This window comes from Epinephelus lanceolatus, chromosome 20 (genome assembly GCF_041903045.1).
Source record: "Epinephelus lanceolatus isolate andai-2023 chromosome 20, ASM4190304v1, whole genome shotgun sequence".
Taxonomy (NCBI): domain Eukaryota; kingdom Metazoa; phylum Chordata; class Actinopteri; order Perciformes; family Serranidae; genus Epinephelus; species Epinephelus lanceolatus.
Window position 1 is genome coordinate 13,599,981 of NC_135753.1, and position 243,793 is coordinate 13,843,773.

At 40.2% G+C, this 243,793-nt stretch overlaps 8 protein-coding genes across 11 annotated transcripts; 6 read left to right on the forward strand and 2 right to left on the reverse strand.

The window, feature by feature from the left end:
• Window positions 1-2,338: 2,338 nt before the first annotated feature.
• Window positions 2,339-12,990, forward strand: anxa13 (annexin A13). The gene is made up of 11 exons (XM_033639244.2): window positions 2,339-2,499; window positions 3,580-3,655; window positions 3,752-3,846; window positions 3,954-4,124; window positions 5,600-5,633; window positions 7,847-7,926; window positions 8,181-8,249; window positions 8,339-8,440; window positions 9,985-10,060; window positions 10,353-10,465; window positions 11,619-12,990. Exons 1-11 carry the CDS (start codon window positions 2,485-2,487, stop codon window positions 11,736-11,738), a joined length of 951 nt encoding a protein of 316 aa, XP_033495135.2. The 5' UTR covers window positions 2,339-2,484; the 3' UTR covers window positions 11,739-12,990.
• Window positions 12,991-17,807: 4,817 nt separating this feature from the next.
• On the forward strand, window positions 17,808-84,170 carry LOC117264644 (uncharacterized). Its single transcript, XM_033638774.2, has 5 exons — window positions 17,808-17,982; window positions 27,557-27,774; window positions 79,566-79,778; window positions 79,882-80,088; window positions 82,036-84,170. The coding sequence occupies exons 2-5, from the start codon at window positions 27,567-27,569 to the stop codon at window positions 82,413-82,415; spliced, it is 1,008 nt and encodes a 335-aa protein (XP_033494665.1). The 5' UTR covers window positions 17,808-17,982; window positions 27,557-27,566; the 3' UTR covers window positions 82,416-84,170.
• On the reverse strand, window positions 32,617-46,556 carry LOC117264647 (hydroxyacyl-coenzyme A dehydrogenase, mitochondrial-like). The gene is made up of 8 exons (XM_033638777.2): window positions 46,396-46,556; window positions 44,957-45,085; window positions 44,698-44,855; window positions 42,459-42,585; window positions 40,906-40,995; window positions 40,745-40,817; window positions 34,870-34,986; window positions 32,617-33,064 (listed from the first exon to the last, which is right to left on the reverse strand). The coding sequence occupies exons 1-8, from the start codon at window positions 46,510-46,512 to the stop codon at window positions 32,946-32,948; spliced, it is 930 nt and encodes a 309-aa protein (XP_033494668.2). The 5' UTR covers window positions 46,513-46,556; the 3' UTR covers window positions 32,617-32,945.
• LOC117264645 (E3 SUMO-protein ligase ZBED1-like) lies at window positions 50,611-52,315 on the forward strand. The gene is made up of 3 exons (XM_078163005.1): window positions 50,611-51,530; window positions 51,647-51,839; window positions 51,984-52,315. Exons 1-3 carry the CDS (start codon window positions 51,210-51,212, stop codon window positions 52,313-52,315), a joined length of 846 nt encoding a protein of 281 aa, XP_078019131.1. The 5' UTR covers window positions 50,611-51,209.
• LOC117264646 (hydroxyacyl-coenzyme A dehydrogenase, mitochondrial-like) lies at window positions 53,305-66,655 on the reverse strand. Its single transcript, XM_033638776.2, has 8 exons — window positions 66,412-66,655; window positions 63,318-63,446; window positions 63,035-63,192; window positions 62,476-62,602; window positions 58,365-58,454; window positions 58,204-58,276; window positions 54,657-54,773; window positions 53,305-54,098 (listed from the first exon to the last, which is right to left on the reverse strand). The coding sequence occupies exons 1-8, from the start codon at window positions 66,526-66,528 to the stop codon at window positions 53,980-53,982; spliced, it is 930 nt and encodes a 309-aa protein (XP_033494667.2). The 5' UTR covers window positions 66,529-66,655; the 3' UTR covers window positions 53,305-53,979.
• Window positions 84,171-114,842: 30,672 nt separating the features above from the next.
• On the forward strand, window positions 114,843-212,953 carry myo3a (myosin IIIA). 3 transcript variants are annotated; one of them, XM_078162702.1, is made up of 37 exons: window positions 114,843-114,949; window positions 117,046-117,229; window positions 121,416-121,550; window positions 133,270-133,374; window positions 133,542-133,641; window positions 144,552-144,628; window positions 149,097-149,242; window positions 154,890-154,955; window positions 155,086-155,241; window positions 155,658-155,699; window positions 157,906-158,002; window positions 159,320-159,436; window positions 159,889-159,993; window positions 166,862-166,945; window positions 167,482-167,684; window positions 170,238-170,336; window positions 170,455-170,569; window positions 172,967-173,093; window positions 173,509-173,719; window positions 176,751-176,898; window positions 179,197-179,350; window positions 179,887-179,975; window positions 180,086-180,215; window positions 183,832-183,914; window positions 184,160-184,201; window positions 187,844-187,924; window positions 188,184-188,389; window positions 188,479-188,590; window positions 190,902-191,064; window positions 191,159-191,245; window positions 191,631-191,754; window positions 191,832-193,215; window positions 195,572-195,716; window positions 200,782-200,873; window positions 204,249-204,289; window positions 209,821-210,066; window positions 212,298-212,953. In XM_078162702.1, coding segments are annotated over exons 1-37 (5,613 nt in total). In that variant the 5' UTR covers window positions 114,843-114,947; the 3' UTR covers window positions 212,413-212,953. The 3 variants fall into 3 exon arrangements, with proteins under 3 accessions (XP_078018828.1, XP_078018829.1, XP_078018830.1); XM_078162703.1 differs by having other exon boundaries at window positions 200,785-200,873; XM_078162704.1 differs by lacking the exon at window positions 155,658-155,699.
• LOC117264633 (tripartite motif-containing protein 16-like) lies at window positions 162,895-165,527 on the forward strand. Its single transcript, XM_033638750.2, has one exon. It carries the CDS (start codon window positions 162,928-162,930, stop codon window positions 164,599-164,601), a length of 1,674 nt encoding a protein of 557 aa, XP_033494641.1. The 5' UTR covers window positions 162,895-162,927; the 3' UTR covers window positions 164,602-165,527.
• Window positions 212,954-215,882: 2,929 nt separating the features above from the next.
• gad2 (glutamate decarboxylase 2) lies at window positions 215,883-243,552 on the forward strand. Of its 2 annotated transcripts, none has more exons than XM_033638823.2 (16): window positions 215,883-216,019; window positions 216,958-217,020; window positions 217,149-217,295; window positions 217,997-218,230; window positions 219,773-219,863; window positions 220,688-220,800; window positions 221,289-221,404; window positions 221,863-221,942; window positions 224,222-224,276; window positions 224,452-224,568; window positions 227,623-227,687; window positions 227,784-227,862; window positions 227,951-228,100; window positions 230,051-230,158; window positions 233,133-233,222; window positions 237,898-243,552. In XM_033638823.2, exons 1-16 carry the CDS (start codon window positions 216,013-216,015, stop codon window positions 238,069-238,071), a joined length of 1,689 nt encoding a protein of 562 aa, XP_033494714.2. In that variant the 5' UTR covers window positions 215,883-216,012; the 3' UTR covers window positions 238,072-243,552. The 2 variants fall into 2 exon arrangements, with proteins under 2 accessions (XP_033494714.2, XP_033494713.2); XM_033638822.2 differs by lacking the exon at window positions 215,883-216,019 and adding an exon at window positions 216,026-216,691.
• Window positions 243,553-243,793: the final 241 nt, after the last annotated feature.

Below are 243,793 nucleotides of genomic sequence, written 5' to 3' on the forward strand. Positions count from 1 at the left end.
GTGTCTCTGTCTCTCTCTCTCTCCCTCTTTCTGTCTCATTGTGTCATACATATTACTGTTAATTTATCATGTTGATCTGTTCTGTACGACATCTATTGCACGTCTGTCCGTCCTGGAAGAGGGATCCCTCCTCAGTTGCTCTTCCTGAGGTTTCTACCATTTTTTTCCCCTGTTAAAGGTTTTTTTGGGGGGGAGTTTTTCCTTATCCGCTGCGAGGGTCATAAGGACAGAGGGATGTCGTATGCTATAAAGCCCTGTGATTTGTGATATTGGGCTTTATAAATAAAATTGATTGATTGATTGATTTACACTGGTGGCGGAGTATGGAGCCTCTTTATATAGGCCTTTTTTCTGCCAAAAATGTCTTGGTTGGCCAGGAGGTACTTGGCTGAAAAAATTATTAAAAGGTTTTTAAAAAGCACTAAATATAAGTGTCTGACACTAGTAGACACCCTGAATACAATATATGAATCAACTTACAAATTGATTATTATATATTGAGCCACCAGGCAGGAAGTTAAATTATCTCCATCTTTACCAGCTGCAGCTGGTATCACATTAGTGATACTTGCACATTAATGCATCATTTATAATCTAGAGACATAATGGTATGAAATGGGCTATTTTGCATAATGCATACTTAAACTTTTGGTACTTTAAGTATATTTTGATGCTAATACTTTTGCATTTTTACTTAAATATGATTGTGAACGCAGGACTTCTACTTGTAACAGAGCGTTTTTACACTGTGGTATTGCCAGTGTTGGGGAAGATAGTTTGAAAGCATAGCTTTACAAATTACCAATTACTTCACACTGGAAGAAGTTTACCTACAGCAATGCTATCCTAGGGAGAACTCTAGTTTGGTTAACTACAGCTACTTAAATTATTAAATAAAAAAATAAGAGTGTACCATATCATCTTGGTCACGATAATACCGGTATGATTTTTAATATTATATGAAAAATTCATATCGTGGTACTCGCGATATTTAGTCCCACAGCAACAACAAACATGGCTGAAAGCAAAATTATTAGCGACTCCACAGTGGTTCAAAGAGACAAGCTGTTTTGATGGTGTTGAATAAACTGTGGTGTTGTTAGGCCTGCGTGTCCTGAATGTTTATGAACAGCCACAGACTTCTCAGACTCTTTTAGTGAGTTACCGTTCAGAGGGAACTCATTCAGCGGCTCCTCTGGCAGCAGCACAGCGTCTCTCCCTCTCCTCTCTCGCCGCGGGGCACAAGAGTCAGTGTCATTAAGTGATTTTGTCATAAATCTTTGACAATGTAAACCTAAGTGACACTTGTGGCTCAAAAAACAAAACAAAAAACAATATATGTGAATGTGCAGTATGGTAGCATCAGCCTGTCACAGGTTACAGCATGATGATTAGAGGAGAAACGGCAGAGCATAAAGGTCCAGGTGGAAAAAAAAACAACTCAATCATTTAGAATTTTGCTGAAAGAGAAAGAAATCATCTGTTGATTTATATATATAGACTCCAGGGTACATTTTTTTTGTATTTGAGAGCTATTGAAACGTGTAATTTGTGGTAGATTTTATTATGTGGAACTATTAATATTACGTACAGAATGTGAATCTCTGAGTAACTTGTTTACAAACTAAAGAAATTACAGTTATATACAGTAAATGACTTTTTACTGAATATTTAAAGGCAAATTGTTAACATGTAAAACTATAGCACTTATTTGTTTTTTTTACTAATTGGTCATATTGTCAAGAATATTGTTATCGTAAAAAAACATCCCTGAAATATTGTGATATTATTTCAGGGCCATATCGCCTACCCCTAGTTCAAACTACTTTGTAAAAAAAAAAAAATCAAATTAACAATGTGTAGTACATGTGATCTGAAATTATAACAAAATATAATTAAAAAAAAAAGCCACGTCAGCGAAAAAAGTTTATCGTAAAAGTGCTTGTTCACAGGTCATACATAATTTTTTATTTTTTATTTTTTAAAAAAGGGAAAATACAGTTAGTTAAGTTGCAGTCTTAGTAGGTTGAATTGTAGTAGGGAAGCAATGGTAAAATGAAAATAGAAAATAATTTATTTCCATTTATTGCCTTAAATTGTTTGTAGTTTAAGTAGTTAACCCCACAAAATGGCAAAAATAAATAAATAAAATAAAATAAAAATTAATTTAACTACTGGAGTCACTATGCAGTAATAATGTAGTTAAACTACCAGCATGACTACTGCTGCTTTAAATACTTGTTCCAGCACTGCCACAGACGTGTAGGCCTAGTTCTAAACAAGTGGACCATGTGATGGTACAGTCAGTGGTTGTGGATGTAAATGGTTAACCCGACGGTGCAGCGGGTTCGTGGTGACGTCACACGCTGGTTTCTGCTGCTTTGGGCCGCTGCCTGTATCTCAGGAGGAGGACAAGTGTCTTAAACTACTCTACGACTTCACTCCTAACAGATCACCCGCTACAGCTGGAAAAACATCCTGAAAATGGGCAACTGTCAAGTAGGTACCATGGTCTGAGAGTGTGTGTGTGTGCTACAGACGCGCTGGTTATAGAAAGAGAAAGTCTTATAACAGTCAGCAGTCTGGGCTTCTGCTCCAAGAGCGATATAGTTTCGGGTTGACGACTAGGATCGAGATTTTATTCCAGGATAAACGTTAGATTTTGGGATTAACATCCAATAAGATGTTATATTTGGTGCTGACGCTGCATCATGGATCCAACACTGCAGCGCCTCCATTCGCCGTCAATCTGCGCACATCATAAAAATCGCACTTAATCTTCTTATTCCACCTTAAATTGAGAGTAATGATATCATATTAATAATATTTGGTGTTTCTTTAAATGTTAACGTCGCGAATGACATCGTGTGACAGACAGTGGTGTCTGGGTTTACGCAGAGGAAAGGGCCACTCCCCTGCGGAATGCATCACAGCCCCGTTAGATGTGTGCGTGTGTAGATGAATGAGTGGGGCTCTGTGTGTAATGTGTTAGGTAAGAGTCCATGGGTGCAGAGATGGGGGAGGGTGCCCAGTAGTTTGTGTCAGATCTGTCTTTTTGGTGCATTTATGCTCATTTATTTTATTGTTTTAACTCACTGCAAATTCAGCCACACCAATGCACCGTGAAAAAAGCTTTTAATATCTAACAACGCCTTTATTTTAATGTTTAATTATAAAGTAGGTGCTAAAAACGTATTTCTAAGTGCTTTACAATACAAAAAGCATCTAATTTCATAGTCAAATAATTCAAGTTGGTTGTCCAGCAAAAAACAAAATGATTACACAACATTTTTTTTCTGTTATTCTGTGAAATTTACTGCAAAAAAACCCTTGTTGGCCTCTGGACCACACTTCAGTTACTGCCCGTCATTCAAGCAGCCCCCACTAAGTTTGTTTAAAGACTTCTGGCCCCAAATTCCTCAACCAAAGCATTGTGTCCTCCCCTCCCCCTCCCCCATCCGCCAGCTGCTCCTGCATCGCTGACTTACTTCCACAGCAATCAGTTTTGATATAATTAGGTTATTATAGGATGCTGTTTTTAGCCCTTTGTTTCATCTACATAATCTTTTATTCTCGCAGCCCACAATCGTGCACTATGAGGATTTTGATGTCATGGCTGACATCAAGGCCATCCGCAAAGCCTGCAAAGGGTTTGGTGAGTTAGAAACATACTGAATAAAATTCTGGTTACTTGCATATTACATAGTTTTATCGTTGTACTGCATCTGTTTTTGTTTTGTCTTCCCTACAGGAACTGATGAGCAGGCCATCATTGACATCCTGGCAAACCGCAGCTCAGATCAGCGACAGCAAATTAAACAGGCCTATTTTGACAAGTATGATGATGTGAGTGTCGTTCAGTAATACAACCATTCTAATTATTGCTCTAATTTGAAATATATTCTGCCCCATTCAATCGCCAATCCCTAATTAAATCTGTCTCCCTGTGGTAGGAGTTGGTGGATGTGTTGAAGAGCGAGCTGTCGGGGAACTTTGAGAACGCCATCCTCGCCATGCTGGACCTGCCCGTTATCTACGCTGTGAAGGAGCTGAGGAAAGCCATGAAGGGAGCAGGCACTGATGAAGATGTCCTAGTGGAGATTCTCTGCACCGCCACCAACGCTGTCAGTCACAAATTTAAAAGTATCAAATGAAATTAAAAGTGCAGTGTGTAGGATTTAGAGGGATATATTAGCAGAAATTGAGTAATATATAATAAGTATGTTGGAAATTTGAAAGCATTACCTATAGCACTTATTTCCAAAGTGGTCCTCGGTGGAATCAGCAAACAATACTTAAAAACAGACTCATAATTGCAAACAAACAAATGATATTCTAGACCTTGTCATCCGCTGCCGGATGACATGCAGCAAAGGGCCACAGCTGAACCTCAGTTGGGCCACTGTGGCAAGAACACAGTCTTAACATGTGGGGTACCTGCTTTACCGGGTGAGCTACTGGGTGCCGCTATTCAGCTTTTTACCGGTTTAAATCACCTGGTCCGTTTGTTTTTGAGAGGAAGAGACCTCTGCAGATAATCTGGCTCAGTAAAAAACCTTCTGAGCTTAAGTTGTCAGACAAAACAAGTGAGCACACAGCACGCATTAGCAAGCGCTGGGCTAGCAGCCTGTCTCGGACATGCCAGATGGCAATGGAGAAACACAGTTTTTTTAATGTTAAACTGTTTTATTCAGTGTTTTTATTGGTTTAAATCCCCGGATCTATTTGTTTTGGAGAGGAGGAGACTTCTGTGGATAATTCGGCTTATGATAAAAACCTCCGGAACTTCTGGATAAGAAAAAATGTGAGCACACATTAGCAGGTGGGCTAGAAGACCGTCTGCAATGTGCCAAACAGCATTGAAGAAACACTGATTTGTAATGTGAAACTGATTTATTCAGTGTTTTTACCAGTTTAAATCACATGGTCCATTTGTTGTTGAGAGGAGGAGAACTCTGTGGATAATTTGGCTCAGGGTAAAAACCCTCTTAATGTCTGGATCTTACATTATGAAAGGAAACAGGTGAGTGCACATTAGCAGGTGCTGGGCTAGCAGCCTGTCTTCGTCATGCCAAACTGCATAGAAGAAACACAGAGAAAGAGACCTTTGTGGATAATTCTGCTCTCAGTTAAAACCTTCTAAACTTCTGGCTCTTAAGTTATCAGAGAAAAAAGGTGAGCACAGAGGGGGCAGGTGGGGGGACAGCAGCCCATTTGAACCATGCCGAACAGTTTTTGAGAAGTACTGATTTGTAACATGAAACTGCTTTATTCAGTGTTTTTACTGGTTCAAATCACAGAGTTAATTTGTTTTGGAGAGGGAGAGACCTCTGCGGATAATTCAGCTGCCAGTAAAAACCCACTGAAGGAATTCTAACAGGGAGTTTGCACTTGGCATGGGAGAGAAGTTTCAGTTGGTTGCAATCTGCAATCCTCACCATTAACTGCCACAAAATCCTACTCACTGCTCCTTTAAGAGTGAACACATCAACAGTCTGTGTGCCATGTCAGATGCTTTTAACATTGGTTTTAAAAACAATTAAATTAGTTTAATGGGTTTTGATGTAGAATATTCTAACTTCTTATTCATGTCCCACAGGATATCGCCATGTTCAAGGAATGCTACTTTCAAGGTAAGCCTTTTGCAAACTTTATTATTCAACATCCACCCATTCATTTTGTTGTCATTAGGCCGTAGATAAATCATGCTGTGCAGATGTTAAACCTTTCACCCCGCTATGTTATGAATGTCACAATTTCCCTTCCTGGTATTTTGAACCCTGGAGGAAATGGCTGGGGGTGACTCATTTGGATGCGTAACATGCTGTACTATTCCTGTCCCTTTAGCCAGCTAATGTACAGTCACGCTGTGTTTAGTCAAGGCCCATCCTGCTGTAACTTCCTGTCCACTATGATACCAGTGCTGATAGCTGATTATATACCAACATCTTCTTTAACATTACTCCAGGGACATTTGCAGTGTGTGAAAGGAATGCTGTAATTCCTCCAAATGGATCCCAAATATAACAGTATCTCACTGTCACTCTAGATGCAAGATTTTGTTTAAGAAGTTAATAATTAATTGAGTGAATGAGTGACTGGGGCAGAGATACTGGAGGTGCCTGTGCGTGCAACATGCTGGTTAGCTTATCAGGTTGTTAGCTGGTTGTTTTCAGCTACTGTTGCATGCTGGTAGCTGTGCTGCCTGCTAGGGTGAGATAGCGTAGGAGGAATTTTGGTTAGCAAGCATGTTTCTTAGCTGATGTTATAGACACAAGTGCGTGCGTTGTTCACTCAGCTCAGACCCAACCCAAGTCTTTCACTTCTGCGAATCACGTTTTCTTGTCACTGTGCTAATGTATTTTACAGTACCTTTGGTTTTATTTAAAGGGACCACATATTTTTTTTATTTTTTATCACAATTAATTGAATTTGGTTGCAGAACATTCTCAGCTATCTAAAAGTATTAAATTGTGATGTCACTGTCTGAGAATCAAAATGTGAAAGATGCTTTCTAGACTCAAAATTCTCAGTGATACAGGCAGGAAGCCATCATCGAAAAGGCCAAGATAGCAACTGGTGGTTCCGTTAAAGGGGAAGTATGCCCATTTTTGAAATGTATACATGTTATTCATATGGCCTCTGACAGTCTAAAGATGTTAGTGAACATGAGCAACTCTCTTCCCAATCTAAAAACTAGCATGTTGAAACTCAAATTTGTGATGTCATCAAGTAAAAAGACTGAAGCTACACTAGGACAATAAATTAAGAAAGATGTTCTAGATCAGTGGTTCCCAACTGGTGGGTCGCAGCCCAAAAGTGGGTCATGGGTCTATTCTGAATGGACCACAAGTGACACTGTAATTTAAAGTACTGTGAATACTTGACGGAGAAAGCAAACTAGCTCGACAACATGGCCAAATGCTGACTATATTAAACTGTGTGGACCTTGAACTATAATGACTATGGAGAAATCTGGACCCCATAGCTAGACCAGTTTAGAACATCTAGATGACACTGAGAGCACTCAGGGGAAAGTTCTGAGCATATGGGTACATTTTCTGTTTCAGAACTGAGAGCACTACAGTAGACCAAATCACTGTAATGTCTGCTAACAACCATCACTTCCTGGTAGACATCTGGCAAATTATTTCAATGTAGAGATATGTGAAATCGCCAAATTTGTTTATTTCTGTCGTCATTTTCAGACGTAACTGTAATGCTTCAAGATATACAGTTGAACATGGTCGTCAAACCTAACTGACGTTTCTGCTGTGTTCATTTTGTGCACTGTGTTGCTTTGCTATAATCTTTGAATCTACCAGCAGAAGCTAAGCAATATACTGCTGTGGACGGTGGCCACATCAAGACATATTTTAGCCACCTAAAAATAATCTATAATTATAGTTAAATGTACATTATATTTGGAAATTTTTTACTGCTTTATCTTGCACTCTAACTGATGGAGACAGTGGTAGACCAGCAGCTCCTGTGTGCTACAAAGTAAAATTAGTGTTTTTGTCAATGGAGTCTGGTGGCCTTGAGATAAAGCCTTGAGTTTCCTGTCAAAAAGGGGGCCTTTTTTTGGTGGCTAGAAACTAATTAATTGAGGCAATGTTCGCCCAGCGCCATTTGATTTAATATAAGTTACGCAGGGATTTCCTCAGAAGATATCGTAATCAAACATTGTGATTGTGAAGACTGGTTAAGGGAATGGTGGTACACCAAAACTTGTGTCTGATGGTACAAGGCTATCAAGGGGCGGACTTCCCCTTTAAATATTGAGACGTAATATAAATAGTGTGACTTGTGGTTGTATTTGACCCTTTTTTTGTTTACATTTCAGTGCATGAGCGCGATCTTGAGGCAGATATTGAGGGAGACACAAGTGGGGACGTAAGAAACCTGCTCATGGCTCTATTGGAAGTAAGTGGCCCTGAGTTTCTACTCCATTCCTGTAACTGAATTCCTCCGTCTGCTGTGGGACTGAAATCGAGCTCGCTCTCCCTGTGCCCAATCATTCCCTACACACACGCACACACACACACACACACACACACACACACAGGCCACAATCCAGACACCCTCTCATTAGTAAAACGGAGGCCAGATACAGTTGCTTCAGTCAGACTTAAAGGCCTCACGACACAGCAAAAGTCACTTTGCTCTTCGTCCTGCAGGGCAACAGAGATGAGAGTTACGAGGTGGATGAGGCTCTAGCTGAAGAAGATGCTACCAGCCTGTTCGAGGTACACTTTCTGTAATGTTATATTCATAATAACTCCATTGCGGACTCATTAATCCTGAACAGTATTAATATTTTCTGTATCTGATACAGGCTGGCGAGGGTCGTTTTGGGACGGATGAGTCCACTTTCAGCTACATCCTGGCCTCCAGGAACTACCTGCAGCTACAGGCCACCTTCAAGATGTATGAGCAGGTAGGTTTTGGTGTCACACTGTCCATATAGCTGCAGTGATATTATGACCTGACATTTCATCTTCAGCTAGCATGTGAATTGATCAGGGCTGGTGTCTTACATTACCCTTGAGAACTGGTGTTGGTACTCATGTATGTGCAGACAGACTTGACTACGCTTCCTAGGGTTGCCAATTTCCGCCAATGAGATGGGAAAAAAAAGATCCTGTCGTCATTATAATGAGAAACTTTCTTGAAATAATGAGAATATTTCTCAAAATAATGACACGCTTATCCCAAAATAATGACTTATACCTCAAAATAACAAGAGGCTTTCCTCAGAATAATGAAATAGTATCCCAAAGTAATGAGTTAGTGCCTCAAAATAATGATAAACAACATGCAATACCGGAAGGCAACCTGCAATACCGACCCGCCCCAACACCCGCACATTTTACCAGTTAGTTCGCAACCTGACCCGACCTGAAACTGTGGAATCTATAATTACCATGCACTGTTCAAATAATCTAGTTAGGCAGCACAGTTAAAGTGATTATTTTGGGACATTTCATACATGCAAAACTAAGATATTATATTTTAACATTATATTTCAACATTAAATTATTATTATTTTCATTCTGTTTTATTTTCTTTTAGTATTTTGTGTTTTTTTATTTAATTTTATGTATCATTCAACAACTGTGATCTGACCTGCATGTTAGTTTTTTCACGCAAAAATAAACGACAAAATATTACCTGCAAATCATATTTTTTTTTTGCTATTTATGTTACAACCAAATCCATTTTTTTGCTCTCATGGGAAACAGATCAGATTCTTTCAGAGTAGTATGGACACAGAACTTGAATTCTGTTTCAATAAGATGGGCCACTTTCATATCCTGAAATCCTAAATGAATGTGATCCTAAATCTGAGTCATATTTGATCACTGGCCATGCAGCCGCTGTGAGAACGGTCATCAGGCGTTTGCTCCGGTTGGTGAGACATTACTACATTACTGCTACCTGGTTGGAAGTGGTCTGGCGCGCTTTTGGCAGACTCCACAGATGGTCCATCTCTGGCGCTGCTCAGAATGTTTAAACTGACTTAGGAAACACAAATCGGCAAGGCATGGTTTGGTCCTCAGATCTGAACTGGTGTCACCTGACAGCAATAAATAAATAAAAAAATAATGAGAAACATCCTGAAAATAATGACTATCTTTAGTTTCTCATTATTTTTAGGCGCTTACTCATAACTTTGAGATACTGAGTCATTATTTTCAGATAGCCTGAGATACAAGTCATTTTGGGATATGTAACTCTTTATTTTTGGGATAAGTAAGTCATTATTTTGGTCAAGTTTCTCATTATTTTGAGAAAGTTTACAGGATCTTTTTTTTTCATCACACAAGCAGAAATGGGCTTCCATACTTGGCCCTTTAAAATGTCCCGAACATTTACAATTGTAGGATTAGGAGGGCAGTGTCAACCAGGAAAATGAAACGTTACCACTTAAAGGTCATTGCCAGTACTTGACTGACTGAACGTGTTATTTTCTCTCCATAGCTCTCTGGAACTGAAATCCTGGATGCCATTGAGAATGAGACTTCTGGGACACTGAAGAAATGCTACAAAGCTCTTGGTTAGTATGAAATACAAAGAGCTGAATAATAAATACAGTATACTCAGTCTACGACTTCAAGTCAGGCCTGTAATCATTTACTTCCAAGAAAGATGACGCATAAAGAATAAGCCAGGTGATTACTAATATTTGGTTACATGAAAACCAGCACAGAATTGCATGGGTAGAATATAATAACTGTGTGTGTTTGTGTTTAGACAGAGCCACGGGATAAGCATAGTGTTGAATAAACAGACTGTATGGGGGTAAACAGCAGTACAATTTAATGAACGCTTTTCTTTCCTCCCCTCAGTGAGAGTTGCTAAGAACCCTCAGCTCTACTTTGCCAGACGTCTGCACGATGCGATGAAGGGAGCAGGCACTGACGAGGACACCCTCATTCGCATTATTGTGGTTCGCTCTGAGGTAATTGCACTAAAACATCAACAGGTGGAGCTAAATATTGAAAGTTGGTGGTGTTGTCTGTTGTTGTGGGATAAGTAAGGTAATGCTCAATAGCACTGAGGAAACCAAAATGCCTGTGTTTTCTGTGACAGATTTTAGTGTAAGATGCTGACCTCTCATTCTTATGAAGGCGCTATCTCAAGAATTCCTTGTGGGGATTTTTTTTTTCAAATTTGGCACAAACTTTCACTTGGACTCAACGATGAACTGATTTGATTTGGTAGTCAAAAGTCAAGGTCACTGTGACCTTGCATTCATCTCATTTTTGTTAATGTGTAATCTCAAGAACATTTTTAAGGAATTTCTTCAAATCAGATGTTTTGGTGGTTAAAGGTCGAGGTCACTTTGACCTTACGTTTGTCTTATTCTCATAAACGCAATATTTCAAAAAGGCCTTGAAAGAGTTTCCTCAGATGTGACACAAACGTCCACTTGGTCATAAGAATGAACTGATTAGCATTTGGTTGTCGAAGGTCAAACATCAAGGTCACTGTGACCCCACAAAACATGTTTTGGGCCAGAAATTAAGAATTCATACACTGATTATGAGAAAACTCCACACAAAATAATTAAGTGATGACATTTTATATCCAAAAGGTCAAAGGTCAGCTTCACTGTGAAATCAAAATATTCTGCACAAACACTTTTCTGGCCGTTACTGAATGTCCTATCTCAGGAACTGAAGGGGAGACATTTTGTCAGACACTGAATTGTTGACACTAATCTTGGATGTCCACCTTGAACTGTGCTGATTGTATTTTTGTTAACGTGTAGTCTCAAAAACTTTTTTAAGGAATTTCTTCAAATCTGATGATTTGGCGGTTAAAGGTCAATTTCACTTTGACCTTGCGTTCGTCTTATTCTCATGAACGCAATATCTCAAAAAGGCCCTAAAAAAAAGAGTTTCCTCAGATTTGGCACAAACGTCCACTTGGACATAAGAATGAACTGCTTAGCATTTGGTGGTCGAAGGTCAAACGTCAAGGTCACTGTGACCCCACAAAACACAAAAAATGTTTTAGGCCATACTGTAACTGCAACTTGAGTGGTTCGTGGAGGCATACAACCACAAAGCCATAATTCTATTTTTTTTTCTTTGTCCTGCTTTCAACAGTACGATTTGGAGACCATTAAAGACATGTACCTGGAGAAGTACGACGTTTCTCTGAAGGAAGCCCTGAAGGACGAGTGCAGTGGTGACTTCAAACGTCTCCTCCTGGCGATCTGCCACTGAAAGTCTGGGAGTTAGGCAGGGCGGACGTGGACGGCAGAGGCAGAGACAGCGGAGTATATTTATACTGAGGGCACTGCTGTTTTCTGTCTAACACACTAATACTACGCAGTCTCTCCATGTGACATTATGTAGGGAGCAGGAGGGTGGAAGTGATAGAATAATTAACTTGGCTTGACTTGTCCAAACTCTGTGAATTTAGGTGGCTCTCTTTTTAAACTTTTTCCACAGATGTTAATTATGAAATTGAACTGGAGTTACTCATTTGTGTCTGTCAATTACTGCCCATTTCGTAGTCAACTTTTAGCTCCAGTTCCGAATATCTTTACCAGCATTTACACAGTGATATGTTTTGTCTTCGTCACTGTAAACAAGCACCAAGATTTATACATTTCCAAGAGCTGACTGTAGTCACACTGATGCGATTACAGAGTGTGATTTGATCAGGTGGTGTGATGCTTGACAAGATAATCACATTGTAAACATAAGACATGTTTGTACACTGGCAAAAAAAGTCTTTCTGCTGCTGCATTTCCTGTAATGAAACACTAATGTTACAAAATCACCACCGTACAAGTATTACACTGTTATAGATCAAATAATTCTGTATTCATGTTTGATTTTTGTTCTATAGCTTTCACCCTCCATGCCTGTAAAGCTCAGTGACTGATCACTGCTGTTACTAATGCAATCACTCCATGTGGCTTGAAGTTTGTGCTAAGACTGAAGAAATGTGAACGTTTGTCATGAAGGAATATTAGCTGGGATTATGAAGGTTATGCAATGTTATGTGAATGGATTTTATGAATTTTATGAATATATATTTCATCAGTTGCCTATTGAAAGAAACTATTGATTTTCAGTATGTTTTTATCCTTTACTACAACTAGAAAAACTTGACAAATCCAAATACACCTCACCTTGTTATATATTTTTTGTATTTTGCAACTAACCCAGTAGAGTGTTTAATATATATCATTTAGTTTACTGTTTTAGGTAGGCCAGAGGGTATAAGAGAAGAAACCTTTAACATCTAGACAGTCTGGTGTCATTTGTGCGTCTCTATACGGCAGCTGAGATTTGATAAAAAGTACCACTATTGTAAAGATTTTGCAACAAGCTGAGTAGATACTCAAGTGAGATAGATACAGCATCAACCATGGCATCAGTTGGAGCTGTAGGACTAGTTTTTGTCTCTCTATAGCCAAAGAATTTTAGTGAATCTGTGCAAATAAAGTTCCCTGTAGTGTCAGCACATCTGGTGTTATTTATTTATTTCATTATTTTCAGTATACGTAGCTCTGGAATTGGCAAAAAGGGCATTTTAAAATAAGATTTTAAAAAAAATGGGGTTCAGTGTCTAGAAAGTTACATGAGAATTTTATTGTGAATCATAATATATTTAGATCAGCTGCCACAGAATTCTTTATGCATAATGATGCAGTTGTCATGGCAACCTCTCATGTCAATATGATTATCATGATAACCGTATCAAAAATTCAGTAGCTGTCCAATGTATGCTCCAAAAACAAACAGTGAAGACTGTAGAAGTGAATGATGTTTCTATCCCTCATATGAAGGGACACGCCCCCTCAAAGCCTGTCACCACTGCCTTGCTGCATTCATGTACTGTCGGAAAAATGCAAATTTCAATTGGTCAACCCAGTAAGAGTGGGAAAGAATAACGGTAAACCTGATATTTTAAAGCACACGGTGATAATTAGTTGGTTTGTGCTTCATTAAAAAAAAAATCCCCAAACCAAGCTTGAGTGATTTTTTTTTTCTTTTTATAAGGTATTGCATGGTGTCTCTTGTGTAGGGAACCAAAAGCACAACTGGGGAGCTGAGAAGTTACAGGTCTCTCAGATGATTTAACTGGTAATCTGTCTTGCCAATGTTTACATCATTCCATATATATATATATATATATATATATATGTGTGTGTGTGTGTGTGTGTGTATACATATATATATATATATATATATATATATATATATATATATATATATATATATATATATATGTATATATGTATGTATATTAATACATAATTATACTCTTTGTGCTGATGTGAAGATTATCTCGCTAAACAAAACGTGTAGGTATATCATAAAGGTTTGTTTGCCACGGGCTTACTTCCTGTAATAATCCAAAATCCAGTGGAAAAATCCCATAGGTTTTTTGATGAGGGAACCAGGGCGACACAGTGGCCTCGGAAAAACTCTTTTTACTTTTTCTGTATTTTGAGAGATCCACAGCTGCTAGAAGCCTAAAATGGCTAAAAAGGACTTTAAGTAGCACTAACTTGGAAAAAAAAATAAAAATAATAATAATTACATACAACTCACATACTTTAATTTCAATGGCGGGATAAATATATTTACTCAAGTACTGTATAGTTTTTAGATACTTGTACTTACTTTCCATTTTTTGCTACTTTATAGCCCACTTTATTTGGCAACATTACTTTGCAAATTTGACACCAAAATGTAAACCAATTTGAATTATTAATATTGTTATGCCTTATATTAAACTACCTGGCAGTAAGCCTATATAAACCACTAATAATTTATCATAGTTTATACTTTATTTATACTACTACATTTAATATTATTGTGAAATAAACAATTAACAATTAAACCAAGCGATTTGATTGGACAAGAGGCATTCACGAGTGCTGGTTTAAAAGAACTGGGAGTCTTAACTATGCATGTATCCCTCCGCTTTACAGCTGTTCTGAACCGTTAATTAAGTTAACGTTAATTGGCCCACATGAAGGGTCGTCAACAAAAAGCAACATGTTGCCACAAACACATCTGACTTAAATGATGACTGGTCATCAGAAGAGCATGAAGGGACGGACAGAAGCCTGGATACTTCACTGCAATCCTCCAGGTATGCTCATATGACGTCAGAAGATGTATCAGCATACTGTCTGTTAGCATACTGTGTATTATAGCAACACACTTTTACCCCCAAAGCGCCTATAAACAGACTCTTATTTCACTGGTCGTACAATAAATTTAAACATATAGATAAATATACGTGATACAAAGTAGTTGGCAGGCAGTAACATGCGGCCCTAGCATACACAAAGTAGCAAGCTAGTGTGCAGGAATGCTAAAGTGTTGCTTGGCAACATCCCAGTCCTGGTCCAGTTGGAGAACTATTTGTGCTGGCGGAGCCAAATTCATCATGAAATAAACAAACAAATCATTATCTGCTGTCCCTTTTCAATGTTGACTTATAGATTGTAGGACTGTTTAAAAACAATATCACACTCGAGGTCATGCTATTGTACTGACTGAATATCAGCATGAATGTCAGGCTGGGATTATCTTCGTCACCGAATAACAGCCGTGCTGATATTCAGTACAACAGCACTCCCTATCGTCTGATCTTGCCTATATTATATACATTAAACTCTATTGTGCCTAATATTATACACATTTTCCTAAAGTTAAGCCTTTAATTTCAATTTATTTATATTATTTAGAGCTTCTGGGCAAGGCATTGAGAGAGAACAATTACAATAGGGCCAACACAACTAAAATCAAAAGCAATAAAAGAAGAATAAATGGCTATAGCTATTCCAAGAAAAAAAAAAGCCTGAGGCATGTTTGAAAATGTTAGTATGTCCACTAATAGGCTAAATACACTACTGGCCCACAGTCTATGGTTTAAAGTATGTTTGGCTGCTTAGCATGAGTTTGTAATGACAGTACTTTTGTTAAAGGGCTGTGGTTCATTATTCTTTTAGCCTATGTTTCAGTGACATCTGTGTTTATTTAAAAAAAAAAAACATGGATGAATACAATGAATTTAAAACACAAGTAATAGGAACAAATGAAGCAAATTTCTTTAAAAAGTCCGAGTTGCTCTTAGCGCAACACTTTGTACTGTAAGTGCTTACAGTTTCTTTAATTATTTTTGGGGATACAGCACTGCGCCAGGTGTAAAAATGAGCCCCCTTTTAGAAATACTTATTTCAAAATAATATTACATACAAATCACTTCCTTTATTTTCAGTGATAGAATGTACATTTACTGTACATTTACTCAGGTACTGTTCTTAACTTCAATTTCAAGATACTTGTTCTTAAGTATTATTTGGCAATAGTACTTTGCAGATTCAGATTATTAATACAGAAATATAAATCAACTAATGAATTATGATATATTGTCATAGCTTATATTAAAGTACCCGGCAGTAATTCTATAAAGTAGTTAACTCCAATTCCACCTTTATCTGCTGCAACATTATGGATGCACACGTTAATGCATCAGTAATTATCATGCAGTACCATAATATATTCTAAAATTGGCCATTCTGCATAAGGACTTTAACTTTTGAAACTTGAAGTATATTTTGGTGCAAATATTTATGTACTTTTACTTAACCTGTTCAGGCATAGGCAGTGTGTTTTAGAGCATCACTTCATTGATTTGAATGGACCATTAATGAAAAATAAATCACCCTAATGTGTTATGCTGGGAAAAAAGTAGGGCTGTTGTCAACCAAAGAAAATCTTGGTCGACTAAAGTCGCACATAATCTTCAACTAATCGATCAGTCATGGGAAAAAAAATCTGCATATTAGTTTTACCTCCGCCAAAGAGATTGTGTTTTTGCCAGCGTTGGTCTGTTTGTCTGCAAAATAACTCAAAAAGTTATGAACGGATTTTGATGAAATTTTCAGGAAAGGTGGATAATGGGACAAGGAACAGAGTGCTTTTCTAGTTACTTCTGAGGTGATGTCTGTGTCACTCTGCAGTGACACCTCCAAAACACTAGTCGGCGGTGGAGGACTGTGTTAAGTGCTGTAAAGTTTAGTTCAAATCAAACTTTGTTTATATAGTTGATTCAAAACACATTAAATATGGCTTAATAGAGACAATTTCAAACACAAATACGCTAATTGACTTCACTATAAATCGCAGATCTGATAGACAAACACTTGTCTTTATCTGGACACATTTCCCCCACCAATACAACATGCTAACGTTATTAGCACAAGCCTATGGCATTTTACACTGTATAAATTAGCCCAGCGTCTAGCGATCTTTTCCTCTTCTCATGTAAAACCAGGGACAACAGCAACATTTAACAAAGGTAACGGTACATAATTTGGCTCCATTACAACTCACAACATTCACCAACAAAACAACCATCACACTAAACACGTTTCCAAGCAAATGCAACATGCTAACGTTATTAGCGCCAGCCTATGGCATTTTACATACTAGCCTAGCAAGGAGCGGAGATTTCTTCTGCTCATATGAAGCCAGGATAAATCCCTAAGTATAACTCCCTAAGGGATAAATCACTAACACGGCTTAAACTGCTATTTTAGTGGAGGTTTAACTGTCTTTACATTTTATTGTTTCTTATCTGTGAAATACAAGTAAACACGAGGTGTGTTTCCCCTGCGGGAAATGGTTTCAACTTACAGAAACTGATGGGAGGTCTGCGTCACGCAACGCTGGTGAGGGTGGGCGAGTTCAACTTTCTGTCATTAACAGGGGTGTTTTGAAAACACCCCCATTTTCACAGGTAATTTAGCCTCTCCCTCCCGCCGCAGGAAATAATGGATTAATTCTGGAAAGCTGTTGATGCAGCACTTTTTGCCTTATGAAAGTAACACAGCAATTGTTCGACCAATGAGAATACTCGACTAGTCGACCAGGAGACTACAGCCCTAGAAAAAAGGTCTGTTAAGACTATTTATTGTCATTATTACTATTAGATGGTCCACTGGTATAGACAGAAAATACATAATTAAGTATCCTAATCCAAAGCAATTTTTGCGAAGGATTTTTGAGTGTATTTAGAGCATAAATTTACTAATACAATATGTTTTTGTGTGTTTGGAACATAATTACATACTGAACGGGTTAAGCGAGATTTTAAATACAGGATTCATACTTGTAACATAATATTTAACATGTGGAGTTGCTCCTTATAGGTAAAAATCTTCTTCCACCAGTTTCATATAGACATAAAAAATACGACTTTCCGTCGAGTCCCTGAAGGCATCGTAATGTTTCAGAGGCGTCAGTGCACTGCTCTCTGGCGCCGCCCCTCACTCAGACATGCATGTTGTGCTCTAGTCGCGCATTTTTCACTCGTCTCTGTTTATATTTAGGAAAAACGGGGCATTTTTAAACGAGTTAAGAGGCAAGCTTTCAGCGACACAAACACAGGAACATCTCCCACACCGGCTCTATCCGCTGGGCTCTCTTGAAGGTACGTTGTTCTGTGTGTTTCATTGGCTTTGTTGCTCCTTTTCCCCCTTTTTGCTGGTAATTACAGTCATTAGCATCCATCTTGGTGGAAGCTAATTAAAACCACTGCAAGGAGAAATGGTTGTTCCTTTTGCCTACCAAACATTACACCTTTGTGTGTTTTATGAGGTTTATAACTTATGTCATGTCCAGTATGCTTTTTTAAAAACCTTTGCAATTAAAACACCTTTATATTCCCTTAATAAATCAGTAAGGATTCAGTTAATGGGCCTGCTGACTTCAACGTTGAATTATGGCACTTTATGAGTATTTTGACCCCATGTCCTATCACTGAAAAATGTAAAATCCCTTTATAGGCTGTGGTAGTTCACTTCCGTGAGAGTAATTCTCATGTTAACACATTGTGTCAGGTGTTCAGATTTATCACTGCAGCATGGTGTGTTTAGGTGCTGCAGCTTGCACTTGTTTAAGAATAGCGGAGTCCATCATTATCTCCATGGAGACGTGAAGTGAAACAGTGATGTTACTTCCTGCAACAAAAACAAGAAGATAAACTACTGTACTTTGATATTGCATCCAGGTATCATGCACCTGAATGCATCACCTCTCGCAGATATTCTGCAGCCAATATTAACCATATTTGGTAACAACAAATAATATGGCTACAAAAAAATGTAAATAATGAATAACATGATTTTTTTAATTAATCCATTATTCATTTTAATCCCCAGACAGTTAGCGCTTTTCATTTTGATGCTGCTCTTTGGTACAGGCAGCTGCATACCCAAAGGCAGCTGCCTGGAGGAGAAGAGGCTCCAAAACAGCACTCTCTTCTGCCGTCTGCACAGAAGGGGGGACTTTACAGCTACAATCTGACTATGTTTGATATCTATTGCCGGCAAAAAAAATTGTTAAACCTTCCTATTTGTTGTAAGTAGGGCTGTAACTGACAGAATTATGTCAGTCGAATCAGATTTGGTCGTTATACAAATATTCAATAATGTGTTTTTCTTTTTCTTTTCTTTTTGACCCAAGCTCAGCAGGACATTCAGTGCAACAGTAGCATTCATGTAATCTAGTAAACAAACTAATAGAGGAATCTGAAATGTGCAACATTGTTTGCCGACACCAGATATCAAACGAAAGCTGAAGACTATGTTACATTAAGTATCTGTAGGCTGTAAATTCACCAATGCCAAACAGATAAGAGAAGATATAATGTTATCTTTGAGCCTTATGGTGGAAACTTTCTCCTCCTCTGTATCGCTGCATCACATCCACGGCTGTCTGTAATGAAGAGGAGCATGACAGTCAAGAGCGCTCACTCCACAGCAAAATCTGGGGATCAAAACATCCCCAGAAGTACACTGCACAGCACACTGACTAGCAAAAAACCCCCAAAACCTCAGATCTCCGGCTTTCAAAGGGCAGCCCTTATTGTTAGCACCATTGGCTTGTTTACTATATTATTTGAGTTTCATTGTCACAATGAATGTCCCTGCTCCAAATCTAATCTGACATAATTCTGAGTCTGGTACAGCCCTAGTTTACAAGTAACAATCAGATGTAAAGGTCCAGTGTGTAAGATGAAAGGGGGATTTGGTGGCATCTGGTGGTGAGGCTTATAGATTGCAACCAGCTGAAACTTCTCCAGGTTAGAATTCCTTCAGTTTTCATTAGGGCTGTGCGATAAATCGATTTTATCAATTAATTCAAATTTGTAGTTTAGGTCGATTTGTTTGAATGAAAATCGAGTTTCTCTTTAAAGTCCACCACCGACACTCCCCGCTGGGCTCCTGTAGTTCAGAGTGGGCTCATCCCTCCCCCCCCATGCGCTTGATACACAAACATCATGGCAGCGAGCAGGGAAGAACTCGTTCCCAAGAAAGGGAACGAGTTCAGTTTTGTGGCGTCAGACACAGAACAAACAGTACCCCGCTGCAAAGTGTGTTTGAAGACTGTTGCTACCCAAGGTAGCAGTACTACCAATTTACTGCAGCACCTCAAACAGAGGCATGCTGCCGAGTGGGAGAGGTGTTGCTCCCTATGAAAATATCCCCATTCAAGTGCTTGAATTTGTTATTTACGCCTGAATGCAACACAGGCTTTGCTCCATAGACTATGTGTTCGGTGCCATGCTGCAGATTCGGGCCAGGCTCGGTTATAATTGTCTCACACTCGGGAGGGGCAATATAATGGTAGGGGAAACACTGCCATATGATGAGAAAGGGGCCCGGTGGAAAGCGATCACAGATGCACTCGCGATGTATCTTGCAATAGATATGGTGCCCATATTTACAGTGGAAAAGCCGGGGTTTATTCACATGCTGAAAGTTTTGGAGCCTAGGTACGTGCTACCAGGCCGCAAATATTTTCCTGAAAATTGATTTTAAGTAGAGGGAGAAAATCAATTTAAATCGTGAATCAGATTTGTTGTGAAAAATCTGAGATTTTTTTTTGTAGGCCATATCGCCCAGCCCTAGTTTTCATGGTTCAGGAGGTTTTTACCAGGAGCTGAATTATCAGCAGAGGTCTCTTCCTCTCCAGAGCAAACAGACAGTAAGCACTTAAAGCCACAGTGTGTAGGAATTTCTCCCATCTAATGTTGAAATCATATATTGTATTCAAACAGATGGCGCACTCTAGCGCCTCACTGTTTCAAACACGTTTTGCAACAACTGTAGCCGCTGTGTACCAAAAAGCTATGATAACACTGATGAAACCATGTCATCCAATACTACATGGAGTATTCATTCAGGCTCCTACACAGACACATGCGACGCGAGTTGACAAACCCCCTCCTCACCATGCTGGCTGTGTTTACAACGTAGGACTGTTGGGGCGGATGTAAATTGAAACAAACCAATCACGTCTTGTCCTTTGACAACTGACAAGTGGCTCAACCTCACACACCTCATCCCTCTCCTCGCATTACTGCGCCGCTAACAGCTGTTAGTGGCCAGCGGCACTACTGCCGCATAACAAAGTCCCACTCTTTGAGCATAATGCAGGATCATGTATTATGCAGCATCACGGGAGACGGAATCCTTGTCGCCAAGAAAGTGCAAAAGGGAATCAAAAAGGCAGCGTGACCGGCGAATTAAAAAAACAAGGGTCAGCATTGGGGTTGCCTTTCCCAGGTGGAGAGAGCTGCTGAAGGAGAAAGGTAATACAATCACAGGCCAGCACTAACAGCGGCTAACAGCGGCTAACAGCCAACAGCGGCGCTGGCCTGTGATTGCATTACCATTCTCCCTTAGCAGCTCTCTACCTGGGAAAGGCTACCCCGATGTGGGCCTTAGTTTTTTTAATTCGCCGGTCACGCTGCCTTTTCTACTCCCTTTTGCGCTTTCTTGGCGACAAGGATTCCGTCTCCCATGATACTGCATATGCATGATCCTGCATTATGTTCAAAGAGTGGGACTTTGTTTCAGATTTGCCAAGGTAGTAGCGAAGCGCCTCTTGCTCCTCTCCTTCGGCTCCTCAGTCACGCAGTGCTGGCCTGGCTCTCAAAGAAAACGCCGAAGGCGGTGCTGTATGTCCCTTGCTGGCGGGTGTATTCTCAAGATGGCGAAACATAATGGAACCCCACAGACGACTTACCCGCACAATGTACAAACAAATCCAAAATTCTTTTACGAGAATAAGTCAGATTATTGGTGGAGGTAATAGTACACCAGTGATGACATATTTATGAATGCAGACATCAATTTTTGCCAATAAACAACTGAAAATGTTACACAATGTCCCTTTAATAAAGCAGTTTCACTTTACAAATCAGTGTTGTTTTTTTATGTTGTTCGACCCATCACAGACTGGCTGCTGGCCCATATACATATATATATATATATATATATATAAAATATACATTACGATTAATAAAGACTGTTGGGCCATGAAGCAACATGTGTCTGTTTTACAAAGTGCTGTATATTTTATGTCTTTCTTAATATGTCACTGATTCTCATACCTTCCTACTATTACAGTTTTTTGTTTCAACGGAAAACCAACCAACCTTAACCCTAACTACTCAGTGTTAAGTAGGGCTGTAGTCAACCAAAGAAAATATTGGTCGACTCAAGTCACACATACTCTTCAACTAATCGATTAGTTGTGGGGAAAAAAAAAATCTGCACCTTAATTTTACTTCTGCGGTGGTGTGTCTGTGTCACTCTGCAGTTACACCTCCAAAACACTAGTTGACGGTGGAGGACTGTGCTGTAAAGTTTAGTTCAAATCAAGCTTTATTTATATAGTTGATTCAAAACACACATTAAATATGGCTTAATAGAGACGATTTCAAACGAAAAAAAGTACGCTAATTGACTTCACTATAAATCGCAGAACTGACAGACAAACACTTGTCTTTATCTGAACACATTTCCCCCACCAGTACAACATGCTAACGTTATTAGCACAAGTCTATGACATTTTACATTGTATAAATTAGCCTAGCGTCTAGCGATCTTTCCTCTTCTCATGTAAAACCAGGGACAACAGTAGGATTGGGTCGGTATGAGAAAAAAAACTGTCCGGTTTTTGTAAAAAAAAAAACGCATCAAGTTGGTAATACCGGATTTTCGCCACTTGGGGGCGCAATTGACTCATTTAAAATAAAAAACGACTTTAGGACAACAGAGTGACAGTAACAGGTTGTTTCTTTTATTCCTTACAAATAAATTTTGCAGCTTACTCAGTCAGTGCAAACAAGGGTTGCCTCCTTCGTCTGGCTCAAAACCAAAGTGTTGCCATAGTGGCGCATTCCTTGATTTCATAGAGACTAAATTGTCTGCCATTATCGACTCCCCGTCACTATTAAACAAACTCCAGGCTACAATAGAGGCGCATGCACACTCGCACCTCCTAGCTCAGTCCCTGCCCCACCCCCCTCTCTCTCCTGCTTGCTGTGCGCTTGGTGAAGAGGCAGACACTCACAGACTCGGGCTTACTATAAGCAGAGCGGACTACGTGTAAAAATGTCCGTGAAAAATCCCAGTGATGTGAAAAATACATGCCAAACAGTCTTTTGTGTGACACTGGTGCGCGCTCCGCGTACGATCTGCCCGAGTAAGCGGTCCAGTCGGTCTCAAAAAATAAAACCCGGTCCAAGACGGAGTACCGGACCGAATTGGTATTACAGAGAACCGACCCAACCCTAGACAACAGCAACATTTAACAAAGGTAACGGTACATGATTTGGCTCCATTACAACTCACAAGGTTCACCGACAAAACAAAACTTTATTAGTGCCAGCCTTTGGCATTTTATATTGTATACATTAGCCTAGCGATGAGCGGAGATTTCCTCTGCTCATATGAAGCCAGGATAAATCCCGAAGTATAAATCACATGCAAGACTTAAAATGCTATTTTAGTGGAGGCTTAACTGTCTTCACAATTTATTGTTTCTTATCTGTGAAATACAAATAAATACAAGCTTCGTTTCCACTGAGGGAAACGGTTTCAGCTTACAGAAACAGACAGGAGGTCTGCCTTACCGTGACGCCAAAGACGGTGGATAAACCTGTATCAGTGTCATGTGGGGTTCACGAACACCACGCCCTTTTAGGAGACTAACAGCAGGTCCTGAGTCCATTGACTTCAGTGGGAGAAATGAACGTGATTACAGATTATGGCGGATTCTTTCGCCTCATAGTCACGAAAGCAAATATTGGACCCATTTATCACAAGCCACATATCTTCAGAACATTCCGACACCAAAATGGCAAATTTCAGATGGACAAATCAGGAGAAAATTTACTTTGTTCAAGACCTGTCTCTGTCTCAACAACACACTCTTGCGAGATCTGGCAACAGATATGTCCTCTCTGGTGCTGAAATCAGTGCAGTTTTTAACTGTTTTTGGAGGAGAAAACGGATATTATCAGACTGATCCTACGATCTTGTACTGGGTTGAGCTAACTGGAGTAGTTTCATGTCGTATCCGACAACGGGAGGCTTTTAACAGATAACGTCCTGATGTTAGCTTTGCTGCTGCTGTTAGCTGTCCCTGTCAGCTGCAGCCACTGATGCTTTCTAGACATCATGATTTCCTAAAACTGAATAAATACCACACATAGCAACACAAAACTGCTTTGCTGGCTCAATCATGTTGTAACTAAGATATCAGCTGGAAATTTTTTTTTTTTTTTTCACGGGCCGTTTATTGAGTTACTGAGTTAATACAGACATCACTAACAGCTAATGGTTAGCCCAGCTAATCTACGATAACCAAATAAGGTTAGGGATACTCGTCTTTGATTGGCGGTTCTCCATCGTCTTTGATTGGGGTACAGGGGACAACGCCTACTTAGGAGACCGGAAATGTATACCATTTTATACAATGGGAGTATATTGTAGGTGGGCCATCTTGTAGTAATCCAGTATCTTTGGTGACGCTGAGCGTGGGCGAGTCCAACTTTCTGTCAACAAAGGGGGTGTTTTGAAAAAAAAACAAACATTTTCACAGGTAACTTAGCCTGTCCCCCTGCCGCAGGAAATAATGGATTAATCTTGGAAAGCTGTTGATGTAGCACTTTTCTCCTTATGAAAGTACCACAGCGATTATTTGACTAATGAGAATTTGGTCAGACGAGTGCATAGCGACCAAATAATCGACTAGTCGACCAGGAGATCACAGCCCTAGTGTGAAGTGTCAATCACAGAGTGCATGTCTCTACATGCTGTAACTCCTTGATACAGAAACAGCTGTTTGGTTTGTGTAAATTATACTGAGGATACCATCAGAGATATTTAGGTTTGTTGCCTATGTTTGGCATTCACCTTATTATATTTTAGCTTAAATGAGGCATGAGTCTACGACCAGTGACGGCTATTTAAGAGGTGAGCGTGCTGCCATTTGCCAGTTTTTTGAGGGGGGGGGCTTTTTCTAGAGAGGTTTGGCTCATTGAGACATCCTAGCCAAATAAATTTGAATTGACCTTGACTTAAATCACTGAAAAAAAAGATATCACGTAAGTCTGATTCGCGTGTAGGCTACAGTAGAGGACCATATTAATGTATAGGAAAATGGAAATTCTAAATCAAAAGGGGAAAACAACATTTCTGTAGATAAAATAAAATTTTGAAAGCTGTTTCTAAAATAATTAAAATGTAAGTGCAAAAATGTATGTGTGGTTCCCTGCTTATTCTTAATTAATGCTTAACTAATGCATGATTCATCATGTTCTGATGAATGTATTAATGGTTCATACATCATGAACTCATGAGGCTCAGTAATGATTAATTAATGACTCGGCTGCTATCGGTCGTGTGTCATTATTAAGTTATTCAGTACAAAGGTACTGGACTAGTAGACGGATTGTTTGTCAATCATTAATAAAAAAGTTCACCACATTAACTGAAGGCCCACAAACCTGATGATGTCATTGAGAGCTAACGCCAAACGCAGTTCATGAAGATTACAATATTCAACATTTTAATTTAATAACAGAAGAACATGACTGTGCTGGACATAATTTCTGTTACAGCGATAAAAAGATCTGTCATTGCATTGACTAGTGTAGTGATCTTGTATTCAGATTTGCATCAGTCAGTTGCTGTTAATCGTATGCGTTTCTCATAACTCATTGTCACATGCATAAATTCCTGCCTTTTGTTATGCAGAAATTCATATATGAATTAATGCAAATACGTAGCCTCCTTAAAACTTTAACTAGAGCTTTTGTTATCGAAAACGTTTACATTTTTGTGTTTAGTTTTGCAAATAAGTAGCACACTGTAAGTTCTGGTTGACTCCTGCAATTTTAACAAAATATATATTTTAATTGAATTCTCAGAAGATAAGAGATATCAGCTGACAGTTGTTTCACTGTGTTACTTGTTGTGCTACAGTATTTCAAAGATCTGAATACTTCCTCCATTACTACACCTCTTTTTCAGTATTTGTCACGCGCTCTGCTGCGATTATGTTATGCCTGGACCCATTGTTACGTATCTCATACTTTTGTCGTAGCATCTCGTAATTACATAATTAATATTTTATTAAAGATCTCCTCTCATAACTATAGGAATCAGATCTCATAAACGTGTAAACAAAAACATGTTGCCACTGGTCCAAGTTTACTCGCTGCCAGATGCTGACAGTAAACGGCGTTTGTCATTTGTCTGTCACTGCATTTATTTGTACAGTATTATTACACTAGGACTGTACCTGACTCAGAACTATGTCAGTCAAATCAGATTTGGCTGTTCAATATGAATATTCAATGATTCTGTTTTTTCCCCCCCACATTAAGTATTAAAGTTTGATTGGAGCTCAGCAGAACGTTCAGTGTGACTGCAGCATTCACGTAATAGCGTGAACAAGCTAACAGCGCTGACGATGGATCAGAAATGTGCGACAAGTATTTTTCTCTGACACTAGACATCAAACAAAAGCCAGAGACAGTGTCATATGAAGTATCTGTGAGCTGTTAGGTCTCTGACTGATGATTCAAGTCTCCGACTTTCAAGGAGCAGCCTAGGGCTGGGCGATATGGCCTACAAAAAAAAAAAAAATATGATTTTTCACAACAAATCCGATTTCACGATTTAAATCGATTTTCCCCCTCTACTTAAAATCAATTTTCAAGAAAATATTTGCGGCCTGGTAGCATGTACCTAGACTCCAAAACTTCCAGCATGTGAATAAACCCCAGCTTTTCCACCGTAAATATGGGCACCATATCTCTTGCAAGATACATCGCGAGTGCATCTGTGATCGCTTTCCACCGGGCCCCTTTCTCATCATATGGCAGTGTTTCCCCTACCATTATATTGCCCACACAGTCTATGGAGTGAAGCCTGTGTTGCGTTCAGGCGTTGTCACGTAAATATCAAATGATGTACAATATTTTCGTAGGAAGCAACACCTCTCCCACTCGGCAGCATGCCTTTGTTTGAGGTGCTGCAGTAAATTGGTAGTACTGCTACCTTGGGTAGCAACAGCCTTCAAACACACTTTGCAGCGGGGTACTGTTTGTTCTGTGTCTGACGCCACAAAACCGAACTCGTTCCCTTTCTTGGGAACGAGTTCTTCCCTGCTCGCTGCCATGATGTTTGTGTATCAAGCGCGTGGGGGGGGAGGGATGAGCCCACTCTGAACTACGGGAGCCCAGTGGGGAGGGTCGGTGGTGGACTTTAAAGAGAAACTCGATTTTCATTTAAACAAATCGACCTAAACTACAAATTCGAATTAATCGATAAAACCGATTTATCGCCCAGCCCTAGGGCAGCCCTATATTATACATATACTTCAAATAGTATAAACCTAATGTGTAGTTAAATAGCCACAAATTTGAAATAGTGTATAGCTTGTCATTACAATGATATAGTTCAGGTTTTAGTCTTGACTGAGCACATTTTTATAAACCCACACAATATTTGTCAAATACATAAAATACAGTAGATTGTAGGTTAGTTCAGTGAGACTACCCAGAATGTAATTTGAGCAAAAGGGGTGCAAAGTATAAGCTCTGAATTCTGACATTGCCTTTCTTTAGGATATTAAATTGTTAATGAATCAGTATCCATCTGTTACAAGACCCATATAACTCCCCTCTGCTACTCTCCCAGGTTTGAAGAGATGTCGTCCGTGTGGCAGCAGGAGCCGTCAGGTTATTCCCCCTGTGTAGAGATTGACTCCAGCTCTGTGAGGTGCAAAGACAGGCTCACCTCTCCGGTCTGGCTGAAGCAGGAACAAGACGACCTTCGGATCATCAAGTGGGAGAACTTTCAAACGGGCACTTCAGCTGATGCTGTTCAGGACAACACACCCAGCAGTGCCATGTCTGGTGAGAGCACTTTCATTCTCTGTGTGCTGCTTTTCTGCAGCAGGATGCCATTGTTGGATAGATCCTCTGTGCTGCCAGGGGGAAGATGTGTGTGGAGCATCCATGTTTTCATACACATGGATGTAAACTGTAAATGCAACTTGATTGGTTTGCAGAGGCATACAATCATAAAGCAGTAATTTTAGTTTAGTTATGCAAGTCAACATTATGAGCTTAAGCACTTTTACATTGCATGAATCAGCCTAGCAGCTCGCAGACTTTACCTCCCTAACCAATAACATGGGTTGTTTATACTTTTTTCTTACTCACTGTTGGTTAAAGCCACTGCATCTCCTGACAGAACAGCACAGTTGAATTTTAGCCTGTATGCACGTGTTTTTTTCAGCCTGATATTGTTTAAACAGAGCAGCTAATGTTGCCATAGCAAGAGCAAGTGGAGTGACATACCTGTCCAAGTTTGTCATGTTTCCTGATTATTTCAGTGGCATTGTTTGCATATGACATGCTTTGTCTGTTGACCTGCCTTTACCCTGAAATCCAAAGTATGTCCGCACTGCTGATTTATTCCCGTAAATATCGTAATTGTCTTTCTTTTGGCTGCTTGTAGTTATTTGCCTGGTGCCACTGCTTGACAGTGACACAGACAGATCATGGAAATTTCAAGATAAAGGGGTTGATATGGATAGATATCTTAATTGCATCAGCGATATTGGCTCACCGATGAATGAATCATCCAGACTGATGATCGTTAAACCCCCACCAGCTACCAAAACAAAGAACAGAGAAGCTCAGATTACAACACGCACAGAAGGAGCTTGACGTAATTTTCTGCTCAGTACACCATATCTCCACTGTATCTTTACATAGCAAATAGTGGTTGCTGATATATTGTGTATATTTGTTCTGAATGTCATGCATTGCACCTTCAAAATTGCAAGATAGGGTATTTGCAGTGGTGTAAAGCAGGGTATATGCAGGTATATGGGGTATACTCACCTCTTTTTCTGGCTGCTTCCTCCTCGGTAACCTACCCATCTACCTACTAGTGCACTCACCTTATCAGCTAACAACACACCACTGGGCATTTGGCCCTGGCAGACGTCTGCGCTTTTCAAGTGCCCTTCTAGTTGTATATTAATACCTACTTTAAAGCAACACAATGGAGTTTTTGAGCCCTCAAAATATATATCCAAGATCCTTGTGATGGTACATCAACTCACAATAGGTTGGATGACACCTCCGTCATTGCTTGAGAGCGTCTGTTTTACTTGCACTGGCACTATGCAGTTTCGGGGTTCGGGTAGGAACCCGGACACAAAAAAAGACTACAAAATTTGGCTGCTTTACGGCATACGTCATATCCCCCTCCTCTCTTTAGAGTAGCGTAGCCAAACCGAGGTGAACTAAGTTAGACGTGGTTGTCATAGCTGAAGCCACAAAGAAAAGGAAGAAGGTGAAGGTGTTGTCCGAGGAGACGAAGAAAAGAAAACGGGAGAGCGATAAAACGAGCTCGAGCAAGGATTAATATTGGCCCAGCTTTCACATGCTGGAGAGAGCTGTAAGAGGAGGAGGGATGCCTGACTGATGGTGACCTGGCACTGTTACTGCTGTCCCCCCTCTACTAAAGAGACTCACTGTCTGCAGGTCGGCTACCTCAGGTACATTTGAAGATAAAGTGTTAGACTACATACAGACAGCTTTCATTTTAGTTTGTCTTTAACAGTTTGCTGTTAGCACCGCAAGCGAGATGTGCTTGTGTCGACCACGATCGGAAATCATAATAGCGGTGAATGAGAGACTGTTGACAGAGCAGATTGAAATATGGCTTTCTACATGCTGATCACATGTATTGATAAAGTATTGGCTTAGCTGGCAGAGGTTTTATCGCACTTACTTACAGTAACAAGCGTAGTTGTCATCAATTAGAGAAATCTTGAAGTTATATTCCCTTCATCTGCACCGTGGCCTCTCTGCTGCACTCTGTTGAGTTTGTGTGTGGGTGTGGGTGTGCACGTGCGCTGTGAGGAGGAGGTCAGCCCTGACATGCAGAGGGCAACTCATTTCTGAGTTTCAAAAATGAATAAATAAATATAAATAAATAAAGCAGTTGGCCTAATAATGTATGTACAAAATGCTATAGAAACAGAGCGCAACGCGCCATAATCTGAAAGCCATGCCCCCAAAGGGGAAACAAGACCGGCTTTCCCCTTGCACTTTCCCCTCCGTTTCCACCCTGTTGAGTTTTCCCTAAGTCCAAATGCCGAAAAGTTGCTGTGTGGTGGGCTGCACGGCCAATAAAAACCCAGAACTGAGCTTTTATCAGCTGCCGAGCAGAAAAACAGAACCTTGTAGGAGACAAAAGTGGATACAGGCAATAAAACGTGAGGCTTCAACAGGGAAGAAATTGTGGGATCCTGACTCTCGGTATGCCTATGTGTGCAGCAAACACTTTGTCAGACCCTCCAAATGTATTTTTTTTTAGAGTAACAGTTAACTGTATTTATGTATGTTAAGCTAAAGCATTGACACATCTCCACATCATGTTTTTTCCAAAATGAGCAAGGTAAGGAGAAGGGACACTGAGGTAGACTGGCAATATTAAGCTTATCAATATACCGTTGCCTCTCTGGTAGGCATAGCGTGCTAAAATAATCCTATGCCATCTTATTATTAGCTAATTATTAGCTAGCTATAGCTAATAATTTTAGCTAGCTAGCTAGCAATTCAGTCGTGGAGACTTGAATGCATGGCTGCGCAGTGTTAATTTTGTAAACTAAAACTTAAACGAAAACTTTTTGTTGACGACCCTTTATTGCGTGACTAATTTGTGACGAGAACGTAAATTTAATAAGTACTGACAACAAAAACTAAAACGAAATCTCTGTTCATTATGAAGTGACGAGTAAAAACGTGACGAAAAAGCTGATGCTGGCCGGACAATCTGGATTACAACCATCCTCAATGCCTTGATTGTTTTCCTTTTTAACCAATTGATAATCTTAACTCAAATTCAAACTCTCAGTCTATCTTTCTGATTGGATGACCTCCCCCCGCCCTCCGCGCGGTGGCAGTGCACGTCCAGTTTTGCTACACAGAAGCCTTGGCTCCACAGCAGGAAGCCAGGAACAACAACACCTGTAAAACTCTGTAAAAATACACCAAAGCATACATTGTCGTTTCCAAATATTTATTTGAAAACGAAACCATTCATACGGTCAATAAAAAACATTTTGTTAATAATAAAAAACGAATGTAATCTCAACAGTGACTGCGCCGGCCGGTGGGACTGCGGCTGAACCGCACCCAATGTTCATTCATTCATTCAATCGCGTGTTCAGTGTGTGTGTGTGTGTGTGTGTGTGTGTGTGTGTGTTAGTGTGTTAGAGAGGAGTATCATATTATAGACCAAAAGTTAATGTAATTTATTATTGTAGAATGTATTTAGCAAATCACAACTTTCAACTGGAGACACGGCGCAGCATGCAAAAAAAAAAAAAAAAAAAAGGCATTATAAAAAGCCGACAAATAGTGTTAATTAATTGACATGAGACTTTGGAGAGGTTGTCAGTCCTATTCTATAGTCTGTAATATTTTTTTTATTTTATCACAACTTCTTGGAAATTACTCAAAAATGCATTTTTTGTGTGCTTCTGAGCACACGGACAGCATAAACAATGAAGTTACTATGACCGTTGCAGCCCTTGGAGGGGCTTGGAGTGTTAACAAACACTGAATTAAAATGGGCATATGATTAAATGTGTTGGCTAGGTTTTGATGCCCTTGTAAGAAAATACTAAATTAAAATGGGCATAACAGTTAAGCTGTTATGATCTTCTTTTGATGTCTTAAGAGGATTGGAGCTTTATTCTTGCAGGTTGTAAGTCATTTGTTGTGCAAATATACAGAAAATAAACAAGAACCTGTGAAGGACATGATTATGTATTGCACTTTTTCTAACAAGCCTTAGACATTCATTTTTATTATACAAGAGTAATATGGTACATTCTTAGTTTAAATGACTAAACACACAGTTAAAGGTATGCTTACAATGGAGTTTTTACTACCATGACAAACATCCTTTTGTAAAATCTATTACAGTATAACAAAACTGTCAAATTACGTCAAAAGACTAAAATGAGACTAAAACTAAAACTCATTTCCACTGACTAAATTTTAACTAAAACAAAACAAAACTAAAAGACTAAAATGTGACTTTAACTAAATCCAGTCTTTGGTGAGTGACTAACACTAAAATGAAATTAAAAATTCTTGTCAAAATTAAGACTGCGGCTGCGGAGGCAGAATGATAGCGAACGAGCGAAGAAGCAGAGGGGAAAGTGGGCCTCGTTTCCCCTTTGGGGGCATGGCTTTCAGATTATGACGCGTTGCGCTCTGTCTCTATAAGGCTACTTTATCTGTTCTGAAGACATGATGATCGTGCGTTACACGGCCAGCTTCAGGAAGTTCACTGGTATCGTTGGCTTGTCAACAAATGCACGTGCAGAAAGATTTTTGTGAGTTGTAACAGACAATACTGTTTTTTGTCTGTAGGGGGACCCCGTGAGGTAAAAAGCACAATCCTCCATTGTGTTGCTTTAAGACGTCACTTTGGATTGAGGTAATTTCTGATGGGTATTCTACAGTAACTTCAATAAAAGTTTTATCTTCCATCTCAAGTGATATTGTTGTTGGATTTCAAATATTAATTTGACTGGTGCTAGCAGATATAAGAAGCATTCATATTTCATGTTAAACATAAATATCACCCAGGTCCGTATGTGTATCTACACAGCAGTCAACACCTTTGACACTGACAACAAGAAGAGACACAAGAGACAAGTATTTAATGAAATCTGTCAGATTTAATGTCTTTACACACAAAAGAAGTAATTCAATGCACGTGTGTAAGATAATGTAATGACAGACAAAGGCCAGTCTTTATAAGATAAGATAAGCCTTCATGGATCCAAAGAGAAATTCAGGTGTTGCAGTACAAAAAAACAGAAATGAATTCAAATGAATAAAGAAGTAAAAACAAAAAACAAAATGATAATAAATCAAATAATATCAACTAGTATAGAAGTAGAAGTACAAGTTAAAGTGAGTTAGGAATTATAGAAGGCACAAGCACTGTTTCTTATCAGTGTTGGATGGCTTGTTTTCTGAGAACATTACTTGTACTTGTAGAATCCCTCTCCTGTCTTTCTGCCCAATTTGCCCTCTGCAACCGTCTTGTTGAGCAGTTCACATGGATTAAAGACTGAGAGGTCAGGATTCGCAGCATGAAGACCTAGATGTGCAATAACAAAAATGAATAGGGTTTTACATTTAATTTATAAGTTCATTTGAATTATCTTTGTTTCTCCTTCCTTGCAGCAGTCTCATGTTATCACACACTGAAAAATTAGTCATATCCTTTGGTGGAGGAAGTATTGAGATCCTTTACTTAAGTAAAAGTACACACTGTAAAAATACTCAATACTTGTAAAATACTTTTACAAGTAATGGTCCTGAGTTGAAATGTTACAACTGATTGATTTTATTTATTTTTTGTTTTTTGTAAATATGTCTGTCTAATATATGTCGTGTCTGCTGTGAAACTGAACTAGCTCACCACAATAGCACCTTAGCAGGAAGCATCCTGTCCACGAAGCAGACCCAACAGAAGCTGACAATGTTAGCTTCCCTCCGGGCTGCAAGTGTCTGAAACTCCCCGCATTTGCCAGTAAAAGTCCGCAGGATGCCGGCAAACCTTGGACCCTTGCCAGCAGATGAACGGGGGAGCTAACATCAGCACGGAGGGAAGCCAAACAACGTTCTTTTGCACAAACTGCCCACACTGCAGTGACACAAAGCTGTTGGAAATCGGAAATGTTTCCCTTTGAACAATGTTAATTAATTTGTTGACTGGTTGGACGGTTGGACTTTCACAAACTGACTACAGCATTTTATTTTCTGTGTTTCTTTTCTTGAGCAAAGCTGAGCAAACTTAGGGACATAACCATAGAAGATAAAATGCTGCGGTCAGTTGTGAAAGCCTGAGCTTCATTTATGTTATTATCATGATGGTCACACACACGCAAGGACATGCACCCACAGTACTCACCTTACAGCGATGCATAAAACACTCCAAAAGGCAAAATGTCAGGTGATATAAGTAGCAGTTGGAGCCTAATTATTGTTGCAATTAAACCAATAATGATGTAGATTTTTCTAAAAAGGAAACCAATTAGATGTTCATATAAAAGTCCTGTGTTATTTTCTCTTTTGTATATTTAGTATTGCTCTTTGATAAAGCAAGAGTATTTCTGATTATCTGATTACTGGTTGGTAACATCTGTTTTTATGTCTCCACACCAGTGACAGCTGTGGCTGTCACTGGTTTTTCAAAATTGGAAGAAATATCCACTTGGACTCAGTGATGAACTGATGGGATTTCGGTGGTCAAATGTCAAGGTCAACGTGACTGTGCATCTGTCTGTCATTCCTGGGAGCACAATATCTCAAGGGCTTATGACTATATAGCTTACTCCACAGCATATAACATAAATGGTTGATGATAAAGTGTGCCGCTGTTAGCTAGCTAGCAAGATCAGGTAACATATTTAACAGAATTAACTCAGTAAATAGACTGATTGCTTCTCTCCAAAAGCAAATACATATATATTTGAACAATGCTTTTGCGTTCACCACGGTAGTCAGCTAACTCAAAATATCAAGTATAAGTACAGAAGTATTCGATTTGAGACGCAGTGATTTGATAGTGCAGATTACAAAAAGGAGGTAGAGAGAGAGAATAGCGATAGTTGGCCTCTTTTTTCTCTGAAATCCAAAATATTTTCCACTCTGCTGATTTATTCCTGAGTAAATAATGTTATTCTCATCATCTTTCTCTTGGCTGCTTGTCATCATCTGCCTGGCCCTGTTTGACAGTGACACAGACTTTCAAAATAAAGCCATATCTTAAAGATGATGATATGGATTGATATCTTCACTTTGCATCGATGATATTGGATCGTTGATCATTGAATTGCTATATCGATACAGATAGATGGATTGTTACACCCCAAATATTTTCCACATAGCTTTACTTACCGTACATGATGGACTTTAAGGTGTCAGTTCCTACGTAATCCATGAGCTCAAAGGGTCCCATGGGATGACCAAAACCAAGTTTCATGACTGTATCAACGTCCTCTATGGATCCATGACCTGAGGGGGAAAACGGCAAAACAAAACAGTAACCATGCAAAGCTGCAGAAATCAACCCCAAACTACAAAATAGTATTGGTACTGAATTTGAGCCTTAGGGCCCTATTTAGATGGTCTAAAGCGGACGGCGGAGGGCGCATAATCCATGTCGCAAGTGTCATTGCTATTTAGATGCAGGCGCAGTTGTCATTTTCACGCCCGTCGTCTAACTAGCAAATTAACTTGCACTTCCAGTGACCAACAAAAACCTGGTCTAAAGTCAACGGCGCAGTATTTCACTGTTAAACAACTTAGTAATATGCGTCTCTAGGCGGGTGCACAACACGCGTGCACTCTGCTCAGACACACACGGAGCAACCACACATATGCAAAAGATAACAAATAAAAATATGATTACAATGTGAAAGGTTATTATTGTGCACATTAAAATATTTATCAGAAACACGTCTTAATGGTTAGTCATTAATCAGAATGATCTAATCGCAGTAATGATGATAATCATAATTTGTAATAATGACAAATGAAATGTGAAATTATCTGACCAATCATGGCAACACACATAGGTATTTAAACACACCTGTCAGGTTGAGGGTGTCTGTCAATACGGAAACTGACGTCGAGAGAGAGAGAGACTTAAGAAGGCCCAATTAACCCAAATATGCCAGCAGCGGCATGGGCGAGGAGAGATCAGCCAGGATATACTAACCAAAACCAGGAAATATGATCATATAACCCCTGCTTTAATCACTCTTCACTGGCTCCCGATCCAGTCCAGATCAGACTTCAAGCTGCTTTTACTCACCTACAAATGTCTACATGGCCTAGCACCCCCATACTTATCTGAACTAATCATTCCATTCGTTCCAACACCGTGCCCCACTTCTCTGGAACCGGCTCCCCCAATCAGTAAGGGATGCAGAATCCGTTGACATCTTTAAATCAAGACTAAAAACCTATTTATTTTCCCAAGCATATGGTACAACTTGATAGCACTTTTTTATTTATTTTAATTGTTTTTGTAAGTAATTGTGCTTATTTGTAAATTGTGTTTTTTATTTGTAATTTGTATTTTTCTAATGTATAATTGTCTATGTGAACTGTAGAGTGTTTCGAGACCATGATTATAGTGATTTTACACTTTAAATAAAGCTGAAATGAATTGAATTGAATTGAATTGAATTGAATCAGCTGGCAGAAGAGCTGCGTCATCTGTAGCCTGGTAAGCAAACTGATTTTTTTGATTGAAAACCAAAGCCCACATGTTGCATTTATTTTAACATGTTATACTGGGCTACATTGTATACTAGGCTACATTATATTATTATATTGTTATCTGAGTGTAAAGAGGACACACATGCAAATAAGAGGCAAAACACAGCTCTAGGAAACATGTGAAAACAATTAACAAACGTGAGTGGGGGAGAAAACGCTGAACAGGTCCTAGCTGCAGGATCAGCACCTTGGGGAGCTTGGCGGCAGTCCTGACAGCTGTGCTCTGTTATATGATGAAAACAGGTTTGAGTAATATTCCACAGATATAGAGTGTGCCAGTAAACCTGGAACTCCGTTAGCGCTTTTAGCACTTCCGGTTCTCTCGTCTAAAAGTCAATACGTTTTTTGAATGGGATTTTGGTAAAATGCCTCAAATAAGGTCTGTGGTTAACAAAAGCCTATGCGAGTTTCAGGTTTTGTTCTACGACATAAAACACGTCAGTAAATACCCTACTTGTGAATTTTGAAGCTTTTACGTGTCATAAAAAAGGCGGTTGCTAACAAGATGCTCAATACAACTACAAACCCTGTCAGGGACAGTTAACGTCATCACCCCCGAACAGGCGAGAGTGCTGGCAGTCCGCCATTACAGCTTCTTATTTAGCTTAAACAGTCCGATTTCCCCATTATACAATGTTTTTAAAATAAAGCGGCCGAAATCAGTTGAAAGCTTAGTGGCGGTGACGTCAAGAGTCATGCGACCGTGGAGTAGTCATGTAGTCCGTTAAAGCCTAACGTTAGCTTTTTATTTCTGGTGATCGCATTTAAGCTTCAAATGCGGTATGGAAGGTGTTCATATGTGAAGATTATCTCGCTGAACAAAACCTGTAAGTATCATAAACTGGTGTTAACCACAGAGCTTATTTTCTGACATAATCCAAAACGCAATGCAAAAATCACATCCACTTTCTCTTCCGGGAACCAGCGCGATGCTAAACTTCCGGGTTTTGACGTCAGCCCTAGCACACTCTATTTAGTAAGATCTTTCTTGTATTAGTGATCAGGTTTCCATACTTTAAGTAGTCTAATTAACGCCACGCTGATTTTACCTGTTATGCTATGACTGAACACAACCATTTTAAAGAAATGTTCAGTTTCTTTTCTTCAGACAAAAGAGTTAAGGAGATGTTTCTTTACCTGCTTGACAGTTTCGACTGAGCCTTCAGTCTTCCTCAGAAGCGTCATCCGATGTGCTGCTGACGCTTTTGAGGGAGACTGAAGGCTCAGTCGAAACTGTGTAAAACACTCACTCTTTCCAGTTGGTAGGTTCGCCATCTAACTAGCTCTCCGCCATGCACTCCAATCGCGGCTCTTTTAAAGGGAATGAGAGGTGACACTCTGATTGGCTTATTGAATGATACGCCCAAAACACACCCATGACTAATTCACAGAGTAGGTCCAACCCTTTTAGACTCTCCGCCATGGCGCGCAGTCTAAAAATGCGCTGTCTAACTAGCAAGTGACAGTGACACGCCCATGCGCTGCACACCTGGCACTTCATGTTTTAGACCATCTAAATAGGGCCCTTAAAGGGATCATGCACCCAAAAATGAAAATTCAGCCATTATCTACTCACCCATATGCCGATGGAGGCCCTGGTGAAGTTTTAGAGTGCTCACATCCCTTGCGGAGATTGGTGGGTGGAGCGGCTAGCACACCTAATGGCATACAGCGCCCCAGACTAGCGTCCAAGAACACAAAATTGAATCCACAAAATATCTTCATACTGCTCATCCGTAGTGATCCAAGTGTGCTGCAGCCCCGACATAAAAAGTTGTTTCGAAAAATGTCATATGAACTCTGTTTTTAGCCTCACTGTAGCCTGTAGCTCTGACTGCTTCTCTGTGCTCCGCGCTCACGTGTGCGCGCCTGCGTAAGACCAGCAAAAGCATGAGCTTTGCTCACCCGTGTTTACATCACGTGACACGTGCACTGCAGAGGGAGACAACGGTAACCAGTAGCTAAAAGATAATTTGCACTACGGTCTTTTAGCAAAGGACAGCCCAACATGTCTGAAGACTTTGAAATTGAGGAGGAACAGCATTTCTTTGTTGAGCCGTATTTGTTTGCGCCCGAGTATACGGACGCGGAACTCAGGCGGAAACCTGGTGGTGTAGTTGTTTCAAATGCAAAGCAATGCCAACGGATGAGGAAAGTCTTTGCTGCTCAGACTGGGAATTGCTGATGCCTGCACTTGAGAATCTGGACATCAATACTGACGAGACTGCTGCTCTTCAGAGACTGTGCATCACCGATCACCCTGAGCGCGCACACGTGAGCGCAGAGCACAGAGAAGCAGTCAGAGCTACAGGCTACAGTGAGGCTAAAAACAGAGTTCATATGACGTTTTTCCAAACAACTTTTTATGTCAGGGCTGCAGCACACTTGGATCACTACGGATCAACAGTATGGAGATACTTTGTGGATTCAATTTTGTGTTCTTGGACGTTAGTCTGGGGCGCCGTATGCCATTAGGTGTGCTGGCCGCTCCCCCTCCGATCTCTGCAAGGGATGTGAGGACTCTTAAACTTCACCAGGGCCTCCATCGGCATATGGGTGAGTAGATAATGGCTGAATTTTCATTTTTGGGTGCACGATCCCTTTAAGGGCCCTATTTAGATGGTCTAAAACACGAAGCGCCAGGTGTGCAGCGCATGGGCATGTCACTGTCACTTGCTAGTAAGACAGTGCATTCTTAGACTGCGCGCCATGGCGGAGAGTCTAAAAGGGTTGGACTTACTCTGTGAATTATTCTTATGAATTGTAGATTATGGAACCCCTTCTTACTTCCACATAATCACAATTAATAATACACGGCCAGGCAACTCCTTGTGTGACAATATATCAAGGTGCTTTCATGTCTATTGCGAATCTGGCGTAAGGCTTGAAACCATGCTGGCAGTTTTTTTTATTATATCAGCTCATTTTATGAGCCCTGCAGTTGGCGTGTGTTATGTGTGTGTGTGTGTGTGCGTGTGTGTGTTTTGCTGTGTGCCAGAGCAGATCATCAATATCAGTGCGCCGCTTGTATTTCTTCCTGGAAATGTCGCCACAGATGCCCAGTTCTTAGTACTGCAAATGCAAGGGCTTTCATCAGTGGGCCATAGGCTCAATCATTATGTGTTAGGGCCTACATCATTTGGGGATAAACGGCTACTTGACAGACATTTATTTAATTGAAAATGTTCAAGATTATTACTTTGAAGGTTGACCTAAAAATGAAATTTGAATGGGTACTTACCTTACATACTTACACTGGCAAGCTACTTTGAACAGGAAAAACGATAAATAAATGGGGCTTTAAGTGTTAATTCAGCCATCTGCTACCTGTGAATATTTTATATGGGTATTAAAAGTATGTTTTATTATTACTTGTATGTTAACTCTTGACTTGTTCATTAAAAGGCCCTAATCTCTGTTCTGCTATTTTATTTAGCTCAACTAGTCCTTCATACAAATGTGTTAAGACTAGGGATGGGAATCGAGAACCGGTTCCAACTGGTTCAATTCATCGACATCATTAGCCTTTATGCTTAACGATTCCCTTATTGATTCTTTTCATTACGCCAAATCTTTACGTCGATGACGCACGTCACGCTTGTCAGTCAGCAGTACGTTCAACAACAAAGAAGACGTAATGGTGGAGAGACAGAAGCGGTTGAAAGCTTGGCTTCACTTCACCAAAGAAGACTCATGACATTCACTCATCACAACAGCATGACGAGCAATTTATACAGCACTGTAATTACATGCAAGGGAGGAAACACCACCAATGCTACAGTGATTTGTTTTCCACTGCAGAGCTCTACTGTGTGAGCATTTTAACGTTACTTGCATTTGCAACTAAAAATAGTTTTGTGTGAGCAAAAGAAATCATTCAGCACACTGTGCGAGTACAAATTTCAACCAGCAGCAGAAATGAAAGGCATGATACTACTCAGAACCGTGATACTTTCACTGGTATCGTACCGTGGGTCCCAATTTTGGTACCGTGACAACAATAACAGATTCTGTAACTTTATTTGATGTAGATGAAAACAAATGTTGTACAAATATTCTTTCATTTGTTCCATTTTAGATGATAGCAGTGGACCAATTTCATATTTTGTGTACTTACTTACTTAGCACTTATCTCTTGTTTAGAATAGAAACTCAATAAAATTTATGTTGTTGACACCAAAAACCTGTAAGGTCTACTTTGTCTACACAGAAAATTCACCGGAGGAATCGATAAGGGAATCGATAAAGAATCGGATCGATAAGCAGAATCGATGATGGCATTGATATCAATAAAATCTTATCAATTCTCATCCCTAGTTACAACAAAGAAAAGAACGACTTTCAATTCCTCTCAAAATGACTGTTATTTTACAGTCTTGTGTTCCCACTTAAAATCCCACAGAAACATAGTTATACTTTTTCATGGTAAACAATTCCAATAAGCAAACCATGGCAATTTTATAATTGATATTGCTCATACACATACCTCTCTCAACCAGCCGCATGGACTCTAACCAGAGGGGAAGAATTAGGCGGTTTGCAATGAATCCAGGTTCATCCTGATGAAAGAGATGTTGGATGCTGCTGAGTGGGCTGTAATATTTTTGAGAAATAACAGCTGTAATGACATTATAAGGTAAATCCTACCTTGCAGGACACTGGTGTTTTCCCGAGAATTTTGCTGAAGTTTCGAATGGAATCTAAAGTCTCTTGGCTTGTTTCTGAGGTCGCGATGATCTGTGAAAGATTGATACTTAAGCAACTTTGATCCTACATGTTCCCAGGTGTTTCCTGATATGGTCATAATGTTTTAGTGTCAGATGTTCATATTAAATATGGCCAAAGTTTCAAATAATGTGGTAAACCTAGATGAAAAAAGTAATTCCTGTGAGCAAAAACCTCAGGCTTCAGACTGTTCTGAACACTCTGTTTCCAAGGGCTTTTTTTTTTTATTTTTATTTTTTTCATTCTTTTGAGACAAGTTGACGTCAGCTCCTGGCAGATGTCTTTATATGCTTGTTTGCAGTATGCACAATATTGCAAGTGTTCCAGGCTGTTCTCATGTGCTGTTTGTATGTATACCTGCGAAAAGTAATGCACCACAATTCGTATATTTCCCACATAATCATGAGTCAATAATTTGTGCACAACCCACGAAATCAGGAAGGCTGTAATCACATGATCAATACGATGACAAGACTAACACCTAGTTTCCACATGATTTTGTTTTCTGTATATATTTACGTATAGCACAGGGAGTACACTCCTAGTGTTCAATGCAAGAAAAAGCATCTTTGTAGGAATGGATGGAAATACCACCACAGAAATGGCAGGCAAGTTATTTTTGGGTGCTTTTTACAGACAACAGTAATTCACAATAATAATAACAATAATAGCAATAATTCATGGCAACAAACAAGTTAGGAGTCTGCCTGTCAGGTGTGTAGCCAGTTTTTGAAATATGTCGTCAAAAGACTGCATGCACTCTGTGTTACACAGCAACATGCTACTGAATTTTTCATCTAGAAATGATATATAAATAGAGCTGTGTTACATTTATCAACCTGTTAGCTTATTTGTTTTATGCTAGCTTCCTGTGGCACAGTGCTTACTCTCTCAGAAAAGGTGGTTGCTAACTTGGTGGCCAGATGAGACTACAGACCATCACCATGCTAAACACGGCTTTACAGCTGAGCTGTAGGGGCAACTTTGAAATCATGCAACCATGGTGTATTTTATTTATTGCCTAAAATTAGCCTTTTAGTAATGGCAATTGCATTTAGGCTTCAAAAATCACAAGAGTGTTGTTCATTTGTGAAAACTATCTTGCTAAACATGCTAATGTCTATTACCATGTTAACGGTATTTCCCATTATGTGTTAGCATCGAGCTAACGGAATAAGCGCTAGTTTTATATATAGTTTTGTAAAAGGACATCATCTTGGTCTTTGGGAAACACTGATCAACATTTCTCACCATTTTCAGTCATTATACAACCCAAACAACTAATCAGTTATTCTAGAAAATAATCAACATATTAATGGGCAAAGAAAAATGATTGATTGTTGCACCCCAATTACATGCTTCATTACCTCTTAGTATAAAACAATATTGTATTGTCTCTTTTATCTACACAAACAAATAAACAAAAGTAAAGACACTGTTTTTTTGTTTTGTTTTGTTTTTTTCTGGGGCCGTACCTCTACAAGCTTCATTGTAGTGACCGGATGGAAAAAGTGAAGGCCGGCGAATCTATCCAGCCTGCTGGTGGAGCTGGCAATGTCGGTAATGGGAATACCAGATGTGTTGCTGGCAAAGATAGTGTGTCTAAAATAGTACATAAAACATAGTATGGACAGCAGTTAATATCAAAGGCAGACATGACATTCAGAGCTTTCCATTTCATTGTCTTTAATGAAGACCACCAAATGTAATATACTGTATGTCGTCTTCCCTCCCAGACCTGGGGTCAGATGCATAAATGATGTGTAAGCACAACAACCATACGTTAACCTTTCCCACTTATAAACTGGTATTTATAAAGGAAGAATGTGTGGTGAGAATGTGTGCCCCTTATGCAATCTTCAGACCAGGCTACCACTGGGTTTTTGCTGTGGGTGATATGAAAGATTTTGAATTTAGGTAGAGAAATGGATAGCATCATTTTAAAGTCGTTTGCCAATTTCACTGATTGTGAATAAATGTGAATAATCATTGATCATCCTTCTGAAATTTAACAATAATGATGATTGAGTTTTTATTGTGATGATGGTGTGCACAAGTGTGATGAATTAGTGGTACTGACACTACAAATAGCTACAGCAGTGCGTAATGATGCTCTGGCACTACTAGAGAACCATGCAATGTGTCATAGTCGGGAAAATGGAACTTTTATTGTTATATTATTCACTGATAGTTCTAGGAGGAGGGACACAAGTGTTGCTATGCAAATGCATGTTTAATGTTGCATTCAGTTGACTCAGGCAGATGGTAGACAGAAGACAGAGAACATCCTCTGGATGGCACAGGAAAAACAGTCCAACAGAATGGTTGGACAGTAAAACGAAACATGCATGACGACATGTTGCAATGGTGACGTTGTATTATTCACAAAAAATAATTATTTAATTATATTGAGGGGAAAAAAAGAAGTGTTTTTTCATTTATATAATTAATCTAGTAATGTCCAGTAATTGTCCAGATTGCCCAGGTTTTCCCCTTGTGTGGGGGGGCTACGTTACATTCAGTGGTAAATTTTGTATTTTCTGCTTGCCTTACCCAATTTAACTGCCCTGCTCTCATCTATTAAAATGATACCCAGTTTGCTGTCTATAGTCTGCCTGATTCCATGTGAACACAGCATTTCTACATCCTTTTGTGTCAAACTGTGGGTGTGCAATAAGGCTTGTGCACGTGCGCCCAGTGCCACAATGATTGAGTTTTACAAAACAGAATCAGGCATACGCATGGCTTTATGAATCTAAGGAGAAGAGTGCGCATGCACATTTCTGCCTGTACACAGTTTTAGCCGTGAATCTACACTAGGGCTGTGCGATTGCCTCTAAATTTATATTGTGGATTGTCATTGCTCTAGATTGCCAATACACGATTAAATTGCCAAGGGGGGGTTACGTCCTTGGCACATGGGGGGGGTTACGGCCTTGGTCAGTAGGAACTTAAATGCAATAGGCTAAAAGATATAGGCTATAGCCTAGGCCTACCACCGCATTTTTATATTTTTTGTGTTATAATGACGTTATTTTAATATTTTGCATCACATGCAAAAGTGAGCGTCTCTAGCCGGAGACGTTTTGCTCCTCCTCACTTCAAGTTGCTGTCATTAACTTTTAACCTGCAAAGGCGGCAGTGCCGCAACATTGTAGGAATTTATGAAAGCCCTTGTGAACATTTCAGTAGTTACACATTAAAACAATATTTATTTGCAATTACTCTGTTGAACGACCCTGAAGCATGAGCAAACGGGCTGTCACTTGGGATCAAAGAGATGCGCCCTGTCACTGTCAGTGCAGGGCTGACAGGGCACCCTCCGCTGAGAAGAGAGAGAGGAGAGGAGAGGAGAGGAGATGGATTGTAGGTCTGTTTGTAAACAGGGCTTCTCTGACAGTCATGTATTTCCCCAAAAACATCTCTTAATGTTGTTGTTTTTCAAAATCGCCTTGATATCCAGCAAATTGCCTGGCAACCCTCCAATCGCCAATATACGATTTTATCGCTGATCGTCCCAGGCCTAATCTACACTGAATTGTATGCATCTGACCCAAGTGGGTCAGATGCATACAATACTGGTAACTGCAGTAGAAACATGCTTTCAATAACAACACACATACAGCACCATGAAACCCAGAACAAACATCAATCAGCCTCTAATCTAACACTTTTATAAATGTATTAATGACCCAGAAATGGGACAGTGCTTACGCTGGTGCCAGCTTGTCAAGCCAACCAAAGAGATCCTGTTTGATTTTTAGATTTTCCACAATGGCCTCCACCACAATATCCGTGTCCTGAACTACAGACTCAGCATCTGTTGATGTTGACACATTCTGCAGGACTTTCTGAATAAACTCCTCACCTGCCTGAAACAAAAAAAAATGTGTCAACATGTCCCATTAACAACTCACACTTCACTCTCTCATTGTTTTGCTTTGATTTTGTCTGGCTGTCTTCTGTGTCTCACCTCTGGCTGATCAGCAAACTTCTTCTTCACCACTCTTTTAAGGTTCCCTTCAATTCCTTTGATAGCCTTTTTGAGGATGTCGTCATTTATGTCCACCAGCGCCACTGAGTGGCCAGTTGATGCTGCAGCCTTTGAGAAATAAATTATTTCAAGACTAGTCCATACCCATTGGTAGCTTTGTCACCTTCTACCTATGCCAATCCTCAATGCCTGTGTGCAGTTTCACATAGATTGACCACGTCAGTGAGTAGAAAAATGTGGGACAGATAGAATGACTGACTGACAGTTTCCGTGATTATGTACAGCATACCATACCATGACTTAGTCATACCAGAAATTAGAAAAAAAACCCAAAACATTCGGCCACAGGGGGAGCCACAGCGATCAGTTGCATTTTAGCCATTTTAAGCATTTTTCCACCCAGTTGCCAATTGGAGTTAAATTTCTCCAGTCACCTTGAGGCGTCCTGTTCTACATATCTACCAAGTTTAGTAAAAATCGATATGGCGGTTAGGCCTAGATAAGAAATTAGCTCTGTAGCGCCCCCATTTTGTTTGATGGGGTCAGTAATGGAGGAGTCCCCTCAGATTATGTGTGGTCATATGCCTACAAAGTTGCGTGGTGATCGGTGAAACCCTTGAGATGTTATACACCTTTATGTGATGAGCCACGCCCTCCGCAATATTCGTTGCCTTATAGAAGCTCAGTTTTAGTAAGTTTTCCAACTTTTGCCAAGAGGTAACTTTAGATATTGGTCCCTAGATTATGTTCACCGAGTTTCATGCAGATTGGTCAAACTTCCTAGGAAGAGATCGATTTTAAGTGTTTTTCAAAAAATTCAAAATGGAAGAAAATCTATATAACCGGGAGTTATGGGTTCTTGGGGCAAATCTGTTTCTCATGAGGAGAGGCATCTCTGTGCAAAGTTTCATGTCTCTACGACATACAGGGCATGAGATATGCCCATTCAAAGTTTGCAATTTCTGGCTATAGCGCCCCCCTTTGGCCAATTGATGTAATATTGCTTCATCCGCATCCTCCCATGACCCTCTACCACTGTGCCAAATTTCACATGGTTTGATCAAGTCAGTGAGGAGAAAAATGTGGAACAGACACACCTACACACCCACAGAGTTTTCGTCATTATATAATAAGATAAATTGGAACGCAGCTGTCAGTGTCAGTGATGTTCAGGTGGGAGCAATGATAAATAGAGACCTAAACAACAAATGTAAGTGGAAACCAGAGCTGTGTCCCAAGTCCATACAATATATTGAGTCTGCAGACATGGATGTACTTTGTTCAAACTAGAAAAGTCACAAAATTAAAAAGTCAAAGAGCAGCTGCTTCACTAGCGACGAACTAAAGGACTAAATATAATGAAGCTATTTTCTAGCCAGCTACATGGATAAACAGACCAAAGGCAATTCATCTCTTACCTGTGCAATTCCTGCACCCATCTGCCCACTTCCGATGACTGTTACATGCTTAATAACAGCATTTCTGACAGCTGAAGAGGAAAAACCTCTGCAGATCTGGTGAATGGAGAAAGCCATGATGATCAGCCTGCTGCAGGACTTTAGGACTGAAACAGACCCAGGCAGACAGGCTTCATACTTATGCAAACTGTATGTTGACTTTGTAAAGTCAAATGTACACAAGGCGAGTGAAGTATGAGACAACAGGCCCCAGGGCACAGAAATGCAAAAGAGCCCACCACCTCTCCAACAGACACCACCAACACCATTTCCATTTTACTAACCTTTTTTTTTTTTTTTGAAAGATCCCGGACAAGCCCCCAAATATGTTGCGTCCCCACCTGAGGTAGAGAGTTTGTTTACAACAAAAATGTGCAAACAAGGACCACCAACGAAAAACGGCCCCAAAAGGGAACTGGATCGCCTATCAGGGAAACACACAAAAACAGAAAAGATTAACCACAGGCAGCTACAGTATCACAACACTATGCTAAAACTCTCAACTGTCAGCTGTATGCTGAAAGAAAGACAGGGAAAAACACAAAACACAGGGCGGGCCCAAAACACATAAAATCAAACATCTAGTTTGACTGTGTAAACAACATTTACACAACACTGCCATCTGCATATAAATAACACTTAACACTTCCCTTATCGATTCTTTGTGTGTGCGCGCATCGGGGCCGAACTCCGCTGTGCGCGATACAGGATTGGAGGATTGTAAGGCGCGACCATGTAGAGACAGAAATGACATGCCGTTTTGTAAAAAATATAAGTCATCATGTTATAAGGTAAAATGTTTCACCGTATAACATGATAAATAGTATATTGTTAAGTTATTATATGAAGCGTCCATCGCGCAAAATAATATTTAGTTTATGAAGAGATAAGACGGAGCCCTCTCCTCTTATATGCTTTACTCATGTAAAAAAACTTTACAAGTATGTGAATTGACCTGGTTATGAAGTGTCCGTAGTGCCAAATAATATAGTGGTAGTTTCTAAAGGGCTAAGACGAGAAAAAAAAGAATAAATAGTTGCATGTAGGGGAAACACTGAAAGAGATGGTGGTCTCGCTGAACAAATGCCTATTTTCAGCACATTTTATGCTGTTACATTCAAAGCAATATCAGCCTAATAATTTCAGAATGATTAATTCTCACCAGGTAGAGCTACTGAAGTCATCTGCTATCAACGATAGCACAATGCATTCAATGACAGATTCTGTAACGTTATTTGACGTAGATAAAAACAAATGCTCTACAAATATTCTTTCATTTGTTCCATTTTAGATGATAGCTGTGGACCAATTTCAGATTTGTTTACTTACACAAGCACTTATCTCTTGTTTAGAATATAAAATTTGTTTTGTTGACACCGAAAACCTGTAAGGACTACTTTTGTCACAGAAAATTCAGAGGAGGAATCGATAAGGGAATCGATAAAGAATCGGATCGATAATCAGAATCGATAATGGCATTGATATCAATAAAATCCTATCAATTCCCATCCCTAAACTAGACTGTCATCATCATCTTCAAGAATAAGAATATCCACTATGAAATAGAGGGATCTTTCAAAAGAAGGAAAAGGCAGCCAAACAAATAGCCAGTTAAAAGGAAGTTTATTTCCAACAAAAATGTGCAAACAAGGACCACCAACGAAAAACGGGTTCCAAAAGGGAACCAGATCGCCTATCAGGGAAACACACAAAAACAGAAAAGATTAACCACAGCCAGCAATTGTATCACAACACTATGCCAAAACTCTCAACTGTTACGCACGTCTTAATGACAACTCTGTCACAGCCTGTTGGCCCACTGGCAGCGGCACTATGCTGATGAGGAGTGATGGGGATCAGCTGTACACTGAAAGAAAGACAGGGAAAAACAGAAAACACAGCCCAAAACACACAGGCACGTAACACTGACCATTTAGAGTTTGTAAGTTAGGAATTCAAATAAACACAATAAGTTTGTGCTCTAGAGAAAGGATCAGCACTCAGTGAATAACCTCATAAGCCCTATAATAAGCTATTATGGCAAGGCGTAACTATACAGACCAGTGAGCAATGATAACTATCATGTCTTTGGGGTCATCAGGTGGGAACCTCCTTTCACCAGTGTTTCATCTAGTTGGTCCCACAACACCTCCAGGACGCTAGACAGTGATCTCTGGCATCCCAGAGACTCTCCCCTAATGCCGGGTCTCACTGCTCCCCGCACCAACCGAACAACCTCCTTTAACTTACCTATACTACCACAGAGGAGGTAGACCCAGGGAAGGAAGCCTTGTTAGGCTATAACATGTGTGATGATGTCTGGGAAAGAGTGTTGCCGTCTTTGCGGATTTCCTCCTCACTGCGGACTCCGAGTTGCATGGCTGTGATTCCCAGCTTGGTCACTTCCCTGACCTGCTCCTCCATGAGAGCAACTAGCGGAAAAACAACAATAGCCACTGGGTTTTCATTGAGTCCCATCTTTTTCCCGATCAACAGAGCCAGTTGGTAAATTAAACTTTCACCAAACCCCGTAGGAAGGACGGCAAACATGTCCTTTTTTTCAATAAAAGCTTTCAGTGCAGCCGTTTGTTCTGCTTTTATAGAAAATGTACATTCCAGTTCGTTCAACACATTTACCATCGCAGTTTCAAAATTATGTTGGTTGTTTACGAAATGCATTCACTCCACTCCTTGTCCCTCCTATTCTGATGACGTGCACGCCCCAAAGTAATAAACGGTTGTGATTAGCCCGGTAAGCTTTAACCGATGCCAGAATGTGCCTTTATGATTGCTTGGCCAGAGAACAGGCTACCTAAAGTCATTACACATGCACAGAAGCCATACAGGCGCACACAATGAAATACATTAATAATAATAAAGCACTTAACCAACATGTAGACCCACACACCCACTGAATAAATTGGATTTGTTTTTCACTCACCATTGATGTTATTTCTTTAATAGGAAAGTGTTGCTCCTTGCAGCCCTGTGCTTTAACCTTTAACGAGTTGCCATGCATTTCTTTTCTCCCAGAGGTGCTTTGGTCCCATGGTGTGATTGGCTAGTCAGTAAGGTGGGAAAAAGACGATCTGAGATGGCTTTCCATTGGCCTTAACTGTATGCTGGTGCATATAGCCTTGGCATTCTCCATGGGTGCTTGGGCGCCCATGCACCCATGGAATCGGCGCCTGTGCCTGGTATACAGTTAATACCGTGATACCGCCATGTGGCAATGCATCGAAATGCGGCACGTGACGATTTGGCATCGGTTAATTAACGTCGATGCTTTGCCGCAAGACCGGAACAAAAAACACGTAACCGGAACCTTAACGTGCGCGCTGCCCGGACTGTTAAGTGAGTGAGACCACTACAAACAGAGCACGTTAGCGTCTTTGCAAAATGGCAACAGCTTCAGCAGCCTCCAAAGAGCGGCCGATTCTCTCGCCACCGGGGTTGACTGCAACCGTGTGGCAGTACTTTGGATTTTATGAGAGAGAAAACAAGACGACTGACAAGACCTACGCGATTTGCAAGATTTGCAAAGCAAAAATAAAGTACCTCAGCAACACCACAAACATGAGGCAGCACCTTGTACGCTTTCATCCCGAAACGGAGAATGTTCCTCCGGTCGTGCCCACCACACAGAGGACCATCCTGGAGACTGTCTCCAAACTTCCCAAGAACTCGGAGAAGGCGAAGAGCATTACAGAAGCAATAGCTACTTTAATTGCGACGGATTTACGCCCGTATTCAGTAGTAAACAACAGGGGGTTTTGGTTAGTGGTGCGCACCATGGAGCCGCGCTACAAACTCCCTCACCGAAAACACTTCGCAGAGAAAGAAATCCCCCACCTCTACGACGAAACCAAAGCAAACGTCCTGGTGTCCATGAAGAAGGCGAGCAGGATAGCGCTTACATGCGATGCGTGGACCTCGGTTGCCACCAAATCCTTTGTTACTGTAACAGCGCATTTTGTGCTCGCGTCGGACAAGAACGGATGGAAGTTAGTGAGTCACGTTCTTCAAACCCGAGAGATGAGTGAGAGTCACACCGGGGCAAATGTTGCCGAGCTGCTGGAGAAAGCAGCGGCAGAATGGCAGATCTCAGATAAAGATTTGGTTTTGGTAATGGATAATGCCAGCAACATGGCTGTGGCTGCTCAGAAGGCGAACTTTGTGCACCTGAAATGCTATGATCACACTGCCAACTTGGCCTTACAGAAAGCTCTCAAGCTGCCAGCTGTGGCAAAGCTCCTGGCGAGGATCAGGCGGATCTCTATATTTTTTCACCGCAGTACCACCAGACTCCAACTCCTAGAGGAGAACCAAAAGCTGCTTGGTCTCAAACGGCACAAACTGAAGACGGACGTATGCACTAGATGGAATAGTGCATGCAAAATGACTGAACGTTTCCTCGAGCAACAGCCTGCAATTGCTGCCATCTTGCTCTCTCCTCAGGTGAGAAAAATGTCATTGCCAGCCACTCTAATCTATTTTGTTATACTGATCAAAATTATTGATATTGATAGCTAAATATAATTTTGGAACTATTTTTATTGCTCACTGCATTATAGATTTATAAAAAAAACAGTTAAGCTTTGGTAGAGTGAACTGTTGTGCACTGCATTCTGACATGTAATAGTAGCATAATAACTTGTATTTAATTATGAATAACACAGCCTGCTATCTGCACCCGCTTGCTCTCTCCTCAGTTGAGAAAGAAGGAAACTGACATCGCCACTCTCAATGAAACTGATGTCTCAAATGCTCAGGAAATGGTCTCCGCCCTAAAGCATATGAAAGACGCCACCACTCTGATGTCTCAGGAGAAAAACCCCATGGTTTGTTTGATCGCTCCTGTGCACACAAAGCTCCTCCAGAACACAGAGTCCAACACAGAAGATTCACCACTGGTCCGGGATATTAAAAAGGCCATCCATGATGACCTCAGCAGTAGATACACCAGTGAGGCGGAGAAAAGCCTTCTCTATACCGCTTCTGCCCTTGACCCCCGTTTCAAGGCCTTACCTTTCCTTTCTGAGGAGGAGAGAGAGCAGACATATGGCAAAGTGATTTCTGAGGCTGCATCACTAGAGGTAAATCTGTCATTTTATTTTATATAAAAAATGTGTATGGTAAAAAAAAAAAAAAAAAGTGGTTTCAAAGCAATTGGATTTGTGACTTTTGTGTGTTCTCATTATTTTACATGCAGCAAGAGGTGAGAGTGGAGGAAGAGACCCCAGAGGACAATGCCAGGACAGCAGCAGAGGTGACCAGTGACACTGAGGAGGACCAGGAGAAGGAGCTGCCGCCACCGCCACCAGCCAAAAGAAGCTGTACTCTGCATGAGAACCTGTTAGGACTGGCGTTCACAAATCAGGGTAGGAATCTTTACTTTTTAAAATGTGAAGTTCTACATCTAGCTGTTGGCTGAGGCTAATTTCTCTCACACTCTCATTCTCTCTCTTACTCACTCTCTCACACACCCTCTCACTCTCACATTCTCTCTCACACATGCTCACACCCACTCTCTCTCTTTCTCTCTTTAGCTCCGGAGCCCAAATCAGCATACGCCAGAGCCAAGGACGAGATGGCTAAGTACCGCCTTGCTTTAACACCTTCTCTACAAGAGGACCCTCTCCACTGGTGGAGTGTGCATCAGGTGCTGTACCCCATGATTGCTAATGTGGCCAAACGGTACCTGTGCATTCCAGGCAGCAGTGTATCTGCAGAGCGGGTATTCTCCACCGCAGGAGATACAGTAACAGCCCAGCGTAGCACACTCAAGTCGGAGCACATTGACCAGCTGGTATTCTTGAACAAGAATGTGTGTGTCCCAGATTCTGGCACTGACGATGAAGAGTCTGATGAAGATGAGTAGCACAATGTGGACATTTGCCTCTCTCACACAACAGGAGGATGTAGGGGGTCAAGAGGGAGGGGAGGGAATATGGGAGGACAGTTAACTTTAAGATGAGTGTGAGTGCCACTCTGCTCTACTGTGTTTGTGTTGTGTTTACCTCACTGTACTGAAGCTCCAGACTGAATAAGTTCAGTGGAATTATGCACTTTTGTTCAGAAGAATGCAATTTGTTACCTTGGAATATGGCAGCTTTTTTGTTAAATTATCCTATCTATATTCCAGACTGAATAAGTTGAATTATTTAATTTTGAGGAATGCACTTTTGTTCTGTATGGCAGCTTTTTTTGTAAAGTTATCCTATTCATATTCCAGACTGAATAACTTTCCATTTTCCATTAAATAAATTTGATGGAAGTACATATCTTGTTTACTTGAATTAATGACCTCATTAAATCCAGGGCTTGACTGTTTTCAGTGTTTTTCGCCAATAGAGGGGACTCTCATGCAAGTGGAGCTTTCCCTGGTCAAAGTTAAGTAGGTCAAAGTGCAAATGTTTACATAACAGTTATAAAATAAAATATTTTGTGTCTTTGAAAAATACAAGTCAAATGTTCAAAAAACCTTGTTATTTACTTATTGAGTGTAGTTTTAGAGGAACTGAGTTAATTGATAGGCTATTTATTTAAAAATGTAGCCACAGATGAAGACAAAATCAATCTTGTATGGAAGAAAGCATTAAAAAGTGCAATAATCGAAGAATCGTGGCACCAATAAGCAAATCGAATCCACAAGCGCCATAATCGAAGTGCCCATAATCGAAATCGAATCGAATCGTGAGGTACCCTTGTTGAACACCCCTAGTCCAGACTGATGGATTGTTAAACTCCTAAGGCTACTGTGCTCATTATGTCATAACTCCGCTATATCTTTACATAGCAAATAGTAGGCCTAGTTGCTGCTATATTCATGTTCTGAATGTTGTGTATTGTACTTTCAGCATGGTGAGAGGGTGCATTTGGCCTTGGAGGAGGTTTGCGCTTTCCGAGTACCCTTCTAGTTGTAAATTTAATACCTACTGAAAGACATCACTTTGGATTGAGGTCATTTCTGATAGATATTCTACAGTAACTCCAAAAAAAGTTTTATCTTCCATCTCAAGTGATATTGTTGTTAGATTTCAAATATTAATTTGACTGATGTTAGCAGATATAAGAAGCATTCACATTTCATGTTAAATATCACCAAGGTCCGTATGTGTGTCTACACAGCAGTCAACACCTTTCACACTGACAACAAGAAGAGACACCAGACACAAGTAATTCAGTCAGATTTAATCTATATTCTTCTATCACAAAAGAAGTCATTCAGTGGACATGCTTAAGATAAAGAAATGACAGATAAAAGCCAATCTTGATAAGACAAGATAAGCCTTATTTATCCCCAGAGGAAAAAATCAAATGTTGCAGCAGGACAAGACATTGAAATAATTTCAGATAAACAAAACAAGAATAAACAAAATAAGAGGTACAGCAAGTATACCAGTAAAGGTAAATAGAAAAAAAGAACTAGAGCCAACTAAAGCAATTAAAGACAAAGTTACAAGTTAAAGTTAGAAGTTAGGAATTATAGAAGGCACAAGCACTGTTTCTTATCAGTGCTGGATGGCTTGTTTTCTGAGTAAATTACTTGTACTTGTAGAATCCCTCTCCTGTCTTTCTGCCCAATTTGCCCTCTGCAACCATTTTGTTGAACAGTTCAGGTGGAGTAAAGAGTGGGTGGTCAGGAATCGCAACATGAAGACCTAGGTGGGCAATAACAAAAAGGAATAGGGTTTTTGATTTAATTTATAAGTTCATTTGAATTATCTTTGTTTCTCCTTCCTTGCAGCTGTTTCATATTATCACCCCCTTAAAAATTAAAGCCATATCCTTTGGTGGAGGAAGTATTGAGATCCTTTACTTAAGTAAAAGTACTAATATTCTGTTAAAAGTAAAAGCCCTGAAATGTTACTTAAGTAAAAGTATGCAAGTATGATCAGAGAAATAAACTTAAAGGGGAACTAATGTTTTTTCAACCTGGGCCCTATTTTACGATCTAGGGCTGCAGGGTATAAAATCATCCACACTGTCAGCTGTACAGAATGTACTGTAAGTATGGCTAATTTTCAACCAGCTCTGTGTTGTTGCAACATTAAACGAGCTAACATTAAATGAGCTGGGAGAGGAGGGGCCAACTTTGAATGTTGTGTTTCTAAATTGCAACAAATCCTACTTATTCTGCTTACTTGAGTAAATGCTCTTGTACTGTACTGAAGTTTCACCACTAGTTAGACCTATATTTTTAACATTATTTTACTCACTATCAATGATGGACTTCATAGTGTCTAGTCCGATATGATCCATGAGCTCAAAGGGTCCCATGGGATTCCCAAGACCAAGTTTAATGACGGTGTCGATGTCCTCTATGGATCCGTGACCTAATGGAGAAAAGAGCAAAACAAAACTGTAACCATGCAAAGCTGCAAAATCAACCAAAAACTACAACTACAGGGATAGTGAACTCAGGCACCGCCAATTTGAGCTAACGTTTGTGGAGTAAAACAGAGTAAAAGTGTAGTATATTTCTTTTGTCAACTGTTAAGCTTTACAAGGACTCACTGGTGACCACCTTGAGTCCACCAAAATGCCGCAAGTGGCCTCTTGCATGCTCCTGTGGTATATAAAACAAGTGCCCTTTACTGTGGCTCAGTGTGCAAGTAAATGTGTTTAAGTTTCCTCTAGGGTGCTTTTCCAGCGGACAATATGTAATGCAGTGTCCTACATCCTAGGGAACTTTCTATGTGCTGGTGGTGATCCACCGAATGCAGCTGATGCAGTTTTTTTGTTTTGGCAACTGCTCCTGAGACACTGCAAGACCTACTGATTTTCTGTATGCCCTACAAGCCAGGTTGAGTTACAAGGTAAATCTTGATTGTTTTTTCTTGTTAAGGTTGAACCTATCTCGACAATTTCTGTTTCGTTCTCTTTGGCAGCACCTGTGATAAGCAGTAATGACAGTGTATTTGTTGGCAGACTAATTCCAAGTTCATACTTCCCATGTTAACCAGTTGGGCTGATCGAACTGGACGCAGCGCAGCACTGAGTGATTCTTGCAAGAAAGCACACTCATAATCTATTATGAACGATATGAAGGATATATTAGATATGATATGAATGACCTGATTCTCATAAGGCTTGAAACAGGCCAGAAATTGTTTTTTATAGCACCCTGTCTTATTAGCCCTGCAGCTGGCGAAATGAAAGGTTGCCATAGCATAAACTGTGTGTGTGTTTGCGTGTCTGTGTGCATGTATTTCGGTATATGTGAGAGCAGATTATTATTGGCTGTGCACCAAATGTGAGAGTGCCACAGACACCTACTCAGTAATACAGTGGAAACCACTTACCAGTCCCTCCAGGATGTTGCAATGTTGCAATTGCGATGCAAATTCAGCCAATCCTCATTAATTCTGTGCAACCTTGCACTTTAATCCAATCACAGCAACTAAGGCTGTGCAATTAATCATCTGGTGATCGCGATTACGATTTTGAGGTCAAACGATTTCAAAATTAATGAAATCGAGGGTAAACGATTTTTGGTCACAGACACCTGGTGATGTTATTTTGTCTTCTACGGAAGACGCGCATGCGCAATACCGCCCTCTCCTCTCCTCTTTTCACTCTACGAGTCAGTGAAGTAGGTGAACTATGAATAATGCGTGGGGCAGGTGATCGCGGAAGATTTCAAAAACAGCGTGCAGAAAATATCAGAGGGAGAGCGAGAGAAGTTGGTCTGTGTGTGTGTGTGTGTGTGTGTGTGTAGGCACGTGTGTGTGTGTGTGTGTGTGTGTGTGTGTGTGTGTGTGTGAGCAGAGGAGAATTGTATGTAGAGACAGAAATGACATGCCGTTGTGTAAACAATATAAGTCATCCCATGCGCCGCATAATCATGATTTCAATTTTGACCAAAATAATCGTGATTATGATTTTTTCCATAATTGAACTGCATTGCAAATTTGATGATTTAAAATGCGTAAAATCTTATTTCATTTTAGAGCTGTGTTTAGTGTATGGATTTGCATAGCCTGTCTTTCTTTCTCTATTTATCATGAGACTACTGCAGCAGGACAAGAGCTCACACACACACACAGTGACAGGGCTAACTGTAAGCATCACATGAGAAGGAGAGGAGGAGTGTGCTTTACAGTGAATAAAGACGCGTGTGTCGGTGGGAATGTGAGGTGCTCCCGGTCCAGTTGTGGATAACTGCTGTAACATTTCACTGTGCAGAAGAGACTGCGGTGCAGTGCCGCTATCTTCAGAAAGAGCGAGCATGTGTCCGTCTTGCTGAGGTTGGGATGTGTAAACAGTCAAATCATTCCATGATCAGAAATCATGGATTACCAGAACCATCCGGAATCATGGACAATTAGCCACCTTATTCCTGAGGGCACTACTGTAGAAATGATTATGTGAGAAAGCGGAAGTAGCAGTAAGCTTGTTAGTCCCATAGACTGTGGTTTGTCCCAGTGGCTACTCTTGGTGGCTAACAGCCAACGCTGGTTCTTTTCAAAAGTAATTTGCCTTCATTTTAGCAAATACTGATTTTTTTTTTTTAACAAATATTTAACCTATGTTAACTTAGTTGTTGTTGACTTAGTTAATGTTACCTGTTGCACTGTCAGTGTCTGTAACGACTAACAACCAGTCTAAGCTAAATTTTTGTCTTCAGCAACTGTCTGTTGAACATGTAACCAGGACAAAAAGGGATTGTTCTTGTTGCCAAAGGTACCATTGATACGAGAAATAAAACCACAAGAGTTTCACAAGACAGCGAAAAAGTATTAAATCAGAATTTGCAGAAGAGAATGATCAGGCATCAGCTAATGATGTAAGAAGACACAAAAAAGGAGTAAATTACTGCACACAAGTTAAAGGAGCTGATGGGATCCATTTCACTAGAGTTGTACCAAGTATTACTTTCATGTGACAAATAAATGATGACGATTGAACCTAAAAAGGGAATTTGAATGGGTACTTACCTGTTCACCTGAAAAAAAGAAAACAGTTAACTCAAAAGGAAAAAGCTAAAATAACCAAGTCTAACCTGTTAAATTAAAAGCTGTTAACAAAGGAAAATGTAGACCGATTCTAATTTAAATAACCATATAACCTGAACTAGACTGACGGGATTTTTTAGTAAACATATAGAACCTTCTCCAACGGAGAAATGATAAACAAAGGGGGTATAAGTAAAACGTATTCACCTTCTACATGTGAATATTTTGTATGTGCACTTAAAGTGTGTATTTTATTATTAATTGTCAGTAAACTGTTGACTTGTTCGTGTAAAGGTTTTAGTTTCTGTTTCTCTCCTATTTTATTTAGCTCAACCACTGTCTTTGATACAGAGATAAAGAAACTGAAAAAAAGATTAAGCCTCTGTTAATTCCTCTCAAAATGACTGAGGTTATTTTGCGGTCTTGTTTTTTAACTTAAAATCCCTAAAAAAAAAATACACTTGGTGAAATAAGTACTCAACATTTTTTCATTAATCATATTTCCAGTGCAGCTATTCACAAGAAATTTACAGCAGACATTGATATTAACTATTATATTAAAACTACACATAAAGATGTGATAACATTTTAGTCCATAAAAAAGTAACGTGCAATAAAGTGACTGAAATGTATTTGATCCTTGATGGAAAAGCCTCAAACTTCTGTAGGTGTGGTATTTTTAAGGTCATATGCAGAGCTATTTCTCCTCCAAACATTGCCCCACTGTAGTTGTAGATATTTTATCATGGTTAATAATCTCAATACACAAACCGTGGCAATTTTACTATTGATATCACTGTATACATACCCCTCTCATGCAGCTTCATGGCATCCACTAGGTAGGGAGTATATAGGCGGTTTACAATGAATCCAGGTGTATCCTGATAAACGAGATGTTGGGTGCTGCTGAGTGGGCTGTAATATTTTTAAGAGACTATAGTTGTAATGGAATTATACAGCAAACCTTACCTTGCAGGACACTGGTATTTTTCCAAGACTTTTGCTGAAGTTTAGGAGGGAATCTAAAGTCTCTTGGCTTGTTTCTGAGGTTGCGATGACCTGTGAAAGATTGATACATAAGCAACTTTGATTCTCTGTGTTCTCAGGGGTTTCCTGATATGGTTTTGATTGCTTGATTTGATTTGAGGCTTTACTGTCTTCACAATTTATTGTTTCTTATCTGTGAAATACAAGTAAATACAAGCTTCATTTCCACTGAGGGAAATGGTGTCAGTATACAGAAACAGACAGGAGGTCTGCGTCACCACGACGCTCAGCGTTAGGATGGGCGAGTTCAACGTTGCGTAAACAAAGGGGGTGTTTTGAAAACACCCCCATTTTCACAGGTAACTTAGCCTGTCCCTCCCGCCGCAGGAAATAATGCATTAAACCTGGAAAGCTATTGATGTAGCACTTTTCTCCTTATGAAAGTAACATGAGATTATTCGACCAATGAGAATTTGGTCAGACGAGAGCATATAGACCAAATAATCAACCAGGAGACTACAGCCCTAATTTTTATCTGCTTCTGAAACATGCTGCAGTGCATCTGCTGAAATTGTCTAAAGGGGGGGCCGCCTGGCTGACATTTGCACTCTACTGAGTGCACTTTTCTAGTCTTGTTTTAACCTGAATTTAAAAGCCTAATCAAGCAAGAGTAAGTAAGCTTTAGCAAGTTGCCCTATAGAAGTCATATCTAGATCTGCAACGATCAGTCGATTAGTTGTCAACCACTGAGTTAATATCCTCCTAATTTGATATACAATTAATCTGTTTGAATACTTTTGTTATCAACTGCTTTAAGACATTTTAACAGTTTGTGGCTGAGGAGAGACAGAGGTGAAGTCAGATAAGGTAAGGGATGTGACGTTTCCAATTCACTCTCTAAGCGTTGCACCAATCAGAACAGACTGAGCAAGCTGACCAATAGGGATGTAACGATACCAGAAACTCACGATACAATATTATCACGATAAAGAGTCCACGGTACGATATACAGTACAGGCCAAAAGTTTGGACACACCTTCTCATTCAATGCATTTTCTTTATTTTCATGACTATTTACATTGTAGATTCTCACTGAAGGCATCAAAACTATGAATGAACACATGTGGAGTTATGTACTTAACAAAAAAAGGTGAAATAACTGAAAACATGTTTTATATTCTAGTTTCTTCAAAATAGCCACCCTTTGCTCTGATTACTGCTTTGCACACTCTTGGCATTCTCTCCATGAGCTTCAAGAGGTAGTCACCTGAAATGGTTTCCACTTCACAGGTGTGTCTTATCAGGGTTAATTAGTGGAATTTCTTGCTTTATCAATGGGGTTGGGACCATCAGTTGTGTTGTGCAGAAGTCAGGTTAATACACAGCCGACAGCCCTATTGGACAACTGTTAAAATTCATATTATGGCAAGAACCAATCAGCTAACTAAAGAAAAACCAGTGGCCATCATTACTTTAAGAAATGAAGGTCAGTCAGTCTGGAAAATTGCAAAAACTTTAAATGTGTCCCCAAGTGGAGTCGCAAAAACCATCAAAGGAAGGAAGAAAGTAAGACCAAGAGTCACCTCTGCTTCTGAGGATAAGTTCATCCGAGTCACCAGCCTCAGAAATCGCAAGTTAACAGCAGCTCAGATCAGAGACCAGATGAATGCCACACAGAGTTCTAGCAGCAGACCCATCTCTAGAACAACTGTTAAGAGGAGACTGCGCGAATCAGGCCTTCATGGTCAAATAGCTGCTAGGAAACCACTGCTAAGGAGAGGCAACAAGCACAAGAGATTTGTTTGGGCCAAGAAACACAAGGAATGGACATTAGACCAGTGGAAATCTGTGCTTTGGTCTGATGAGTCCAAATTTGAGATCTTTGGTTCCAACCGCCGTGTCTTTGTGAGACGCAGAAAAGGTGAACGGATGGATTCCACATGCCTGGTTCCCACTGTGAAGCATGGAGGAGGAGGTGTGATGGTGTGGGGGTGTTTTGCTGGTGACACTGTTGGGGATTTATTCAAAATTGAAGGCACACTGAACCAGCATGGCTACCACAGCATCCTGCAGCGACATGCCATCCCATCCGGTTTGCGTTTAGTTGGACGATCATTTATTTTTCAACAGGACAATGACCCCAAACACACCTCCAGGCTGTGTAAGGGCTATTTGACCAAGAAGGAGAGTGATGGAATGCTGCGGCAGATAACCTGGCCTCCACAGTCACCGGACCTGAACCCAATCGAGATGGTTTGGGGTGAGCTGGACCGCAGAGTGAAGGCAAAGGGGCCAACAAGTGCTAAACACCTCTGGGAACTCCTTCAAGACTGTTGGAAAACCATTTCAGGTGACTACCTCTTGAAGCTCATCGAGAGAATGCCAAGAGTGTGCAAAGCAGTAATCAGAGCAAAGGGTGGCTATTTTGAAGAAACTAGAATATAAAACATGTTTTCAGTTATTTCACCTTTTTTTGTTAAGTACATAACTCCACATGTGTTCATTCATAGTTTTGATGCCTTCAGTGAGAATCTACAATGTAAATAGTCATGAAAATAAAGAAAACGCATTGAATGAGAAGGTGTGTCCAAACTTTTGGCCTGTACTGTATATCACGATATTTATACAACGGGAAAATTTATTGTTAAAAATAGCTATTTTATTCAAAAATAGTGCATGTACACTATACAGCATGTTATTTTTAACTTGGAAGCGTATCATAAACAAATCAACATGCAGTTGAACATGTGCTTTCATTTCCCCCCTATTACTGCTAGGCAGGCAGACATTAAAGTACCATAACAAAGTCATGTCAATTAAAACTATAGTGACAGAATATGAAAATGGAAACATTCAGTATTTTTTAACCTACTCTGAACAAAAGTAGTGTAGTACTATTACTAGAAAGTCATCTGAATGACATCAAATTATGAGGATAGAGTAGTCTTACTATTCATCAAATATACAGAACTTAGAACAATCAGACCCTGCAACAACAACAAAATTAACAAATTAGAAATAATGTAAACTCAATAACACACAATCCCTCACTCAGAGCGACAGAGCGAGAGAGAGGTGGGTAGAGATGTGTGTAAAAGAAAACCAAAATAAATAAAGCCCAGCCATTTCCCTGGAAGTCATAGAAAAACTCAAAAACACACATTCACTCAGTTTGTTCACGCCAGGTTGACAATCTTGACATCAAGGAGACCCTAAGACTTTCTCAGAACAGGAGATGAGGAGAGGAAAGCTCTGATCCTGCGCTTTCATGTGATATGCGTGGCATTTTTGTGCGACCCTGCATTCGCGTGTAATCCATCCAAAAGTAATGTGTGTGCAAAGCTGTATGAAAGCTTTGTTATACATTATTTTAGTGTAACTTTATCATTTTTTTTCGCTGTGAAAACTTTGGACTACCGACAAGGTTGGTCTTGTCGAAAAGCCACGATTCCGCTGTTTCACGTGATACGTGTGGCTTGTCGCTATGACGAACAGTCGCAGAGAAATTACACAGAGAAAACAATCAATTTCGTTACTTTCAATTACTTTTATTCGCTGTTTCCTCCGGTCACGCAAAGGTCAGAGTCAGAGGCTGAGAGGCTGAGCTGCACGAGTCTGCTCTCACCTGCGCGCGCAGTTGCATGCAAAGGATTATGGGGAATGTAGTCGCACAGTCATACATACCGGCTCTGTAGGAGAACGCAGCTATACAACTACTGTGGCATTCCCACGACGGTATCGAGAATTTATTTTATTGTGACACCGCGAAATTCGATATATCATTACATGCCTACTGACCAATCAGAGCAGACTGGGCTGCTGGGGAGGCGGGACATAAGCTCAAACACAGCATTTCAGACAGGTGCTGCAGCAGTGAGCAGTACAAGACAAATAGTGTGTGTTTTGAACAGTAAAGCACATAAATCTATTCCACTAGACCCCAATATTACATATTTATATGAATATGACCCTGAAAAAAAGCATAATAGGTTCACTTTAACTGATGCGTCTTAAATAGAGATCATATTTCAACAGCATGTACTGCACGTGGAGCTGCGACTAACTGCTGGAGTGACTTCGATTCAGGACGTACCTCTACAAGCTTCATGATGGTGACCGGATTGAAAAAGTGAAGGCCACCAAATCTATCCAGCCTGCTGGTGGAGCTGGCAATGTCGGTAATGGGAATGGAGGATGTGTTGCTGGCAAAGATTGTGAGTCTAAAACAAGTGCAGAAAACAGTACATAAGACATCGTACAGATAGCAGTTAATAAAAAAAAGCAGACATGTGACATTCAGAACTTTCTATTTCATTGTCCTTTAAGAAGATCACCAAATGTAATATACTGTATGTCCTCTTCCCTCCCAGACCAGGGAGGGAGGAGGGAACATATTTATATCTATAAAGAATGCGCCTCATACAATCTTTAGACCTGGTGTACACTCAGTTTTTGCTGAGAGAGCTGTGGTCTTGGATTTGGAAATTAACATGAGTTTATTCTGTGTTTTTAAATACTGGTAACTGCAGTAGAAACATGCTTTCAATAACAACACACATACAGCACCATGAAACCCAGAACAAACAGCAATCAGCCTCTAATCTAACACCTTTATAAATGTATTAATGACCCAGAAATGGGACAGTGCTTACGCTGGTGCCAGCTTGTCAAGCCGACCAAAGAGATCCTGTTTGATTTTTAGATTTTCCACAATGGCCTCCACCACAATATCCGTGTCCTGAACTACAGACTCCGCATCTGTTGATGTTGACACATTCTGCAGGACTTTCTGAATAAACTCCTCACCTGCCTGAAACAAACACGAATGTGTCAACATGTCCCATTAACATGTCCCACATGTCCCCATTAATTAACTCACACTTCACTCTCTCATTGTTTTGCTTTGGTTTTGTCTGGCTGTCTTCTGTGTCTCACCTCTGGCTGATCAGCAAACTTCTTCTTCACCACTCTTTTAAGGTTCCCTTCAATTCCTTTGATAGCCTTTTTGAGGATGTCGTCATTTATGTCCACCAGCGCCACTGAGTGGCCAGTTGTTGCTGCAGTCTTTGAGAAAGAAATTAATTCAAGATAAATAGGAACGCAGCTGTCAGTGTCAGTGATGTTGAGGTGGGAGCAATGATAAATAGGGACCTAAACAACAAATGTAATGGAAACCAGAACTGTGTCCCAAGTCCATACAACATAATAAGTCTCTGCAGACTTGTGATGTAGTGGACGGTGGTACCCTACCCTACCCTACGGTACCCTACTCTTATCAATTGAAATTTTAAGAATGCATCCATGACAAAGGGTCCTGAAAATGTGACTTCAGAAAAACAGTGCACCTGGGGCTCAACTTGCCCTAGGTTAGGGGTAATTTGATCCGAGTCAGTGGATTGGTTGAGCCATCTGACTTTTTAAGCATGATATAAAAAAAAAAAATAATTTACCTCTTTTAAAAAAGTAATTTAAAAATATATTGTCCTGTTCCAAATACTCATATTTCTTCCCTTAGAGTTAACCTAAACAACATAAAACCAGCCAAAATGCACTTTTAATTTTTGCCCTGTGGTTAAACTGTTTAAAACTTTTCTGTTACACAGTGCAAATTAAGAGGACGGCCAATGAAGTTTCTAGGAGCAAAAAATAATCACTGTAACAGAATTGTTAATGAAAAAATGTTGCATCTAGTGACATATAATGGCAGAAAAAATTATGAGGAGAGATGGTGACTTGCCATAAAATTCTTGATAATTCATTCTGCTGTATTTAGCTACATGAGATAAGTTAGTGTTTGCAGACATACTTACTCCTATAAATTCCTAGACACCCTGCCTAATTAAACCTTACTTTTCCAGTTGTTGGGAAACAGGAATGTTGTTTCTTTAAATCTCTAATGCCATTGCATAGCATTTCTTGGGAGTAAGGCAAAGAAGAAAAGACAGCCTTTGAGATGTTGCCTGCAAGCTCCTTCTCTACACTAGGCCTACCTCCTCTGTGTAGATCATCTTCCACTGTTCCACTGTGCCTCACTGCTTTTACTGACTTTACCTCCTTAATGCACCTCTGCAAAGGTGATCTGTCAATACTTCTGCCACTGATATGATTTTCCACCCTTGGCATTAGGGCTGGGCGATATAGACAAAAATTCAAATCTCGTCCACAGAACGAAGCTGCACGCTTACATTTTCTGAATGAAATTAAACAGGCTGCAGTGAGAGTCTCTCTCCATTGGATATTTAAAAATAATGGGTTTGTGCATTTAGTCCTTCTCATGCAAGCTCGGGGGTTTAGTGTTGCTGTAGCCTGACGCTAAGCAATCTTTTTCTTTTCTCCGGGTGAGGATTAGAATATATGCAGTTCACATAACTCAGCCAAAATGAATATATACTGTATGTGTCTATCGCACATCGCACATGTTAAAGTATGTAATCTCGCAAAATCAAACTCATTAAGTTTCCTCCGAAATAAGGTAATGTTTAAACTAAGAGACCTGCCTTGCCTCAAACATATTTTTATACGTGTTAATAATAACCTTGATAATAATATCGAAAAGCCAACAAGATTGTTTTCAACCTTATCTTATAACCTTATATTATAAGCGAGTAGCCATAGCCCAAAGACTCAAGCCCATCAAAGATTCAGCGGATTCAGCGGCTGCCAACCACTTGTCAAAGTGTCCACAGAGCAGGGGCTCTTTGGCCAAAACAAGAGACTTTCCGCCGCCTAAAATCACCGACGTGTGAGGACCACCTAAAGGACACCGCCTTCAGGCTCCACTGCGCCTCACCGCTGTGTTCCAGTTTGTATCACCCTGCTGGAAGGCCGTGAAGTGAAGCCGGGAGTCGCCAGCAGCAGTTTCCTCAGAGAAACGTCAGCCCTAGCCAACTCTGCTCAAAGTAGGCCAAATCCCCATCACCTGATGCAGCCGCTGTGTTGTGATAAGAGTTGATGTCAAATAGGAGACTTAGTTATTTTGATCTTAATTTAGGTTTTGTTAGGTAATCTATAGTCACATACTCTCTCTCACTATCGCCAAACTACATAACTGACAAAAGTGTTACCTCTTGTCTTAATCCATTTATGCATACTGTTGATTTTGTGTTATTTCATATCATCCTCATTTACTATTCATTTACTCAGTTGTGAAAACATTTAGCCTAAATAAATCTTCATTTATCACCAAGTCATTGTCCATGGATATTTCTGTTGAGCAGGAACTAAGATCACTGTATAGAGAATTCATAACCCAGGTATTGAGATTGATTCATTATTGATAAGTGTACTGACAAATTAATAATTGGTTTCCAGAGTTATTAATTTGATTAGTCGCTTCCCTCCATAATTATCATTTGTTCCATCCTCCATTAAGCTGTTGAATAATGTTAAAAAGTAGTGCAATAGAGCAAACAGCAACGTGCATTAAACACACGGCACTTTAGCACTCAGCACTTTTTCTTGCACTTTAGACATCTCTGTATGTTTCTGTTGTGATTGTTAAATGTAGTCCATGTCTGTTTTATGTGATAGAACTGTCATTGTAATGATGTGTCCCTGTGATGATGTTTTTATCTTGTCCTGTGAAGCAATGAAATGTAGCACTGTGCCCAAGATGAATTTCCCTCAGGGGACAATAAAGTTTACCTTACCTTACCTGTGCAAATAATTTCTAAAGGTATTGCTCCTACACAAAAAACAGTTTTATGTATAAATATAATACTTTCACAATACTAATAATAATCTTGTGTGCGTCTCTCCATCACAGATAGAAAAGATTGGTGCTTACTGAATTTATGGTCACATTTAAACAAATGTGCACAGTCACCTAGAAACGGGGGGTGGGTCAACTTTCGCACTGTAGCTCATCTTACCCCACCTTCCCCCACCGTGTTCACACTGGAAAAGTCACAAATATAAAAGTCAAAGAGCAGCAGTTTCACTAGCCAGCAACTAAAGGACCAAGTATAATGAAGATGTGTGCTAGCTAGCTACATGGATAAACAGAGACCAAAGGCATTTTGCCTCTTACCTGTGCAATTCCTGCACCCAACTGCCCACTTCCAATGACTGTTACATGCTTAATAACGGCATTCCTGACAGCTGAAGAGGAAAAACCTCTGCAGATCTGGTGAATGAAGAAAGCCATGATGTGTCAGCGTGCTGCTAGACCTCAGGACAATAACAGGTTCCAGCACTCGGGCTTTGTCACATGAACTAAGTACATACTGTAAGATCACTTTAAAGGCAGAATGAATAGGCCCTTTAGGGCCGATGTCACAGTGACTTCATTTTAATAGCTGGAGGCAAAACACAGACTCCCAACCACAGGGCTGTAGGCTACAGAGGAGTCTTCAAATGTTGTCTTGTTGTGTTATTGGGTACCAGGGTAGGAGTCATGTCGTCGTCGTCGTCCTCCTCCTCCTCCTCCTCCTCCTCCGCTTATCCGGGTCCGGGTCGTGGGGGCAGCAGCCTCAGCAAAGAAGCCCAGACAGTCCTCTCCCCAGCCACTTCCGTCAGCTCTTCTGCGGGAACCCCGAGGCATTCCCAGGCCAGCCGGGTGATGTAGTCCCTCCAGCGTGTCCTGGGGCGGCCCCGAGATCTCCTCCCGGTTGGACACGCCCGAAACACCTCCCAGGGGAGGCGTCCGGAAGGCATCTTACCAGATGCCCGAACCACCTCAACTGGCTCCTCTCGATGTGGAGGAGCAGCGGCTCTACTCTGAGTCCCTCCCGGATGTCTGAGCTCCTCACCCTATCCCTAAGGCTGAGCCCAGCCACCCTGTGGAGGAAAACTCATTTCGGCCGCTTGTACTTGCGATCTCATTCTTTCGGTCACTACCCAGAGCTTGTGACCATAGGTGAGGGTTGGAACGTAGATCGACCGGTAAATCGAGAGCTTCGCTTTTTGGCTAAGCTCCCTCTTCACCACAATGGACCGGTTAAGCGCCTGCATCACTGCTGACGCCACCCCAATCCGCCTGTCAATCTCCCGCTCCATCCTACCCTCACTCGTTAACAAGATCCCGAGATACTTAAACTCCTCCACCTGAGGAAGGACCCCCCCCCGACCTGGAGTGGGCAATCCACCCTTTTCCGGCTGAGGACCATGGCCTCAGACTTGGAGGTGCTGATTCTCATCCCAGCCGCTTCACACTCGGCTGCGAACCGCAAGAGCTAGAGGTCACTGTTCGATGGAGCTAGGAGGACCACGTCATCCGCAAAAAGCAGGGACGAGATCCTCCCGTCACCGAACCTGACACCCTCCACCACTCGGCTGCACCTAGAAATTCTGTCCATAAAAGTTATGAACAGAACCGGTGACAAAGGGCAGCCCTGGCGGAGTCCAACCCTCACCGGGAACAGGTCCGACTTACTGCCGGCCACGCGAACCAGACTCGTGCTCCTTTGGTACAGGGACTGGATGGCCCTTAGCAAGGGGCCACCAACCCCATACTCCCAGAGCATCCCCCACAGGATGCCCCTGGGGACACGGTCGTAAGCCTTCTCCAAATCCACAAAACACATTTGGACTGGTTGGGCAAACTCCCATGCCCCCTCCAGCACCCTGGCGAAGGTAAAGAGCTGGTCCACGGTTCCGCGTCCGGGACGAAAACCACATTGCTCCTCCTCAATCTGAGGTTCAACTATCAACCGGACCCTCTTCTCCAGCACCCTGGAGTAGACCTTACCGGGTAGGTTGAGGAGTGTGATCCCCCTGTAAATAAATTTTGAAATTTATTATTTGAAAGGGACAGTGCAAGTTAATGAACAATACAATGACGTAAATATGCCAGATTGTAGCCATTGGCTAATTTCCATCTGTTGTCCCTAGCAGATGTTCCCTAGGTAAAACACAAATAAAAGCAGATAATCACATTCTTAAAACAAAACAACAATACATCCACTTGATACATCTAGTAAAGTGCCGACATGCCTCAAGTACAAACAATAACAAAGTGCAATCAGTCTTAATAAAGTGCATATGGCAGTACTAAGTGCAACGGTCTGGATAACAGTGCAGCAGTCAATAAGTAAACATGTTTCAGTATCAGTCAAATATACATTGAGTAATGTAATTCTAAATTACACCATTTTTATATGCATTGTACCTGTAATATTTACTTATATTGCACAATATTAGCCATAACTATGTAATATTTACATGTATTGCACAATATCATACCTACACTGCACAGTGTTGAGCACGTAATGCACACACACCCTAAAATACCTATTGCCTGTACACATCCTAGTGAGCTATAATAATACAAAAGCTATGGTGATAGTAATACAAGTTAGTAAGTTATATCTCCCCGATGATTGTTATATCTGATAAGAGCTATGTTACTAATAATTACGACTAGTGATATTAATTACTTTGCCCTAATTATTATGACTAATAGGCTATACTAATAATAATAGCTACTAATAATAATGACTACATCCCCCAACTTATTATTAAATCTAATTGGCTATGTTAATAATAATTTCAGCTAATAATTACTAATAGTGTGTACAGGTCTGGTTTGATAATAACCAGTTCTTTAGATGCTTTTTAAAGGAGCTATAAGTGGGGCACTCTCTGACTGTGAGTGGCAGGCTGTTCCATAACCTACCACCCATGACAGACAGAGCAGCCTGCCAAAAGTGGTCCGCCTATAAGGGACAGCACAGTCTCCTCTAACTACTGCTCTAGTGACCTTGGTTGAGGGTTGAGTGTTTGTACCTTTTATGAATTCTTTCAGCGGAGGGGGGGCCAGATCGTGTAGAGTTTTGTACATCAGACAGGCTCAGTTAGGGACTCTATATCGTCTGACTGAGAGTAGGAGGTCATATTCTAAATTAAGAATATGGGATGGATCAGTCACTATCCTCTGGGCTTGCCTAAAACAGTTTGCTCATAAATAGACTTATAAGGTCTGATAGTCCCTTTTTCCCATAACCTTCATGGCCGTGTGCACCAGGCGAGCAAGCTCACTTTTCAGTTTTACAGGCTGACATCCTGTATCGGACTAAGCTCTCTAGTACTGCCTGGCAAAATAAAAACATGATGCTTTTGTCCACACCATACACTCTAGGTCTGCGCAAAAAATACAATCTTTGCTGTAAACGAGATCACAGACCTTCAGCATGGACATTCCAACTAAAAGTGTCATCTAAGTGAACTCCGAGATACTTGTATGAGCTGACCTGCTCAACGGGGGAGTCATGTATGACAACAGGACTATAGTCCCCTACTGAACTCAGGTCTAAGACCATCTCTTTAGTTTTTTTAACATTCAAAATGAGATGGTGAGCATCACACCATTGCACAACGTTTTCTATTTCAGAAAAATAGGCTGAAGGGCTTGAGTCTTTGTGCAGTAGGCTGAGGATGGTGGCATCATCAGAAAATTTAAAAACAAGGTTCCCTGGGTGGCTGTACATTCATTTGTGTAAAGTGTAAAAATGACCAGGGAGCTAACACAACCCTGCGGGGCACCTGTGCTGATTGATTTGCATTCTGAGAGGGTGTTATTGACTCTTACCTGCTGACTTCGATCAGTTAAAAAGGAAAAATACCACTGCCTTATTTTTGAGATGAGCAGATGGGTTTGAAGTGTATTAAAAGCTGAGCTAAAATCAGTAAATAAAATCCGAGCGTGTGCTTTTGGGCATTCCAAGTGCTTGACAGTGAAGTGGGTGATGCTGTTGATGGCATCATCAGTACCTCTCCCTTGCCTATAAGCAAACTGGTATGGGTCAAGTGCCAAATTGACCTCTGCCTTAAGCACAGACAACATGTATTTCTCAAAACTTTTCAGAACAATTGAAGTCAGGGCCACAGGTCTAAAATCATTATCAGCTGGACACGGTTTCTTAGCTACAGGGACTATGGTGGATTTTTTCCAAAGGGCAGGAACAGTGTGTGAATCCACAGACCGCTGGAAGATAGGGCACCAAGCTGGAGTGAGCTCTTCTGCACATGCCTTTAAGAGCAGTGCAGAAATGCCATCAGGGCCAGTGGATTTTTTAGTGCACACATGTTTAAAGATGGACTGAATCTTGTGTGGGTCAATTACAATCCTACAAGTAGCATCAGTTAAAGTAGTTTCCATAACATTATTACATTCCTCAGAAAAGTCATGGTTTTAAAATATGAGAAAAAAGTCATTCAGTTCGTTTACTTTCCCCAGATCATCATCAGTACTGAGGCGCTTCTTAGTGGTATTCATATTTGTATTTGATGGGATGGAATCATACAAAAAGAAAGGAGCAAAGCTTAAGGAAGCATCCAAACCTCTCAATCCTGATGAATTTAATTCCTTACCAGAGGCTGCAAGGAAAAACACTGACTTGACCTTTACACAGGATAATGTAACCAAGTCAACAAGCATCTGAAACAGTAAACAAGTTGAAGGTTAAAGCCACAAAATCTCAAGCACCTGGAGCAACAGTTCAACACGTGGATTCTGGTCTGTTGATATCATCTTCTCACAATCAGGATAATAATTTCTACAGTTTGTTGAATAGACAAAATGAGAAAACGGCAATCAGCAACAGCAAAACTCTAATTCTCTGCCAACAAGAGAAATACCAGTGTTTGATGGAGATCCCCTGTCATATAGAGCATTCATCAGAGCATTTCAACATTGTGTAGGAGAAAAAACCCAACAATAAGGGTGATTGTCTGTACTTCCTCCAGCAGTATACAAAAGGGCAGCCACAAGATCTTGTACATAGCTGCCAACATATGGCTCCTGACAGATCATATGCAAGGGCGATGGAATTGTTGCATGAACATTTTGGGAATGAATTTAAGAGGACACATTTTTTGATGATAACTGTTCTTTATAGAGGCGTCTCAGTTTGGAATATGCTCCCTACTAGCATTAGACAGATTCATAATAGATATTCCTTCAGAGAGTCACTAAAACTACAACTGATGAATCACCTGTAAATTTTGTTATGGCAGTTCTGGAGCATTTTTGTGAATTTTATCTTATTTCATTTACTTGGTGCATTGAGTTTATGACAATTTTGTTTTTCTTACTCTGTTTTTGTCCTAATTTTGGGTTGATATTGAATTCTATTGTCTCATTGATTTTGTGTGATTTTAAATTGATGTACTTTTAATGTTGTTTTGTGAGTGGACCCCAGGAAGACTAGCGACCACTTTGTGGAAGCTAATGGGGAAATTAGACCACATAAAGAATGGTAAGCTAGAGCGTTCATGTTGACCACTTGTGTAACAGATTAGCACAGAGGCTCCACTTTCTTCGGAGGCTGCAATGCCGTATTAGCAAGCATTATAAGATATGGTATGGCAGTGGGATTCAGCTCCCTTACAGTCAAGGCTAGACTTCAAAAAATGGTGACAACTGCCATGAAGTTAATAGGGAAACATGACCAACTCCAATCTCTCCCGTCAGTTTATGAGGGCGCAGTAGTCAGACAAGCCAAAAAAAATCCTGAGTAATCCCTCACATGTTCTTTTTTACAATATGAACTGTTACCGTTGGGGAGGCACTACAGAGCCAGCAGATTAAGAGTAACCGTTTTAAACTGTCCTTTATCCCCACCTCCATCTCACTACTTAGTAAACAAATATATACTTCTGATGCCGATAGCACCTTCCACCCCTCCCCTCTCCCTACTAGGGTAGTGGAGAGGCCTACTGCTGTGGATCCACTACCCTAGGCCCTAACCCTACAGGTTTTTTATTGCACTTTTTATGATTACCTCCTGGGCTAGTGCAACCTTAAGGGGCTTTTATTCTTTTAGCCTTACCTGATATGTAAAGTTGTTATTTATTTCATCCAGTTGTCCTAATTGCACTATTATGTTATTCAAATCTGCACCTTGCATACTACATGGTTGTCTACTGTGTGTCTTGTTTGTATGTGATGGTTGTAACTGCTAGGCAGCTATGTTGCACTATGTGCCCCAAACAAATTTCCCGCTTGAGACAATGAAGTTTATCTCATCTTACCTTATCTTAAAACTGCTAGCCCAATTTCCATGACACTGGCTGAAAGGGTGTGGCACGGGCTAAGGAACAATCCTTTAAATTTTTGAGCAGATCAGAATCACGGGGTCAATACTATTTTTCACTCTAACATTGCAAGATAGGGCATTTGGCCTTGGCGTAGGCCCTTCTAGTTACAGACACTGTTACAACTTGCAAATGAAACAAATGAGACAGTGTTCCAGGTCATTGATAGATTGTCGTGTTAGCCTTATTATAGATAAGATAAAGATAAGGCCCCTGTAGTCTGGGGTTGAATGTAACCAAGTACATTCACTGAAATACTGTACTCTTTCGACATACTCATGCTTTACCTGAGTGCTTCCATGCTACCGTATGCTATATTGCTGCACGATTTGGTAAAAATGTGCGATTGCGATTATGGCGGACAATATCGCGATTTGCGATTGCGATTGCGATTACAATATAATTACAATAAAATGTAATAAATAAATGGTATCATGAATCTTTTTGCTTGATTCAGTGTTTCCCCTACATTATATTAGGGGGGCACTGACCTGACATAGTTATTGTTATGGACAGACAGTGTGTCAATGGCCATCAACAGACTGAGCACAGTCAAACACACTGCTCACACAACAGCGCAGCACGAACTGTACACACAGCGGAGCAAGCCTGTGTTGCGTTCAGGCGTTTTCACGTAAATGACAAATTCCAGCACGCCATAGCACAACACAGCAGCATGTCAAGTGGGCTGAAACCGAGCAAAATTGCTCAATTTTTCATTTGTTATGGAGTCCATGATTTCCTTGTGACACTTAGAAATGTTTGCTTAACTGTGCTTGGATGTTGTTTTATGAGGCTCTGGCGGCTTTCAGTTGTCTCATTGTCTTTAACGTTACACGGCTCGGCTTTCTCTCGCATGCACTCTTCCTACTTTTCCCTGTGCTGTGCTGTCTCAAGTGTTGATATAGATTGGTCGTGTTGCCGTGGGACGTGGCGACTTTAACTTTTTTTTTTTTTTTTGTTAGATATTTTTTGGGGCTTTTTAGCCTTTAATGGACAGGACAGACAAGCGTGAAAGGGGGAGAGAGAGAGGGAGTGACATGCAGCAAAGGGCCACAGGCTGGAGTCGAACCCCGGGCCGCTGCGGCAACAGCCTTGAACATGGGGCGCCTGCTCTACCACTAAGCCACTGGTGCCCCGCGACTTTAACTTTTAAACTTTTACACAGCACATCTTTCAGGTACGGCGACATTGGACAGAAAGACGTGCCAGTCTAGGTACATGATTCTTGGAGGGGTGAGGCACGTGCTATGTAAAAGTTTAAAAGTTAAAGTTGCCACGTCCCGTCTCAAGTATTGATATAGATTGGTCGTGTTGCCACGGGATGTGGCGACTTTAACTTTTACACTTAAACAGCACATCTTTCTGTTCAACGTCGCCGTACCTGAATCCAAAGTATCACCATGTAACAGATGTTTTTTCGCCACTAACTCAGCCTGTTCATGGTCGAGCTCATGCTCTTCTTCAGCGTCTGTGTTGGTCACTGCTGCACGTCGGCTGCACGCACCAGGATAGCTTGTGGGCGTGATGTCAACAAACTCCACACACTACAGGAGAGGCAGTCACGTTCACAGGCACACACGTTAACATTTATTTAGCCTACATTAAATCGCAAATCGCAGCCTTTTATGCGGTTATGTAATCGCACAGCCTGACATCGCGATTGCGATTAGAATAATCGTGCAGCACTAGTATGCTACTTTGTCCAATGCTCAGAAAATTAAGGGAACATTTAAATCACACATCAGAAGTTGAAAATCTTTACTGGTGTACATTGTATAATTTGTCAGGAACAAAGTGACGCAACAATGGTCAATGGAGAACTGTGCTCACAGCCCAGCACTGTGCAGCTTGATTGAACACCACAATTGGCAGGTCTGCCACTGGCGCCCCTTTCTCTTCACAGATGAGAGCAGGTTCACACTGAGCACATGTGACAGGAGTGAAAGAGTTTGGAGATGACATGGTGAACGTTATGCTGCCTGTACCATCATCCAGTGTGACCGGTTTGGTGGTGGGTCAGTGATGGTGTGGGGGGGCATATCCTTGGAGGGTCGCATAGACCTCCTTGTCATAGCCAACAGCACTCTGACTGCTGTTAGGTTACTGGGATTAAATCTTCAGAGTGATTGTCAGACCTTACACTGGTGCAGTGGGCCCTGGGTTCCTCCTGGTGTAGGACAATGCCCGGCTTCATGTGGCCAGAGTGTGTAGGCAACTCCTGGATGATGAAGGCATTGATGCCATCGACTGGCCCTCTCGTTCCCCTGACCTAAATCCAATTGAGCACCTATGGGACATTATGTATTGGTACATCCGCCGCCGCCAAGTACCGCCACAGACTGTCTGGGCACTCACTGATGCCCTGATCCAGATCTGGGATGAGATCCCCAGGACACCATCTGCTGACTCATTAGGAGCATGCCTAGACTTTGTCGAAAGTGCGTGCAGGCATGCGGGGGCCATACAGACTGAATAGTAGTAGTAGTAGTACTAGTAAATCCCCATAGACCCCCATGGTAAACCCACCGTTTACATTGTATTAAGGCCTAAAGTTACTCATAATTAAGGCTTGGCTGCTTTACGCAACAGACTGGCTGCTATTAGTGACCTCGGCTTCTCAGTCAGGTCCACCTCTTGCTCCTCCACAGCTCCAGCCTCTCACCCAAATATGGTCACTCCCGGCTCCAAAAACACCCAAGATGGCGAGGGCCAAAATGCCGAACTCGAGGCTTCAGAACAGGAGTCCATAAACCAATGCATGACGTGACATTCTGCAGAAATGAGTCCGGTTTTGGTAAGATGCCAGAAACAAGGTCTGTGATTTACACAATTTTAAGAGACTTTTATGTTTTGTTCTAAGGCATAAAATACATCAGTAAATACCCAACCCATGATTTTTGAAGCTTTTGCATATCTTATAAAAGGCGGTTGCTAACAAGTGGCTAAATTAGACCACAGATTGCCTTCACACTGAACATGACTTCACAGCCTTGTTTTGGAAGGGACCCTAAGTCATTCACCCGTGGTGGTGTTCATTTATAGTCTAATGTTAGCTTTTTACTTCTGGCAAAGGCATTCCAGCTTAAAAAATCATAAAAGTGGAGTTCATTTGTGAAGATTATCTTAAGGAACAAAATGTATGAATATCAAACTTTGGTTTGCCACAGAGCATATTTCCTGCAATAATCCAAAATCCAAATCCCACTGGCTTTTTGTTGAGGGGATCAAGCTGACTTAAATGAAGGATCTGAGTACTTCTTCCATCTCTGCCTGTAGTAGAGTATATTTAGTGTATACAGTCTTTAGTCTGTCTGAAAAGAGAGCCAGATAAGGTAAGATAAGGCCAAGATGAACTGTTCTAATTTGTGTGTTTGCTTTTGGGATTCAGTTGTCTAAGTAAAAGCTGAACATTTTTGTAAACAGAACCCTCAAAGGCCTGTAGCTCCAACCGCCACTCTCTTCTTATATACATACATATACATAGTAGTCAGTTGTAGGATAAAAAAGGACACGTCTGTGAAAATTATCTTTACTTTCATCCCACAGAACTGAAGCTTTCTCTTGTCCTAAGTCTTTGTCATGCACATACACTCTTATAACAACCCCTTTAAAAAAAACCCATTCATTAGGAATAATCTAACTGTGTAACTTAGTTTCATCTTCATCCCCACATGATGTTTGACACATCATTTGACTTCAGGAAGCATACATTATTCTACATACAAAGTTGTGTGCATGTGCCAAGGGTATTATTCTGAAACGATGGCTTATATATCATCAAAGGTTACTGTAAATGGAATTTGATTGGATCCAGTGGTCACATACATTTACATCTACATTTACTTTATACAGACACACACACACACATTATGCCACCGCACTTGCACTCACATGTCTGTTTGATCGTTTGTGTTGTTTTTAGCCTGAATCTGTTTTGTCTACATTTTGTTTACAATTGCACCTGTTGCATTACTTCATTACCTCTTAGTATTTAACAACATGTATGTTGTCAGCCCAGTCGCCAGAATAAAATGTTGCCATTGTACATTTCTGCAATCTACGAATATGTTATTTATATTTGCATTTATTTTAGCTACATGGACGCCACATGGGCGTTTCAGACAAGGTCTACTTAGCCTGTAGGCCTATTCTGTTAATTTCACAATCAACACAGCACAACACAGGTTATATAGGTGGTTGCAGTCACTTATCATTAACCCCATACTGACAGTGAATTGTGAGGATATACACTGAAAGAGGGCATTTTCATATGTCCTTGTGCCAAATAATATTAACAAGTCAAATTTTGACTACTGTCCTAGTCTTTTTTTCTTTTTTTGAGATTATTTTTCAGGCTTTTGCCTTTAATGTACAGGACAGAGTGAAACAGGGTGAGAGAGTAGGGGGTGACATGCAGCAAATGGTTGCAAGCCAGAGTTGAACTTGCTACCGCTGCGTTGCCTCTGTACATGGGGTGCCGGCACTATCCACTATGCTACCAATGCCCCAAGTCTTTCTTTGAGGTGCAGATGTGATTTTAGTGCATTTATTTGTTTTACACTTTGACGTCAGTGTAAATGCTTGTTTAATACTCTTTATTCACCTTTTTTATAACATTTAAACAGTCTTCAACTGTGCATCCTGCCGGTTCCCCACAATACATGTTACCAGGCAGAGTTCTTTGATTGACATAGTTGTGTAATATTGGATGAGACGTGGCATTTTTTAACAGGTATTACTGCCTATTCTGCAGGCCTATGCTACATATTACCACATGTTCTATCATGTTAAGGTAAATATGAAGTGATTTAAGGGACACAAACTAAGCTTAAACCAGGACAAAAGAGTCAAAGTTTCTTTTGGTCCAGTGCTAGGCTCAGGCCTAATTGTCTGTGAAATGATCTCGGAATCTTATTTTGACCAATTATGCTGTCTTTTTTTTTCTATCTCCTGTGCACCACACCAGAAATGTATTTCACTGAACTGTATTTCAGTTCAGAACTGAAGAAACCTCATTAAAGGAGAGGTAAAATGTCATCAAGAAACTCAAACAAGTCCAGTTGCCTACGATATTTCACTTAAAGGGATAGTGCACCCGAAAATGAAAATTCAGCCATTATCTACTCACCCATATGTCGATGGAGGCTCAGGTGAAGTTTTAGAGTCCTCACAACACTTGCGGAGATCCCAGGGGAGAGGGGGTAGCAACACAACTCCACCTAATGGAGGCTTACGGCGCCCCAGATTCAAATGTCCAAAAACACATAATTGAAACCACAGAATATCTCCATACTGCTCGTTTGTAGTGATCCAAGTGTCCTGAAGCCCTGACATAAAAAGTTGTTTGGAAAAAACGTCATTTGAACTTGTTTTTAGCCTCATTGTAGCCTGTAGCTCTGACTGCCTCTCTGTACACCATGTTCATGTGTGTGGGCTTGCGCGCAGGACCAGCGAAAGCATGTGAACACACATGAACACGGTGCCCATGTCTCATGGTCTGGCGCAAGCGCACACGTGAACCTGTGTACAATAAATATATGTGCCCCAAGAGTCATCCTTGTGTCTTGCCTCTTTCTAAACTTGAAAAATATCTGATTGACATCTAGTCAAGTTACCTTTATTAACATCACACCAAATCATTTCAGAAGTCTCAGGGTACTTTTCACACAGAGGCCTAGGCTGTATGTGCAGTTTTTATTTTCTCTGAATATACTGAGCAAATGTTGCTAATTAAACAAATTGCTTACTGCCTTGTCTTAGCAACCAAGTTGAATTGCAAGGCAAAGTAGTATTTGGGTGGAATAAGCCTTTAGAACTATGACAAAGTATTTGGGTGGAATAAACCTTTAAAACTATACAATAAAATAAATAAAAAGTCGTATTTTGATGGAATTAACTTTTAAAACTATAAAAATGAAATAGAAAGTCGTATTTGTATGTAACAAATCTATAAAACAATTAAAAAAATGAAATGGAAAGTCGTATTTGGATGGAATAACCCTTTAAAACTATCCATCCATCCATTTTCATAACCGCTTATCCTCTTGAGGGTCATGGGGGGTTTTGATGGAATAAACCTTAGAAACTATTAAAAGAACTGAATACAACAAACCCTCAAAACTGTAAAAACTTTGCACTTTTACAGCCATTCAATTTGGTGGGTTGCACTGTGGCAAAACACTGGGGTCCTAGAGCTGCAGTCCTGAAACTGTGGTCCTGAAAGTGCAGCCTCCTCTACTGCAGGAATGTAGTATTGGGCAAGACAGCTGCCAAGCTGCAGACCACTGTTCAAACCAACAAACAACAAAAATGGATGTGTTTTTGTGAGTCATTGGTGTTTTTCCAGCAACTTTTTCTGCCAAACGCGAGTGTACTGTATTGACCTGCCGGTGTGTTTCACCAGTATCTTGTAGGTTCCAAATGTGGGTGTTTTGTAGAGATCTGTAGCAACCCATTTGTGGTTTCCAGCACCTTTTAGGCTCCAAAAGTGGGTTTTTGTGGGAAACCATCAGTGTTGTACCAGTGGCTTTTGGGCTCCAAACGTGGGTGCTTTGTAATGACCCGTTGGCAGGAATTGTGGCATGAAAAGTAGGTGTTTTTTACCACGATATTGCTACTTTTCTTGCTGGGATTTTGCCCCCAAAACAAGGTATTTTAAGCCAAAATATAATCCTCCCCATACCATAACCAAGTGGTTTTGGCACCTAAACATAACCACACGTTAAACCTTATTGTTGTTTCAACATTATCTGCTAGATAATAATATGCAAATATAATGTATCTTCCGTTTGCTGAAACATGTAATGGCAACATTTTTTCTTGTAAATCGGGTTGGTATTGTCCCTGTTAATGACACAAATGAAAATAAATCGCTGAATCTGTCTAGCCTGCTGGGGGGAGGGGGGAAAAAAGGAATTTTGGGCGAATCCGATTCAAGCCTAAGAGAATTTTGAGAAATCACAGCCCATCCCCAACCCGGCAGATTGGTTCGGATCCAGGTGGATTCAGGTAGAGAATCAGAGCTCTAGCTTAAAGAAACAACCACACTACATCACAAGATAAGTTTTTTCTACAGTGTTGTGCCAAAGGAAATATCTGAAGAAGCTATTTTCACTCACTCCACATGGTTGTCTTTTCTTTGACCAGCTGGCTCACATGCTGAAAGCCTGCCCCCGCGGGTGCTGCTGACCATCACCAAGCTGCAGTGCATGCTGGAGAGCAAACAGGAGCGCATTGCTGCACTGGAGAGGCAGGTGGAGGACCTGATGCAAGACCGCAAGTTCCTGAGGAGCCAAATTGAAAACCTCACAAGCAGCCGCTCCATGCCAACTTTTGCATCACCCAGTCCACTTGCTGAAGGTCAGTATCTGAAGTGAAGCAGTGTTTGACTTGAAAATATTTACACTTATTGGATGCTCTTATTTACGTCATTTGGGCCATTTTTGCTGTTGTTCATGCATAGCTCCTAAACCCAGCAAAGTGCAGCACTCAGAAAACAAGTCTCGGAAGAGAGAGAGAGCTTCTTCGTGTTCCTCTGACAGCAGCGAGAGCGGCTCAGAACCGTCAGACTCATCTGAAGTTTCAGCGGCCTCGAGTGAACACAGAAGGAAGAAACACCATAAGGACAAGAAAAGATCAAAGAAAGGGAAGGACTACAGCAGGAAGAGAGGTAATACTCATGTTGTGTCATTGTAAAGGTACCTCGGTGTAGAGTAGCCTTTTATTGTGTCCAGCCCAAGGCACTGTAGTAATGATGCTGTTGAATCAGCATCTTGATTTGCCACTCCTGTCAGATGGATGGATTATCTTGGCAAAGAACTCACTAATGTTTGCCTTATATTAAACGACTTTTCAAGTGATTTCTGTGTCACAGACATATTTCCAATCAGAGTTTTACCTTAGTTGAGGTAACGATCTTGATTGTTTGGTGCCAGGTGGTAAAAAAAAGCTCAGTCTGAGCTGTCTTAAGGCCCTGACACACCAAGCCGATGGTCAGCCGTCGACCAAAGTCGGGCCGTTGGTGAGCGTCTGTCGGCCTAGTTTGTGTGGTGTGTCCTGCACCGTCAGCACTTTGGCGTCGGCGGTGGCGGCTTTTTGGCCATGTTGAATCGCCGGCAGAGCTTGTCGGTGAGAGAGATCACTCTGATTGGCTGTTCAGGTTTTATTTCCTCGGTCCTGTAGCGAGTGAATCTGCCTGTAGTGAAACCGTGGCTAACCGGTGCTTACTCCTCAGGCTCCACTTCATTCAGCTGCTCACAGACCCACTGCATCTTCCAACTTTAACCCGAATAACAAACAGGAGCTAGCTGGGAGTGGCTAGCGGAGCGTTAGCCGCAGCACGACTGGAGGGAAGCACAGCCAGTTAGCCTCCGCTAGCTTCCCAGCTATCCCCGGCTTTCCGTTAGAATCCAAACGGAGAGCCGGGGCTGGCTGGGAGCGGCTAGCGGAGCGTTAGCCGCAGCATGACCAGAGGGAAGCACAGCCAGTTAGCCTCCGCTAGTCTCTGAGCTAGCCCCGGCTCTCCGTTTGGATCCAAACGGAGAACCGGGGCTAGCTGGGATCGGCTAGCAGAGCGTTAGCCGCAGCATGACCGGAGGGAACCAACGAAGGCTGTCAGCAAGATCAGGCAACAAAATCCAAAATGTAAAGTTTTTATGCAGTTCATTTTTATAGATTACATTGATGCAGAATTAACAAGAACACTGTCGACATATGACACCTTTTACCTTGTTTCTAGAGTTCTGTGTTTTTGCAGACACGTAAGGAATTGTTTATAGCATATTTCTTAGGAGTTTGGCAAAATATTTTCCACCAGGAGCAGGATGGGAAATAGTCTCAGAAGGAATCTAGTTGTAGTCTTGTAGGTAGTTGTTGTCTAAAGGTGTAAGGGTGTCAGACTTTGTGTTTGCACAGAATTTCAGAGAAATGAGCCTTTTGTATGCATAGAAAAACTCTTAGATCTTCAGTGTATTTGTGTTGTATGTTTTGCTGTCAGTAACATCAACAGTATCCTCAAGGCAAAATTGTGAAAAAAAAACAAAGACCCTTCACACAATTTGTGTATCGTAGCAGCAGAGGGTTTGCATAATGTTGTGCTCAGAAGTTCAGCTGTCGTAACAACAAGAACAAGTACGAGAAAGTTGGTATATTGGGAATGCGCACTGACTATTTGTAAATGTAAACACAATAAACTCTTCCTAGATGATTCAAGTCAATTCCCTTTAATAATTCTAAATAACAATCCTACAGTTGTCAGGGCAAAAAATAGTTGTGGGATGTTAGATTAGGAAAACAAACCTCCCTCTTCAAATTTCTAATACATAAGTAAAAAGATTAATGGAGCTTAGTCAGTGAATTAGAGCATGTCTTTTAATTTATTTGTATGAAACTGAAATAGGCGTAATCTTGTGTAGGGAGCATAAGCTAGTTCACGTAGAATTATGAAGGAAGAAAAAGTAAAATTGCTAATAAGTAAGATGAAGTTAGACAGGAATGCATGAAAAACACTTTCTGAAAGTTGAAGTTTTTTTAAGTTTTTGTCAATTCACACATGTGACAACTTTGTCTGAATATTATTCATCACTTCTGTAATGACCTTTTCCATTCATTCCACCAGCCACCGGTGTCCAGTACGTTATCCATCGCTACAAACAAGTCCTGTCAGCCTTCATCAAGAAGAAGAGCATGAGTGAAGCGTTCCGCCATCTTGGAATCGACCGGAACACCATTGCCAACACGGCATCGATCGCTGAGCTCCACATGGCTGGCAAAGACATGGTCCCCCTGGTGGGCATGTTTCGCCAAGGAGAAGAGACTCTGGTCAGCTACGCGCACAGGTGCACCCTGGTCATCGACAGCGACGCCGACCTGTCCAGGAAAATAGACCAAATGAAAGCTAACGGCGAGCTTCTGCCCATCTCAGGGAAAAGGCCGAGGGTGTTGCATTCTCACCTGCAGCAGCTCGGGGGCACTGCAGAGAGCATTTTAATAGGTTGATGATTATTTCATTGCATGGAGGAGGAGGTGAAACATAATGCCTTCACAAAATTGTGTTTTTTCCCACCAATCTGAACTGCTGGATTTAAATGTTTTATGTAGCATTTTTGCATTTTCTTAAAAGCTGATTTATGTCTCAAGGGGAACAAAAATCCAATTATTTTCAGTACATGAACACATTAAGGATGTATATTTTGTACTTAACAGCCATGAAAACAATTTACAGCTGCTGTGACTAATGTTTTTTTTTTTTTAATTATTATTTAAGGGGAGACACGCCAGGTGAATAGGGTACATTTCTTTAATTGATATCACCATGTAACTTCCCCAGTTGATGACTTACGGTAAGACAGTTACTTAAGTTACGTTTTCTGAAACATTGGATAAAGCCAGGTTCAAAATCTTTGTTTCATTTTGTTGTCATATTTAAGTCAAAGGGAATTTTGCTTTTCTCTTTTTATCACATCAATCAGAAAATATAGTCAGCAGCCAGAAAAAAATAAATTTTTGCCATTCTTAGGAGTAAAATGTTCTACAAATCAAGCTATGAATGATATATAAACTATTTTATAGGAATAATCTAACTGTGTAACTTAGTTTCATCTTCATCCCCACATGTTTGACACATCACTTGACTTAAGGAAGCATACATTATTCTACATAAAAACTTGCGTGCATGTACCAAGGGTATTATTTTAAGCAATGGCTTATATATCATCAAAGGGTTTTGATTGGATCCACTAGTCACATACATGTACATCTACATTTACTTTATACAGACACACACAATATGTCACCACACTTGCACTCACATGTCTGTTTGATCTTTTGTGTTGTTTTTAGCCTGAATCTGTTTGTCCTTTTCTTTACATTTTCTTAACCTTAGTTTACCCAAGGAAGGGGCTGCATCTGGCCTGTAAATGAACTGCAGCAAGCGGACCTTCATACATTGCATCTGTTGCATTATGTCATTACTACTACTTCATTTCTGTTGTCAGCCCTGTTGCACCTCACAGCAAGAGGGTTCCTGGTTTGAACCCAGGGTGGGGGAGCCCTTCTGTGTGGAGTTTGCATGTTCTTGCCATGTCAGCGTGGGTTTTTCTATGTGTACTCCAGCTTCCTCCCACAGTCCAAACACATGCAGGTTAATTGGTGACTCTAAATTGCCCGTAGGTGTGAATGTGAGTGTGAATGGTTGTCTGTCTCTATGTGTCAGACCTGTGATAGTCTGCCAACCTGTCCAGGGTGTACCCTGCCTCTCGCCCAATGTCAGCTCCCCCCAGTCCAGTAATCTGAACTTAAATAAACACCTAAATTTGTATTTTGGACATTTCCTTTCCACTAGTCTAAAAAGAAGACATGTTAGGAAAGCAAAATAACCCAAAATAAAAAAATTAACCAGTGCATAAAAAAACCTGTTTTCACCTGGTGTGTCTTGTCTTAAGAGCAGAAGCGTGTGTAGTTTTAGAAACACCCACAAGATGGCAGTGCTCACATGTTAGATTATGTTTTCAAAATCACTTCTCTTGTCATTCTCTCCAAAATGGTGGCTAGTCAATTTCCATTTTCCAGCACCTGGTTTTTGTTGGAGGTGTAAGTTTCTGTTTATAGACTTTGTGAAAATATTTTATTTTGTCGACATTATCCTGTGATTCATATGCTGTAACTGAACTGAGCGATTTGAAAACTGCAAAGTGTGTTAATGTTTCTGAACTGCCAGCAAATGAAAATAAGAACAGTTTGTTCATACAGAGATTTCAGTGTTGCCTTTGTGTTTATCCCAGGCTGCTTTAAGTGTCCTGTATCAAGACACATGATACTGCTGTACGTGACCTTTAGAAGAATCTGTAACCTTTCAGAAAGGAGGTCACTTGATCCCAGGTCAAAGGATGGTACGGGACCCCCTGAAGTAAAATATCCAACCAAAACTTCTGTCATCTGTAAGCTGAAATTTGATTGACAGCAAATGCAGAAAAAAAATGTAAATTGTATTAAATTTTCTCTCAGAGGCATATATTTATTCTGTCTCTTGACCAGAGGAGAGGGCCGCACCAATTTTGTAGACAGATGGAAAAGCTTCCTAAGACATCCTTGGGCGATGGTAAGTGTCAGTGCAAAGTGTTGCCATTGCCTTCCCTGCTGTTTGCTTTTCACATGGAGTGACAAATTACTCGTGCAAAGCCATTACAGGGGCTGCACCCGGGCTGTTTATCTTTGCATGGGACTCTGTCACTGTCACTCCCATTCACACGCCGGCTATCTGCTTATCTTTCACTCTCACATCCCAATCTGTCTGTCCCCTCCCCCCACTAACCCCCGCCCTCTCTTGCTTTGAACTCATTCAGTCATTTCTCATTACCTATCACTTCTCCATCTCTTCCTCACCCTTCCTTTTCTTACTGTCTCATCTTTTCACCCAAAACAAAACCAAAAAAAAGAAGCTAGGTGGAGTTTGGAAGCATTTCACGACAGCAGAGGCGACCTGAAGTTCCTCTCAGTCTGTTCACAGCCAGAGGGGACAGGTGCATGCTGGTCTGCTCAGCAGCATGAGGTAGAAAAAGGTGGGTGTATCTCTCTGGCAGCACTCATATCTTCCCACCTCCTGAGGCATGCAAACGTCAGTTCTGCTTTCCTTGTCACCAGCACGAGACATGAAAGGCAGGTTTTCTGCAAATCCTGAAATGGAAAAAGGACGCTGGGTGTAAAGTAGAGGATGTTATCGAGGTATATGACTATTTCATTCTTGCGAACCCCCATCCCCCCGTCCCCAAGAAAAAAGCAGCAAAATTCAGCCTCCACCTGCTAATACTCCAGAGTGGCAGCTGTGAATTTGGTGTTAATGACTCAGGGTGATGGAGCTCAGGGCTGAAGATGGAGATAGGATGCGGGCCTAATCGAGCCTGAAGCATTCTCTCCTCCTCCCCCGGCCTTTTGACTCACACCGGTGTGAGGCCAGCTGGGACTCCATTTTGTGTCTTCCCTGGTTGCAGGTGCCACGTCACTGCGGAGGCTCCAAGTGCCTGATGGGTACAAAATCAACCCCCTCCTCCCCCTCTTCCCTGTCCAGCTTTGATCCTGACCTTGACAAGAAGAGCATCTGGACGTTCTCACGGAGAGTAGCTTGTAATAACCACCAATCACCCTCTTAATGACGCAAGTAAAATGTGTTTGAACTGGTGAGATCAGATGGACCGGGGTTATGTTTTGTTGTTACACTGGCAGTGTGTGCCAGACCTGCTGTGTAATAACTGCCTCAGACACATTATATAAATGATTACAAAGTAATGGACCAAAAGACCTCAGGCTTGAGCAATTGATTTTATGCTCTCTGGGGAAAATAGTCCTTGGCTTGAAAAACACTGCGTGTGATGTCACAACTACTGAGATTACTGCAAGATATTGAGTAACCAGTTGTGTTGGCATCTCTATGGTTTATTGTTTGCCCAGCAGATTTTAAAGATTGTGCCGTAACATTTGGCATTCAGTCGGAGCAATTAGAAGAAAACCGATTTGTCGCCACATGTTTGTTAGTTTTACATGTAAATAGCATTTCTCTGTTTTTGTCTCGTTAAACTGCTGCCATATAAAGCAGCACATTTAATCTGTTTCTGTTTTATGGATAACAGTACAGTCTTTTTTTGAATAAGTAAATTGACATTTTGGGAAATATGCTTATTTGCCTTCTTGTGGAGGGTTATATGAGAAGATTGAGACCACTCTCAGGGTCGTATGATATACAGTTAGGTCCATAATTATTTGGACAATGATACAGTTGTCGTCATTTTGGCTCTGTACACCATCACAATGGGTTTTAAATGAAACAATGAATACCTGCTCAAAGTGCAGACTCTCAGCTTTCATTTAAGGCTTTTTTCAAAAATGTAGTATGAACCGTGTAGGAATTACAACCATTTCTTCACACAGTCTCCCAACTTTAAGGGCTCATAAGTATTTGGACAAACTAACATAATCATCAATTAAACAGTCAGTTTTAATACTTGGTTGCAAATCCTTTACAGTCAATGACTGCCTGAAGTGTTGGACACATAGGCATCATCAGATGCTGGGTTTCTTCCCTGGTGATGCTCTGCCAGCCCTTTACTGCAGCCGTCTGCACTTCCTGCTTGTGTTTTGGGTGTTTTGCCCTCAATTTTGGCTTCAGCAAGAGAAACGCATGCTCAGTTGGATTCAGGTCAGATGATATGACTTGGCCATTGCAGAACATTCCACTTCTTTGCCTTAAAAATGTCTTTGGTTGCTTTTGCAATATGCTTCAGGTCAATGTCCATCTGCACTGTGAAGCATCGTCCAATGAGTTTTGAAACATTTAGTTGAATCTGAGCAGATAATGGTGCCCCAAACACTTCAGCTTTCATCCTGCTGCTCTTGTCAGCAGTCACATCATCAATAAATACAAGAGAACCAGTTCCACTGGCAGCCATACACGGCCATGACATAACAGTACCTCCACCATGCTTCACTGATGAGGTGGTGTGCTTTGGATCATGAGCAGTTCCTTCCCTTCTTCCTTCTCTTGTCTTCCCATCATTCTGGTAGTTGATCTTTGTTTTATCTGTCCATAGTATGCTGTTCCACAACTGTACAGGCTTTTTAGATGTTTTTTGACAAACTCTAATCTGGCCTTCCATTTTTAAGGCTAACCAATGGTTTGCATCTTGTGATAAACCCTCTGTATTTATTCTAGTGAAGTCTTGTCTTGCTTACAAGAGCAGCAGGATGAAAGCTGAAGTGTTTGGGGCACCATTACCTGCTCAGATTCAACCAAATGCTTCAAAACTCATTGGACGATGCTTCACAGTGCAGTTGGACATTGACCTGAAGCATACTGCAAAAGCAACCAAAGACATTTTTAAGGCAAAGAAGTGGAATGTTCTGCAATGGCCAAGTCATATCATCTGACCTGAATCCAACTGAGCATGGGTTTCTCTTGCTGAAGCCAAAACTGAGGGCAAAACACCCAAAACACAAGCAGGAAGTGCAGACGGCTGCAGTAAAGGGCTGGCAGAGCATCACCAGGGAAGAAACCCAGCATCTGATGATGTCTATGTGTCCAACACTTCAGGCAGTCATTGACTGTAAAGGATTTGCAACCAAGTATTAAAACTGACTGTTTAATTGATGATTATGTTAGTTTGTCCAAATACTTATGAGCCCTTAAAGTCGGGGGACTGTGTGAAGAAATGGTTGTAATTCCTACACGGTTCATACTACATTTTTGAAAAAAGCCTTAAATGAACGCTGAGAGTCTGCACTTTAAGCAGGTATTCATTGTTTCATTTAAAACCCACTGTGGTGGTGTACAGAGCCAAAATGACGACAACTGTATCATTGTCCAAATAATTATGGACCTAACTGTATATGAAGCTACAGACCTCTTACCTTAGGCTGTTGAGCTTAGCTTAGCACAAAAACTGGAAACAAGGGAAAACAGCAAGCCTGGCGGGGTGCAGTTACTTCCTGGATTCACCCTAAAGCTGGGGTAGGAAGAAATCTGGTAAGATTTTAGAAATACAATCTCCTCCTGCAACTCTCCTCTCTCTGAGTCCTAAGCTCCTCCCACCAGACGACTGCAGTCATATGCTCATGCTCCATACAGTAAACCAGTCTATCCCATACACTGATTTATACAGTTAGCTAGCTGCCTACCCCACGGCACCTTTGCCTTGCTTTCCACCACTGCTGACAACTTTTGCCGGGATGAGAGTGGGCAGCAGCTCCTTAGAAGGACCTTTGGTCAGCAGCTGTAGTGGCTCTAATTTGATGGGCGCAACCTCTCAGCGCCAGGTGTCACAGCATCTGGTGGCCAGCAGCAGCAGCACCACCAGGACTTACCTATGTACCAGCAGCAACAGAAAGTTTGCTGGTCTGGTGGGGAATCTGTACTGTCGGTCCTCCTGAGGTTTGTGCTGGCAGGGTTCGGGGTTGCTATGGCCACTGACTTGGGGTCATTCTACTGCTCATTCTCCTTTAGGTGAGGTGGTCGGTATCAGCGGGAAGTGGAGCGGAGGACACACTGCGATTCAAGGCTATAGCTGAGCTACATAATATTGAGACTGAATTAGCTGTTGACATGAGCCTTTGACTCCAGTTAGCAGAGGACTAAACTATTAGCAACATTTTCTCTCCATCTCTGAAACACTTCCTCAATACAGACATGTTTTAATGTGTTTATTGTCAGACTCTCTTTCTGATGAGTCATTCTCCCTTTTTAGGCTGCTTTGCAGTGCAGGCAGCTGTTGCCAAAGCTGGAAGAGCCACCTTCTGTGCAGAATTCTCCACCATTAAATCAGGCTTTCAGCAAAGGGATATGCACACGCATCTGCATTTGTGGAACGCCCCCTCTCTGAAACCTGTGATTGGCCAAAGTCTCATGTCACGAGCTAGATTTTCTAAAACCTGAAAACAGAGCCAAGAGGAGGTGCAGAAGTCTAGTTTTCTCTCAATTGCTCAAAGTTTATTAAGGCATTTTTGCCCAGTGACGCCAAAATTATACTGCCAACCTGAGCTTTAACTGCCTTTAACTATAACTGCTTTTTCTCCCTATTGGGGAGTCGGGAAGAAAGGTACTGTTACACCGAGCCAGCACGAAGAGACTCAGGAAGAGCCTCCATCCTCAGATCCTGCCTAATCTGAAACCTAACCTCCATAGACATTTATTTATTGTGTGAGTTGATGGAACTGTCAATCACTGTAGTCATATTTTTTGATTTCATGTGGCAAATTGATTGATCGATTGAAGTTGCATAAGATTTTGTGAAGGTTTAACAACCTAGATATCACATGCTAATTAGTGAGCTTAAGAAGTGCTGGTAGGTGGATTTTCTGACCCTTAGATGGAGCCAGGCTAGCCACTGTTTCCATGCTGCTAAGCTAAGCTAATTAGCTGCTGGTTTTAGCTTCATATTTACTGTACAGACATGAGAGCAGTATCAATCTTCTCATAAAACTCTTGGCAGGAAAGCGAATAAGAGTATCTCCCACACTGCTGCCATCTTATAGACATTATTTTCCATTTTAGACCAAATTATTTTTATACTTTACTGTTATGAGAACACATTGAATACAGTCTGGTTTTAAAGTTCAGCTCAAGTTCCCCCTGCTATTTGAATAGCTTTATATCTTTAGTATGGCTGCAGGGTGCATCTGTTTTTTTTTAAACAGCAGTAGTGACAGGATCAAGCTTTAAACTGTATGATGCATTCCCCTGTGCAAAAAAAGAAATCTTCATAAGTACAGGATTTGACAACATACCAGCAGTCATCAGAGTTACTCATATCTTGCCCTCCATTTGGAAGCACACATTTTAAAAGGCTGCACAGAAGCAGGTCAGATCGACTCAAACAGATTTGAATTCCTAAAAATGAACGGACAGCTGATGTGAGTGTGCATCTGAGCCTCTTCACCTTTCCTCCGCCCTTGGTCTTTCCGCTAATGAAATCTTAAAATAACCTGCAAAGTGGGTCAGAGCACCAATGCAACGCCAATTCAATACAAAAGCATCAAGTAGTGCATTATGGGTATTTCCCCCTGTGGTAGAATTGAGGTGGGGGCCGGAGTCTGCGTACTGGTGGGTGTCTATTCTTGTCCTTTTTTTCTGCAGTGACATCAGATGACTGGTGGAGCAGTCAACAACGTTTTTTGTCAACGCACCATAACAGTTTCCACCTCAGCTTTTTACTGGGAGTGAAAACACACATGGACATGTTTTTGTTCTCCAAGCTAATGTCTAATCCTTGTGCTTTATTTACTGCAGGAAACCACTTGATAACAGCAGGACTGGTTCAGTGTAGCCCCCCCCCCCGAGCTGCGAGCTATGAGAGGCGCTAGAGGACAGTGTTGTATCCAGTTCACTGTTGTCATGTTCTATTGTTTGTGGCCAGACGCATCACACACCCCTCGATGCACGGTTTGCCCTGCCGCAGCTGATTAGATTTGGTCTGATGGGTTAACTGTAATAAGCTTCCACTAGAGTGTAGGGTGACTCTTATTACAGTCTTTAAATATGCATATTAAGCCAAAGACATGGATAGGAAAACACACACACGTGCAGACAACATGTTTGCCATGTCAGTTTTTCTTCCCTGATGTTTTTGTAAACCCTTCAAGCTGTCCACACAGCCAGTGAAATAATACTCATTAATGAAATGTCTCTTGGCAATGAAAAAAAATAGAGAAAAAAGGCAAAGATGCTAATCTGAAACCACAGAACCTCTCCACAATGACAGCCTTTCTGCCAGCGCAGCTCGATCAACAAGTCTTGAGGTATTGCTGGTGTGCTCTCCATCTGGCTGCCACTGATAAGAACTTACTGGGGGCTGCTGGATAATAGTTTCACAAGCTTAAAAGCAGGAGGAGGGGGCGTAATGTATTCGTGGGGGTGAATCCAGCAAACGGGACCCTATAAACCAAACCTCATCTCCCCCCTTGGAGCCCATTCGGGTAGAGACAGCCCCTTCGATAGAGCCAGCAGGGGTGGGAAGGAGGGTGGGGACATCATGCTGCCATAGTCATGATTTGCCTTGAGCGTGATTTCATTCCTAGAGAGACAAGATGGCTGCACTCAGCAACAACATTATGAGGTACATCCATGAGCAATTGCCAGCACGTTTACGGTACAGTAATCAGCTGTGATCCAAAGCTCTATGGCTGAGCTTCTACATTAAAGTTGATCTATTTCTCTGTGCACCACCTGCATGGCCTCATCTCTTTGCACTGGAGGAAATATGTAAAGCTGGTACGACCTCTATTTTCAGGGTCAGAGGCACTGACTGTTTTTTGGTTTGTACCCCCCAGGTGTCCTCAGACTGACAGGGGTGCCTCATGGGAGATGAAAGAGCAAGAAATGATAAATGGTTGTATGCTGGCGGCTCGAAAAGGTTGTTGTACAATAGTACATTCAATATATTTTATGGTAGTATGGTTATTTTATGAATTTATTTTCTGACAAAGACAAAAGGTAACTGCTGCAAAGACCAAATAAAAAATCAAACTATGCAACTGCCAGTGCTGGAATGTAACTAAGTACATTGACTTAAGTACTAAAGTAAAAATGTGAGGTTCTTGTACTTTCTGTGGGTCTCTTTATCTTGTGTCTCGTCATACTTCTACCAGCGTTCCCATGAAAAGTTAGAAATTAGAAAAACTGTTTTCCAGGCATGGACATGGGCCTAGCTGTATTTAGAGATGAATCATAGTGTAGGGGTGGACTAAACCATTTTGCACCTTTATGGGGTGAGACCACTATTTTTTTCTTTTCATATATACAAAGTAGGCGGCACGGTGATGTGGTGGTTAGCACTCTCGCCTCACAGCAAGAGGGTTCCTGGCTCAATCCCGGGTGTGGGAGCCCTTCTTTGCGGAATTTGCATGTTCTCCCCGTGTCACCATGGGTTTGCTCCAGGTACTCCGGCTTCCTCCCACAGTCCAAAGACATGCAGGTTAATTGGTGACTCTAAATTGTCCATAGGTTTGAATGTGAGTGTGAATGGTTGTCTGTCTCTATGTGTCGGCCCTGCAATAGTCTGGCAACCTGTCCAGGGTGTACCCCGCCTCTTGCCCAGTGTCAGCTGGAAAAGGCTCCAGCCCCCTAGCGACCCTCAAGAGGATAAGCGGTTAGAAAATGGGTGGATGGAGATATATATATATATATATATATATGTGTGTGTGTGTGTGTGTAAAAAACCACACAAACAAAACCAAACTTTTAATTCTAGCCTTTTCCACATAACAGGATGCAGCAAAGGGACTGCAATATGTACACAAAATATGAACAATGCCCGGCACTATACCTGGGTTAAGCCTGGCTCTTCAGCGTCACTTAGGTTCTGGGGAATAAAAGAAATGTCACCCTTCCCTAGATGTGGTGACATTGTTAACTCACTCCACAGAGAGGCATACTGGATTCGTACTCTTAACATAGTTAAAGGCCTTTGGCTTAAATGAAACACTAAATTTGTCATGTTTTCTCTGATTTGTCCCACATGATGGATGCAGTATCCAAACTTTTTCTAATTTGTACTTTTTATATTAGTATTTTATACATTTTTCTAACTACTGTTCTGTGTCCCTGATGGGATTGTGGTGTATGGGGTGTGGTTTTGATAATGGCAACTCCCACTTGTGGATTGTCCAATAGATTTAAAATCCTTTTCAACCAATTATCCAATGAGAACTGCCCACCTGTTGTAGGTTGACTATATATGTGTGTGCTTGTCTGTCTTTGTTCTCCTTCTGAAGACATGATGGTATTGAAATGTTTGCACAATAAAGGCTGTAAATCAATCAGTGTGTTCCAGTCCTCTCTTCTCCCTTGGAAAGTCCCTGTCCTTGAGCTGAGAGGCACCCGATTTGGCCGCATGCTGTTGGTTGATGTGCGAGGAACTGTGTTTCAACAAGATGGTAAGGTTTGTTGTGTTTAGCCTAACCAGTTTCTGTAGGAATGAGGGGTCAGCAGTCAATGATGGTATGAAATAGTCAATAAAACAGGTTTTTCAACAATTGTGAATCATTGCAAACAAAAAGGGATCCTTAAGCATACATGTTCACACGAAACATCAGGCTGATTGGACCAGTAGTTTGTGAGATTAGCTGTATTCAGATGCAAACACACACTCAAGACCCCCTTCCCACTAAACACTATGTAACATAGTACATAATGTGTATATAGTATATAGTACAAAACCACAGTGGACATTTTTATACATTCACTTTTTTTACTTTTGATATGTTAGGTAAATTTTCCTGATTATACTTACATACTTTGAACCATTTATTTCTAACAGAGTATTCTTACAGTTTGGCATTAGTGTTTTTACTGATGTAAAGGATCTGAATGAGAATTTTTTTCTCCCTCTCTCTCTCTCCTCCCCAGAAACTAGCAAACTCATGACAGCTTCATCCCAGAATGCATCATTTTTTGGACACAGAGGAGATGATGGTATGTGACGTAGAAATATACACAACATGACAGAATGAAGGAACCCCCCCCCAAGCCCACCCTCAAACCCTATTGGTTGTTCGTCCAGTGACGCAGGACAAAAAAAAACATCTTTGGCACAGAAAAGAAAAATCATTTGACGGGGAGTGAATCCAGGCAGACACACAGCTCAGGGTGCCTCACAATATGTTTCAGAATATTTTCTGATAAGCAGGGATGATTTGAAGGCATCATCTTAGTGGTGGTGTCTATTTCCTGATATGTTTCAGCAAGTTGTTTGACTCGAATGCTTCTGTCACAGTTCTTCAGGTTGTCACTTGCAGGGTTAATGACAAGAAGAAAGTGAATGTAAAGGGGAAAAAAAGGAAAGTGGAGGAGTGGGGTGACTAAAATGCTACCGGCCATTAACCGCCGATCAGAGCTGTCATATTATCTGGAAACACAGACAGATGGGAGGTTTGGCTGTAGGGGAAATGCTTTTACTATCTGCCATGATAATAGTCTTGTATTGCCCAATAGAGGCCGGAGTTTTGTAAGAAAGATACGCTTGGGAATATGATGGTGATTGCATGCCACACACTGCCTCTGAATATGATCTGAGGTCTGTATTTTTCAATTTTGGGAAGGAGGGATTCTGTCAGATTAGGGGAAGCTGGGCTTTTCTGTGTATTGTCTCCTACTTGACCTCTATTATGATAACAGATGCTAATTACACAGTGCTGGCTTTCCCAATGAAACTGCCTGTTGTTCTCACACATTGCAGGTTCACCCCTGCATGTCCCCTCCTTTTTACAGACTCTCAGAACATGCATTTAGGTTTTTTAACAAAATACACTATCTTTGTGCAGTCTGCATTGTTCTGGCAGATTTTTTGTGGTGTGACCACATGCGGTTTGACTGCATGAGAGGTGGGTGTATTTGCTTGCGGCTGTGAATCTCAGCTAAACTTGGCAGTGCTGCAGAACATGGAAATCCATGTACTGCAGCCATATGGAGCAAAAGCCGATTCAGTTTAATCAGAGTGTTCAATATGTTCGTTCCATCAGGGAATTCCAGCACTGCAAAATAAGCTGAGGAAGGGAAAACTCAAAGTGAACATACACTAAAAGTCAACAGATATTTTACAAATATTTTGGAAAGTGTTAATCCAGCACAAGCTGATGCAGTGCTTCTTTTTGACTGTAAACTTTTCAACCACTGAAAACAACAAACTTTTACCAGGACTTGCAGGGATGCAAAGATAAAAACACAGACACATGTGCTCCTAAAATCTGGGCAGAGAAGTGAATACGAAGAGGGCATTTGCATCATCAGCAAGTTATACAACTCCTCTCCACTGGGGAAGAGGACAAACTCTTTGATGAGTCACTGTTGGGACTACTCAGCATCATGTCCTGTACCCCGCTGATTGTACTTATGTGGGATGGCAGAGGAGTGGGCGGGGAAAGGTCAGAAGCAGTTTGTTGTTCATGTTGTATTTTCTGCATTTAATGCACTTACTTGCTGAACTACTTGTGCAAGAAGATTTCTTTAAACGCAGTAATGGCTTGGCTCCATCTACAGCAAGGTTGCAATAAATGCAGTCAGTGTGTTAGTCCACTACTTTGGTCCAGAATGAAATATCAACATTCGCCATGAAATTATGTGAATGTGTTCATGGTTCCCAGATGATATATTATAATGATTTTGCTGATCTCCTCACATTCCCTCTTGCACCAACAGGAGGTTGACATTTGTGGTTTTTTGGTGAAATGTCTCGGCAACTATTCGATTGCCTTGAAATTTGCCACAATTTGCCACACATGAAAATGTGTGGCAAATGTGAAAATGACTTAGGTGATTGCTTAATTTTTCATGAAGCGCCAGAACTTTAATTTGGCCATTACTACATACCAATATGAAAAATCTGACTAGATACCACAAAATTAAAGGTCCAGTGTGTAAGATTTAGGAGGATTTATTGGCATCTAGTGGTGAGGACTGCAGACTGCAACTGGCTGAAACTTCTCCCAGTTAGAATTTCTTTAGTGTTTATCGTTTTTTACCCGGAGCCAAATTTTCTGCAGAGGTCTCTTCCTCCCCAAAACACACAGATCTGGTGATTTAAACCAATAAAACACTGAATAAAGCAGTTTCATGTTATAAATCCATGTTTACCTGAAGCTGTTTGGCATGTTGGAGATGGACTGCCAGCCTAGCACCTGCTAATGTGTGCTCACCTATTTTCTCTGATAACTTATATTATTCGCAGAGGTCTCTTCCTCTCAAAACCAAATAGATCCAGTGACACTCTTGTTGCAGAAGGCCTGTTAACTACGGTGGCCAGTGCAGAGGCCAGTGTTTGATTTGTCCATTTTGGGCTACTGTAGTAACATTGCGGTGTAACACGGCGATCTCCATAGACAAACACCCACTTCCTATGTAGATATAAACAACTCATTTTAAGGTAACGAAAACACAATGATTCTTATTTTGAGGTGATTGTACACTTAAGAAAACATACTTATTATATTATATTCCATTTCTGCCAATGATGGCTCCCCTGAAATCCTACACACTGCACCTTTAATGACATTCCCCTTAGCTTCATCTAGATGCTGTGTTTAGTGCTAATTAGCAAATGTTAGCAAGCTAACACATCAAACAAAGATGGTGAACTGTGAGCATGTTAGCATTTAGACATTAGCATTTAGCCAGTGGCGATGGTCATACAACAGAAGGGGCCCTTTTTAAGGGTTTTTTGGGAAAGTGGCTGTGCGCTATACAGTGCCTTTTTGGTAGGTTTAAGGCAGTTTATGATGCTTTGCAAAATGTGCCAATATGGGTAGCCACTGAAGGCCATTTTTCCCAAATTCTTTTTAGGGCCCCAAACATTTACCTGACTTGCCTCACTGATGGTGTGCCCCTGCATTTAGCTCAAAGCACTGCTGTGCCTTGTTTTCGCACAGCTAGTTTTGTATCCTTATTGTTTAGTATGCAGAGTACGCCCCTAGTGTTCAATGCAAGTAAATGCATCACTTTATGGATGGATCACATCATTACAGATATGTGGCAAAAAGTTAATTTTAGTGTTTCTAGTGTTTTTGTCATCCAGTCTTGTGGAAAATGCACAGGGAGCAGTACTGACCAATTGTGCATGGCGACAAGTAAGAGAGAAGGTTGCTTTTCAGGTGTGTCACCAGTTTTTTTAAACTATTTTGTCAAAAGATGTATGATCCCCTATGAATCCACTGTATATATTACACAGCTAGCATGCGACCAATGTTAGCACATGCCAACATGCTTATCACTCAAAAAAAAATGGCTGAATAGAGCTGTATTACATCCATTTATCTGTTAGCTAATTCGTTTTTATGCTTGGATGTATAAAGACACCTGGATACAGCCTTCGAGGTGCAGGTGGGCCCCCGTTCATTCCTGCGATAGAGCAAGCGTGGCCGAGTGTGGCCGAGCAGCTAACTTCCTGTTTTGGTGTTCCACTAACTTGAATTGGGATAAAATGATTTAATCATTCGGCTCTTCCAGACTTTTGAAATCTTATCAGACCAAATGGATCACAACCTGCTAGTGAGTCATTTTGCGGGGGTTGTGATGCACAAAAAATGTATCCACTGATGTACAGACTCTTCTTTCACAATGTAAGTCTATCGGAGAAAGTCTTTTTGGGCCCAATGGCATCACGTGATGGTGACCACATGGTGTAATTCTACTTTTGGCCACTGTGTAAAATTGGCTCCAAAGCCTGGCGCTGCTCCTGGGGGCTTCGTAGCAGTGCATACAGTCTGTCCAAAATCTACCACAAAAGTTAAAATTTTCAAAGTACTCGAGGCAAATTCTCAACCAAAATAAAAACAGAAGGAGGAGTTTCACAAACATGTCAGAGATCATGGAGGTTCCCATAGGAATGAATGTACTTCTGATTGACTTGCATGTGACACAGCCATGTGGAAATGAGGCGTTAGTCTTGTTCATGTTTCGTTGAAAAAGAAAAGAAAAATCTGTGAGCTTTTTACATTAAAAACAGTGGTTGTTCTTCTACATTTGTAGAACACAGATAGTAACCACAAATAACCAGATAACCACAAACTGAATGTCACTTCCCTTGAGCAGGTGAAATCAACATCTGCAGAGCTGCAGAGGGTGCTATGAACAAATGTCTCAAAGAAGCCCTGTGTTGTTAAGATCTGCAATTACGGAAATAAATGAGAATTTTTTTTGTATATCAAAGGCTGCTATAAATACACTGTCATTGAGCCGACTCACATCACACAACCTGCAACAAATTCATTAACATCACATGCAAACTAAGGCTCATAATCTATTGCTATGCTTCCACAGTTAGATTAGCTTGTGTTCCTCACTGCTGCATTAAACTGAATGAATTTATGCAAACATTTATTTATTATTTTCAGTTTCACCTCAGGGCATTTTTGCCTCCACATAGCTAGTCAACAAACAAGGTGAAATGCTACAGACTGCATTGTCCTCTGCTCCTCTAATTTAAAAAAAAGAATGGAAAATGGATGAGAATAAAAAGCAGCAATAAAGTGTCCCAAATGTGAAGCTTTCCAAAATGCTTAAGGCACAGCAAGGAAAAAAAAAAGGTCACCTAAAAACAGAGCTTCATGCATGTGTATGGTTGTGCCAATGATATCCTAATGATCCGTCTATCAACTGCACAATCCCAATACTCACTTAAGTGGCTCATGATATGCTATATACCACAGCTGGGGAAGTCACGGCCCAGCGGACTGCCACAATGGCAGCCAGTCATTGACGACAGCCACGGGCCTGTCAGGCATTCACACCACGTACCTACGGCCACAATAGCCTCATCAGTAGCCTTATTCAATCAGTCTTCACAGACGGAGTCGACTCGGGTGCTGCAGAGCCAGCCAGCCATCCACTGATCTGCATCACAGAGGCATCAACAATCAGAGCGTCCCTCCTTAAATCTCCTTGAAGCGATCTCTGATTTCGCCTGATTGTGTCCAACACTGTGCCATTATTTCACTCTGAGCTCTCAAGTATGACCATATCATTAGTACAGGGAGAGGAAAGGGACAACTGCATAGTGTTATACTGTTTGTATAAATTGTGTAAGCAGCAGTGTACAAAATAGGCGGATAAGGAAAGGCGTTTGAGTCAAGGGTTTGAGTGACAACATTCAGCCCATGTAGGTCAGTCCACATGGGAGATACATGATGTTTACATGCATGTTTTCCTTTCTGTGACCTCAAAATGAAAGACTGCGGGTTTTTATTGGGAAAATACAACACAAATTCAACCTCAGTGAAGTCATTCAGGCTAGAATTAACCTTGTAATGACGGCACAGGACAGAGCAGGGTCCAGTTGGTGGGGCGTTGACGATGTCAGAGGCGACTGAAGGCTGATATCGATTCCCACATGTGCACACACACAAAGTGGGGAGAGACTGTGTTAATCAATTTCCTTATCAATCAATCAATCAACCCTCATGAACTGCTGCTTGTCCTTCAAACTCAAACTTGCTGCAGTGTGCCACCACTGCAGCAAAACTGCTGTCAAAAGCATTCAGATGAGCAGGTCATGCAAATATTTGTCCCCTTTCTAAAGTAAACGCTTCGGCCTGAAGGGCTGAGGGAAGTGTTGTCCTGCTCATCCAATCAAGTTTTTATTTCGAGAACATTTATCTTGTGCAGTGTGAAGTCAAAGTCAGTTTAACCAAGAAATGATTCTTGAACTAATCTTTGTAGCATTTTAAACACATATTGATCAAACTGTAAATGTCCCTGCAGCATTTAACAGTGATATAACTCAAGTTTGGTTATGCTGTCATATAGATATGTTTATTATTTCTGTCTAGAGAGAGGAAGAAAATTCACAGTGCGGAGATATTTATAATAACAATGCAAGCAGAGTTCAACGAGTGGGCTAGAAGAGACTGAATGACTTGTCATTCCAGAGCCACTTAATTTTCAACAACATAATTGTCCTCAACCCCTCACACTGTTCTGAATCCTAACACATTTCACAAATGACTTGTCGGCGGAGTAGATCTGAAAACATGTCTGAAAACAGCTACTTTAATTTCAGGTAAGACTCTTTGTTCATTAAATCTTTCTACAGCTAATTGTACATTTAAGTGTCTGGCTCAGTTGTTGTGTTTAATGTCTTCAAGTAGCTTTGGATTTTCATTTGAGCAATTATTTGGATTTTTACATGATTTAAATACAAAAGCAGTGTAGCTTCGATAGAGAAGTTGCAAAAAGGACTTTCAGCTCCTGCTCAGAGTGCATAATTGTGTTTTTATGTGTTTGAGAGACCAAATGATTTTTTTTTTTTTTTTTTAAATATCTACATCATTATCATTACTGAACGTCACATTTTCTAACCAAAACGCCATTGGAAACCCTCATTTTGATTAAAAATATCTTAATTATCATGCTTTTCTCAGACACAAAACGTGTGAAATGAGAAGATTAAAATAATCACATCAAAGTCGAGGGACGCACAGTTCCGCACAGTACGTGAGGAGGATTATTTGATCATGCAGCCATCTTATGTGTTTCGTAAGATGAGATATCTCATGGGTACGGTGTCACTCAGAGAGGATGATTCTTCACTGTGTTGAGACTAGCGGCTGATCAGTGGGTGAGAAGCTCGCAGTGCAGCAGAGCAGTATGTAGGTTACCTGTCAGGAAATTAAGCCTATTAACCGCTTATGTAAGACGTCACACATTTGGCATGTGGGTTCTCATCCAATATTTTATACGTGGCATACGAGGCAGACTTTTGGAAATGTGCTGCACTAATTTTACTCAAGTTCTTGCACAACTCTGATATTAACTTGTATAAGTTTGAGTAAAGCAATTTTCATTATAATAAATACACATTTTCCATTCTCGTATAACTTGATGATTAAACTTTGCTTCAACTTCATGAAAGCTTTACTATTCAGTCTTTTCTTAAGTATATGCAGGAAGATTTTCATTTTCTGATACTCTCAGTACGTACCGCAGCTGCCCTCACAAAGTACGTATACTGTTGCATGGAGTATGCATACAACTGGAACATACTACACTCTAGACAAAATTGGTGCTAAACAGTACCTAAAAGTGGTTCTTTGGCACAGGTGGACCTATCTTTTACTGGTGCCTTTGTCAGATAGTGCTACATTACGAACCACTAGAGGTGCCATTTAGCACTATATTATTTCACATTTTTGAGCCTGGAAGCCCTCAAATGATGACAGATAATACCATGGAGGAGACAATATGCTTCTTAATGAGACTTTGGCTTCATATATGAATGATTACTAGTATTTTCTTACGAGATGTTGGCTTAAAAGATTTATAATCTTGTACTAAATGTTTACTAAGGAACACAATGTATTACCTGTTCAAACCTGGAATATTTCTGTGCAAATGAGGGCGACAAGGTTGAACACATCTGCTTTAACATGTTATCCTCTGGGAATATGCTCTCTGCAGGCTATTTTAATGTAGTGTTTTCATTCTTTTCTCAGTGATCTAAACTAAACTAAACTAAGCAGATAAACCAGTGGAGAACCTCTGAAGAACCATACATGGGGGCTTAAAAAGTAAGTTGTATGGCAGTGTTGCTATGTAGCACCTAAAATTTAAACCCACGCCAAAGGACTGCAAAGGAACCAACATTTTTAGGTGTGTGCTTCATCATAACAGTGAGCCTTGAACTTGGACCCTCTTGCTCAGATATCTGTCAGAGTCCATATCGTGGAATTTGAAATAAAAAGTATGCAATTTGAAATGCAGCAGATCGTAAGAATAACACTCAACACTACCTTGGAGATGCAACAAAACGTCACTCAGCTGTTTGCGACTGACTGATTATAATCACTGCAGCTGCCATCAGCTGTCTATGAACTATTATCTGTCTGTTTCTCAGTCAATGTGATGTATCTTCTGCACAGAGGTCAGAAAAGCCAGAAAAGCATGTCGGCTTGCATACTGGAAAATGCAACCTGGTATTTGTGGCATGCAGCATTTGACATACTATGTATTGGGATATGTCCCAACATAATGCTGCATAATAAATAGTATGGTTGTATGGATATAAAAACTGTAAGAGTCAGCTATGTTACAATGCTTTGAGCTAAATGCTAACATCAGTATTCTAACATGCGCAAAATCTAGCATACTAATATTTAGCAGTGAAATTTGACATTTGGAGACCATGTTTGAACAATCATTCAAGGCCTTACATCCAGTAGCTTTCAGTCCAGAGTAGGTATGCCAAAGGTCAACTGTTAAGCAGTTAACCATTTAACTGTTAATCGGTTAACTGCAGAGTATATTTTTGACCAGTTATGCATCTTGCTCCATAGGTTAATTTTGCTACTCTTAATTCACTGCACTGCGCACCACCTAGGTCTGGTAGGAGCTAGCTAAATAGCGGTACTGCTCATTTGTCCTGATTCAACAGCATTACTGTGTGGAAACATGGTGCTCACCCTCTGGTCTCCGCTTAGCTCATCCTGGTGGGTAAGCAATCCCATTTTGAGCTTCAAAAACCCTTTAGCATTGTTAACTATGTTATTGCTGTTAGCAACATTAGCAATTACAGCATAGCTAGTGGTGCTAACACAGCTAACAATGCTTAAGGGGGTTTGCAGCTCAAAATAAGGCTGCTTAATCAGCCTTAGGGATCTGGGGGAGAACAAAGGGTGGGCACAATGTTTCCACAGCAACATGTTTTGCTGCTAGGACAGCATTACAAGCTGTAATCGCCATATGCATATATACATAGATGCCGCATTGACTGTGGAGGGGCGTGCCTAAAGCGCCGCCATCTTGGTACAGGGCTAGCAGAGGTGGTAGTGCGTGTACATCTATGGAGGAAAGAGGTACTCCACAATTTGAAAGTAGAATTATTCACTGAATTTTTGACCAATTTCCAAACGATCTGATTTGTTAAAAACGTCACACATGTAGCTATGACACAGGATCAGAGTTGGGTATAACGCGTCACAAAGTAACGCGTTAGAGAACTTTAATTACTTTTTGCAGTAACGAGTAACCTAACGCATTAGTTTGCTGTTTGAGTAATCAAATACTTGAGTACATTTTCAAACAAGCCATCAGTTACTTCCGTTACTTTTAGAACGCTGCTCCTTCAGCTCCGAAACAGCAACGACTGTCTTTTGGTTCTAGTAACAGAGATAACGTTAAACCTATCAGTCTGAAAGAAGCCATGAAGGTTGTGGTTCGCTACGTGGTAGAAGAAATGCTGCCGTTGTCTATAGTGGAGTCTGAAAAAAGGTGGAGGAGGACTCGCTGACAGACAGGTCAGACTCAGGAGGACTTGTATTATGCCTGGTACACACTACACGACTTTTCTGCCCGTTCTGAAAGTCACTATGTCACATTACACGATTGTGGAGTCATAAAATCGTGCCGTGACTTGGCAGACAGACATGACACACTACACGCTGGTACTCACCAATTATCCCTGGTCGTCTTTCACGGTGTGTGTGTGATGTCATCGGGTTATTCTTGTCCTATTTTTATTACTTTTACTATCATTTGAGTCACTGTGTCTGTTCATATGCCAGCTGAAGTGTTGTTGTAGTCACCTAAAAGTGCCAGCAGATGGCAGGAGCTACATTTGAAGGCTGTAGCCTTTGTGAACTGTCAAGTTACTGTATCTTCCACAACAGGGTCCTACAAATGTTTCACAATAAAAGCCTATTTAGAAAATTGAGGGATTCTCTCATCCGAGGTTTTAAGGGGCTTTTAATTTGAAGGAAATTCAGAAAGTGTTGAGTTTGAAATGATGGCGCGATATATTCACTTTATAAAGACAACGGGAGCGGATATAAAGAAAGAATATAAAAACACAGAGGGATTAATAAATAACGGACCGTCTATAATGTAGTTTGTTTCAAATGAAGCTGGGAGCCTCTGCAGTTGTGGTGAGTAAAAGCCCCGCCGCTATTTGTTAATGTTATTACTTTATGTCTGACCGTGAGGATGTACCATTGTTTGCTAGCTTGATGCTAATGACAGTAACGTTAACTCAGCGGGTTGACAAAGTGCCTCTGCTGTTTCACACCATCATTTCCCCCTTTTACTCTGTGTGGTAACATCCCTAGAGGAAATATTAAAAACACTGAGGTGTTGTTGTCATACAGTTGTCTACGGCAGCAGATCATTCTGTGTTTCTACTGGTCAAAGTGACGGCTGTGATGGGAGAATTGGATCTCAGTGAAGGGCAAGTGGTCCATAACTTTAATTTTGGAGACAAAAAATGTAGGCTTAGCGCCCTGTGGTCCATTGCCCAATAGGAAATGTAGCATACTCAAAAGTACTTTAAAAGTGCTTGAGTTACTTTACTCAGGGAGTAACACTGGAAGTACTTTAACAGCACTCGAGTTACTTTACTCAGGGAGTAACGCAGTAAAGTAACTGGATACTTTAAAAAAGTAACGCAGTAAAGTACTTTGATTACTTTTAAAGTAACCCTTACCCAACTCTGCACAGGATGCTTGGACATTTTAAAAATCCTCTGCTCTGCGTCCGGGTTCTATCCATAATATAACCAGCTCACTTTACGTTATCCCACGTATTACACAGCTTCTTACTAGTGAAATAACTAATCTGAGACATAATTTTGGTTAAAATGCAATGTTATTTCATCTATAAACTGCCTCTGGTCTGAAAAAAACAGACCTTAGACTGCAGTGATTGACCAGTTAGAAGATTAATGATAGATATTGTATGTATATGTATATGTATATTTTATACCTACAACAATAATAATAATGATAATTGTTGTAGCCAATTTAGATTTGTGTGGCGTGTGTTTGTATGTGTGAATGTGGGTGTGTGTCTTTGGTGCGGTGCTATGGTTTCTATGGTTACCTGCACATCTGGGCATAGGTAGTAATCAGCCAGGCAGAGGTTAGATAAGGGAGACACAGGTGATTAGGATCTGGGGAAACCACACAGTTTTTCAACCATGCCTGTGTGTGTGACCGTCTAAATGGGTTTGTCGTATTAGTATTTTTGTCCTTTTGTATACGAGCTCGTTTTAAGTCATTCGGCCCCCGGCCTTTTGTATGTGTTTTTAAGATTTCGCATGTTAATAAAGGGTTAAACGCACATCCATGGTGGACGTAATTTTTACACACCATCATGAGTTGGAAATGTCTTCAAATTCCCTCAAGTGGCATTTTTTGTAGCTAGATTGCCACTGTAATAATGATAATAATGAGAGTGATAATAAAAATAATAATAATAACGATAATAAATTGATAATGATAATAGCAATATAGTTATAATAATAGTGATAATAATAATAATAATAATAATAATAATAATAATAAAATGATAATGATAATAGCAATATAATTATAATGATAGTGATGATGATGATGATGATGATGATGATGATAATAATAATAATAATACAATGATAATGATAGCAATAATAATAATAATAATAATAATGATAATAATAATAATCAAATGCAATATATACCCTACAAGCAATTTTCTAAATAAAGACCTGAAGTTTTCTGGGTTCCTTTTTATTCTGTTTATGTCTGTATCTGTCTGTCTGTCTGTCTGTCCTCCATGTCTGACGTTTGTAACAAACAACCCGCGTGAATATATGTTGACAATTGAATGATTTATGATCACTTTAATACTGCAAACACGTCATTCCTCTATAGACGTAATGCGCTGTAGGAGCGAGTGGCACTGTACCAAGATGGCCGCCATGTAGGCAAGTAGCTCCAATCAGCAGCAGCAGTCAACGTGGCGTCTATGTATATATGTCTGTGGTAATCGCTAGCTAGCTAACATTAGCTCCCACCAGACCTGGGTGGTGTGCAAAGCAGGGAGGCCAAGGAGCCAGTGGAGACTGGAGGTTGGGCAGTGGGCATGTTTCCACATGTTAACACAGCTAGCCAGCTGCCTGTCAGCAAATCCAACAGAGAATAAAATGGGGGCAAACATTTACAATGCTAAATACTACAATTTCACCACCTCTAAATGCAGCACAAAAGTTCACTGAGGCAATGGAGCGCCGGACTAAAAGGAAAGACCTCTTGTATCAGGTCCTTTTTTTTTTCTGAAAAACTATCTGGTTAGTTAACAGGTGATGGGTGTCGGCCTATCAAAAGCAAAATAAACCCAAAATGACATCAAGTCTGGTCTGAAGAGGTAGACCAACCAGCCGGCTGACATTTCCATCCATAAACAGGCTAATAAGAGAAGAAACCAGCAATTAAAATAAAGGCATTTAAAAAAAAAAAAATCATCATTTATTTTACAGACATCTTCCATCATTTGTATTTTTCTGTTTTCAAAGTGGTCAAATAATGAGGCAGGGGGCAGGGAGGTGTGTCCAGTCTGCACACTGAGCTGGACCTTTGCCCACTCTAATCATACGGCTATTATGGCCATCAGTGCATCCCCCACTTTTGGTTTTGGTTCAGCTTCCAGGAGCCATTTGTAAAGCAGTGGAGCAGGAAATGAGGTTGGTTTGCTGCCGTCGCCCAAGCCTGCAGGACGTGCTTGAGGGAGCCACACTTAAGTCGGCACGTTGATCATGCTGGGTTCCTCCCAGACGGAGAGCGGGGGGGAGGGGTCATTGGTAGGAGGTGAAGACAGAGCGGAGATTCGCAGTGTGTCTGTAATGGACAGAGATATCACTGGCCCCCAGATTTATTATTGGCTAAAACGAGGGGCCCCAAAACCCACTGACTGATGAGGCTTTATGGCATGGTCAAAGCAGTGGACTTATTGCAGTTTCTCTTTTAAAAATGAAAAATGATATCCTCTCCTTGGACATTTTACAGAGATTTTGTAGGGTGTCTTTTTCTCGTTAATTTCCTCTTCCTTCTTCTTTGCAGAGAAAAATAAATACAAAGCAGTCTTTTGTATTAAAGACAGATTTTTTTATACCCATTGTCAGTATAATCACATACTCAATCCAAAAAAATAAATAAAAATAAAACAATAAAATCCAGAGATGAAAGACAAAAAAGCACAGCCGAAGCCATGTATTTGTTCTTGTGAGCTGATAATTGAGCAGCTGCCATAAATATTTAGCAGTGTGAGGCCTCCAGATGAGTAGAACCTGCTATTACATGCTTTCTTGCAAACTGGAGTCATGTTAGACTGTACTGTACCAAAACAACAAAGATCTTAAAGGTGACTTAAACACACGGGTCAACTGGACTGGACTGGGACTGGTTTTCAGTAGAAGGGACTGGTGTGTTTCTTGCATGAGCGAATAAGAGCATACCTTATAGTAATTACTCCTTTATTGTAGTTCATGGCAGCCAAAAGGACGCATTAGGCCTCATGCAGCACACATTCTCTTAAATGTCTTTTATATTTTCTCTAATTTTATTTTAAAAGAAAATATAAGAGAAGTCAACTCCAGATGCAGCTTATCTCTTACCCAGATGTGCTGACTGATGAATCCCACTTGCAGGTGCAGGTGTTGTGCAAAGACTAGGATTAGAGACACGTCATTAAACAAAGGCTGTGAGAAGAAGAATTTCTGCAGTACTGAAAATTGACATATTGTTAAATAAACTTGAATACAGTTAACATAAGGTTACCCAGTCTTAGTACTAGCGTTAAACAAACATGGCAAAACATTTATGATGCTGTAAATGCAGTGTCAGCAGAAGTGGTGGAGGAAGTAGTTAGATCCTTTACTTGAGTGTAAGTACTAAAACTGTAACTTTAAATAGTGTGTTTTTGGTAAAAGTACATTTAAAATGTTACTGAACCAAAAGTATGTAAGTACAATCAGGGAAATGTATTTAAGTATTAAAAGTCAAGGTACTCAAAAGTAAAAAAGTACTCAATGCAGAAAACTTTAAATCAATTTAGTAAACCAAAATAATTAAACTAATTAAAAGGAAAAGCAGCAATTAGTCTTTTGAGAATCTGGAACCATGAAATATTTTAGCATGCAAAAATAACTTTAATCAATAACAATCATCGGATAGTTGCCAATTCATTTTCTAATCGGTTGATTAATCGATCCATCAATTAATCACATGGTTTGTGTGCAAAAATCTTTTGTAAAGTAACTAGGCTAACTAAAGTTATCAAATAATTGTAGTAGAGTAAAAAGTATAAAATTCTCCCTTGAGTGTAGGAGTAGAAGTAGAAAGTGTCATGAGAGTGAAATACTCGAGTAAAGACAGTGTACCTAAAATGTGTACTTTAGCCAAGTACTTGAGTAAATGTACTTAGTTACATGTCACTACTGGTCAGCAGAGGGACGCACAGTAACTGAAATTAGTTATTGGGATCAGTGGAGCAATAGTTGTGTTTCTTTAGCACACAAATTAAATAATCCAATCATTATTAAAACATAATCTAAATTTGATTATATGATGGCATTTTTTATGGTTTAAAACTTGTGTTCCCTTGTGTTGGACAGACAATTTGTGGACTGTGAAAACAACAGGGTTTTCTGACGCGTGCTCTCAATTTTGGTAAATCCCAAAAATCACTGGGTATTCACAAAATCAGAACAAATTTTGGATATGAACAAAAATTGGAGAAAATGTATTTGTATATTTCTTCTTGCATGAGGCCCAAAGTACATTTTTATTTACCATTCTAAAGGATGACATCAAGTGTCTGAAGCTATATAACTTTATATAGATGTAAAATTCAAAATGTTGATTGAGTCGGTACAACAACAATTAGCTGAATATCTAGATCTAATAGTTTGTACTGCTTTGTTAGTTAACGAGTTTTTTCTGTCTTTGATGGATACGTGCCTCTGAGTGTTTAGGTGAAAACAATCACTGTGCCATCTGTTAGTCTGTATCATAAATTAATAGCTTCACTGCTTGAGCAATTAGTTTCTGACAGTTTCAGCAGAATCAATAATTTACAGAGAAAGTCATAGCTGCATGAAATCTCACTTTTCCACTACATGAAGAGGCTGTCATTAAAAGACGTGACTGGGCAAAGTTTTTGAAGTGTTATTTGCATTGTCAAAATGAAGGCATGATTAAGGGAGTGTAATTTATTTATCAGAGGAGGGGGGTGGCTAAGGTGTGACTTGTTTTTGTTGTTATTGTTTTTTATCTTGACCCTCCCGAAAGCTACAAATATTTTTCCTGAAGCCCCAGTGGCCATGTCAGTAACTTGGCATGGTGGAAGTTATCAGATTTTAAAAAACATACCCTTTGATATTTAAAAGTTAAAAGATTAAATCAAAATCCTGTTTTTTCACATTTGCCATGCAGTCAGGAGCGCAGAATTTAATGTTTTTAAAGGATCTGGTTTGCACAAATGGTACATTTTTGGCAAAATTCTAAATTAGATGTAGTGATTAAGTGAAAATGAAAATCTAACAAATAATCTCTGTTTTTTTCAAATTGTGGGGATGATATAAAGAGTGTATTTTAGATAAAACATGCCTTTTAAACCTGCTAGTGGGGTTTTGGAATTGAGTATTTAAAATAAATACAAAATCTCATACAAAATCCCCTCCCCAATACATGCTGTATATATTGTATATAGATGTATACATGCATATACTGTATGCTTCACACTGCAGCTGTTCTATTTCTGTATAAGTACACTGAAAGCAATGCAAAAACCAGAGTCAAATTCTTGTATGTTGCGCAGACATATTTAGCCCATATAGCCGATTCTGACTCTGACATGATGGCAAGGCAAATAATAACCTACTTCTCACATCATTAGCATTGCTAGTGGGAAAGCCTCTCAAAATTAAGATCAAATTTCCCCTTAACATGCAGAACAGAGGAGGACAAACATGTTGTCAAAGATGTTTTTCATTGACCTTTCACTGGATCCCTGACTGGCCTTTATGATAATAAAAGGTAATGAGATTCTCTCTTAATAAGCCATCAAGTCTGCAGCACTACATGCTAGCAGCTCATTAGAATGATGGATTTAACTTTCTAGGAAGCCAAGCCATCAACAAAAGTAAGTCGTTTTTGATTATACTTTTTAATAATGTGGTTATTTGTAATAAATGTACAAGACTTCTAGTAAATTAAAAAAAGGCAGCAGTGAGCAACATAAACAGGTGTTGAATTACCAGGTTAAGTTAGCTGATGTGGAAATAATACAAGTAGTTCAGAGAGCATTAAGCTAACAGTGTGAGTTTCGCTAAACCGCAATAGAAATACCGGTTTAGCTTACGAATAGCTCCTAGGTAGCTAAACAGGTATGGGAAACTAGTTTAACTTGCAAACAGCTCTTCTGTAATTAGCTTAACAGGTATGGAATCATTGGTTTAGCTTGTAAACAGCTCCCATTTGGCTAAAAACGTGTGGAAACAGCAGTTTAGCGTGCTAATAGTTCGTGTGCTAGCATGCTAAAAAATAATGGAAATTAGTGGTTTAGCATTTAGCTTGCTAATAGTTTGTGTGTTAGCATGCTAAAAAGGAATGGAAATAATGTTAGTGGTTTAGCATTTAGTTTGCTAATAGTTTTTGTGTTAGCATGCTAAAAAGGAATGGAAATAATGTTAGTCTCTTAGCATTTAGCTTGCTAATAGTTTGTGCGTTAGCATGCTAAAAAGGAATGGAAATAATGTTAATGGTATAGCATTTAGCTTGCTAATAGTTAATCTGTTAGCATGCTAAATAGGAATGGAAATAATGTTATAATGTAAAATAATGCTTGCTAACGTTGAAAGCTGTACTTTAGATAAATAGGTGTGTAAATAGCAGTGAGGCAGTAGCTTGTAAACAGTTTTTGTGTTAGCATGCTTAACGGATGTGGAAATAGTGTTTATGCATGGTCTAAACAAGTATCAGTTTAAGTGTCCAGTTAAAATGGTATCTAGTGTCTTACCCTTTTTTGTTTACTTTGTTTTTGTAAGTAAGGAAGGATATATTAATCAGTTTGTGACATATAATCATATAAGCCATGATGGGAAGGTTACTTTTGAAATGTAATAGGTTACACATTACTAGTTACCCTGATAAAGGTGTAATAAGTAATGTAACTATTTAAACCCATTACTGTCCACACTAAGAAAAAAACAATAGAAACAGTTGAGATGTCACCTCATGGTAATTGACCTTTCGCAAAGCCCTGCCCCTTTGTCCGACGAGCTGTCGGAGTAAGCATGGACCCCACACTGTAACTAACTGCACTTTTTGGAAAAATGAAACAGTGATTCCAGAGAGAAGCAGACAGAGGGGCCTACAGACTGTGTTTGAAAGATATATCCAGGATGTCAAACTGACTCAGCAGCAACAACAGGTTAAAAAGACAATGATACATGTAGTTAGAAGCTAAAGCTGAACTAGGCTATAGGCTACAGATCACATTGTAAATGTAAACCACCACATCACTGCTGATCGCCACAGAAGACAATGAATGGAATATTGAATCAGCTGTGTGGCATCACAGTGTGTTCAGATGAACGGTGTTTGGCTTCACCCGGACCTCTGCTGCTGGATGGGCAGGGATCTCCAGGGACAGTCAAACAACGCTTATCTGCGCACGATGCGTGGACACACAGCTGGTTGAATATCAGCAAAGTTTCCCTGTTTCCCTTCACTGGTTCCTGTACAGCAGGGTCGGTCTTTTTTTCACTGTTACAATCATTATAAAGCAAAAGCAGCATGTGTATACATTCAGTAGGCCATATCCTCAGTAGCTAGCTAGCTAACCCTACACTTTTCAGTGTTTGATTTTGGTTTTGGAACAGGGAAGAAACATGTATCTTTTTCCAACCTCTCCAGGTAACGAGTATCATTAATACACAATGTGCCCCAGACACAACAACTAGCTCCAAATCCACAAAACCAGCCTGAAAATGAAGGAAATCTGAAACAATTGCATTAGAGTCAGTGGAGCACATCTTTGTTATTGTCAGACCCTGTCTGAGTGGGCGCAATGCTACGTTATGATTGACCAGTCTGCGTCTGGGGGCTGGACTTAGCAAAGGGTTATTTGTAAAACAGAAACAAAAAAAATCCATATTACAGACCATGTACTGTGCTGCTCGTAATGCTTGTAACATGTTAGTATACCAACAACTGTGTCATCAGGAAACTTGTGCTGGTTCTGGTGTTGAAGTCTAAAGTGGCTATACAGTCGTGTGTACAGGGAGTACAGCAGGGGACTCAAAACACAGCCCTGGGGTGTGCCGCTGATCAAATATTGCAAGTACAATGCTTGTTTACAAACATCTCAAAATGAGTGGCAGCGACTTATGATTTATTGATGCAAAAATGCTTCATCTCACAAAGTGAATTTATTTGAGCCAAGCTTCAGATACCATCAGACCCTGAACTGAACTCTCAGTCCAGATCTGGCTCAGCCCCACAGCAGCTCTCTCCCCAGCAGTGCTCGTGTAATGGGACACTGCTAAACGATGCTGAGAGCACTCCAGTGCAGTCATGGCCTGTTGCACCTGGCTCGCTCCTCGCTGCCGTGCATGCGCTCGCCTGTTGTTAGCTTGTCTTCTACAGGGCTAATTTATGACACTATCAGACTCGCTGCTGGCGACTGGACGTCCTCATGCTAAAACTAATTACTTAAACTAATTACTTGAGCCTATTAACTTTGGTATGCTCTGCAATATTGTGTTCCTTATTCTTGATGTATAATACATAGCAGAGGAGGTTGGGGCACACAGGAACTTCACCCTGCTCCTGCTTGCTAATGTTATCATCCACAGCTGATATACTCAAGCATGTAAATGCAGGCAGAGTGAGTATGATGAAGACTTTTGGCTTTTTTGTGTAATCAAATATGCCTCTCATGCTAAAATAGAAAAACTTATTTGTAAATACTCTTCTGGCTGTCAAAAAGATGTGTGCATCTTTTACTTGCTTCTCTAGTTTAACAGAGTGCAAGCATGGCTGCTTCATTTGGATTCCTTATTTGCAAACTTTGGGAGTGGCTCAGCACTTTACAGCTGTGTGTGTGTGTGTGTGTGTGTGTGTGTGTGTGTGTGTGTTTGTTTACTTGTGTGTGTATCTGTGCATGTTTGTATGTGTCTAAATCTATGCCCTTTACCTGTACCATCCATGTGCCTGTGTTCGCTTTGTTTCCTCTCACCATTATCCTTCGAAGGTCAGTAAATATGATTATTAATAATTGCTATTATTTGCCAAAATTTAAATCTGTAAGGAGCGGCCCGGCTTACCTTGGTGTTTGACAAAGTTATGTTACTATTAGTTGCTAAGCAGTGGTAGACACCTTAGATTTGTTGTTGTCTTTTGCAGGGCAGGGCAATATGGCTAAACATAATATTGACATAAAAATGTTCATATCAGTCTACATTGATAATTATCACGCTAAAAATCAGATGAGTATTTCTTTCAAGTTTAAAGGTTGATTTTTGGCTCCTGAGTGAACTTTGAAGAAACCATACAGTTAATTGGTTTAAACTATTATTTAATGTCAGAACACGACAACATTTGCCAAACAGCAGAGTATCTCACAAATCTAAGATCGATTAAAAACAATTATAATCATAATAATGTTGATAAAAGTAAGTGTGTAAGTGTTTAAGATGATAATGTAATCAGAATAAATAGACAAAGTAAAAATCTCAACTGTGGTCAGTACTGTCTGTACAAGATTTAAAACCACAGTATGTAATTTCTGCCATTTCTCAGTCAAAACAATAACAAAAGACATACTTTGATGGTGTCATGAAGTAATGTGTGGTCATTTATTGCAGAAGAAAATCTATCTGCTGTGATTTAGAAATGCACTCAGGTTTTATTTACATTACCTGTTGTCATGTCATGTTATTCTAATGAACAAGCTGGTTAGTCACTCTTGTAACTTGCTAACTTACCATTAGCATTAGATGAGTCAACTGTACAGTTACTGTAGCTAACATTTTGTAGTGAACTCAATTGTTGAGTAGCCCAGCGCTGTTATCTGTGGTCAAAACAATGATACTAAAAGAACTTTTATGAGCATGTTGGATGTTGTTGTAATGTAATAATGTTACTGTTTGAATTAGTGTCTGATCTTATCTTCTTCTACTACTACTGCTACTTCTCCTTCTTCTTTTAGTTAATGGTGGGTGGAACTGGCGTTTAAGGTGCATTACCACCCCTGTCTATGGGCGTATGGGTGGTTTATTTATATCAAGGATTTATTAAACATTTAGTATATCTGATAAACCTGAATCCTGGACAGATTCCCATTTTATGATGAAAGCTGTGAAGAAAATTGAATTACTGTTTATAAAAACAAGAAATCATTATGGGATTTTTTTGCTTGATGTAGGACCTTTATCTCTTCTTTTCAGTTAGCGACTATTTGCATCGCAGTGTTCTTTTGCAAAACTCATGCACTCCAAGTGAAAGTATTTTTCACTTTGAGCCAGATTATCTTGGCTTGTAGACCAGCAGTCTTCTTGTGCCAAGGTTAAGCTGAAACTTTAACCCACTCATCAGCGTTACAGATTAGTCCACGTCGGTGTCCCCTTTTGCCAAATGGATCTTCTGTTTCCTCAAAGAGCTTCAAGTGGCCAAACCTCTGCTCAGACATCACTCAAATCAGAGAGCACATTTCCACTTAGGCCTTTTTTTAATGTACTTTGTCTTTGACTTTAAATGTAAACAATGTGATTTTTTGAGATTCATAATAACTATATTCTTTATTTCTAAAGCCACGGCTAGTGCATCTGTTCAAACAGTGAATGTATGCTCAGTTATACATGTGCAATTATTTGCACGCTTACACAGACTGAGGTTAACGCCACATCCCGTAGCAACTAACTAATAGTGACAATCAGCCGGTGCTTCAGGGTGGACAAGGTTAGATAACTCCACACAAACACAGACACACACAGTCTCCTCTCAGGGGTCATTTCCCTGCAGCCTGTGCTCCTGTTGGAGGTGTCCAATGTGAGTCCTTAGGTTTCGCCCTCCTGTCTCGTGTGTCACAGCATGTTGTCACATATAGAGGCAGTGATGCATTATTGAAGATGTCTGTGGCTTACTTAGACACTGTACATTTGGCTGACATGAGTGCGATTACCTACACATGGATGCACGTGTACAGGCATCTAATTGCTCTGCATAGGTAATGACTGATAATATTGCTGCAGAATGATGTCTGTGTGCCAGTTTTAGCTCGGAGTGATTTATCCACAGTAGCTAAATTAAACTGATTTAAATCATTACAATGATTATAAAAAGTTTAGATGAAATAACTAAGATGGCATCCTTGGGGGCAGTTTCAACAAACAAATAAAGTGACCACTGATAATAAAAGGAGGAGAGGCCCTCTGCAGAACTGTGTGCTTAGGGCCTCTAACCAGCTTTCCTTTTGTGTATGAATGGGCATCTATATGGGGAAAGGCTCACGCTGCAGCAGTGGCTAATTCCTGCTAATCCCACCGTATCTCCTACCACTTAGCGATGGTTTCCAATGGCAGCCCTGGAGCAGGGGAATTGCTAGTGAGATTAGCTCACGTTAGCTCCTCCTCTGTGGTTTACCCTCACAGCCAGGCCAGGCTGGCCCACCACTGCTTCCATGCTAACCTTTTGCACAGAAATGGATTAACTGTTTTTCCAAAAATGTTTTCACGTCTTATTTAGAGAACAATGTAAGTTTGTTTCAATTTATTTTGCTGTTATTATGGCTTTAGTTGTGGTGGATTTGATTTTGATTGCAAAACTATGAGGGCACTGTTATCTTGAAGGGTTTATGAACAGTGTGTTTAGAGGTGTTTGTGTAGGATTTAGCAGTGCTTTCCTTTACATGATAAGATGTTGGCTCTCTCTAACTTTCCTTTGCACGTTTCCATGCGAAGATACAATCCTGTTTAATCTCTGATTGCATTTAATAACATTGTGTTGATAGTACTGCATTGTGATTCTGGACATAGTGTTGTAAATATTACATCAGTGCACAAAGAAAATAAACATGGTGACACTTTGACTGGCTCTATAAGTAGGAAACACAACACTTTAAGAGTTTAGAAGCAAGCAAAGAATCATACTTCCAGAGGTAGGCTATGATTTGCAAAATTCTTAATCCTGTAGTCGTCAGTTATCAGATAGTTTTTTGGGGGAAACAAATCATGTAAAGGTGATTTGCAATCCCAAATTTGCAGCTTTCCAACATAGCTTTAAGAGCTGTCAAAAATGAAAACTTATTGTGCTTTAAATGACAAGTTGTTACCTAAAATTAAAAAGAGCTATAGATTAGTGGAAGCCATGATGCATCAGTGTTTATATTGCTTTTAAATCCCCCAATAATGAAACCGCTTGATGTCACCATGAGTCAGCCCTGCTCCAAAAAAGGCATAATGTCATCCAGCATTTAGTTACAGTGTGATACATGATTGGAAGTAACATCAGTCCTGAAATAAATGCATACCCAGTCTTCTGAGATAACAGTGAATCAAAGGCAGTGCTGAGAGTTGGTTGTCTTTTCTGTTGCACAAGAATACAACACAACACTCTTTGTCAGGGATTTATCACACTTAGAGCTCAAACCAGCCTTTAAAATTTCCTTCAAAAGTCTGTCTCCACTAACTGAGATCCAGCTACTGCAAGTATAAGCCTGCAAAGCAAAGGATGATGAACGCATGTTTACTGCATGCATGTCTGTGTTTGATGGAGCTTCACCTGCTCACAATAACAGCTATTTTCTTCTTTTATTATTTATTTATTGTTGGACACTACAGCTAGGGATAGACCGATATGGATTTTTTAGGGCCGATGCCGATACCGATTTTTTTCCATCACCCATAGCCGATGACCGATTTATGGACTGCCGATTTTCTTGAGCCGATATTTGGGGCCGATACTGCTTTTGCTCCCTCAATTTACATAAAAAAAATGACACAATGATAACAAACATTACAGGTCTCAAGTTTAAAATAAGAAACATTTATTGAACAGTAAAAAATACTAAAACAAGATGGAAAGTTGAGGTAGAACAGGTAGAATATTATTATTGTTGTTATTATTATTATTATTATTATTATTATTATTATTATTATACATTCAAATAAAAAAGAGTTCAGTGCTCTTAAATCTTCCAGTAATGTCTTTATAAAATAATCAAATATTTAAGCTGAAGCATAAATAAAACAACAACTACTGTACACAGCTGCATGTGCGCTGCAGGGTCTTCTGGCAACACAGAGCTGCCCATGGATGCCTGTCTGTAAATCATGCCAGGGAAAAATAAATCCGCGAACCCACGCGCATATCGGCCGATGCCGATACAAGTAAAAAACTCAAATATCGGCCCGATATATCGGCCGGCCGATGTATCGGTCTATCCTTAACTACAGCATTATGCAGCTCCATGGAAACCCCAAAAATTAACCCCCAGCTATTCAGCTATCACTGGATTATCCTTTAGTTAAACGCTTGGTGTGCCTGCAGTTTAATTCCCAAACAAACCAGCATGACAGCACTTTGAACACTAGACAAGCCACTCATGGTGGTTACACTTCTGTGTTCTGCATTGAGTATTGTATTTAGAATATAAAGATAGTTAACACATGTGTTTTTAAGATTTAAAAAAACACAGATATTGCTGTTTCAGGTGTGGTAACCATTGGTTGGTGGTTAGTAAAGTCTTCTTCAGCTGAGCTTATATGGATTGATAAGCAGTTCAGCTTGTTTTCTACTACCTGCCACCTTTCTCTTTTCTAACAGTGACCCATGTGCTTTTCTTTCTCAGGAGATCTCTCCTGAAGATGTTTCCACAATCAGGGAAATCGATTGTCTTTGACAACTTTCCAGATCCCACTGACGCCTGGGACATCATCGAGACAATCGGGAAAGGGACCTACGGAAAAGTCTACAAGGTGCTCAACAAACTTGATGGAAGTAAAGCTGCTGTAAAGATACTGGACCCCATCCATGTAAGTCAACTTTCTTATCTAGAACATAAATGTGTTTCAGTTGAAATGACTTCTTTTATAGTACTCCTATTGGTCTAAAGTTCACATGTTTCAATGCCATTTTGAATCATGTCCTCACTCCATGTCATGCACGTGTTGCAGTCAGTGCTTGTTAAAGCAGCTATAAGCTTGTGGTGTGTTTACGCCTTTGGTGGAGGCACAGGGCCAACAAGTTACTGTCTTGTGGACCTATATCTGTCACATTTATAGCATCTGTATTTTAGAGATTTAGACACCAACACAGATCAGATCTGGCACCCATTTTTTCTCTTGCTATTTGTTAACTTTATGTTTTGGTTTCAGTTGTTCAGTCATAATATTTCCTATCAGTCATATTATGTACCTTAAATTTCATTCTATTTTGTCTCTATATATTTTATATATATATGATATAAATTATACAATTTACAAACAGCATTTTTTAGTGATATGGGTCTGGCATTTCCAGAACATATGAGTCATGTGTTCTCAGGTGTAGCTTAATGTTGTAATCTTTTTATTTTTCATTACTTGGCTGCCGTTCACAACCCCCACAACAACACATGACAATAATATGTGCTGATCATGTCACAAGAGTTTGTGTTACATTACATTTTCAGCTTTCATATCATACCCAGAGCCCATGTTTACTCAATTAAGTATAAAATCAAAATGACTTGAGAAACTTACCAGTGGTAAACAGTGAAAAGGCTTGATCAAAGGCCCGTCCTTCCAGAAAGGATGCAACCTCTTTACATTGAGTACATTTACATGCGCTAAATATTCAGGTTTTTGCCCTTATTCCGAAAAAGACAGTATTGTTATTTAGCTGTTTACATGGCTCATGATTCCACTAATACTCCCGTCTACATGCAGCTGTGCATACTCCGATTAATGTACCCAAACGTAGCTGGAGCAGCTTGTCATTTTGCTTCTTTGCATCAAAATAGCTTTTTTTCACAGTTTCCTGCTGGTTGCAGACTTGTTGGATCATACGTACACAGCCTCCCTCTTTCATTCCTTCAACCTCCCTCCTGAAAAGTTCGTAGTTGTGATATTTGCACATGTCCAAAAACTTGTTGATATCCAAGTGTTCCAGAACTTTTAAAAGTAAGTGTGTTTCTCCTTACGACCAGAAATGTGGGCTTTGCTATTGAGCATGCATCTCCACCCTTGCAAACTGTTGGTTTGAGTGAAGCGTATCCATGACAACACACAGAGCTGACTGTAAACAGACAAGAGGCTGTGTGTTGCAAGCTGCGGTAAAAAACCCAACTGAGAATCATATTCCAAATGCACTGCATACATTCCCAAATAATGCTATTCAAACCCGATTAAAACCGGCATATCCCTTGTCTTAATCGGAAAATACTGAATTTGGAAAAAGGCCTAATTCAGAATTTCTAAATGGATTGTGCTGTTTATAAGGCCAACATGAAATTCAGAATATTGTCATTGGGAGTAATAGAGGAATATTAGTGTGCATGTAAATATACCCATTGAGGAATTGTTGGAATAGGTGTATAAAGTTCTGGAAGGCATGTGACTCATTGGCACAGCCCTTACCTTCCTCCATCTACAACCATTATCTCAGCAAATTGCCTCTGATTAATAGCTTATCATGGGTTGGATGTATCATGGCAGTACTCTAATAATATTGGGCTCCTTTGCTTGTGCAGGGTTTTTAGCATTCAGCCAAAACACATTTGGCACCTGTGCAGAAGTGTGTGAGGCAAGTTTGGCTTTTAGCCTGAACATGTTGACACAGAGCAGAGATACATGATGTTACTTCTGGTTTGGTGGGTCTGATCTATCCTATAAAGCAGACACTATTTTCTACCATCACTAGATTCACCAGTTAAAGAGCATTACTGGGCAAGAGGTACTACCACTAATAAAAGGTTGCTATTTGCAGATAGAAGAACAAGAATGGAAGCTTTTATATTTCCTATTGCTAGGGTTTTTCTAAGTTTCAAACTAAAGAACAGTTATAGAAAGTAGCTGGTCAGTAGCTAATGTTATGGTGTCACCTCCCCTGTTGTCTTCTCAGATAGTAAAGTGAATTGTATGGCTTATTTAGCAGCTCTAATGAGCAGCCGTTTTCATCTATTAAACCCAGCCTTCATGCTATTAAAAGTCTCATTAGTCTTTTGTGAATTTGTTACTCTTTCTCATTATTGAGAAATGATTATCTACAGACCACTAGCCTGTGAGGACCATCATTACCATCGTTTTAATCACTGGGTTGATTATTTCATGCGTAGACTTATTACATACAGTACAACTATATTAACAAGTTCCTTCATTTGCTACAGTATGCTTGGTTTCAGGTTGGAATATTTATTAAGAATTTCAGAAGAATACTTGACATTTTTTCTGGTGCACAGAGGCACCGTCAAGTGCTCATTTTCAGGTTCAAACTTCAAAAAGACATTGTTTCTAATACTGTCTACCTGAATATTCCTGTATTCACCTCATGTATGAAACTCTCTTTAATCCCCCCTCCCAAAAGAGTTTAGTCTGCTCTGATTGGTCAGTGTTTCCGGGTCTTCCACACCATCACTGTAGCCGGGGGATGACTGTAACAGAGAATTGCGACATTTTCTACCTTGGAAAATCAAACAATAAAAGCCTCTAAACCAAGATCTTCACAATCGAACATGTTACAGCAGGGATATGATCTGAAATCAGGCTGAAATTAACAACATTGCCAAACAAGATAACTTGTTTTCCTACACTACTTGTAATAGTGTAGGCCACCTTATGTTATACTTGCAATGACATGTCTGAAACAGATGACAATTAAAAGAAATCTGTCATGATCTGACGTCAGATTGTTTTGAAAGTAGAAAAAACAAGTATTCAGAACAGTCTGAAGCCTGAGGTTTTGTGCAGGGATTACTTTACATTTACCCTTATTATTTGAAACTTTGGCCATGTTTTATAAGAAAATCCAATGTACAATGTAACATTATATACAGTATATGACAGAAAATAAGAAAAAAAGCATAATAGGTCCCCTTTCAGACTTGTGGTGAGATGCGACATGCAGACTTTGCTTCGTTTTAGGGGGGCTGGGAATCACTGTCGTAAAGTGCCATACCTCCCACCACTGCAGATGGGTCTGTTGTGTCATGTTATGTTTACTTGACCCTTACAAAGACGTAAACTCCTGGATATCTTATTGTTTAATACTTCTTTATCATACTGTATTACATTTGCATTTTGTAATGAAACAGTTCATGTAGTTATCATTGCAGGATGTGGTACAGACATAAAACGCTGAATAATTTATGTCTGTGATGGTTTTGTGTTTTTATGTAAAATAGTCCTGTCTTGTTTGCCTTAATCACACACTACAGCTGCAATGAACACTTAAAGAATATCCCAGAGTTGCTATATTTGATATCCTGAATTGCCCTTTTCACCCACATTAAATTCCTGAGTCAGTGATAGAGAATACATAAATTGTCCTAAAGAGCAGCAACAGTGTGCTGAAGTGCTAATTCATTTTCTTAGTTAGAGTCAGACAAGAAGTTCAATACCTCTGTTGTAACTGTCTTTTAAATATTAAGCTGTATCCACAGGACAGTTACCTTAGCTTAGCATAAAGACTGTGACCAGGGAAAAACAGCTAGCTCAGCTCTGTTCTAAGGCAACAAAATCTTGAAATTTTTGCCCTTTTTGCATTGATTGTTGACTCGGGTTAGCTGTTCTCCATTTAATCTAAGGTAAGGTAACTCTTCCCTGGCTCCAGTATCGTATTTACAGTACAGGCATGAGAGTGAAAACAATGTTGCCACCGTACTCTTGCCAAGAATGAAACTGAAACTGTTTCCATAGTTTAGAAAGCTGGTATCACTGTCAATACCATTTTGCCTCTCGTTTTTTGATATCTTTTGGCATAAAACATCACAAAATGGAAACATGATTAGTACTGTAAGGATGTACAAAATTATTGAATTTCCTGATAAAATGGTCTCGATTCTGTCATGTTTTACGTCATGCTGTTTTTTAGTATCTTGATAGATATCGTATTGTGGACTTTTTATCATGGTGTTTATCCTACCACGAGTTTTTGGTATAATTGGACATAAACAAAACATGGCTTTGTAGTCAAAATGTGTGTGCCTTGTAATTTGAACTGATCTGTGTCCTTGTTTTTCAGGATATTGATGAGGAGATCGAAGCAGAGTACAACATTCTCAAAGCTCTTTCTGACCATGCCAATGTTGTCAAATTCTACGGGATGTACTACAAGAAGGACGTGAAATGTGGAGACCAGTTGTGGCTAGTACTGGAGGTAGGTAATAATAAAACAAAAGCCCACATACGTTTGCTACAATCCATATATTTGACTGAGACCTTAAATAGCATTCATCTGTATACCCTGGCTTAACCGTGCAGACAAAGAGCGTATAAGTGCAGATTAAAGGTCCGGCTGTACATCACACAGCATGTCTCGCCAGGTATATGCAGCGGTGACCAAATCTGCTGGGATTATGTAACAGTTTAAGCCACCCTGGGCAGTCTAGGAGTTTACTTATAGGCCACCTGGGGGATTTGGTCTCAGGCCAACAACATGGGTGTGTTGGGGGTTGAGGTGAGCTCGCGTGACATGGGCACCCTGCTGAGAGCAGCAGAGCAGGGATTTCTGTTTGCAGGGGCTGTTGTAGTGTATTAGTTCATACACCTACCGTAGCAGGTTGGAGCACAGGCCCAAATGTCTCCTGTAGTGGATTTCTGTTGTTTGGATTTTGGGTAGAAAATTCTCAAATGGTTCAAAGGATTTAATGTATTTTTGAGGTTGTTGGTGCACTTGAATTTTTATATGCAAACTGCTTTAGCAAGTTACCATGCTAAACTGGCAACTGAATACAGAATAACCCAGTATTACACAAAGCATCACTGCATTTGACTCAAAGCCAAATGCAGTGATGCTTTGTATTACACAAAGCATCACTGCATTTGGCTTTGAGTCTGGTATGTTGCACCTGATGATGTAGCTATGAATTTGTGAAAGTTCAAGGGGACCTTGCTGCTGCTTTCTATACATCTGAAAAAGTCTTGCGTCCAGCTACACATTCTCCATCCTTCATATTTCATTGCCTGCTGTAGCCCTTTTCAAATGTCAGCCTCCAGACAAACATGTAATGGAGGTCAACCTCACAGGAGGAAAAGTGTTTGTGGGGTCCGACATGGTGGCAGATGTGGGTTTTCTTTGCCTTTTGATTTTCTGACCATGTCATTTGTGTTCCTGCTTTGATGGCAAATAGTACAAGCCTGGAGATGTCTGGTAAACATGATCAGCAAACATGAGGAGCACTGATAAAACAGGATGCTGTTAGAGTGTCTCAGCTGTGGTCCTAAAGGTCTTTGAATAAGAGTCTTTAAAGAATGTTACTTTGTGTTTTTAGTCATGCTGTTGTCGTGGATCTCAGGTTGGTTGGTCTACAACTTAGTCCTGACAAAAATATCTCAGCGTCCAACTGTTCCACAGCTATTGCCCTGAAATGTTGTGTAGATAATTGTGGTCCCTAGAGGATGAATCCCAATAACTTCGGCAATGTCCTGATTTATCCTTCAGCTCCACCTTGAGGTTGACATTTTTGGCTCAAAGGTAATTGTCTTGACAGCTATTATAGGAAGGTTTCTTACACATTCATTTATTTGTGGCAGCCTGACATGATCAAAACATCTGCCACTACACTAGTTTCTACTTTTGCGTTCACAGACCCGCAAAAACACACAATGATACAACAGGACACACGCATTTCCATGGAGAAAAAAAAGTTATTAGTATGTCACACATAACTAATTCTGTGGGAAACGTGTCATTTGTCTCATCATCATCGGGTCAAAATTTTAATTTCTCTGTAACTACATACTACATAATACTACTACATTCCCATCAGCCTCAGGTGGTCTTTGTGTTCAGCACCTGCCTAATGTTAACATGCTAACACGCTAAACTAAATTGGATACTTCCATTAGTACACTTGCACTGCGGAAACTATATACTTACCTGTGTAGTGCATGTTTTTCATAGGTTGGAGTTGGCTCAAATCAAACAGCGCCATTGCGCACTTACTGGAAATGACAGCCACAAGATTAGGCAGCTTTTCTTCTTCTGCTCGGGGAATTGCAATCAAACATGCATAAACACCAACTGTAACTTACACCCAGAGATCATAAAACTTGCGCCACAAAACATAAAATTAAATTCAATGCCTGATGATAAAATTTACTGCTCTTAGCTAGCTAGCAAGCTAACATTAGCATTTGTGATACTTAATTGTTAAAGATTTAACCCAATAAACAAACTGATGGCTTCTCACCAACAACATTATAGTGGTAGTGACATATGTATAACTTACATTTGTACAGTGATTTGGTGGTAATCGTGGTGGTCTTCTCCTCGGCAGCCATTTCACGTTTGAAATGTGTTTGTGGTCCCACCCCTTCCGCTAAGTAGGCAACATGGCGACAATTGAGGGTGAGAGGTTACCAACATTCCACACTCAACTTTTTGACCATTATGAGCACCATCTGGGTACTAACACTGCATGTTGCCATCTACTTCTCAGTGTGAACCCACTTACACAGCTTAAAATAGCAAATGCAAATACAGATATATCCAAAATGAGCCACAACATAAGAAAGCCACCATGGCAAACATTAGCTGCTAAACATAAACATGGTGGTATGCTGATGTTAGCATTTAGCTCAAAGCACAGCTGTGCCTGAATGTTTAATTTGAATTTGCACCATTGTTTTTGCAAAGTCATGGAGTTATTAAAACCCTTGAAAGTTTTGGAAAATTCATGAAATTTTGTTGTGTGTAATATGAAATCATTTGTTTCAGTAATCTTCTGTGGATAACCTTCCACGTAATGTAACATAACAGCAAATTTATTTTCTGTAGCTGTTGATTTAACGTAGCTCTTATATACACCGATGGGTGAAGTTTTGTTGTTGCTTTTAAATTTTACTGCACTTTTAGATAGAGCAATGTTCTTGTAAAAAAAATCAAGTTCCCCAGCCCAAGCACAGCCCACCTGCCCTATCAAAACAACATCTCTATATCCTAGAAACTGATTTGTCAGAATACCAAAAGCATGAAAAGAATGCATCAAACATGGTAAAAAAAAACCAAATCATATAAAGGATGCACGAAGAGAGGTTTTTATTTGTGAACATCTTAAAATTCTGGTATACCATTTAATTATACAGCCCTCAGTGGATTGTAAATGCATGCATTTGCTTTCAACAAAGGGACTTTTTCCAACCTCATCTTAAAAAGAAAACTCTATCAACAGTGTTCCACACTGTGCTGTTCTTTCTTTCATTATCAGGTCCAGCAGTGCTAGAACACAGTGTCCATATTTCTGTAATCCAAGCTCAGTGGGCTTTGCATCAACAGCAGCAGTGTTATGTTAACCCAGTAGATAGTTTTCACCTCTTCAGCTTGTGTTTCTTTCCCTTGTCATCGCTGTCCTTCCTCCTGACCTTTGCAGAGGACCCTGCAATTACTCAGATATCAAGTACAGTCTAAGATGCTGAATAATCATTATAAGAAAATCTAAATAAAAATGTAATAAGGTATTCATTATTTTGCTCTTTAGTGATTGTTAGTTTTGTATCATGTTGTTTTTATCTGTCAGGACTCATTCCTTCTGACTAAGAAATACAAATCTGGTATTAGGGGAGTTCACTCAGCTTTGCTACTTTGTTTACTCCCTGTTTCCTCTGTGGTTTGCATATCCATTTTCCAAATTTTCCATGCAAAATCTGCAGCCAGCAGTCCAAAGCTGGTGGCTAATCCTGAGGCTGAAATCACTGCCTGACAGTTTAGCTAGTGGCTGTGTGGAGCTGTGTGTGTGTGCATGTGTGTGTGCTCTGAAGTAGATGCACATGGGGTTTTAGCAGTGAAGAGACAGGAAAGCAGGGAGCGAGGGAGCTGGTCATTCACCATGGTTACTGTCCCTCCTTTCTAAACTGTAATTTTCCATCCTTTAGCTCTGCTGAGAGGAGCCTTTCTCTGCCCTGCCTGACAGCAGACCGCTCATTATGAACAGAATACATACAAATTGCATCCTTCACTTTGTTAGCCCCTCATTGGGGTCTGCGAGCTTTTGGCTTTGCCTCTGTAGTGTGTTCCTTTATGATAGCGGATGTGGGCAGAGATGAGCAAGCTTTCATGTATGATGGCCTAATTCTGCTCCCAGAGAGCTCAAACATACTTCAAAGATAGCCATGATAGAGCGACTTTTATTCTCTAATTGGAAATAAAAACCTAATTTGGATGTGCATTTTAATTTGTGAGCTCCCGTGTTTCACCCAAAGAACCTATTAAATGAAGGCCAATGATTAGTGCAACCTTTAAAAGCTCATCTTAAAAATGTATCTCATCTTCCATTATGCAAAAATAAAATACAGTAATGCTGAATTGAAAATGAATTACTCTCTGCCTTTGTTGCATTTAGAGTTGTAACTTAAAATGCTTGCTCACAGAATTTAATTTCTATTTCTTTTACTACTGCTTCATAGTTACTACCATTGAAAATAATGTAGAAGTGAAAGTTATTAGTAGGGCTCAAGACATCCTGTCATCCCAGGGACAACAGAAAACATGTATTGGACGAACAAAGATCTTCCCCAGGATGCCATCAGCACAGAAGGACGCAGTAAACTCACTATTGATGCACCAGGGGAAGTGGTGGAGGACATTGGCAGGAGGAGAGCTAGTTAATGTTAGTTGTTTGCAGCTGGTGGCCTGTACTAATGTAACTGAGTTACATTATGATGTGTTCAAGCTCTGTTTAGTCAAAATGGGTATTTGGTGAAGATAAATTATAATGTTCTCATGATGTGCTCATATGTAAGTTTGTAAAATGTAGGGTTTTTGGGAGATCCTTGAATAAATACATTCCAGTGAGGACCACTTATGTCAAAGAAAACTTTGTTTCCATTAGCAGTATTATATTTGGCAGTATGGCTCTGTTCTGGGGCCTCTCTGCCTTCTTAGGCTTACGCAGAAAGCCTAAGGCAGCTCTCTGCCCTTCCACGTGCCTATGTGGAAAGCCTAAGGCTGAGAGAGCACACCTCTCTGCTTTTCCATGCACGTATGTGGAAAGCCTGAGGGGGAGAGAGCAAACCCCTCTGCTCTTCCACGGGGCCTACGTGGAAAGCCTCAAGGCAGTGAGACCACACCTCTCTGCCCTTTCACATGCAAATGAGGAAAGCCTGAGGCAGAGAGAACAAACTTCCCTGCCCTTTCATGCGCCTACATGGAAGGGCATGAGGCAGGGAGAGCAGCAGCAAAGCTCCCCAGGAACAGAACACAGGGAGCACTAATGACAAATGGAAATGATATTGATATGTCAGACACAACATGAAAAGGAGGAGCTGGGGTGGCAAAGTTGCAGGCAGGTTGCAAAGTGGCTTGCAGAGAAAGCAGCAACAGAAACAGCCAGAACAGCTTAAATAGAGCTCCCTGAATGCGATTCACCAGTTGGTTGCAAAGAAAGGAATCATGTGATTTATCAGCTGACTCCCTTCCATCAATCAGCTGCTCCATCAGTTGATTGGGCTGTTTGAGATCAGCTGATGTAGCTGGGATGTGAGCTGAGCTTGACATTATGTCCTGCCTGAACTAACGCTATGCACAATTTGTTTGAAGAAGAAATTTGTTGATGTTTCACAGCAGCGTAAAATTGATACTAGAAAGGGAATTATGATATATCACATAGTTCCCAACTGGTGGGTCCCGGTCCAAAAGTGTGTCCCATGTCCATTCTGAATGGAACGCAAGTGACTTGCAAAGGTGTCAAGTTTGTAAAAAAACACACTTGATTTTGAAGTATACTGAATGAACAGAGCTTTTACTTTGAAGTGCTGTTCCCTGCTGTAGAGTGAGTGTCTAATGGACAGCTATTTGACAGAGACAACAAACTAGCTCAGTGACATGACCAAACACAAGTATGCGGCTGAATACATCGGACTGTCTGGACCTTGAACAAATGACTAAGGAGAAATCAGGACTCCATGGCTGGACCAGTTGGGAATCACTGATGATATTATGTATAGTACAAGCACATTCATTTATCTGTACTGGCCTGCAACGATTAAAACATCTGCTGCCACAAAGCTGGGCCAATCAATAGGAGTGCTGTTGTAATAAATTTACAGTTTGTTCAATATTTGCTCCACACTCTTTGAGCGCAAAGTGTAGTCTGTTCACAGATGGAGCAGCAGAACACTGGGCACAGTGAAAGTGAAACTTAGCCATTCATTGCGCTAGGTCTAAAAGTTTGCTTTCAGTCACAAACAGCTGCTCCTGTTATCCCTCTATCTGATCAGCTCTGATCGAATTGACTTATAAATTATTCGCCCCGCAACTCAAAACTGCTGGGGAAAGCAACAAGAGTTCCACTTGTACTGCATTCACGGACCCACAAAAAAGAAGTAAAAAGGAGAAACACATAGGCTTTTGTAACTGATATCTTTTTTTTAAATTATTTTTCATGCCAAAGACCATTATAGAAATGGTTGTTTCATAAATGTCTGTTATTGAATTTGTGCTCATTCAAAGGTAATATAATGAAGGGTAGAACTGGCTATCAGCTATTGACAAAATTGTTATTTTAAACATCAGTATTGGCCAGGATTTCACAATCGGTACATAACTAGTTATTTAAGAGTACGTACTAAAAGAGTACGTAGTAAAAAAGCTAGTGTTTATATTTGGCCATAAGGGGCTGATCTCTGCTGTGAAACATTGCTTTTGTGATGACTTAAATGACTTCACAGAACACATATCTCATCTTTTTTAACATGTTATCAGACCTCCCCAAAAAGCATTACTTTTGCTTTTTGCAAGAACATGAGTTGATTCAGAATTGTGACAAGGGAACGTTTAGATCTTTTATCCTTTGTGCAGGTTTATCCTCACGGCAAACCAATACTCTTCCAAACTGTAAGGGGCAGTGTATCGAAAACTCACATGTACAGCATAGTTCTCCATTTCCTCTGCCCAGTCAAGAAAAGTCAGATGTGCACGGACATACTAAACATGAAAATATGGCATCAGTTTAGCAGTGTATCTCCTCATAAATCTATGACTCAGAGATATAGAGATAGCAGCAACTGTCAACTGTGATGAGTTAAGAGAAGGTTATATACAGGAAGACACTCTGCAAATATTAAAAAATTAATGGGCTCAGTTCTCACAAGGAAATGGAAGATGTAACTGGGAATGAAGGGCTTTTATCAGGACCAAACTTTCATTGGCATCCTAAAGAGTTTCAGTTTCCCTGCAGAGATGGAAGAACTTGTCTCTGTAGCACTACATTAAACATGCCTTTATGGTAGAGTGGCTGAAAAGAATCATTCCTGAATAACAAGCCATATGACAGCTGAGTTTGTCAAACAACACTTAAAAAAGAATTTAATGGTGGTAGAGTAGAAGCATTGCCATTTGGGGACTGGTCAAGGCTGAGAAACCGATGAATGAAGCAAACAGCTCAAAGAAAGCAAATGCACATCCAAGTTTGGATACAGATTTACCTTTCAGCATGTTAATAACTGAAGCACAAAGCCAAGATAATACTGGACAGGGGACTGATTTTCCTTGAGTAGCCCAGCCCACAGGAAGACTTGAATCCACCAAACTCTCTGTATGACAGAGCTTGAGATGATCTGAATGGTGAAATGAAAAGAAAAACACAGACATTGATTTCTTTTTTTTTTTTTTTTTTTACCCTTTGCTCATCCTCTCTTGTACCACATTGCTTTTTTTTTGTTCGTCACCTTCTGGAAAAACAGCCACTGAGGACTTCATTTACCCCCATTAGTCTCTGTCCTGACGTGTCCTGCCCTCACGCCCTAACCTCTACAGTCATTAATTGACAATGAGGTTTAAAATGTTATTCCTTGTTTGGACTTCAATAAACTGTGCCAGAAAGTAGACACCTCTGCTATTATGCCCGTGTAAACGATAAGGCCACAGTAACAATAGGAGTGTTTTTCTCTGGAGACAACCCAGCGTGTAACACACCCGGGAACACACGTGATCCTTCAGTGCTGCAGACATGATGCAACTCCACATGTCCAGTAATCTGCAAAAAGATAAGAAATACAATATAAATTTATTTTTGTAAGGAACTGTAAATCAAAGATAGTTGACCAAAAAGTCAGCACCTGTGTGTTTAAACGGCCGCTGTGTTCTTTCCTCACTGAGTCAGGGGGCAGCCCCGTCCGTTTCATCTTTACGTTTGATTCATTCACTTCTTTTACATGTCTTTGATCGACTACTTTCATTTACATGACCAAACAAGCACCTGACCTCATTTGTAATGGAGAATATCCCACTCAGTATTCAGTGTATTCAGTGTTTTTCTTTGAAAATTGACAGTTCTGTTGAAACTCATGTGACATTCAAGATGAAGATTCCAGACATAGATCTTAAGAGACCTTTTATATAAATAGTTTCTCGTCAGAGTGTAAGCAAACCTGTGGTGGAAAATGCTAATTAGGACATCCTATAATTTATTTTAGTAATAATAGAGTTATAAGTCTAATTGTTGCAGTGTATAGTGGGTTTTTGATGTTACCTAATAGTATGGGAGTGGCAACAAGTGAAATTGGCATTGGCCTTTATAGTGATGGTAGCTGGCAATAAGAACAAAATATTGAAGTAAAATCAGTAGAAAATTTTCAGTTTCAGAGACTTTGTTTTAGTTTTCAGAAAATACTACAGAGTATTCCCCCTGGTGTGAACTTGTGTGCATCTCTTGCGTAAATTAATATTCACCAGTTTTCATTCAGTCATTCATTGAATTCATACCCCTGTGCACAACAGAAAAATTCCTTAATTTTCCTTAAAAACTGTCCCTGAGGAATGGGAATCATGCTTTCTAGAATGTCTGATTTTGCTTAAGTATTTCTTTCTCTTAATGTAGTACTTTCCTCGACGAGGCATGAGCAGCTCTTTTCCATGTCACAACAGTGTCATTTGGTGTAGCTGTGTTGTACACATTTGGAGTCGTTAGGCTTATACATGTTGCAAGGTGCGAGAAACAGGTTATGATAACAGAAAGGGAAAAAAAGGTGTGAAAAAATGTCATAAATTGGCAGAAATACATGAGAATTGTAACCCTGGGGGGGTTGGCAAGTATGCATGGAAGAGGGAGGATAGCAGGCATAGTGCTGTGTAGCTTGGCTGGAACTACTTTGTTCATTTCCCCTTTACAAAACCAGGTCTTCAGTGTACGTACAGAACAGACAGCCAGTGGACCATGAGGAGATGAAGTGTATTTAATTAGCATGACTGACTGCACCTTCAATGGATTGAGCTATTTTCTAATAAGCAGTTTTATGTATCCCTGCTGACTTTTACAATCACCAGCATAGTTTAATGGCACCATTCAATGTGTTGGGGATTACTGTTTTCTTTTGTCTTTGTCACTATTGTGGAGAAGTTGCAGAAAAGAACCCCCAAACCAGTTGTGTTTAGATATCTGTACCCAAAGGTTGGGAAATCTGGTTTAATCTGTGCAAGATTTAAATCATTCCAGGTCTGAAGTTTTGTATGTCGTTTCCACTCTGCAGAGGTTTGAGTCTTCACCACATCTCAAATAATTAATGTTCATGTCGAGCATCACTTTCTGGAAGTGGGCAGTGTGGCTAAGGTGAGAGCGCTAACGTTTAGCTGTGCTAAATCTAGGGCACTGGACCTCTCATTAATAAGGATTTGTCTGTCTGCCCCGTGTAATTTAATGATGACAGGTGATATGGCAGCCGTGTTGTGGACTGACGTCAAGCGCAGCTCATTGTCAGAGCGCTGTGCTGTCTGTGAAAGTCTCGGTGGTATTCTTCGCTTAACTGCAGTTTGTCTGCACGTCTGATAGCAGAGAGAAGGAGTGATTAAGCTCCCCATGTGGCAGCTGAGATACATACCATCCATCCTGCAACAGCTCTCTGGGCTCCTGATGGATAGGTAGGTTGATAGGCAGATAGAAAACAGACACGAGGCACGGTGTTGAAAACTTATGCCATTGCTTAGTCAAGGTCAAAGACTTATTTCAGTCTCAGCGTAGTGCATGGAAGGATTACTGAATTGGTCTATGGGGCACAGGCCCCTGGGCTCCATGAGCACTTGGGCCCTAATTTGAAGTGGCTGTTGACATTGCTAGGTAAAAAGTCAATCAAATGACTACTAAAAGACAGAAGGGCCACAAAGAGATGGAAAATAACTAGGAAGGGGCACATAATGTATTCCAACAGGAACACACATGAAATATTTGATGTTGTTTGTTTGGGGAAAACTAGCAATTTGAGGATGTCACATTGTGCTCTGAGAAACTAAGACTGATTTTCTGATGGTTTATAGACTCAACAGCCAGCTAACTGAATAATCAGTAACGACACTAACATGTATTTCCATTTGTAAAATCAACTAAATGAATGTTTTGTCCTTTAAAAAGTGCACACTGTAAGTTGTGGAAGAAGCAATTTATAGTATCCTGTGGTTAGCTCAATTAGCTGCATAGAAACACTTTGGCAAAACATGTGCAAAAGCAATCAGGCCCTGTGGGTGGAAGTATAATGAAATGACAAAATGGGTCCCTATTTGGAGATTTGGGCACACAGCCACATACGCTATGTCTGTGTTATGATGCTACCATTGTACCAGTCAGCACTTTTTCTCCTGAGGATTGCAGGGGGAGATAATCAGAGAGCCACAATACATAATTTTCTATCTAGTGCCATTATGCAACGTTTTTGTCAAAATGTACCATAGGTAACATCCTATTTCCTTGACCATTTTAGAGTAATACATCTTGCACTATAAGCCCCATGCTGTGCTGTGGTGTACAGTACCCCATCATTCTGAGTATGAATTGAAAAATCCTATAGTTGTGTTTATGCTGTGGTGTATAAGTTAATTATTAGTAACCTTTTCTGATATGTACTGCACAATCTCTTTAGTACGATCACTGCAGGGGACTGATTCTTATTCTAGATAACTACACACCCCTGCACGTCTATTGCCTAATTAAGCTTTCAGTACAAAATGGCAGGAAATTAGTGTAATTATACAAGAAAGATATGATGAAAATTTCCTGCCTCATGTTTTTGCATGGACTAAAGATGTGAGCTGAAATGCAAAATATTCACAAGTCATAACAGATGGTAAAAGAGGCGTTTGTATATTTAATGCATCTGTAGATGATATCTTTCACCACACAGAGTGACAGGGTCTGTGTTTACAAACAGCGTTCATATGCAGAATCTACAATTTCTGTTCACTTGCAGCCCCCCCGGCACGGTGACTGACATCTCAGAGAGCTTTTTATTTTTCGTACACCTCTGGCATCTCCCAAAGAAGGGCCCAAATTAAGGGTTATTATTGTTGCCAAGGCAACCTACTGGGTAATTTTCTGTAATTTTCCAAGAGGGATTGCTATTGATGGTGGAGTCCATATCTAGATGCAGTATACCTTAAGAAAACACATATAAACACATGAAATGAAATGTTTTTTGTTGTGCGAAGGAGGTGCTGATTTTAATCTTGGTACTTTCTGTTTCCAGTGTGAAATGTCTCATAAATGGTGTGTAATTCCTTATATAAATGTTGGCATTGTCTGAAAGCATAAGATGTACTTCATTTGAAGATGTTTTAATGCATGTTAAATATTTACCCTGCTTAGTCATCACAGCGTAGATTAAAGCCTGCACACAAACTGTACATTCTCCTCATGGGCACGATTTTCACCTCTCGCTAAGCTGCCTCAGAAAGATAAGCTGCTAAAGATTGACAGAATTACTCCCAGCATCTCTTTTCTCACTGTGAAATCTTGTGATCAAAACATTTTATCCTCTGCTGTTTCTCCGTGTGAAATTCTGAATATCTCAGATGCCCCAGATTTCAGCATATTGTATAAGCCCAGCTATAAGTGCTGACTCATGTTGAGTTTTTGCTCATTATTCTCTTTCCTTTGTGTTTTTTTTTGTTGCAGCTCTGCAATGGTGGCTCTGTGACAGATCTGGCTAAGGGCATGCTGAAGAGGGGAGACAGAATGGATGAAGCCATTATTGCCTACATCTTGCATGAGGCCCTCATGGTAAGTCTGGCCTTTTGAATGTGCACGAGGAGAGACAATGCTGTACTGTAGGGTTCAATAGAGCAACCTCCCACTGAATACATCGCCTCAATGAAAAGAGCTTAAAACGGGATAATTTTGAAGGCAGGTGCTTGTCAGAAAAAGCTGTTAACCTCTTTTTTTCACAGGGTCTCCAGCACCTGCATGTCAACAAGACCATCCACCGTGACGTCAAAGGCAATAACATCCTGCTAACGACACATGGAGGGGTCAAGCTTGTGGATTTTGGTATGCACTCTATTTCTTTTTAAAGCTTTAAAGGGGACCTATTAAGCTCATTTTCAGGTTCATACTCTAGGTAGGGCTGCGTGATTATGGCCAAAATGATAACCAGTATTATTTTGATCAATGTTAAGATCATTATTCTCACAATTCTACATTGTTTTAAGGTCAAACTATTTTTTATTGCACTTTCACATTTAAATAAACAAAGCACTGCTTTCACTTTCATGTTGTGTTACATTCATAATTGCACTAATTTTACACAAATGGTTTTTACAAACGGCATGAGCAGAGCACACATTTTATTTTAAACATTACTTTTGCTGTCCATTATGTTCATTTAATTGTGGGAAACCAAATTGTGATTGTAATTAATATTCGTTTAGGTGTGCATCCTAAACTTAAGGCTTCCGGCAGTCATGAAATTCCTGGAAAAGTTATGAAATTAGACAAACTATTTCCCAGGTCTTAAAATGGTTTGCATTGTAGAGAATGTTTTGGAAAAGTGTAAATATACATTGTTTTAGCTATTGTTTAGAATATATTCATGAAAATCCCAAAATATGTCTGAGGCTAATGGCGAAATATGTTCCTTGTAATACTGATTTAAAATACTGCTCTACATGACCGTTGAAATGTCAGTAGTATCATGTGATGTACATTGCAGAGTGTGGAAACCTCATCTGAGCCCCATCAAAACCCAAAGGTTCAGGCAAACAAATCAGAAATTTTGCTCGGATTCGGTTCAGGTTCGGCCCACTAGACATGCTGCTGTGTTGTGCTATGGCCTATTCAAGTGCTGGAATTTTTTATTTACGTGACAATGCCTGAACGCAACACAGACTCCGCACCAACTGAGTGTGTATGCTGTGCTGCTGTGCGTGTGGCATGTTTGACTGTGTGTAACAGCAGCCTTTCGATGGTCATTTACACACTGTCCATATGTGATCATGGTAAACAGACACACTGTAACCATGATGACAATAACTATGTCAGAAAAAATCAGAAAGGCTCTCGGGCTTGGTTATAACTGTCTCGGACTTAGGTCGAGTTCGGTCAGGAAAATGTGGCCGTGACGTATGCAGCGATCAAATGATCGAGTAAAGTTAGCAAGCGCTAGCAGTTTGTTTATGCCTGGGATATGCATGTCTAATAATGCATGGCTTTTGAACAACAAATATAACACACATCTCAAGATTGTGACAGACCCTAGCTGTGCTGGATGTAAGTTCTGCACCAGTGTTGACAGCATGAGGGAAGAAGCTCTGGTCAGCCATGCTAAAGGGAAAATGCATCAAGACAACCAAAAAGCCACTCACCAGACTGCTGGCATCTGCACAAATTCCAGGCCTGCTGTAACTAGACGAGATAACTTTATTGCTTCTTCCAGTATGGCAAGCATCGGTATAGCTGGGCAACAACTTCAGCATATGCTCATTAAATCCATTGCCTTATACAATGATCTGCCTACCTTTTTTAAACTACCTAAATAAAGCCATAGAAATTGGGTAAAACATGACGGAAGAGGCATTGAAAGGTTTGAAAATGTATTAGTAAAAATGTGTGGGAACCCTGACACCTGTATTTTGGGTGTCTACTATGAACATGTTTACATGTTTTGATGTACAAAAAACACATTGTTATTCTCATATTGTCTGTGCTGGAACATCTGTATTTACCCTCTGTCTGAGACACTCTGTTTTAGCGCCTGTCTCTTTACAGCCAGTCTGCTCTGATTGGTCAGTGTTTTCGGGTCTGCACTGTCATTGCAAGCTTCTAAATCAAATCATGTTTCAGCAGGAATAATGTCCATGAGAAATCACCAATAAAAGCTGCTTAAGCAAGTCATCACAACCTGACATGTTCCAGCCGTAAAACTAACCCAAATCGGGTAAGAACAACATCGTCAACCAAGATTACATATTTCCTTGAGGTTAGCATGTAGCTAGGTGTAGCAGTGTATGTAAACACTTAAAGCAACATGCCTGGAGCAGATGTCCATATAAAGAAATCTTTTGAAAGTAGAAAAAATATTAGAAACAGAGTATTCCGAACGGTCTGAGGCCTGAAGTTTTTGCTTACAGGTATTACTTTTACATACATTTACCTCATTATTTGAAATTTAAGCCATGTTTAATATGAATATCTGACATTATAACATTAAATACATGACAGAAAATAAGGAAAAACACAAAAGGTCCCCTGTGACACCATGTCTTTTTTGCACTATCCTCTTCTAATCAGGGAAAATCATGTTATGGCTCTATTTAACAGAAGAGGGTCAAATCCATTACCTTCAGCCGCCTGCCAAATAAATTGTGCCACTAATTAGTTTCCTTGAGAGGCTGGAATAGGTTTACACAACCCAACAAGGTGGCAGATGATTATACTTTTCCATTACTGCCTACCTTTTACATTCTCCAGCAGACAGCAGCGGACATTGTTATTATTCACTCTGTGTTTGCACTGATTTGCTTTTGGGTTTTCTTAACCAAATGAGTTGCTCCGAGCAGCACAACCATAGTTCTCGGATTGAAGACTAACTATGGGCAAAGTGATTCTGACTACTTCCAGGGGATGACTCACCCCTGTTTTTTGCAGGGGCTGAAAAAACAGCTGCCTGTTTTTATTACAAATAAAATCCCCACTCAACATGTATGTAGGTTTGCATTAAGCCTGCTAATTGTGGGCTTCTCTTAAAAGCCTTTTCCAACCATGAAGCACAAAGTGCACTGCTCTTACATAAGGAGGGGAAGGAGGGGTAATAATGGAATCACTTAATATGTGAATGTGAAGTAGCTAATATGAAGCAGGGCCATCCATTGCCTTCAGAGCAGCTCCTTCGTCCTCACGAGGCTGCCAGAGATTCTCGACACCTGTTTATTGCACTAGTTTTTGAAGAAGAAAAGCCCTGAGGCTTATAGGAATTAAAAAGTTAGAGATGTCATTTAAACTGTGCTTTCCAAAATGTCTCATAAATTTTAAGTGATGTCTACATCTGGCGATAAGAGCTTCATTCTATGTTCTGATATATTTGAATCTTTTTTTTAACAGATTTGAATGACACAGAAAATTGAAAAAATTAAGGTAACTTCATTTTAAGTTAAATTAATCAACTGAAAATTAAGTTCCCAACCATATTTCATCTGAGCTCACCTGATCTGTTTCCTCTGCTCTTCATTATCAACGCGTTTTTTTAATGCTCTGAGCAATAACGCACAGCACATCTTCTTTGTAGCATCCATGTTGTGTCCGCATTACAACTTATAGCTCCTGAACACACCGAAGTTAGAAAAATGACCACCCTAGGAGCATATGAATGAGTCTGATATACATTAACAGCAAGTGGGCAAGTGGAAAAGTTGGGGATTCATTAACACTCTAAAAAGTTGTTCAAAAAGATTTGTTTGTCCTTTTTCACCCATCACTAAACCAAACCCTGGCTCTGTTTTATTGCATTTAACGTTGAATTTCATTTTATTTTTTATTTTTTATTTATTTTTTTTTTTTTTTATCATTTAACTGTATGCTTCCATTCAATATGCTCCCAGCTGAATGGTGGATCAAACAACTCATCATTATTTGAACCATGCCCCCTGGTTATTCAGCTGAGATTGTATTTTTTCACAACATTTGGTTGTTCTCTTAATTTTGCTGCTTTACACTGAAAATCAACCATATCAACATCAAATACTAAATCACACAATGAATTTTGTGTATTGTTACATCCCAAGTGCGTATATTTAAACCTATACAACAAATGTCAACATTTGTTCAAACACAGCATCTCACGGTGACTTTTAACAGCTATTTGCCACAAAAGAAATAGTGGACAAAGTACCAACATTTTTATAGTTAATGTGTACAGTGACAAAAAGTTATGTTCCAGTTGTAACAGTCTATTAGCTGCTGAAGGTTGATAAATCCAAAATTAGTCAAGGTTCTTTTAAGTGCTGGAAAAGTGTCATCTTTTCTGCTGTTTAATTTCAAAATGTCATTGAAAGTAGTTAGTTCCTAATTGTCTGCTTTTACTCATGAAATTATTATAAATCGATGATATAAACTGAATGGATGTGGCATTTTAGAATTAAATTACTCAAACTGCAAAAAATGGAACATGCCAAAGATAAGAAAAGAGACAGAGAGAGGTTATGAGAGTAGAGAGAGCAGCTCCATCAACTTGAGCAGAAATTTGCCAACATTTTTCAACAGAAAGTGAAGGCATCATACAGTATGTCGTTGCATATGGACAGTTAGTGGTTTTGGAGAGCTGCTACATCACAGGATCGATCTGCAGCCTTGTGTGTACCTCTACAGCCACTTGAGCTGCCAAAAGTTTCCTTGAAAAAGACACTGAACTGGTGATACATTATAAGTCCCTCTTGATAAGAAAACAGAGTCTTAAATCGATCTACATTAGGGTTAAATAGTAATTGAAAATGAAGATGATATATATATATATATATATATATATATATATATATATATATATATACAGTACAGGCCAAAAGTTTGGACACACCTTCTCATTCAATGCATTTTCTTTATTTTCATGACTATTTACATTGTAGATTCTCACTGAAGGCATCAAAACTATGAATGAACACATGTGGAGTTATGTACTTAACAAAAAAAGGTGAAATAACTGAAGACATGTTTTATATTCTAGTTTCTTCAAAATAACCACCCTTTGCTCTGATTACTGCTTTGCACACTCTTGGCATTCTCTCGATGAGCTTCAAGAGGTAGTCACCTGAAATGGTTTCCACTTCACAGGTGTGCCTTATCAGGGTTAATTAGTGGAATTTCTTGCTTTATCAATGGGGTTGGGACCATCAGTTGTGTTGTGCAGAAGTCAGGTTAATACACAGCCGACAGCCCTATTGGACAACTGTTAAAATTCATATTATGCCAAGAACCAATCAGCTAACTAAAGAAAAACGAGTGGCCATCATTACTTTAAGAAATGAAGGTCAGTCAGTCCGGAAAATTGCAAAAACATTAAATGTGTCCCCAAGTGGAGTCGCAAAAACCATCAAGCGCTACAACGAAACTGGCACACATGAGGACCGACCCAGGAAAGGAAGACCAAGAGTCACCTCTGCTTCTGAGGATAAGTTCATCCGAGTCACCAGCCTCAGAAATCGCAAGTTAACAGCAGCTCAGATCAGAGACCAGATGAATGCCACACAGAGTTCTAGCAGCAGACCCATCTCTAGAACAACTGTTAAGAGGAGACTGCGCAAATCAGGCCTTCATGGTCAAATAGCTGCTAGGAAACCACTGCTAAGGAGAGGCAACAAGCAGAAGAGATTTGTTTGGGCCAAGAAACACAAGGAATGGACATTAGACCAGTGGAAATCTGTGCTTTGGTCTGATGAGTCCAAATTTGAGATCTTTGGTTCCAACTGCCGTGTCTTTGTGAGACGCAGAAAAGGTGAACGGATGGATTCCACATGCCTGGTTCCCACTGTGAAGCATGGAGGAGGAGGTGTGATGGTGTGGGGGTGTTTTGCTGGTGACACTGTTATTCAAAATTGAAGGCACACTGAACCAGCATGGCTACCACAGCATCCTGCAGCGACATGCTATCCCATCCGGTTTGCGTTTAGTTGGACGATCATTTATTTTTCAACAGGACAATGACCCCAAACACACCTCAAGGCTGTGTAAGGGCTATTTGACCAAGAAGGAGAGTGATGGAGTGCTGCAGCAGATGACCTGGCCTCCACAGTCACCGGACCTGAACCCAATCAAGATGGTTTGGGGTGAGCTGGACCGCAGAGTGAAGGCAAAGGGGCCAACAAGTGCTAAACACCTCTGGGAACTCCTTCAAGACTGTTGGAAAACCATTTCAGGTGACTACCTCTTGAAGCTCATGGAGAGAATGCCAAGAGTGTGCAAAGCAGTAATCAGAGCAAAGGGTGGCTATTTTGAAGAAACTAGAATATAAAACATGTTTTCAGTTATTTCACCTTTTTTTGTTAAGTACATAACTCCACATGTGTTCATTCATAGTTTTGATGCCTTCAGTGAGAATCTACAATGTAAATAGTCATGAAAATAAAGAAAACGCATTGAATGAGAAGGTGTGTCCAAACTTTTGGCCTGTACTGTATATATATATATATATAAAGATATGTATAATTGTCTTGTGTTCCTGAGTTACATATAGTTTCTGAGCTAACACAGTGTATAGCTTTTAGGTCAAGTATGTTAACATACAGTTACACACACAATTGTGCACAAACACATCATACAAATCTGAATAATTGATGTAACTAACACTCAATGAACCAGTGGAAAGCTAACGCAGCAGTGATGTGGAGAAAGAATGGACCCACACACATCTAATATAGCTCCAAGGTTAGCTTGTTAGTTTGTCAGCAAATTCAAATTTCCAACCTTAAACAATATTCAGCAATGCAAATGATTATGAGTATGAATGTGTATATATGTAAGTCATATATCTATAGATATACATATATAAATATGCCTGAAACAGGACCTGCCTACCTCTTAATGTTACTAGTTTTGTTACAAATAAAAGAAAATCATGTTAAAAGGAATTATGTTGTAGAACAAGTAAAATCTTTCACTGTTATTACAGTTGCAGTTACAGTACATCATTAATGTCTAACAGAAGATATTGCATATATGAGAAGATTTATTTAAAGTTATTACAATCAAGGCGTCCCAAACAACTACCCATTTTGTTGTGATAAAGAGATTTTGTTTGCTGTAGAACATCTTATCCAGTGTTTGTTCCTCTGGCTAAACTTGTAATGAATCTCCAAGATAGGAAGGGTACAGTATCTGAGGAAGTGTGCCTGAGAAGAAATATATAACATAAAAACATTGCCAAGTTTAAACTCTCAGTTGTTTGGGGAGACACTCCTGAAAGCCAGATAGGAAGCGATTACATTTAAAGTTGTAACATTATCACTAATAAACAATTGCTGCATTTATTTTGTGCCCTAAGAGTCATTGCTGTAAAGCAATCAGACCATCCACCACAACCAAGTTTCATCTTAAATATTAGCATAATCACTGTTATCTGCTCCTTTCTTTATCATAACAAATGCATGTTAGGAGAGGGTGTGAAAAAGGAAACATTATCTTTGTGGAAGGAAACAGCTGGGTTTATCATGAAATATGAACATAAAGCTGAATGCTAAACTGTGGACTTAGCACCATTAAAGATAAGGCAGAGGTAGGAATAGAGGCTCATTTTGGAGTGGAGAAATAGACGGCCAAAGCAGCACAGCAAAATTTGGTATAGACATCCATGTACCCCAGAGGACAAATTCTGTGGACTGTAGGAATCCCCTGACTTTATCTGGCACCACCCTGACACCCAGTTTGACCGTTATCACTCTATTAAACAGACATTAGTAGTGATTAACAGCATTATAGATATATGGTAAAAGGTCCCTGCTAAACTGAATAGCATGTTTAGAATGCTGTTATCGACTGTTAAACGGCAGTGTTTGTTGTTGTGTGGCGACATGTATATGAGCTGACTTTGTCTTCAGGAGGTTTAGGGAATGGTGGATATGGTGACATAGGCGAAACAGCTGCCAAGCTGCAGACCACTGTTTGAGACCAACAGACAACACTGGTTGTACTTTAGTGAGACATAGAGGTGTTTCCAGTGGCTTTTGTGCTACTGAAGGTGGGTGTTTTAAACCAAAACAAGATCAAAACCAAGTGGTCATCGTGCCTAAACCTGTTACATGCCTAACATGTTAACCGCAGCGTTGTTGAAAAGTAAAGTTTTGCCAGTGGCTGTTAAGTAAGCCGATAATGGCATTGTGAACATGCTAATCAGTGTAGCAGGAGCCTTCTAACCAATAGAGTGGTAACATTTGAAATGGGTGACGGTGACGGTGACGGTGACGATGACGTTCGTGCCATTGAGTAAAATGGCCCTGCAACTACTGGATCGATCATGACATTTGGTACAGACATTTGTGTTCCCCACAGGATTAATTGTAATAATTTAAGTGACGTTATAGTTTTCCTTTAAATGCTATCAACAGGTCAAAACTTGAATTTGTCCAATACTGTGGTTTATCACCAAATATCTGCGACATTCAGCCTCAGCTGTGCTTAGTGTTTATTGCTAATTAACAAATGTTAGCATGCTAACAAGCTAAACTAAAATGATGAACAAGATAAGTATCATACCTGCTGAACATCACCATGCCAATTTCAAAACCATCTGGCCATTGGTCCGAGGATGATAAAACCTCTGGTGCAATGGCTAATATTTTGAGAGATCTGTCTGTAGCCAAGAAAACCACGCTCATTGTTCACAGTCCAATTAGCAACTTGAGACGAGTCCAGAGAACATTTCGGCAAATCTCGATCAAGTAGATATCTGCATATGAATGCAGACGCATTTGAAAAAAGCTAATAAAAAGCTAAATCGCCATCAGACAGTAGCCAGTTGTTCAGAGATTTTATTTTAGCCAGTGCTTTTTTGCTCTTCACACTGTTTACCTGCAGGCATCCAAAATCCGTTCAAACATGACTAGTCAATATTACGAGGACTACAAACAGAAACCAGAATGCCTCTGACACCAATGTCTTGTCCAGTTTCCTGTAGATTCTGCAGACATATAGAGAGATAACTTTTTATAGAGATTATCAGCAGGTTAGTACTGTCATTGTGAGCATGTGGACATTAGCATTTAGCTCAAAAATAAGTAAGATAAGGGCTGGACTTTGGGTTGAAAGTTTGAGAAATCAGGCATGCAACACACAGTATGTGACTTACTCTTTCTCTAACAGTAAGTGAATGTTATGTCATCCACCTGAGACTTAAGTGGCAGCGAACAGATAAGATATGGAGCCATGTCCTGTTATCAATTCTCAATTAAGTCTTTGCCAACTGAAGAATTTGGCAGCATCCAAAGACAGTGACAGATAGTGGGATCTCTCCCAGGCCGTGTACAGGGCAGGCCCAAAAATAACTGTAACATCTTTTGTTTGAGCTTGTTTGCAAGCCTTTAACATCGCTGACAGTTTAAATTTCTATCAGATATTGGTAGGTTATGACGCCATCGGGAAAAGGAAAAAAAAAACAACTGGAGCAGCAGTTTTGAAATAGCCCCGCGTGTGTAAAAACTTGCAGAGTGACGAAAATGGAGAAGAAAAAAAAGAAGCCGACTCGTGCTTGCCTCGGCGGAGCTACACGCAGGCACTGCGTCACGCTGGGATTAATGGTTTTTCATGTGGAGGGGTGCACGCTACACTAAGCAGCTGAAGAGATAAAGCCCCCGCAGTGACTCATCACCAGCAGAGAAACAAAATAGCAAAGAGATGGACCCAAAAAAAAGCAGCGGAAGAATGAGAGGAGCTGTTCGTTCATGGGCCTCTCATGAATATTCTAATTGACAGCGTTATCTCTGTGATGATTATTAAGTGTGGCCCACCAGGCTCCACTCTGGGCTAATGTAGTGGAAAGAGAGGGGCTGTGAGGACTTTAATAGGGGGCTCTTTGTGTTTTTGTATCCTCATACACTCATATAGCTTATGTATATTGTAGCAGGCGTGTGTGTCTGATCGGACGATGGTTTGTTCGCAATAATGTGGGCTGAAGTGCTGCAGTGTAGTGGTTTGGTGCGAGCGTGAGCGTATCCCTGTGTGTGATGTGTGTCAGCTTTTTGGCATATATCCCCTCTTGCACATGTTTCTAATCCTTTTCGATGTTTGCCACAGAACCGCTTTCCTCTGCATTGCTCATCCCGTTCCCCTGGCTTTAACCCACCAGCAGCAACAGAACAGCAGCATATTACTCTACTGTACTGACAGTAATGAAGTCGTCAGATAACGGGTGCACAGAATGAGCTTTTACAGGAAACAATTGCTGATGCTGTTACAAATACATTTATGTTGTGTAATGTCATCTTCTGAACAGACACATTTCGACATCATGGGTATTTTGTCGGTACATTTTCAGAAATTACCCCTTCATGTCCTCAAAGCTTTGATGCTGCGAGCCTGACTGCTAAAACATGTTCTGCAGAGAATCAAATTTTGCAGATGCTGTGTGATTCAGATCAAAATAATGCACGAGACGCTGTGTAAAACGACAACAACGATGTTTTGCAACAGCATGTCGTGCATCAGTAGATCACCTTTTGTTTGTCGGTAGCCGCTATTGTCTCGAGGCTCTGCTTTTGTCCTGTTTGCTGCTTCAGCTGAGCCAGCCCTGGGATACATTACAGTGTGGCATAACACTGATTTGTCTGGACTGGACTGAAGTCACGATTGTGGGTCAGCATGTTCCTTGTCAGGCTTTGTACCGCACATTAATACACATACCCTCTGTGTTTCTCTGCAGGCTCATATTTTCTGAATTTAGCCACGTCTTACTCGTTTGTTGCAACATGACCTCGTCCTATTTTTATGCGTGTAGAATAAGCTAATATAAGTGAATAACTCACTTAGATACATAATGTTTTGCTCTGAGAGAAAGTGAAACGATTCCAGCTGCCAAAGCCTGTTTACAGCTGAATTGTATTCAAATGTTGTTCTTGAAATGCCCGGCAAAATCACCTGCAGTCACATAAGAATTTGAAATTCAAAGCAATCTATCATTCGAAGGGAAAAACATTGCAGCTTGATGGCTGTGTGTGCATGCCTGTGTTTTGCGTTTCCTCCTTGTCACTGTAGTGACAGCTCTATCAGTGGGATACGAGAAAGCACTGAGATCCATTCAGCCCTATATCTGTCGAGCGGCACCCCGCTGTTTACTGTTCACTGTGTTCACAGATCATCACTTTTACCAGCTACAAAAAAAAAAACAAATGTCAAGGAAGTTACTGAGATAGTGCAAATTGTCTCCAATGCGTGCACGTCCTGAGAGCGAGGAAAAGTGTCTTAAGTGTGTATTCTCTGCCCTGCAGGTGTTTCAGCCCAGCTGACAAATACCCGTCTGAGGAGGAACACCTCTGTGGGAACTCCCTTCTGGATGGCTCCTGAGGTACGGTAAAAACTGGCCCATAAATGCTCCCGCAGCCTCCTCTCTTTCCACTACATTAGCCTGGAGCAGATCCCAGTGGGCCACAGTTAATAATCATCAAAGAGATAATGCTGTCAAATACAATGTGCATAAAAAAAGGAATGGATGGCCTCCATCCTCCATCATTCAGCCTCTGTATAATCATAGCTCAGTGCACTAGCAGTTCATATACCCACTATATGGCCAAGAAATGATCACTTTATACCAGTACATAGTCACATGCCTTTGTCCTTAACTTTCTCCGATGTGGTATAAGGGACATTATACAGCAAGGTGGTCCCACAGTTTGAGGTTCTTGCTATTGATTAACCTGGCTGGAGTTTATTTTGTGACACTGATCTATGTCTTCTCTCTTCAGTCTGTTTCCTTTTGGGAATGTTATCTTACTTCAATCATACAATAGGGAAGCAGCTACAGTCTGTGTTTCAATTCACAGTACTAGGAATTACATAGCTGAAGATTCTGATGCACAGATTTACATCCAGTGCCACTGGTCATTGCCCTTTATACAGCAAGTTGGACAGTGAGAGTTTAGAGGTCATGGTGGTGGGTAGGACATTTGACTTTTTTGCTGAAGACTGAAGTTTAAGTGTCATTTTTGCAGATCGTGGGGCACGATGTTACTATTTATTACTATTTTTTGACTGGTAGCCTACATTCCTTTCTTTATTTCAGTTCCAACATTGGTAATGAAGTAAGACTTTTCCTCGGGTTGTCCACGTTTATATAGCACGCAAGAACACATGGGGCGAAGTATCTCAGATGCGCTTTTAGTAGGCCATCTTCGTCACATTGTAGTTTCACCAAAACAGCCCCCAGTCAATAACTTCCAACGTCACATTATTACGTAGCCTGATGTAAGTGCAGTCAGATTCTTTTAGCACTGCGGCCATCTTTACCTAAGTCCTTATGAAATACTCTTTACTTTTCCTGAAACTCATGCCGTTATCCATCCAGGTCAAGAAATAGTGTTTAGTAAGACACAGGGCATAATTTTTTTGACTTATTCTTTTTGTAGCCGTTTGCACAACCTTTCCTGAACCTCAAGCATTTATTTTAAGTGCTTAACCCTAACCATACTGCAGTTGCAATGCACAAACACTGTAAAACTGGAGAATTTAGAAAACACTGAACATTAATGCAGAGTTTAGCAAAATTATCTACCATCAACATTTTTTCATTGGCTTGGTAAAACAATGTAAAAAAAAAAAAACGGTTATCGATTCTCAATGAATGAAGGTAGCTTACTAGAATTAAGCTACTTGCCTCATACTAAATTAACACTTTTTGTATTATAATTAGCTTCTTTTTTATCATAAGCATCTCTTGATTGTATAAAGTAGTGGTAAAGAAGTTTAATAGATGCTAAAATTCAAAAAGGTGGCACACCGGTGAAAAAACATGAACACATTTAACAGAAAAATCAGATTATCTAGCTTTGGGAATTCAACTGAACTCGAGCTGACATCTTGATTGTGCAGTGAAAAGATTAAATGTGAGGAAGGTCCAGCATCAAGTTGTTAATGCATTTATAGCATGTAAGGGCAAAGTGTTCAGTGAGAGCAGAGGCATGTCTGGGGTAATCAAACACACACCTTTCATCTATATTTGATAAGCTGAACCCACAACACTTCAGGAAAACCTCAGCATATAGTGGCATCACTTAATCTGCACACTTTAGCCTCAACACTGATCATGATTAGATCGGATGAACCATTAGCAACCTCTGTAGGGATAAGATGGGTAAACTCTTCTCCAACCACTGCACCCATGCTACTTTTAAATGCATTTCCTCCCAGTGTGGTTGCTGTCCCCTGATTTGCCCTTCATAGACAAACCTTGCATATTCACTGGTCAAATCAAAATGGACATTTTTACATGAGGTTTGCATGCTGTGCAAATTGTTCATTAGAATATACGTGACATTCGGTCAGGACTCAAGGATTTTAATCTCATTTGTGTAAAATGTTCGTCACCAAAGTTGCTCAGATGGACTTTGTAGACTAGAAAGTCTTTGGTTGAAAGGTTTATACATGTCAGGAGTAAGACTGTAAACAAGGATTTATATTATTATTATTATTATTATTATTATTATTATTAGGAAAGAGAACTAGGAGAAGAACTGGTTACCATATGTAACTTCGAATTCTGGGGTAAGTTGTGTCACATCTGCACAATGTTTTATATTTTGGATGAGCTGTATTTCTATTGACTCTACTGAATGATGATTTATAATGTGCTAGGAGTATATGTTTTGCTTTTATGATGTTACACTTTGATCATTTAAATTTGCCAAATAGTCTTCATGAGGTGAGGTTAAACATTGATTTTTTGTGTTTGCTATGTAGAGGTATGACAGAATAGTGAGGGACTTTGTGTTTTGTTCTCCGTAAAGCGTGTGTTTGTACACTTGTGCTTCAGGACGTTTTATTGGTGATCTGGTAATGATTCATCTGCTTCTCTTGTCTGTGTACACAAGAACATGCCTATTGGGAATTTAGAATACAAATTATATTGATTTCAGACCTTTGACAATAATGATAAATGTGTGTGTGTGTGTGTGTGTGTGTTTGTGTGTGTGTGTGATGTGTACGCATGCCTTCCACTCAGAGATGATTCATACTGTTGATTGGGTACCATGTTGCCCTAAAGACACTGATGATAGACTGTGAGCTGGCGTACTTTGTGTGTGCATGTATGTGTGTGTACTTTATTGCCCACAGCAGATGATGATGATGATGCTGCAGCTTTGGTTGAGCTCTGTTACACTCTTCATCAGGTTCCTTGATATTTTCATACACATTTTGCTCTTACATGTTTGTTTAGAGTATGGTCTGTGTACACGGGCTGTTAAAATAAACTTGAATACTGACTCCCTAAAAAGAAAGTAGGCCCAAACTTTACAACTTTAGTACAGAGGTATGCACTGTATAACAGGATATCCAGTGGTGGAAGTAGATTCAAGCACTTCAAGCACTGTATATAAGTAGTTTTGTAGTACCTGTACTTTAATTGAGTGTTTTCATTTTGTGCTGCTTAATACTTCTACTCCTCTACATTTAAGAGGCAAATATTGTACTTTTTACTTCTTTGCATTTATCTGACAATGTAAGTTACCTGTTAATTTGCAAATTTGGATCAATTTGCAGCAATCCATTGTTCTTGGATCTTGGAAAAAAAACAACCTCCGACATGTACAATTGCAATGGAATGATCATTCAAGTCAGAATTCGAGGTTGGAAACTGATCCATCTACGCTGAGTTAGCCAACATAAATGCACCTGACATCGCAGCAACATGGCGGGTCACACACTGAATGACCTTTTCATAAATTCTTACTCAGTGTAGTGTTTTATGCTGTGTTTGTGTTGTGAAATGTGCTGTAACAATGCTGTAAGTGCTTTTTCCATTCAGTTGAACTGTCCTTAGACAGAAATCATTAGATCCCTGTGCGGGACTGTTTTTCTCAATTTCTAACTATTACTGCCCGCCCCCACAGAGTGTGTTATCTATTCCCGCCAATTCCTGTAGGGTGTGTGTCAGCTCCAGCCCGTATCAGCAAACATTCGAACCATACATACCAACACAATACATTGATTATCAATTGATTTAGTCTACTCCTGTTGTGCAGGGAAAATGCTTTATTTTACTGTGGTAGGAAGAAAGATATATTTACAGTAATTCTGGTGTCTCTGGGATTCAGTGTTATTATTATCATCTGTAATATTCCTGAGAAATTCCTCTAAATGTTCAGCGTGCTTCACTTTTTCTTGCGCCAACCACTAGTTGGCGACAGATTTGTGTTGGACGCACGGGATCCCAATCCCTATGCATTCCTGTAATTCATATCCCCGCCTCCTCTTCTGTCAGCAAAACAAATGCACACAACTTGTGCAGCTTTATACTATTGGCTGTATTTCACACTGTTATGCTTGGCACCCTCTTACACAATTTTGAGTTGTTGTACATTATTTGATTGTACATTCTTCTTTGCTAATGGCGCTGCAGTCCTCTTTTGATGCTTGTGAAGCTGAGAGCCTTGACAGACAAACATCAGTTTGCAAAATGACTACTTGTGATACGTGAAGTATATTTGAATGCTAATACTTTTGTAAATTTACTTAAGTAAGTCACTTTTATTTGTAAAAGAGTATTTTTACACTGTGTTATTGCTACTTTTACTCAAGTAAAAGGTCTGAATACTTCTTACACTGATGAAGATAGCAGACTTTTCATCTAAGGTGCTGATCTTCTGTTGTTTAAGGGATGATAGGGGAGATTTTCTCAATGCTGTTAGCTTTAATGTTATCATTGATAAAAGTCAAATTAGCAGACTTAACATGACTGATATACCCTATGTAGCTATTTTGGTAAGTTTTTAACAATATCTATATTTATATTTTTTTATTACTTTGCCCTGCTGCTGTAGGTGATAGCATGTGAGCAGCAGCTGGACTCAACCTACGACGCTCGCTGTGACGTCTGGTCACTCGGCATCACCGCCATAGAGCTGGGAGATGGAGACCCACCCCTCTCTGAACTTCACCCAATGAGAGCCCTTTTCAAGATACCCAGGTGAGCCCCCATCACACCTACACAACAATCTATCATCATTATCAGGAGGCTGTGACTTTGACCCTGCCACAGTCAGCTTAGGCCTGTTCTTCTGTTCTGAATTAATACTCTAAACCCTGGTGCTGACCTGGTTCTGGCTTTAAGGTGACACTGCTAAGCAGTTAGCTTCTGCGCTGCTGTAAATGTGTTAATTGAAATTAAAAGTCAATAGTTGCTCATATTCTGCCTTAATAAACTTTTGAACTTGGATTTTACATAAACTGAAAAGTTGAAAATATGTTTTGGAAGTAAGTTTGTGTGACAAAAAACATTACTTTGGATGTCTGGAGACACCAGCAGCCTTATTTGTATTTATCACTCGCTACATGTGTTTCTTATCTCCCTTATTTTAATAGAAATGATTAATGATGGTGTCAAAGTAAAGAAACAACAGTGTCTTTATCCTCTTGACATCCTGCATGTTTCTCATTTGGATGCTCATGAATGTAGTGACTTCCTAATTACAGCTTACGAACTGAGAAATCAGTGCTCTTTTTGTGAATGTGAAGGCAGTCATCCATTATACAGTATTCTAGCAGCAACTGGTCAAAGCAGACCAGGTAAGTGTTACCATGAGTGTATATAATTTACTGTAATTTTTTACATGCAGTGTATTTATGCAATGGCTGGAAAATGTATGGAACTATAAAACAAAACCCATCATTTTCATACAAAAAGTATCGTAGCTTTTTTGAGCTTTTGTACCGCAAATAAAAGCATCAATCAATATACTCTGAGCCTATATAAATGAGGATTATACAACAAAAACACTGAGACTGTGTGAAGTGGCGTATGCCTCTTTTAGGTCTTTTTTGGGCATACGCAGTGTTTATAAATGAGACTCCAGATCCACTCCCTCTGTTCTTAGCTTTGAAATACTCTGTTATGCACTCAGTGGCATACTGGTAGTTGATGAGGTGGGTGTACTGCTAGGTAGATGGGTAGGTCACTGAGGAGGAAGTGGGTAAGCTATACTATATATTCCAATGGCTATTTGGCTAATAGTTGGGTAAACCTGCATATAAGCTCCACTACACTACTTCATATACTATACTATACTATACAGACATGTACACTGTGTAACTGTTTACCAGAGGGAACTTAAATCCACTCAGACCATTTCACTTCCCTGCCAGATGCTGCTCTGGGTCAATATGATCCTGGTAGCAATGCAAATTTGTATTAAATATATTCACATCAAACATTTTATTGAAGTGTTGCAACTGTCTCAAATTCACATCACTGCCAGTATGAATAGTTTTGAAGTGAAATATTCTCAGGTGAGTGTTTCACATTTTCATGTTGATTATTCATCATGCCCCTGATGTGTAAAGGCCTTAAAACTAATCATTATGCAAAATGACTCATTTCAGATAAATATATATTAAATTACTTGATTATAATGTTGCAGCTTATGTCAGTTACTTTATATACTTAATAATTTATATATGGATAGCCTAATCTATAACAATACACGCTCAGGTAAAGTACAAGTACCTCGAAATTGTAATCAAGTACATTACTTGTATAAATGTACTGAGTTACATTCCACAGCTGCTGTTTTGTGAGGTCTGAAAAAAGACAATGCTTTAAACATATGTGTTTTCAACAGCTGAGCTAAAACAAGTTGATTTTTTTATCCATTTCACTGATGCAGACTGTCGGAATATAAAGACTGGGTATTGCTGCAGTACTGCAAACCAGAAAAGCCACCTCCTGCTCCCTAACACAGTGATTTGCTTCTCGGTACAGATTGTCACCAGACAAAGTACAGTCTTTTCATTTTAAATGGCTTTTTTCTGCTCGCAGGGGCTTATCCATAAACCCCTCCCCTCCTGGCACTGATCCCATTCATCCTGTGGGTGGAGGCTGAGAGCACAGCCACCCTCTTTCTCATCTGTGTGTGTTTTGTGGGCTGAAGGTGAAAAGTAATTGTTTATCGTCTCCTGATTCCAGTGTGAGAGCTGCATAAGCACTTACCGTCACTGTCGTCTTGACGGCACCACACTTTGTCCATCACTGCCCTGAAACAGTGTGGTCCTACACACACACACACACACACACAAATGCATACACAGACAGCTCCTGTGACATAGCTGTCCTGTGTGTTTGCTCTAGGGGTCGTGCTCCACAGGAGACATTACACAGCTTCCTCAGAATCTATGTGACTGCTGCAGCCAGAGCTTCAGGCTGTCTGTTCACACTTCTCACTTCCCTCCGCTCACTACTCTGGGTTCATTCGTCAAGCAGTCTTGGAAAAAGCCACGCTGAGGGCACTGATTTATACACACCCTGTTTTATTTAATTTAGCTTAAACAGTACCACACAGACACAGCAGATCATCAAGGACGACCCTCATTTCACTGTTTTTAATATAATGCCTGAATACAACACAACATATGCATCAGTACAGTAAAATGCAATTCCACACAGTGTTTACCTTTCTGATGGTTGATAAAATGATTTCTTTGGTGGTAACTGTAGTAGTAGGCACCAAATGTGTAGCTTCTCATTCCCCTTCCCCCCTGCTGTATTTACAGTATGCGGGGCAAATTGTTAGGTTGAAAAAGACACTTCTCACCATTAAATCCCTTTTTAAAAAGTAGTTGTTTTTACCTGTGGAAGGCCAAGTCTGTGCTTTGCCTTCATTGTGTTCTTATGGGTTTAAATAAAACTGTTTGGGATGGTTAACTAGCTCTTTGTCCTGGTAAAGTTAGAACCTGTAGTTTGTGGTGTTTTTGTGTTGGTTTGCATCATATTGTATCGCACAGTGTTCATGGTATTTTGTCCACCACCTTGCCCACTCTTTCTAATTATAATATAATGCAATCCAAAATTAAAACATCACTGATAATTAGCTAGTTAACAACCGTAAGTGAACTTAACTTATTATATAATCGTCACCAGCGAGCAATGCATCATGGGATAGGCTGGGCCACGAAGAATTTATCCATTGCATCCTCCAAGTTCTGGGAGAGAAGGCTGCATTTGAAGGAGCCTTCAAAATGGGACAGCCCTGGTCACGCTGATGTGACGAATCGGTCTTCAAATGCAGCCCTTTGAAGGCTGCAGGCCCTGAATTGAGACACAGCTATTGAATTCATTAATCTACAAACAAGGCCTTAAATGTTATTAAAATGTCTTAAATCAGTCTTTCAAAAGTCTTAAAAATGCTCAGGCATGGGAAGTAGAATTTTATGAATCGTCTTTCTGAATGCATTGAAAAATCTCCAAATAATTGATAACATTTATTTATTTTTGGAATGATTTAGTGAAAACCTCTCACATTAACTTCACACAGATCAGGATAGTGGAACTAGCAACTCAGAGCAGAGGATCCACTAGCTAGCTGTCGCTGTGCAGTGGACAACATAGGAAGGCGCAAATTCAACGAAAGCTGGCTATTTAACCAATATTTTGCGGCATGGCTAAAACTGGTACACGACAATGCATCTGAAATTTGGTGTATTTTATGGAAAATGTTGTTCCAAACTCGACACAACTGGAATCAAGGCAGTGGAATCCCACATACAGGGTGAGAAACACTGAATCGTCAAGAAAACCCACAAACAAAAACCAAAAGGTTACAATAAACATCTGAGCAAAACTGGCCCTTAACCCAAAGTAGCTGATGTCAGTTCATTTTTTTTTCCTGGTCAAAAATTTCATTCTGAGTGGCACTAAAAAAGTTTTACTGTACATTCAAACCAGAAAACCAGAAGCTTCCAAAGAGGCAAAGTCTCTCGTGGACGCCCAAGAAGCACGATTGTCAAAAATATTTGTGGCAGCTTTGGTTGCTCTAGTCGCTCATCACGTGAATCATTGAACATTCAACCGTGCTTGTCAATTTAAAAGAGCCACAAAGTGGACTACTGGCTTTAAAGCAGCGTAGTTGCTGCTTGCTGTTGTCCAGTCAAAAAAGCTCATAGTTGGCCCATAGAAAGTTATGTTTGGTCAATGAAAACAGAAAACGTATGTCATCCCATTCAAACCAAGCAAGAAAGACTTGCATGCTACGTCGCAACATTAGCCTGCAATTCTCTCCTTTATTACTAACATTACACACTTTAAATCTCACCAGACCAAACAACTACCTCCGCGACGCGGTCCCAAGCCTCATTCTTTTTATTTTGGTCTCTGTAACCGTACAGCGACACATTATAAAGGACTGAGTGGGCGCCAACGCAAGTAATAAACTTCTCAATATCGGAACAAGTGTGCTGTAGGAACCAAAGTTACATGGCTTGTTCTCTGGGACCCACTTCATCAAAGCACATCAGCATTCCAATTTGATGTTGCTGAACCGCGCCAGAGCTCATTACCATAAAGTTAAATGAGTTTTAACTTCCCTCCGGACCGCTCCGGTCGCTTTGGTTGCCCAAGACACGCGGCTGACGACCAGGTCGCCCAAGTTGCCAGACTCTCATTGAAAATGAATGACTTCTGCCATTTTGGAATCTCTGGTCGCTTATTTACTGTATATACAATACTTTGTCCACATATTATGATATACAAACAGCAAAAAGCCTATGTTTTCTTGTGGACATACACCACACATACCTAGCCTCATTAGGAAACTGATATTGCAAGTTAAAAGAGTAAAAAAACACACACAAGCACAGGTAACACTGTCTTGTGAGAAAGACAAGGATTTGGAGGACGCTGTATGTGCAGAAGTCAAATCCCTGCTCAAAGCATCACACTCAGGTTAAAGATTAAAGTGCTTTTCTAATTATGCACACGTGTAAAGATTTAAGCTCTAATCCATCATTATCTTGAAAAGAGAAGATTTAAATTTGCCTCACATACTGTACAGAGTGAATTTATTACAGCACGCAGTGAGTAAATATGAAGTTTACTGTTTTAGGATGGGTATAAACAAGGTACTGGAATTAAAATACATCCTCATATTTGTATCCAGGCCATTAAAAACCCTTAATAGTTATAACTTAAATATGACTGCCTCTGCAAGACCCAGTTTGTCTTCAGGATAAGAAAAACACCTTAATAGTCGCAGCATTAGCAGAACAGACTCCAAATAAATGTCTCATACATTTGCTGTCTATATTGGGTGTGTTGTGTGATAAACAGGAGATGCATGTCCTCTCATTAGACCAATTTATCGCTGTCAGAGCCAACGTGAAAAGGGCCTTGGTACATTAGCAGGCAGCATTGACTTCCCCAACACTTGCCAGGAACCCTCTTATAAAAGGTACTTAAAGCAGAGCGAGGAATTACAGCAAATTAGCTCATTTGTTTGCCGGATGTGAGGCCTTGTTACACTTGACCCTTTAACAACCTGAGTCTGTTTTGAATGGGATTTTTACAGGAGAAGCTTTAAGTTTTAAGATCTGGCTATATATTTGATTGCAAGTGTTACTGACTATTGCTTTTATGTCATAAAATCAGCCCTATCAATACCTCCCAGCTGCACAGGTGGAGCGTCATTTGTTAGTGCCACCGCAGAAACGCCTCTGGATGTCCTCGATGACAAATAGTTATGCTTTTGCTCCACTCTGTGCCTCGGCCTTTTGTTCTCCGGCCCGCCTTCGTAAATCCCATCTCATCTTATCTTTCTATTTATCTTTTCCATTCCCTCCTTTAACAGAAATCCTCCACCTACTCTCCACCAGCCGGAGCTCTGGTCAGATGACTTTAATGACTTCATCTGCAAGTGAGTGCGGATGCTAGTGTGTTTGTTATGCCTCTGTGAATAACAAATATTTACACTCATGCATAACCACTTTGAATATAAATCCAAGATATTCATTGCACACCTCCTCCTCTACTTTTTCTCCCTTCAGATGTCTGATTAAGGACTTTGAGCTGAGACCAAATGTGCTAGACCTGCTCCAGCATGTGTTCATCAAACGGATTGTTGGCAGAGAGAAAATACTGCAGAAACAATTGATTGAACTCATTGATCTCAACCAACAAATAGGAGTCATCGAAAAAACAAGGTATTGTCCAAACTGTTTGCATGTTTCCTTTCCACAATCTCACATTTCCATGTGTATTCGTGACATGTTCGAAGCACTCCTGTTTGTCTCACAGTATGAGCAGAACACTCACACACCATAAAGTGTTTGATAGATTTTGTTATAAAACCCCAAGAAAAACTTAAAGCCTGCAAGCCTCCCTGTCAGTGGGTTTTATATGGTAGGCTGCAGCTTAGCTTTTGCAGACAGTATAATCCAAATTACCCTCCTTGCTGGATGTTTTACAAGCCCTGTCACTCTCACATAAACAACAGCTCAATCCTGCTCCAGCTTCACTCGAGGTGCAGGCTACACAGCATGAGTCAAAAAATGTTGGCCCAGAAAGTGTGTATTGCCCATACAGTCATGACATGTTAATCTTATTTCTGTCATTTAAGCCATCATGGAAAGACAGAAAGAAGCACAGACAGTAATGACAGGTAACAAATGCCTATATGACCTTTTTGCCACAGTAGGAGTAGATGATAATTGGCTTTTTCTTATTGTTCAATCAGAGCTGTTGTTGTAGTTGTGATCACACATGTATTTGCAGTCAACTACATGGGCTGATTTTAGATTGGTTACCTGCTTTCACCCTGCCATCATAAATATTGTTGTTTGTCTTATGAGTCTTTTTGTACCATCCTGTTATTTGATGCTGTAGTGTAACTGAGGTTGTAACCTTTGCTGTGAACAGGCTACAGCAGTTGATGAGCTCCAAACCTTCTCAGTGTTCATCATTAACTTCAGATAAATGGAGTTTTAGCAATCATGATGGAGAATTACCACCATTATCAACTAAATAATGATACATTTTATTGGATGTGGCTGATAGCAAGGTGCTGCTTATCCAGTAAAGCAAAAACCTAGTGCAGTGATTTTAAATACAGCACTAAGTTTGCGCTTCACTGCTCTTTTGATACATTTTTAATTACTCCACATTTCTTTTTGCTAGTCTTTAAAAAGATTTTTCACTAGAACCTATAAAGTGACAGTTCCACCTTAAAATCAAAATATTTTTCCCTTTTCCTGTATTGCCATTTATAAATCTAGACTGTCTTGGCGTGAGTTGCCGAGTGTTGGTGATATCGGCCGTAGAGATGTCTACATTCTCTCCCCTATTAAGGAACTAAATGGCACTTGGCTTTTGATGCTGAAAGCGCCTAAAAAGATACATTTGCAAAACTCAACAGCAATGTCTCTTTCCAGAAATCATGATATGGTGACTCGAGATCATCAGTCCTTCCAAGATCTAGCGGCAAAAAAAACTTGAATTTGTGGCCAATTTTGTCAAAAATTGCAATAAAAGTTGCAGCATTCTTATGTGATTTTTTTGCAGGAAATTGCGGCAAGTGACAAAAACAGGAAAAAAGTGTGATTTTTTTTTTTTTTTTTTTAACTACCACCTCCAAAAAAAATAAGTCATGTAATCATGCTATAATAATCACACTGAATATTACAAAAATAGCTGCAAATGTTTTTTTGTTTTTTTTTATAGTTTTCTTCTTTAATTTTAATTAATTAGTTTCAAAACATGGACTCCAGTAATGTTGCAAAAAATCCTGAGTGAATATTGTAGCTCTCAAACCAGACAATGTGACTGTAAAACAACATGTAAGCTACATCTTCTGTAAACATAACATGTTAATACATTCAACACATATTGTATGCATTTAAACAGTGCAAATTCTTACGTCAATACAGAGTGTTTCTCCATACTGCAATGCCATTAGCGTGATTTGATGACGCGTCTGATGACATTTCAAATGACGTCACATGCGCGACGACTTCCGGGACTGGATAATCCACAGACCTTGTTGTGAGCAGTTTCATAAAGGAACTATTTTCTTTATACTAAACTACACCTGCCAACTGTATCACCACATGGAAGGCATGAGTTTTTCATATGTGTTTTTATTTTTTATTTTGGTGCTTTAAGCACCGCAAGCCGAGTGCCATCTTAATTCATTATATTTGAGAGAAGGCAGACATCCCTGTAGCCAATATATCCAACACTCAGCAACTCACACCAAAATAATCTAGAGTGATAAACAGCACTAAGAGGAAAAATATGTATTTTTGATTTTGGGGTGAACTGTCCCTTTAAATATTTACGTGTTTAAAGTAATGGAATCCTCCTGGTACACTCCTGGTTCCCTTCAATGTAGAAATTGTGAAAGAGAACATACATCACCAAGTTGCTTTCATAAACGATCTGGTTTTACTGAGCAGAAAGGGTGTGAGGTGGTCAATTAAAATGGGGCTGAAGAGGCAGATTAAACATTTATAAATATGTGGTTGTAGTTTATTTCAGTTCGCTTCTTACCTCCTACATGTAGAGAAACCACCACTTAGTCTCAGGAGTCTGGCAGGAGGAAGGGAACTGCATACTGATGGTTCAGCATTAATGCTATAGAGAATTGTTCTTACATTTAGATCTTTATCTAGCCAAAGCTTTGATTATATTTATATTGTATAGGGTTTGCTTTAAGTGAAGAGATGTACCATTTTGCCTTAGCAAACACCAGCAATGTGCGCTGCTACAGTATGTGCCCATAATGCATTGAATTTAGATTACTTATCCTGTCATGTAAACATCACATACATTGCTCAGTGAAAGCTGGTTGCGGATTCTGTGAGTTATAGGCATGAACGCATTCATACTAAAAGAGGAGGCCATATGAAGACACAGACTGACCCAGATGAGGTGGACGACCTCGCCACCCTCGAAGTTCTAGATGAGGTAAGAGAGTTGACCGTCTGTTCAATGATATAACTAGATATATTTCAATAACAAAACAACAATACTTGGCTATGGTCATGAGTGGTGTCATTCTGACAGCAGACACTGAACCAAAAAGCCAAAATAGTGTAAATAATACCAATAATACTGTCAGAAACAGCACAACTCATGACAAAGGGCATCATTTCATTCTCTATTGTGGCAAAACATGACTTTTTTAGGCTACACTTTATTTATATAATCTCACCACAAGATCCATTTTGTGGCTTTCTGGATCTTTTAAATGTAATAACAAAATCTTCCACTGAACTTTTAACCTCAGCTCAGCAAAATAAAAAAATAGAAAATAACATTTCATGACAACTGAGCAATCTCCATCTGCTGAGGAAGACAGTGTGATGCAGTGAAAATCTTCAGAACAGCTACTAAATGGACCTTTTAGTCACACTGTTTTGACAACTAGTTATTTCTTTTTAAATTTCCTTTTAAATTGTCCTCAATGATTATATTTATGTCTAAAAAAGATCTTTAGCGTCTAACTAAAATGGAAGGAATTTCTGTCTCTTTTGATATTCTCGACAACCTCTCATCCGTTCAACTTCACACTTAGCGGGTGTATTGCCAAGGACCTGTGGAAGTGCAGTGTCGGGTGCAGGCTCTTGAGCTCTACAGGATGTATTTATAGTAGAGCGTTACTATGCCAGAAGTACACAGTGTGTAGTGTAATGAGAGTGGAACCCTGTAAACTGAACGCTGAATGGCATGGTGGCTACAGCACCTCAAACCATAGACTGTAAAAATAAAACACTAAAAATACTATACACTAAAATAAAGATTCAAACATTTCAAGTATCAGCGATGTAACTTTGTTAATGAATGCTTTTAGTCTTTAACCAAAACATTAAGCATAATTTTTCCCCAATCATTTGTGCTGTGAGTGAGAAATGCACGGCAGCATCTCACAAATAACATTTGGAACAATTTATCATATCTGAGCGCTGCATTGATGTATTGAATGATACAATCAGTCTCAGTTGCCAGCGGATATTTCCACCCATCTTTCAATATGAGCAGCTCTTCTGGTATGAGGGAGGCAGTCCTGCGCTGCTGTTGTTGATGTACCTGTCCTGGCAGTGTGAAGACAGGAGAATTAATCACTGTATGACACGCAGATAGTGCATTGACATAACTGGCGTCACATGTTTTGACTTGAGTCAGGACACAAGCTAAAGCACTGCTTGTTATCGCTCATAATATGCTTTGGCAGTATGTTTAGAAAATACTGTATATTCTACCTGTTGTGTGAATCTTTTTCAGAACACAGTCACAGAGCAGCTCCAGAGCCGCTATGGACGAGATCAAATCTACACGTATGTGGGAGACATCCTCATCGCAGTCAATCCTTTCCATAAGATGGAGATATACACCCCTGAGGTCTGTGCACATATAGGCCTTTGTGTGTTTCTTTTATGCACCTGTGCTCATACATTTGGTCAATAACGCACTGAATGTAGCCAAGGATATCTCATTAGTGCCTCTACAGTTCTTCAGTTGGCTGCATCCCATTTAGCCTCACCTGCACACACATCACACACACACACACATTCCCTGCCTCTGCCATACCTCACTGACTCTATTTTCCTCCCAGTCATCATGTTTTTCTTTGCCTCAAGTTTGTTGCTACTTTTCATTTCTCTCCTCCAAGAACAAAAATATCATTTACAGTATGGACAGTTTTTTAAAAAATGAAATTTCACTTGTTGTGCAAAATAGCAAGTTTATTTTTCTTCCACATAACATCTACATCATGGTATCCACCAATACATTCATATGCATGTTTTAAATTTGCCTTTTCTTTTCATTGTCAACCCCTTTTCTCTTTATAGTACACCAAGATGTACATAGGAGCGAAGCGTACAGCTAATCCACCACACATCTTCGCTGTGGCTGACATCGCCTACCAGTCCATGGTGTCATATAATGCAGACCAGGTAATGCAGCTGTACTCCGGTTATTATTTTTTAGCATCCTGAGTGCTGAAAGTTGCTTTTAACTCAGCTTGTTTGGGTGAATCATGTCACTTTTACATAAAAAAGAGTTTAATTGGTAATGGTGATAAAGTAATAATGATAGTATTTGTATAAGGAGGTGTAGGTTGAATTATGAGTAGCATTATTCTCCAGATTTTCATGAAACTTGGTGGAAGGGTGTAGCATGGGTCAAGGGAGAACCCATTGAATTTTGGAGCAAATTCCAAATTATGGAGCAGATGCATAAATTATTTTTCACTTTCATTAACATTGCAAGAAAGCGCATTTGGCATTGGTGGGATAAATGCCACACAAATCCAGTTACTGGTAGTAAAGTTTAATAGTGCCAAAACACAGCCAACTGTAGAAACACGACAACTCCATTTCACAATCCACATTCATGGGTTCCAGTAACTCTCTGAGGTAGCCTCAACCTGTAGTTGCTTAAACCTCATGAAGAAAACATACTTTGACGTTCTTCAGTCCCTCCAGGATGTTGCGATGTTGCAATCGCAACAATTAATGCAAATTCAGCCAGTCCTCATGAATTCTGTGCAACCTTGCAATTGCCATTTTGTTTAATCATCACAACCGGAGAGTTGCTGGCGCAAGTCCCTGTACGGACCAAGTTTGAAGTGTACACTGGTAGCTGGAGAGGTGCCAGTTCTCCTCGAGCAAGGCACTGAACCCTGCCTGTCCAAGGCAGCCCCCTCGTTTTGTCCATTTAATGCATGTGTGAGTATTTCAGGCCTGTGTGTGTATGACAACAGAGTGAAAAAGAATGAATTTCCCCTCAGGGATTAATAAAGTATATAAGAGAAAATAAAAGAAAAAAGCAGTTTCAGTGTTGGTGTGAGACTAATGTATCTGCATTCATATGCAGATATCTATTTATAGAGATTAGTAAACAGTGACTGGTACACAGAAGAGGAAGTCTTGGCCCAGACATGGGCTTAGATTTCAGGGGGGATGCAGGGGACACACACCCTTTAATATTTAAAACATATGCATTTGACCCCTCCACCCCAGTTCAACATTAAAGTAGCAGAGGACTTATATGTATCTTACATACACCATAAAGCTACAGTGTGTAGGAATTTCTCCCATCTCACGTCTTGTCTTTTGACAACTGACAAGTGGCTCAACCTCACACACCTCATCCCTCTCCTTGTATCACTGCGCCGCTGTTAGCTGTTAGCTGTTAGCGTTAACAGCGGCTAACAGCTAACAGTGGCGCTGGCCTGTGATTGCATTAACTTTCTCCTTCAGCAGCTCTTTCCACCTGGGAAAGGCAACCCCAAAGTTGACCCTAATTTTTTTAATTCGCCGGTCACGTTGCCTTTTAGATTCCCTTTTGCGCCTTCTTGGCGACAAGGATTCCATCTCCCTTGATGCTGCATATGCATGATCCTGCATTATGCTCAAAGAGTGGGACTTTGTTAGGCTGCAGTAGTACCAGGGTTGTAGCAAAGCGCCTCTTGCTCCTCTCCTTCACGCAGCGCTGGCCTGGCTCTCAACGAAAACGCCGAAGGCGGGGCTGTATGTCCCTTGCTGGCAGACGACTTAACCGCACAATGCACAAACAAATCCGAATTTCTCCTTTTACGAGAATAAGTCAGATTATTGGTGGAGGTGATAGTACACCAATGATGACATATTTATGAATGCAGATATCAATTTTTGTCAATAAACAACTGAACAGTTTACACACTATCCCTTTAAATTTAAGATGAAAAAGGTACATAAAAAGGTCAACCAGCAAAAATCAAAATTCAAAAATGGCAAAAGACCTCAGAAGCCCTGTTTCATATGTGTCTCCCCCAATATTGAAATGCAACATACTGTCTTTGGCCCAGGGATCTGGATTTCTCTGTTATCTGGATATCTGCCGGCTGCACTGGAACCCCCAAAATACTGTCCGATGCCCCCGAGGGCTTATCGTCTGCTGATGAGTTCTGAGATTGGTCTACCACAAGCTCACTGGTTGTGATGATGTTGAGCTTCAGGTGATTGTCATTGCACCTTATGGGGAAACTCTCTATCAGTCCTCTGTACATGCCTGTTTCTCTCTGGAAATTATTCACTGGAACCTCGCATGTCAATATAGTGGCAACTTCCATTTTAAAAAAAAAGACTTAAAACCTTTTGTTAAATTCCGTCACCACATGTATTATGTTATATGAGGGTTAGGGTCAGGACTGGACAGGCATGGATGTAAACTGCAACTTGACTAGTTGGCAGAGGAATACAACCACAAGTCGGTACTTGTAGTTTGTATGTAACATCAAATGCACCTTTTGCTCAAAATAATATTCTGATTTTGACTTTTTTTAAAGACTAGAAGTTTTATCAAATAATATATTTTCACTATATTTTGCTACAATATTGGAGTTTCAATACCTTTTGTAGCAGTGGTAAATTTATGTGTCTTTTATGTAATGTATTTGAGTTATTCTAAACAAGAAAATGTTTGATTAAACTTAGTTACAAGACAACTCGGAAATTTTTAAACCCCTGGAGTAATCTCCAAGCCCTCTGACTGTAAAAGGGGTTTACCTCCTGAGAGCTGAAGTAACCAGTGTTTTTGAATGAGACATGAGCTCTATTGTAAACAAGTGTCAAACACCCAGTATCTCTCAAACCGTTCCTCTTCCTGGAGCGAGTCAAAGCTTGAAAACCCCTCCTCCTCCTTCCTGCTCTCAAACAGAGCGAGCTTCACTCTGCTCATACATTTCCTGGTTCCCTCCCCATTAGATCTACAGTTTGAAGATGGGTGTAACCAACATGCTGTGTAGAGAAGGAGCTGCAGTCACACATGTTGTTTAGATCGGAGCTCAAACTAGTTTCATTTCTGCGAAAGTGAAACTCAGACAGTCGTTGACACTGAGAGGTGAAATGGCGCAGAAAGGAGTGCAGCTGGACCGGGAAGCTTTCTCTTGTTCGATCTGTCTGGATCTGCTGAAGGATCCTGTGGCTATTCCCTGTGGACACAGCTACTGCATGAACTGTATTAAATGTTTCTGGGATGAAGAGGATGAGAAGAAAATCCACAGCTGCCCTCAGTGCCGACAGACTTTCAGCCCGAGGCCTGTACTGGTGAAAAACACAATGTTAGCATTTTTAGTGGAGGAACTGAAGAAGACTGGACTCCAGGCTGCTCCTGTTTATCACCGCTACGCTGGACCTGAAGATGTGGCCTGTGATGTCTGCACTGGGAGAAAACTGAAAGCCCTCAAGTCCTGTCTGGTGTGTCTGATCTCTTACTGTGAGAAACATCTCCAGCCTCATCATGAATCCTCTGCCTTTGAAAAACACAAGCTGGTGGAGCCCTCCAGGAAGCTCTGGGAGAACATCTGCACTCGTCATGATGAGGTGATGAAGATGTTCTGCCGTACTGATCAGCAGTGTATTTGTTATCTCTGCTCTGTGGATGAACACAAAGGCCACGACATAGTCTCAGCTGCAGCAGAAAGGACTGAGAGGCAGAGAGAGCTGGAGGTGAGTCGACAAAACATCCAGCAGAGAATCCAGGACAGAGAGAAAGAAGTGAAGGTGCTTCAACAGGAGGTGGAGGCTATCAATCGCTCTGCTGATAAAGCAGTGGAGGACAGTGAGAGGATGTTCACTGAGCTGATCCAACTCATCAAGAAAAGAATCTCAGATGTGAAGCAGCAGGTCAGATCTCAGGAGGAATCTGAAGTGAGTCGAGTCAAAGAGCTTCAGGAGAAGGTGGCGCAGGAAATCACTGAGCTGAAGAGGAAAGATGCTGAGCTGAAGGAGCTCTCACACACAGAGGATCACAAACAGTTTCTACACAGCTACCTCTCACAGTCACAACTCGTTGAGTCTACAGACTCATCCAGCATCAATATCCGTCCTCTGTGGTACTTTGGGGATGTGACAGCGGCTGTGTCAGAGGTCACAGATAAAATACAGGACGTTCTGAGAGAGAAGTGGACAGACATTTTACAGACAGTGACTGAAGTGGATGTTTTACTGTCGAATTCTCAATCAGAGCCAAAGACCAGAGTTGGGTTCTTAAAATATTCACATGAAATCACACTGGATCCAAACACAGCAAACCCAAAGTTGTTATTATCTGAGGGGAACAGAAAAGCAACATTAATAAGCAAAAAACAGCCTTATTCTTCTCACCCAGACAGATTCATTAGTTTGTGGCAGGTCCTCAGCAGAGAGAGTCTGACTGGACGTTGTTACTGGGAGGTGGAGTGGAGAGGTGAAGACGTTTTTGTAGCAGTTGCCTACAAGAACATCAGCAGAACAGGGGGTGAAGGTGGATTTGGATTCAATAACAAATCTTGGGCATTACGTTGTGACAAAAACGATTTCACTTTTATTTACGATGGTGTCAAAACTCCCATCTCAGCTCCTCAGTCCTCTAGAGTAGGAGTGTACCTGGATCACAGTGCAGGTATTCTGTCCTTCTACAGTATCTCTGACACCATGACTCTCCTCCACAGAGTCCAGACCACATTCACTCAGCCTCTCTATGCTGGACTTCGGCCTTACTCCTACGAAACCACTGCTGAGTTCTGTAAACTCAAATAGGTAGATGTCACTGTATTACCCTGTTTATAGCTTGGAGTTGATTGCTATGGCATTTTTTCACTGCACAGAGATCAGCTGTCAATCAACCATCACACAATCACGAACAAATTCTGCTACAGAGCTCAATGGCTAAAAAAGATCTTACTGATATTACAAGTAAGTTTCGATCTCACTCCCTCTTGAGTCTAGTTGTTTGTTTGCTTTCCTCACTTCCTGAGCTGAAAACCAAACCGAGCGATTTTATTCACTGAAGGGCTCTTACACCTCCGACCCAGATTTTATATGCTGAATCATACCGGAAAAGCCAATAAGGCCCAACTAGTGCCAACTAGTGGGGGACACACTGCAAAAACTAGGGTGACAGATGCTCACGACGGCCTGACATTGACAGCTGACAGTCGGCTTAATGTGTCTGGGCTCTTAATGTTTGAGTTTCTTTAAGTGGCGCTGCTTTCTATGTCTGTTTGGCAATGGAGGCTATCACTGCTCATGATGATGTTTGTTTACCTGTACTCTAAATGTTTGTTGAATATTTGTGTTATTGTATTTGTATGTTGTTTCTTTTCCACTGCATCAGTCTGAAGACAAAAAGCACCAGACCCTCCATTATTGTCGATATTTTGTTCTCTTTTTGTACATTTTTAAAGAAATCTATAATCACATTTACATTTATTTGCCTGGCAGACCAAATGTTGTTGTTATTATTATTATTATTATTATTATTATAAAACAGTAATTATTATGATCACGATCAATAAGCAGATTATTTTTTTATACATCATTGAGATTCTGGTCAAACAAACTGATTGTGTGGATGAAATGAAACTGAACATAAATCACCAAAGAAGAATCATTTACTAGACTTTACTGATGGGATGTGTGAACTAACTGAGTGTTTACATGATGAATAAACAAACATGAGCGAAGTCTTTCTTCTTGTCTTCATTTCAGGGTATCATCCAAAACTGGTGTAGAGCATTTGAAAGTAATCTGAGAGTTTAACTGAGGCAGTTTTCCTCCTGAAACACCACAAAGTACAGTGACTATGTTTAGAGCAGAGTGTTTTGTTAGTCAGACTCTGCTCCTTTCTCTGTGACAAAGCTGTTTTAGTGAGGAAAATGAAAAGGACACTTGTAGCTTTTTTAACGGACATTTTCTTTTTGCAGTTAGTCAGTAAAGAGAGTGAACTGGAAAAATAGTCAGAATTTACATGGCGTGGGTGTGAAGACATTGTGTAGTTGTGGTCATTACCAGCAGGAACACCAAAGCTGGTATTGTTTTGACCATGTGAGTCTGTGTGTGTTTGTGTGTGTGTGTGTGTGTGTGTGTGTGTGTGTCATGATGGCAAAACTTGGTCCTGGACACATCTATTGAAGCAGGAACTACCACAGAAGCTGTTTTTGGGGCCATTGGTGCCGCACTTAACGCCCCTGGCTCGTGTTCACTTCAGGTCAAACATATATAGCAGTTGTGCTTGCAGATTTGCATATCATAGAAGATCCTTGATCTTATTATTGATCTTAGAGGAAGTCTGCGCTCTCCGAGAGTCCTTCTAGCAGTGTTTTACCATCATGTTTCTTCCATAATTGAACCCCCTATGACGATAGTTAATCATAATTATGAATTATTGCTATTTAATAACAAATAATTAGAGAAGTTGCTGAATGCTAACTGAGTAATCCTGCTTGGTACAATCCCCTCACATGGATTCTAGTTTCTGGAAGGCAGAGTTCTGACTGATGGACGTTGTGTACAAAACCAAAGATGACATTTCTTGTGGGGTATTTATTTGTTTATTTTTGGTTTATGACCTATGAACAAGTAGACACTTTTTTGTGATAAAATCAGTTGAGTGGCATTTTCTGCTGGCATGTGACTTTTTATGTATTATATTTATCTTTTTTTTTTTATCACATATACATTGTCTTTTTTTCCAAAAAGTAGTTTGAACTACTAGTTCAGTGGTGTTCATTATGTCTTTAGTTTCTAATAATGGCTTTAGTTGTTCTTTTATCTCAGATTCTAAAGTCATTAGTTTGGACTACTTTCTCTAAGTAGCTTTAGTTATCTAAACTAAATTTCTCTCTCAGGTAGCTTTGCTGTAGTGCAACTTCTTCCAGTTTGAAGTCATTGGTAGCTTGCAAAGCTATGCTTTCGAATTACAGCCCTAATACTGCCTTCTAGTTATTACATCTTTTATTTTTAATGTCAGTTAGAGGTCATAAATATTTCAATAATCTTTGTGACTTCCTGTGTACAGTGTGTGGTGATCAGTGGGGAAAGTGGAGCAGGAAAAACAGAGGGTGCTCATCTGTTGGTACAGCAGCTGACAGTTCTCGGAAAGGTGAGTCATAAGAGTCCATAAATACAATGTTTCATTAACATGGCATTAGTGAAATGCAACATTAATGTCCTTTCCATGTGGTATCGAAAAGGGGATACAATAAATTAGAAACTGCTTTCAATTATAAATAATTTCTACGAATAAGTCTTGAGTCTCTTAAATAGTTTGACAGTTTTGATTTGCGCAACAACTGTGTGTCCTGAATTGTGAACCTGCACACTCCCAACCCACTGTCAATACAAGTGTGAGAAGAAAAGCGCACTCTCAAAGCAATTTAAACATCCTATGATCAGTTGATTTGAGCTTCCAGCTGATGCCAGTCATGGTTTGCAACCGCACTGAAAAGAAAGTTCCGTTTCAATTCACTCTTTTCATAGCGGGGGAATGAAATTGGCAGTGGTAGTGTCACTTTTGATGGAAATAACATGAATGGAAAGACACATGGCAGACATGAATGCATCATTTCTTAACAATATGCTCATTACCTCCGCTATATTGATTTCCCAGTTACTCAGCTGGAATAATGTTTTATTCAGGCTAATAATCGGACGCTCCAGGAGAAGATCCTGCTGGTCAATAGCCTGGTGGAGGCATTTGGAAACGCCTGCACCGTCATCAATGACAACTCCAGCCGCTTTGGCAAGTACCTGGAGATGAGGTTCACCTGCGGAGGAACAGTGGTTGGAGCACAGATATCTGAGTACTTGCTGGAGAAGTCGAGAGTCATCCACCAGGCAGTGTAAATATCACTTCCCTGTTTCTGTCTTTGTAATTTTCTTTCTCTCTTTTTGTCAGTTGTACACAACCTCATGACAATAACTGTTCCAACCTTCATTTGACAATGACATTAATAGAAATTTAAATCATGTCTCCATATGTTTTCTGAAAGAACATTGCCAAGAAGGTTATTTTTCTGCGTGCTGGCCAGGGATCAGTGCGTAATAGACTGTCTTTCTCCTCTACCTCTCCATCTGAAACCGGTGGCATTTGCCTTCAACCTGCACTTCAGTCAATCCATCTTTCCCTCTTATCATGTGTCTGGGGAGTGGACCAGGTCAAGTGGAGGGGCTAGCTTATTTCCTGTTTGATCAAAGATTGTGGTCTTGCAAGTGTCCTTAGTGGAGCTTCAAAGGCAGACTCGAGTATTTCATTAGAAAACAGACACACAGTTCAGAGGGTTTGATTGGGCTGCAAGCATTGTGTGGAGCTGCACTTTTCTTTAGCCTGTTATTGGATACTATTTTGGGGAGGATAAAGAAAAGTTGTTTTTTTACAAAGATGCGTTCATCTTAAGCAGAATATCTGAAATGTTTGTTAACACATTTTAATGGCATTTGGTGAAAAGTCAGGCCAATAGCTTTCTTCTATAAATTCAGCCTAGTCGAGTTGTGTTGACATCATCAGGGTGATTTTCTCCGACTAAAATAACACTAAAACCCACTAACGTCTGGCTTTTGTCTTTAGTGGGAAAGGTAACAATCTACGTTAATTTCTGGGACAGATGACTCTGCAGTAGTCACAAGTGCTTATCGGCTCCAGCTCTGTTTGGAAGTGATGATACCTGGGCGGACACGCTAATTATCGCCCCTTTTCCGGTGCGACCTGTTTGTCTCTGTCCAAGCAGCGCTCAAACATTGTTCCAAATTAGTTGACACTGAGTTTGAAAGAGAGACTAAATAAGTAACAGATATAAAAAAGAAGCCAGCATGACATTTTAACTGGCCTCCATGCCTCTGCTGTTAACTAACCCTGTGTTCAAGAGCATTTATGATTTTGAACATGATATACCAGGAAAAAAACAGAAAATCATACTTTTCTACTGGCAATGGGAAAAGAGTCTACTGCCTATTTTTATCAGGTTTTCCATGTTAAAAAAAAATGTGTACATGCAAATTTTGGTGAATAAAGGGTTCAACAAAGCTCCTCCAGCGCTACAGGAGACATTGTACAACTGTTTTCACTGGCTGAATACTGTGGAGCCCCTAAATTGAACACCTTGTTGAACAAGATTATAAGACAGGTCAAAAAACTAATAATATTGCTTAATAAATGTATAAATGAAATAAAATGTGAGGAGAAATATATACTTCATTTGGTAAAGAAATTAAAAAATGAAACTAAAGAGCTTCTTGTTTTTGTCCTATACAACTAATAAGTTGATAATATGAATTAAAACTTAAATAACCTACCTTGCTGAGGCCAACTTTCAACATAAAACTAAACCAGACAGTGCATGCAAAGGTAATAATTTATATACTGCTATAGTATTACTGTAAAAACTCTCTTTAAAAGTATTTTAGCTGGCAAGCTAACGCCAGTAAATTGAGATAGCCAGCATAAATATTTAAGTAACGATCTATTTATTGATGATTTATTGAGTCATATTTTTGACTGTTTTTTTTTTTGTGTGTGTGTCTGTTTTGGGACTCCATAGAGTGTCAACTGATCTTTATGGGTAAAATTAGTGGAATACGTAATTAAATCGGGCGTATTACTCTTTTCTTGTTTTCATATATACATATATACTGTATACAGAATGTTTCAGTGTTGCATGTTCATATTAAACCTGGCCAAATTTTCAAATAATGAGGTACACATATGTAAGAGTAATCCCTGTGAACAAAACTTCAGGTTTCAGACCGCTCTGAATACTCTGTTTCCCATGTTTTTTCTACTTTCGATATAAGATGACATCAGCTCATGATGGATTTCCATATATGGTCATCTGCTCCAGGCACGCTACTGTTTCCATTACATACACTGCTACATGTAGCTTCATGCTAACATCAGGGAAACATGTAATCTTGGTTGGCGTTATTGTTGATTCTCCTTGATTTTGAATCATATTCCAACTGGAACATAACTGCTTGTGAAGAGTTTGGTTTTTAGAGTCATTACCTGCCTACAGCTACGGTGCATAGAAGCTAAGATGTGTAAGACACAGAAAAGCTAACCAATCACAGCAGACTGAGCTTTTTCAGGAGGGGGGCTTAAAGAGACAGGTGCCAAAACAAAACATTTCAGACAGAGGGTAAACACAGGTGTTCCAGCACAGACAGTATGTATAGCATGTAAGGACATTTGAGTGAACACCCAAAATAGAAGTATTAACCTATAGATGAGCAAAATAGGTCCCCTTGAAAGACAAATTAGTAGAACTATTCAGCCTTGTCATTCAGGTATGCACTGTCTGGGTGCTTTCTTAATCTTTCACCATGTTTTTTTCTGCTTTGAAATATTCACATGAGGTAAAACCTGAATTTCTGAGCTACGTCTTTGCGTGTTTTCACAGAGGAGAGAAGAACTTCCACATCTTCTATTACATTTACGCCGGCCTGGCTGACAGGAAGAAACTCGCCCACTACAAGCTCTCTGACAACAAAACACCTAAGTAGGTTTGACATCCCTGAGCCCTTCCCTTAAACACTGTTATTTCCTTCTCACACCAAAAACTCCTTACTGTCTGAGACCCTGATCCTGATTTTTGTGTGTTTCTTTTTGATCTGCAGGTATCTGTGTAATGAGCACATTAAATTAGGGCCTGACATAGTGAGCAACACCTTCTACAAGGAGCAGTTTGATGCGGTGGAGCAGTGTTTCAAAGTCATTGGATTCACCCTGGAGGTATAAACTATGGCATTAATTACTGCCCGAAAAGCTGGAAGTGGCCCACAAGGTTTAACAACATAACCTTGATCCTAACATTCATACAGATCTGCTCTCACACTTTTGTATTATATATGTCATGAAAGTGCATGTATTGTGAAAGACAAGAAGTATACTAACCAGTGAGCTCTCAAAAATGTATATAAGCTTTAAAACTAGGGTATTAGTAGTTCCTCAGGTCCACTATATAGCATGTGATGGAGCATGAAGCTACAGGCACATGTAGGCAGTCAGCTGTTGGCATTGTGAGAGCTAATGAGGCCCAAAGAACTGATTGCCTCTGGGATCTGCACGTCAATAGTACTTATCCTGTAATCACTTGGCAGCGCTGCAAGAACAACCTTCTCTCCTACAGTACGCCTTGTCTTGCATGAAATCACAGAGTGTGCATGAAGATGATCTTTGAGGCAAGGTTATCTACTTTAAAACATCTTTTTGAGACAGTAACTGGCCATTAGGAGAGTTCCTTTCCCCTTTGTGTCAGGAACTTCAGATTAATAGAGTAGTAGACAGATTGAAATTTTAATTGATTTTGTTCTTTTAATACTTACTTTTGTTTATGTCTTTGGTGCTCAGCAGTCACATTTTGACATCTCAAACCTCTTCTGTGTCAGATTTGTTAAAAGGCGCTCTTTTCTATCTCTGTTAAGCATAGATGCTAACACAGCTCATGCTAGCTAACCTGCCCATGCTAGCTAATGGACTACATGCTATAGTCCTTGAGTTTAAATCAGAATCACGTTTTCGACTACAGGGAATTCGCTTCGGTGTCTGGTGCAATAACAACAAACATAGTAAGAGAAAAGAAAAGATAAAAGCACATATTGCAAGACTCAAGAAAAAAAAAATAGAAAAACTGACAGGAAATACAATGTAAAAAATCTGTACAAGATGTAGAGCTGTACAGTTTTGTGCAGGAATATGCAAAATATTGTCCAAGGAATGTGCAAAAGTTAACACTATATGGTTGTCGTCACACATGAACAAATGCAGGCGAGTGACCATCACCTGGTGAAGCAATATTCGCACTGGATGTTGGTAGTGACAGGTGTGACAGACATGGAAAGCTAGTTTGCCAGTAGATACAATGAAATATGATATTATTGGCACATTTGACACATCTTATGTTCCATGCCTGTTTCCCAACTCAGAGACAGTTGGGCAGCATCTCTGATGTGGGTCAGTGTGTGTTTTTCATGCCAATATTATACAATATTGCCTGGTTAGACACTGCATCTGGTTGAGGCTGTTACTTCACCAATCAAAGTTCACCAAAGTTAAACTCCAGGTGATGCAAATTTGCTTTGCCACTAGAAAACAAGGTTTATTCGCCCCTTTGCTCGTATAGAATGAAAGTGAACAGAAGGCAGATGTTTGCCAGTTTTTATTTCCCTAATGCCTGACTGTGCCCGAAAGTATAGAAATAAAAATATGTGAAAGTCCTCTAAACCCTTTGCTTTTATAGCACTCGCATGCAGCAATTTGTGGACAAGCGTTTCCAATTTGAGGGTATAAATTACTAATTCAAATGGCTAATTCAGGATTAAAGGAGCTCTTTTCGATATTCAGGGATTCAGAGTCTGATTCAGATTGTCAGCACATGGCTCTCAACATGGAAGTGGCTGGCAGCTAATGGTGCTAACTTAATTAACAGCGCTAACAAGGCAATAGTGCTGACAGATCTTACAGTGCTAACCAGAGGGAAATCAGTGGGAGGGTGTTACTCTTCTGTGACAACGGTATCCTGATGTCAGTGGTAACCGCCGTATGAGTTCAGTGCAGAGTGGTGGCGATTAGCGAGCCAGTGGGATACACACACAGGGATTCACAGGCACCAATGTGTAAGCGCAGCTGGACAGTCTACCACCATTATCCACAGAGAAGCTCAGATTACAACGCAGAGAGGGAGTGTGACTTTATTCTCTGCTCAGGACACCATCACTCTACTATAGATTTACATAGCAGATAAAGGTTTGCTGCTATATTATCAAAAAATGTACCCCTAATACTTGCCAGTTTATGGACAGATGAATTTGGAGGTAGCAAAAAATTTAAGCAAGCTGAATTTGAGAAATGGGCTTGCTGACACCCACAATAACTGACTGTCTACATTCATTAGAAAATGGCAGAACTGAGTAATAATTAACCATGAATTCGCTGTGTAACCGTGACCTGTCCAAACCAGGTACCACTATGTTATAGTTGATAATGGAGTTAAGTAATAAAGTAGACATTACAATATCTTTAAATTGGTTGTAACATTTATCTGATGCTATTTGATATCACAGTAACATCATACTGTCTCCCAGCCTTGGGGGCGTTTCTACAGTAACTCACTGTCTATCACTTCTACAGGAGCTGGGCAGTGTTTACAGCACTCTGGCTGCCGTCCTCAACTCCGGCGATATCGAGTTTTCTCCGGTTGCCTCGGAGCACCAAACTGACAAGAGTGACATCTCCAACATTTCTGTCCTGGAGAACGGTGAGAGGAGAGAGTGAGACATGTTGTATGATGGTGTGAAACCAAACATGAGTCTAAATTTCCTCTGCTACACTTCTGTTCTGCTCCTCCCCATTAAACTATTGCTCCTACTTAAATTACCCATCAGTGCAGACAGGCCACTGCAGTATTACAGACGCATCATTACCAAGCATACATCTGCAATGGTTAGATTTTACCGGACATTGTTTCCCTCTGGTAATATACTCTCTAAATTTAGAAATGACTGGTAATTTACAAAGTTGTCAGATAAGATTTATAATCGAGCAAGGGAACATGAGTGTTCTTCGTCACTCGCACAAGGTTGGACATTTGCATGCCCTGCATGTATTGCTTGAACTCACTCTACTGCCGAAATGTTAACTTTCATCCCATTTCTCATCTAATGTCCCCTCAGTGGCATCACTGCTGTGTATCCGCTCAGATGAGCTCCAGGAAGCCCTGACCTCCCACTGTGTTGTGGCCCGGGGAGAGACGATCGTCAGGCCAAACACGGTGGAAAAAGCTGCGGAGGTGAGGGACGCCATGAGCAAGGCTCTCTACGGCCGTCTCTTCAGCTGGATCGTCAACCGCATCAACGCCCTGCTGCGGCCCGACAGCAACCTAGGGTGAGAACAGGAGCAGAAACTGTGATGTGGTGTGTTTGGCTGTCATGAATGCAGGATGAGGTCATCTCAGAAAGTTTTTACAGGTGATAAAGTGTACACAATAAATCTGATCAATACCAGCTCCTCAAAGCTTTGGGGTTTGCTGAAAAATCCAGAAAAGCACCGAAAACTTTTCTGGCCATGCTAGTAGCTTTGGGGATGGCAGTGTCAGTCGATCCACCACTTTGGTCCTGACTGAAATATTTTAAAGTTGAGATTAAATTAAAAATGCCTCGTTAGCCCTTTTAGATCACATCCCCGGCCATTTTGTGCATGTATTTAACAATAAATGGCAAAAAAAATCCAATCCAATCATGTTTTCTTCCTGTAAAAAAAAAAAAAAAAAAAAATTGTGCTTACGTAAGTTAGTACCAAGCAGTTTTAAACAATAATACCACGACATCCATCCATTAGTCAATGTGCGACTTTTAGCCAACAGAGCTAAAATTAAGCTAGCTAGCTAGCAACAGAATGCTATGCCTGTGTGTCTTTGTTTCCCCAAACTACAATGGTTACTGTTCCTCTGGCAAGAATTTATTCACTTTAAGGAAAGGCATTTTACAGTGGACTGCCTCAGCAACTACTGTTACATGGAGCACACAATGAATTTGTGTCTCTCTCTCTCTGAAGGATACTGCTATCCCATCAGCGTTACACTGTCAATGTGATAACATGGCCACTTTTCAACTACCAAATCAAATTCCTCCCAACATATCCTACCTGCCTGTCCTGCTTCACTCGGAAATATGTTACACATTCGTCCTCTCATGGATTACAATTCATTCAGTGCTTTGTTTTACCACCAAATAGCTTCCAAACTAATCATATTTCCATTAGCCACATCTGTAGTGTGCTGAGCTCTAATTAGTAAATGTTAACATGTTAACCTAGGGGTTATCTGCTGGTCCGAAAAGTGAAGCAAATGCACAATTGTTCTTTCTAATTGCCACAGAGGGCAATTCCACTGGTTGCAAAGGGAGTCATTGAGAAAATGCCCATACATTTTGGGGTTGAAGTGAATAAAGAACTGTGTTGTGACCTAAATAACATGCTGTTGCTATCTGCAGAAAGTATTAAAGCATGAAATCCCGCATTTTTAATGTACGAAAGCATCCTGTATCATAACTACACGTGTGCCGTTTGTAACAAACCAAACCGCGTGAAAATCAGTTGAAAATTCAGTGAGTTATTCTATTTTACTTGTGCATACAGCTCCTTCCTCAATAGAAGTGAATGCACTGTGGAGGCGAAGCGAGACCCATCCAAGATGGCGGCCGGCGAGGACGTCGGCTCTGATAGGCAGCGGCAGTCAATGCAGCGTCTATGTATATATGTCTATGCTCGCAAGCAGCAGTTAGTAGGCGGCCCCATTAGGGGGGATTCCAACGTGTTGTTGTTGTTGCAGTGTCTATAGGGGTTCCATCATATTGTCATTGAAATGGACCATTATACAACAATTAGTTCCGGCCCTGCAATCTGATTGGTCGAGAGACAGTAAAACCATGATGATATTGGAGTACAACATCACAGTTATTTCACTGTGTATGTATCACTCCGCCTCACAGCTGATTGCAATCAACAATCAAATCAAAACTGACGGTTAGTGTCAGTTAGGTCAGCAGTTGCGTTGTAGGCTAATTAATTCATCCACTATCAAACAGCCAAAAATATGGATTTATTTCCTAAAATAAGTTTTGAATTGAACTATGAATGGTCATCAGAGGAAGATGAGGGAGAGGAGAAGCTGAATCCATCTGAGCACACATCCAGGTTTGTCAGTGTTTCATCAGCGGAGCTCAATAACTTGGAGAAAAGCAACATACTGTCAGATCAGAAGGCAGAGTCGGCTGTGCCTGTGAAGCGACAGTCCACCATGCAGTCACCAGAAACTTATTTCACCGGCTGCACAATTAATGGAAACGTGCAGATAAATGTGTATAAAGAGTAAGTGCCTGGCGCACCATGTCTGCGTTACATAGCAACGGTGACAGCGGAGTCCTGAGGGAACTATTTTTGTTGGCAGAAGACAAATAAAATGCTTAAATTATCTATTTTGTCCTCATTTTTCAACATTTCTTAATCAGCCTTGCTTATTTAACTGTTGAACTGTTGTATAAAAGCAATATCACACTCGAGCTCGTGATGTTGTACTGTGATATCGTCACGGCTGTGATTGTCTTCGGCGATCTTGACGATATCACAGTACAACATCACTCCCTCTCGTGTGATATTGCTTAAATGTCAGCCATCTCTGGGGGCCCCCTTCCAGCTCGAGGCCCTAGGCAATTGCCTAGTTTGCCTGTTCGGTTGCGAGGGCCCTGGGTCTCAATAGCTAGTATCAGGTCTTCTACTATACAGCACGATGTTCATTTTGTAAATGATGGTCCCAATCAAAATAGAATAGATTATAAAGCAGGGTATGCTTTAGGGTGTGGCTACCTTGTGATTGACAAATTGCTACCCCACCCTTTCGTCTAAACATGGTCACTCCTGTCTCAAAACAAGTTGGTGGCGGCCAAACTTGAGTCTTTACAACAGGAGTCCACAAACCAGTGGGTGACATCACGGTGGCTACATCTACTCCTTTTAAACATGATGCCAATGCACTAAAGTCAAAACATGTTAAATATTACAGTTGCTACATATTAGCATGTGAGCAAACTGACATTTGGCTCAAAGTAAAAAAAAGACTGCTACAACCTGAAATTATGTTTTTTTGTTTTGTTTATGACTTCTAAAACATCTTCAAAGAAATCAATTTGACACAATTTGAAAAGAGGCCTTTACTAGAGATTGCTTAATTTTTGGAAGACGTAAACCACCAGTGTAGACTATTGTGATTTTTATAATATAATTTATGATATAATTTATAATATTTCTATTCTTTTGGATACTGTCAACTGTAGTGGACATTTGGCACAAACGACAAAACCAGTAAACTTTTTAAATGAGAAATGCATTTAAATGATTTTTTCATTCTTCTGACCTCCAGAGAGAATGACAAGGGCTTGAACATTGGCATCCTGGACATCTTCGGTTTCGAGAACTTCAAGAAGAACTCTTTCGAGCAGCTCTGCATCAACATCGCCAACGAGCAGATCCAGTTTTACTTCAACCAGCACATATTCGCTTGGGAACAGGTAAAGGCTTAGACCAACATCCAGCCTAAACTATCACTGAAAACAGAAACGCTTTGTGAGTGCTTGAGTCCCTCCTGGAAAACACTTAGTATGCATTTTTCACCTAGGTACTAACTCATTTCCATCCAAATAGTGATAACATGCCCTCATTTGTCACTCTGCATTTTAAGAGAGATGGCAAGGGTAAAATATGCTGCTGTCTTTATTTATGGGAGAATGAGGTTGGCGATTGTCCCTTTATGCAGTCTCATGGGTGTGTTTTGCCTTGAGGGGGCAGAGAATGGTTTGCTAATGTTAAATGATTTGGTCTCACCCATGGAGAGGAGCTATAAATCATCCCCAACGAGGGTCAATTAGGAGTTGAAGACAGTTAGCGTTTGACTTAATCTCACTCTTGGGTATTGTTGGCACCAGGCCCAGAAATACATTTGTTCTATACTGCCACCATATATATAGAGCATAGGGGAAATGTAGTGGGCTGTGATATTTCATAACTTGTCACATCTACAGTAAAATAAAACAGATATGTTTCCATATATGTCAACACGTGGTTATTGTCCCGTGCATCTGCACCCCCTGCAGATTTCCTGATGTGGTTTATTTACCTCACAGTGTGAACGTCATGCTGGAATAAGCACGCTAATTTGTGTTGTTCCCACTTTGTCCTTTTCTTCCTGGAATAGAAGTCTCCAGTAATGTTGCTGAGTCATAGGAGGAGCTCTGAGAGTCAGTCACCCTGACGTGATCAGGTTAGCTTAATATAAAGTGGAGGCCTTCGCTCAGTTTACGGGGGAGGGGAGTGCGTCACCAAGTCATGCAGTACAACGAGAGGCAACACTCTCTAAATGATGGCACTCAGTTTGGCTTGTCTTTTTTTGGCTGATAGCCAGTTTATGATGTCAGACATGTCACTCTTACACAGAAGTTTAGGCTTTTTGAAACTTCAAGCATGATGTTAGATAATAAAGGACAGAAAATGTATTTAAAGGTACACTTGGTATTCCTGCATCTGATATAAGAGCACCAAGTCAAAACTAAACTCGAAACATTCTCATTACTTGTCAACATAGCAGCCAACAAAGGGAAATCATAGGCCAGACAGACAGCTTCTGACTTCACAATGCCGGCCATTATACTGTACAGCAGGAAGGCTTTTTCTCTATTATGTTAACTCCTGCACAATCAATCCTACACGGTACTCCAATTTTAGGCTTGATTATTTTCCAGGTAACAGTGATCCAGGCAACAAATGTTAGATTGATTAAAAAGTCATTTTTATTTTTGTATTAGGTCTATATTGAGGCTCGGGGTGAACCAGAATAGTCCACTGTTAGACGATTCAATCTAAGGAGCCACTTTTAAGTGCCAGTCTCACAGCTGAATTGTCGCAGTAAAAAGTTATTATAAAACAAAGGATCATTCCATTATATGGGGGTGCTGAGTGTCTGATTTTACATAGAATTGCTTGACTTCTCACAATAAATCACAATATATAACCTACTTTCTGTATAAACGTACTAATCAGTTTTGAACTTATTAAGGGTTCTCTGTCAAAATCATCAGGGTGGGTTCGTAGAAACAGTGTCTGTGGCATACAGCTTTCAAAAGTTCTGCTTACAACTACGGAAAGCATGCAGTAACCAAATCAAGCCATGTCTGTCTGCCTGTCTGTCTTTCTGTTGATCTCCTCTCCTCCCTTTCAGTACTGTGGATGGCACTGCTCCAGCACCTACACACTTACACACCCCTGACTCACAACAAATTGTGCTAGATGGGACACTTCCTGTTATAAAATCAGTTCTCAAGTCAAGTCAAGACAATAAATTGTTTAAATGGGTGTTTCAACTCTTTCGTATGGTGTTTAAAAAATAAAAACTGATGTCGCAAATGGTAATATGGAGCAGTAAGGAAAAAACAAAAACAAAAAAACAGTCAACTTTAAGCTAGACTTGACAAATCAAACGATGTAAATTCTTAGTCAGGGACACCCCTGTGTGGACTTCATTGTTGTAAAAGTGATACCAGTGTTCATTTTTACTCCCGACGTTTCTCTCTTTTGGCTGAACAACCAGCTGCTCTTCCTGTCTGGGGCTCATTGAGCCCATAAGGACCATTTATTTGTCTCCTATAGAGATGGGTATGATCGGATTAGGAAGTCATGTTTTCACCAAACTTTGTCCTGTATTTAGATTCAATGAGATCATTGTACGCCCAATATAACAGAAAATCCAGGTGATCGGCTTGCAAAGAGAAAGGAATTTAACTCTCTGTATCACTGTGTCCGCCATTTCTGTCCAGGATGAGTACCTGAATGAGGAGGTGGACGCTCGGATGATTGAGTATGAAGACAACCGGCCCCTCCTGGACCTGTTCCTGCAGAAGCCCATGGGGATGCTCTCACTTCTGGATGAGGAGAGTCGCTTTCCGCAGGCCACCGACCAGACCCTCGTAGGTCAGTGGTCTTCAGCTCACGATTGCAGGACGTCTTTTTTTGGGTGGATTTATTGTTTACTCAATCAATCAATTTTATTTATAAAGCCCAATATCACAAATCACAGTTTGCCTCAGAGGGCTTTACAGCATACGACATCCCTCTGTCCTTAGGACCCTCGCATCGGATAAAGAAAAACTGTTTTATTCAGCCAGGAAATGTTGACTATGCAGCATGTGAGAACAAGAAACTTGTGGAGCAAGGAGAGACTTGAGGCTAATTTTGTGAACTCAGTTTTTTTTATATCTAAATCAACAGATCTGAAACTAAAAGTGTTTCACTGCCTCAAAGGATGGAACAAAGTCTAATCCCTTTATTGTGGCAATCAAAAACAGAAGGGAATATTAAGTGCCAAATGGAACAAGGTGTCTTTGATATTGAGAGGTATAATTACTTTTAGATAAGTTAATATGAGGTATAATCTACTTATAAGCTACAGGGTACATATTGGTAGTGGCTGTGGGGATGATTAATTGATGTATCACTGGACATTTTAGAGAAATTTGAAGATAACCTGAAGACGAAAAGCTTCTGGAGACCAAAGAGGGTCGACCTCGGCTTTGGTATTCACCACTACGCTGGGAAGGTAAATGATATTTGACTCTAATAACATAACACAAGTTTTATTTTCAGCTGAAGCTACATGTTGTGCGTTGGCCTTCACATAAGTATTCTCCCTCTCTACAACACTCTAAGGTGATTTACAATGCTGCAGGCTTCTTGGCCAAAAACAGGGACACGCTACCAGCTGACATCGTCCTGCTGCTGAGGTCGTCAGAAAACGAGCTCACTCGCAAACTTGTCACCCATCCCCTCACCAAAACAGGTAAAAAGGACTGAAGTTTCTCCTTGGAGACTAGGAACAGAAATAAGAGGGAAGTTTGTTTGGTACACTCTCTTAATGAAACAGTTTAGAAGCAGCAGTAAATGTAAAACAACAGGCTATTCTTACCTGTTTCAGTCCGGCTTTCCTCTCTTTTCTGCCAGACTTTTGTTGTAATAAGCTTGGCAGCGAGACGATCCTTTGTTGGCAGAGCAGGCTGCCAGCTCTGTCAGAATTGAATCACAAAGCCAATAATCACATAATCACTCTTTTAAAGTAGCCTTAAAGCTGTCGTATCAAGCGTTGCTGTTTCATTCCTAATCAACAGTAACTCACATTGAAGGAAAGACTGCTGGAGTCCTCTGGTGTCTGCTCCATTGTTTTTCTTAATTTAAGTGTTGCATCATCAACAGTTTTATTATTATTTTCTACAGTTATAAGTATGACAGGACTTCTAGACTGTATTCTGCAAAAAATAGCCTCATTAATTTATCCCAGCTGATAAAAATATGCAGCCATGTTTCTGTGGATCATTCCTACTTGTATGATGGAAGAAATACTGTGCAGGAAAAGTCACTTACTGTTTGGTAACACAACATACAAGCTTGGCCGCTCGTCCTTGCTCTTAGCCTGGTTCCAGACCATAGACCCCGCCCACTCAACTGAGTAGGCTTGCATTACTGGTCTGGCAAACTTCAATGAATTTGTGATTTATCTCGTCCAAACGATGGACGGACCAATGAACGCGGGGGGGTCTAGCCAATCAGCGCCACGCTGATGTCAAGCTGTACGCCGGTGGGTAACTGGTGAGGATAGCAACAATGGCGACTGCTACAGATCCTACAGACCACATTAACGATGCTATCGAGATATTTCGCCAGTACTCGCGTTAATGGAGGACCAAATTAAGGAAGCTGCTAAACTGGATTTAACGGCGATGCAGCTGGGCGTGCACGACGACGGAGACATTTTAAACGGGCAATGCTCGCTTGTTTTCGGCACCCCTGAGGCATGGATACTAATGACGTCAGATTCTGGGTGAGTCGTTGATCTCTACTGATTGGTTAGGGAAAAATCAAATTCCCTTCCCCTTGTAAATCGCCTTCAATGGAAGCCATGTCAGACTGAATGTTCTGGGAGCTTCAGTCTGACACTCAGGCTACCTTGCTCTGCTTGTACGTACACCAGAGCTGTGGACTCAGGTCACATGACTTGGACTTGAGTCGCCGAATAATATTAAACGCTTGGCCGAATACCGAGTACCGAATACCGAATGTCGTTGTTTAGTTTTTCATTAGTTTTTGCAGATGAACCCCCTCCAGATTAGTGTTGTCACGGTACCAAAATTGGATCCCACTGTACGATACCAGTGAAAATATCATGGTTCTGAGTAGTATCACGATACCACAGCGAAAATGAGGCAGTTGTGCCTTTTGTCATTTATAAAAAGATAAATCACTTTTCTATAATACATCAGTGATATTTCAATGGAATAAATTACTTACTGACTTATTCATACTTCAAAAACAGCATCAATAAGTGATTAACATAGGGGGGATCAAAATAAAACAAATAAATAAAATAAGAATCAACCATCCACCCTCCTCCCCTGACAGTCCCTTCATAAATAAAGAACAGTCCCTAAAGTGCGGTGAAGTTTGTGGGCCGTGAACGGCTCGTTTGTCCTCTGACACGTCACATACCTGTGTTCGGCTGGCTCGGCTGTTCAGGTACTTCTGGGCAGTCATGACACCAAGAAGAGGATATTATTGGAGCCGACTTCTCCATCGCCGGTAAGCCGATGGCCGCAGTATTTGACAGGAATACATTACTGTCTGTGTCTGTGACCCCCGTTCAACCCACAATCGGTGAGATTCGCTGCTCGCACAGTGTGCTGAATAATTTAAGCCTATTTTGCTCGCTCAAAACTATTTTTAGTTGCAAATGCGAGTGCAGTGACGGACGGATCGCCACACTGCTGACATTTTACTTCGCGCGTCACGCTGTTTGATTGCGTCATCAAAACACACCGCTATTATTCGGCCTTGCTTTTAACTTATTCCACCGAATACCGAATGTGTGTTTTTTTGCAATATTCGGCCGAATATATTCGGTTACCGAATATTCGGTGCATCCCTATTGAAAATGTTTGATTCTAGGGCTGTCCTGAATACCATTTTTGGGGGCATAGAAGCTTCACTGATAATTGCCCAAGAATATTCAAAGCCTTTGACAGGATGTGATGAGACCACTTGAATCCGGCCCTAGTTTAGTAGGATTTGACGCTGCTGCATGTGCGAGAGAAAGAGAGTGACAGCGAGAGGAAAGAGAAGGTGGAAGATGGACTAATGCACACAAATATTTCTTATAACTCAAAACACCGCAGGTCAGGTCGATCACTAGATGCAAAGCAAGCACTACCAGCTGCAGATAACCGTCCGCATTTCATCTCACCTGTTCCTTTTCCTCGTCAGTATATAGCTTGAAATGGGGGTCAGTGACTATCCTGAGGACACTGGCCTAGTTGGGGTTCAACACTTGCCACTTCCTTTCAAAAACAAAACAAAAACAAAAAAGAAGCATCTGTATAGTGATTTCGACAGTGATTAGTATGGCAACAATTAAAGCTTGGAAACATTTGGGCCAGCCCTGCTTGATACCTTCCCCCCCAAGCCAAAGGGAAGAGAGACTAGACATCTTTCACGCATGAGATGAGTCAATACAACATGACAGGACAGAGACATACAAATGAATTCTGGTGTGGTGTATAGTGCTAAAAGCTATGAAAATGCATGCCAGCATTACTTTTGTGTATTTTTTTGTTTTATTTAATCATTAAGCTCAGTTGGACATGTTTTAAAAAACAAAATTTAACAAATATTTAACAAAATAAATACAAATTTTAAAAAGTATTTATGATTTTTGTAAAGGGAGTATAATTTTAACCTGTTGTTAAAATGGCATTACATTTGATGAAGAGTGTATTGTGACTTGCTTAGCACTCAAAATTCAGTATTTGGGACTTGGGACTTGCATGTGATTTGCAGAACAATCACTTGGTCCTACCTCTGACGTTCACCGCAAGCTACTTTGGAATTTTACATTTGTTGTAAAGGAAAAGCAGATACTTCAGCAAGCGAACTCAGTCGAGCCATCACCTACCTGTCCAACAGAAAACTGACCAGCCCCACTCCATCAAAGTGAAAGTCAACACCAGATTTTGGAACATGCTTTGTCCGCTTTGCTTTTTGCCTCACTGTACTTGAATTATTTTCTCTGCTTCTTGGATGCATGCTGCTACTACCTGGTCACCACCTTTTATAAGGTCCCAACCTCAACTTAACGCTGTCATTGGCTGGGGGCTGTGTGCCCATAAAGGTCCAGAACAAAATAAGAAGAAAATCCAAAACATATAGGCAGAGGGCAGAGTCTCTGCAGATAAGCACACCGCCGCACACTTTTGCTGGGTCATAAGTAAAGATTGAGAGGGATTACTCCTGTATGAGTCGATATATTGTTTTTTTAGGAAAATCCTGTATTGTATACCTTTAACTCTCCCCTAGTGGGTAAGGGCAGTTTGTGTTAACTGACTCTCATCCTTTCTTTGTTTATTTCACAGGCAACCTTGCCCACACCAAGGGTAAAGGCATAAACACAATGCGCAGCCCACGGACCCCAACACGCACCATCACCTTTGCCAAGGTACTTACAGCACTGTCTGCATCATCACTGTATTATCCTCTTCATCAAGAACTTCCCCTGAAAAGTTATTTAATCTCTTTTTCTACACTGACCACCAGAGCCAAAAAACACTCTGGAATTACAATTCAGCCTCTCTTGTCTCTGCATTTCTGTTATTAGCAACTGTAATTAGAGCTTCTTCTGTTCTAACCTGCTTTCTCTTGTTTTTTCCCCACATCTCTGTCTCTACATTTCTATCGTAAAAGATGGGAGTGCTAACCTTATACAGTTCTTTTTCTTTCAGTGAGGTAATCAACATACTTCCATATAGTTTGTGTTTGAGTGTATGTATTATTTTTACCCATGTAGACATCCTTACTCACTTTAGATCTCCTAAGATGTACAAATAGATGCAAATGTAGTAAAATGTAGTGTCAGTGGCAGCTCAGTCCTGTGTAGATGTTACATAACATGTTCAACCTAATTGCCAGAAAACCACGGATGTGATATGATATGATTTTATATTATTTTATAGTGGATATGTTAAAACTTTACATTTCTTTATGTTTCAACAATGCTGTGGTTAGGAAGTGGTTCGGTTTCAGCATAGAAAACACTTTGTTGTAGTTAGGAAAAGATAATGTTTTGGCCTAAAATACCCACTTTTCATGGCACTAGGGCTGCACAACTAATCAAAATATTACCTAAATTTCAATATGGCTGAATGCAACATCCAGAATCGCAGAAGTTGCATTTTTTTCATAGAGATAAAATGTGTTTCAACAAACCTTTATGAATAAAGCACTGAGATGCTACAGAGATGCCCAAGCCTACAAATCATATTCCAGATGTAAGAAAACATGCTTGTTTAGTACAGACTAGGGCTATGCCAGACTAAGAATTTTCCTAGTTGACCAAAAGTCGTCATTTAGGGCCATTAGTCACCTAGTCGCCCGCATGTGTATGATAACAATTTGATTATTGAATTATATATTTTGGGCGGGGCAACACAATGGATTGATTCAAGGTCTGAGAAAAGTGCACGTCACACACTGAGCGAGCCGCCTGTTAATGACGCTGTCAGCAAAGCAGTAATGATTGTGCTAAGTGGCTAATGGGCATGTAGCTACTTGCATGTTTCAGATGATATGTCATGTTTGTAGTCGACGAATGATGGGCAAATGTTTGCCCGCAGAGTTAAGATATCACCTTGGGTTCGTCCTCCAACTTCTCAAAATGATCTCACGCTTTGGATTTCTTGCCCGACATGTTATTAACTAGCCTGTGTAATAACCACAGGTACCAGCCTTGCTGGGCATGGCCTCTTCCTGTGTCTGTCCTTTGAAATTAAATTCCCACATGGCCCAGTCATATAGGTTTTAATTTATTTGGACAAGGCACAGCTCCTGATAGAGTTTCACGTTTGTTTTATTTTTTATTTTGTTCTGCATTTTTAATGACCTTTCTGGTCAACTAAGGGTTGGATGACTACTAGGGGGCAGCTCTAGTACACACCCCATCAAAAAGAATATCATCATCATTCTTATATTTTTTAGTGAAAATGAAACGCAAAAATTACCATGCCAACTAAAATCACAGCTCATAATATAGTTGCAATATCTATCAAATTAATCACAATATGATTTTTTTGCGTAACGTGCAGCCCTACCATCCCAGCAGGTGATGCAGCAGTAAAAAAAATAATCACTTTCGTTGTCATGTATTTGTGCTTTGCAGAAACATTCAATGCCAACATTTTCCTCTGGCAGCTGGGTTGAATTGTTTACAGTTTATGCAGTGAAAGCTATTTTCACTGTATGCATACAGTCTGTGTGCATGTCGATGTGCTCATGCATGTGTGCAACCTGTACAATGCTGAGAGCTGAACGCATCAGCACGTCCCCATCTTCATTTAATCATCTGAGTGTAGAAGTATATGCTGTGTTAGGCCTTCTTTCATATCCACTGCTGTAGAGGACTGTCTGTTTATAGCACCATGCCTCATGCTGATGACTAATTTGAGTAAAATAACTTGCACACTGAATCAAAGTTTTTAAAAATCACTGAAGACAGTATTAAAACTTTAAATCTTGCAATCAGAGCATGCAGTAATCAGCCTGAGTCTGTCTCCAATGAGCAAATAAAAACGTCCTTTAGTGAATTTGTTTGTAAACTGCGGCAGGACACAATTGCAGCGCCTGCAGGCCTGAGGCCGTTTGCTCACCTAAAAGCAATTGACAGTAGCTACATTTAAATGAACTGTGTTTGATGAGTTCTTGAATCTATTTCCATTCATCTGCATATGTTAGACAAAAAGCTCATCAAAGGCTTCGCTCTTAAGAGCAACAATGAGCATTCAAAATGCTATCAACAGTATTAGCCTGATGGCTTGCTATAAACTGGTTTCTTCCAGGAGAGTAGTGCTGAGAATTAGATGTGGAGCTGGTGAAAATGTAACGAAATATGTGCATAATAATACATTTGTGTGCAGTATTTAGAGTCATATTCATGAAGCTATCTGTGTTGTCTTTATGAGAGCAATTACTGTGTGTTTTTTTAATGCATTTAATTAGAGCAGTTGTGAAGCATGAAGTGGATTCTGAATTTTTAACTGAGAATAACACTTACAATAATAGCTTCAGCCGACAAGTAACTATGCAGACAGTACACTTGATTTGGCACCTGTTTTTTGTTTGTCCCTTTTATGCGTCTCTTTTGCAGCCTTCTCGGGAATTAAAGCTCACCCCCTCAAAAAAATGCTTGCTTCCTGTGCCTCTCGATGACACAGTTCAAATGCAAACGGTGATTGGTGATTTTTCAAAAGAAGATAAAAAAGCTTTGATTAAAAACGTAGTATACAGAAAAAATTGTAATGAAAATATGACCTACATTACAATTTTAAAGGAATACTTCACACACCAACTGACCATTGATGTGTGTATATATCAGTTACTCACCCTGTGTTACATTTATTTTGTGAAGAAAACATTATTTGTCTTGCATGCCTCCAGGGAAAAAAATAATCCAAAAATGGAAATAATTCTTGATGAACTGAAAACATCTGTTTGCAAACTCTCACACAACCTGTGCAGTTTAATCCAAGTCTCATTTATCCTGTCATATGCTCACTACTTCCCAAACACACAGCTCTGTCTGACAGGGTGCTGAACTGACAGCGAAACTTATCTATCCTCTCTTCAAAGCCAGACTCCATTGACAATAAGAGTAATTTTACCTCACTGAACACAGGAGCTGCTGGTCTATTGCAGCCTTGATCAGGTAGTCTGTTTGTGTTATTGTGTGACTTTGGTGTTTTAGAAACGTAGCCCAGCTTCACCAAAGTCACACAATAACACAAACCAACTAACTGATTGAGGTAGAGGTAGACCAGCAGCTCCTGTGTTCAGTGAGGTAAAATTACTCTTATTATCAATGGAGTCTGGCTTTGAAGAGAGCATAGATAAGTTTAACTTTCAGTTCAGTAAGCAGGCCGAAAGGGCTGTCTGTTTGGGAAGTGCTGAGCATACGACTGGATAAATAAGACTTGGATTATACTGCACGAGTTGTGTGTAAGCAGATGTATTGATAGTTTTGTTGTTGCCCCCTATTACTTCAATCCAACAAGTTTTTTTTTTACATTTTTGGATTTTTTTGCATTTGAGAAAAGCCAAGTTTCCTTCATGAATTCACTTTAACACAGGGTAAGTAATTGATACAAAAATGGTCATTCAGGGGTTGAAGTATTCTTTTAAAGATGTGAATCACCTACAGGTAACTGTAGGTCAGTATCCTCATCTCGTCCTCCTGTGCTCAACTCCCTGCTTGGCTTTGTACCAAAATATTCCCTTGTATCTCATGAAGTTGAATGTAAAAACATTAGTCTGTAGAGACACAAACACTACACCATGAGTTATTGTGATTTTTGACCAGCTGTGTGTTTGTATGTTCAGCCGGGTGAACCCACAGACCAGCCTTACCACCCGAGAGAAACCACCAATATGAGAACACAGACAGTGGCCTCCTACTTCAGAGTAAGTTTGATATCTTGGTGTATATCTTCATTCAAATTTAGGTTCAAAATTCATCTGGTATACATGGTACAGGAAGGGGATGAAAATTTGTATTTATGTCAGAAAAATGTAGTGCAGTAAAAATTGCAGTATACAGTATGTCTCTGATATGTAGTGGAGTAGTTTAAACCTGCACAACATGGAAATACTCAAGTAAAGTACAAGTATCTCAAATTTGTACTGAGCTACATTTCACCACTGCACTCTTTACTCTTTCTAGTACTCTCTGATGGACCTGCTGTCTAAGATGGTGGCAGGGCAGCCTCACTTTGTTCGCTGTATCAAACCAAACAACGATCGCCATGCCAATAAGTTTGACCGGGAGAAGGTGCTGGTTCAGCTGCGATACACCGGAGTCCTGGAGACCGCAAAGATCAGACGACAGGGCTACTCTCATCGCATCCTGTTTGCTAACTTCATAAAGAGGTCAGCGGGTTCTCACTTCACACCAGAGATGATCAAATGGATCAGTGTGTGATGTATTACAGTCCAACTGATTACACTGACTGTTACAGGTACTACATCTTGGCTTTCCATGCTCATGAAGAGCCAGCTGCAACTCAAGAAGCATGCGCCGCAATACTAGAGAAGGCCAAGCTGGAGAACTGGGCAATGGGGAAGACTAAGGTACTGTATGCACTGAATGATTTGTTTGCAGAGAGCATACTAACTTGTCAACAGCAAGCTTTTATTTTGGCCTGTAATCAAGTTAGTTATGACCTGTCCATTTTCATTTTAACCAATGAAAGTGGAAATTAGCGCCGGCTAAAAATGAGAAGCTGCTCTCTGAATTTTTTGTACAGTCTTGTTTTGTAGTTTTGCTAATGAGTATCTCAGAACTCAGTCATTTGCACCAATACATCCAAATAATTTGGGTCTATGGAGGAGTAGTATGGGCTACTAACAATACAGATTCCCATTTGCAACCTATGGGGCCCTATTTTAACGATATAGTGCATGGTCCAAAGTGCATTTAAGGTGTGTCCAAGTCCACTTTTGCTTTTCCCTTGTGCAAAGGGGTTGTATTACCTCCCTTAATTAATCATAAGTGTGTTTTGGTCTCAACATAAATTCAACCAATCAGAATGACATCTCCCGGGAGCAAGAAAGCGAGCTGTTTTCAGCTGAGAGTAATGCCGAAAGAGCAGTAATGTCACTGCAGCAAATATCGTGGGACGTTTTAGTATCAAAACTATATACTGCAATTTAGCTTCTTAAGTAATGTAGTTGTAATGTCCATTGGTACACGGATGCTGCAAGTTCATTTGCTACTGACACAATGTGGGTGTTGAATGTGAAAATGACAACTGCATCGGTATAAAACTAGCCATGACAGTAGCACTGCACTGTGTGCCACTTTGCACCGGGTGTAAAATAGGGCCCATGGATTTTTATGTTGGGCAGGCTGGCAATAGTGGGTGGGAGCATGTCATTGAATGTAAGTTCAAGCTCCACCATTCTTACTTCAAGAGTGACTGAGCAAGACATTGAGGCCAAGTTTAATCAAAGCTAAGTGCAGGAAACGGTTTCACTAAAAAAGGCTTAAACAGAACCCCATTGAGTCACTGCGTGCAATAACTCTGTGCAATAGCTCTGACAACGAAATAAAGCCCATATGAGCTTGCCTTTTTTACACTGTCTCATCATTATGACCACATAAAATATCCATGAAGGCAAGGCCATGTAAATCAAGACTGAACCTTATTCATTAACACTCCACAACTCTACCAGCTTCTTGTAAAACATGTTTGCATGAGAACATATTTGTTTGAAAACACGTGCCACCTCAGTGGAAGGAGTTGTACTTTACAAGTGCTCTCTAGCATGATTTATTATAAATAAGATAGGGATGCACCGAATATTCGGTAACCGAATATATTCGGCTGAATATTGCAAAAAAACACATTCAGTATTCGGTGGAATAAGTTAAAAGCAAGGCCGAATAATAGCGGCGTGTTTTGATAACGCAATCAAACAGCGTGCCGTGACGCGCAAAGTAAAATGACGGCAGTGTGGCAATCCGTCCGTCACCGCACTCGCATTTGCGACTAAAAATAGTTTTGAGCGAGCAAAATAGGCTTAAGTTATTCAGCATGCTGTGCGAGCAGCGAATCTCACCGATTGTGGGTTGAACGGGGGTCACAGACACAGACAGTAATGTATTCCTGTCAAATACGGCGGCCATCGGCTTACCGGCAACAGAGAAGTCAGCTCCAATAATATCCTCTTCTTGGCGTCGTGACTGCCTAAAAGTACCTGAACATCGGAGCTAGCCGAATACAGATATGTGATGAGTCAGAGGAGAAACGAGCCGTTCACGGCCCACAAACCTCACCGCACTTTAGGGACTGTTCTTTATTTATGAAGGGACTGTCAGGGGAGGAGGGTGGCTGGTTGATTCTTATTTTATTTATTTGTTTTATTTTGATCCCCCCTATGTTAATCACTTATTGATGCTGTTTTTGAAGTATGAATAAGTCAATAAGTAATTTATTCCATTGAAATATCACTGATGTATTATAGAAAAGTGATTTATCTTTTTATAAATGACAAAAGGCACATCTGCCTCATTTTTGCTGTGGTATCGTGACACTACTCAGAACCTTGATATTTTCACTGGTATCGTACAGTGGGATTCAATTTTGGTACCATGACAACACTAATCTGGAGGGGATTCATCTGCAAAAACTAATGAAAAACTAAACAATGATATTCAGTATTCGGTACTTGGTATTCGGCCAAGTGTTTAATATTATTTGGCTTCAGCTTCGGCCACAAATTTTCATTTCGTTGCATCCCTAAAATAAGATTCATACTTGTAACTGAAGCCATGGTTGCTCAGAAAAAGATGCAATTTGCTGTTCCAATTCAATATTAGTAAGTAAAAAAGTAACATAAATTTGACATGGTAACATGTTTTGTTTGTCCCCTCTCTCAGGTGTTTCTCAAATACTACCACGTTGAACATCTGAACCTGATGGTGCAGCAGGCCACACAGCGGATCATTCTGCTCCAGGCTTATGTCAGAGGCTGGCTCGGAGCAAAACGATACCGGCGGATATTAAAAGAGCGAGAACAGAGTGCTCTGGTGCTGCAGTCAGGTAAATAAAATGTGCACTCTGTTATCTTCCCGAACATGAAGCAGTTACTGTAATTTTAAGTTTTAAAATCCAATTTTTGATTCACACTCTGCAGCTTACAGAGGTCATAAAGTTCGGAAGAGGGTGGCTGATGACAAAAGCAAAGCAAAGTTTGAGGCCTTCATTGTCCAGTTTCAGGCTGGTAAGAACAATCTGAAGCTACACATATACGTTTTCATTTCATATTTACTTTGCAACAACTCCCAATCTGTTTTTCACTGCCGCTTACTCATATCTAACTGTCAGTAACAGTTCTACCTCTATGTAGGTCCAAGCAAAGAAATCTCTGGTCTTACATTTTTCAGTTTCTTTAATATTTCTTTAGTGCATGCCCAGTGTACTTAAATGATCATGTATTAGTGTATTAGTATGGACGGAGATTATTGCAGATTGTTTTCATTTTACGACGCCATTTTGAAATGAAAATTTATGAGTGTAGATGTAGCCTGAGATGGAATCTGTTATCCAACACAGTCTAAGCTTGGTTTAGTTGCACTGGTTTACATCTCCCTTGTTGCCTTCTTCAGTTTGCAGGGGCTATCTTGCAAAAAAGAAATACAAGGAGTTGGTAGATGAGAAAAACAAAGCTGCGACCAAGATTCAGGCTCGCTACAGAGGGCACAAGGAGAGGAAGAGCTTCAAAAGAAAACGGTATGAGAGAGGAGGAAGTTTACACAATATAGCACTGAAAAATATCAATAACAAAGATGTACCCATTTTGTTTGTAGGGAAGCCAAAGAGAAAGAGAAAGCAGAGAAGGCCCTTAAAGAACAAGAGGAAGAGACTCCTGAACCAGAGACGATCACCAGTGAAGAAAAACCTGCTGCTCCTGACAACGAAGTAACAAACGAGGAAGACGAAACTAAGGCTGCGGTGGTTCTCCAGAGCAACTTCAGAGGCTACAAAGAGAGAAAAAAGTTTAAGGAGAGGAAAAAGACGATGGCTGGGGCCGAGCTAGAGTTACCACCAAACGTAGTGACAGAGCAAGAGGAGCCTACCAGCAAAGAGGAGGAAGGGGAGAAGACAGGTAATATACAAGTGGAGAATGAAGATGAGGAGGAAAGTACTTATGAAGCAGAAGAGAATGATGACAGTGATCACACGCAGGTACCAGAGGATGACGAACACACAGAACTGGTAGATGAAGCGGTTATTGAGGATGCACCGGCAGCAGATGCTGTGAAAGAAGAGCAGGAGGAGGATAAGAAGGAGGAGAATCGTCAAGAAAAGGCTGCAGGGGAAGAGGCTCCTAACGTAGAAGAAGAAACCAAGGCTGCCACTGTCCTCCAGAGTAATTTTAGAGGTCACAAAGAGAGGAAGAGGTTGCAGGATGAAGGCAAGATCCCAGCTAAGAAACAGAAACCAAAAAGTCCTACTGCTGAAGAAGAAGTGCCCACAGTGAGCAGCCCTACAGGTGAGGAAGATGTGCCCCCAGCTCAAGCACCAGCAGAGGAAGTCAGCAGTGAAGTAACAGAAAAGGAAGAAGAATCCACAGTAGCTCAAGATGCTGCAGATGTTTCTTCAAGCGATGTCAAGTCAGAGGACCCAGACGAGGCCAAAGCAGCTGTGGTGCTTCAGAGCAACTTCCGCGGCCACAAGGAGCGCAAACGACTCGAGGAGGAAGGAAAGATCCCGAAGAAGAAGAGAAAGAAGGAGGAGGAAGTTACACCAGAACCACCAAAAGAAGAAGAGGAACATGTAGTGCAGACAGAAGAGTCAGTGCCGGAATCCCAGCCGGATGCTTCTGCTGAGAGCCCAGAGGGACTGGACGAGGAAAAAGCTGCTACAGTCCTTCAGAGTAACTTCAGAGGCCATCGGGATCGAAAGAAACTGAAAGCAGAGAGGGAAATGAAAAACAAAGCAAAGGAAGAAGCTGCCAATGATGCAGAAGAGGAAACTAAAGAGGAGGCAGAGGAAGCAGCCCTGGATGTTGAGGACGTGATGATAGAACGTAAAGAGGAGACAGATGCTGAAAAAGAGAGACTGGAGGAAGAGCAGGCTGCAGTGAAGATACAGAGCAACTTCAGAGGGTACAAGGACAGAAAGAACCTGAAGGCCAGCAGGCAGACAGCGCAGACAGAAGCTTCACAACTAGAGAACTTCTCCAAACAGGTAATAATTAGGGGTGGGAATCTTTGGGCACCTCACGATTCGATTACGATTACGATTCAGGGGCTACGATTCGATTATAAAACGATTATTGATGCATCTTTATTTTATGTATATTGATGCACTTTTTCACAACACACATTTCTTTTTGTCTCACTGAATAAACATTCAACACTTGCAATTTTTAAAAACAATGCATTTGTAATAAGAGAGAGTTGAATTCATTTCCATTATATTTTATTAAACATATAAATGGAAATGCTTGCAAACTGGAAAGTTACAACTTCGTTGTACGGAACCAAAGGTAACAACAGGTATCTTAAATCACAAGATAAAATGCATAGTTAGAGTAACAAATGATTCGGTGGCAACAGACGTCCACGCATCACATGTAACTGCGTTCCTACCTGCCTGCCTGCCTTCAACAGTGAGGCCATGACTTCTGTTTTGGTTTGATGGTAGAGTGTCGGTGAAATAGCGTCGGGATGGGATGGTGTATCTGGGCTCCAATGTATGCAGCAGTGCTTGAAATCCCTGATTTTCCACGACAGAATAAGGACGCAAATCCTTGGCAATAAATGCCACAATGGCCTTCGTAATTCTCTTCGCCTTTTCCGATGAGGGTGGCAGCTTTCTAATTGCTTCCTCGATTGTTCTCTGGTCGGTAGCGCCACTAGTTGCCGCATCAACAACAGCCTGCTGTCTCCCTGACTCCTCCGTCAGGTGGAATCAAGTTACATGGCTTCTCATGTTTGTTGTGTTGCCAAAGTATTTTATTTTAGCACGACACAGCTTACATATAACGTGGCTCTTGTCCAGTTCGCTTCCGCCGTCAACGTTGTAGAAGCCGAAGTATTTCCACACATCTGCTTTTAAATTAGAAGAAGCTGTTCAGCTCTCACGTCGAGGTGGGTGGCGGTCAGCCATGTTTGTTTTCTTCTGTGCGTGTGTCGGCGTGTCTGCTCCAGGTGCGCATCCCAAAGTGTCCTGGAGATGACACGTACCACGCTTCTTAGTTCCGCATTATTTAGAACCTTCTGTATTACTCTAATTAACAGATTTAAATAATCGAAATTTGGACGTTTGTGAATTGATTCAGATTCGTCCACGTCTGAATCGCGATGCATCTAAGAATCGGAAATTTCCCCCACCCCTAGTAATAATATCATTTTAGGTTGTACAGGGGGTGACAACAATTAACCATTAGTCCGTTTTGATTGGTTACACATTTCAATCTATAGGTTAATTTAGCAACTCTTCAGTTCACTGCACAGCACACCACCTGGATCTGGTGGAAGACAAACAGCCAGCTAACCACATTAACAAAGTGCACTGCCCACTCTCCAGTTTATACTGATTAGCTAACGTTAGCCATGGCCTCTCTGCACTGCCCAACAAATGGGTCAGATGAGAGCTAGCTAGCGGCACTGCTCATTCCATGATTGCTGCTTGTAATGCCATCCTGACTCAACAACGTTGCTGTGGAAACACTGTTCCCACCCTTTGGTCTCTCTCAGGACACCCCTGTGAGCAAGTGGCTCATTTTTGGGCTGAAAACCCCCTATAGCATCACAGTTAAGCTCTGTTAGAACAGTGAGCAGTGTCAGCAGGGCTAGTGGTGCTAACATAGTTAACTGTGCTAAACAGGGTTTGCGGCTCAAAATAAACAACTTACATCCAAAAGATGTAGGCAGGGCGGAGCAAGGTTTTTATGTATTTATTACCAGTTGGAGGGCCGCAGAGCAGCGCATAAAGGGGAAAGAATAGATCAGCCATGTTAAAATAGAGACAAGCCGTGCAGGCAAGAGCCGCCTGTGTAGCAGCATTGGCTAACTAAAATGGAGGCACTCAGTGGTGCACTGCGTCCATTTCCAATGTAGTTTGGCCGTAACTCTTCGAGGTTACCTGGTGGAGACCAGAGGGTGGCCACCATGTTTCCACAGCAACATCATCCCGCCATGAGAACGACTTTAGCAGTGTTAATCCAGAATTAGCAGCACTGCTAGCTTACTTAGCTCCCACCCGAGCTAGGTGGTGCACAGTGCAGACTGGCCAATGCTAACGTTAGCTAACCAGTGGAGACCAGGGGGCGGGCAGTGAGCAATATGTTTTTCTGTATGTGAATGCGGCTAACTATCTGTCTGTCTGTCAGCAAAGCCATCAGATAATAAAGTAAAAGGCATTTACAACACAAAACATTTACAATACAAATACGGAATTTTGCATTACTTTGTTTTTTCCTCAAAAATTAACCTGTTAGTTATGGTGTCGGGCTATTGAAAGCAAAATTACCCAATCACCTCTTTAACACATCCTTTTTCCCCCACTCATATATTATTTTTCCAAATCTCTTCAACAGATCACAAAGACTTCTCAGGACTTTCTGGCCCTGCAGCAGAAGTTGAATGAGATCATCCAGGCCCATCAATCAAACCCCGAGAGCAATGGCATGTTTGTGAGAGGAAAAGCAATCAATGGCTATGCTCCCCAGATTCACCAATCAAGTAAGATAATTGAGATTATGCTCTGTGAAAAACAGATTATAAAGCAATAAATGTAATTCATAATGTTGGCGTGGATTGACCTGAGGTTAATGTGCATTTTTGGTTCTGTTTTTGAAGCTTAGGTAATTAAGGAAGACAGGCTGTCTGTCTAAGGAGGACATGTTTGTATTCTCTTAGTCTATTCATCCCTCACTAGAGACTTTTTTTGGTCTTTGCTGCACTGACGTTATCCCTCACAGACACACAGCTGAATGACGTTCATTCACCCGTATAAGTCAGAGTGCAACTGTTTCATTTCCTGCTACACTGAACAAAAAAGGAAACATTATTCTTTGTAAATATAAAGGGTTTGAGACAGGAATTGCTGCTTGCTCAGTATTTATTATTTCAAAGTTAAGGTGTGTGGGCTTGTGCCTGCTTTTTCCCCACTGTTCTTGTTTTCTTTATGTTAAGAAAGAAGCAGAGATTTTATTACCGTCTTCTCACATAGGAAGGCGATGTTATCGATGTACGTCGTTCTCTTTTCTCTCTCGTGACGCTCGATTAGATCAGGAAGCCGGGGAAAGTCAAGTGCCAACACAGGAAGAGCTTCTCTACCCAATGTGTCATCAAAAATAAAATTTGATTTGCACAGGTGATAGGTGTAATTGCTTTCGGGGTGCTGAGCGGGGGGAGGCAGCAAATTGAAAGTTCACCGTCTTTGCAAAACAGAGCTGGCAGCTGAAATGTCACTGTTGTCGTGGGTTCAGGTGTCTTGAGAAAATAATGCAATGATTATGTAATAATACCAATGACTATCTTTCCTTAGACAGCATCATGATTATTTTGCCATTCAGTTGATCTTTGGTGACTTTATTGTGCTGTCACAGATGAACTGCTTTCCCTAACCTTGAATTAATGATTTAGTTTCCTCAAACCTAACCACAGCTGCTTCACTGTGGCTACTGAGGCCAAAAGTGGCAATCCTGGTAGATGACAAATTGAATTTTCTTTGAATTTCTGAACATTCTCAAGTCAGTTGCTTTTTTAACATAAGGCAACCTGACTGAAGTAAAATGTTGTGAAAGAGTAGCACAATAAGGAAGAGCCATACAGACACACCAGATCGAATAAGGTTCCAGGTTGAGTGTGTTGAACTGAGCAAGGTTCCATTTTATGGTTTATAAATTAAACTTTTCATATGTAGGAGGAAGATTTTATTTTATTACATAGTCAAAATCCAACTTTAACAAAGCGTTTTATTGCCAAACCGTAACTACACCTTAACCATAGTTGTTGTTCTAAGGGTGATCTTTCCCAAACTTTAAACCATACTGTAGTTGCCATGCACAGATTTTGTAGGAAAAAAAATTGTTAAAGGGACAGTTCATCCCAAAATCAAAAATACTTGTTTTTCCTCTTACCTGTAGTGCTGTTTATCAGTCAAGATTATTTTGGTGTGAGTTGCCGAGTGTTGGAAAAACTCAACATTAATGTCTCTTCACAGAAAAATAAAGGAGCTATTTTCTGTCTACTGAACTAGACCAGCCATATCATTGCGCAAAAGAAGACATGAATCTACTCATGGATGAGATGCTCGTGCTTGTGACAGTGCAAAATGCAGACATTAATGGTGTCCTCCTCGGCTAAGTTGTAATGTTAGCTAGCTCAGTGGTGACCTGTGATCTCGTAGAGTAAAATTTTGGATTGTTGATTTGAGGGTGAAGTGTTCCTTTATTTATACCTTAACCATAGTTGTTGTCCCAAGCAGGATCTTTCCCTTACCTTAATCCATACAGTAAATCCCATGTACAGATATAGTCAAAAAGAGATATCGTTAATGTTGCCATTGAATACAATTTATTTTTGAAAATGTACAGAATTGTCCAGTAGCAGTGGTGGGCAGATTTTGTTGCAACTGGACAGATCCAGGCTCGCTGTTTCACCCTGTTTCCAGTCTTAATGCTAAGCTAAGCTAACTGACTGCTGGCTCTATCTTCAGTACTGTACAGACAGTACTAATGCTTACCAAGAAAGCAAAAAAGCATGTTCTTTAATGTCAAACTGTTTCATTAAGTGAACTTCACTTACATGCAGTTGCAGTTGTACGTTTAGATCTGCTAATGTCTGATTTCATTTTGATGTCAAATATACGTAGAGCTAAGAGTGAAACATAATACACACATGACTCCACACAGTTACTTTTAGAGTACAGTGTTCCTTTAATCTGGGCATGTTTGCCCTTTACAGGCTTTTCTGCAGCACAGCAGCACAGTGCCTGAGGTAAAGCAGAATAAATTATCTGTGTTATTTCCAAGGGCTACTGCAACTCCCGATTAAATTATGCTTCTCAGCCCCACTAGGTCATTTCTCCATCGACAGTCCTAAGCTGTAAATTTCATTGACACAATAAACCTCATCAGAATCATTTGTGACACACACAATGAAAGCAGAGGAATGCCAGTGACATTTGTTCTTCATGGGAAAGGTCGTCAAATGTTAATCACGTTTTGTGAGCGAGCGTTTCAAACAATTATGGCAGGAATTAATAAGAGGGTGTGTGAAATCGGTAGATTTAGTTGTTTGAGCAATACAGCATGACCTTTAGATACAGTTGTTCAATATTACAAAGTTTTCACCTCTCTTACCTAGGAGCTTCTGCACATGATGGATTGCCGTGTGTTTTCCCCTCTTGCATGAACGGTGATTAATAATGAGCAACAAGCAAAGGTCATTGTAATATGTTCATAATTGCAATTACAATCACATGCCAAAAGAGGAATTTGTAACAGTAATGACAGATATGATAGATTGCAACACATCCACCACAGTGTGGAGCACGTGGTGCATGAAAAGCTGCTCAGCTGGTCACAGACTCTCTCTTTATGTTCAATACGGTGCAGGAAATCAAAGTTATAGGACACTTTGATTGTGTCAAGGGTTGGTTCACATAATCTCTGTTGGAAAATTCAAACTGCCAAAGGCCTTAGGGTTAAACCGCAGTATGTATGGAGGAAAGCTCAATAAGTACAACAGAGTCAGGTCGGCAAGATGCCACATCACACTCAATAGTCTCTGTCCAACCAGCCATGTGTGTAATGATACCGCTGGCTCTGGAGCTGTTTGATCATGATGGTTAGCCACAAAAGTGACAACAATCATCGACAAATCCCTGATGACCTGACTGTTTAGCTCTTTTTGTAGCATTTGCCCAACCTCCTCTGAATCCCATCACAGTGGAAAAAAACCTTTAGATCACTTTGTATCATGTTGTCAGGTCGCAGGTTTCTGCAGACAGTATCACCACCTTTACCAAACTTTACAGCTGGAGTATGCAGTTTTCTGGAACAGGCACAAAAAAGGCAGAATTTGAAAATCACATCTTCCTGTAGCTTTCCCCTCTCTGTCTGAAGCCCCTCCCACCAGGCAACCACAGGCAAATGCACTCATTTCATACAGTAACCCCAGTGTTGCCCATACATTGAATTAAATGAATCATTTCTCATTGAACATTTGCATGCAGCACATTCGCTCAGCTCCTCTTTCCTCTCGCTTTCCCATGGCCACCCCCTAAGCCTCGCTCCCTACAGCTATGGGCTGCTTTGCTGGGGGGAGAGCGGGCAGTGGCTCCGGGGCTGTAATGGCTTGAATTTGGCCGGTGCAAAACCCCCAGCAGTGGTGTTACAGTGGGCTGGTGGCCAGCAGCAGTGCCAGGGCTAACTAATGTAACAACAGCAACAGAAAGTTTGCTGATCTGGCAGGTAGTCAGGGCTGTCCAGTCTCCCAGAGCTGGATTTGGGTTGCTGCCTGCTCTCGTCCAGACAAGGTGATCTGTAGCAGAGGGGAATATGTCAGAGGTCAGTGTATAATTCGAGGCTCTAACTAGCTATATCAACTTGAATTAGCCACAGCTATGAGCCTTTGAATCCGGTTAGCAGAAGGCTCAGCTATTAGCACCCCATACTTTCCATCTCATAAACGTTTTGTTAATATTGACATGTGTTTTACTGTGGGGTTTTAGACTTTCTTTCAGACTCTTTCTGATAAGTCTATCTTCTTTGTTTGGGTTGCTCTGCAGTGTAGGCAGTTGTTGCCAGTGCTGGAATATCAACTTTCTCTGCAGGCTTCTTTGCCACTCTCACTTTTACTGAATGTGTACACACATCTGTATTTGTAGAACAATCAATAGAAACGCCTGCTCTCTGACATGACCTGTGATTGGCCAAAGTTTCCCATCATGGGCTAGATTTTCTAAAGCCTGAAAGCAGAGCCAAGAGGAGATGCAGAAGTCTAGTTTTCTCCCAGACTACTTTAATTACATTGCTCAAAGTTTATCATGGGATTTTTGCCAAATGAGCCAAAACAAAACTGCCTACCCCAACTGTAAGGTAGGACAGACTAAAAATAATTTTAGCACATAGTAATGTTATGTCTCAAAGCTGAAAAGTCAGAAGATGTGGTGCTGCTTTTCTTTAAGATGAAGTGTTTTTAGACAGAAAGCCTTTGGGATGCCCGGGTGCCCAGAGGGAGAGGGGTTATAAGGCGCCGTCCATGTATCCCAACAAGTCCAGCCAGGGACTGCAGTTTCATGTCATTCCCCATCTCTCTCTCCTCTCATTTTTCTCCTGTGTGTGAAAGAGTGAAAAAACGTCCTTTGCCATTAAAGTGAAATTAATAATCCTTAAAAAAAAAATTGCCTCTCTTTTGCTACTGTATTTTTCTTATATTAAATTTACCACAGAAAATGTAGGAAAGCAGACATTTCCCCTTTTATCATTAACCTCAGTAAACCATGATGCAGTGCAGATGCAGGACGATCATAAACTCTTTAAACTCCCCATATAGATAGACACCTATTAAAAGTTGTTAAAAGGCATTTTAGGGTGCCAAAAAAACATCATTAAAAAGAATATTGTAGATTAATAATGTGTAAACATGTGTTTGAGTTTCAGTTTTCCTTTCAGTGTCCATTCATTTGAATGCTTCCTACAGGAATCATTACCCAGCGTCTTCCGTCTAACTTTAACTGCTCAGCACAACATTAAACTCCTGCCTGATGTTTTCAACAATCTTTGTCACTTTTCAGCAGAGAAGAGAAAGTCTAGGACCCCCCGCCGGACCCAGCAGCCAAAGACCCTCAACACACCAGAGGACTCCACCTATTACACCCTGATTCATGTGAGTCACAGAAAAAGAGACGGAGAACGATTTCAGATATTTACTACAACAAAGCTTTGCCGTCAGCTGCCATGTGACAACGTAACTGCTTCCCCAGCTATGAGCCACCACAATGCACTATTGATTGGCAATTTTTTTTCCCGTCTGCGCTACTCTTAACTACAAGAGGTACTGTCCAGAGTTTCTTTAGTACATTTAGTACAAATAATTTTTTTCAGCAGTTTGTTTTTAATGCTTTTTATTTAGTGTTCTCATCATGCAATTATTTGTAATGTTTCATGATTTCAGCGAACAATAGCCGAGCGCAGAGTAGCTCTTTTTGCAGCACTTAAGGTTTGTTTACAATGCTGTCAGTTCTGTTTAATTGACCTAGTTATATAATGCATAATGCATCTCATCAATAATTTAATCAATTAATAATGGAGACGTGAGATTAAACTTTTGATAAAGAGTAAGAAACTTTAGCAATAGGAAACTTTAAACACTGTAGTTTAAAAACATGATTGACCCGATAATAACTTGATCACTCCGATAAATTTAATGATGCAAAATTTGCTCAAAGGTAAAGCGATTTAATATTTTAGAAATGCTTCTATTGATTGAAAAGTGAATAGCTGTCACAAATGTCTTGTAGAACAGTGGTTCCCAACATGAGGTCACAACCCCACAAAAGGCCACATGAATAACAGAGGAGTCATGATGACAGGATAAACAGGATAGGAATGCTGAAAAATATAAACAGTATCTGCAACACAAAAATCTTTTTTGTGTTTGTTTATATTAATATTTGCTTTTTCTATAAGTTACTAAGTTTACCTTCCTAGGCCTTTAAAAAAATCAAATATATCCCTAATTGTTTTAATATTCGCAATACAAGACAGAATGGAAAGACAAATTTGCTCCCTGCTTCCATTGGAGTTACCTCTCTGGCTTTGGCAACTTTCTGCCCGCCTCTCGCATTTGGCACCATGGCTACATCAAGGAGTTGAGCTGTCCGTCAGTGTGTAAATGTGATTGACACAACATGAGGTCGTATTTATTTTAAAAGTGCAGCTATTTTGGACAAAAAATATAGACTTGGTACCAAAGGCCTTATAAGTTTGTAGACATGCTAGCAGCTCTGTGAGGTTGCTCTCAGTCACAGCAGTTGTATGTGTTTAATGCTAATGCTAGCATGCTCACTGTGGCGACGCTAATATGCTGATGTTTCACAAGTATAATTTCGATCATGCTTACTTTAGCATGTACAGCTGAAGCTAATGGGAAACAATTTGGTCACAAACCAAAGTATTAAGCAAATAAAAAGATGACCGACGGTGGCGCTAGAGGAAAGATTATCACCAGATAAAACAAAACACAAACTTGGATAGAGCAATACAAGACACAAATTATAATACAGTAAGCACTGTCAAACATGACTGATCTCTCTTCAAAAACTGTTCAGTTTGAGTATAAAATGATCTCAGTCAGGATCCAGTTTGAGTTCTGCTGAGCTCGTCTCACTCCCAACTCTTTGACAGTGGACCTTGGCAGGAGACACTTGTACACAGAGGCACCCTTAGCAGCGGTATGATACACACAGGGCAGTGGCTTTTTCTGACACTGTGGGCAACTTCTTTATTTTCAAAAGCAAGAAAGTCCACATAGGGCAGATGGGAGGGGAGGGAAATGGGTCAAACAAACTCTGGACTTTCACCCTGGAGCCAGCTGACAGCTGTTGGTTTTCTGTGTGAAACCAAAAGTAAATGGAGTTATTTTAATAACAATGTATTGTACTGATATGTGCAGCATACTATGTGAGTGACATATGTCGCATGACGTGTGTCAGGCGACGTTACATGACATTGGTAATAACTGTGGTCATTGTAAGCCAAACCATGATGGGGTTTTTGTAAACCTAACCACAGGGACGGTTTTTGCTATGGGCAATGTGGGCAATCTATGCGCACGAGCGCCCTCCAAAAAAAAAAAAAAAAGTTTTCTAGACTACCGCTCATTTCCACGTCAAGTTTGTGGAGTGGGCGCTGGGGCGCCCCTATTATCACGTTTCAACCAGCAGCAGAAAGGAAAGGCGAATCCTGGCGGTTGTGTGTTGAACGGGGGTCACAGACGGGAATACGGCGGAGGCTCATAGTGCTCTGCGGCGCAAGATAACGGCTTACCGGCGACAGAGAAGTCCGACTCCAGTTCCAGTAATTTCCTCTTTCATTGGTGTCATGACTGCCCAGTAGTACCTGGAAAACCGAGCCGTGGCGGCACATAGGTATGTGGCGTGTCAGAGGAGAAACGAGCTGTTCACATTTCTCTCTTTGTGGCAGGTAACGTCCCACAAACCTCACCGCACTTTAGGGACTGTTCTTTACCTATGGAGGGACTGTTCTTTACTTGTCAGGGGAGGAGGGTGGCTGGTTGATTTTTATTTTATTTATTTATTTTATTTTGATCCCCCCTATGTTCATCACTCATTGATGCTGTTTTTGAAGTATGAATAAGTCAGTAAGTAATTTATTCCATTGAAATATCATTGATGTGTTATAGAAAAGTGATTTATCTTTTTATAAATGACAAAAGGCACATCTGCCTCATTTTTGCTGTGGTATCGTGATACTACTCAGAACCGTGATACTTTCACTGGTATCGTACCGTGGGGGGTGAGGAGCAGTGGGGGTTTGTGGACCGAGGGATGGTTCGCCCAGGGCGTAAAACTAGCCAGGACTGCCTCTGCCTAACCAAATGCTTTGGGTGCCTAAACCGAAGGAAGTAAACTTAAAAATTAAGTGTTTTAACTTCTTTGTAAGTTTATTTTAAATACTATCTCCATTCAAGGAGCAGAAACTGTATTTTTCCTGTAAAAAATTAAGTTTATTTTGAAGACACATTGCATGTAACAAGCGTAAATTGACAGGCCATCACTGAACATCCAAAACTGACGCAGGAGGGTACCTAGGGTGTCACATTTCAACGTGTACCAAGTGTCTGTATTTGACGAGTTGGGATGAAAAAGTGTTTTTCTGCCAGTAAGGAGTTCTACATGTTGATCCCCAGAAAAAAAAAGCTGTTAGTCCAAATGAGGATTTATGTAAGGGCACCTTACGATTCCCTCTGAATGCTCCACTGAGCCTGAAGCGGAGCCACAAGGTCACTGAGTGCCTGAGGAGCCTAATTGTGTTGTTGTTGAGATATTTGCTGCTAGCGTGGTTAAAATTTCTCTTTGGCTAACTGGTCTCAACTTTTAAACTCAGTCTTTGGGGGTTACAAGCCAGAGGTTGGGAACCACTGTTCTAAAACCACTTTCTTTTTTGCCTTAACTGAGCACAGAGATTGGGAGTGTTTGATTGACGTGTAGTTATCTCTCCTCTGTTTCTCTCCTCCCAGCGGTCTGTCCAGGATGATAAACGCAAGCCCAGGAAAGAGGAGTAAGTGTGCAAGTCCTTACTTCAACTGAATTTTAACAACCTATCACCACTGTGTTTAAGAGGTTGGCCTGCTGCCTGCTTGCTTGGCACAGCGGGTCAGGAGTAATGACTGTAGCCCAGCGCCAACATAAGGACAGTGTCTGGGTCCAAACTTAATGATCTGCAGGATTACACACATCCTCTGTGAAATTAATTAGCCTCATCTTTCACCTTGGTTACATTAGCTAAACATACTGAAAATTTAATGTTAGGCATCAGGCATATTTGGTGTGGTGGTATGTAAGGTTGGTGACAAAAGGTGACTGGAGAGTGTGTGTGGATGTGTGTGTTCATGCATATGTATGTGTCGCACAGGCCACAAGGTGAGCGTACCGCCCAGAGTGAGGGGGTGAAGATAGACCGATAGGGCTGTGCTGAACAAGAAGGGGCCAGGGTACTTTATCACAGCAGTCTGAAGAGACACACACACACACACACACCTTGATGATGCACACACACAGTGCGACACAGCGTTAAACATCAAGGGTAATAATTTGTAAGCAGATAAATAAAGCCAGCGATGGACAGGAGCAGTTTACATGCATCATTAGGGATGAGAAGGTCAGCAGGAAAGATTGCATCTCTGGCTGAAGCTGACAGCAGAGGAGGATGGGAGATGGGAGAGCGTGGGTGGTAAGAAGAGTGAAAACTGAAGAGACAGACAGAGGTGATGATGGTAAATGGGAGTAAAGACATACAAAAGGAGAAATAGGGAGGCAGAGAGAAACAGTAATAGCAAACCACAGATTTCTTTTATTGACAATATTAAAGCAATGATCTATCACATGTCTGTTTTGCGCCCTCTATCTACAGATATAACACAGAAGGGATTCAGCCTTACTGCCAGCTCAATAAACCATTCTTATTTGCTATTTTAAACACTCAGTGTTGATGTCATTTCTGTGGAAAATTCCTCTGTACCTGGGAAAAGGGTGTGTTATGTTTCCGAAAGCAGCAAAAAACAGTCTGATGAAAATAATCAGAGCAAAATCCAGGTAGTTAGTGTGAGCAGTGAACCAGTGATGAACCAACCCTGGTTCAGCTATCAGGGCTGAACTGGTTCCCTGGTGTCTGAACCAGGTGTAAATACAAATTATATAACTACAAAAGCTCAAGCTTTATCCACTGAAATCCAAAAACAAGAACCGACAGCCATGTTTACAATAACTTCCAGGTAGAAAACCCCCGCATCATGTACATAAAATGAAATGGTGCCTCAGTTGGTTAGTGTTAAGCTACCTACAAAAGGTCCACCTAAACAAAATCACCATTAGTTTAAGTGTACAGTATACAGTATTTAGAATATTCCAAGCGTTTAACCTTGGTGTCAGACAGCACTTTCCGACAGAAACTAAAATTGTTATTGCAAAGCCACAAGATTCCATTGACAAAAACAGTAATTTTACTTTGCAGAACACAGGAGTTGCTGGTTTACTATTGCCTCCATCAGTTTGTGTTTCGGGTAAAGCAATGAAAATATTCCAAAGATATAGCTTTCATGCTATTAGATTTAGATTTGGTTTATCAAAGACGCTAGCAAAGCAACAAAATACATCAAATAAGCACAGCAGAAATGTGTGCTATATATATATATATATGGCATTTGACTTTAATGGTGTAGATATGTGAGGTCGGCAAACTTGTTTAAAACTGCATCTATAGATGTATCTTTCAATGTCACAGTTATGGCTCAAAATGACAACAGTTTTAAACAAGTTTGCCGACCTCACATATCTACACCATTAAAGTCAAATGCCAGTTGTCTAGCTGAAAGTGACTGTTGTTGTTAGCATGAGGTCATGGTGAGTCGGTCTATACAGTACAGCAGCTCTGTGAGGCTGTACTCAGGCGCAGCACTGCTTTGAGCTAAATGCTAACATCAGCATGCTAACAATATTCCAATTTTTGGACGGTGTGTTTTCCATGTTCAACATTTCAGCTCATTGTTATTATTCTAACACTATTCTAATGCTAATTAGCACTAAATACAAAGTACAGTTGAGGCTGATGAGAATGTCATTAGTTTTGCAGGTATTTGGTCAAAATTTTTACCTTATCATAGCACCAGAGGAGAAGGTTTTTATCAAAAAGTTGTCAGCAAAGCTATTATGGTCGATCCAGGGGGGTACATGGTAATCTGGACCTGATTGATTTCATAACAATTCTTTCAATAATCATTGAGAAATTTCACTCAAAACCAAAAATATGAACCTCATGATGGTGCTAGAGTTAAAAACATTAGGATACCTGCAGTGCTATCTATCAATCTCAATTGTTTTGGTGTGAGTTGCAGGGTGCTGGAGATATCGACCGGAGAGATGTGCCTTCTCTCCAGTATAATGGAACTAGATGGCACTCAGCTTGTGGTGCTCAAAGTGCCAAAAAATACAATTGAAAAACTCAACAGCAATGTCTCTTTCCAGAAATCATGACCCAGTTACTCAAGATAATCCACAGACCTTGTTGTGAGCAGTTTCATGAAGAACCCATTTTCTTTCTCCCAAACTACACCCGTCAACTGTATCACCATGTAGGAGGAAATGTACATCTAATGCTAGCTCGCTTAGCACCACTGAGCTATCTAACGTTACAGCTAAGCGGAGAAAGATGTCATTGATGTTTACTTCTCACTCTGTCACAAGCACGAGCCTCTCCATGAGTAGATGCACAATGCCACGTGCTTTACTTCAGTGTTATTTGTTAAATTGTTTTCAGTGTTGATCCAGTTCTTTGTGTAAAACTGTGTTTCTATCATTTTATTCAGCCAGAAAACAGGGAGGTAATTACCATCAAACAGCACGTCTATCATGCTTCATCAGTGGGAAGATTGTGTTATTTGCAATTACAGTTATAAAGTCAGCTCGGGCCTCATTGCAGTGTTAGATCATCAGAGTTTACTGGAAAATCTCCACATGGGAATTCTCTTTTTCTCACTTCTGTGCAAATGGAGGTCAGAGCGGAGGTTTAACTTCATGACAGCATCCCTGGAGCTGAGGGTGAGGCTGTGGGGCTTTATACCTCTAGATACTGTTGGCTTCATAATTAGCATCCTATAGTCCTTTCCTCTGTAATCTGTCAGTTATTTGTCTGGCAAAATAAGTGTCTCAAAGCAAAATCCTGTCAGGACATTGACTTGAAAACATAAAATAGACTATTTTTTTCTTTTATCTTCTTCAGTAAATGGAAAAAAAATGTTTTCAAAATGACTACCAAAACACATTTTTGATAAAAATCGTATCAGCTTGGGAGGTCACAATCACTTGTGGAAATTATTGACTTTTTCCTTCAGATTTTTCCCTTCACTTTAATGCAGAACAGACCTATTTATGTGTTTATTTGACAGGGACAATGCACAGCTTCTTAGCTGTGCCAGACTTTGCTATAAGCTATTTACATCTGTAGCCACTGGGCAGGAAACAAAGCATGTCTGTTGTGAAAATTAACAAAAAGGCCATTACAAGATTGTACATATTGACTACACAACAGCAACAACAAGATGTTGCAACATTAAGGTGCCACAAATTCCACAAGTAGGTCAATAGGCACCAACAAAGACAGAGAATGTGGATCTGAAAAAGCAGCTCACATGTGGGAGGACACACTGAAAACAGAAAGATTAAACCTCATTTTTTTGAGTATATGGTTAGACCCAAGTTTAGACCCAAGTCAAACCATATCTGCTCAGTTTTTGAAGTTTTAATGAAAGTATTTGTTCAGATGTCAAAGTAGAACCAAACAGCACCAAGTCATTTGTCAGTGTTTTACAGATCAGGGAGCAAACATGGTTAGACCACAGCCGCTGAGGCAAACTGGTGTGTCATCTCTGAGAGCGAAGTTAAAATGTCATGAATGAAAACAAAATATCTTGATAATATCTAAATGATTATCGGAGATCAAATAAACACCATTTTCATTTAAAACAAGATCAGAAGAAAGGATTAAGTCAAACATAGTTACAAAAAATGAATAAAGCAAACATTTTCCTTACTTACAACAGGAAATCTAGAAACCTGTGCAGTCTGAATGTTCAGCTGTTGAGTATGCAGGATTTTGGCTTGAACAGCATGATAATCTTCACTGGAATAATAAAAAATGTATATTTTCCACCACAAAAATACCTGTCTGCAGCTGTACAATAATAGAAACACTCAGAATTTTCACAAACTCGTGTGTGAAGAACGCCAGCATTAAAATACTACGTCAGAAATATTAAATACAATGTATGAAGAGAAAATGTTATATAGACAGTTGGAGTTCCAAGCACATCTATGTCTAGTAATGTAGCCAATCATATTTTTCAAGATTAATGGTAAATTGTACCTCTGATATCCACTGCCATGTGTATTCAAATGCTTTGTTTAAGTGTGTAAGGATATTTTATAGTCTCTTTGTGAGAAGACACACCTGTGATCTACCAGGTCTTGATTGCAGTCATTTAGGAGGGGTCTATATTAAGCCTCTGTGTTTCCTGCTCTGTAAGAAGTTGGCAAAGGCTGAAATGCATCAGTCTGTTTTTTTCTTTGTTTTAGGTCTCCCTTGTTTCCAAAACTCAAATTATGTTTTCCTTTTTTGTTTGTCAGTGCATGTTAAGGCTGAACTGGTTCCTCAACGTTCCTAAATGGAAATGAAATCTATTGGGGGCTGTTCTGAATCACATGTAGTTGCTATTTCTGCAAAACCACTTCCTATGATATGCAACCTACATTTTACTGCTTAATCTGGACATTACTTTTTAACATTGTGTATCTCAGGACAGTTATCAAGTCAAGCACATTTGAAAACAACCCACAATGACCAACACCAGAACAAGAAGCTAAAATCTGAAATATAAGACCAAACAAAATAACAAACATTGACATGAACGCTCACAGCTCATACACACAAGTCAAAAAACAGCCACATTGGGACGATTCAAACTCTAGTGAGTAAAGTATGTTTTTAGCCTGGACTTAAAAGAGTCAATGGAGGGGGCAGATTTGATAGGTCTGGGGTCTTGGATAATCTGGGACTTCAAAAGCAAAGGCGCGTTCATCCCTGAGCTTAAATTCAGATAGCCACCCAGGAGCCAAAAAGCAGCCAACCTGAAGGACCTGGAGGTAGAACGGGTGGCTAGAAGGTCTGCAATAAAGGAGTGGGCAGCCCGTTTAGGAATTTTTAGACAAACAGGAGAACCTTAAAATCTTAGTGAATGGAGGCCAGAGTTGAGGGGATGTGGTCCCTCTTTAGGATAACTGTCAGGAGCCTAGCTGCAGTGTTCTGGTGCAGTTACAGGCGTAACAGGGATGACTGACTGATAATCCCAGTGTACATGAAGTTGAAGGCAAGCCAGAGTGTATAAAGGTGTGGATGATTTTGTTTTCATGACCGCCACCACTTCAGACTAGCATTTGGTATGAGTCACCAGACTATATATAAACAATCACCAAAAAAGTGATGCCCAAGTGTCTGATTGTCCTCCTCTCATCCATCCCTTCCTTCTGTTCATGCTCCAGTCCAGGGAAGCTGCTGGATGTGGATGACCACTACTACCGTGAACTGTCCACCAGCAAGTCTGAACCCTGCATCCCCACAGAGGAGACGCCACCCAGCAGCCTGCCCGAGAGACGGCAGTCGATACAGAGGAGAGGGTCTACAGAGACGAGGCGGTCCACAGAGCAGGAACCAGCTGCTGCCAGCAGACAGACCAGAGAGAGGGCCGTCACTGAACCAGCACCTCCCAAACCTGTCAGTGACAACAGGTACGTCCTTCTCTATGTGTTTGATATACCAAATTACCATCAATGGTCCAGAAAAGAGCAACAACTCAGAGCTCTTTTTTGGAAAGCTGCAGAAAAATGGCCGTCATTATCAATATAACCAATGATATCAGCGTCTCATACTTTAAAAGCAGCAGAGAGTTAACTTCCTGTTTTGGAGATTCAGTGCTCTTTTAGGAGCATTCTTGGGACATGAACACAGCACGTTCATATGCGTCTCACACTTTGCACAGTTTGCATCTTGCCTATTTACAGTTAGTTCTGTGCATTGTAGACAAGCCAACTTGCCAACAGTTTGCAAGGCTGTTGGGTTAAGATGCACGCCCAAAAGAAAAGCCCAAATTTCTGGTTGAAGAAGAAACACACCTACTTTTAGACATCATGAAAGACTTGGATATCGGCAGGTTTTATGCAAAAATATCACAACGCCAACCTTTTCAAGGAGCTGGTTGAAGGAATAGAAGATGGAGGCGGTTGTGGTGTTCACTATCCAAACACTGCTTCCCTCTTTAATAAAAACAGCCACCGATGGGAAAACTTTGAGAAAAATCCTATTTTGACGCAAAGAAGCAAAATGGAACAAGAGCCAGCCATTCCACTTTTCCATACCTTGACTTGATAAAGGATGTTAGGGCACAATAATCTGAGAAGACAAGGCTGCATTTAAACAGGAATATTACTGGAATATTTATCCTTTTCATTAGCCATGTAAACAGCTTAGCAAGAATGCTGTCTTTATCAGAATAAGGGCAAAAACTGAAATATTTTGTGCATGTAAACGTACATGCAGACACTGAAATTCACATTATCATGGTTTCCATTTTTAACAAGGCTCATTTTTTGACTCAAAGGTCCTCTTACTAGCTTTCTGGGACCTTTTTAAACCACACCTCACGGTCCAGGTTGTGAATAACCTCCTTGATTTTTCTCCAGCTGTCTCACTGATTTAAAGGAGCTATATGTAAGAAATCTAAAGAGTCGTAAAATCCTCCTAATATGTCACAGAGACTAAGGAATAATGTTCATATAACATACTGATCTCACCGACAACAATAGTACAGCCAGAATATTCGCATTTAAACATTTTTACAGTCCGCAAATCATGTTTATATTTTGAATTTGTGTTTTGGCCTGTTGCGCCACCCACCGCCGTCTACTTTGCAATCTCAGAATCCATCAGCTATCAGTGTGGCAACAATAAGCCTCCAGGGCCAACTATTAATATTTCTCGGTTTTCCGGTGTAGCCAGCAGATGTCTGGGCCAAGACTTCCTCTTTCGCTCATTTAGGCCAATCTATCTGCATATGAATGTAAGTAAATAATAAATAAAAAGCTAAATCATTGGCACACGATTGCCGATGGGTTCCCAGATTGCATTTTGGCCAGTGCTACTCCACACAGACTGTTTACCTGCCACTCAAACGTGATTGGTCAATAAGAGACCTGAACTCTTCTGATAATAATTTCCTTTTACCTACAGATTCTGCAGATATCTGTTGATAGAGATTAATGTCTGTGTACACTGACTATATGATACTAGATGCTTCAGTTTGTCTGTAGGGAAACTGCTTGGACTCAGTAAAACTTGCGCTGTACAATCCAATTTTGTTTGCTAAATTGGATTAAAAGGTTGCACACAAAGCAGTGCATTTAAATCATGAGATAAAGTGAGATATAATTTATTTGTCTTTTTAAAAGAAAACTGTTTGTATAGTTTTAATTTGAAAATATCAATTATAATTCCTGACAAATTAAAGACTGCAGATAGATCACACAACACTGCTGCTTAATGATGGATACAGAGGGAGTGACCTTCATCCTACAAACAGCTGTGGACAGAGTTAAGAATTTTAGCTGGATTGCAATGGAACCATTAGGTACTTGCACCATCAGGATCAGTGTGTCTTTCTTTACAAATTTTTTTTTTCACGCTTGCATTTCGCATTCCAGCCATTCAAAATGACAAATCTATGTACTAATTTCATCTGTTTCCCAGTCCTGCCTGGTCACTGCCTCAGACAGCCCGCGCACATGATATATTGTTGCTGAAGATAATAAACAATATGAAATCTTTCCCCTGAATGTGGATCTTTAGATCTCATTTCTCATCCTGTTTTTTTTTGTTTTTTTTTTTGGCTCAAATCTTTCAAACCATCTTTTATTGTTTTCCCTTTTTTTCCGTCTATGTGTTTACTGCTCTCTCCTGTCGACAGGCGCTCCGTTCCCAGAATGCCCTCCACAGAGAGTCGGACTGACGACAACCCGTATGACTTCAGACATCTACTGAGGAAGACTTCACAGAGACGAAGGCTCATCAAACAGTACTGATCACACGACTGAACTTTTTTAGCCATTTGGCCCATAATCTGTCAGGATCTGAATGTGGCAGTGTGTTATCATGTGTCATGCTACATGATATGTGAGTATTTGATTGGTCACAGCTTCTTCATAAACCTTTGAAATGAAACAGAAATGAAAACTGCATTGATTATAAGTCACCGCTGTTCTTATTAATCTAAAAGCAGGACAGGATGAAGGTTAATGTAAATAATAAAATGTCACATACTTAAATCTGTAAATGAAGGTTTTATTTATGTCATTTGTAAACTAGGCGTTTTTGCTCATGTGTGCTGTATCCATTTCCTCTCTGGTTTGGTAAATATTGTGTTTGAGGTTATATATTTAAACTAGAATTGTGTAAAATATCTAGAGATCGTGTAAATACAAAAGCCATGCTCTTTCACTTGAATACTTTACATTTCAATCCATTTTGAAGGATGTATTTTCTGAAAAAAAAAAAAAAAAGCTGCTTCAGTGTTTCAGTGTTTCTCTCTGTTTTGTTCATTTAAACATAAAATGTATCAAATTCCTTGTGATGTTTGATTTATCTAACATTTAGCATAGCTGCCCCCATGCAACACGAGTTCATGTGGAAGTGATGTCTCGTTACCAACATTTTTTTATTGTCTGTTGTACATATTTCCTCACACAACTCCATTTTAAGAAGGTCACAAAGGAGAAGGTGGTGATCTACAAGATGTTCCTCAGTAAATTCTTGTAGATCGAAATGTGGCCTTAAAAGAACAGAGAATTAATTTATAACCTACAGTGTGCAGACTGTCTTTGTGACCTGCAGTGAAGTCTCCTTTGTGTATGCTTGATCCCTCTCCATTTTCTTATTCCCAGCTCATCAAATACCGCCGCTTTGTCGGTGATCTCTGCGGGAGATACCGACGCACAGAGGCACGCGCAGCTGCAGTTGTTGACACAGAGGGCAATAACTGACCTCTTCAAATACCCCAGCTTTGTCTTTGGATGTCCGCATCAGATACCAACGCACAAAGGCGTCCTTTGTGCACCAGACTGCAGCCAGTAAATAGCAAGAAAGAGCTTTTAGTCTGGCCCACGTCCCATCCACTAACATGGAGAGGATGTGCTTTATGACCAGTACTGCAGCCAGCCACCAGGGGGCAATCCAGATGTTTTGGCTTCACTTTTGAGCACTGTCACGTTGTCCATCTTTCTATACAGTCTGTGCATATGTCTCATGACATATGTCACATGATGTTAGTAACAAACGTACTTATTTTAAGCCAAGCCATGATTTTTTTCTTAAATCTAACAACGTGCTTTTGTTGCCTAAACTTACGGAAACAAACATAAAAACTAAGTGTTTTACCTTTGCTGTAAGTTTACATTATGCCATAAGACTGTATGCATGTAATGGGCAGAAACTGTACATTTCCTGTGACAAAGGAAGTGTATTTTAAAAAGACACAACGCATGTAACAAGCATAAATTGACATGCCATCCTATAATGTCCAAAACTGACGCAAGAGGGTAACTCGCATGTCATATTTTCACAATTAGGTCCACTAACAAAGCGGGAGTATTTGAACACACCATTTCAACTGAAAACACTTTATTCCTTCAGGTCTTTGGTGGTAAAAAAAAAAAAAAAAAGGTTGAGGATATCAGAGAGAGTGAACAGAAGCAGCTGTGTCATGTTGATATCAAACCAGCCCCCTGGTAAATTCCATCTCATGTTTTCTTCCCCATATTGGCCCGAGGATTTCTCTGAGATACAACCTCTGACCTTTATGTGTGTGACATTTTAAAGGAGAGAACCCCCATGGGGAGTGTTACTGAATCCCCAACAGCATGCTGACTGCACACACTGGCACAAAAAACTACATACAGCCAAAAAAACAAACAAACAAACAAACAAACAAAAAAAACAATAACAAATGTCCAGACAAAACACAGACAGCAAGGAACAATGGGGATTGGCTCTAGCCATTTCATGCATCAATTATGAATACCTCAGTCAAGATTTTTTCCCTTAGTATTTTTATTCCTCTTTGGGCATGAAAAACAAAACATAAAAATAAATAAATACATTGAAATTCATTTTTTCAAACATGGCTTTTTCAGGGAGTTTTTCACATGTCCCATCAGGATGCATTTGAGTTTTCAGCTAAAGTTTATAAACCAATGAATTAAATGACAGATTATAATTTATAGTTTTGCTGTTAAACTAATGTGTTCACATATTTTAACATTTTCTAATACTGCCCAGTGTGCTGCAAAAGCACTGAGCCGTACTCCTCAGCCTCTCCTCTCTCTGTTTCTACTCCTCACTCCTGTCTCCTCCACCCTCCCTCATTTTGGTCCTTGCTCCTGGCACCTCAGCTGTAGGAATAAAATGTACAAATTCTGAAAACAGATGAAGTTCCCCTTTGAAGCCAAACAGGCACTGCAGATGACACATTTTTTGTAATTGTGATAACTGTAGTTGAAATATAGCCAGTGATGCATAATGCCCAGTTTAGAGGACAGATTATTACTCTGATTTTTCTCCAGATTTAAAACCAATACTTGGAAATTTTAACAAGTGTATGACTCTTTAGATGTTACTAAATTTTATTTACCTGGTATAGAAAGATTGGCAAGATATTCCTGAGCTGCACAACATTTCTTGCATCTTGTCGGCCATCTTGTTTTTGAGAGATTTGTGTTGCATTTACAAGGACTGGCCAGTGGGTGGCAGTGTATGTCATGACGCACTAGGGTCCACTTTCGGGATGTATACAAAACTATAGCATCAAAATCTGCACACATACAAGAAAATGGCTTTCAAATAGTGACCAGTATGTGTGAAAGAAGGCGCAAATATTGCTGTTTTTGAAATACTTCATACTTTAAATATTTAACACAGCTATTAATACAAGAAAAACGAATTAAAAATAACTTTAAAAAATCAGCATAAGGCCTCTGCAGATTTACTGTAATTTCATACACAAATATTACAGTATCATCACGACTTTGCCACAGGGTTCACTTTATTTTAATGAGTCTTTTGTGGCATTAAATGGTTGCTGGCGATTGCCTTCATAAATCATAACAGATGTGGCTCAGGCATGATGCCCGCAGGCTGCGTTTGCTGTCAGTCATGTTGAAACGGTAAGAAAACAGGCAGAACATGTGACAGTGTTGGATTGTATGTGTTGTGATTTGTAGCAGATAATGTGTGGAATTATGGTCTAGCTTTAATTTTCTATTTTTTTGTCTTCTTTTTTGTTACTTTAGCCTCATCCAAAATCTACAACACAGTGTCCATCCATTTTTATGCTGGATAATTATATTTATATGCAACCATAAAAAGAGAGATCTATAGAAATTATTCACCCTGAAACAAATAAACTACAGTTAATAAACAAGTAACGGGTAATGAATACTTTTAGAGTAACGAGCCCCAGCACTGACAGCAGAGAGGAGGGACCCATGCGCACTTTACTGCATTTGAACCAAGTCTCCTCGCCGCCCCGCTGCTTCCTCCACCGGAGGCGGGCAATTAGAGCAGCCGGTCTCCAAGAAAATAGGTCTGCGGTCGCCGGGCAGATGAATTAGTTGGCATTCACTGTCTGTATGGAGGGTAAGTTTGTGCGCGCACGGGCACAAAATGTTGGGGATGTATGGAGTCACGACGCGCTACGCAACGCAGTTCGTCATGACTTGAAGTGAATCACGATGGGATTTCTTTAGTGACGTGACATTTAGGTTAGAAGCAATTAGGCATGGCTTGTGTGTGCTGCATATTTACCAGCAGCTGTGGCATATAGCTGCTTTTCACCACTTTTTTTTGGGCTGCAGTTTGTTTTTATTTTTATTTCCATCCAAAGCAGGCATCTCAACGCAGCTGAACTCTTGCACTATATTTCCCATGAGGTGAGGAGAGCGTGGTGCGCCGGATTTCTCTTGGAGGACGCTGCTTTACGCTCCGTGCACCTGTGGACGCCTGCAAAAAGAGCACCGTGGACGCCTTTTGCGTGTCTTTTTTTCTTTACCATACGCGTTTTATTTTGAGGGTCTTTCCCGCAGCACAAAGCGTCTATCGGATGCACGGCTGCAGCAGTCGGAGAGGTCTGGTCACATTCAGCACCACATCAGCTTTGAACAGCGCCGGGTCGTCGCGTGTGGATGGGCTCTGTCGGTCTCCGTGTCTCCAGCAGCTCCTAACTACCGGCAACAATGGCATCGCAGGGTTTCTGGTCTCTCGGCGGAGATAATGCGGGGGCCAACACCGGGAGTCAGAGCCCCAGTACGCGTGAGTGGCTTTTTGTCTTGAAAGCAGCTGTGATGGAGCGGGGCGCAGCTCTAATTCCAGTGCATTGTCTCAAACCAGTGCGTTTGGCCGAGTGAAAAACCAAACAGGCCTGCTGTGTCTGCTTTACGCATTTTTTTTTTTCGTTTCACCCTGCAAGATGCGAGAATGTTGCTCTTTTCCTCTAACTTGCATGGCGCCTTTTGTGCTACTGTCGTAAAGTTGGACTCCTGTGCATCCTTATTTGATTTATCCCCTCTCTCTTGCAGCCAGGGCTTGGTGCCAAGCGGCGGCCCAGAAATTATCCGGAGGAATTGGATCGAAATTATGTGGTATGTCGGAGGGAGTGGGGGATTGGTTGGTGAGGGGGGCGCAGTTTTTACCAATCGTTTCATTCACGTTCTGGCCTTATCGACAGCGTAATAAAAATATCTTAATGCTGTTTTGTGATGTTTCAAAGCGCTGCTAAATGTCGGGGAAGTGGAGAAAGCCGCCGAGCCGGCCGCCAAGCAGCCGCCGGGGACAGAAGCTGCAGGCACCTGCGGCTGCAACAAATCCTGCAACTGCACCAAAGCTGCTGTGGTCTTCTCCAACCTCTATTCAACAGGTACAAAAGCATGCTGCAAACCTGGAGATTAAACACTGCCGGACTCCTGATCTGTCTCATTGAGTCACAGCTTGGCCTTGCTTTGGATTACCGTCATTTAGTCAGTGTAAAAATGACATAAAAAGTCATTATTTATTATAAGTGTAGTTTTTTTTCTTTTTTAAATAAAAGAAAAACAGCAAGCAATGTGTAAATTGGCATTTTGCAATTCGATTTCATTTGTCAATATCTGTTATATAAATGTCATTTTATTGATCCGCTTTATTCTTTGTTCCCACCGCCAGTAAAATACACATACAAATTAAAATAAAAATGGCAGAACATGTGCAAATTTGGATGGAATTAATCATAATGTGCTTCTTTTACATTAAGATTTAATATGCGCAATATTCAGTAAACTATAGTGGACATTTTTACAGTTTTTCCAGAGAGGTCACCTTCAGCAGAATCTCTTGCTCAGAGGTGTTGAACGTTGCATGAACTCCAAAAACTTACTTTAATTTGCAGACCTTAAATGTAACAAAATATGTTTTTTTTTGTCCCGTCTACAGGCCTGCAGGATCATTTCACAATATCGAAAAGAATGCATGCAAACATGATTTTATGAGACTCCTCTGCACAGAAATATAAATCACAAAATGTCTCCCCTGCTGCTGCTGCTCCCGCGTTTGTTTATTTATTTATTTATATTTTATTTACAGACCTGTTACCTGCCATGGACGGCGATACCAAAACAATGACCTTCCTGCAGGAAGTTGTGGATATTTTACTGGCCTACATCGTGGAGTCTTTCGACCGGGACACCAAAGTTATTGATTTTCATTATCCAAACGAGCTTCTTCAGATGAACAACTGGGAGCTGCAGGGCGAGCCGGCCACCCTGGATGATATCTTGATCAGCTGTCGCGCTACTCTCAAATACGCCATCAAAACAGGTCAGGTCTGCAGGCTCAAATGTTTGATACACGCTTGATAAATAAGCTGCTTTATTTTTGACTATTTAAATATGCTAAAACAGTTTCAGTGTGGCGTGTTAGGAAATATTCCCGCTTTAAAGCTGCACCTGACACATTTATGCAGGCCTAAATCCCGGCCTGCTACAATTCTTTGTGTTTAATACGTCTAAGTCACAATATATTGACATATTTAATAACTCATTCAATGAGGGGGAAGAACTATTTATAGCATAGAGTCCTAGATTATAACAGAAAAAAAACACAAACTTGATTTTTAGGTGAATCCTATCTCCATTTTAATTAAGGTTTATCCTGCAAAAATCTACACAGTGAAGACAGAATAAAACAAAGCACAGAACAGAAAGCAATCTGTGTTTAAAAAAGATAAAAATAAATAATGTCTATAATAAAAATCAACCTGCAAGTTGTTCTCCTCCTCCTCCTCCTCCTCCTCCTCCTCCTCTTGGCCACCAGACCGATAAATGCAGTGACGCAGTAAATCTGGTTCACCAAGTAGAAGATAATAGGCTAATAACCAGCAGGCTTCATAGGCCAAGTCCATTATCCTCTCGGCGCTGACACATGCAGGGGAAAATTTACAGCACAGCACAGAAACCCCCAAAACAAATACAGATATACATTATATTTTTTTTTCCCTTAACTCCGTTTGATCAGATTATAGACATGTGACAAATTGCATATGACAAATATAAGGACATTTTAAAGTGTTTTATAATGCACAGTATTTGTAACAATTAAAACTCCTTCTGTGAAGACATATTCTATATTATTAACTGTCTTTTACTGCCGTTCATTATCTGTTATACACCAGCATCCACTCATGGGTGAGTTATAGACAAGTTGTTGACAAATGCATTACAAATGTAACAGCTTAAACTACATTACAGTGTATTATAAGCCATTTATTACTGTAAATGTTTATTATCACAGCTAAATTGAGGAAGTTAAAGTAGAATCAGGATCAGAGTAGGATTTATTGCCAAGAAGGTTTTTACTCATGAGAGATTTGCTTTGGTTTTTGGTGCCAACATGCAGCAAACAATAAACATATTAAGAGGAAATGATAATAAAATAAGGCAAAAATTCAAGTGTCTTCCTGAGACAGTAATTGTGGATCAGACTTGTTGAGGAGACATTTAGAATTTCTTGTTTAAAAAAAAAGAAAAACATTTAATTTAGTGTTTTTTATATAGCTCCTCAGTGTGTGATGTAACCTGTAATATTAAACAAAGGTGGGGAAACTTTATCTTGGTGTTTATACCCTCCACTAAATTCCTACATTACCCATACAACACCGAATGCTTTCATTATTTCTCAAGATGATTTAAACATCACCGCAGCTGCATTTCTAACCTGCAATTAAAGCATTGACGAGATGACAGTGTCTCTGCCTTTTTCACAAACTCAGCTTAAACACACAGAAATTTCAATTTTCCTGACGCCTGATAAAACTGTTCAAATTGCAGCCATCTCACACCCTTTCCCCTTCTTCCTCCTCAGCCCACCCCAGGTACTTCAATCAGCTCTCTACAGGATTAGACATGGTCGGACTGGCAGCCGATTGGCTAACGTCCACCGCCAACACCAATATGTAAGTATGTGGCCCCCTTGCTTCATCATGATTTTAAATGCTGATAATGATAATGACAATGAATTCCATTTCCGGTCCATCCGTATGCCGTCTGCACGTGCTGATAGCGGCTTCTCTCTTTTTTTTCACTCAATCATGGCAAATGAAAAAGGCGAAATGAAAGGCAGACCCCCTCCTTTATTCCCCCTCCCACCTCTGCCTTTTATCCCTCCCCCTCACCTCCAATCTCCATGGGGATTCAAGGGGAGAAAATTAGCCCTGAAATTAAATTCAGACTAATCTGAAGCTAATTTGGGTGTGTGTTTTTGGGGTGATAAACTCTGCAAGAGTCAGCCTTGGCAACTGTGAGGCACTGCAAAATAAGCCTGCTGTTGACACGGGGGGAGGGTTAAAATTACTGCTGCTGATACGCCGTGTATTAGTAGGAAAATATGTCAGGTGGCTCAGACTGAAAATGTACTTTTTTAGTGCAGCGAGGATGATGAAGATATGAGGCTTCTGTACAGCAGAAAGCACATTTGGTCTGAAATGTGGCCTGCGCAGTGGAAAAAGAAACGGATGCTCGTACATTTTGTTCAGAAGCATCAGTGCAAATGAAAATCTTATTGCCTCCTCAGAGTGGAAGGTGTGGCCTGTAAGACCACCGAAAATTCTGCATCTTTATCTTCAAAGAATTTGAATTATTCAGTGTTTTATCTGCCATCAATTTCAACTCTGAAACAGCCAAACTGGAAAAAAAAGTCAGTTTACTGGCTATATCCTGGAGATGAGTCATGCACATTTTTGTGTAACAAGCAGCATGTGATGTCCCTTGTGTAACGCAGGTTCACCTATGAGGTGGCTCCTGTCTTTGTGCTGCTGGAATACGTCACTCTGAAGAAGATGAGGGAGATCATTGGCTGGCCGGATGGGCGAGGAGATGGCATTTTCTCTCCTGGTATGTACGGCGACGCCAAACCCACCACCCCTCTGTTTCACTGGAGATGGAACTGCCTCTGTGTGTGTGTGTGTGTGCTGTAATTTGCATTTTGATGATATAAATGGAACTCGTTTCAAAGCCAATTAGCATAAAATAATTTTTCCAACTTAAGCCCCCACCTCACCACCCTCCCTCCAGTCTTTAATTCCTCCCATGCTTTTCTGTCTGACACGTGGCGAGGAGCAATCACTGGAGAATGTGATGACAAAGGCCATGATTGGCTCTGACATTGTGGACAGTTGGATGCTGTGTCATTGCTCGATGCGCTACTGATACACTGTGAACAAAGGATTTCTGTTGTTCTATCATTATAACAAACATACACGGAATTTTTCCAACTGTGCTCTGAAGCCCTGCGTTACTCCCATGAGAATGTGCCAGTCAGGGCTGTGATGTGGGCCTGACACCGACTGGCTGTAAATCACTGGGTCCTGTCTGTCCTCCAGGTGGTGCTATTTCTAATATGTACGCCATGCTGCTGGCTCGCTTCAAGATGTTCCCCGAAGTGAAGGAGAAAGGAATGTCATCTGTTCCCCGACTGGTGGCCTTCACATCCGAACATGTAGGCATTTATGTTTTAATTAAACTGTCAATATGTGTCCTAATGGATCAAATAATGAACACTGACTTTCTTTAACCAAAAGTCAAAGACCATCCTCTCCAGTGGAGGAATAACTTTTTATTTTCCACATTAACCGTGGCTGTGCTTGATGTGTGTGTTTTAAAAGTGCCTTTCTGTCATGTTCATACCACCAGCGCTGATATAAAGCTGACATTATGTGTGTGAGACGCTGCAGGACACAAGGTGACTGGTGTGTCTGCCACATTATATGTCACCTCCTTCATCTTTAAAGGACATTTAAAAGATGCTGTGAGGCAAAGACGCCATTTAGTGACACACAAACCTTTTAGAGCTGCCTGACCATTGTTATATTTCCAGATGTTTTCCCCCTCCTGTAACCTGGTGTGCAGACAGTTCAACATAATTTCTATTTTATTTCTTCTTTGTCTCATTTTCAGAGCCATTTTTCAATCAAAAAAGGTGCGGCAGCTCTTGGCATCGGGACAGAGAGTGTGATCTGCATCAAAGCAGATGAAAGGTAAAGTCCGCCTCTCATTTCAGCTGTATAAATGGTGTGGGAATACTCTATGGAAAATCTGCATGCAAGCTTCATGCATGACAACTGCACAACAGTGCAGAGAAAGAGAGTGTCCCCCTAAACAATGTCCGTGTCCACTCCACACAATAAAATCCTATCCAGACAGAGAATGTCTCAGGGAATGTCAACTACAAAATATATAAACTAATCAGATCTTAAATTTGATGCTAACGCTAGCTGTTGGAGCTAGCCCCATGCCTTGACCAACATTTACATTAGCAAATGCATGTCAGCTGCGTCTTCATCCATCTCATCTGAATTACAAACTAAATTAAGCCATAACCCAATTTTGGCAGCAAGCTAGCTATGACCTGGAGGTATGACATCAGTTAAAACAAAGGATTTCATTGGTTGAGCCTACATTTCCACAAGCGGACATGTGCTGAAAATCAAGGTCTTTCCAAATAATCTGCTGGGATGTGCAAGCATTCATAAGAACCCTCAAAATCTGTTTTTGTAAATTTCCATCCAATTTTTTGGACAAAAATCCATGCTTGGTGTAAAAGCATAAAATTAAAAGTTCACATATAAATTGCAGTGGTGGAAAGTAATCAAGTACATTAAATCAAGTGCTGTATAGTAGTTCATGTTGTAGTAGTTTTACTAGTATTTCCGTTACTTAACGTTTCTAAAAGTCCAGAGGAAAATGTACATTTACTCCACTACATTTATAGATGGCTGTGGTTACCTTGCAGATGAAGATTTTACTGAAAACGGCACATGATTAGCTTATACAGTCAAATATCAGACATCAAACCACTGGTTACCAACCTTTTGGTTTGTGACACCCTACAAAACGAAGTGTCTAGTTGGGGTCCTTTTGAGGCTATAGAGGTATATACTGGATATTTAATCTGCAAACTGTCTCCCAAAGGATTGAATGATGAGATACCATGGCATGTCATCCTATAGTGGATTTGGGGATCTCAAAAGACCAATTTATGATACACAGCATAAGAGTATACAATGTTGACCGATGTGATCATTCATAAGATCAACATTTTTGTAGATAATATTGTAAATAGCCTTTATTGTGTAAGGAGCTTGAGTTGACCAGGTTTTTCCCATGTTCTTCTTGTTCCCTTGTTCTTTCGTTTGTGGGATATGTGACACATGGTGCACAGGCTGTTGCCAATTATTAAGAAATACGCCCACAGCTGATGAATTCCCCCACACCTGTGCATACCTTTGAAATGGGTGGAGCAGTTTCTGTTTAAGCTCAGTGCTGGAAATAATGGTGTTGAACACTCTTGACGAAGGTCCAGGAGGACTGAGATGTTAGTGTCACTAATAAATTGTGAAGCTGAGCAAGAGCAGCGTGTGGGATTTTCTGTTCAGAGGCCCATAGAGGTAAAATTATGAAATATTTCACAAATATGTTGAGAATTTGAGAAAATTCCAGAAAGGTTTTTTCTTTTTTCCTTCTCCCAGAAATCACCTCTTGACCCCTCAGATTTATCTTGTGACCCTTTTTAGGGACCAGCCCCTTAGGTTGCGATCTCTGAACAAAACTGCCTACAGTGCCTGTATACAGAGCAGTTAAACCCAACTTTACCTCAACCAGCTACAGCAGTAAAATGCTGCTTACACTTTGATGCATCAGTATGAAGCACATTTTGCTGATAATACTTAAAGGAACACTTCACTCCCAATATGATCATTTATATATCAGTTACTCACCCCATGTTACACTGAATTTGTGAAGAATTTTTTTTTTCTTGTCTGTCTCCAAAATGAACAAAGAATCCAAATACAAAGAAAATTCTGGATGAATTGAAGTCATAGGGGTCCACGTTTTACAACAGCAAAACTATATGAAAACATTCAAACTCTCACACAACTCATGCAGAATAATCCAAGTCTCATTCACTCAGTCGTATGCTCAGTACTTCCAAAACAGATGTGTTTTTTGAAAACCTTAGTATTTAAAACTGAACAGAAAGTGAAACTTCTCAAAGCCAGACTCCATTGAGAAAAACAGTAATTTTAATTCACTGAACATGGGAGCTGTTCGTCTACCATGGCATTGATCAGCTGGTTAGTTTATGTTATTGTTTTTTTCAGTTTCAGTTTTCCTCAGGACATTTTCTTGTCGTGAAGTATTTTGATATTGATTTCTTGGTATCATCACATAAGTAAAAGATCTGAATACTTACTCCACCATTAATGAATTCACAAACAACTCAAGACGCAACTGAGGCTTATTTTTTTCTTTGCAGTGGTAAAATGATCCCAGCCGACCTTGAGAGGAGAATACTGGAGGCGAAACAGAAGGTAATGAGATACACATTAATAACACAAGCTATAAATACTGCAGATATTACTTCATACAGCCCTCATTTTCTGATACTCAGTCGACTGAAACCACCCTGATTATGAAACATGTTGGCATTATTATAACTGCATCAGCTGCTTTGTGTACAATCATTTCCTGTTTGTGTCTCTGCAGGGCTTTGTTCCTTTCTTTGTTAGCGCAACTGCGGGCACAACAGTGTACGGAGCCTTTGACCCGCTCATCGCCATTTCTGACATCTGCAAAAAGTACAGTGTCTGGATGCATGTGGATGTGAGTAAAACAAACTGACCTTTTCATGGAATCTGCATACTCTCCCACTGCCTCGTTAAAAACTCTGTTATTACCTAAAACGTCTGCGGTGCACAACATCTCTCCACAGCAGGGGTTTTAGTGAAGGAATACACAGAGCTCACCAGTGAGTTTGACAAATCTATTATGTCTGTCTCGCCTCTAACTGCTTGCGGTTGACCCAGATAGGAGCCAGCCATTTCCTATCTAACACTGGGGATTAGAAAAACTGGAACAGAGGCTGTAAATCATCTCCTCCCCTGACTTTGCCATCATGGGCCCTCTCACTGAAGGAACTCTATCTATTAATGAAGGTGATTTAGTCCTGACAGGGGGACACCTCTATTAAGAGGCATAAATGGCCTTATCTATCATTCCTCAACTGGCTGAGATGAGAAAAAACAACATCCTGCTTTGGACTGTTGTGGCACCTGCTGCTTTTGTCGGAGTATGTGCTGTTGCGGGTGCAGCTCCCCGTGAAATAAATGTGCTCTGTGGCCTTCTTAGCTCTCAGCAGGAAACATTATGAGGCTGGATATCCAGAGACGCTGGCAAAAACATCCACATGAACTTCTCACATTTAGACCTTTTTGAAGCTGATAATGATACCAATGTTTGGAGTGAAGAATATATAAGTCGTGAAGAATGTTCTGACCTGCTATAGCTAATGAGCTGGAGGAACCTTCAAAGCAGTTAAATGAATATATATGCAACGAGTGCAAGTTTAGCAGCAGTTTCATTGCAGATTTATTGAGAGAGCTTTCACAATATAATAGGGGGACAACACTAACATCGTAAGACTTAAAGGGACAGTTCAACTCGTAATCAAAAATATATATTTGATTACGAGTTGAACTCGTAATCAAAAATATATATTTCTCCCTCTTACCTGTAGTGCTATTTATCAGTCTAGATTGTTTTTGTGTGAGTTGCAGAGTGTTGGAGATATCAGCCATAGAGATGTCTGCCTTCTCTCCAATATAATGAAACTAGATGGCACTCGGCTTGTGGTGCTCCAAGTGCCAAAAAATATATTTGGAAAAATTCAACAGCAACGTCTCTTCCCAGAAATCATGACTCATCAGTACTCAAGATAATCCACAGACCTTGTTGTGAGCAGTTTCATGTTGGAACTATTTTCTTACTACCAAACTACACCTGTCAATCAGGTCCCAAGAAGTGCGGCACACTAAGCAACTGATTTTCATAGTGGCCAAAGAATGGAATCACAACTTCTGAGTCGCTCATGTGATGCCATTAGGCCCCAAAACCTTTTTTCTCATAGACTAACATTGGAAAGGAGATGCCTGTAAATCCATGGACACATTTTTCTGAGCATCACAATCCCCATTAAAACGATTCGTCTCACTATCAGAAGTTGATTCATTTGGTCCGATAACATTCCAAAAGTTTATAAGAGCCACATGAATAAATCACTTTATCCTCATTTAAGTTAACGGATTGTTAAACCAGAGGTAGCCAGCTGGGCCTGTGTAAGTCACAAGTGCGCTTGCTCTAAGCAGTGTTGATCATCCAGGTAATTTTATACGCTGCAGACTGACGTTTTTGGCTTCATGCACCACAAAGCAAATCTCATAGGAATGAATGGTGTTTGATTTTGAGGTGAACTGTCCCTTTAACAGCAGAGGTCTACCGATGAATTGGCCAGGTCGATATATCAGCCAGTGTACCTTAGCTAAATATGTGTAAGCAAACGTGATCACCATTTTGTTCAGCCACTAAAGAGTACTGACTAGTTCCTCATTTTTAGAATTAGGGACAAATAGAATTCTTAAAAACTGGTCATTACTGTACAAAGTTTAGCATTTGTCTTGCCATCTGACTTGTAGGGAGATCTATGCTTGTTAAAGGTATACTATAAAGGATTGTCGTTTACTATCTGTTTGTAAAAACACTCACTAATGGAAGTATAAGTAAAACCCAACCCAAGATTCTGTCAGTTGGCCTGTTTGCCTCACTATATTTGTGTGTGGTAACTCGTTGCAGCCTTTTAATAAAACCCGACGTCACCTGAGCGCTGTCGGGGTACACACTAATGAACATCCCAAGCACAAAATAAAAAATAAAATATACTTTCACATACTTCTAGTGGGTCATGAGTGATGACTGAGGGGGATTTTGTCTCTATCAGTCTATAGATTGTGTTTAAGGAAAATCCTGCAGGGTATATCTTAAATTAATTGTGCTAGATTTAAATTTTCAAATATTCATTTATTTATAGAAGATTTTTAAGTCAGTTTTATTGAAGTCACCTAATATCATTGCATTTCTACTATACATATACAGACTTCCCTCTGCACCTGCAGAGTCTATCAAGTGTTTGAATCGAGTCCAACTCTTACAAATAATTATACTTAACCTTCACAAAAAGGCACTCAAGATGTATTGACTCTGGGTGCAATGAACTCAAAGACCAAGTTAGAGGAAGTGTAGCCACACTACCACCCCTGGAATATCTGTCAGCTTTTTATGAAGAGTAATATCTGAGTTCAATTTTATTTAGTTTTATATTTTTATTACAAAGCCATGTCTCATATAGTGATAACACTGGGTTTATGCAAGACAACCCATGCACAAAGCAACTCAGTTTTAGACACAAGGCATATAGCATTGAGACGAATGATTTTTGATCCCCTAATGTCATTTAGTTTGAAGTATTCATATGAATTTAAATGAGAGTTTAGTAGAACCAAAGCTTTGAGGCAACTTTGCTGAGGTTGTAGAGATTTGATATATTAATCACAACTGGATAGACACATAAAACGCAATTGAGGTTTTGTAAAGGATGGGGAACTTTCAACGGACAGATCTTTAAAAGAACGGTCCAAATCAAAGCAGCTGAGGCCAAGATATCCTGACTTTAGTTTACCAAAATCCTGGATCCTTCTTTTCCCATAATGCAACGTCATATCTTTAGGACTTTAAACTTATTTTTCATGTAAAATCAGTGGAGTGTCCCTTTAATGAAAATTATTCAAACTTACATGTTTCTTTGTTATGTGTGTGTCCTGTCAGGGTGCGTGGGGAGGAAGTCTGCTCATGTCCCGGAGACACAGGTGGAAGCTGGATGGGGTTGAGAGGCAAGTAAAAACGTTCTGGGGGGGTAAACACAAACTGAGAAGAAGCTAACGAGCATTTGAACCAAACAGCTAAACTAAAGTTTTTGTTACCTGCAGGGCCAATTCAGTAACATGGAACCCACACAAGATGATGTCAGTCCCTCTGCAGTGTTCAGCCCTGCTGGTCAGAGAGGAGGTGCGCCTCATCGTCACATTCATATATGTGAATATTTGTTTTTGGTTTTCTTGTGGTGATAATAAACATTCTGGATGTGATTCCACAGGGTCTGATGCAGAACTGCAACCAGATGCACGCCTGCTACCTGTTCCAGCAGGACAAGCACTATGACCTTTCCTACGACACCGGAGACAAAGCGCTGCAGTGCGGACGCCACGTGGACATTTTCAAGCTGTGGCTCATGTGGAGAGCTAAGGTCAGGACAAGCTAACATGGATATTTGCTTTTGCTCATGTTTGTGTGAAGTTATTTGATATATAGACTGATTTTTTTTTGGTGTTAGACATCCTAGTCAGTGTGTGATGTCAGCCTCTAGACATATATTTAATTATATATTAAATCAATCAATCAATAAAATAAATATATAAGATAAACTTATAAAACATATAATAATAATTATAATAACACAGTGGTTTTGGGGATTTTTTTCTCGTGAACACATGTCAGGGATACTCAACCTGCTATGGCCGGGGGCCACTTTTGCAAAATGAAAGGAATAAACAAACATTAATAATATTTATCAGATAAAATGAATCAACATTAAAAGGCCCATAACTCATCTTTCTTTGAAATTCTTTATTTTCAGATTAACAGGTTTAGGATCAGCATGAGTCAGCAAAATCAAGGCAAATTGCCTGTTTTTAATTTTACCTTTGCTTCTCTCACTCATCTCAAATCCAGTTGCAGATCAGGTGTGCACAGGGGCGTTTCTAAGATTTGAGGACAATTGGGGCTTAGGCCAGACCTCTGTCGAGGTGTCAGGGGGTCCTACCCTGGCACTTTCTACTTTTGATTTCAAAAAAAAAAAAAAAAAAGCATTTTGATGGTTTTATGCACTCCAGAAAAGGACAAGACACCTTATTTACACTTTAAGTATAACATTAATTCCCAGTGTGAATCCATTTTTCCTTTCTATCATAAATTAGAAAATGGTCAGCAGGCCACGCTCCAACCAACAATTGCGGGCCAGATGTGGGCCACTGGTCATATGTTGAGCATCACTGATATACATTAAAACTGCCTAAGCAGCAAAACATGCTGAGTTAGGGATGAGATCACGTTATGCTGTGTTAGCTCCTGCTAACCAGGCAGAGAGAGCTGGACGGTCCTTTAGAGCTGCTTCAAACGATCAGCTGTTGATGCCTCCCCACCCAGTAGGCTACCATCACAGAAAGATTGTAATTCTGTGGGAAACACTGAATGCTGATAATTATAAGTGTGGAATTCCAAGACAACCATAAACATGGCAACATGCACTGCAATTTTTTTTAGAAAAGCTGTCGTGGAATCAGGCATTTCGGGCTGCAACAGTCACAAAAACAGCCTGTGTAATCCTGGTGGGACTGAATTGGAGTCAAACCCTGAACCACAGAGTGTCTGCAGGTCCTAAAAAAGTCCTAAAATGTCCTAAAGTCATATTCATATGAATATTCACTTAAAATTAATTCACTAGTCTTTAATTTGAATTTTTGAGGTCTTGAATAAATGAATTGAATATAATGATTGAAATTTGATTTAATTTAGCCATCCTTTAAATTCTTTTTCATCAAAATGAGTCTTTAAATCTTAAAACCTATCACTGAGCCTAATACTGTGTTTTTACTTTATACTTGCACTTACCTTACGGCAAAATGTAGATTAACCAGTATCACTCTGATAAACATATTCCAACATCAAACCTACCTCTGCAGGAACCACTTGCATATCAACAGTTACTTACCTTTATACTCACCTGTAATGCTAGAAAGAAATCAGTCTTAAATTTGTTTAAAAAAATTATGCTGATAAGGTCTTTAAAAGCATTAGATTTAAATGTTTGTTACCTGCAGACACTAATCCTTTTTCTTTAATTTGTTTTGGACATTTAAACTCTAATGGATGTATCTGATTAAGTGTGTTATACTTTCTTTGATGTTGCTTTTTTACTTTCTGACATTATGAGTGCATGACAGATGTGTGAGTGTCAGGAGACTGAATTAAATGCATTTTCAGGACAATCTTGTACAATTTTCTAGCAGAAAAATATATTTTCTGCATCTTATTTACACACTTGCACAAATACCTTCAGTTTCATAATAGCCATGTAATATTATTTAATCTGAATGAATGTTTAAAACTAACAGATGTAAAATCTTCTCTTCGACAGGGCACCATTGGGTTTGAAGCTCAGATTGACAAGTGCTTGGAGCTGTCAGAGTATCTCTACAACAAGATCAAAGACAGAGAAGGATACGAGATGGTCTTTGATGGAAAAGTAGGTCCACATTTAACTTTCCCTCTCCACAGTAATAATTCATCCGCAGCCACACAATCAGAGAAAAGCAGCTAACATTAGTCCACGCTGCTTCTTTTACCTCCATGTGTTCGGTGTCATTATGGGTGACTTGATTGACGCGCAGTGCACTTTTTCTTTGTGTTGGATGAATGCCATTTTTACCTCTAGCTGCAAGTATAATGTGCTGCTATTATGTTTAATGAATAGCATAACGGCCTGTAATTGCTCATATGCATATGAATAGCACAGCGTCTGAAATATCCTCCACTGAGAAGGACCACAACAGCACAAACATATGCGGGATAGATGGGGTTATTAAGCTAAAAACTGTTTTATGAAAGGAGTGCTTGGACACCCAGAGTCATTTATAGTGAAAGCTCTTTAATGTTTCAAGCCTTATTGTTTTCCTGCTGAGCCACAAAAGGCTAAGAGCATCATAACCCAGAGGGTGGTGGGGAAAAAGCCAACTCCTCTAGGCAGCGGCCCAGGTGTTCACTTGTCTGTACCTCCCATTGAGCTATTACATCAATCTGATGTTGAATATACTACGGCCGAACCAGCCCGGCTGTATAAATGAGGCTGGTGTGCATGGCTAGTCAGCTGTTGGTAATGAATGCTTTTTTACTCGCTGGCAGGCAGGCTGCTCCAGCGAGGCTTCAGATGCCAAAAAATAGAGCTGTGTGGGGTTTTCAGACATATAGAGTATCTGAGGAGGAGGCAGGCTACCTGTCTGATGCCGGCAACACCTAATGGATTTCCTTTTTGAGCTTTGGAGAGCCATTTTTAAATTGAATCTGCTCTGGCTCGGAGAAATCAGCGGGCTACTTTCAACTCCTTTTATCTTGTGGTATCTGTAGGATTTCAGGCGAGGATGACTGGTAAATATGTGTATATACTGCATATCTGTGAATATGAAGTTGTAGGTGTACTTGTACATCTATATGTAATATATGTAATTACAGATTATGTCTACTTGTCCATAAGGCTGGGTGGTATGTTTGCCATTAAAATATTAATAATCAAATTTTTCCAATTTCGCCATTACAATATGGTAAATGTGTGTAGAATCATGTCAGATGTCAAATTGCTGCTAATATCAATTGACTTTCATCCACTGTTATGTATTACATCAGGAAACTCTTCACATGTAAAAAATAACACTAATTTACATGTATACCGCTAGTAATGTTAGTCTTTAATTACAATGTGCAGCCCAGTCACTGGAAGAAAATGTTGGAATTGTACATTTTTGCAAACCATGGATACTTTTATTTGTATGTTTCATACACATGAAATCAATGTTATTATAATGACGGAGTTCTGATTACATGTTTATGAGCTGACATTGTCAGAGGCTGCCAAGCTGTAGACCACTGTTCAAAACCTCTTGTTATTTAGTGAGTTATTGCTGCGTCTTCTAAGAGCTTTATAGCTACAAAAAAAGTTGTTGTTTATCTAAGACATTGCCGTGTCTCCTGCTGGGATTGTGCCACCAGAACTGAGTATTTTAAGTCATAATGTGTTCTTTTCCATTCCATAACTAAATGTGTTTTGTGCCTTAACATAGCCACATATTAACCACAGCATTGTTGAAATGTAGAGTTTTAATATATCCACTGCATAATAATGTATAAATGAAATTTATCCGTGGTTTCCAGAAACGTACAATGCTAACATTTATTCTGGGGATTTTGTGGCTGCTAAAACAACCCTGATGAAAGACTTAATCAAAATTGCAAAAATGCTCCTTAAAACTCACAGACTGCATAAAAATAATGGCTGTAGCTACCGTGATGTCACCCATTGGTTTGTGACCTTGCATTGTAAAGCCTTGAGTGTGGCATTTTGGTCATTGCCATCTTGATTTTTTGGAGCAAGAAGTGACCATATTTGGATGAGAGGATGGAGCTGTGAAGGAGCAGCCTGTCACTCCAAGTGGCCATGCACTTAATTATGCATAACTTAAGGCTTGATGAAATGTAAAAAAGTGAGTTATAGAAAAATGTACCCCCCATACAGTTGTCTAATGTTGAAATTAGCCATAAAGACCAAAACCATTTTGTACCAGGCTGTAAACATGTTTATTTCTGCTATCAAGTTGGGGATTTTAACATGGGGGTCTATGGGGATTGACTCGCCTTTGGAGGCAGCCTCTAGTGGCCATTTTAGGCTCATCTGCGTTGACTTAATTTTGTAGCCCAAGAGGGCTGCCACTTGTCGGGATCGGGTAATAATTATTCATGGATTCATTAGCATGAGCAAGTCTTTTTGCATTACACAGAGTTATTAAATTCATTGCTAAGATAAAAACACTGATTAAAGCAGCTCAAAAACACACAACTACTATTGTTTTTATATTATAGCATTTCTCAAGTTACTCTAATAGCTTAAAGGTCGAGTTTGTAGGACTTAGAGGCATCTAGTGGCGAAGTTACAGATTGCAAGCAACTGAATGGCACTGTCTACAGCTTGTTCAATTTGGGCTGCTGTAAGAATAACACAGCTGACTCCGCAGACAAGGACCTGCTCCGTTTGTAGATATAAACAGTTCATTCTAAAGTAATGAAAACACAACATTTCTTATTTTTGGGTGATTATTAACTAATGAAAACATAGTTCTGAATTTTATATACCATTTCTCCCAATAGATGCCCCAAAATCCTACATGGTGGACCTTTAAATTTTTATTGCTAGAAGAAGTGACAACCCTGGTGATTATAATGCCACCACTGGGGGGCACCAAAGACAAGAAATGCTCAAAATCTGTACATAGTGGCTTTAATTTTATCAACAGAATAAAAAAAAACAATCATATCACGATACAATGAAATTCTGCAATATTATATATATATATATATATATAATATACCGAGCCCTGAAGTAAGTGTGCATGTTTTGCCTTGTACGGATGTTTATTCCTCTCATCTCTTGTCGCCTCTTTGTGTTCCCACAGCCTCAACACACCAATGTCTGCTTCTGGTACCTCCCTCCTGGGATCCGCTACATGGAGGACAAAGAGGAGAGAAAGAAACGCTTGCACAAGGTGGGTGAGCAGAGATAAGAAGCCTGACTGTAATATCTACCAAAAACACCTTTCACTGCACCTTGCATTTGCCCTACAAGCCTGTTATTCCTATCCAGTGTGACCATCACATGTCCTGCTCATTAGTGGACGTCCACTTCTACTCAGGATTATAAAAATACTTGAGCATGCACATGAGCTATACTTAGTAAATTGTGACAGTCTTAAAACACGATACACAGAGGGACAGAGGGAGTGAGACTATTCAGTTAGCTAAAGAGGCGGTCATTCAGAGGATCCCACAGCAGCAGGGGCCTACTAATTGACAATTAGGACAAACAGATGGTGTACGTGACGGCCATACAAAGAGCTCTCTTTCTCTGTAAAACCCTCCACCATAAATTGTCATAGCACATCAGATGGAGTGATTTCCTTTTGTTTTACAAAGTTTGAAAAAACACAGTGGATACGCCTCACTGAAACCGAGTGTTTGGACAGCTCGCTCTTTTTCCACAGACTCTGACACTTAGACAGAGGGATGACGTTCTTCTGAAGGATAACTGGAAAGTTGTTGAAAGACTGATTAGACGGAAATCTGCAGCTGCTGATTGATTATTTTACAGAAACTGCAGCTGGACACCTGCAAGAGATTTGGAGGGAATGATGATGTGATGACAGACAATACTGGCCGCAGCACTGCAGCCTTTATATACTGTCAGCCCCATGATGGAAGAAAATTCTTTACCTAAATTACAATACCACAGTGGACAAATACTCTGATACAAGTGAAAGTCCTGCAGAAGTCTGCAAATGTTCTTAAAGTGTCAAACATTGAGGTACTTGTTATGCAAAGTCACCCATTTTAGAGGGTTTGAATGACGGTGCTTTCAAAGTCCTGAAATGTGATTTCTTTTTTTTTTACTCCTACGCATACAAGATAATCATTTGTAACAAATTCATAAGTTCGTAAATTTTTACAGGACTTCAGGGGTTCTCTTGTTAGTTTTTTTTCTGTTGCAATTTACAGCTTTATCATTTTTATAAGAACAAGATGGCCTCGCATAAATGCCAGTGTAGTTGAGTTAAAAACACCTGTAATGGGATGTGCCTTTAATTTCTAACAATACATCATATTTAATAAGTCGTGCAAATGTTTTGTATGTGAATCAAAGTAACAAATAACTGTAGTAGTTAAGTAAATGTAGTGAATGTAATGGTGTGGTTTACGTGAGACACAGTTAAATGCTGTATACCCACTAAAAAAGCTCTAGGATTTACACACACCCACTTAAAAATGTGCAAGGGCACGTAAGTAACAATATTTGACACGGTTATTACTTTGGCAGTTTTCTTTTGTAAATACGGGGGTCAAGAGATGACAGCAAACTGAACAAACTGCAGAGCATGCAGAGAGACCCTCACTGTCTTTCCACGCCACCGCCCTGCTGAGCTCAGCTTTTGTATCAGGTTGGATGTGGCGCCCCCCTGGTGGTCACAATATACTCATTACTATACACTAGACTACAGCACTGAATATTTCCTTCTAAAATGTAGTGGAGTACAAGTATAGAGTAGCATAAATTCAATATAATTAAGTGAATTGCCTTAAAATTGTAAATGCACTTAGTTTCTTTCCACCACAGTTCAGGCTTCTTTATACAGCTATCTACACCAGCAGATCTTAATCATCTAACTGACGTTAAAACCAACTGTGGTTGCTCAAGGAGTTAGTAAAGTTTTAAAAGTCTATTTTAAGTTTTCAACTTAATACCCTCAGTGTTAATAAAATAATAAAATTCTTGCCAGATTATGCCGGACCTGCAGGGCGCTGTCTATGAGTCACAGTTAACTTAAGCTCTTTGGCAGCAAACTGAACCTCATGTGCATATGAGTCACAATACTGCAACCAAGTGTGGTCATTTCTAATTTACTGTGCAGATCCTACATTATCCAAAATGACAAGCACCAGCCCTAACATGATGCAATAGAGAAACATATATTGAAATGTTTTCCAGTTCCAAACTTCAACTGCATCACAGCACAGAATCCACACTGACATCAAGACTTTCACTGCTTTGCTCTCAGAGATAACCTCTCAACTTGGCGGCAGCAGTCAGAGCTGTGTGTACCAGAGCTGTGTGTCAGATTTAGCTGTCAGACTGGTGGGAGATAATGAACTACATGCATCAGGATCACAGTGATCTGAGGAGGAAATGTGATGTGTTTAGTTGCTGAAAAAGAAAATAAAAAAGGAGGCACACAAATCTGATAACAGATGCTTTTTAAAATAAAAATTAAACTAACTTTATAAAGAAAAACATTTTAAAAATGGCATATAAGGAGTCAAGAAAGGATACAATGAGGGAGTACAGTTGGTCATCAATGGCAATTTTTTTGCATGATGACTTTGACTAACATATTTAGTCATGTGATCAGACCTCCAGTTCATTTTCTTTGGTTTAGTGTAGAGGGAAAAAGAATCTTGTGTTTGTGACCTGCCGGCTCGCGGTGCTAACTTAATTCATACTCAACAAACTTTACATTTATGCGTGTTTGAATCATTTTTTTCATGAAACTGCAGATTACTTGAAAAATGGCTTTTTATACTTTTAAATTCAGTTAGTGCCAGCAGAGTTCAAACTGTGTTATACTCACCTATGGCAGTTCATTAATTAGTAAACATAACGTAAAATTGGCAGCATGGTGGTGTGGTGGTTAGCACTGTCGCCTCACAGCAAGAGGGTTCCTGGTTTGAACCTCCCGGGACCCCCTTTGTGTGGAGTTTGACATGCAGGTTAACTGGTGACTGGTGTGAATGGTGTGAATGGTTGCCTGTCTCTATGTGTCAGCCCTTGGACCTGTCCAAGGTGTACCCCGTCTCTCGCCCGATATCAGCTGGGATAGGCTCCGACCCCCCCCCCCAATGAATGAATGAACATAAAAATTAATCGGTCACCAAGTAGGTTCAGGTTCACGTTACTTTATTTCTACCCGCAGGCAGATTTTGTTTGAAGTAGACAAGGCCTCCATCTTGACGCACATTTTACAAGTAACATAAACAACAGAAGGTATGATAAAAGTATTCAAGGCTCTAATAATCACTAAACCATTAAAATAAATACATAAATAAACACTGCTCCCATAGCATCTGTGTAGTGTTGCTATGACTTGTTTATTTGAGTGATGGCAGCTGAAACACAATGTGTCTTATACCACTGTGTTCTGCACTTTGTGATTAAAAACCCAAGACACAGTTCCCCGTAGAACACATTTTACACGTACAGTTCTGACTTTGGATGCTTTCAAATCTTGGTTTTCACTCAAAGTTTTTATTTACAACGTATATATATATTATTATAACCTGTGCTTATGTTTATTGTAAGGCGGCGCCCTCTATGGCCGTAGTTATTATCACAGGAGCAGAAGAGGAAGTGATGTAACACAGCATATAAATCGACAAAGTCTGCATAAAGTTGTACAAACATCAGAGACTTCCCTACAGGTTAGATAGGAGAGGTGGTGGAAAGGTCAAACAAACACAGGACCTTCACCTAGGAGACCGGTGTTTATGCCCTGAAGTCATGTTGACTACTTTTCTTTTTTTAGATATTTTTTGGGGCTTTATTGCCTTTATTTGATAGGACAGCTATAGCATGAAAGGGGGAGAGAGAGAGAGAGAGAGGGGAATGACATGGAGCAAAGGGATGTGGGTTGGAGTCAAACCCTCAGCCGCCACAGCAAGGACACAGCCTTTGTACATGGGGCGTCTGCTCTACCAGGTGACTTTTAATAACAACGCAACCTAGTATGCGCGCATGTGTGGGATGCTACACTAGTGACATAAGTGACATATCGTATGTGTATCCGAGACATTATGTTAGAGACAAAAGTACTTATTTAATGCCAAACCATGACATTTTTTTCTAAACCTAACCATGTAATTTTGTTGCCTTAACCTAACCAGGTAGTTTTGGAGCAGAACTGCAACTGTTTTGTGATATAAAGGACATGTTTAAAACTGCAACTGTTAGAACGGTAATATATGTCATTTTGGGGCTGGAATCTACCTTTTTTTGTGGTTAGGTATGAGAGAGCATTGCGTATATACCACCTTTAAAAACTAGAGCTGTGATCTATTTTCTTTTGTGCTCACTTAGTAGTTTTTAATTTCAGTAAATCCCAAATAAACAGAACTATTGAAATGATAGAAACTGTTTGTGGAGTACAGTCTCACAACCCACTGGCTATCACCTGATGATGATAAGCCTTGGAGGCCAACAGCCAGTATTACGGGAGATCTGATGTAGCCAGTGGATATCTGGGCCAAGATTTCCTCTACCATGCGCTGGTTGTTGTTTACTTTAAATTAGCAACTTCAGACAGGTCCAAACAACAATTCAGCCAATCCCCATAAACAAATACCTGCATATGTATGTAGATAAAAAGCTAAATTGTTATCAGATGATAGGTGATGGGTTCCGTGATTGCATTTCAGCCAATTCATTCCACCTCTCTTACCCTGGATGCACTGTTAACTTACAGGCCTTCAAAGCCCTCTCATACATGATTGGTCAATACTACTCTGACTAAAAAAGTGAACCCAGAATGCTTCCAATACCAAACTCTTTAAATATAACAAGTGATTTTCTCTTCCGTACCCTCTGAATTCATGCTGTCTTTCCCGAATTTTTTTAAGGTGGCTCCAGTGATAAAAGCCAGAATGATGGAGTACGGGACAACTATGGTCAGCTACCAACCACAAGGAGACAAGGTCAACTTTTTCCGCATGGTGATCTCAAATCCTGCCGCAACCTTCGAGGACATCGACTTTCTTATTGAGGAGATTGAACGACTGGGCCAGGATCTATAAGACTCATCGCACCAAATCCTCCTGTACTTTTCCCCCTTGACGGATGAATTGTTTGTCGTGAATGTACTGGTAAACTTTTTCTTTTCTCTCTCTCTTTCCTCCAAAGTCGCATATTTAAGAGTATATTTGAGAAAAAAAGATCTACAGATATATCCATATATTATGTATTGTAGCTTTGCCGTGGACTGACTTGGTCCAAAGCTATGTAAAAGTGCTTCTGTCTGCCTTTCCTATAGTGTGGTAGATCCCAGAGTAGTGTAAGTGATGTAACTTTATATGTCCTTTTTGTGATATGAAATGCTTGTGCAATAGGTCGATGAAGAAGAATTTATTTTTTAATCATTTGTCATTTGCAGAGTATGTTGTTAAGTGCCAAACGTGGTTGTGTTCTATTGTAACTTTACATTTTAAACTTCTGGTTTAAAACAAAAAAAAGCACTTCACCTTACCTCAGCTTAATCAACTGCCTTTGCATCTGCACATAGTACTCCAAGCGGTGATCTTTGGACAATACACTCTTGACTGGTGATGTACAGCAGCACCAACACATGTTAAATAAGTATCCCAACCAGAACAGGCAGTCACTGGGATTTGGAAATATGTATAAAAGAAGGCATTTTCATCAAAATTACACAACGGCAAAGTCAATTCAAAGCATTTATAAAGCCATGTCAGTTCATCGTGCATCACATCAGCCTCTGACAGTTTGGTCCGCAGCTTATGATGCTAATTTAATGTTGCTGCTTATTAGTTCTAACACTTTCTACTCTTTTTACACACACTTCTTTCTAGTGTATTTAAGGTGAATAAGGCTTGTTAAATTGTTTTGTTTGACGTAACCAGCTCCATGCACATATCAGAATGGGTACCATTTCCAACCAGGCTGTATGTTTAGTTGTCCTGAGTGTGCTTTACATGTTGTAATGATGATCCAAAATGAGAATAATCAACATTAAGAGGTCACGTAAAGTTAAAATCCTTAAATTTATTAGGTATTTCAAACTCAATTTTTCCTACGTTCAATGGCTTATTTAGCCATTTAAATTAGTTTTTAATTGCCTCTCCTTACATTAGTTTTAAATGTTAGTGGCGGAGTCCGCCACCACTTGGAATTCAAGTTGCATACCCGTGCACCTATGAGCTAATAGATCAAATTCAAACTTAAAAGTTTCATCTCAGAGTGTCTGTGACATTCAGAAAAAATCAGTCATTGTCTTATTTTTTGGGGAATGATTATGTCTTAAAAAGCAAAATAGGCAACTGCGAGGGGCCCCAGACCAAAGCCCTGAATTCACTGCATGTCAGCTGGCTCTGGTAACTTGATTAAATGCAAATTGCCACAGTTAACAACAATATCAACAGGCCCTGCATTGTTAGCTGATCCATGCTATGTCTTGCAACGGTATCCCATGTACGGAAACCAAGAATGGCAGTGCCTGCAATTATTTTTTTAATGCTGTTATTTCGAGATCACAAACTAAGTGTTTTGTTATCTCTATTTTGCATTAGTTTTCTCGAAATCATGGGATAATTATGGAGAGCTCAAAGATGAGTGTCTTGTTTATTTAATCACACCTGATTTCAGCCTTCAAGATCACAAGGACACACTGCAATTTCTGCCTGTTGGACCTTAATTGAAGTACAGCAATGATGTGTCATTTTCAGCAACATTTTCATCTTAAATCACTTTCTACAGTTGTCAAGATGCCATCTATGGATGCTGGCACGGCACTCTTGATCCTCCACTCCTTTTGTTTGCTATCAGGTTGATTATCTCTTTATCTCGAGAAAACAAAGTCCATAACGATGATAAGATAATGAAATACTTAGCTCATGATCTCAAGTTAGCACTGGACTTTATGGGAACTTGTGGCCAGTGAGTGTTCTAGGCAGCATGGTCTTGCACTTGCTGCTATCACCAGTAACCACAGGTGTTTCTAAATCAACCAGGACTAAAATTTCAAGGTTTGTAACTTTAGAGATGTGAAACCTCTCATCTACAGTACCATAACGAGAGAGCATATTTGTCAGTGGTGTTTTTGGACGAACACTTAAAGAAAGATAGAGGATCTTAAGAAATCTGGGAACAGGGCAATAACGGTGTTATAGGAACTTCACCAGACTTGCAGCTACTGCATATCTGACATCACTTGCACTAAATCATCGGGGGAGGAGGAAGCATCCCTTAGCATTGCAAATGAGATTTCTTCTTTATTCATTCACAAGCAATATTTGGGTGTGGGTCAAATCTGTATACCCTGCAAAATATCAAAAGAAAAGGTGAATTCAAGTGTACAGTAGTTAACGATAATCAAGTTTGCTACTAGTTAGCAAAAACATAAACTAAAACCACGCTTACTGTAGGCAGGTTAGTCGATGGAAACGTGAACCCTGATTTAACGAGCAGAGGTTCTGTAGCATTTTCATTAGAACAAGTTAGAAAAGCACAATTTGCTCAACACGGTCGCTCAGTGTACAATCACTTTTGATCATAGATTGTAAATAGTATTTCAAGATGTCCTAAGTACATATATTTGTGTATACATGAGTGTATATAAGACATATAACCAGAGACTATTTGTGAGGTAAAGTTATTCATATTTTCTCTATCTCCAATATAGATTACCTGTATTTTCATCCTGTTTGTCCAAAAGGCTTTTTTCCTGTGTGTGTGTATGTATGTATGTATGTATGTTAGATACTTGACTTGGTTTGTGACTCTTCTTGCTATTTCAAAGAAAAACATGTTTCAGGAACTGGCTTTAAAGAAACTGACAGATTTCACCTTGAAATATATTCGAGTCTTGCTCAGAGACTCTGGTGTTTGGATTTTAAACGAATATGCAAAGCCATTTTGACTCTGAAGCCCTGTGTGTTTTTTTCTGTGCACAAGTGAATACTTGACGGTATGTGCCAATGTGTACCTTAGTGTGTTTGTAACTGTGTTGCCTTAGTATAAATTTGCCAGTATTGTCTAGTTTTCCTCCGAAGAGGAGGTTGTGCACTTTAGAGTATACACATGACCTAATAACGTGCAATGTCCAATGGTTGTTCATAAGTTGATGTTGAAAAAAAATTACTCAAAAATGTAACTTAAGCTCTTTGGTCTGAATGTGACATGAATCAAGGGTCTGTTGGAAGTTAAAGCAGTTCTTCTTTTTTTTTTGAGTTTACAGATATTTAGAGATAAAGTTTTACTGTTTCACATCCCCACACAGATTACCCTAAAATTGATATACTTTTTAGATTTATTATTTCTGTTTACAGATAAAATTGGCGTACACACTGTGACACAGACAACATCAGGTTTAATACAGCGACACAGGAATCTCACTGTGGTGGTCTTGGGCAACCTGATCTCACAGAAATCTGTGAAATGACCATGTTCCCTCAGCACTGCATTACGTGATGGCACGCACTGTGTTTCATTATGTGCCGGTATTACACCGAGTACTGTAACCCAACAGAATCTGACCCAGATCCACCCCCTAAACACTAAAAGCCATTTATAGTTTCAGCATCTGCATGTTCGCAAGGGTCCACTTTGGTCTATGTGATGTAAATGTCATCATCCACTCATGTCAGTGTGGATCCACTACAGTAAGTGCACATGCTCCAATCTCTTGTTCCACACTCCAGCCCAGTCCAAAACATTGCAGTCAAACCAGCAGCTGCACCACAGTGAGGTAGTTTTAAGTTATATTTTTGATAGACATTCACTCTGGATCCATCCTATGCCTTCTGTGTGACCACAGCTGTCTGCGTACGTTCAATGTGGAAAGTATGTCCGAGCCTTAACCCAAACCACTCAACAACTCACTAAATACAATGATTTTGTAAGGTGCTGGGTCACAGAATCTGACGGGTCACAAATTTCAGTGTTACACGGCAAACTGTCACAGTTTGAAGCACGTGGTCAGCGTTGTGAAACGGTCACATTTGGTCAAACCAAAACTACTTGGTCAGGTTTAAGAAAACATCGTGCTGTCGGTTACAATAAGCATGCTTTTACCTATGTGGTTACCTAAGTAAGGAAAATTAAAAATAAGTCAATGCTGACTTTTGGTTTCACACAGGAGACAAACAGTGGTCTCTTGGGTGAAAGTCCTGTGTTTGTTTGACCCCTCCACCGCCCCAACCTGCTACCTGCAGGAACTTTGTTGCTCTTTATACACCCAGTGGGGTCGTAACATTAAACACTGGTCTCTTGGGTGAAAGTCCTATATTTGTTTGACCCGTCGGCCTCCCCAACCTTCCTCCCTATGAGGACTTTGTAACTTGTTATACTACCTATGGGATCTCAACATTAAGTACCCCTCATTGTGTGACGTTGGCAAACCAGGGAATTCATTTGTCCACCATGACAAAGGATCCTTATTGACTTTTTATTGGCATTGTTTCCTTGTTGACAGCATGTAATTTCTACACATTCTGTGCCACCGTCATCGCATAACGCAGTGCTAACAGGTCAGGGTCATTTCACATATTTCTGTTAGAACAGGCTGGTCTTGGAAAGCCAGACATTTTCTTCTCTTGCTGCTGCTGCTGCTGCTAGACTTGCTTCCTTTGCACGTGCATGCGATGCCTTGCCTATCCAGCTTGTTTGATATCTCTTATATATCTATTTCTATATATATATATATATATACATATATACAGTAAGTGTAGCTCCTGTAATTAGCTTTAGTGTCCAATGTATAGCTTTAGCCTGTAGATTAGTGCACTGTCGCTCTAGCCTTTACATGTGATTCTCTGTGTCTTGGGCTTCCTGTAAAGTTTCTCCGTGCCGCAAGCATGCTAACCTCGCCTAGCATTGTACTCCTCTCTGCGCTTGATCTGACTATCTCTATCCTCTGTCTTTCTACTTCTTGCTTGAAGACTGTCGCCGCTCAGAATGTAGAGTATTATATCTATATGTGTAGTCCCTCAGCATGTCTCTCTGAAAGCTCTTCTCTGCTCTGCACCTGTACGACCTTTTTCTCTCTTTCTCTTCCGCTTCGCCCTCTGGTAGCAGTGACGACGTATCCTCGCGCTTTCCTCTAACGTTTCTTGGCTGCCCGCTGTCGTTCTATTCTGCGTGTCTGAGGCGGTGTGTTGACTCGTGTCATGGTGCCATAACATCACAGTTTATGATTTTCTTTTATTTTACCAAGGCCCTTGACTCTATGGGATGTATGACAAACAGATCAATAGGATTTAGACTTGATTGTCCAAAAACTTGTCAAATGCAAGTGTTGTTAGCCTTTAACACAGAAGTATATAAAAAATACACCCTGGTTTCTTGATTACAGGAAATATTGTTTGTTTAGGAGAACAATTAAAACCCCTAGTACTCAGAGTGCAGTTCACTTTCATTAAATATGGTACAATTTTGAATCATATACTCTGCAAACTGCTGTGCTAGCTTCTCTCAAACATTCATTTGTCCTGAACTATATGTTACTATTGGGAAAATAGAAATAAATATTGTCAAAACAAACATTATCGGAATCTTCTTTCATTGTTTCTTTTTTATTTTCTCAGACATACAGTAACATTTTCAAAGTGCGTCATACTGAGAGCCAAAAGCATGGTGTTACATGAGCAGAGGAGATTTATTTGTTACATAAATGGGTGAGTAAGTCCTTGAAGAAAGTGGGACATGAAAAGTGGCACTTTTACAGCACTACAAGGTAAGGATGTATCAGCGGTGCCAGTACAGCACTGGGCATGTTTATATCAT

Bases quoted from the DNA above. Each gene is read 5' to 3' on its own strand.
- LOC117264645 (XM_078163005.1), top strand. From the start codon at position 51,210: ATGGTCTCCGCCCTAAAGCATATGAAAGACGCCACCACTCTGATGTCT. The intron at 51,531-51,646 runs GTAAATCTGTCA...TTTTACATGCAG, and splicing joins CTGAGGCTGCATCACTAGAG to CAAGAGGTGAGAGTGGAGGA. The intron at 51,840-51,983 runs GTGAAGTTCTAC...TTCTCTCTTTAG, and splicing joins GAATCTTTACTTTTTAAAAT to CTCCGGAGCCCAAATCAGCA.
- gad2 (XM_033638822.2), top strand. From the start codon at position 216,616: ATGGCATCGCAGGGTTTCTGGTCTCTCGGCGGAGATAATGCGGGGGCC. The intron at 227,863-227,950 runs GTGCGCCTCATC...GTGATTCCACAG, and splicing joins CCCTGCTGGTCAGAGAGGAG to GGTCTGATGCAGAACTGCAA. The intron at 233,223-237,897 runs GTGGGTGAGCAG...AATTTTTTTAAG, and splicing joins GAAAGAAACGCTTGCACAAG to GTGGCTCCAGTGATAAAAGC.
- LOC117264644 (XM_033638774.2), top strand. From the start codon at position 27,567: ATGTCGTCCGTGTGGCAGCAGGAGCCGTCAGGTTATTCCCCCTGTGTA. The intron at 27,775-79,565 runs GTGAGAGCACTT...TTCTTTGACCAG, and splicing joins ACCCAGCAGTGCCATGTCTG to CTGGCTCACATGCTGAAAGC. The intron at 80,089-82,035 runs GTAATACTCATG...TCATTCCACCAG, and splicing joins GGACTACAGCAGGAAGAGAG to CCACCGGTGTCCAGTACGTT.
- anxa13 (XM_033639244.2), top strand. The intron at 5,634-7,846 runs GTAAGCCTTTTG...TTTACATTTCAG, and splicing joins CAAGGAATGCTACTTTCAAG to TGCATGAGCGCGATCTTGAG. The intron at 10,061-10,352 runs GTTAGTATGAAA...TCCTCCCCTCAG, and splicing joins GAAATGCTACAAAGCTCTTG to TGAGAGTTGCTAAGAACCCT.
- LOC117264646 (XM_033638776.2), bottom strand. From the start codon at position 66,528: ATGGCTTTCTTCATTCACCAGATCTGCAGAGGTTTTTCCTCTTCAGCT. The intron at 63,193-63,317 runs GTGAGACACAGA...TGTTTGTTTCAG, and splicing joins AGTTTGCTGATCAGCCAGAG to GCAGGTGAGGAGTTTATTCA. The intron at 58,455-62,475 runs GTACGTCCTGAA...AATCTTTCACAG, and splicing joins CCATCATGAAGCTTGTAGAG to GTCATCGCAACCTCAGAAAC.
- LOC117264633 (XM_033638750.2), top strand. From the start codon at position 162,928: ATGGCGCAGAAAGGAGTGCAGCTGGACCGGGAAGCTTTCTCTTGTTCG.
- myo3a (XM_078162702.1), top strand. The intron at 117,230-121,415 runs GTAAGTCAACTT...CTTGTTTTTCAG, and splicing joins AGATACTGGACCCCATCCAT to GATATTGATGAGGAGATCGA. The intron at 184,202-187,843 runs GTAATCAACATA...TTGTATGTTCAG, and splicing joins GTTCTTTTTCTTTCAGTGAG to CCGGGTGAACCCACAGACCA.
- LOC117264647 (XM_033638777.2), bottom strand. From the start codon at position 46,512: ATGGCTTTCTCCATTCACCAGATCTGCAGAGGTTTTTCCTCTTCAGCT. The intron at 42,586-44,697 runs GTAAGCACTGTC...GTACTATTTTAG, and splicing joins CTTGACAAGCTGGCACCAGC to ACACACTATCTTTGCCAGCA. The intron at 40,996-42,458 runs GTACGGCCCCAG...AATCTTTCACAG, and splicing joins CTACAATGAAGCTTGTAGAG to ATCATCGCGACCTCAGAAAC.